At 44.3% G+C, this 284,285-nt stretch overlaps 5 protein-coding genes, 3 long non-coding RNA genes and 5 other non-coding genes across 34 annotated transcripts; 4 read left to right on the forward strand and 9 right to left on the reverse strand.

The window, feature by feature from the left end:
* Nucleotides 1-57,218: 57,218 nt before the first annotated feature.
* Nucleotides 57,219-59,615, reverse strand: LOC120869213. The gene is made up of 2 exons (XR_005722473.1): nt 57,852-59,615; nt 57,219-57,335 (listed from the first exon to the last, which is right to left on the reverse strand). It is a non-coding gene; the product is annotated as an uncharacterized LOC120869213 (long non-coding RNA).
* A 93-nt stretch (nt 59,616-59,708) lies between these two features.
* On the reverse strand, nt 59,709-74,152 carry ADIG (adipogenin). Of its 4 annotated transcripts, XR_005722471.1 has the most exons (4): nt 74,026-74,152; nt 68,647-68,956; nt 64,775-66,579; nt 64,274-64,365 (listed from the first exon to the last, which is right to left on the reverse strand). XR_005722471.1 is itself a non-coding variant. In XM_040248334.1 (3 exons), exons 1-2 carry the CDS (start codon nt 74,150-74,152, stop codon nt 68,838-68,840), a joined length of 246 nt encoding a protein of 81 aa, XP_040104268.1. In that variant the 3' UTR covers nt 63,103-66,579; nt 68,824-68,837. The 4 variants fall into 4 exon arrangements, 1 of the variants encoding a protein (XP_040104268.1); XR_005722472.1 differs by lacking the exon at nt 68,647-68,956 and adding an exon at nt 59,709-60,310 and having other exon boundaries at nt 61,062-66,579; nt 74,026-74,109; XR_005722470.1 differs by having other exon boundaries at nt 63,103-66,579.
* Nucleotides 74,153-78,652: 4,500 nt separating this feature from the next.
* RALGAPB (Ral GTPase activating protein non-catalytic subunit beta) lies at nt 78,653-172,505 on the reverse strand. 4 transcript variants are annotated; one of them, XM_040248336.1, is made up of 31 exons: nt 172,235-172,505; nt 156,835-157,050; nt 153,089-153,291; nt 143,960-144,123; nt 142,263-142,449; nt 139,006-139,137; nt 133,655-133,833; nt 132,222-132,370; nt 131,877-132,093; nt 128,000-128,201; nt 125,117-125,284; nt 124,491-124,605; nt 123,975-124,122; nt 122,103-122,167; nt 120,715-120,844; nt 118,783-118,916; nt 115,557-115,739; nt 114,155-114,306; nt 105,638-105,825; nt 103,509-103,615; nt 101,673-101,825; nt 99,074-99,283; nt 95,198-95,356; nt 92,133-92,298; nt 89,406-89,528; nt 87,806-87,942; nt 86,305-86,413; nt 85,497-85,575; nt 83,250-83,398; nt 82,587-82,753; nt 78,653-81,959 (listed from the first exon to the last, which is right to left on the reverse strand). In XM_040248336.1, exons 2-31 carry the CDS (start codon nt 157,018-157,020, stop codon nt 81,882-81,884), a joined length of 4,539 nt encoding a protein of 1,512 aa, XP_040104270.1. In that variant the 5' UTR covers nt 157,021-157,050; nt 172,235-172,505; the 3' UTR covers nt 78,653-81,881. The 4 variants fall into 4 exon arrangements, with proteins under 4 accessions (XP_040104270.1, XP_040104271.1, XP_040104273.1 ...); XM_040248337.1 differs by adding an exon at nt 129,425-129,460 and having other exon boundaries at nt 78,653-82,753; XM_040248339.1 differs by having other exon boundaries at nt 78,653-82,753; nt 118,783-118,904.
* Nucleotides 172,506-186,782: 14,277 nt separating this feature from the next.
* On the reverse strand, nt 186,783-193,560 carry LOC120869215. 14 transcript variants are annotated; one of them, XR_005722480.1, is made up of 7 exons: nt 192,577-192,715; nt 190,641-190,816; nt 189,935-190,201; nt 189,394-189,524; nt 188,733-188,805; nt 187,262-187,439; nt 186,783-187,175 (listed from the first exon to the last, which is right to left on the reverse strand). XR_005722480.1 is itself a non-coding variant. In XM_040248342.1 (4 exons), exons 1-4 carry the CDS (start codon nt 192,811-192,813, stop codon nt 187,428-187,430), a joined length of 498 nt encoding a protein of 165 aa, XP_040104276.1. In that variant the 5' UTR covers nt 192,814-193,560; the 3' UTR covers nt 186,783-187,427. The 14 variants fall into 14 exon arrangements, 3 of the variants coding, with proteins under 3 accessions (XP_040104276.1, XP_040104274.1, XP_040104275.1); XR_005722478.1 differs by having other exon boundaries at nt 190,641-190,821; nt 192,577-192,714; XR_005722483.1 differs by lacking the exon at nt 187,262-187,439 and having other exon boundaries at nt 190,641-190,821; nt 192,577-192,716.
* On the reverse strand, nt 188,081-188,214 carry LOC120869653. The gene has a single exon (XR_005722618.1). It is a non-coding gene; the product is annotated as a small nucleolar RNA SNORA71 (small nucleolar RNA).
* Nucleotides 191,172-191,306, reverse strand: LOC120869654. Its single transcript, XR_005722619.1, has one exon. It is a non-coding gene; the product is annotated as a small nucleolar RNA SNORA71 (small nucleolar RNA).
* Nucleotides 193,561-204,992: 11,432 nt separating the features above from the next.
* On the forward strand, nt 204,993-213,370 carry LOC120869217. Of its 3 annotated transcripts, none has more exons than XR_005722485.1 (6): nt 204,993-205,164; nt 206,981-207,042; nt 210,902-210,957; nt 211,821-211,929; nt 212,809-212,953; nt 213,060-213,370. It is a non-coding gene; the product is annotated as an uncharacterized LOC120869217 (long non-coding RNA). The 3 variants fall into 3 exon arrangements; XR_005722487.1 differs by having other exon boundaries at nt 212,809-212,908; XR_005722486.1 differs by lacking the exon at nt 210,902-210,957.
* LOC120869652 lies at nt 206,363-206,497 on the forward strand. The gene has a single exon (XR_005722616.1). It is a non-coding gene; the product is annotated as a small nucleolar RNA SNORA71 (small nucleolar RNA).
* LOC120869218 lies at nt 206,974-210,014 on the reverse strand. Its single transcript, XR_005722488.1, has 3 exons — nt 210,004-210,014; nt 209,401-209,404; nt 206,974-207,057 (listed from the first exon to the last, which is right to left on the reverse strand). It is a non-coding gene; the product is annotated as an uncharacterized LOC120869218 (long non-coding RNA).
* On the forward strand, nt 207,472-207,604 carry LOC120869651. The gene has a single exon (XR_005722615.1). It is a non-coding gene; the product is annotated as a small nucleolar RNA SNORA71 (small nucleolar RNA).
* On the forward strand, nt 211,342-211,473 carry LOC120869655. Its single transcript, XR_005722620.1, has one exon. It is a non-coding gene; the product is annotated as a small nucleolar RNA SNORA71 (small nucleolar RNA).
* Nucleotides 213,371-215,580: 2,210 nt separating the features above from the next.
* Nucleotides 215,581-231,438, reverse strand: LOC120869219 (lipopolysaccharide-binding protein-like). Its single transcript, XM_040248344.1, has 10 exons — nt 231,332-231,438; nt 230,163-230,254; nt 227,485-227,661; nt 224,574-224,633; nt 223,240-223,410; nt 220,608-220,675; nt 219,143-219,188; nt 218,178-218,241; nt 216,900-216,976; nt 215,581-216,009 (listed from the first exon to the last, which is right to left on the reverse strand). The coding sequence occupies exons 1-10, from the start codon at nt 231,435-231,437 to the stop codon at nt 215,977-215,979; spliced, it is 894 nt and encodes a 297-aa protein (XP_040104278.1). The 5' UTR covers nt 231,438; the 3' UTR covers nt 215,581-215,976.
* A 2,821-nt stretch (nt 231,439-234,259) lies between these two features.
* Nucleotides 234,260-242,235, reverse strand: LOC120869440 (lipopolysaccharide-binding protein-like). Its single transcript, XM_040248760.1, has 5 exons — nt 242,041-242,235; nt 241,249-241,363; nt 238,185-238,313; nt 237,205-237,360; nt 234,260-234,383 (listed from the first exon to the last, which is right to left on the reverse strand). Exons 1-5 carry the CDS (start codon nt 242,162-242,164, stop codon nt 234,260-234,262), a joined length of 648 nt encoding a protein of 215 aa, XP_040104694.1. The 5' UTR covers nt 242,165-242,235.
* Between the last annotated feature and the right edge of the window lie 42,050 nt (nt 242,236-284,285).

The raw sequence follows: 284,285 nt of genomic DNA on the forward strand, positions 1-284,285 counted from the left end.
AGGCTTCCTCTTGGCCAATGCCAGAACCTAGTTCTGTGACTAAGACAATGGGGAGTGCGGGGTGAGGGAGCAGGAACAGTCCCCTGTGGTCTGTACTGGGAGTTGGGGTGGGGGCTCCCCTCCCAGGGCCACATAAGGTCCCACCCTCTTGGGGGACCTAGGCTGCCCGAGAGGGAGCAAGGAGGGACTCCCAGGACCCCTGCCAAGTTCTATGAACTGTATTCTGAACCAGTCCCATCACCTGGATCCCGGGGCGGGGGTCCCTCCCCCATCATGAGATTTTTTTTTCTATTTTTGATGCTTTTGGTACCCAAAGGGTTAAACACCTGGCTAGCACAGATGGAGGACACTTTGATGGGGAATAAATGGGGTTAAATAGAACCGGGCTTATCTCCCAGAGCAGGCAGTACCACGGGGGTGGGGCATGGAGCCCTTGAATTAATGGCCTGGAAAGCCAACATCATGAGCATCATTTCGGGGCTGAATGATTACAGACAGACCCCCTCCTCTTTCTTTTTCAGAGCATAGACGGTCGTGAGCCTTTTCCTGCCAAAGGGGCAGCCACTGCCTCTATAAATCACCCTCTCCCCTTCCCCCCGTCAAGCTGGGGCATTGGCTTGAGAAAGTCATGCCAGTCTTGCCTCAAACCAGAATCCAATTTCCTGATGCTGTGTCCATGGGCACCAGGGCTGAGAGGGGGCCTCAAGGCTGAGGGCTCCAAGTGGGCAATCCATACCCAGAACAAAGACCCCAATTCTTCTCCCTTCAGTGAGACAAATTGGGGGTACTGTGGATGGTGAAGATACTATCTCTGCTGGCTCAGGGTAAAACATATTAAAATATATTAAACGATTTTTAAAATGCTAGCATTTTTCCTTGTGGAAATAGAAAGCATCTCATCTCTGGAGGCATGCAGGCAGAGGCTGGATGGCCTCTTAGAGAGCAAGTGGAGTCCAGCCTCAGGGTAAGAGAGGCTGGATTCCATGACCTCTGGGCTTCCAGGTTTGTGCCTTTGTGTGGATGGCTCTGAGAAGAGACCAGGGAGCAGGGGACACTGGGGACCCAGGCTGGCCTGGCCTTTGAAACCAGAATAAGCTGCCTGTAACTGAAGAAGGATCCCTGGATCGGACTTGGTGGGTTAGACCAAGAGTTCCTGCCATTATGAGAACACAGTTTTCTATTACATTGGTAAGCAGGAAGAATGGTGACCTCATTCCCCACTGGGTCCCCAGTGCACAGCAGACGCTCAATAAACGTATGGATTGGATTCCATCCACATCCCAAAACCATTCCCCCCACCCTGAACTTTTAGGATAATTGGTTAAGGAAACACATCCAGCTCTGAAGTCTGAGTTCTGTAGCTCTGCTAAATAGATTCCTCCTTTACACTTATATCACCTTCTACATAGTTGAAGGTCAGTCATATGTAGACGCATATGAGAATGATTTTTGTACAGAGAGGGTTTGGGATACACACCCATATTCAAGGACCCTTTGCAAGACCTCTCAGCAACCTTGGGCATACTTGAGTCACAGTTATAACTGGGAAAGACCGCTGAGGTGGAGGCTGTGACTCCAGTGAGCCTTGCTGCTAGGCCCCTGGATTCCAGGAGTGTAAAGGTGCTGTGGGTCTGACCTGGACCTTCAGACCTGTTGGTGCAGAGCTAACCTTTAGTGAGTGCTCTTTGCCTGCCAGGCATTGTTGAAAGCACTCTGGGGATTGTCACCTTAAATGCCCACAATCCTTAGGTTCAGCGACCGTCATCTACAGAGGCTGCAGGTAGGAACCGCAGGATTGGACATGGGGAGATGGTGCTGGTTGGGCACAGACAGGGAAAGGTGGAAGCTTGGAAGGATGGTGAGAGTGGGAGATGTTAGACTTGAGGAGCCAGGGGAATTGGGGGTGAGCCTTGCTTAGAAGGATCAATGCCAGTCAAAACCTTCCCTCACCCAGATAACCCATTTCCCTGAGTGATATGAACCGAACTGTGTCCTCTCATAATTCATTATGTTGAAACCTTAACCCCCAAAGTGACTATTTGGAGATAGATCCTCTATGGAAGTAAGTAAGGTTAGATGAGGTCATAAGGGTGGGGCCCTGATAAAATAGGATTGGTGACCTTATAAGAAGCGGTACCAGAACTTAGTTGCTCTTTCTGCCATAAGAGTACTGTGAGAAGGTGGCCATCTATAGACCAGGAAGAGAGTCTTCACCAGAAATCAACCTGCCAGATCTTTTTAAAAATATATATATTTATTTATTTGGCTGCATCGGGTCTTTGTTGCAGCACTCCAGCTTCTCTAGTTGCAACTTGTGGGCTCCAGAGTGCATGGGCTCAGTAGTTGAAGCACACAGGCTTAGTTGCCATGAGACATGTGGGATCTTAATTCCCCGACCAGGGATCAAACCCACGTCCTCTGCATTGGAAGGCAGATTCTTAACCACTGGACCACCAGGAAAGTCCCAACCCTGCCACATCTTAATCTGAGACTTCCAGCCTTCAGATGGTGAGAAAATAAATAGTTGTTGTGTAAGCCACCCAGTCTGTTGTATTTTGTTATGTTGCTCAAGCTAAGATGCTGAGTGACCTGCCAGCCCCTGGCTAGCACTAGTTCAGTGGCCTAAGGTTTTTCTAGGTCACAGCCTCCTTGAACACCTGATGAGGCTGAAGATCTTCTCTCTAGTGACACACACAAAATGTGGCATGGAGTTTCAAATCCTCTGTAGCCCACTCTTGATGGCTCTATGACCTCCAGCCTAAGGGCTCACTCTAGGAGTTTCTTTCTCTTCTGGTTCTGCTGAGAGCTGAAGTCAGGTGAGATACTAACATTAATAGTTAGCCAATGCTTATTCCATGCCAGGTTCTAGGATGAGTTGCTTTGTCTGTGTTCTCTCACTGTTGCCTTATAGCATCTCTATGAGCTTGGGTTGGTTTCATTACAGAGGAGGATGCTGGCATACAGAGAAGTTAAGTAACTTGCCCAAGATCTCACAGCTAGGGAGTGATCCAGAATTCAAATCCAGAACTAGAGCTGATCTTATAATGTCTACTCTCTAGGTGAGTCCACCAGGAAGGGCTCAGGCCTTGGACTCCAGGGAGGGACTGAAGTCCAGATCTGGCTCCCACTGGCCAAGCAGATCTCCCTGTCTGCTCTTGGGCCTGCTCCCTGCACTGACAGGTGTATATATGTCTACTCTGGCCACACTCATCTTCCTCCCAACCACCCAGGCAACTTCTCTGGGACAGGGAGTTGAGGGAGGCACAGTGCAGGCATAGAGTAGGTACTCAGGAGAACTTGCACATTTCACAAAAGCCTGGTGGCCTTCGAGGGCTAGGCCCTGTGTCCTGGGCTTTCCAGCCCCAACAGCACATGTTTCTTCCTCCACAGGATGGCTTAGCCTAGCACGACTGATAAGGGCTCCTGGGATATTGTTTCTTAACCTGGGATGTATGAACTCTCACCCAGAACTGATGGATTTTCTGTTGTGTTATTTTACATCTAAACAATCTACCAGCAGATTCTAGATCCCCAGGATGACCAAATAATGCTTTAAGTGTCATAGGCTTTATGACAAAAGGACAGAGGAGGACCAAATGCTGCAGCATACAGAACCATATTCCCTGTGCAAGTGGCGATTTAATTTCAGCAAGGCATCATCCATCACGTGAAATTAATCGTGTCATTTTGAAATTTCTGATTTTGTAGCTTTGTTCGTGTCACGTGGGTACACTGTGCTTGCTTTTCCAGTTGTATAACGCCAAAAGGATAAGGATTTATACCCAGCTTTATGTTTGTGCATATTTCAGTAAAATCATAATAAAGATAATTTGTCAACTGTTGGGCAGGGGCTGTGATTTTTTTTTCCCCTTTAAAAGCGGCTCGTGTATTAGCCAAGTGTGAGAAGCGTGCGTTTAATTCATTCTGACCAAGTAGAAAATAAGCTTCACACATTGATGCCCCCCCACAACCCTTGTCACCTGGACGGGTCCCCATCCTCGGCTCAGCTCCCCCACTGCTGCCTTCGAGGGGAAATATGACAGCGTAATGAACAGTGGTACGACGTGCTATAAAAAGGCAATTAAGGGAACTATTGGACTGGGACAAGCCAGCGTGACCTGGTTAATAGCTCTGAGCGGAGCTGGGCCGTGGGGAGGGGGAGGGAAGGGGGGAAGGGGCTTGCTGTTTTACTGTAAAGGGCTGAGCTGAGCTGCTGCCCACTGCCTGCCAGGTACCCAGGGAACCCACAACGAACAGGTCCAGAGACAGCCAGAGGGGGAGTTTGGTTCAGAGCTCAGCTCCAGAGTCCACTCTGCCACTCCTGGCTGAGTGACCCAGGCAGTTGACTCAGGGTCCCTTAGTTTCAGTTTACTCATCTGTTAAATGGGAATAAAAATGATTGTCCTAGAAGGATGTCCTGGCAGCGGGAGCAAGGAGTAGAACATACATTGTTTACCTGGTCAGCACTCAGAGCTGCATAAAAAGTCCAGAGGAAGATGTGCAAGAGACTTTTGCTTTGTGTTCAAGTAGGATCTTCAATACAACACCGTGTGTGTGTGTGTGTGTGTGTGTGTGTGCACGCGCATGCATGCGCATGCGTGTGTGTTCTGATTGGTTCACCCAGGCTCTCTACTCTCCACAGGATGTGAGTTCTTGATCGGATCTCCTGGAGTCACCCACACAATCTTCCATCACGAGGTCACCCCTCATCCCCTTTTGACCTCTCTCATCTTCTCAGCGCCAAAGTCCCTGTTCTCCCCACCTGCCCCTTTAGGATGGAGATGGAAACACTTTTCACCCCTCCCAGTACCCGTTTCACCCTACCTCACAGTGTTGGTAGAAGGATTAACAAGCCCACACATGAAAAGTAGGTGGTGAAGCAACTGGCGCATAGTATGTGCTCGATGAAAGCGAGCTATTCTCATAAATCAACTATATTTCAATAACAAAACTTTAAAAACTTATCCAAAAATAGTGAGTTATTCTTGTGGTCACAATGGGCAAAGCTCTAGGTTTATATATAACACCTTGTACAGTGCCTGACACAGAGCGAAAGTCACTCAGTCGTGTCCAACTGTTTGCGACCCCATGGCCTATACAGACCATGGAATTCTCCAGGCCAGAATACTGGAGTGGGTAGCCGTTCCTTTCTCCAGGGGATCTTCCCAACCCAGGAATCGAACCCAGGTCTCCTGAATTGCAGGCAGATTCTTTAACAACTGAGCTATCAGGGAAGCCCCGACACATAGTAGGTGCTGAATAAATGTTGGTCGACTGAATTAATTAATGAAACCCTATTTGGTCCCATTATATACAATCTACGATTGGACACTAATCCCTCTCGCAGCCTCAGTTACTCGTTAGTCAAAGACGGATGTGATCCTGCCCTCTAGTCAGAGAGACGCCTTGCAGATTGTCAAATCCTGCCCACTGCAGGAACTGGTTCTATTCACTTCCATACCCACCCCCGCTCCTCTATGCTTGGCACCTGGATTTCTGAGAGCCTGGGGGCTCAGCCCCCCAGCACATGCATTTATCCTAAAATAAGGGACCAGCACACACATCGGTCTGCCTGGTGCCCCTCCCCCTCCCCACAGCTTCAGATGGAAGTGGGGCTGAGAGCCAGCCAGCGACAAAGGAGCAATCAAGAGTCATTATGGCTTATTTAGGGTGGGCTTAGTGATTGGCTGAGAAGCCCCAGCTTGCTCCTCACTCAAGAGGAAGAAGGTCTGAGCAAGGCAGCTGGAAACCAGCCCCTCAGCCACTTCTTTCCAGCACCCAGCCCCAAGGTGGGCTGTGAGAGCCAGGAGGGTCCCTGAGGGAAACCTTGCCCTTCAGGTAGGCAGTGACTAACCCCCCCCGCCCCCGAGCCCATGCGCAAGCATCCCCTGCACTGAAGATTGCACCTGTGGGTATGATGCTGACCCGGCAGAGTTCTAAAGCCAAGTCTGGCCATCTATCCTCCAACCACATTTACGATGAAGTCCAAACTCCCTCCCTTGCACTCACAGCCAAGAAGACCCTGTGCATGCTGACCCCAGCCTGCCTTAGCAGCTTCCTGTCCAGCAGTAACACTGGACCTCTGACCAGGGAGTGGCCTCTTTCCCACCCCCACTCCCACTTTCCCTCTCATTTCTGTGGTTCAGAACCCACAGTGACAGGCAGGTAGTGCGTGCTAAGTCGCTTCAGTCATGTCTGACTGTGCAACCCTATGGACCGTAGCCTGCCAGCCTCCACTGTCCATGGGATTCTCCAGCAAGAATACTGGAGTGGGTTGCCATTTTCTCCTCCAGGGGATCTTCCTGACCCCGGGATTGAACTCATATCTCTTATGTCTCCTGAACTGACAGGCAAGTTCTTTACCATTAGCCCTATATGGGAAGCCCAGAAGGCAGGCAGGGCCACCTGCAAATCCAATCTTCACTTTGAAAGTGTGGCCAGGAGATTCACTTCACCTAACAGAACCTCAGCATCCTACCCTCATCGTCAATAACCAGGTCCTCCTCCCAGGGTGGCAGAGAGATTACATTAAAGGAGATAAAGCATCTAAAATGTCTCACATGTATTACACCCTTCATGAATATTAGCTTGTATTATTTACTGTGCTTTCTTAGGTCACTGCTTAGATGTCGCCTCCTCCAGGAAGCCCTCTTCTATTGATTTCCAAGTCTGGGGTTTGCCCCTCTGAAGTATTCTGACCACCCTCTGTGCTTTGCCCTGGCCTGTTGCAGGTACAGAGAGGTGTGGTCTGTGTCTCACTCATCCTTATATCCTGGAGCTCAGCACAGAGTGTGCCATGGAGGAGGCTCTCCAGGGGCCTCCAGACAAACCAGTGTCCTGACAGGCATTACCAAGTGAGTATGCCCAGCATCCCTGGCCCCCAAGCCCTGATACAGGAGGAGGTGAGGCTGTATCTCAGGCTGCCCAGTCTATACTTCAGCGGGACCTGTCTCTTCATCCCAGCCCCTGGACCATTGTCCAGACCGTACCCCCTGCTGGAATGCTTTCCACTCTCCTAGTCTTGCAAGCCTGTCTTGTCCAAGGGGTTTTCTAAGCCCACCCTGCTCAAAACAGTACATAGAAAATAGAATTTGCCCTTCTGTACCACACAGACAGATTGCCTGTTAGGGTGTGTATTTGAGCTGTGTCTTTACGCTCTTAAGTGATAGCAACTGATTTTCAGCTGTGTTTTGTTCTGAATAAAGAAAATTATTCATTAAAAATAATAGCGGCTACCACTTAACTGAGGCCTGCCTTTTCCCATCTAATGTGCAAAGAATTATCTCATAAAATGTAGCATCTCATTAAATGTAGTTTCTCATTTATCCTCAGCCTCAGCCACTAGTTAATATAAAGGGGCATTCCTGGGAGGAAGCTGGGGCCTCAGGTAATTCTGGAAGAACAGGAAGCAGCGTGGCCTCAGAGGAGCTGGGACCAGGGTCCCCTCTGTTCCTTACTTCGGTTTCCTTAACGTGTCACCTTTTTTTTTCCTTCCATGTCAAGGGAACACAACTGCCAACAGCTCCGAAGCCTCTCATGTCATAGCTGTCACCACCAGAGGTGGACCAGCTGTCTGGCAGCTCAAGTGTCTGCCTGGTTTGTAGGGTTGTTGCAAGGTTTAAATAAGATCATGTGCATTAAAGTCCCATGCCTTCTAGTAAATGCTCAGTAAATGGTGGCTGCGATTAATATTGTTATTATTACCAGCTTTGATCATGTTCAGCCTAAGAGAATGTGACACTCATAGGTGGGATGTGAGGCTGGATCCCATAGGCGATCCATCCTTGGAAAAGACCTTGTTCTGAAAAGGGCATTTGTTCACAGCAGAGATCACGCCCCAGACCCAGCCTGTCACTGCTGCCAGGGGGATGACGTCACGGCAGGGGCTTTAGGGCAGGGCTCAAAGGATAGAGCTCTCCACAAGCCTGCTGGACCAAGACAGAGGGTGTTCTCTTAAGGACTCACAGGCTGGGCTACTTTGTCTGTTAAATGAAGGTCACTAAGGGACTTCCCTGGTGCTCCAGTGGCTAAGGCTCCACGCTCCCATTGCAAAGGGTCTAGGTTTGATCCCTGGTTGGGGAACTAGATCCCATCAGTCCCAACTAAGAGACTGCATGTTGCAACGAAAAATCCCTCATGCCTCAACTAAGACCCGGTGCAGCCAGATAAATAAATAAATGCTAAAAGAAAAAAAGAAGGTCCCTGACAGACGAGGAGCCTCCTCCATGCAGAGATGTAAAAGTCAAATGAATGTGCTCACCAAGGTGCCTCCTGTAGAGGATGTCCGTCCATGTTAGAAATTCATGGGCCTGCTTGAGGCAGGAGGTCCTCTCTGCAGGGTCTCCGAGTCTAGATTCTGTAGACAGGGAGAGATCCTTGTGCCTGACCAGCACGCAAGGCCCTCAGAGTGGGGCCAGTCAGCCCCAGGCTTTGGCCTCCTCCCTCTGACTCCTGAATCAATGTTGCCCTCGGGTGCGAATGCTACAGGTCATGCCGCATCCCACCTGCCGCCCTCCCATCCCTGCCACCCCCCACATCCTACCCCTGCTCTGTTCCCCCAGCTGGGCCTTCCATGTTCGACGCTGTGTAAAAGCATTGAGGCGACCTCCACACTGGGCTATTAGTAACCCTGACATCGGGCGGAGGTGGGGGGGGGTGTCCCTGCCCCTGGGGATCAGAGAGGGTGCCTACCTGAGTCCACGGCTGGTTGGCACAAGTATCTCGTCAAGAAATTGGATCATTCGATGTTTCTTGGAGGGTAGGTATGGACAGGAAGGGTGGGGAAGGCAGGGACAGTGAGGTTTCCTTCTTTTTGTTCCTTGGCCTCTTGTATTCAGGCCCTTCTCCACTTCCCCTTTCTGCCCATCCTTTAAGCTGGCCTCTGACCGTCCCCCACCCCCACCCCGCCAAGAATTCTTTCCTGCCATCTGTCCCACTGCCATCATGGAGGATGCAGAGGCTACGACAAGAGAGATGTGGAATTTAGGGAAATGATTCTGGAAAGCTCAGGGCTCCAGGGAATTCACCTAATGCTTTCTGGGCCAAGATCAATAGGTTAGGGGATGTCTAAGTCCTTAATTAAACTAAGTCCCTGAGAATATGAGCTGTAACTAGGTATTAACTAAGCATTCTTTTCTCTCCAAACAAGAGGGCCACTCTCACTTGGCATTTTCTTGGAGCGGATATTTCCTGTTTTGTTTTCCTTTCTTGGTTTAGTTTTTGTTAACATGGTTGAGAAAATATATATAAAATGTATACAATGAAAAGTCTCCTCTAACACCTGTTTCCCATCCACCCACCTTCTGATTCTCCCCAATTACTGTTACTGGTTTCTTCCCATTTGCCTACACCACAAATGGAAATGTACAAACAAGTACAAATATATTTTCTTATTGTCCTTTTCCTTTTTTAGTCACACAAGAGGCAGTGCACTGTTATGCCTTTTGGGTTTATTATTATTTTTTTGCCTAATTTGTCTTTGGAGATCTTTCACATCAGAATAGAGAAGCTACTTGACATTCTGAAGGAGCTAAAAATAGCATTCTCTAATTATTTTTTCTTCTTTCTTTTCATTATATTCTATAGCTTCCCCCAAATAGATATCTATGTTCATCCATCCATTTATTCAGTGCTCACCAATCTCCTGCTCTATTCTGGGGCCCATGCAAGATGCTGGGGCAGCAGAAATGAATTAGCCCAGACTCCCTTCCTCAGGGCTCAGAGGCTGGGGGGAGCCAAGTCACCGCCAGCAAGCTGTGAGTGGGGGGAGAGGGCAGTCCCTGGCTCACTTTAGTTTGTGTTAGTTGATCAGTCGTGTCTGACTCTTTGCAACCCCATGGACTGTAGCTCACCAGGCTCCTCTGTCCGTGGGGTTCTCCCGGCAAGAATACTGGAGTGGGTAGCCGTTCCCTTCTCTAGGGATCTTCCCAACTCATGGATTGAACCTGTGTCTCCTGCATTGCAGGAAGACTCTTTACCATCTGAGCCACCAGGGAAGCCCTTACTTTAGTTAGTGACTTGTCCTTTGTAGGACAGTGATATGGACTGGGTCTTTCCCTTTCTTACCTTTACTGCACCGTGCCCACACATCCACCAATCTGCTTTTATGGAGGGCTGGGGGAGTCAATTTTCCCTATTCTGGGGCAACGGTTTTTCAACTAGTTTGGGAGGGAAGATTTCTAAGAATCTCTAGCAAGGGTGTATGTGTGTCTGAGTTTTATAAAAGCAAATTCATCATCAGAATTTACATTGCTCCTCTGGAAATTCCCATTATATTTTTAATACAAAGCACAGAATATAATAACCAACTGAGATGTTGGCTAGCGAGGGATATAGAAGGCAAGGTATTAAGATTAAAAATGTGCCTGAGATTGTGTGAATGAAAAGTTCCTTAGTGGAACATCCTTGTGTTTGCCATGTGCCTGGGATGCAAATAGTATGTATTATGATCCACTTTATGCCTCTGGTGCATTTCCTATTTTAAAGTTATGACAGAACAAGGATATAATAGCAGCTACCTCCTAAAGCCACATGGCTACCATTTATTAAACGCTTCACATGGAACACTGTCCTAGTAACCCTGTGAGGTATGACCATCCTCACCGCATTGATGAGCAAACTGAGGAACAGAGAGGTTTAGTAACTCCGCTGGGCCAAATGAGTAGTCAGGGACCTGAGTGGGTTTTTCCCCCATCCACTACATTATCCCACCTCCTGAGAGTCCATTTCACTTCTCTGGGCTGCAACTTTTCTCATCTGTAAAATAGGGATAAAAAATTACATCAAAACACTGATTTGATGATTTAAAGGGATCATATCTGTAAAGTATGTAGGACCCTCCCCAACACATTGCTATGGATATGACCTGAGATGAATGTCAATGACATTCCTATACTCAGGCTGCTAAGAAGGGCCTACTTCTTCTTCTTCTTTTTTTTTAAATATTTATGTGTTTATTTTTGGCTGCACTGGGTCTTCATTGCTGGGCACAGGCTTTCTCTAGTTGCCACAGGCGGGGGCTACTCTTCGTTGAGGTAGTGGGCTTCTCACTGCGGTGGCTTCTCTTGTTGCAGAGCACAGGCTTTAGGCATGTGGGCTCAGTAGTTACTGTTCTAAGGCTTAGTTTTCCTGTGTCATGTGGAATTTTCCTGGACCAGAGATCGAACCCATGTCCCCTGCCCTGGCAGGCGGATTCTTATCCACTGGACCACCAGGGAAGTTTAGGGAGGGCCCTCTTCTGAGTGGGGCCCTGGGAAGATTGTGTTGCAACTGAAAGTCAGGGGAAGGTGAGGGATGGGGTGCCAGGGGAAGCTCATTGATTTGATAAACTCCCCTCTGCATCTCAGCCCCTTCCCTGGCTCCCCTGGAGCGCATCCTCTGCTCAGCAGGGCCAGGGTCCCTCTGGGCAGAGAGTCTGTCTTGGTCCCATTTCCATTACACACTTGGCTGAGCAGAGGCGGAGAGGAGCCAGTGGCCGCCAGGCAGTAATTAATTGCCTATTTGCACTCCTGCTGTCACCCAGATGGAGGATGCAGGGCAGTTCCCGCCTGGGCCTGGGTGGGCTGACGGCTGGGAGACGAGTGTCCGTCCTCTTCTGGCCTCTGCTATCCCCTCTGAATCCATGCCCAGGCCATTTGGGAAGGAACCATGGCAGAGGAGAGGTGCCTTCTGTCCTCTGTGATACACATGTAAATGGAATCTAGAAAGATGGTAACCGATGTTCCTACGTACAGGGCAGTAAAGGAGTGTGCTACGTATGCTAAGGTGCTTCAGTCGTGTCCAACTCTTTGCAGCGCTATGGACTGTAGCCTGCTGGGCTCCTCTGTCCATGGGATTCTCCAGGCAAGAATATTGGAGTGGGTTGCCATGCCCTCCTCCAGGGGATCTTCCTCACCCAGGGATCAAACTCACATCTCTTATGTCTCCTGAATTGACAGGTGGGTTCTTTACCACTAGCACCACCTGGGAAGCCCTGCACCAAAGGAGACAGACATGAAGAACAGATTTTTGGACTCAATGGGAGAAGGAGAGGATGGATGATTTGAGAGAATAGCATTGAAACATATACATTACCATATGTAAAATAGATAGCCAGTGCCGTGCATGAAGCCGGGCATCCAAAGCCCATTCTGTGTGACAACCTGGGGGGATAGGGTGGGGAGGGAGAAGGGAGGGGGTTCAGGAGGGAGGGGAAATGTGTACTTGTGGCCAATTCATACTGATGTAGGGCAAAACCACAATATTGCAAAGTAATTGTCTTCCAATTTAAATAAATAAATTTTAAAAATATTTAAGCAGAAAAGAAAAGAAAAAAAGAAAAAAAAGTCCTGTGGTCCTGATCAGTGGTACTTACTGACTTATCATCACCACCTTGGGTGCCCTGTCTTGGATGCTTTCTTGAAGATAATAAGGGTCACTTTAGCCTCTGAGAAGTGGCTATTGTGAAGGGGAAAAAAATTCAGAACTCAAAGTTTTCAGACTCTGGGTTCTCATCCTGGCTTTCCCACCCACTGGCTGTGTGATTTTGGATATGGCACTTGCCATCTCTGAGCAGCCACTTTCCTCATCCAGGAAAAGAGGGAGGGGAGCAGGCAGTCATGCACCCTGTGGACCTGTGTTTTTTCTACCTCCAGAATCCATTCTCTTGGAGAATCATCCGCTCCCCTCCCCATTTCATAATAATCCTTCTCGGTTCCTATGGTATGGTGCCAACCGTGCAGATTCCGGAGACAGAAATTTGACCCAGGCCTAGCCATCAGCGTTCTCTGTGGGGCTTTTTAAAAATGTTTAGTTATTATTTATGTCTGTGTCTGTGTCGGGTCTTAGTTACAGCATGCGGGATCTTTGCTGTGGCATGCAGGCTCTTCTCTAGTTGTAGCACACGGGCTTTAGAGTGTGCAAGCTCAGTCGAGGCATGTGGGCTTAGTTGCCCCATGGCATGTGAGATCCTGGTTCCCAGACCAGGGATCAGACCCAGGTCCCCTGCATTGGAAGGTGAATCTGTAACCACTGGACTACCAGGGAAGCCCCTCTGTGGGGAATTTGTTTTCGAGCATGTTTGAGGAAAAAAATCCTGTTGGCATGCATGCTCATTCATGTCTGACTCTTTTACGACACCATGGACTGTAGCCCTCCAGGTTCCTCTGTCCGTGGGATTTCTCAGGCACGAATACTGGAGTGGGTTGCCATTTCCTTCTTCAGGATCTTCCTGACCCCGGAATCGAAGCCAGGTCTCCTGCATTGGCAGACGGGTTCTTTACCACCGTGCCACCTGGGAAGTCCAACTTTGAGGGTTGTAGGGGTACACAGTGTAAGTAATGCAGTTGGCAGCACTTCGCAAGCCTCAGAGCACAAGGTATGTTTGTAAATAAAATCATTATCATCTCATTGTCACCATAAACACCATTATAGTCAGTAATATTATCATTATCATTGCTATGCCTGGGCCCAAAGACCTTTGCTACCATGAAACAGGTTTATTAATCATCTGGCAGGGGCTTGCAAGCCCCAGACTCTGAGGCTAACTGGATCCTCAGTGAGAAAAATTAGCTGATCAATTAGTGATGACTGCCCTGACTGTAGAAGGGGACAGTCCTCTGTGCTGGTCATCCTTCATTCACCTCTCCTGTGTTGGAAATGAATATTCAAGGTTATGCGATACTTCTGGTGTTACAAGCAAATGCAAAATCTCAAACTAGAGACCAGAAAGGGGCCCAGAGGATACAGGGGTAAGTTCACTCGGTCAAAGCCAAAGCTTATGGGAGGCCTTTCAGCACCAAAAGTTGGAAGCTCAGCCTGGATATGAAAGAGAATTACAAGCACGATCCTGGGCAGAAGAACTGGCAGACAATGGAAGATATGTAGGCTTGGGATCTGCAGTTGAACCTTCTCTGGTCTAGGTGGTACTCGATTTACCTGGACACTGCTGATGGGTGGATGTCTCATCCTCCATTTGAGAGTTTGTGTTTTGGCCAAGGCAGATGCCTTAAGCATTCCGCCTCTAAGAACAGCTCTGATGAGGACACCCAAAGGAAAGGCTGCAGCTGAAGGCTCCCCTTCTGCAGCCCTGTGGCCAAGATTCCCATCGCCCTCTCAGCCTCACCACCTCCAGGGTTTCCATGACCCAAATCCTCAACACAAATTCTCAAACAGCATCTGGCTTGACTCAGGGGACTTGTCCCTGAGTGCCCCCAAAGCTGGGTCTTGAAGGATCCTGAATCTTTACAAAGCAAGCACAGACAGGTCTGAGCAAAAAGTCCACTCCTGGTCACTGCTCTGGCTGGAAAAGTGGTGGAAGTTTTCTAACTGACTTGCCTTGTGAGAATTATTTTTACAATTTGGTGATGCTCAGACTACACATCAGGTGTAAGCAAAGCACTTCTTGCTCACGACTTCACTGGACTCTCACAGCAACCCTGTGGAGCAAGTACTGGTATTAATACCTCCATTTTACCAAGGAGAAAGCCAAGACTCAGAGAACTGAAGTGCTTTGCCCAAGGTCACACAGCTAGTACGTTGCAAATCTGAGTTTCCATCCCAGCGCTGTCAAATCCCACATTTCTAGGAGTTCGGGGGCAGTGCCAACCTCACCTCACTCCCATGCATGCACCTCGGTTCTTATTCTCCAGCGTCTGAATGTCCAGCTGCCCCTCTCTGTAGCGGGCACATGCTGAGAGGGCACTTGGGGGCATCTGGGCTGCTTCTCATCCCCTGACCTGGGAAAGCTCCAGACAAGGTCTGGGAACAGGGAATGGCAAATGTGGAGGGGGCAAGGGAGCGGAGAAAACAAACTGGGAAGATGAGAGCTGCAAGGTGAGATGAGGTCACATCGCATTCTAAACGTCAGGCATCAGGAGGCCATTGATCACGACCTGGAACAAAGTCACAGAGGGGGGTTCACCTTAGGTCGTGTAGGTGCGGTGTAATGTTGGGGAGAGGTTGCCACCCAAAGAAAGAGTGTCGTGATCAGAAGAAGAGGAGGAGAGGGATGTTCTAGCTTAAGGGTGAAAAGTCCTAGGAAAAGGTGACGCCTGGATTGAGCCATGCGGGCCTCGATGGAGTTGTCCAGGTGAAGAGGGTTGGGGGAGGGCAATTAACAAGGTCCAGAGGTGGCAATAGGTGCATTTGATAAATTGCAAGTATTTCGCTGGCTGGAGCAGGGGTCAATCCTGGAAAGGGACCAGGGCTTTCTGTCCATGGGGGAGGGTCAAGCAGCTTAGGCTGGTGAAGAAGAGGAGGCCCTGGGATTTGGGAGCTGACCTGGCACCGAGCCAGATGCTGCCAATCAGAGGGCACGGATGAGCTGGAGCTGGGGGTCCTAGCGCCCACCTCAGGGTGAGGGTGGCAGCAGGGATCTGTGAAGAGGGGCAATGTGGCGACCTCACCACATGGGTTGGGCCAGGGCTGGGGGGCCAAGGAAGGCAGTCTCTAGGGAAAGAGGGGACCTGGAGGGGGCTGGGCTGATGGGCTTGTGGGCAAGGACTCAGATCCAATAAAGTCCTGGAGAGCAGATGCCAGAGGGAAGCAGAACAGACTGAGGACAGAGGAAGGAAGCACCTAACATGGCCCAAGAGAAGAAGGTTGGGAAGACTTCCTGGAGGAGAAATCCTAGTGTTTTGCAAGATTAAAAGGAGACAGCTCTGCCTCAGTTCACCAACTTGTACATGGGGGCATTCTCGGGGCAGGGCTGTGGCTCAGTGGGTAGGCATGAACGGTTCAGGCACTAGATACGATTTCTTTTCATCGAGGTCAGAATTAGCCCCTTGGCCGAGGGAAGGGATCTAACTACAGCCACTGGGAGGTGGAGAAGTGGGGATGGGTCACCAGCAGTCGTTTGGAGTGGCTTTGAGGAAGAAGGGAGACCAGTGAGGAGGCAGGTACAAGAATCCAGGTGAGAGGCAGTGAAGTCGAACCTCAGGTGGTGGCCTCAAGGAGGGGAAAGAGATGCTGTCCATGCTGGAGATGGATGGGTCAACAAAACCAGGCCAGGTCTGCTCGCAAGGACTTGTGACCCAGTGGGAGAGTCAGACATTTGGTCAAAAAACCAAGCAATAGCCAGAGGTGCGGAGTGCTATAAAGAGAGGTTCTGGAGCTGTAACATCCTTGTGAAAGAATGAGACTCACTCCAGGAAGCAGGAGGTGCAGACAGTCCTTCCGGAAGAAGAGCTAACAGCACGTCATGAATGTGGAGCGCAAGAAATCACGTTCCTCCTTCAGTTTCAGCCCATTGTATTACCTTTTCCAGAGACAAGCTCTTTCCCACACTCCCCATCTTGCTTTACTCAGGACATTGTTGTTGTTCAGTCACCCAGTTATGCCCAATTCTTTGCAGTCCCTTGGACTGCAGCATGCCAGGCCTTCCTGTCCCTCACCATCTCCCTGAGTTTGCCCAAGTTTGTGTTCATTGAATCTGTGATGCCATCCAGCCATCTCCTCCTCTGATGCCCTCTTCTCCTTCTGCCCTTGATCTTTCCCAGCATCAGGGACTTTTCCAGGGAGTTGTCTGTTTGCATCAGATGACCAAAATACTGGAGCTTCAGCTTCAGCATCAGTCCTTCCAGTGAATATTCAGAGTTGATCTCCCTTAAGAGTGTTTGATCTTCATGCTGTCCAAGGGACTTTTAGGAATCTTCTCCAGCACCACAGTTCAAAGGCATTGACTCTTAGGCATTCTCAGGACATCCTGATTAATATTAGGTTTCCACCTGCCCCAACACCCTGTGCTTCCAAGGCTGTGACTGTGACCCATTTGCCTCTGTACCTACCCCATCACCTCCCATCCTGGCACTGGCAGAGAGCTGATGCCACTAAGTGTTGTCACAGCCTCATTACAGATTGGGGTGGGTGGACGCATTTGCCATCACTCTTGTCTTAGTTCAGATTCCTCCCAAAGCAAGAACTTGGGTGTAAGTGGTTTATTTATGAGATGAACCTAGGGAGCTCAGTGAGGGAGTGGGAAGGGAGAAAGCCAAGGAAAAGGGTGTGTGGACAAGTGAGCTGCCGTGGTGGACCACTGGGGCTCCATCCCATTAGAGACACTCTGAAGAATTATACAGAACATGACTCAGCATTGAGCCACCAAAGGACAAAGTGGTTTATTTATCCCCACCTCTCCTGCCCCCCCCCACCCCCCAGCGTTTCCAAACTGCCCTGCGAGTGGGCTGGGCCAAGTCTCATGGCACCAGAGAGCCTTCAGGATGGGGACAAAAATCAACCAGGCACTTGAGATGGGGAGTTGCCAGTAGGTTCTGGAACTGTCTGTCGAGGCTGGGAATGAGCATGGAGGTGGCCAAGGGAATGTGAAGTGAGGGCAATAACAGTCTGGTGACATTGCTCACTCCAGGCTCCAAGTCATCACCAAACCTCTCTGTAACCATCTTCTGAGATAAAATACAGCTTCAGAATCCTCGCCATGTTGCCCTGGGCAGCCATCTGCTCATCAGGGCGTAGCATCTGCAATGCACATATTCACTGTTCTGGTGAAGATGTGTGGGCCCACAGATCAGACCCAGAACCTCACTTTCCAGAACTGGGGGAAAGGCTGGAATGGAGCTGTGTAGACTGAGAAGGGCTGGATGTGTGTCAACAAGTGTCACTGAAGTGACCCCAGAACAAAGCCCCAAATCTCTTCTCACGGGGGCTGACATTTGGGCAGCTGGGCCTCATCCTAGAGAGGCTTTTTTTTTTTCATACAGTCCATTCCTGTAGGAAATTTCCAAAGCAGATGGCTGGGCTGCCCCAGGGAGACAGGCTGGCTTTACCAGAGAGTGGCAGCATCTGATAGTGCGGGCCGCGCTTCCAAACAGTCTGAGCAGAGGAATTCCATCCAGATGGAGCTGGAAGGAGGCCTCCACAACTGGAGCTGCTGGAGCTTTCAGCAGATCCTGCCCAGGCTCCCTGCTGCCTCCCCAGGCCAGGGCTAAGAGGGCAGCCCTAGAAGTTGTCTCTGAGCAGAACTGCCAGGCCCAGGGGATCATACCCCATGTTCTCAGGAACATTTTGAATGTGGAGACTTCCGAGGGTTCATCAAATTGATCAGGAATCTCAAACACCAGATCAGAAACAGGCACTTATTCCTCCAGTGTAAGCGCAGACAGCTGTAGCACCTCCTCCCACCCCCAACGCTGGGAAGGGTCTCAAACAGCCAATGGGAGGGGCAGCCTGGGTCTCCTCTCCCCAGTTGTTCTTCCAATGGGTCACCTCCACCCAGCACCTCTTGACTCTTCACATTGAGGAGACTTGGGGTCCTTCCTCTTACCCATCATAGGCTGGGATCCCCAGATGCCAGTCCTGAGACAAGGATTTTAATAGTAGGTGATTCTGGGAAGCCCAGTAGGAGAGCAAGCAAGAGAGGAAAGGGAAGCCAGCCAAGAAATAAACAGGAGGGGGGTTATTGAGCAGGTATTGCTGAAGGCAGCTGGGGTTCAATCCCACTGGGGAGCCTGAGAGACAGAGCAGAACACACCTGTGCTGCCCGAGGAAGCACAGCATTTACTGCCCCCCCACCCCCCCACCCCCGCCAGGCAGCATCAGCTGAGGGCAGCTCAGTGCTGAGGATGGAATCTCAGGCCCTCAGGGCTGCCCCAGGCACTGGCTCAGGGGAAGAAACCTTAAGACACAAACTGAAATGGGGAGTGCTCGCAAGATGTGGGCAGGGTACTGTGATGCCTCCTACATCACCTTCTCCATCTTTCCTCCCCTTTCTCCTTTTTCCCTCTCTTCTTTTCTTCTTTCACCCTGAGATCCTTACTGTGCCTCATGTTCTTAACATTTTCCCTAGGGTTCTTGGAATTGAATGTTTCTTCAAGTGTGGTCCCCTGAGATTTTTGTTAAAAATATAGACACCAGGGCCCTACCCCAGTCCTACTAAATCAGTATCTTTGGTTTACCGGCCTAGGAACCTGAGTTTAAACAAATATCCCAAGTGGATCTGATGCACATGGACCTTGCTAGTCCTAACCTAGACCTAACCCCATTACAGCAAGGGGGCAGCAGGGAATTGCTGGTCAGTTCTGGAATCTTCAAGCCCTGCCTTTGCCCCTACCTGACCTCCTGCCTGCCTCCTTGGGTTTGGTTGTTGCTGTATTACCCATCCCTTCTCTTCAGGGTCCTTCTCTGTTGACCAGTTCTTGGATTGGCTGCCTCTTGCATTTGCCTCTGCCCACGATGTGTCCTTCATAGGATTCAGGGCTTGGCCCTTCACCGAGGAGTCAAGAGGTGGTACTCACTCCATCTACCGTCCAGTCACATCTGCAACATCTGGACAGGTGCATCTTAGGGTCCACAGGGAAAGAAATCGGATTTGGGTGTTCACACAGCAGTCACAACAAGGCATTCTGCTAAAACTCACTGAGCCCTGCCATGGAACTTAATTCCACCACATACAGCACACTCTTTAATTCTTGACTGTCACACAGTCCAACCGAAGCCCATGTCCCTTTGTGCATGACCAGATGGCATAATTTAGCCATGTACAAACTCGGTTTTAAAATGTATGTGCATTAAGCACACATCCACAGATGAGAAGTCTCACAGCGCAATACCAAATGACATAGCAACACAACGTCTTGTGATAACACATGGCACACAAGTTGTCACAGCATGAAAAAAAAAAAACCAATTTCAAGTCTTGTGGTGACATAGCCACACACCACATAATACAGTTGCCCAGCAAGTTGGTATCGAAAACACACACACATGCACACACCCACCCACACACAACTCAATCCACAGCAGCTAACATGGACTTTTACATACAGCCAAAAAGAAACCCGATGGAACACAGCCCCAGAGCAGCACATAGTCAAGGTCTCGGTTTTAACAACACACCTTGTTGAGATAACACGCTATATTACAGCCTGGGAACAGAGAGGCAGCAACACGCAACCCAGCTCAACTGACTCAGCCATAGTCAGAGCAGGACAGACCCGGGCGTGCAGAGGAGACTGATGGTGAGGGAAAAGGTTGCCTTTGTTTGAACAGATGTCTCCTAAAGGGGAAGAGGTGTTATTTAGCTGCTTTGATGAGCTAATGGATTCCAGTAGCTGTGAGCCTGGGGGGATTCATTACTGGGCCCGTGAGAAATCACACACCCTTCCACTCTCACTGATTTCTCACTTCCTTGCTAGAGCAGACAGCCTCTAGCCGCAAAGCCAAAGCCCTATTTGAACAAGAAGGGCAGAAGCCGAGCAAATATTTGTGTCTTCAGGCCTCACTTGGCACTTGCTGGGATAAGGTTTCCTTCTGGCATCAAGAGGAAACCTTTGCCAGGCAGATTCTGTCGGATTTAGCCTGGGTGGGGGGCAGGGGCTCCAGGCCCTGTCCTGGACCTCTCCTGTTGGGTTGGGATAGCCCCTCTCCCTCTCTCTCTGCACTCACCTCTTATCTGTTATCAGCCTTGAACACTTGTGCTCTAGACATACAGTGATTAACTCCAGAGAACAGGGGTCGAGAAACTGGGTGTGTAATGGGGGCAAGGGGTCCCTGGGTGACAGAAGAGAACTCCATGCCTGCTGGGAGGAGTGGGCCCTGGTGAGGTGTGGGGGTCAGAGACAAGCTTCAGCTCCTGCTGCTTTGCCCTGTAGGCTCCGTGAGGGCCCCTCCCTAGTTGGAGGGGTTGCTCATTGTTCTCTTATCTCTCTGAACCGGTGACAGCCTGTCCTCCAAGGCTACCGATCACATGGCATTGTTATCATCCTGTGCCTGTCACCAGCCAGGGCTGTGGGGCTGTTGATTTCTGATGAACAGCACCTGAGCGCCAAAGGGACTCTGTTCTTGGCCTTATCTCCGGCCTGTGTATCCTGCTTGGGCTCCACGTTCACCGTCCCAGTGGAGCCATCACCATACCGGTAGCACTCCCTAGGGTACCCAGATAAGGCGCTAGGTGTCTGTGCCCTGAGCTTGGAAGTCAATGACTGTGGGGAGTGGGCAATACCCAGACTGGCATCTCCAGGCCAGGTCAACATCTCCGGGTATCTTTCTGAGGGGAACTGTGACAGTTATGACCACACCCAAGGCACAGAATTTACTTTGGGGAATGTCCCCAGCTTCAGCACTCACTAGCTGTGTGGGATTCCACATCTTTTCACTTGCTTGCCGCCTCCTTCCCCAGCTGAACAAGGGAGAAAAACGAGTCAGCACCAAGGACAGCGCATTAGGACACTTTCCAAGGCGGGAAGGAGGAAAGGAGGGAAGGAGGGATGGAGAAAGGGAGTAAAGAAAAGAGGGAGAGAGGAGGTAGAGGATGGTGAGAGAGGGGGAAAGAATGGTGAGGGAAGGAGGATTCTTTTGCAGGTCAAATAATGCTGTGTTATTTAGGGGTCTGCCCTTTTCAACTTGCCCAGTAGTTGAAGAAAAGTTGGCCAAGGCAGAATGCTGCTGGTGCTGCTGCTAAGTCGCTTCAGTCGTGTCCGACTCTGTGCGACCCTATAGACGGCAGCCCACCGGGCTCCCCCATCCCTGGGATTCTCCAGGCAAGAACACTGGAGTGGGTTCCCATTTTCTTCTCCAATGCATGAAAGTGAAAAGTGAAAGAGAAGTTGCTGAGTTTTGTCCGACTCTTAGCAACCCCATGGACTGCAGCCCACCAGGCTCCTCTGTCCATTGGACCTTCCAGTCAAGAGCACTGGGGTGGGGTGCCATTGCCTTTCCTGAAGGTAGAATGAGTGAGGCTAAATTTTTATGATCTTAGACAGGAAGGATTTGGGGCAATTAGATATTCTGCATCTGGAGAATATCGGCCAAAGAAGGAACTTGAGGGAAGTGACAATAACAATACAGTTAGTTGACTGTGTCATGCTCTGCGCTAAATCTTCGTGTGCTGCAACTCATGTAATCCACCCACCAAACTAGTCATGTTGGTGCTATCATATCCCCCATATAACAAATGAGGAAACAGAATATGAGTGAAGCTCAGTTACCAGCCTGAAGTCACACTATAGCATATGGCAATGCCTGGGACTTGGGAAGAATGAAATCCCTGCTTATTTTCCCCTCCATTCCACTCCTTCCTGACAACATTTCATCTTCTTTGAGTGTCCTGTATATCTTTGAACTTGTCTCTCTTTAACTTATTGGCTTATGTGTCCTCATGTTTGCAGGAGACTCCTGGGTTCCATCTTTTAGCTTAAAAAGCTCCTTTAGATTTTCCTGGGATGGAATCAGTAGGGCATTGTTTGGTTCCCTATGTTCTGCAGCAGGGAGGTTGCTGACCAGGGAAGGACCTAGGGTCTGACTTATAGTCACTCTGTGGCTGATCCTCAAGGAGGGGTGATGTAAATAGACCTTTGATAGCATCAAATAGAAGGTTGTCTCATGAAAGTTCCATGTGCCTTTGCTGATTCAATGTGAAAGGAATAGCTGGAAAGCAGTATATACCCAAGGAGCGTTTGGCTTCACTGTCAACCCTCAGTGATCCTGAGCAAAACACCTCTTCTCCCCATAAATCGTAGAGGCCCCACAACTTCAAACAGGGCAGATACTTGGCACACATTACTGAATTGGTGTGAATTTCCTCCATCTCATTATGCTTCACTGTCTTGTAGCATAGCCCCATCTGAGCGTCTGAGGCCGCACTCCACACTGAGGATAAAAGTGGAGATGGAGATGTGAGGGAGAACACTTGCTAGAGGGAGCTTAACTCTGGGCAAGTTGGGGGAGAGCAGATGGTAAAAGGTTTGGATACTCTGGATAAATGAGAACTGTCACACACTCCAACTCTTTCAGGAACATAATTCCTAATGATCTGGTAGATCTGACTTAGGTAAGACCTTCAGTTCAGTTCAGTTCAGTCGCTCAGTCGTGTCCCACTCTTTGCGACCCCATGAATCGCAGCACGCCAGGCCTCCCTGTCCATCACCATCTCCCGGAGTTCACTCAGACTCACATCCATTGAGTCCGTGATGCCATCCAGCCATCTCATCCTCGGTCGTCCCCTTCTCCTCCTGCCCCCAATCCCTCCCAGCATCAGAGTCTTTTCCAGTGAGTCAACTCTTCGCATGAGGTGGCCAAAGTACTGGAGTTTCAGCTTTAGCATCATTCCTTCCAAAGATCTTAGATCTTATCTAACATCTAGGTTACTAAGCCAGAGGATATAGAGGGATATTTTGACGGGTAAATCAATTAATAGATAATGCATATCCAAGAATTCAAGCTGGAGAAAGGCAATGGCAACCCACTCCAGTACTCTTGCCTGGAGAATCCTGTGGGCTGAGGAGCCTGGCAGCGGCAGTCCATGAAATTGCAGAGTCGGACATGACTGAGCAACTAACACACAAGAATTCAAGCTTCACAGCAAAAACCCAGGTTCATCAGGCCTCCTGCATTGGTAGTGTGGAGTCTTAGCCCCTGGCCCACCAGGGAAGGCCCTCATTTTTCTCAGGAAAAAAATACTTAATAAGTAGAGTGTAATTAAAATAACCTTGAAGAATTTTGATATTCTTTGAGAAAAACTTGTCTTCTCCTAATAAAGCAAGCCCTGGAAGCTTAGATATATATCTTCACAACCCAACATTTTCAGGACTTACACCATTGAAAAGGAAGATTAAAATCAATTGGATATACAAAATTGTGAGTATATTGTCAAAGATCACCCTATATTATACAGTGTTTTTTAAGTGTGTGTGTTTACTTTTTAAAGTACAGTTGATATATAATATTATATGTTACAGGTATACAATATAGTGATTCACAATTTTTAAAGGTTATATTATGGATGTGAGAGTTGGACTGTGAAGAGGGCTAAGTGCCGAAGAATTGATGCTTTTGAACTGTGGTGTTGGAGAAGACTCTTGAGAGTCCCTTGGACTGCAAGGAGATCCAACCAGTCCATTCTGAAGGAGATCAGCCCTGGGATTTCTTTGGAAGGAATGATGCTAAAGCTGAAGCTCCAGTACTTTGGCCACCTCATGCGAAGAGTTGACTCACTGGAAAAGACTCTGATGCTGGGAGGGATTGGGGGCAGGAGGAGAAGGGGACGACAGAGGATGAGATGGCTGGATGGCATCACGGACTCGATGGACGTGAGTCTGAGTGAACTCCGGGAGATGGTGATGGACAGGGAGGCCTGGCGTGCTGCAATTCATGGGGTCACAAAGAGTTGGACACGACTGAGCGACTGAACTGAACTGAACCAAACTGATATTCTATATCTGGGCTTCCCAGGTGGCTCAGTGGTAAAGAATCTGCCTGCCAGCGCAAGAAATGCAGGAGACTCATGTTCGACCCCTAAGTCAGGAAAAACCCCTGAAGCAGGAAATGTTAACCCATTTCAGTATTCTGGCCTGGAAAACTCCATGGACAGAGGAGTCTGACGGACTATGGTCCATGGGTTGCAAAGAATTGGACTCGATTTAGCACAGATGCACTCTCTTTATAGCTAGGATTAAATATTGGCTATATTCCATAAATACATCCTTGTAGTTATATAGTATAATGTTTTATTCAAGCTAAATGGCAGCTTTCACACCAATGTGTCTTTAGAAACTAAAACTTAACTTTAATTTACTTGTACATTTTGAAAGTTAATGTATAATTTACATTCAATAAAATGCACAACTCATAAAAGAAAAAAACAGGTTCAGATTCTGGTTCAGTGACTCTCTAGTTATTTGACCCTGGGAAAATCACTTAGTATTTTCATCTGTCTGAGGACAGTTAAAATTGAGAGATCTGTTTAACTCCCAAGTTGCCAAGTCAAGTAGACCACTGAATATAAAGGACCGGACTGCAAAGCAAGGATGGAGCTGGAAAAATTAACGTGGGAGCCATTGTCTAAGTGAAGTTGCTCAGTCATGTCCTACTCTTTGCGGCCCCATGGACTGTAGCCTACCACGCTCCTCCGCCCATGGGATGATGTTAAAAGCTATGAGAATGAGTTCCCTGCAGGAAGTTGGGAGAGAGATGTGTTACTTTGAACAAGTTGCTCAGCATCTCTGTATCTGTTTCCTCATCCTCAAAATGGGGATGATAATAGTACCTCCCTCATTGGATTGTCCTGAGGGTAGGATTGAGATAACTCCTACTCAAGTACTTAGGATCTGATTGATATATGTTCAATACGGAGACTAATACTATTAATCTTCACCTAGCCCTTCAAGACAGGTGTAATCAACCCCATTTTACAGAGAAGGAGATTGAGGCTCAGAAGAGTCTATGGTTTCATGACAAGTATGCAACAAACCAATGTCTATATACAAATTCCCTGCCTCATAGCCTCTAGCCTCTGGAGGAACACCATATGAACTCATTAAAAAATTTCAAGGGATGAGTTTATGAGTCTTGCCAGAAAGGACAAGGCTGACCTTCCAAAAGGCAGTGGTAGCAGACTCTGGGCTTGGAAGAAGGTGTCATTAGGAAGAGACTACCATAATCTTCAGGGTGAATTCCTGTGACAAAACCCCAAATTACGTGCACACTCAGTTTCCCATCTCACATGTATGAATGCCTCCTTGGCAGTCACTCTTCTCAGCAATCCCAGCTCCTCCCAGTTCCAGAAGCCAATGAAGCAGTGTCTCTGCAAGGAGCGACTTAAAGCCTGTCCCATTTGCCTTCTCAGATGAGTCAGTGAGGCAAAAAATTCAGACAATAAAGAGAGTTAATGACAGGCCTCCCCAGCTGGCCGAGCTGGCCCCTGGGGGGAAGGAGTCAATGAGCTTCTGTCACAGCTCTGCTGGCTTCTCCATTTCTTCATCTTCTCACTCCCATACAGCCCCCTTGCCTGCCTTGCTTGCTGCCTTGGACATTGATTGCAGCAACTCAAGCAGTGAAATGAGACTTTGCAGGCTCTGGGGCATCTCTAGGTCAGTGGCAGGAGGCGAGGGGTGGTAGGGGAGGCAATTTGGTTTTCTTGGTAAGTGATTGCACAACTTCCCTAGCTCCTCAAAAAAGGAACTTCCTTGGAGCTCCATGGAGGTGAGATACAAGAAGGATCCCTGGAACTCACAGTTAATAATACAACTAATAATAACTAACATTAAGGTGGGGAGGTGTTATTATGGCAGACACTGTATCAAACTTATTATTAATACATACAGTATCTCATTCAGTTCTTAAAACAGCCTTCCAATGCTGGTACTATTAGTATTCCCATTTTGCAGATGAGAAGACTGAGCTCAGAGAAGTGACATTGTTTTCCTAAGGTCATACAAGTTGGTAGATTTGGCTTCCTTTCTTAAGTCTTTCTTGAATTTGTTACAATACTGTTTGCTTTACATTTTGGTTTTTTGGCTGGGGTGGGGGCATGTGGGATCTTAGCTCTCTGATCAGGGGTCAAACCTGCACCCCCTCATTGGAAGGTGAAGTCTTAAGCACTGGACTGCCAGGGAAGTCTCTCTTTTTAAAATATATTTTTTATTGACGTAGTTGAATTACAATGTTGTGTGTTAATTACTGCTGTGACTCACATGAGTCACTTTGCTATACAGCAATAATTAACACACAACATTGTAATTTGTATATATTAATACACAACATTGTATACACACACACACACACACACACACTTCCTTTTTCATATTCTTTTCCATTATGGTTTATCACAGGATACTGAATACAGTTTCCTGTGCTATACAGTAGGACCTTGTTGTTTATCCATTCTGTATATACCAGCTTGCGTTTGCTAATCTCAAACTCCCAATCCAACCCTCTCCTACCCCTTGCCCCCTTGGCAATCACCAGTTTATTCTCTATGTCCCTGATTCTATTAATATTTCTGTTCCATAGATAGGTTCATTTGTGCCATATTTTAGATTCCACATATAAGTGATATTATATGGTATTTGTCTTCCCTTTCTGACTTATTTCATTTATACTTGGTAGATTTGGGATTCAAACTCTGGCCATTATTACTCCAAAGCTGAAGCTGGACTGCTTCTCTCCTTACACTTTGTCCTGTAGAACAATAAGTAAGTTTCACTAATTTATTCAAAAATTAGCCAGTCTGGCAAGGTAATGGTCACTAAGCCAGGTGTCTATTATTCCCGTGTTGGCACTGTATCTTTTCCAGTAAAACCTGAGGTTGGACATTTTCTTGTTACTCACTGAATGACATGGTTGATATTCTTGACTTTGTGGTCAACTCAACTCTTCAAATCTTTCTCATATGAACTGGGATTGACTCAGTATTGTCTGACTTGAATTCACACAGAACACAAAGGTCTCAAGAAATTTTACTGACATAGGGAATTGGCAGTAAAGAAACCAAAACAGGCATATTGGATTTAGATTGGATTTTGCTTTTTCCTTTTTTTCCCATTTAAATCAAGGTATAGCTAACATACAGTAAAGTGTACTGATCTCAAGTGTACATCCCACTCAGTTACTTCTCACTCAAGTCAAAATAGAGAATGTTTCCTCAATAGGATTCCCCTATGGAATCCCAGTCAATTTTTCTACCCCAGAAGTGATCCCTATGGGTTTCACTTTTAAATTTTAAGTATCCACAATTATAAATTATCAACTTTTGCAAAATGAGATTTTAAAGTATCTTGGAAATTAAAATTGTTCAATTTTCTTTTTTCTCAATTGTTTCTAAGCTTTGAAAATCTGTTTTCTTCCTGAGATTTGACAACTTCTCATTTTCATGTGTTCCATTTTTTAAATACTTTATATATTTGTATTTGAGTATTTAACTTGTTTGAAATTTGTTTGATGAACCCCCTGATGTGAAGGTCAAAGCATACTTTTTCTAACCAATTACCATTTTGCTATTTATTGACCATTTCTCTCTAAACTGTTCTTTGAGAATTCTTTTATTATAACTTAATTGTTATACGTTAACACATTTCTCATCCCCAAACTGGAATGCTAATGACACCCACTTCATAAAATGAGTGTAAATATCAGATTATGTGGAATAAAATAAGGATAGGATCTGTCACAGTCACAGTTCTGGCACACAGTAGGTCTCAACAAGTGGAAATTCCATCCCTTCCCACCCACTCCCATAGACATGCTCCTCCCTCTTATTTACGGCACTGTAACTGTGGAAAGAGGAAAAACTTTCTTACAAGACTGTCCAACAGGCTAACCTGGAGGTCAGATGTGCACCTAGAAAGTAGAAGACCTCTGATTTGGATATTTATAGAGATTCTATTTATCTTCTGAGGGCTTGGCTGATGGATCAATTACTCCCAAATGCCAGTTTTGAAAATGATGCCAGTGCATGATAAAATTTTCTGTGGCTCTTAATGAAATGACAGAGATAAAGACAATGAAGTGAGTTTTCATAAATCTATTTTAGTCAACTGTATTTTATTCTAAGATTATGACCTCCTACTTTTTCAGGCTTAAATGTGCTGGGTTTTATCAAAAAAATGGAAAGAGTAGGTGACTGTTGATGTTTCTGAATGTCTTTTACCTGAAATGGTCCTTGATTGTTTTCAAACTTTACTGGCTCACAAAATCCTTAAATCTTTGAGGTTCCTTGCAACACCTACAAAACAGGATTCACTGATAATGAGTTGATCTTTTTTTCAGTTCTTCAGAGAACCATCCACTATATATAGTAGGTGATCAGTAACTTTTGCAGAATTACTGAATGAATAATATTGTAGTATAACATCTGGCTGTGTGTTTATCATTGACTGGAAAGAAACTGTTGCAAGAGGCCAAACTTGGCAGACTGAGAAATATGCACCAGGCATTTGACTCTGACAAGCTTTCCTCTCATCTAGCCATCAGAACCTTGGACAGCTCAGCTACAATAGCACGGATCTCTGAGGAAACCTATCTAAACACAGACAAAGGCATTTTTACATTATCTTTTCTCTACTTCATTATTTAAATAAAAATCTCTTGTCCATACACAAGGCTTTCTCTTTGCTCATTTAAAACTCGCTCTCGGATTGTTTGCCTCATGGTCTGCAATTCCCCAGCAAAACAGTCAGCTCCAACTCTGAGCTTCAGAAATGCCAATTTTAATTAAAAGTGCAATTTTCAAATCCACCTAAAGCTCAGATAGGATATGGCACACTTGCTGCCCTGTGATCTTTCTGGCTTCCTTGTTGATTAAAATGGGTGCTGTTCTAAGTGCTTTGTCAAATCTTCACAAAATGAGACGAAATTGACATTTACACCTTTATACCAGCAAGAAAGTGATATATTAGATTCACCTCTGTTGCCATAAAAGCTTACTTCTGGCTTAAGGACAGCAAGAGGCCAATAGGTCCCTAGTGATAAGTCTGTTTTGATGCTTCAGCTTTAAAGGCTTTCTCTCCAGCTGGGGGTGGGGTAGGGGAGAGTTACTATGTCATTTTCCCATTGACTTCTCCAACTCGTCTTCCTAGAGTTCCCTTTGTTGCTATGCAGGACTTTGAGCTTTTGGGGTAATGGCTCTCTAACTTTAGTGAATATAAGAAAAGCACAAAAGGTTCTCTTAGCAGTTTCATTGGCTCTACTTCTAGAGACTCTGATTCAACAGTTTTTGAGCATGACTCCAGAATCTGAATTCTAATGAAGCACCTGATTATTCTGATGAAGGAAGATCATACTCTGAGAAGATTTGTTCTAGCAATTCCCAGAAAATTTACTACAAAATCAAAGCTGTAGAGTGGGTGAGAAATGCTGTGTAGGGAATCCAGGAGTGTGGGACCCTGTCCAGATCTAATTATTTGCTTTCTAGTGTCCTTGAGCAACTCATTTCCCCTCTCTGTTACCACTCCTCTATCTTTATAGATGAAGGATGCTGACTACAGTTCCTGAGACACCTCCAGTCCTCCCTTCCATTAGTAGGCTGGGTTTCTCATGGACGTGACTAAAGTTGAGACCCAGGAACTAAGGCTATAGTTTTTGGGTTTTTTTTTTTTTACCCCTTTAAGCAAAATTGTGAAATACACCACACATCTAGAAAAACTTACGACATAAACACACAGTTATTTAATAATTCTAAAGTAGGCATCTATGTAACTACCACCCAAATTAAAGAAGGGAACACTGCCTGAAACTCCCCATGTGATCCTTTATAATTATGCCCTTACCCTTCACCTGGAATAAGTCACTATTCCATCTGCTATGGTCAATTATTTCCTTGCTTTTATATTTTAAATAGTTTTACCACTTTTGCATGCATCCCAAAACAGTATCTTAGTTTTGCCTACTGTGGATTTTATATAAAGTGAGAAAGTGAAAGTCGCTCAGTCATGTCTGACTCTTTGCAACCCCATGGACTGTATAGTCCATGGAATTCTCCAGGCCAGAATACTGGAGTGGATGGCCTTTCCCTTCTCCAGGGGATCTTCCCAACCCAGGGATCGAACCCAGGTCTCCCGCATTGTAGGCAGATTCTTTACCTGTGGAGCCACAAGGGGAACCCGAGAATATTGGAGTGGGTAGCCTATCCTTTCTCCAAGGGGTCTTCCTGATCCAGGAGTTGAACCAGGGTCTCCTGCATTGCAGGTAGGTTCTTTACCAACTGAGCTGGGCTCATATTTATTTTTTGCTGTCAATATAAGAAAGATTTATCCACGCTGCTATACATAGCTATAGTTCATTCATTTCGCTGCTTTATAATATTCTTCTCATGATTATACCACAGTTAATTATTCTATTTTTAATGAGTATTTGGGTTGTTTCCAGTTATTAGCTATTATAAACCATGCTGCTATGATCATTGTGTATGTGTCTTCTAATGTCATGTACACAAGTACCTCTGGAAAGAAAAGGATTTGCTGGGTCATAGGGCTTGCTGATCTCCAGCTTTGCTATATAAGGCCCAACTGTTTTATAAAATGTACCAGTCTGAACCTCTTATTATAAATGACTGAGAATTCATGGTTCTCCTCCTTCTCTCCAGAATTTTATGAATACTCTTTCTCTTTTCAGAGTCTTTGAACATGCTGATCCTTCTTCTTAGAGTGTTCTCTTTCCCTATTTTGTTATGTATCTTGCTAACTCTAGGCAGTCATTAAAGACTCTTCCTCCTGAGGAGTCTTCTCTGACTCCTAAAATCTTGGTTATGTGCCCTCCATATGCCTGTAGCTCCCTTCATTGTCCCCTCCATAGTCTACATCACATATATTGTAACTTCTTATTCATCTGCCTGTCTTATCCCCTCCCCTGCGCCCATATATCAGACTAAAGGATCTCTGAAGGCAAGGTGTGTACCTTGACTTAATATAGTGCCTAGCACACAGCTCAGTAGATGATTACTGAATGAGTAGAATACATTTCTCCCCTCAACTCATGGCTCCTCTCAACCATTGGGAAGCCAGGTGAGTATTAAGGCTTTTCAGAGAATTGTTGCCAAAACAACAAATAATAACTCTGGGGAAATTAATTGTTAGATCTGGCTCTTTCATTAGTAGCTCATCAAAGGGCTCTGAGCCCCTAGGGGGACTCTTAAAGATAAGTAACCGATCAGCATGGAAGAAAGGGCATCTTCCTGCCATCCCCCACCGCCACCACCACAAACACACAAAACAGATACACCTCCTGCAAATTGCTGGGCCTGGCCATTTAACACAGTTATTACCAACTTCCACTTAGTGAATTATGAGAAACAGCCTCAAGAGAGCTTTCAAAGATCTTCAAATGGATGTTTAAAAGCCTGCGGTTTCTCAGACAGGCTGAGCTAATGGCATTTATTACTTGGAGGTTAGGGTATTTACATAAAGCGGGATTTTTATTATAATGATCAGATGGTTCCTGAGAGGGAGGACAGAGAGGAGAGGGGGAGAGTGAAGATACAAACATTCTACTTGGATGGATGTCAAACTTAGGAAAGGGGTTGCATGGGGGTGATCCTGGGGCAGGAGAGGCCAGGTACAGAGAACAAGAGAGTCAGCACGCTGGACAGCTCAATGTGTCTGTCAATGGATCTACTGATCGGCATACTGTCTGACACTTCTTTCCTACTAGGGTCCTTCTTTTAATGATTTATGGTATGTTCCTCATTTATCCCAGCTATAGTGTTGGCTGAAGATAACCCAGGGTATTCACTAATTCCTGGCTTCATCAGTAGATCTAGGGATTCCTAAGCACTCATCTGCGCCACAGTGGTCAAGGTGAAGATGAATTAAACCAGTTGCTGCTGACTTCAAGGGCTTTGAATTGGTTATCTGTTTCTGGATAATAAACGACCCCGAAAAAACTTACAGGCATAAAATAATCATTATTTATTGTAATTCTCCTGATTGCGTGATTCTCCCACTGGCAATGCTTAGGTAATTTATGCAACTGTAACCAGCAAGTGGATCCTTTGGGGCTGGGGGACAAGACAATGTACAAATTTAATGAGAGTGATTCCAGGAGTGAGTCTGGAAAACATGTTTTCCAGGTGGGCAGCTCTGAGCAGAAGATTTTAGGAAAAAGAATCAGCATGTAAGCAAAGGTATGAACCAACTGGAGGCTGTTTGGGAGCCATGGAAATTGGAAAGTGGTTCTGACCAGGTTATCAAAGGGAGAATGATTTCAGATGACTCTGGGGAGGTGAGGGCACTGGATACTAAATAAGTATTTAGCCAGTATCTTATGGATTTTGAGGAGACCTGGCATAATATAATAAATATCTATTAGAAGAATAATTGCCAATAAATATCAAGTACACTACTGAGCATTGGACACACAGCATTATCTCACCTAATCCTTGCTATGATTGTCAGTTTACACATAAATAAGCTGAGGTTTACCCGGGGTTGCATAGTTAATAAGTGCTAGTGGTGTGATTCAGAACCCAGATGGTCTGACTTTAGAACCGGTTGATTTAGTTACTATAATTCTTCTTGGGGGTGGGGAGGGTGTGGATCTTGGAGGTGGAAGTGGGACTGGTAATGAGAAATGAGGCAAAATTAAATTTTCATTTCAGAAAAGGAGGGATGTTCCATAATTAAATAAATATGGAGAACACCAGATTAAACAAAGTTTATCAGGTTTCTTTACTGCTGGACTTCTTGGAGCCTAATGTGAAACACTAATATTCAACTGAAAGTAAGTTCCATAAGTGCAGGGGTCTTTGCCTCTCATCGACAGTTCTTCCAATTTCCAACAGCCAGAATGGTACCAGACATACAGTAGTAGTTCAATAAACATGCACTGAATTAATGAACTGATTTGAGAATCTCCAAGGGCTTCCATATTCCAAAATTATTTAACTACAGAATAGCCTTTCACTAAGGCTGTTTTTCCCTATTGAGCCTTCAAACGACAATAATGCTCTGTGGAATACAATTGAGAAGTTCAGCCTTAGAGTGCATAAAAATTAAATCTAACTTTTATTGTGCATCCACCGTGTCTCAGACACTCTTCTTCATTTACCCACTTGTCTATGCCTTTGCATGCATGCTAAGTTGCTTCAGTCATGTCCAGTCTACTCTTTGTGATCCTATGGACTATATGGACTATAGCCTGCCAGGTTCCTCTGTCCATGGGATTCTTCAGGAAAGAATACTGAAGTGAGTTGCTGTGCTCTCCTCCAGGGGTCTTCCTGAGCCAGGGATCGAACCTGAGTCTCTTACGTCTCCCGCACTGGCAGGCAAGTTCTTTACCACTAGCGCCACCTGGGAAACCTGTCCATGCCTTTAGAAAACATGAACTGGGAGCTTGCCACTCACTGGATCCCCTACAAAATACCAAGGGACAATGATAAGAAGACATGTCCCATGCCCTCAGCCAGGGAGCATTTTCTCATTTTATATAAGATTTGACTTTATGGATTTGCAACAATCTGGCACAGTTTTCTATCTCATTAGAGATGTGAAGCTCAGAGAGATGAAATAACTTTCTTAAGATCTTAGCACAGTCAGGTGAAAACTGCTGGCCCTTGCATGATGGACAGCCCTCTCCTACTCACAGGTGGAGCAGAGGGAAGGAGTGGACGGCTTGGAGAATCCCACTCCATCTCCACACTAGGATCCTGGACAACTGGGGGCCAGGGCTGCACTGTCCCTTCAAACAGGTAAACTGAAGTTGCCATTGTTTCTTCCTGCTGCAGGAATAAAGTGTTTCTCGGTGGTCGGACATGCAGCAGAATTCTGAGCTAGAGAAGCAGCAGACCCCAGACTGTAACGAGGATGTCCTGGGCCACCCAGTGGGTGGGTCCTGGCTGCAGGTGATTCCTTAGCCAACACACAAGTCTTCCCGCTGTGGGGACAGGTGACGTATGTGGGAGTTCCTTTTATTATCAAAGGGCCCCACCTCCCGTGGTCATACAGGCACATGCACGTAGGACTATGCATACGTGTCCAGAGACAGGCATGAACACGCACCTGGAGATTCAAGCTCACAGGCACACATACAGGCACACCCACAAAAGGGCACAAAAATGCAGGTGCACACAGAGCACACCCACACAGATGCACACGCAGGGGCCTGTGCACTCATCACAGTCACATACCTGACAGCCATACCTCACTCTGCAGCACTCCATGCTAAGTCCTTCCCTGGAAGGATATGAGAGGAGGTGACAGGATGAGATAAGGCCAGGTACCAAGGCATAGTGGGCCCATGGGAATCAGTGACATGCTATCCCTAGACATGGCAGGTCTGGCCCAGGCTGGCTGCTTGCAAGGTTCTCTCCTTTCAGCCACAGGTTGTCCACTAAGGCACTAATCAGCAGACCTGGACTCTTGGAAGTGCCAGCTCTTATAACAAAGTAATCACCTTGACAGATAGAAGAACTTAAAAGAAGTTCCCCAGGATCAGGGTACTTGTGTAACCCTATTTAACATCCCTGAAATAAGCTGTGTGTGCGCTAAGTCGCTTCCAATAAGCTGTGTGTGCGCTAAGTCATGTCCAACTCTTTGCGACCCATGGATTATGGCCCGCCAGTCCCCTCTGTCCATGGGGAATCTCCAGGCAAGAATACCGGAGTGGGTTGCCGTGCCCTCCTCCAGGAAGGAAATAAGTTCGCTCCATCATTCTGGGAGTCAGAATAGTCACAGCACTCATTTCCTAACATTAAATGTGATCAGTTTCAAATCTCCATCCAGCTGGTCAAGAAGAAAATTCAACTAGTCAAAACTGAGCTTCCCTGCTCACCTCCACCTCTGCCAGCTGAACTGAGGTCATAAGGGTTTATTCAGAGCAGGTCATCTGGGGAGAATCCTCTGGTTCTCCATTCCCACTGGCCATTATTAAAAAGCTCTTTGTCCAAACTCATATATAGTCATCCCTCTGTATTCACGGGGGACTGGTTTCAGGACCACTCCAGAATACCAAAATCTGTGGATGATCAACTGCCTTGTGTAAAATGGCATAGTACAGCCAACCTTCTGTATCTGAGAATTCTGTATCCATGTGTTCTGAATTTGTGGAGTCAAGCAACTGGTAGATATTGAGGGCTGACTGTAATCCTCGAAGCCATGTGATTCTGAGGTCTGAATGTCAGTCATATACACAGGGACCCCTGCTGGGTCTGAAAACTCTGATGCCTTTCCTACAGAGAGGCTCCCAGGTGGCCTTCCTTAGCATTCCAGAGTTCTAGAAGTGGGTGTGCAGATTGTCATACACACACACACACACACACACACTCCCCGGATGAGACTCTAGAGTGTCCTGGAGAACAATCAGTTAAAAAGAATCATTGAAATATAAATACATCTTCCTTTATCAGCCCGACTCTCCAACAAAATTGATCGACTCCCAGCACGCTTAATTCCAATGAAGCGCACGTTCTCAGTGCTATAAAAATGACTTTATCACGGTCAAGAAGAGAATGATTAAAAGAAATGAATATGTGGGTGATTGAATACAGGATGTCCAGTGACAGTGCAGTGGAGGACGAGGATTGCTATCTCGGTTCAGCCTCTGCTGGCTTTACGGTCCTCCCAGGGGCTGCCCTATCTCTGAGCAGAGGTGGGATGGCCACAGAATAAACGCTGCCCTGGCCACACCTGGCACTCATCACCCGGCACACAGAATGGTTGGCTGGGCTGGCCTGGCCACCTCCAGCCTCCTGTTGCAGTCAGCACAGAGAAAGCACGGACTGAGGACCCTGGAGTCAGACTGAGAGGGTCTGGATGCCAGCTCTCTCATGTAATATCTGTGCAGCCTTACATAAGCTGGCTAACCCCGCTACACCCCACTTTCTCCTTCCGGAAAATGGGAATAATGAAAACAGGAGGGTTTCACTGAGTTTGTTGTGAAGATTAAATGTTGTAACATACCTGAAGTAGAGTGATGGCCCCAGGGGAGGCCAGGGCTGACTGACTTGGTACTTGTGTTTTCACTCAAATCTGTGCTTGCCTTCCTGAGTTTGGGCTTCCCTTGTGGCTCAGGTGGTAAAGAATCGACCTGGATTTGTTCCCTGGGTTGGGAAGATCCCCTGGAGAAGAGAAAGGCAACCCACTCCAGTATTCTGGCCTGGAGAATCCCATGGACTGCATACTCCATGGGGTGGAAAAGAGTCAGACATGACTGAGCCTGCCAGGCTCCTCTGTCCATGGGATTTGCCAGGCAAGAGTACTGGAGGCGGCTGCCATTCCAGGGATGGAACCCAGGTCTCCTGCACTGCAGGCAGACACTTTACTGTCTGAGCCACCAGGGAACATATGATCCCTGGGAAGGGACGATGTCTTGGGAAGGGATCATCTTAGCTGGGAGGAGCCTGGCATGTGGGTGGAAGAATGCCTGTCTCCCTGCAGATCCCTGCTGCCCTCAGCTACAGTCCCAGGTTCTTTGCCCAGAATTCAAGGCCCTCCAAGACCAAACCTCATCCACTCCTGCTTCGGGCATTGCGGACTCACCTCCTCCAGGAGGCCTTCCCGGATCTCGCCGGGCGAGTTTAGGGTACCCGCTCTAATGGCTGTACTATGCCATTTTACACAAGAGTGAGCTGCCAGACTGCCTGAGAATACCTCCCGACCTTAAAATAGGAAGATCGGCACTGAATGAAGCGGAGAGGGAGCTGTGGGCCAGGAGTGGGGAGACTCGGGTCCTGGGGCTTGGGGTAGGACTGAGCAGAACTCACCCCCAAACCCCTTTCCCACCCTCTACCCGGGCAGGAAAGAAGCTGGGCCGGGGGGTCCAGGTCGGCGACCACATGTCATCCCCAGACCAGCACTCGCCCTGAGCTCCCGGGAGCAGGAGAACAAAGGGCCTGGCGCGGGCGGCCGCGGCCGAGCGGAGCGCCCCCCCGCACGGTGCTCTGCGCTTGCGCCCGGCGGGCACTAGCCACAGGCTGGGCCCCCAAGGTCGGGTCTGGGTGCGGCGCGCCCGGGAGGGGCGCCCGAGGGAGGATTTGGGGCAGGCGTGGGCGGGAGATCAGCGGGTGCTCCCTCGCTCGCTCCCCACACCCCCAATCCGCCCCCTCCCCCGCGCCTTCCGCGGACAGTTAGAAGCATTGCTTTAGTTTTGCTGACCCGCTTGGAGCCGAGTAGAAAATTATATGTTGCCGCGAAAATTATTAAAGCTGGTGCTCGTGGGGGCGCGTTAGGGTTCCCTCCCTCCCCGCCCTGGGAGAGTCGGGGGCTGAGAGGGAGAGGAGCTATGCCTGGGAACCCAGAGGCCCCAGAACCTGCCAAACTGGACCCAACTTCGAGTGTTTCCGGACATACAGGGTGGGCCATCCTTTCTGACTCCCCTGGTTTAACAAACCCTGAGTCTTTACCATGGCGACGAGACCCTGTGGGATCAGCCCCTGCTCCTGCCGCAACCCACACTGACCGCGGTGCCCTTTAATGCGCCCCATGCCTTCAGTGTCCTTTCTGTTTCCTGAATCATGCTGATGGCTTTCATGATCAGGGTCTCTGCACGTGTTCCTCCTGTGTGGAAAGCTGTGGACCTCACTCTACCATGACTGGTTCCTACCCTCTCAGCTGAATGTCACCGCCTCCAGAAGCCCTCCCTGAACATCCTTTTGGAAGCAGAATTCCCCACTAGCTTTTTAGTCCCTATGCCACCCTGTTGGTTTCCTTCTCTTTCAAGGCATGTGTCAAATTTTGTAATTAGACATTGATTGGTTTAAAGCTTCCTAAGAGCAGGGCAGTCTGTCCCTTACTACCCCTTTCTTAAGTACCCAGCTGAGTGCCTGGCTTCCCCTCCTCCTCTTTCTTCCTGAGAAGTGAAGGTTCAAGGGAGTCCCTGATGGAAGAGAAGGTGGCAGGGTGGACAGGTCAAGAAGCGCATCTCCTTGGCAGGTCCGGTCAGGGAAGATGGGTTCTCAGTGTGGGCTGGTTGTCTCTGACCTGGCTCCTGAGGCCCCCATGGCCATTCCAGCCTTAGGTTCCAGGTGCCTGGCACAGAAGGGTTCACCGTCCCCTACAGGAGCTACTAACCATGTGGCCAGTAGCCATTTGAGCCCCACTAGAGATGTGAAACAAGCATACAATGCAGACTGAACTTTGAGTGTAAAGGAAAGAATGTAAAATAGCTCATTAATAACTTTTTATGTTGATTCTTTGTTGAAATATTGACATGAATATTTTGTATCCATTAAGTTAAATAAAATATATTCTTAATTTAACTTTACCTGTCTCATTATTTTTTTAAAATATGGCTACTAAAAATGTAGAATGATATATGTGGGTTACAACTGTGATGGCCGTATATTTTCTTTGGGTGGTGCTGAGCTGAGTGTCTGATTGACTCCATAGGTCTTCCCCTCAGCTCCTGGCCAGCCACATTTAAGGGGAAGGGAATAAATGCTACCACTTGACAGTGAGTGTCCAGAAACTAGGGGGCCAAACTGAATAGACCATTTCTTCCAGCCAACACCTAAAGATGGGCCACTGTGTCCTGCCCCTGCGGGAGGGTGGGAGCAAACCCAGATGGGTTTCACGTGGATCACCTGCCTCTTCCCACTTCTTGTAAATTTTCACTGACTCCGTTGAGCACTGAGTTGGTTCACCTCCAACCTCCATTTCCTCATTCTCCCTCTAATACAACCAGCCACCTGGTTGTACAAATTTGAGTTGAGTTCAGTTCACACTGGACTCTTCCATATTGCAATAGTATGTTACTATTTTGCGTTACAGTAAAAATCATCCCTCCCACATTCAACTAGCATCTGGCTCTGTTTGCCTTTGACAGAGGACACCTAGGGAAAATTGGCAGGGGCTGGCATTGTGTGTGCACTAAATCACCAGTTGTGTCTAACTCTTTGTGACCCCCATGGACTATGCCTGCCAGGCTCCTCTGTCCATGGGATTCTCCAGGCAGGAATGCTGGAGTGGGTTGCCATGCCCTTCTGCAGGGGATCTTCCTGACCCAGAGATCAAACCCACATCTCTTGTGTCTCCTGCATTCCAGGCAGATTCTTTACCTCTGAGCCACCGGGGAAGCCCCAGCAATGGCTTGGCTGACCCCGGGTCTGGGTTCCTTGGCTTCAAGGGCCACTCACAAGAGTCCAGACTCCTCCAGGTCTCTCTCTGAATGCTCAGACTTCTTACCCTCCAGATAAAGGTAGTGTTCTCTAATTTAATCATCTACAAATCACTATCAAAATGTAGGCTTTATCTGTGTGCCAGCCACACTATTAATTATTTTCTTAATATTTTTCTTTAAATTGGTTCAACTCTTTTACTTTTTCAACTACTTACTAAATTTCAACTTTTACCCTTTTTACATTTATTTAAAAGGGAATTCATACTACTGCCATAAATGCAAAACCAGTATCTCTGGCCATAAAGGTAAGATATCTATAAAGATAAATACAATGAAAGAACCATAAGGCTACTAAAATCAAGCCAGTCAAGGCTGCTTGTTTTCTCCTTAAAAAAAAAAAGTTCCAGGGCTCTCCTGGTTGCTCAGTGGTTAAGAACTCACCTGCTACTGTAGGAGGCATGGGTTTGATCCCTGGTCTGGGAAGATTCCACATGTCCCAGAGCAGCGAAGCCCGTATGCCACAACTATTGATCCTGTGCTCTAGAGCCCGGGAAACACAACTGCTGAGTCCACACACTGCAACTACTGAAGCTGGCAAGCTCCAGAGCCTGTGCCCCACAACAAGAGAAGCCACCACAATGAGAAGCCTGTGCTCCACCACTAGAGAAAAGTCCACGCAGCTAAGAAGACCCAATACAGTCAAAAATAAATAAATAAATAAATATTTTTTTTTTAAAGGAGATCAGGAGTGCTAGGCTTGTGTTGAAGACATACCAGCATTAAGCTGCTACTTTCTTCTCTGCCAAAGCAGAGTTGCAATATGACTAAAGAGGGCATGTCCTTCTCACGGCAGGATTTATATATTTGAAGCCAGGACAAAGCACTAACCTGTGCAAGGGATTTAAAATCCAGGCCTGGAAGTAGTGTATCAGGTGAAGTCATTGAGAGCTGATTTTCTGAGCTAAATGATAATAGGACTAGTCATAATAATAGAGATTACTCACTGTGTAGTTATGCACCTCATACCCTGTTGGTCACTAAAAACATTAGTTTATTTAATCCTCACATCAACTCGGTTTATCTGTGCTTTTAACCACTGCAAGGTATCTTGCCTCTCACCTTGAAGAAAGGTCTGATATTTGCATCCAACGTGGACATGTTGGTAAGAGGGGCTGCGAGGGTTGAGAAGATACAGCTTGCTGTGGCTATCGCCACTTGGCATCCAGCACTGGTGGCTTGATGGCGTGCAAGAGCAGGCTCTCCCATTCACAATCGGTGTGACTGGGGAAAGTCACTTCACCTTTCTGAGCCTCAGTTTTCCCATCTGACAATGGGGCCAGCCTGGGGCTCTCCCCTCCTGGCCTGACTCAGATTCAAGTCGAAATGAAGGGCAGGAAAGCACTTTGTCTGTGATCTGTGTGATGGTGATTGGCTTAAGAGCATCTGGCTGATGATCACTGCAGAAACTCCTTTCCCCAGAACACAGTGCAGAAGCCATACAAGTGAGTAGTAAAAGATGCTTAATAAGTAATGAGGGCAAACACCGAGTACTTACTATATCGTATCACTGTTCTAGTTACTGCACACATAATGACCAACTGACACCTTACCACAGTCCTACAGGGAAGCGTTTGTTATTTTCATCCTCATTTTGCAGAGTGGGAAACTGAAGCACAGAGAGGTCAAGTAATTGGCCCAAAGTCACCCTGCACGAAGTGGCAGAACTGGATTTGAACCCAAGCAGCTGGGCTTGAGCATCAGTTCCTTCACCACGACTCTGGTGCATCTTTACATTTACAACAGACAAACCAGATGTTGTTGTTGTTCAGTCACTAAGTCATGTCCAACTCTTTGTGACCCCACCGACTGTAGCTCGCCAGGCTCCTCTGTCCATAGGATTTCTCAGGCAAGAATTTCCTTCTCCTGGGGATCCTCTGGACCCAGGGATTGAACCCGTGTATCCTGCATTGGCAGGCTGATTCTTTACCGCTGAGCCACCAGGGAAGCCTCAAATTACTCAGTGGTTAACAGAGTTGGGGCAAATCCCCTGTTTAATGAAGCCCTGATTGGCTTAAAGTAAAAATCTTCTAATTATGATGAGAAAGGAGAATGTCTTTAGGCAAGGTAGTGTTTACTGTCCGCTCTAGTGATTACAAGCCCTCCAGTTCTGGTTGGCAGGCAAAGATAAAGTCAAGGATTGAGATAGTGATGGAGGAAGAGCTCTGAGATCATTGCAGAGAGAACCTGAGTGCTAGCCTGGGGCCAAGCTGCTGCTGCTGCTAAGTCGCTTCAGTCGTGTCCGACTCTGTGCGACCCCATAGACGGCAGCCCACCAGGCTCCCCTGTCCCTGGGATTCTCCAGGCAAGAACACTGGAGTGGGTTGCCATTTCCTTCTCCAATGCATGAAAGTGAAAAGTGAAAGTGAAGTCACTTCAGTCGTGTCGACTCTTAGCGACCCCATGGACTGTTGCCCACCAGGCTCCTCCGTTGCAAATATTTTTTCTCCCTGAGTCTCCAAACAACAACAGCAACAACAGCAAGTGCTCACAGGTGCCAAAAACCGTGCCCGGCATTTTCCATGCCTCTCAATGGGCTTCTGAGATTTGAATCATCACCTTCACTTAGGGGATGGAGCAATAGAGGTTCAAGATTGTGACGAACCTTCTTGGGAGGGTGGGCAGGGGGTGTTCCTGGCCAGAGAGGAAGGCTGAGGGGGTCCCTGGGCAGAGAGGGGGAGGGGCGGGACCATCCTGGTCTCTTTCACGGCTATGAATAGTTAAGAGGCAATTACGATGCTAATTTGCAGAGCTAATGACTGTAGCTTGGAGAGAGGGGGAGCTGGGAGATGCTATCTGCCAGAGCTGCCAGTCAGCGCCCTGCAGGCACAGTTCCCTTGAAATCCGTGGACGGTGGCTGAGTCTAGGCAGAGACATTGGCTCCTTTCCCCCGAAACGTCGTGGTCCCTGGTCCCAGACAAGACTCATCTCTGCCAGGTCCTTCCTCAGTGTCCCTCAGGACGAAAGCAGTGTTGCTAGGACTTCCGGCCAGTGATCAGGAGGGGGCTGCAGACTCCAGGGACCAAGAAAGGTGTTCAGGAAGGACTTCCTCGGTGGTCCAGTGGTTAAGAATCCTCCCGCCAATGCAGGAGACACAGTTCGATCCCTGGTCCCAGAGGATCACACACGCCACGGAGCAACTAAGCATGTGCCTCGCAACGATCGAGCCAGTGCTCTAGACCCATGAGCCACAACTACTGAAGCTACTGCCTAGAGGTCCTGCTCCACAACAAGAGAAGACCCCGCGATGAGAAGCCCCTGTACCGCAACGAAAAGCAGCCCCTGCTCTCTGCAACTAGAGAAGGCCCGCCGCAACGAAGACAAAGCACAGTCAAAAATAATAAACCTTAAAAAAAGAGGCTCAGGAAATTTTTTCATCTCCCCCCTCCCTGGAACAAAAACAAAAATAACAATAGTACTCACAAAACAAGATAGGCAGGCAGTCTGTGACTCACTAGCCCTGTGGGTTTGGGCAATGTACTTTACTTCCTGTGCCTCAGTTTCCTCATCTGTAAAATGGGGATGAAAAAATGCCTATCTCATAAGGCGAGTATCAAGTTTAATTGACACAATGCCCGTAAAGCCCTTGGCATGATACTGAAAGTGGAATAGAGGTCACTGTGGGCAGGGTTGTGGGGATGTCACCCTGAGTAAGATGCACAGGGTCCCAGGCTTGTGGTGGAAAAAGAAACAATTAAACAAGTGATCAGAGAACAACATGAAAGGTGCTGCAATGGGCAAGGTTAAGGGGGCTGTAAGCTCATAGTGATGGAGGGGCATAATCAGGATGAAGGTGGGGAGTGGCAGGTAGGGAGGGCTTTATGGAACAGCAGGTATCTCAGAAAGGCCAAATGTGGGACAAAGATTTTCAGATAAAGACTGGGGTAAAGGGGTAGAGGATGGAAATTCCTTATCCATCACTGTGTCATCAGCAAATCCATCAGTGCCAGGCGGAGCCCTCTCCAGTCATCACACACATGAAATTGACTCAGAAGTCACATCTCACTAGGAAGTCAGGGCTCAGGGACTGAACTGTAGGAGGGGTTCATGTGTACACCGGTACACATCATGGGCACATCAGAATAAGGGAATTGCCCACAATTAATTGTGACTATGTCATTGTGACTGATGCTGGTATACGTGGCAAAAGAGTGGGAGAGAGGAAAAGGACAGATGTTGGCATGAATTGTTGCCAAACGCTAGTGGTAAGGAACCCACTGCCAATGCAGGAGACACAAGAGACGTGAGTTCGATTCCTGGGTCAGGAAGAGCCCCTGGAGGAGGGCATGGCAACCCACCCCAGGATTCTTGCCTGGAGAATCGCATGGACAGAGGAGCCTGGCAGGCTGCAGTCCACAGGGTCACAAAGAGTCAGACGCGACTAAAGGGACTGAGCGCGCACGCATTCGGCCAGAAGAGAGGGAGGAGATCTCCTTCTCCCTCGAGCTCCTGTCAAGGGGGCTCCAAGGAGGAAGCCTGTGAAGGCAGCAAGGGATGCGTCCCTCCATGTCACAGAAGGCCTTCCTCAGCTCCTCCCCCTCCTCTCGTTAATCCAGGGCTTCTCAGACGTGAGCACACACCAGAGCCACCTGAGGACTTGTTAAAACATAGCTTCTGGTCCTGGCCCTGAGGTTTCTGGTTTAGCAGATTTGGGGTCAGACCCCAAAATTTGCATTTCTAACAAGTCCCCGGGTTGTCAATGTTGCTGTTCAGCATACCACACTCTGAGAAACCTAGTTCCCCAGCCTCATCTCCTGCCATTTCATCCCATGCCCCCTACAAACCACAACTTTGCCCCTACCCCATGCCAGCTGCCCATCATCAGTGGGTTTTTTGGTTTTGTTTTGTTTTAACCTTTTGGCTGTACAGCATGTGGGATCTTAGTTCCCTGACCAGGGATTGAACCCACTCCCCCTTCATTGGAAGTGAGCCGTCTTAACCACTGGACTGCCAGGGAATTCTCCACCAGTGGTTCTGATGTGCGGTAAAGGCCAAGAAAGTCTGACCCAACAACACAGAATGAGACAACGGAATCCTGAACTCAATTGACTAGGAGACATGAAAAATCAAAACAAAACCTAACTAAAACGAACCCTCTGAAGCTAGTTTCCATGGAAGGACTCAGGTAAGAGTGTACATCTGTGGTCCTCTCTGCTCCAGCCCTCACGGGACCTATCTGAACACCTTGTTTTCTAACCTCTCTCCGCATTCAAGCAGGCCCAGGAGAGTTAGCCAAAGAGGGCAACAGACCGTGTGGCTCAAGAGGCACGTGTATGACATGTGGGTCTATATTCTCCTCGCCTCCCCGCTGCAGACATCACTAATCACTCACAGCTCGCTGGAACTGACTTAGCATCAGAATCTTTCCCAGTGGGGTCCAGACACCCACTTCCAAATAAGCAGACCTGGTACCCAAATTTAAAATTATGTGTACTGGTCAGGAACTGAGGATACCTTCCTCACTGCCTCTCTTGACTCCTCTAATTACAAATTACTTCTATTCATTACCTGCTTCTGTCTCAGTTCCTGGTTCCATTCTCCTGCATCCCTGCCACCTCTTGATACTCCCAGCCATACAGAAATTTTGACTTCAACTCTTTTGAGTGGCCTTTTACTTTGGAGCTTAGCACAAGGCTCAGCAACATCAGATACCTAAGCCATGTTGTTATCTGGGAGTCTCTGAGTGAAAAAAAGTCTCAGTTATTGTTGCCTAATAAGCTGCTCCAAAACTTACTAGCTTTTGGAGAACGCTATACTTCGAAAAGATACATGCACTCCAATGCTTACTGCAGCACTATTTACGATAGCCAAGACACCAAAGCAACCTGAAATCCACTGACAGAGGACTGGATAAAGAAGATGTGGTATATATATATATACCATGGACTATTACTCAGCTAAAAAAGTTATGAAATATTGATATTTGCAATACCATGGATGGACCTAGGGATTATCATACTAAGTGAAATAAGTCAGACAGAGAAAGACAAATATCATATCACTTTTATGCAGAATCTTAAAAGATGATATGAATGAACTTATTTACAAAACAGAAATAGGCTCAGACTTTAAAGATAATCTTATGATTATCAAAGGGGAGATGTGGGGGAATAAATTGGGAGTTTGGATTAATATATACACACTGCTGCTGCTGCTGCTGCTGCTAAGTCACTTCAGTCATGTCCGACTCTGTGCGACCCCATAGACGGCAGCCCAGCAGGCTCCCCTGTCCCTGGGATTCTCCAGGCAAGAACACTGAAGTGGGTTGCCATTTCCTTCTCCAAAGCATGAAAGTGAAAAGTGAAAGTGAAGTTGCTCAGTCTTGTCCAACTCTTAGCGACCACATGGACTGCAGCCTACCAGGCTCCTCCATCCATGGGATTTTCCAGGCAAGAGTGATGGAGTGGGTTGCCCTTGCCTTCTCCACTGACTCTTTGAGACACAGTGAATTGTAGCCCAATCTGTTCATGGGATTCTTCAGGCAAGATTGCCAGAGTAGTTGCCATGCCTTCCTCCAGGGGATCTTCTCAACCCAGGGATCAAACCCACATCTCCTGTGCTTCCTGCATCGCAGGTGGATTCTTTACAGCTGAGCCCCTAGGGAAGCCCAAATCATATTATACTTGAATATAAAATAAAAATTAAAATTTAAAAAGTACTAGCTTAAAGCAACAGTGGTTTTATTTGCTCATCATTCTGTGGTTCAAAGCTTTGGTAGGGTTCAGCTGGATGCTTCTTCAGCTTCCCATGCCATCGTATGGCTTTCTCACATGGCTGGCAAATGATACAGATTTCAGGAGGGTCTTTCCACGTAGCTGCTTGGGCTTCCTCACATGGTGGTGGTTGGATTCCAAGAAGGAGCATTTCAAGTGACAAAGGCAGAAAAGCTGTTGATCTCCTAGGATCCAGTTTCAGAACTACACAGTGTCACATACTGTGGTCAAATGGGCCATAGAGTCAGCGCTGACTTAAGAAGAAGGGAAATAGACTCTATTTCTCCAGGAGAGGAGTGGCAAAGACTTTGCACCATTTTTAAGCCACCAAATCTGGAGAGTTTAAGATTATGGGATCCAGTATGTACTCAATAAGCTCTTCAAAAATGGTGGCTCAATGGTAAAGAACATCCCTGTCAATGCAGCAGACTGGGATTCAGTCCCTGGATCAGGAAGATCTCCTGGAGAAGAGAATGGCTACCCTATCCAGTATGCTTGCCTGGGAAATCCCATGGACAGAGGAGCCTAGCGGGCTACAGTGCATGGGGTCGCAATGAGTCGGATATGACTTGGTAACTAAACAACAACAGGTGCTCAATAAATATTTCTTTTTTAAAAATTAATTTTTCCAATTTATGTTTGCACTGAGTCTTTTGTTGTGGGCTTTCTCTACTTGCAGAAGTGGAGGCTACTCTTCATTGTGACCCAAGGGCTTCTCGTTGTGGTGGCTTCTCTTGTTGCAGAACACAGGCTCTAGACGACAGGCTCAGTAGCTGTGGGACATGGGCTGAGCTGCCCCGAGACACGTGGGATCTTACTTTTCAGACCAGGGACCAAACCTGCATCCCCTGCATTGGCAGGCAGATTCTTAACCAGTGGACCACCAGGGAAGTCCACAATCAAGATGGGTTTTTTTTGAATTAATTTATTTTTTATTTGAAGGATAAAAATTTTTTTACAGAATTTTGTCGTTTTCTGTCAAACATCATATGAATCAGCCATAGGTGTACAAATGTGCCCTCCCACAATCAATATTTTTTAAGTGAATGAATAAATTGATGTTATTGCCAGGACTGGCTGGGGTTCTTGCAATTCATCCTGTAACCCAGATCCCAGGCCTGCCCCTCATTTCCTTGCACAAACCCAGACTTAGGTCCTGACCCAACTGCATGCTACTGTAGGGTGATTGGTGGATTCCTACACCCATCCTGGTATGTGGGAGGGACGAAGGAGGTGCAGGCCTTAAGAGTGGGGACCCCACCAAAGGGTGCGGGTAGAAGCTCCCTGGAAATTAGTCACACTTGGGGGCAGGGAGTCAGGGCTGCCCCGGCCCATTTCTATCTTGTTGATGCAGAATTGGAGAAAATACTGATTTTTTTTTTTTTTTTTTTTTGAGTACTGGAGACAGAGAGCAATCTGGGTTGCTATGCAACCAGTGCCTGTGCCCAGCTGATAACACCAGAGGAATTAACTGTCCTTGTCCTGCACAGGCTCTGGAGGAGGGGGCTGAAGCTGCCTCCCAGCACCCTGGCCTCAGCCCCCCACCAGCTCAGTTTCTGGCCCAGCTACGGATGGGGGAGTCTGGCCTCCCTCTTGCTTCACAAAGAGCAACCAGGGGAGTCCCTTGCCTTGTGCCAAGGAGGAGGGCATTGCAGAGTGTAAGGAGGGGGCTGCCTGGGGGTCTCTTGGACACAGGGCATCCTTGTCTTCTTTGATCTGCTAATGAGCTGTGAATTAAAGACAAACACAAACTCAGAGGGAGGCTGGAAAGAGGGCAAGGCTGGTGAGGGCCTGGCCCAGAGTGAGGACAAGATGGGCAGAATGGGGACGCCTCCTGGGGCACCAGAAGAACACAAACACTGCTGCAGCTGGGGCTCAGCCGGCTCTGCCCACAAACAAGCCCCCCAAGGCCCGGGAGAGGCAGGCCAGGCAGGGATGGGATGTCCCAGTGGGCAATGGAGAAGGGGGCAGGCAGGAAGGGCCTGGGCATCCTCAGAGGACCAAGGACTCTCATCCCCAGAGTCTAAGGAGCAGAGAGAAGCCTGTGTAGGGACTCAGGGAGGAATCCTCAGGGGGAGACCCAGGGAGACATATTTAATGTGTCTCCCCGCTGGATCGTCACTTTGAGGACAAAGACCATGTAACATAAGGATTTCTGAGTCAGACCTGCATTCAAATCCAACCACTTATATAGCTGTGGAACCTTGAGCCAACCACTTCACTTCCCTGAACATCAACCTTCTCAGCCACAAAAAAGGAGAATAATAGCTCAACGATGTGTCGTGAGAATAGAACGTGATCATGTATTTGGTTTAACCACAAGCTGCTTTTCTGTGAGTGAAAACCAGTTGAATATCAGCTCATCCTAAACCGTCCAGCACTGAGCAGCGTCCCACACCCAGAACATACTTTGTAAATAGAAGCAGCTATTGATCCCTGGTATTGTACTGGGTGGTACTCCAGTGTGTGTGTTCAGTGGATGAATGAACGAGTGAAGAAGAGCAGGCTAGGGACAGCAGAGGCTGAGTAGCCGGTGGCTGGTCCCCAGAGCCCAGAAGATGCTGAGAAGTGATAAGGGCATCCCTCCTGGGTCAGCAGGGAGCAATGTTCACAGCCCCTGCCTTTCTCCTCCTCCCTCCTCAGCCCCTCGCTCCCTCCCCCTGCCTCTGGATGCCCTCTGTTTGTTTCTCTCTCTTGTCCCATTTACTGAGCAAAAGTCTTGTTTTCAGGTTACCATGGTTACCATTTACTTGCACACTTACTCTGTGCTGGGCTCCAATCTAAGCACTTTGCGGACATTAACTCATCTACTCTGAACAACCACCTAACTTGAACCTTATTCTTAACCCTTTGAGATAGGGTTTGACATCTGTTATTTTATTGAGGCATTATGTGCATACAATAAAACACACCCCCGTCTCAGTTTACAGTTCAGCGAGTTTTGGCAAATGTATACATCCATACAGCCACTACCCTAGGCAAGAGGCAACATTTTTGGAACTTCCCTGGTGGTCCAGTGGTTAAGATTCTTTCTTCCAATGCCAGGGGCTCGGATTCAAACTCTAGGGGTTCAATCCCTGGTCAAGGAATTAAGATCCCACATGCTGTGCAGTAAGACCAAAAAAAAAAAAAAAAAAAAAGCCAAAGTCTCATCACCCCAGAAAGTTCCCTCCTGCCCTTTGCAGTCAAGCCCCACACGGAGTCTCCCACCCATCCCTCTACACCAGCTGCCACTGAAGTGCTTTTTGTCACTGTAAATGTGTTTTGACTTTTCTAGCATTTTGTATGGGAATCATACAGTGTGTACCTTTTTTGTGTGATTTCTCTTATTTATCATTAATTTCTCTCTTTTAATTACTGAGTCATTATTATGGATTGAATTATGTCCATACCCCACCCCCTGAAAATTCAGTGGTTAACGTCCCAACCCACAAGATGATGGTATTTGGAGACCAGACATAAAAGGGGCAATTAAGGCATCACCGACTCAATGGGCGTGAGTTTGAGCACATGCTCTGGGAGCTGGTGATGGACAGGGAAGCCCAGCGCGCTGCAGGCCACAAGGTCGCAAAGAGTCGGACACAACTAAGCGACTGAACTGAACTAACCTGAACTGAACTGAAGGTTAAAGTAGCCCATAAACGCCTGATGTCCTTATAAGGAGAGGAAGAGACCAGCGGGGATGCACAGGCAGGGAGGAAAGACCACGCGAGGATGCAGCAAGAAAGCAGCCGTCTGCGAGGTTAGGAGAGGGACCTCGGGAGAAACGAAACAGGCCTCAGCTTGATCTTGGACTTCCAGCTTCCAGAACTGTGGGAACTGATGCCCCAGCTGGAGCCCAGGGGTCCCTGCCAGGGTTAAGAAAGCAAGGAAGGGGGAGGAGGCCTGGGAGGTTCCTGGGAAGGACTACTCCCCATCTTTGCCCTCAGAGGCCAGGATACAGCAACCTTCACCAGGAGCCCAGCTAGAGGAATAGTCGGTGCCCCACAGGCTGAGGGAAGACTGGGGGCAGGAGATACGCAGGGGGAGACTGCCTTAGAAAGACCCTGCTGAGGACTCGGGACAGGCCCTGCCTCAGCGAATCTCAGTCTGCCTGACACTGCAATGGGCATGATGATTCTCTTCCTGATCCATGGAGCCGGAAGCGATTTTAAAGAGAACGAGAGGAACTTCCTTGGCAATCCAGTGGTTACGAGTCAGCAGGGGACAATTTCTGTGGTTCAGTCCTTAGTCTGGGAAGATCCCATATGCTGTGAGGCGACTAAGCCCGAGTGCTGCAACTACGAAAGCTCACAGACTCGAGAGCCTGTGCTCCACAACAAGAGAAGCCACCACAAAGAGAAGCCAGCACACCACAATAAAGACCCAGTGCCGTCAAAAATAAATACATAAATAAAATTAGTTTTAAAAATAAAAGAGGGGAGATGGGAGGGGGGTTCATGTTTGGGAACTCAGGTACACCCGTGGTGGATACATGTCAATGTGTGGCAAAACCAATACAGCATTGTAAAGGAAAATAAAGTAAAAATAAAAATTAAAAAATAAATAAAAATAAAAGAGAATGAGAGGACTGGAGTCCCATGTTGCCACATCAATGAAGTGGGGGATGGGGAGACTGGTCACCTCCATTGCACAGATGACAAAGCTGAGACTCAGGGAAGAGAAGGGACACCGGGGTCTGGGCCAGCCCACCACGAAGCGCCACTGCTGCGGGCTGAGACACTGCCTCCAGGTCTAGGCTCTGAGAATGGCTCTGGGCCTTTGTGCGTCCGACACTTGCCTCCCAAACATCTGTCCAGTTTCCTATTATCTCCCTGGAATGTAGTGGGGCTCCTGACACACAGATGGTACCCAGTCAACATTTGTGGAATTAATAAATAAATCCATGAACAGTAGCCATGCTTTTCAAAGAGGCATATGAGTAGCCTGGCAGAGTACCAGAGAGCACCCCTTCTTGGAATGTCCCTTTTGTTCAGAGTATGGGGGAAATAATCACGCAACAGTTATCATTCTGGGGGGTAATTTTTAGTTGTCATAAAGTAGAAACACCAGGATGATGGTTTCTTTAAGAAAAAATTAAACATAGGATAACCATATGAATCAACAATTCCACTTCCAGGTCTATATCTCAAACAATTAAAAACAGGGACTCAAACACCCATGCTCATTGCAACATTATTCACAATAGCCAAAAAGTGGAAACAACCAAAAGTCCATCAATGGGTGAACAAATATGCAGTCTATGCATATAAGGAAATATTATTCAGACTTTAAAAGAAAGAAGATTCTGATACATGCTATAACATGGATGAACCTTGAAGACATTGCACTAAGTGATACAAACCAGAGACAAAAGAACAAGCACTGTGTGAGTCCACTTAGAGGAAGCGCCTGGAGGAGTCAGATTCACAGAGGCTGAAGCTAGAATGATGGCTACTAGGGGCTGGAGGGAGAGGGGAGCAGGGAGTTTCTATTTAATGGACACAGAGTTTCTGTTTGGGAAGATGAAAATTTTCTGGGGGTGGATGGCAATGATGACTGTACAACAATGTGAATGTACTTAATGTCACTGAACTGTACCCCGAAAAATGGTTAAAATGGGTACATTTTATGTACGTATTGTGAGTAGTGGTAAAATACACACAACTCTGAAAACACTGAAATCATCAGCATGGGTGATCAGGGTCACCCTTCTATCTCAGTGGGTGAGCCTGGTGGTCAAGGTCATTGTCCACACTGAATGACCCCTCGGGAGCTCCGGGCCCCGAAGTCCAGGCTGCAAGTTGGATGGAGAAGTCAGGGAGGGAGGAGATGGGCTGATTTAAAGGAGCCTGATCAGTCAGCTGATTTTCCCAGTATTCCACCAAGTCTGCCAAACTGGTACTTCCTTTCCTTCACAGTATCTTTTGAGTGTGTGCCAAGAGCAGATTTAGGGACTTCCCAGGTGGGCTGGTGGTTAAGAACCTGCCTTCCAATGCAAGGGATGAGGGTTTAATCCCTGGTCGGGGAACTAAGATCCCACATGCCTCAGGGGAACTACTGAGCCCATGAGCTACAATTAAGATCCCATGTGCTGTAACTAGAACTCGATACATTCAAAAATAAATGAATATATATTTTTTTAAAGAGCAGATTTACCAGAACAGACATGGCAGGGATGAGGGGCACATAGGCAAACCACGCCTAGGATCTGGGGTCTGGAGCATCTAGGCCAAGAGGAAATACACAATGCCCACATCTGTAAGATGGACTGGACATGCTCCAGGGGGTTGGAAAGGACGAAACTTGAAAAGCTCTTTGCACAGGACTTGGCCCAGAGCAAGATCCTATGAGATACCAGTTGCTGTTATTACTTTGCTTCGGTTCATTTTTATTTTTTCCTTTTAACTCTCATAGAAGGTAAAGATGAACCAAGTCAGTTGGGCATGAGGTGTGGGGGGGGTTCTGTGAAAGGAGTAGGCAGTTTTATTTTGAATTTCTTTCCAACATAGGAGAAAAATCTCACTGAGAAAGCAAAGTGGGGTTTCGCTAACGGTGATTTCTCTGCACTTCCCCACCCCCATCTCAGTCAAGGGCCTGCTCTAACATTAACCGCCACCCTCTCTGCAATTTGTGCCCCCACCCCGGTGACTCATACTCCTCAGAACTGATTGTTCATCGGCCTCCTCAGTCCAAAGCTCTTGATGGATTTGGTAATTGGAGTAATTACGGTAATTTTACCTTAAAGACAGGCAGCTGCAGATTCGCTATTGGGGAGCCCCCTCCCTGGGCCCCCTGCCAGCCAGTGTTCAGGGACAATGAAAGTGGCTCCCCATCCCCTCCCCCAGAAGGCAAAGTGGCTGGGGTGGGAAGAGGGGTTCTCAATAGAAGGACCTCCTACCCTCTGAGCAGCCCCCAGAGGGGGCAGGGAGCAGCAGGATGGGTTTGCCAGGAATCTTTCATTTCTACCACCTTAGCCTTGGTTCCAGGGATGTGCAAGGCACAGCAGCAGATGCCAGCTTGTTTCTTGACAATCAGGACAAGAGACCCTCCCCTACCAAGTCTGTGGATGAAGTCCCTTATAGATCACGATGGCACATATCCTGCAAGATCCAGGTGTGAGGGGCAAGCACCGGTGTGAACCCTGGGAGGTATAGGAAGAGAGTTTGCAGGGTCAGAAGGTAAAGAATCCGCCTGCAGTGCAGGAGACCGGGGTTCGATCCCTAGGTCAAGAAGATTCCCTGGAGAAGGGAATGGCAACCCACTCTGGTATTCTTGCCTGGAGAATCCCATTGACAGAGGAGGCTGGTAGGCTACAGTCCATGGGGTGGCAAAGAGTCGGACACAACTGAGCAACTAACACTTTCACCTGCCCACAGCCAGGTACCAGGCCCTCCACTCAGAGCCTCCACCCTTCAGCCCCCTTCCTGCTGAGCCTGGGCTGCCCTGCCCGCAGAAGAACTTTCCCCTTCACATTAGTGCCCCTAAGATGCCAAGAGCCAAGTGTGGGGAGGGGAGGACATGGGAGGTGAGATCTCTTCTGATTTCAAGGTTAGAAGGCTTCCCAGAGAGGAAGGACTTCAGTGAAGGTCTGGAAGAATATATGGGACCCTTTGAAAGGGCCTGGGGCAGTAGCCGAAACCCAGAGCAGACCAACTGACGTCCCATGCCAGGGCATTGGGGCCAAATGTAGATTTGCTAAGAGCAAATCTGGGAATAGTCTCAGAATTCTCAGGCCACTGATCTGGTAGATTTAAACCTTTCCAGGCAGGACTTACCTGGTAGTCCAAGGCAGGGGATACAAGTTCAATCCCTGGTTAGGGAACTAATACTGCCTAGGGGGGCGACTAAGCCCACCCACTACAACAAAAGATCCTGTATACCACAACTAAGATCCAAGACAGTCAAAAATAAAAATAAATAAATAGTTTTTAAAAATAAATTAGTAAACCCTTCTGGTCTTCCCAAACCCCTTTGGATCCAGTCCCAGTCTCTGCCCAGCCTGCCCATTGTCCCCTTGACCTCTCTCAGCTCCAGCCACACCAGCCTTTCAGGATCTCCTCCACTCAGAGCCTGACACACACTGTTCCTCCTGCCCAGAGTGGTCTTCCACCTCTCACTGTTCATCTTTCAAGTTCTGCCTCCTGGAAAACTTCAGACCCTGTCCATTTCCCCTCGCTTTCATCTCACTTCCCACAATTGTAACTAGCAATACCCCAGTAATCAGCAAATAGCAATTTGTGGGATGCTCATTTTAACTTCTTTCCTCCTTCACTAGGCTGTAAGCTCTAAGATGAAGGTCTGTGCTGGTTCAGTGCTCCATCCCCAGTGTCTGGCTCTCAACAGAAATTTTTGTTGATTGCATGTTGGAGGTTTTCATCAGGCAGAAATGGGGTTAAAGGGCATTCTCAGAAGAGGGAACAGCACAAGCTAAGGCTCTGAGGCCAAAGAAGAGACAGAGTAAGTTCAGAAAATGTGGGGCCAACGTGGGGAGCAGAGAAGGAGCAAGGGGACAGGGTGGAGTGACTCTGCTGCAGCTGAGGACAAAGGGTAGGAGGAGCCTGCATGAAGGGGGTGAGGAGGGAGGATTGGGGAATCTCTGGGAGGGAGTCTCATCCATCTCTTGGCCCAGCTCCCCCCCCACCCCGCCCCCCACAATCTCTCTGCCCTGGCAAGCGATGCTCTAGCAACAATGATCCCTCTATCTACAGACTTCTTCTCCTGACTCTTCCGATGGCTGATCTCTTATCATTTTAATGTCAGTTCCAGCATGATCTCCTCAGAGAGGTGTTTGGTAGCAGACACTCCACGCACATCAGTCCCACCCACGCCCCTTGGCGCCCACCATGATGGCTTCCGATTGCCAGCACCCAGGACTCTCTCTGCCCAGGGTCTTCCTCTGACACAGGAAGGTGCCCAAGCTCGGAGTACGTGGGACAGGCCTGACGAGCTAGGGAGTTAATACCCCTGGGAGGAACACTCAACCCATCGTGGATAATACTTCATCCTCTTTGCTCCTTAGTTAGCCTGCATTAGAGGCACGTCTACACGTTTTCCCAGAAATCCCTGCAGCATTTAGCCCCAGCCTGAAGAAAAGTTACATGAATCAAAATAGCCTGGAGTTAAAACTCCCCTCCAGGTCCTCCCCACCACTTTATGCAAAACAAAGAACTCTCTCACCTGAAGGAAAAAAAAATGGACATTAAGGTTGATTACGCCCAGCTCCCAGCCGGTCCAGCCTCTAGGTGATCTCCAAAATTCCTTGCCCCAGCCATTTTAAGAGAAAACGACTCCGCACAACCTTGGAGAAGAACAGGCCCCCTTAAGACAGTAGCTTTCCACATATATGCCTATATATACTTATTTTCTCGGGTTAGTGCAGCAGCTCACTAATCTGACTGCTGCCCTTCTTGCCTCATTAAAGTGATCTGTTCCTGTAAAGTGCCGGTCTCTTCCTTTTCTGAACCTTGCCTTCTCTAATTCCCTTACCCTACACAGCCGGTCATGGCTCTAACCTGCTCAAAAACGCACCCTTCACTGGCTCTGGCCCTTCCCCATCTCAGATCTCTGCTCTCACCGGGTCCTCCTGGGACCACCTCCCAAATACTTGTTCTCCAGCTCTTGGCTCAGAATCTGTTTCCAGGGGCCCCAAAGCTAAGACTCTTTTCTGGGCACTCAAAACAAAAATCCACTCACGTTCCCACCCCGTCCCCACCCGATTCTCTCTCTCCCCCTTGCCACCCCCTCCCATCTCTCTTGTCTGCCTCATTTTCTCAGAAATTGATCACAATGTGAGATCATTTGTTCCTAAGTTAGTGTGTCTCTCTCAATAGTCTGTGAGTGCCCTGAGGGCTGAGACTCATCCTATTTATTACCCTGGCCCCAGCCTAGCCCAGGGCTGGGATCACAGTGGGTATTTAATGTCATCGCCAAGCGGCTGCAGACTCCCTCATTTCATCCTCCCCACTCTCGGTGGTGTAGCGATAGCACAAGAATCTCTCTCTTGGGCGAGTTACCTGCAGTCCCGTGGAGTTGGACTGGAGCCCTATCTACCAGCCAGGTTTCAGTGCTGCCACTCTGGGGAGGCACTCAGCTGGATGCCAGGTGAGACACCTCCTCCTCTGCTCAGGGGTCATTGACACCATTTGCCGGAGGAAGCGCTCCCACTGGAGGTCATCTGTTCTCCCACCTCAGAAGCTGGAGGCTGCAAGGGCTTGTTTTAGTTTCTTCCTACTGCCACAACAAAATACCACAGGCTGGGGGCTTAAACAATAGATGTTTATTTTCTCGCAGGCCTGGGGACTAGAAATCCAAGGTCAAGGTGCTAGAAAATTTGGTTTCTGTGAGAACTCTCTTGCTGGCTTGCAAATGATTGCTTCCTCATTATGTGCTCACCTGGTTTTTTCTCTGTGCCCACTGACAGAGAGAGAGCACTGGTGTCTCTTATGACACCAGTCTTATCAGATCAGGGCCCACCCTTATGACCTCGGTTAACCTTAATTACCTTCTTAAAACCTGATCTCCAAATACAGTCATCTTGAGGGTTGTGGCTTCATCATATGAATTGGGGGTGGGAGTGGGTGGGTGATGCATAACAGGGCTCCTTAAGAGAAACATGATTCCAGGCCCAGTGAGCCCCAGGCTGCAAACAGGCCTGAGAGGCTGGGTACCCACTGTGAGCTGTGCTAACCCAGCAGCCGGGCTGGTGTGAGGTCATCAATCACCATGACGCCAGAGAGTGGGGAAAGATGAGGCCTTGGATAGCGCCGAAGATGAATGAGGAAACTGACATGTGATTAAACTGGGCTCCTCGGCTGATGGCTGATGGGCAAAGTCAGTGCAGCCACGCTTGGGCTCCCAGCACCCACTGAGGCATGTGCTCCTCCTCCTGCCAAGGTTAAGGCAGGAGGATCCTCCCTCCAACCACACAGCTCCCTGGCATCCCAGCCTTGTTAATGAGGGAGTGAGGTGTACCATGGGACCAGCACAGGTGCCAAGAACCATGGGGGAGATAATATCATTCATTACCATCACAGGCCGCCTGGCTTTTGTTGATAATTAATAATAATGACAGCCCTGAATGAGCTCTGGCTACAGGTCCTTTAGGTGCATTTCCTCATTCTCACACGGCATACCAGGGAGATCAGAGTTAACTCAGGTGGCGAAGACAACAGTTTCTGGAGGACACCGACAGAGGAGCAGGGAGGGACTCGTGTATCTGTTCATTCAGCAAGTGGATTTTTATTGAGCACCTACTCTGCACCATTATATCCACAAAGGTGGACAAAGCCCCACATGGTCTCTGCTTTCATGAGGCTGCATCCCAGTCAGGGTCTCAGATGAGAAAAAGTTAAGTATGATACTTTCAGGTAGTGATAAAAGCTAAGAAGAAAGTTAATTAAGGTGGTGAGAAAGAGAAAGAGAGGAAGCATTGATCCCTGGGTGGGGAAGATTCCCTGGAGGAGGGCATGGCAACCCACTCCAGTATTCTTGCCTGGAGAATCCCATGGGCAGAGGAGCCTGGCGGGCTACAGCCCATGGGGTCGCAAAGAGTCAGACACAGCTGAAGCGACTTAGCACACACGCAACTTCAAATAAGATGGTCAGAGAAAGCTTCTGGAAGGAAGTGGCATGTGAGCTGAGACCTGCAGATGAAAGGAGCTGGCCGTGAGCGTAGCTGAAGGGAGAATGTTCTGGGAGGAGAAAACAGTACATGCAGACATCCCAAAGCAGGAATGAACCTGGTACGTCTGAGGAATGGAAAGGAAGCTCGTGAGGCTGGTAGAGTGGGTGAAGTGGCAGCAGACACAGCAGACGGGCCTCACGGGCCCGGGTAAGCGGTTGGGATACTATTAATACTTGAAGTGGTGTGGCATCTCTCTGGAAGGTTGTGAGTAAGAGGGCTTTTTGTAGAGTTGAGCTTTTGTTTTGCAAGGGTCACCATGGCTGCTGTACAGAGGACAGACAGGAGGGCAAGGAGAAAGAGTAGTGAAAAGGCATAGAAGGGACTTCCCCGGTGGTCCAGTGGTTAAGGCTCTGCACTTCCACTGCAGAGAGTAGGGGTTCGACCCCTAGTCAGGGAACTTAAGATCCCACACGTCATGCAGGGTGGTCAAATTTTTTTTTTTTAAAGCATTGAAGCCACTGAGACTTAGTATCATCATATCACCACCACCACCATTATCACCACCATCATCACCATCACCATTATCAAAAGGATCGAGATGACAGAGGCTTGGACCAAGATGATAGCAGGAGCAGAGAAGAGCATCTATGCCCCTGTATCTGAGGGCTAGCTCTGGTGACTGGGGCACACTTTGCCTGTGCCCATGCAAGCTGAGCCCTCACTCCCATGCACTCCCTACAGTGGGCTCCCACCCCATGATTGCTGTATGCCAACACCACTCGTGGACTTAGATCTGCATGGATTTTTGTTCGCGACTTTGCCTGTGCTCATATAGAATTGCTTAAGGAATCCCCAGCCACTGGCTCCAGAGAAGGTCAGCTTCAGCTAGCTTGGCCCAGAGACATCAGTTTCACTGGAGGTGCTAAGAGCTGTCACACTAAACAAAAATTTCTGCCCCCTCCATGCCTGAAGCCAGCTCCAGGCAAAACTCCAAACCCCAGGACGGAATCCTAAGATATGCACAAACTGAACCTTGACCTCACAGCAAGGTTCTACCTTGTTTCACAGCAGACAGAGGCCTGAGGGGGAGATTCATCCCAGGGCAGACTCTGGCCTTCTCCAGAGGGGCCCGGTGAGCCCTCAAGGTCAAACAGCTACCAGGGACCTAGGCTCAGACCCATCCCCATCAAGGCTCTTCCTAATATTCCCTCTGACTTCACAGAGGAGGATGTTGACAGACTTTGTGAACCTGTTGCTATAAGACAGAGGGAGGCAAGCAGCTAGTTCTTCTAGAGGCAGTAAGACCAACCACCAAGCATGGAGCCCACGCTTGGAAGGGGCGGCCTCAGTGAATTTTGGTCTCAGGTGGGAGATGAGATTAAAGGACCCTCCTGAGACAGCCAGAGCCCAGGAAGGAGCCCAGCACCCAGAGGCAGGGAAGAGGCAGCTGGATGGCCCTGGGGGAGGGCCAGCCACAGGTCTCCCACCATGAGGCCCCTTCTTGCTGGACATCAGAATGAAAGCTAGGGGAGTGCTGGGATGATGACAAGAGCTTGCGGTGAGGGGCAAATTCTGAGTAAAGATGGATTATGAATATTGAATAAGTATTATGTTAATTATAATTAGTATAAAAGGATCGTATACTCATCATATGATAATTATGGATATCCCAAGTTCAATTCCAAAATCTGTTCCCAATTTGTTGTGCAGCTCTGGGCAAGGCTCTTCCCCTCTCTGAGCCTCAGTTTTCCCATCTGTACAAGAGGAACTGGGCTAGATACTTGCTAAGAACTGACAGTCCAAGAGTCCTTCATGCCAGTTCTATCAGGAGGCTCCTGAGAGTTCAAGCTGTCTCTTATATCCTGGCGTGACAGTTGCAGATTATCCCCACGGATCCTCTCTCAGCTCTGTGGCCTACTGCCTCAGGACCTTTGCACTTGCAGTTTCGGTGTCTGGAAGCTTTACCTCATTCTCCAGACTATGCCATACTATGCTGCTGGTGCTAAGTCACTTCATTCGTGTCCGACTCTGTGTGACCCCATAGACGGCAGCCCACCAGGCTCCCCCGTCCCTGGGGTTACTATACTATACTTGTTGTACATTCCCATTGTTCCTTATATTTCTTATACAACCCAATACACTTTGTAACTTGATATTTACTCTGTGGCTACTTGCCTCATGTCGTGTCTCTTCCGCAGGGCTGTGAACTTGTAGGGCCAGGGCCCCTGTCCTTTTCACTGTGATTCTAGCATTCCACATGGTGCCTGGTCTAGAGTAGGCATTTATTAAATACCTGTCAAATGAATGAATGAATGAATGATGGCTATCATCATTATGATTTGGAGCCAAGAAGTTCTCTAAGAAGGTTGGAGAACCCAGTTCAGGTTCAGATCTCCCCAGAAAGGGAATGGCCCACAGCCTGCACAACTCCCCTCAATGGCCTTCAGCTCCAAGGTGCTGACCCCTCCCTGTACCTGCACCCCTTTCCCTACAGGGGAGAGGCTCCTGTAAGGGGTAAGGGGAAGCTGTCCGTGTCCTCTCTGCTTTCTTGACCCTGTGATCCAGGGCTGAAGCACTCTGTGAACCTGCCTGAGGACGTGGGCCACTCTGGTATGGGGGAACAGGGCCACTTCCAGGGAATCTTTGATTGGCCAGGCTGCCAGATCTTTGCCACTCGGGGAGTCTGCAGAGAGAGAAAGATTCCTACACATGAACACACACATGCATGCCTGGAGTTCAAATGGGTGTGTGTAAACACTCATGCACGTGCACTTTCACAAAGACTCACGCTCAAAACACAAGATGTGCACATCCACATCCACACCAGTTGTGTGCATGGATCATATCATGTCCACATACACAATGTTCCCCAAAGGGTGCACACACAAACACAGGCACAGAAAGATGTGTGCACATGCATTCACGCTCATACACAACAGGAGTGCATGCAGGGCGCCTGCAGACCCACGCAGACAGGTTCACAATGTTATGTGCACAAGGCCAACTTCTTGGTTCTGGACTCCTCCCTGGAACACTCAGGATTCTTAAAAGTACCTTCCTTTCTCCTGCCCGCTTCTCCCCACAATCCCACAACTCCACACTCCACTTTCCCAACCCTTGGCAAAGCATACAAGAGCTGCCTAAAAACGGGGCAGTCGCGATAGCTTCCAGAAGACCCCGGTGCACCGCACCGTTCCCGCCTTGCTCAGCCGGGTCACCTCCCTAGATTCTGAGACCCCGCCTCCTCGCTCGCTGCAATGGGCTCGGGGCTTCCCCTTGTGGCCACACTCGGCAACGCCGTTCCTGGCAGCCTGGTCCCGAGTCCTTGCAGATGCGGAGGATTCAAACGCAGGGCCACCAGGTGCCCTCCCGGTGCCCCTTGCCCCTTTCTTCTTTCACCTGGTGGGGGGTGGGGGTGATTAGGGGGCACTCACCCACTCGGGGCCGTCCGCCACCCTGTTCTTGTCTGCGTGCGTCTTTCACAGCCAGATCTTGAGTCGCCCGTCGCAGAGCTGGGGCTGTCGGCCACAGCTGTCCTTCAGTTTTCACATCTGGGCCATCAAGAAAGGCGGCCTGGCCAGAAAGTCTCAGCAAGGACGTCAGGCCGCCGGGGTGACAGGCAGAGCCTGCGGGGGCAGTGGGACCTCTTTTCCTGTCCCAGTCCCCCAAACACAGCTTGGCAATATGTATTTGTTGAACTTAGGGCTGAAGCACTAGTTTGATGAGAGGAGGTGGGCCATTTAGCCCCCTAAAGGGGGCCATGGGCAAAGAGCAGAGCCCACGCCCACTCTCGGGCTTCCTGGACAGCCCGGGACAGGTGGTCTGAACATCAAAAGATTATTGCAACTTAAAGAAAACCACGTAACTCGTTAGCTTTTTTCTATATATGGAAAATTCTTTTCAAGAGTCTGCTCTCACTGAAATCATTCCTTTGATACGCACCTCAGCTCTCCGGAGCCAGTATCCGGTGTTCTCACATCTTGCACTTCTTCAAGCCTCAGGATAGGGAGTGGCTGCCGTCTGATGGCTGCTAGATGGCAGGTGTTCTTTCCTTCCTGAGCTCCCTCAGGGATCACTGGCTTGTCATCTGTGGTGGCTGCAATCACTGGTGACTGTGACATCCTTGTTTACTGATACAGCAGGAAATATTCCATTTCTCCATGTACTGGTGCCTCAAGATGGGGCCTGGCCCCCAGCCCTTTGGGCAGCATCCTCACCAGCCAGGAGCCCTTGCCTCAGGCATAGGTGCCTCTCTGGACCACCTGCCTCTCTGCAGCAGCTGCACAGCTTGTTTGGAGTCAGTGGAGTCCAAATGCTGAAGGTTCCTCCCCAGCTCCGCCCCCCTCCTGCCACCGCCCGACCCGACTGCAAGCCTGAACTTGCAGCCTTTCAGACTCTGCTGCTGCAGGGAAACAGAACATCTGTTTCTGAACAGAACCTCTGTTCAGTCAGACCCAGTCCACTCAGTAGCAATGACCTAGGATGCAGGGGCTGAGATCCTGACTTAGGAAAGCAAGTTTGGAGGCTGAGGACGCAGGACTTTTGGCTGAAGAAGTGATTTCCCAGACTCAAGCGCAAGCCCCAAGATCAAATAAATGGACTTAGAGCTCAGACCCATTGCCTCAGGAAGTTATTTCCTAGCTAAGGCTCATTGCCCCAGCAAGTGATTTTTCAAGACTGAAGCAGAAGTCCACCCTAGGGCCCAAGTTTTCACCTCAGGGTCCCTTCTTACTGTCCTCAGGCCAGAGAGGCAAATGGATGGAAATGCTTAGTGGTGTGTGCGTTCTCTCACTTCACAGAACAGCCCCTTAGTGAAGCCTGGAGGATTCCCAGGGCCCTGGAGAAGGAAGGCCACTTAGGTGGAGGAGACTAAAAAGCCCCAGAACCGAGTCACACCCGTGTTCAGTTCAGTTCAGTTCAGTTCAGTTTAATCACTCAGTCATGTCTGACTCTTTGCGACCCCATGGACTGCAGCACACCAGGCCTCCCTGTCCATCACCAACTCCCGGAGTTTACTTAAACTCATGCCCACTGAGTCGTCAGTGATGCCATCCAACCATCTCATCCTCTGTCATCCCCTTCTCCTCCCACCTTCAATCTTTCCCAGCATCAGGGTCTTTTCCAATGAGTCAGCTCTTCACATCAGGTGGCCAGAGTATTGGAAGTTTCAAAGTATTTCAAAGTATTGGAGTTTCAGCTTTAGCATCAGTCCTTCCAATGAATATTCAGGACTGTGACCCCATTTTGACAGCTAAGCAGTGAGGGAGGAGCAGTCGTTTCTTTGAGTGTATTTTCTGAGGAGATCAAAAAGGGTGCAGAAAAGAAGTCAAATAAAACCCTAACAGTTCCAGTGGCATCGCTGTCCTAAAGTCATGTGATGTGGTGCGGCAACAAATCCCTCATTCCACCAGAGAACAAGAGTGCTCAGCACATCCATAGAATTTGTTCCGAGCATCACTAACAGGTGATTTTGTGTTTGTTTTGTTTTCAGTGTTTTATTGATGTGCAGCATATGCAGAAAAGTGCACAAATCCTCAGTGGACAGTATGAATAACAATCTCCGGTTGTCATTTTCCTTCCAACGTTTATCAAATTATTACTACTACATGCCCAGCACCAGACACGTGCAGGCATCATTTAAATATTCAAAGGTGAGTACTACTGTCCCCCGTTTACAGATGGGCAGACAGACCCAGGAGTAGATGGCCCACCTACACATATCCAGCTGGCAAGCTGCAGACCCAGGGTTCAAATCCAGGTTGCAAGCCCCAGACGCAGTGCTCTCAACTGCTATGCGCTATGGTTTATGGAAGCCACGGTGAAGGAAGTGATCTGAGCCCATTCTTTCCCCTCCGTAAACTCTGCTCTCCTTTCTGAATTCCTGGTCTCACCAGATGGTTGCTTCAAGTGCACTGAGGGCCATTCCTGAAAATGATTTCTTTCATTCCTCACATCCAATTCGTTGCTGTTGCTTAGTTGCTAAAGCGTGTCTGACCCGTTGCCATCCCATGGACAGGAGCCCACCAGGCTCCTCTGTCCATGGGATTTCCCAGGCAAGAATACTGGTGGGGGTTGCCATTTCCTTCTCTGGGGGATTTTCCCAACCTAGAGATCCAATCTGCATCTCCTGCTTTGGCAGGTGGGTTCTTTACTACTGAGCCACCAGGGAAGCCCTCACATCCGACTAACCACTAGATAATTTTGTTTCATTAAATTTTTTTTTTTATTTTTAACTGGAAGATATTTGGTTTAAAATGCTGTGCTGGTTTCTGCCATACAACAATATGAATCAGTCATAACTATATATATATATCCCTTCCTTCTTGAGCCTCCCACCCACCTCTCATCCTACCCCTCTATGTCATCACAGAGTGCCAGGCTGAGCTCCCTAAACCTCTAGATAATTCAATCCTTCATACATCTCTTGCATTCACCCACTTCCCCCAATTCCCACCATCCTGGTCCAAGCACCCCTCCTCTCTGGCCTGGACCACAGCCTCATCACAGTCTTCCTACATGGCTTCAAGGTACCCTTAAGACCAGACGGGTTCATTTCATGCAGGGTGCTCATTCTTTGAGTTGTCCAGTGACGTTCACCACCTTTCTTCCACATAGTAAGTCTGGTAGAGTTGATCTCTGGCTTGTGAATTTTTCAAGTATGGCTCTTGCGTTATAGACAACACAGATGAAAACATCTTGAAATAGAATCGATATAAGCTTCCTGAATCCGAGCTGAGGCTGGGCCAGGAGACAGAGAAAAGCACAGCTGTGGGCGATCCCTTCACCTGGTCAAGGTGGGTGAGAGCCAGAGAAATAGGAGACTTGCTGGGCCAAGAAACTGCATTCTAGGTGTGGAGACCAGACCCAGAGGCCGGTGGTTCTAAACCCTGACTGTGCACCGGAATCACACAGGAAATCCTTCCAAGTCCCGACGCCTGGGCAAAACTCCAGACCAATGGCACCAAAACCAATGGAAAAGGGATGTGGGCATCTGCATAGTTGGAAGCTGCCCACTTGATTCCATTGTGCAGCCAAGGCTGGGGCACTCTGCTGGAAGCATCATTATGCCACGAGGGCTCAGAGAACTGTACAGAAGCTTTCACGAATCGGGAGGGAACAGATGGACTGCACCGAAATTCTCACATACCACTTCTGGGAGGGAGCGGCCGGCTGCATTTTTCAGGTGACAGGGGAAATTACAGTGCTGCCCGGGACCCCAGAGAAGACAAACGCTCCCAACCAGATCAGGATCCTCCAAGCTCCATTTGAAGTGGCAGAGTGGCTCCCCCTAGCGGATGTTAGAGCACATTTAATATAGCTTGCCATCATTTGAACACGGGAATGTTAGCACGTTCAGCGTAGCTTGCCATTATTTGAACATGGGGAGGTCTCACATTTTAAAATCCTCTAGCTCTAATTCCTCTCTGAAAAAAACTAAGAGAGGATTATCCTGGGGTCCTGTCCCTGAGGGACAACAACTTGCAACAGCTGAGTGGTGGCTGCTCCTTCGATGGGCTTCTCTGCAGGGCTTTCAAGAGAGGCTCAGGAAGTTCCCCAGGGGGTTGAGCCTTGCTCTGATCCTTCCTTGGAACTCGGTCAAGCCTGCCTGCACAAGCACGTTCTCCAATATGAAATAAAAAGGTAACAAAAAATCAAGTTGCCCAATTAATGAACTAAAAAAAGTAATTCCGGCTCTAATAACTCAGACTTATTCTCTCTCCTTTGTTTAGAAGCCTTGTGGGGGTTGGTGGGATATGGGTTAGAGAGAAAAAGGGGACAAAGATGACCACCCAGGTGATCCCCTGGGTCTGTGTTATTCTCCAGCCCATCAACCCTGCGGCCTCCGTGTAGCCAGCAGGGATGCAGAGACAGGGGGGTTCTGGAAAGGTCAGAGCTCTGTGTCTCCTCCACGTTCTCTTCCAACACCCCATCCTGGAGAACTGGCCCCGCGGAGCAGGGCTGGCACTAGAGTCAGAGCTGAGGTTCCCTCCCAGTCCCACTGGTGTGACTCTGAGCAAGGTGCTTGATAACTCTGTGCCTCAGTTTCCCCATCTGTCAACCAGGGATAACCAGAGACCCTACCTCACTGCATGCTTCTGAGGGTTAAAAAACATCATGTGTATTAAAAAAATGCCTGGAAAAGCACCTGGTATGCAGTAAGCATTCACTAACCAGGAGCTCTTCTTTTTGTGATAGTTATTAAATGAATATTTGTTATTAAAATCAACCTGAAGACTAATCGAGGAGTGAGACTGAGGGAATTCCTGGGTGGTCCAGTGGCTAGGACTCGATGCTTTCACTGCCAAGGGCCCAGATTCAATTCCTGGTTGGAGGACTAATATCACAGGTCAGGTGGCATGGCTAAAAAAAAAAAAAAAAAAAGATGAGTGAATTTGTGCTTGAAATGAGAGAACAGAAGTTCAGAGCATGATCTGCCAGCCCTTTGGACAGATGGGAACAGATCCCCAAAGGTCAAGATGGCATGAGTCGGTGCCAGGACTACCCCCGGTGCCAGGGCTGCCCCCGGCCCCACAGCTTGTCAAATGAGTGGACTTGATCAGGCCCAGCAGGTTTGTCAGGGTCTCCTGAGCACAGGAACCCTGTTTGTTTCTTTAATACGGATCCACGCCCTCCGGCCCAGCCCTGCCCTCGCAGACCTCTGAGCTCAGCTGGCCAGCTTCTCCCCGGGGCCCGCTTATGCTGTCTTCACAGTATAAGAGGAGCTCCTGCTCCTCCCTGGGGGCCCGGGGAGGTCATCTGTAACAGAGGAGAGCTGGGTCTCTGGAGGCGTTCGTGTGTCCATCAGTGGAGGAGACAAACTGGGCTCACAGGGGAGCTCCTCACTCGCCCAAGTCCTCTCCCCTCCCTGGAGAGTCTCCCATCGCCGTCGGCCATGGCCACGGCCCCACTGACGCCAGGAAAACCAGGCTGGGAAGCAGTGAAACGCTGAACCTAGGGTGACAGGGAGATGAAAGAGTAAGTGAGGGGTGGGAAGGGAGAACGGGATGCGGGTGGGCGGGAGGTTCAAGAGGGAGGGGACATGCGTATACTTAGGGTTGATTTACGTTGTTGTAGGCAGAAACCAACACTGCATTATAAAACTATTATCCTCCAATTAAACATTAAAAGAAAAAAAAAAAAAAAAAGAATGGGACAGGATTCTAGGGTAGAGACCAAAAATCTCCTTCTCTTCCCCCATTAATGGTACAACAACATACACTACCGTGTGTGAAATAGGTTAGCTAGTGGGAAGCTGCTGTCTAACAGAGGGAGCTCAGCTTGGTGTTCTGTGATGACCCAGAGGGGTGGGATGGGATTCGAAGGCTCAAAGAGGGAGGGGATATGTGTACACACAGAACTGATTCACTCGGTGTACAGCGGACACTAACACAACAGTGTAAAGCAACTATACTCCAATAATAATAATTGTACACAGACAGGTCAGGCTACGTGATTTGTGGCACCCATTAAAAAAATGAACATGCAGGGCCCCTTGTTCAAAAATTAAGAATTTCAAAGGACTTCCCTGGTGGTCCAGTGGTTAGGATTTCATGATTGCACTGCCAAGGGCTTGGGTTCAATTCCCAGCTGGGGGACTAAGATCCCACAAGCCACATGGCGTGGCCAAAATAAATTGAGAATTTCAAGATGAGGACAGCAGAAGGTTAAACAAAGCACGAGGCTCTCCTGAACAGGCAACCTTGTGGGACTACACAGGTGACCACTGTGAAGCTGGCCCCGAACACAAAACTTTGAGTGCGTATCCAGGTGTGTGGTTTTCTGGGAAAGGGGCCCTCAACTGTCAAGGTCATGACCTGACAAGGTTAAGAACCAGTGTCTCTGAGGTTGAGTGAAGGTCCCTGCTTCTTGCCACCGCCTCTTTTCTCCATGTGGACAAGCAGTGAGATATACAGGCTGACCTGGGGGTGGCCGTGGTGGCCCTGGGGACAGAGAGAAGAGGACATGTGAGAGATGGCGTTTAGGATATTGCTGATGGACTGGACGTGGGTAGGAGGAAAAGAAAGGCATGAAGCCTGACTCTTGGGCTTGCAGCTCAGGCAGCTAGACCAACCAATGGCAGTACTCTTTGTGGACATGGGGACCAGCCGGGAAAAGACGGGCTGCTGTGTTTTGCTTTCCTTTGCTAGGAAGAATCTCATTCTAGCTATGACAAGGCTTCAGGTGGACAGATAACAGAGCTCAGAAGGGAGATTAGAGCAAGAGATATTTGGAGTCACTGGCACAGAAATGGCATTTAATCCCATTGGGATGTCCTAGGTGTCCTCGCTGTTCAGCGAGGGTAGAACTCTGATACTTGGGCAAATTATTTAACTTCACTGCCACTTGCATTCCCTCATTTAGGACTCTGTAAATGAGCTTGCGAGTGCTTAGCAAGGGTACTAGAACCTCTTAAAAACCCAGTGACTATCAGCCATTATTATTACTATTACTATATTTTTTAAAGTTTTTTTGATGTGGACCATTTTAAAATTTGTTACAATGTTACTTCTGTTTAATGTTTTGGATTTTTGGACAGGAGGCACGTGGGATCTTAGTTCCCTGACTAGGGATTGAACCCAAACCCGCTGCACTGGAAAGCAAAGTCTTAACCACTGGACCACCAGGGAAGTCCCGTTATTACTATTACTACTGTTGTGATGTCATTCGCCTTCCTTTTACAAATATCTACGGAGCCCCCATTGTGTCAGGCATTGCTGTGGGTGCTTAGGAAGAGAGATGTCAGTTATCGAGCATGTCAGGGATGGTAAGTGCCATGGCAAAGTAAGTGAGGGGGAGAGATGGTAATAGTAAGGAGGTTGGCTGGGGGGCCCTACTGAAAAAGTGACATTTGAGCAGGACCTCCGAGGTGAGGGATGTCTGGAGGAGAAGGTTCCAGGCAGAGGGAAGAGCCAGTGCAAAGACTCTAAGGAGAGTGATGGGAGGTGAGGTCACAGAGATAAAGGGCAAGGGGACCTTTGTAAAGAAGCCCTTTATGGCAGGGGTGACTGGTCCTCTCACCTGCAAAACCAGGTCTCCCACACAAGGCAGAAGGCTCTCTGATGGCAGAGACCTCAAGCTTTCCAGCACAGTGGAGGGAGCAGACTTCTAGGATGGCAGCTGCCCTAGGCTTTGGCTGAGGCTTCAGAAGCGCTGAGGCTTCTGGTTCCAGCTCTCCAACCCTCAGAGGGGCCTCACTGGGCGGAACAGGCTCAGCAGCAGGGCCGCTCCTCCTCTTGGCTGTGGAGCATCTCCTCCTGGCAAAACTCGTCAGGGTCTTTGCTCCAGGGCTCCCAATCAAGGCATACATCTGAGTCATTTTCTTCTGAATCTGTGGAGGGACAAGACAAGGCCACTTGGGTGGTCACTTCTTATCTCCTATTCCTGATGCTGAAGGAGCCCCCTGCCGGATACCAACATCCTTGCAGCCTTATCTGAGGCCAGGGGGCCAAGGCAGAATCATGACACGTGAAACAGCCCTCCCAGGAAGACTTCAGGGCCTTGAATGCGGCCAGAGACCAAGAAAGAAGGCTGGTCCACAAAATACCAACCTTCTAGAAGAGGGAGGACCCCAGGGCGTCCCTGGTGGGATAGTATAAGAATCCGCCTTCCAGTGCAGCAGACATGGGTTTGATCCGTGATCTAGGAAGATCCCGCATGCCGTGGGACAACTAAGGCCATGAGCCATCACTATTGAGCCCGAGTTCTAGAGCCTCAGAGCTGCAACTACTGAACCAGCATGCTGTAACTAGTGAAGCCTGCAAGTCCCAGAGGCTACTGTAATGAGAAGCCCCTGCACTGCCGTGAAGTGTAGCTCCCACTTGCCCCAGCTAGAGAATGCCTGAGCAGCAACGAAGACCCAATGCAGCCACAAATACATAAATAATTTTTTTTACGTGGAGGAAGGACCCTAGAGGTGAAGAAATGACCTACCTGCATTGAGCATGGCCGAGGAGGGGACATAGGAGACACAAGCCCGCCCCCTCACCTGTTCATCCATTGGTCCACCAGTTCATTCATTAACAAAAATCTGAGTATATGTGTCCAGTGGTTTTTCTTACAGCACTGTTCTTTGGTGAAGCACACAGACACTAAAATACCCTGGACACCATGTGTGTGTCCATGATGAGAGGTCTGGGTTGTGAAGTGTGGCACACTCACACCACAGAACCCCTCCGTCCTGTAGCATGTCGTGAGGCTGTTACACGTTAGATCTGTATCTTTCTGCCTGCAGGATGTCTGTGGTGTTATTATTGGGTTGGCCAAAAAGTTTGTTCGAGTTTTTCAATAACATCCTCCCCCAAGTGAACTTTTTGGCCAACCCAGTCAATGGCGTTGCAGAGAAGTATATGATAGAGTCCCTTTAATTTTAGAAAACTTATGAATTTTTGCCTAACTAAAAAAATTATGACATTTTGATTCCACTTGTTTGATTTAGTATGAATAGAATGCGAGATTTCTAATTTAAGAAATAGATGTGCAACAGGTTAAAAGGTTTACTGTATAGCACAGGAAGCTACAGTCAGTATCTTGTAATAACCTATAATAGAAAATAATCTGAAAAATAATATACATATACATATTCAAGTTATACATATACTCATATATTATTTGTATATATGTATAATTGAATCATCTTGCTGTGTACCTAAAACATTGTAAGTCAATTATACTTCAATACAATATTATATTAAGAAAAAAAAGAATCCTTTCTTTAAAAAAAATCCAAAGAACACACCTCCCATGTTTTAAAAAATGGGATTATTTCATATTATTATATTTTGTATTATTTGGATAATTACGTATTATTAAATGGGCACATGAGCTTGCCCATATGGCTTATCTCGGAAAAGCAAGCTGAGAAAAGAAGGCAAATGGGAGAGATTATTATTTTTCTTGGTATACTCAAGGTGTTTCACTGGTTACAGAGAAGTAAAGGAGGCTGAAAACAGCCCCTCAAATGCAGATCAAGAAAAGGCCGAGCCTTGATTTCCTCCTTTGTAAAATGGGCATCATAATAACTTCTGGTATGGTGAGGGTTAAGTGAGAAGACAGACATGTTAAACAGGCTTTCAGCAACGTTAGCAGTTACTGTGATTTAAAATCAGTGCGATGGACTTCCCTGGTGGCCTAGTGGCTGAGAGTCTGCCTGTCAATGCAGGGGACATGGGTTCAACCTCTGCTTTGGGAAGACCCCATATGCCACGTGACAACTGAGCCTGTGCACCACAAGAGAAGCCACAGCAATGAGAAGCCTTCCCACCGCAGCTAGAAAGTAATCCCCCCCCCCCCAAAAAAAAAGAAAGTAATCCCCACTCCCTGCAACTAGAAAAAGCCCGCATGCAGCAACAAAGACCTCGTACAGCCAAAAATAAATAAATAAATCTGTTAAAAAAAAGAACTGAGATCATTAAAAAAAATAAAATCGGTGTGATGAAGTGACTTTTCCTCCCAAGAGACAGTGACTGTGTTTTGAACACATCCTCTGTGCTTTTTTTTTTTTTTGAAAGATAATTGCTTTACAGAATTTTGTTGCTTTCTGTCAAAGTGCAACATGAATCAGCCATAGGTACACATATATCCCCTCCCTTTTGAACCTCCCTCCCATCTCCCTCCCCACCCCACCCCTCTAGGTTGATACAGAGCCCCTGTTTGAGTTTCCTGAGCCATACAGCAAATTCCCCGTTGGCTATCTATTCTACACATGGTAATGTAAGTTTCCATGTTCCTCTTTTCATTGTGCTAACTGTTTTGCATGCACTTTCTCATTTGATCCTCTTAACAACTTCATGAAGGCAATTACCAACTAGTGTTATTCATCTGCAAGGAAGGAAGCTTGGAAAGGCGACACAACCAGGCTCCCACCAGGTGGTGGTAGCTTGGGACGCAAAGGCAGGTTCCACAGTCTGGTGCAGTTCCATCTGGGGCCCTTGTTCGAAGGCAGAGTTCAGAGGCTACATCCTGCTTCCCCATGTCACTCCCCTTCCCTCCTCTTCAGGGCTCAGCTGCCGTGACCTTTTCTTTTTCTTGCCTCTGCTCTCATCTCACCAGGCAGCTCCCTCCTCCTATCTACTTGCTCCCAACTATACTTGGAAAAGCGTCTCCACTCTTATGGGATGCATGGGTGCTGAGCCTTCTGGGCTCTGAAACTGTCCCGCTGAGGCCCAAGCAGGGGTGGGGGGAGGGGAATCAGAACTCTTCTTGCCTGCTGTTCATACTGGATTCCAGACCAGACTGATTCCAATAAAGAAATCCAGGGCAGACTAGAAACCCCTGGACAGGGTGCCTGGAGTCCCAGCCCAGCAAGCCCTGGCAGACCCAGACCCTGGGTTTGAGCCGATTCTCAGCACAAGGACAGAACAGACCCAGTAATACTGAGAATTCCAAGAAGACAGGGGCCTTCGGGAGGGCTGCTCGCCTCGCTGCTTTAAAGACGGTTTCTCTTCATTGCAAAATTAACAAAAGGATGTCTTTCAAACTGCCATGTGAGATGTCGGTGGGTGAACGCCCGTCAGAGAAGGAGTCAAACAGGGCAGGCTGTGGATGGCTTAGAGCTGAGCCTCCAGGGAGAATGAGTTGCTGGAGAAGATTATTGCCTTGGACCTCAGGGACGATGTCCCACCTTCCAGAAAAGTCACCCAAAGCCATGCCTACACATCCTCTAACCTTGACACTGCCTGGATTACTTCTCTCAGTGGGGGAGGGGGGGAGGAGGGGGGCGGGGCGGGGCGAGGCTGAAACCTAAGCCCACCTCCCCTAGGCTCGAGGGAGTTGTGCTTCTATAGCCACTGCTCAGACAAGGGCTTCGCCTTCTACCTGACACCAGGACACCAGGCCTCAGCCTGCGGTCCACTCTGGGCATCGAGAGAACACACTTATAGACATTATCTGGAAGCCCTCGCCAGGAACGCCCAACTGCACAATTCCCCGCCCCCACATTGGAGATCATGGGACAAGTTGGCGGTGAACTGCTCAGCCGGTCTGAACGCCATCTGAGCAGAGCTGGCAGCACACCCAGCGCTCTCCCTGCGAAGCTGGTCAAAGGTGATGGGGCGGCGGAGCACGGGGTGGAGGGTCAAGTGGTCCCCAGGAAGAGGTCGCTGGGTGAGGGGAGTGGCTGGGGGGGCAGGCGGGACCCTCGGGGAGCAGAGTGTCATTCCTGACGTCCCTGCCCGCTGGCCCACCGCCCCCAGCCTCCCTCAGGCCAGCTTCGCCCTGCCTCCTGCCACTGTGGGTGGTTAGCTGAGTTCAGGACACATGTCAGCCGGCTTCTGAGTCCCACAGAAGCCCACATCCTCCCTGCGGCGCGATCTGAGCTGGAAACCGTGTGAGTGGTCTCTGTGCGCATGCGCGCGCCGTCAGGTCCAACTCTGCGACCCCGTGGACTGGATGTAGCCCCCCAGGCTCTTCTGTGCGTGGGATTTTGCCAGCAAGAATACTGGAGTCGGGTGCCATTTCCTACTCCAGTGAGTGGTCTCTGGGTACCTGCTAAATGCCTAAGGCCGCTATGCCCATCCAGCTGGTTGTTGATTGAAAAAGCACCAGGCTGAGGGCCGAGAGGGGCTGAAAGCCAGCCCAGGCTCTCTACTCCTGGAGCCTTATGCCCTGGCTGCATCCACAGGAGGGACAGCACTTACTACTTCATCAGCTCAGGGGACCACATCTTTCCAGTTTGTAACCAAAGACTTATGTGCTAGCAGTGGCCCTGAAGGGACGCCTTGTTTTATTTTTGTACTTGCTTATGTATTATATTCAGTTCCTCCTAAATTACTGATTGGTTGCAAAAACAGAAAGTGTTTACTATCATGCTAACACATACATTTTACACTTGATACCATATTTCATATTAAAAGTATAGTTCTGTTAGTCTATTTATTTATAAATATAAAAATAAAATATACTTTACACATACATTTTTATATTAATAGCTTTTATTACCAGTGGTACAAAACTACTGCTTGTTCAGAAATCATGAATTTTGTATATACAACAACCAAGTCCATTTCTGCTCCACGTTTATTTTACCATAAATATATTGTAGTGCAAAAGTAAATTGTTTTATCTTCTATCTAGAATACCTTAACCAAATTTGCAATCGCACTCACAGTAATTTCATGCAAACCAAAGGCCTTCTGTGCTAGCGGTGGCCCTGAAGGGACAGACATGCACACATACATGTTGTTTCCCAAACTCAAGATTTGCTCTGGGACTCCAGGTTCAGAAACTCTAAACTAGCAAGTCAGTCCTTTTCCCTTTCTCTTGCAGGTGACTGTCTGTTAACACAGAGCCAGCAGTTAAAACACCTGAAGGAAGCCCTTTTCTTGACAGTTGTTTCAGGAACCCCACCCTGTTCCACGCCCTGCCCAGCTCCAGGATTACGGCCTGGCCTGGGTGGCTCACCTTGGCTAAGTAAGAAGCGTAGCCAGATGATCAGCAAGAACAACAGCAAGGCCACGGGCAGACAGAGCCAGAACACCAGGAAAGAAAATGTCAGCTCGTTCACCAGCGGCACCAGAGGGTACTTCATGGTGCGTGTGTGGCTAGGCCGGCCCAGCCGGGGCTGCCCTGGGGACCTGGCGGGCCAGGCCACGCTCTGCTCTCAGCCCAATTGTGACTGAGCCAGTGACGTAACAAGGAAGCCACAATGTCCTTCAGGCCAAGAGAAAGCTGTTCTGGATGAGTGGGCGGAAGCTGGGTGCCGGGGTCCAGCCCCGGTGGATCCAGGGAATTCGAAGGGTGGACGGAGTCGGCGAGGAAAGACTTATTTATTTATTAATATAAGATTAGGAAGAAATAGTGTAGTAGGAAGATTAAGTGGAGAAAGAGGGCTGAATAGCTTGGATTACGTGGAAGACCAATAAAATTCCAGACAAGGAATTTGCACCATCTACGTTGGGCCACCGGCGCTCACTTGAATATCTAAGGGTGCCTCGCCTTAGGCTCCCTTTCGCGCGGGTCTTAACAGCCAGGGCAAGTAAGTAGACTTGGCGAGCCTCCACGCCCCAGATGGAAATTCAGCCTGAAATTAAAGAGGAGAGGGAGGGAAAAAGAGAGAGAGACACGGGGGAAACCAGTCCAGCGACTGGCTCTCCTTCTATTGTCCTTCAAGGCCTTTTATACTTTTGATTATACAGAGATCAATGGGTAATACAAAATTATGTAGTGTTAGCAGCCCAGACTCTTTCTGTATATCTTTTTTGTATACAAAAGGTCTCAGGTGATTTACATTATCTTTTGGCCAAGAGGCTTGTTAACACTTTTTGGCTTTCTTAATGAATGTTAATTTCGTTTCCCCTAAGTGTTTTTCTTTAATCTGCATCTCCTTAAAGCGCTAAAGTTACATCTCTATAGAACAAAGGCGCAGTGGGTTATAACAAAGAAGGTACTTAACTCAAAGATCTAATGTTGCTAATACCAGGTCTACTACTTATTTTTCTATATACCAACTATATCTAAAAATAAAGGATATGAAAATCTGGCAGCAAGTATTGGCTCAACAAATGAAACTTTTAATCAGTCCTATTCTAATGACTTTGACTCCTCGGAAGCCCTTACATTCCTAGGATGTTTTAAGCTTCCTGTGCCTCCTGCGGTCAGGAGGCCTCAAACAATCACATGCGCAGCTGTACGAGTGGTGCAGGCAGGCTAGAAAGCCATCAGAGGGGCTTTTGGATTGAAACACTCTTTCAAATGCAGAAGACTAAAGCCCTGAATTGACTTTTTCCAGAGAATGTCAGAAGAGTGGAAAAACAGGCAGATTCTTATTTTTTGGGGGGTGGATGCTCAGGAAATTCCAGGGGGAACTCCTGAAGTCTGATCATGGCCTTGCGTATGTCAGCTTCCTCCCTCATGACCTTGTCACGGGTGGGATTCCTCACGCTGGCTCCTGACAGCTGGGGTAATGGGACAGTTTGAGAACAAAAGCCCAAGCTCCTAGGCAGGCCAGCCTGGGTTTAAATCCCTGCACGATGCTGTGGTATCACAATCCTCTTGCTTGTTCAGAAATCATGAATTTTATATATACAACAACCAATTCCATTTCTGCACTTGGAATTTCCTTACTCCCCAATCCTCTTGCAGGATGGAAATAATCCTTAGCACGCCAAGATGCTAAAAGTTAGAAAAAATGGATACAAATTGCCCAGGTTCACTTATCTGAGGTCACAGACTCTTCCTGGAGCCAGCCAGTCCCTAAGTAAATGATTATTATTTAATCTGGAAACTTCTGTATCTCTCCTTATTAGGGTTTTTGGTGAAGAGCTTCTAAGACTTTAACCTTCCGGGAGTTGGTGATGGGACAGGGAGGCCTGGCATGCTGCGATTCATGGGGTCGCAGAGTCGGACACGACTGAGCGACTGAACTGAACTTTTCTCTCTCATTCTTTCATTTGTAAAGTAGTCAGGAAAGCTCGAGTCAGGCCCCTCGGCAGGAAGGAGGCCCTGGGCTCCCCAGGGCTGGAGAGCACCTGAGTTGGAGGGAGGCTCTGGCCAGGCTCGGAGCCTGATGGGTGCGGGAAGTCCTCTCAGAGTGGCTGCTGCTTGTGGAGGGGAGGAAGAAGTGTGGTCTCCTCCAAGAGGGTGCTTGGCCCACCTGCCTCAACCACTGCCAGCAGATGGGGGTGGGGAGAGGGGACCTAGGAAACAGGCCAATTGGCACAGTTCACCCTGCTCGGCAGTCAGAACCTCTGGGGGTGATGTTTGGACTCCACCCATCAATGGGCAACCAGTCTGATGCTGACTTGATTGTGAGACCATGGCATCAAGTGAAGCACAGGCTGGAAAGTCAGGCAGACCCAGTTCCAGGCTGGGGAAGCAGCTGCAGGAAGAGTGGTAGACTTAAGGGGAGACATGGAGTGGACGGACCTCCTTAGAAGACACTGGCCAAAGGAGAAGGGCAAGGGGGACACCACTGTAAAAATGGGGCAGGTGTTAGGGAAATTAAAATGGAGAAAGTCTGATTCAGGCTTCAGAAGCAGGAGAGCAGGCCTCTGACTTACCTGGACACTGCCTGGATTCCACGCCTGCTTGCAAGCACAGCAAGTCAGGCAGCATGTTAGATAAGAAAGGGAATGGGCCTTGGAATTCTTGAGCCCCTGGAGGTCTGGCCAGTCCCCCAGGGTCTAACAAAATCCCATGACTCATATGGTGAAATGAAAAGCATTGTTAAAAACTTCACGTAAAACCAGAGCTGCCATTTTTTGCCTGTAAACTGATGCTGATATCAGTTTGCAACCTGGGTTTATACGCGGGAGCCCCCGAAACTGCAAATTGAAGTCTTTCCCATGGGGTGGACACACCACCAGGGATCCTTTCCCAACTGGTACTCCAGATTGCTGTTAACAAGGGACTTCCCAGCGCTGTTCAAGTCTGGATGTAGGTCGGCCCCATTTGGTGATATATACACTGTTATTTTCTCTATTGTTTCTTTTCTTTTAATGACTATATTGAAATTAAGTCTCATAAGCTATAAAAAAATTGAAATTGTGTGTAATGAGTGGTTTAACAAATCTAAAACAAAAGTAAAAATTTCAGCAAAACAGGGACTTCCCTGGTGATCCAGTGAATAAGACTTTGTGTTTCCAATGCAGTACCTGGATTCCACCTCTGGTCAGGGTACTAGATCCCACATAACTCAAGTAGAGATCCCCCGTGTCACAACTAAGCCGGCACAGCCAAAGAGATAATTGAATACTTTCAGCAAAACAGTGGGTAACAGCTGGGGCTTGGAGGGCCAGTGTGTTTAGAGGGAGTCTTAGTCCAGCTGCGGAATGACCAGAGTCCCCAGCAGAAGTCAGGGCAGATAGTATTAGAATGAGTACCTTCAAAACATGGTCCCCTGGTGAGCTGTGCCATTGAGGACCCTGGGGCCAAGAGTAGAGGAAATGGGTCTGGGTTGGGGTGATTTCTTGGCCCTGGGTCCTGAAGGGGCTGGGGTCAGAAAGAACTGAGCAACGTAGCTGAGACAGACTTGAGCACTCATTTCTTTTCCAGACCCCACAACAGGGACCCCGAGCAGTCAGCCCAGGGCTAAGCTCCCCTGGCCATCAGGATACAGCGGCAGGTCCTGGGGGGGAACCGGCGTGGACACATGGCTGCAGGGGAGGCAGCTCCCAGCCCTGGCTTCCCGGCATACTTTGTGAGGAGTCACACATTAGTGTCACACGGTCAGGAGCAGGCTGGAGGGGCGGCTCTGGGCAGAGGCCCACACCATAGCTGTGTGCTCAAGTGGTACACAGCTGTGCTACCACCTGTGACCTAGGCATTAGGTGCTAATGGGCCCCATGGAACATGCTGCAGCCAGTTCTGCTCAAAGGGCCAGTGGGCAGAGGAGGCGCTCCCCTGTGTCTCTGCTTTCCTGACTGGCCAGTCCTGATGGAGTTCTGATCTTCTGCAGACAGGGAGCACAGCTGGCATTTCTGGTTCTCAAGACACAGAGAGCCAGCTAGCCCCTCAGCAACTGCTAGCCTCTGTCAGGTGGGCCTTCTGACAGCAGTGCTTTAGTTACATGACCTCATTTCAGCAGAAAATGCCAAGTACTTTTAATTTAAAAAAATTTTATGAAGTCTAGAAAAATGGTACGGACGAACCTATTTGCAGGGTAGGAATAGAGATGCAGATGTGAAGGACAGACTTGTGGATTCAGCAGAGGAAGAAGAGGGGAGTGAACTGAGAGAGTAGCACTGGCATGTATACGCTACCACGTGTAACAGCAATGGTGAGTGGAAGCTGCTGTCCAGCAGGGAGCTCAGCTCGGTGCTCTGTGATGACTCAGGGTGCGCTGGCGGGAGGTAGGGAGGGATGCTTGAGAGGGAGGGGATATATATGTATATATACAGCTGATCCGCATGGTTGTACAGCAGAAACACAACCCTGTAAAGCAATTATCCTCCAGTTAAAAAAATGAAAGTAAATAAAAATTTTCAAATTTTGAGAATTTCATGATAGTCTACAAAACCAGGGTAAAAACCTACTGATGTAAATTCTGAAGAACATCCATGCAAGAGTCAAACCAAAAGCACACGTGACATTGTTAGATAAGAATCTCCTTAAAATTTAATTGACTAAATGTATTACATTCAATATTCCATGGTTTCTTCTGGACAAAGGGTCTGCATAAATACAAACAAGCCTCTGGGCCTTCTTCCCTAACCGACGAAGAGGAAACACAGGAGGCGAGGGTACACGGGACACCTTCATATTTACATTTTGCCTTTACTTTACAGTTCAGTGCCAGAAATATTTACAGAAAATACAATAAGAAAAAGATCATGTCTTGGCAACATACCAAAATTCATACAAATTGTGTATATGATTTCAAGCAAATAATGATACTGTTTATTTTTTTAGCCACAACTGCCAAGCCCTTCAGAGGAGAAAGATGTTCTTGGTCACTGCAAGAGGCAAGGACTTGGGAAACTTGGTTTGCTTCAACAAATATTTATTGGGCGCCTACTGTATGCAAGGCACTGTGGAATCCCAAATTATACCTTTCCCTCACTGTTAAAAAAAGAAAAGCATCTGAAAAAACATGAGTTGATATTCTGAGAAAAACACTATACAGTACATGGCTTCTTTTGCTGCTGAGAACCTACGGTTTGATTCCACGTTAAATGTGTGGATTACCTCCAATCTCTCCATCTCGGGACAAGAGGCTGTCATGGAAATCCCTAAAACAGACCATCTAACACAACTTACCGCTTTATGTAAACATATAAACCAATTCTTTTTTGGAAAAATATAACCAGAACAGGTTTTAAAATGCTGAATGAAGAACAACCAGCAGGAGTGTCAAATTACCTCTGATACCTTTTTTTACTGTCCAGTGCGAAACATGTCTTTGAGCAAGGCTGACTTCCATTTCTTTGGGTAAAGTTCTACCTTCCAATGCAAGTTAAGTACTCCTTGAAGACTCTGCTTCTCTAAAAATCAGTCCGCAGAACTCGACAAATGTTTCCTCAGTGTATATAGGAAGTAACTACTCATGAAGGCTTCACATGTGCAACCTGTAGGGAACTGACGTAACTGGCCCAAAGACGTATTTTGTTTTATAAGTGAGTCCAAAGGGCTGCCTCGGGGGAGCTGAGGACTTGGAAATGGAGGACAGCATGCATGTGTGTTGTGTATATATTGCCAGGAAGGGAGGAGGGTCAACCCACCAGGTAATGATTCCGGTCAAAGGGCCAATGCGTAGGAGGGGGTCTTAGGAGGAAGCACGGGACAAAAAGAGAGCTGGCTGAACAGGAAAATGCAAAAGCACGCCTCACTGTCCTTGGTACTCTCACGCAGACGGGGTGAGAGAGCCCCTTACCCTCAAATGTGAGAAGGGACTACGAGGGGCTACCTGCCTCTGTCCCTTGGGTAATTAATACATTCCCTGTCACCAAATGCGACACCATGCCCTGGTTCACCTGTTACAGCAGCAACCGAACTGTTCAAGCCAAAGACCCCCCAAAAGGTTCTGAACCTATGTTAGCAAACATCAAGTGGATTATTAAAGGTTATTCTTGGGACTAAATATGCCCCTCTGGCATTAGTCTACTCAAAGTGATTTTTACAAAGGCAGTTGAGAGATCTCAGTGACCATGAAACTCACACCCACACTAGTGAAAGGTCTAAGGGTCCTCACCAGACTCCCTTTTTAGGTAGATGTAATTTTGAGCAGAAGGAGCCAGCACCTGACGAGGTGTGCATACCCTGTATTCTGTGCTGTATATACTGGGGTTTCATGCCTCTGGGAGCAGCACAGCCCTGAATCCATCCCGTCTTCCCTGGAAGACCAGAGTCTTCCAGATCATAACTGCACTAAACACAGTTGTTCACACAGTTGTTCACTGACTTATCAAAGCCATTAGAATTACAAGAGTTGTCAGAAATTAGAGCAAACTGAAGCATCATGAAGCCCACCACTAACACGTACAACCACAGTACGTTTTCCTGACCGGAGAACTATGCCAAAGGTCAAAGTGTCATCTCAAGGGTCACACTGTGGAGGCATACCTATATCAGCTATTTTTAGCTTCTGGAATGTTACAAGTTGCACATTAATTTATAGCCTTCTTTGCCCACACCTATTAGAAAGAAGGGCCCGTTTTCCCCCAAGAAATGTCAATCTGGAATTTCCATGAAAGTTGTTAAATCTCACTCTATAGCTTAGTAGCTGGGCTACTAATTCCAGAGTAGAACTTACTAATAAAACATCCCCCTCCACCATTGCTACCATCTGGGAACATCAAATTATTGCCTAGATTAAAAAGAAAATCAAATGTTATACCCTGAATGGAAACTGGAGTCATAGAAGGAGGAGGTTACCTTTACCTGAGCTTAAAACAAACATGAAGAAAAAAGGTGAGGCAAACTTGGAGAGCTGCTATGCCCACATTTCTTGCTCCTAGATATCAATATATACTTCTGAAATAGAAATATCTGCACTGGGAGTTAGGTCCTATACTATCCCCTGTCCTCTAAGTAAACTACCAAAACATCGAACCAAACAGCCCACTATAGTCCTGACCTACAGCATCTACTGACATCAGAGTTCAAGTAGGAAATCACCCCTTACACAATTGTGATCATTCCTCTTTGGACTTTTAAATGTCATTTATCTTCTGAGCACAAAATAACCTTAATAAAAAAGAAAATAACATAAATATTCTTATGTTACTCGTAATAAACATAAGAATAGGAGAAATGAGCAGTGTGCACTCCAGCACTGTAACAGGAATCCTTGTGAGGATGTTCTGGGTCTGGCCACCTCAAAACACGTATCCCTGGCAGAACAGTAGCAGCGAGGTAACAGAAGTATTTAAAAAACCTGGGCAGGGATTTGTCATGCCTTCAGCTGGCAAAGTCCAGAAAATATGACAACAGCTGTTTCTAAAAGCAGCCACCCCAGGAGGCGGTCACTAATGTTTGTCAATTATGATGAAATCCAGTAGCTCTCTAAGAGATATCTGAATTAGGAGCGTTGAGAGGCTATTTCCTGAACCCCAAATTAGAATCCTTCATAAACTACTGCAGTTTCCTGCTTGGTCCTGAAATAAGAGACAAGGGATGGAACCAAACAATGCTTAAACCTGTGCTATTAATTTATATTTCATAATATTTAACCAAGAAATTACCAAGGAATTACAAACGGTTAACCTGTCGTTTTGTCTCTGAGCTAGACAATAATGAAGAGGGGGGAGGCGTCACTTCTGACTTTTAACTCCACAAACTCCATCTGTATCCCTGTTAAAGGACCAGGTCGTGCCTCCATTTCAAATCTGTTCCTGGGCTGCCCAGAAACTGAGGCCTTCAGACAGACCTTTGCAGTGATGAGAATAACTTTTTGAAATCTGGAGAGAAACTATGAAATATTTTAATATCAGACTGAGCAAAGAACACTTCTGTTCCTTTCTGTCAGTACGATCGTTGGATGACAGATGGATGACAAATGGACCTACGAGTGAGCAGAAAGTTGAGATTTCCTTCCTTCTCCTCCATGCTAGCAACATGAGTCTTTAAATATCCTGGACGATTCTGAGACAGATTTTAATTTTGAACACAACCTCCTAAAAAGTGAGGTATAAAACTATCTTCAACTTCTAATTTGCAAATTTGAAACTACCAATGCACATGTTTAACTGAGATGCATAAAAGCCTTTCTCCTCAAAAGGCTTGTATTTAAGTAAAATTGTCACTTCTGAAAGAAAAGTTTATGGCTAAAATGTGTATCATCATTACCAGCAGGAATATGATTGTGTCTGGGAGCCCATTTCACTAGAAAGCCAAAAAGTCTTCTCTCAAATGGGTTTATAATGTGTCTCTTCTATTCTGGTGATTAAACAGTAAGCTCTTGGGGAGTGATTTATTTTTACAGTGATCGCCTATCAAATTGCTTTGCTTTGATATTATAGCCCCAAACCAGAGTTCAACAGTCCTAGACAAACAGCGGTCTAAGAACTGCAGTTTTTGAGTCCAACCTCCTGAAAAAGTGAAGTGTAGAACTCTGGCTCCAACTGTTTGTTCCGGTACTTGTTGACAATGTCAGTGATCTTCTGTTTCCGGCGGACGTGTGGTGGGCTGTAGGAGTCACTCTCCAGTCTCTTTCTTCTACAAATATTAATTACAGTCTGCCTCACCAGAAAACCTTGAAGATAGAAGGTTTCCATTCAAATCAATGTGAATAAACAGGTAGCTAGGTGAACTCTATTCAAGAGAACTATTTTTGGCAAACTCACACTATCTTATTCCATTTACAAAACTCCTCACAGAGACAGATAAAACTGTCAGAAGAAAGTGAGATAAAACCGTCAAAAGAAACACAATGATGAGGAAAAACAGAATCAAACTCTAGCCTGACAACCCATTTCCTGCCCTGGATTACAAACAAACTATATTCATTTTCCAATACTGGAAGTTGGTGAATTACAGTTCTGCTCGTACTTACTAGATTAAAGCACACTTCAAAACAGAACAAAACATGCTTCCTCTTATAAATAAGAGTCACAGGACTTTCTACATGTGGGACCTGTTAAGTAATATTACCATTTCCTTATTTCTACTCCTTTCTGGTTCATAAAAATGTTAAATAAAAAGAAAAGAAAGAAAGAAACTTCAATCCTTCAGCTACATATGAGGCTTACCGAGAGCTCGCCTACTGACAATCATCCCGTCCACGAGAGGGATGACCATGTTAAATTTTCCAGTGGCTCCTTGAATTTTTATCCGGAATAATCCAGTGTTTAAAGGGTGGATGAAGATGACAGGAACCTCTTTTTCAAGAGCAGTAGATCTTAAGAAAAGAAAAGAACACTCCTTTTACTCCAGATATTCAAGAGCTGTAGTCCCCCACGTGTGATACAAGAATACCAAGGGAACTACTGCCAGGCAGTGTTTAGATGAGCCAAGTGATCAGTCTGCTCAGAAATCTTCCTGGGAGGCCATGTGGAAGGCCCCCACCAAAATCTGGCCCTACATGCCCATCACTCGGGTTAGGCTTTTGAAGCTGACCAAAAGAAGGGCCTAAAATTGTGTTTAGAAAACCACTGGGGACACAGGGTGGAAGGAAAGGCCAGAAAAATACATCGTGGGGAATAACCAATCTAGCAGCCAGCTGCGGGACTTTCACTTAGTTCCTCCTCCTTGCAGGGAACAAAAACGGAGCTGGCCAGAGGGCAGGGAATTCTACCATGTTCAAGACTAGCACCTCAGAGCAAGTGGGAATGTAGCTTAGGCCCACTAAGGGAATCCCTGATGTCATGTTTTTAGGGGCTGGGGAAGGAGGTTGGGAGCACCTTAGTCTGGGGCAGTTGCAGGTGTCCTCCTCAGCAGAGGTGAAAAACGGCTGAATCTTGACACAGCCAAAGCCCTCAAAGCCCCTGAACAGGCAACAGGGGCCAAGGCAAGCAACCACACCCATAGGAGACTGAATGACATATGTGTTGGGGATATGCCAATGCATCTGGACATACCCATGTAACTCTTTGATGCTATTTGTCAGGGTTTTGGTTTGTTTTTGTTTTGTAACACAATGAGCCTTCTTTCTAAAGTGATTTTGGCCAAAGTAACAGACAGTCAATTTTTCAAGACATCTAATAAAAATCAATCCTATACTAATTCTGTCCCCAAGACAAACTCTAAACTTTGCTAAACTACTAGAAAAATACAAATTTTACAGTCCAAACATATAGTACTTTTGACCTAAAAAGTTTAAAACAACAACAACAAAAAAAACAGCACAAGACATTTAAAAGTTCTCTTCTAAACTAGTTCAAGTAAAGTTTACCTCATGAAATCTATTTTGGTCTCTTTAGCAAGTCAGTGTCAAAAAAGAAGGCTAAAAAGGAGTTAGAAAAACAGGACTGTTCTGTATTAAAAGAGACTGAAGGAATGAGTACCGGACACAAGGCTGAAATGGGGGCTGGTTTAAAAAAACCAGCTGCAAAGACTATTTTAGGGGAAATGGAGAAATTTGAATATGAATTGGCCACCAAGTGAAATTAAGGAATTATGACTTAACTTTATTACTCTGATAACGTTATCTTTATACATTTGAAAAGTGTTAATTTTCAGAAGTGCATACTGATATATTCAGAATGTTAGAAAATCTGCAGTTTGCATTAAGATACTTTGGCATAAAAAACAGAAATTTTAGGAATGATTTGCCCTATTCTGGAAATTTAACATGATAATGTTAAAATAAACCATCTTTCTAATGTTAGACTAAATTCATTTTATATGCAATATAAACCAGAACAGGGAAAATAGAAGGAATTTACTCAAAGCTAAAATATCAAGTTAAGCTTGATATAAATTATTTGTTTAAACAAAAGACAAGACAAGCAAAAAGCTTTGAGATGATAAAGCCTGCACAGACACATTTTTACTATTCTGTTTTCAATCTATTTTTGTGCATGAGCAGCTAAAATAAAAATCTTAATATTATAATAAAGTTAGTAACCTGTTTTACTTAGAAATATTTTCCCATTAAATAGCTCATGTGATGAGGATACTTTAACTGCTATCTATCCAGAATGTTTTGACCAGTTTAACTCCATTATTTCCATCTAATATTGCTACTCTATTATCACTCTTCATTAATAATACTTAATTGTTTCCACTTTTCCATCTTTCTTTTTGCCTCAGATAAATGTACAACAGCAATTAATTATGCCATTTAAAAATCCTTGCTAATTTGATCACCTTGTGCATTTATCTACAAACTTTTTTTATTCTTTCCCCATAATTATGTTTACTTCTTACTGTCTTCATCCCTTTTGTTTCATTAAAGTCATTATTTCTTAATTAAACTACAACCACCATATTATAAGAAATAGCTTTTCTATGCTTAAAGTCAATATTGGTAAACTTCAAGCCAAGGAAGGGAGTACCTCAGAGAAGTGCTACTATTTGCAGTAGTTTCCACACCAGTACTGATTTCTGTCATCAGGTCTGAGAGGGGAAAGTTTTCTGGAAGAAAATCATGGCATTACATTTAATATCTCCCTACAAGAAAACTCAATTTCCTAAACTCTTTACATAGCAGACAACAAATATACGGACTTTGCTCTCTTAAAACATGTAGTCCTAAATATTCCTCACACACACACAAAAAATCCCTCAAGGTATATTTTAGAAAAGTTCATCTAAAGCAGAGAGTTTTTAAAGAATGTAAGAAAGAGCTTTAGAAGTGTTAGAAAGCAACCATTACACTTTCCTATGAACTCTGAGCTGAATGAGATTCCAGGGTAAATACACATTTCTAACGTTTTTATGCAGCTTACATAAAAATCATGAGAAACATATTCATAGCAGAATCCCTAAGGACCAATTAATCTCTACAATGAAACAAGACTGTGGAAAGAGGGTGAGGAAGGTGAACTCCCTGCCCCTTTCCAGAGGTCCTGGGGTGACTGGGAGCCACATCAAGTGGGACCAAGTGGCCAGAAACCAGTATCTGCCATACCAAGAAGACCTGAAGGCTCTGCATCCATCACATCTTCACGACTATGAAATAAGTGCTGGGTCACTCATTTAACAGATTAGTCACCTAAGGAGTAATGAAACCCAGGCTTCCTGAACTCCAGTCCTAGCTCTTGGCCACCACATAGGGCCTATGCTGCCACTCCTCTTAGACATTCAGCAAGTCACTGTCATCCTACCAAAGTCTTGTTTATGGACAAAGTCCTTGCACAATACCTATATCATCATAGCGTTCCACCCAGACTACAGAAACTCTTGTCTCGGGTCCGAGGGGAGGCACAGGGCGACCCTGAGGCAGCTTCTTCATTCTGGAACTGGGACTGAGCTGTATGAGGCAGAGAAAAGCGGAAGAGGGGGGAAAAAAAACCTGGCTTAATAAAACTACAATCATACATTCATCAAGCTACCCAGTGACGTAAGGATCAGGTCATGGGAAGTCACTTCTGGAAAACAGGATAAAATACATTTGCAAAAAAGCCCTTCTTTGGTTTCTCTGTTTATCAAGTCTCAAACTAGAACAAGGCAATGAAAGTCTAAAATATTCAAATAAAAAAAGATAAGCAATACTGAACAATTATAATTGACATTAATAAAAACAAAATTTGCAAACTATGTCTTAAAGAGGACTTAAGAGGATCAAGTCTATCTTTGTGACCAGAAGGCAGTATGCTTTTTCCGTCAGAATAACATCATTGCTCTGCCTGGAGATCTTTTCAGTGTTGAATTCTTGTCAACTGCTTTTCCTCTATCTACTGAGATAATGATATGAATTTTTTTCCCTTAGTTTGTGAGTAGTCTGCAAAGTATGTGGTAAATAAAAACATGGTGCTTTACCTATCTTGCTCTTCTCCAAACTGTATTCTGTGAAATCTTTTTTAAATGTAGCAACTTATGATTTTCAAAATCAGTCTACTTCAGAGTTTTATACAAGCTAACTTTTTTTCCTAAATCAATTTTAAAGGTGAAACCCTTCCCATATTCTTTTAAGCAAATACTTATATTAAAAATAATTTTAAGTGTAGAGAGGTCCAAATTAAAATTCTTTACAATGGAAGAAGGGCTTCAGACAAGTTTGCACAACACTTCTTTGGTCTTTATTATTTATTCTGTATCAACTGTCTTACATTTGTAAACTGATCCTATACTCTTGCTAATTACTACTTGGTCATTTTCCAGTGAGGATTAGGAGGTAACACGAGGGGAGAACACAGACAATGATGTAACATCCACTGAAAAGGTAAGAAAACAGTGTAAAACCAAAATGCTCTCTTCCTTTAGTAGCTGCTGGGTCACTTGACTCAGGGCATTCATTCATACACTGGATTATTCTTCAAAATGCTATCATGTGTGTTGTCAGACCGAAGTTGAATTTTGCATGGTTAATGCTATAAAATACATACTGTTATTAGTAGATATTTCAGGGACCAAATAATAACCTATACTTGAGAAGGAATGGGTGAAAGAACCAAGCATGGAACCGAAATGACTAAATAGAGAAAAGCAACTAAGATGGAATTAGAGTGAATCATCTGTTGCAAGCTGAAAAGAAGAAAATCATGAAATTTTGATTAAAAAAAAATTAAGATCCTAATGAATTAGTACAGATATAATTATTCTTTGGGTTAAAGTTAAAAGCTTTTCAGGTGTGATTCTATAATTACCTAATTACCTCCATTTCATTACAAATTTCTGGAGATTAATCAACAAAGTGACTTACCCTCTGTGAGGAATTAAGATTGTCTGTGTGATTAGGGAAAAGCTCAAGTGTCAGGGATGGCTGTTTCAGAATTCCTGGCATAAGATCCATATTTGAATCACTATCTTGGTCTGAGATGTTACTTTCCAATGAATCAGCTACAGGGTAAAGAAAAATATATATAAATAAAATATCTACTACTTCATTAGAGCAAACGTGTTTATTAAACTAGCTATGTTAAGAGTACAACTTAAATTACTTAGGAAAGCATTGCTTATAGAGCCAGGGTTGGCAAACCTTTTCTGTAAAGGATCAAGTAATAAGTATTTCAGGCTTTGCTGGCTATATAGGTCTTTACTGTATATTCTTATTTTATTTACAACCCTTTAAAAATGCAAAAAACATTCTTAGTGTTTTGAATTTGGCCTGTGTACCATAATTTGCTGGCTCCAGCTCTACTGAATTGGTGCAAATAAGCTGGGCCAGAGACACCAAGGATGGACTCAGTCCACAGAGGATGGTTGGGCCCTGGCTTCTGGAATTAAGGCAGGAGATCACAGCCTTGACATGAAGGCAAACAGCTGCTCAGACATTGACCTAGACCATGGAAGGGCCCTCCTGCCAGGGACACTTACTGGCCCCAGAGAAGAGAAAGGGAGGAACCTCAAGTGCAAAATCAAGGGTCCAAGTACAAAGGTTAAGAGGTGGCCAAAGCAGGGTCCAGGAAAAACCATTAGCCTAGAAATGAGAAATGTGAAAGCATGATGTGCAGCATCCCATCCTACGGACAGTCTCATGAAGAAGGTGAAGTTTTCCATCTCCTGTCTGGTCAGACACAAAGTAATGTACTTAATTTGTAAGAAGCAAAGGTTCAAGGCAAAATAAGACTAAGAATTCAGACTGAGAAGAAATGATCACTTCCAATCCTTGAGAAGAACATGCTTGATGGCCACCTTCTCCAGGTTGGAATTTCTCCACCTCGGTGTTAGAAGACCAGGCAGTTACCACCATGAGAGCCTCCAATTGCAGGGTTCTCTGGGGTTCCATACAAAGGCTCTCACATGGACAGAGGGAAGCAGGTGGGGGTTCACTCATTAGAGAGAGAAATGAATAAACTAATCAGATTTGTTGTTGTTCAGTCGCTAAGTCATGTCCAGCTCTTTTGAGACCCCATTAGCCTGCCAGGTTCCTCTGTCCATGGGATTTTCTAGGCAAGGATTCTGGAGTGGGTAGCCATTTCCTTCTCCAGGGGATCTTCCCGGCCCAAGGATCAAAACTGCGTCTCCTGCATTGGGAGGTGAATTCTTTACCACTGAGCCACCTGGGAAGTCCAATTAATCACACTAAAGAAAGTTAAAAAAAAAAACGGGTCAAAGTAGATCTCCTTTGCTATTTAAAAATTATTAGAGGGTCAGTCTTCTAGTCTTTCACTACCTTCCTTTAGTTAAGAGGAACTAACACCCCATACCTCTGCATAATCTAAAAGCTATCATGTCTTTGAAGTTTGAGAATGTCTTAGATGACTTCAGAATCTCTCCCAGTGCAGTAATACTGCACAAATCAGTGAATACAAAAATTGTTCATACAAAAAAACCCAGCACCATAAAAAAAATTCTCTTACTTAAGGACTCCACAGGAGAAGGAACCACAAAAGCTATTTCCGTAAGGGCATCGGCATAATACAGCACCTTCTTCTGTCCATTGAAAATGCTAGCCCCAACATCTTCAGAGGAAATCACTTCATCTATGAATGAGAAACACTACATTACTGCTCTGAAAAGTGGGGAAAACCAGTATCACCCTGCTACATGAAATTTTAACTAGTTAATAAAAAGTGATAATAAATAGAAAGTACATTTCCAACATGAACTAATGTGTAAGAAGAATAAACTATAAATGTTCATTAAATGGCTTAACACTAACTTTAAACCATAAAATCTTAATTTCACAGTTGCTGAAACTGAATCAGATCACTTCTGATTAGCAGGACCTTAGTTCATGTGTATCAGGCAGTTTCAGGGAATAGTCTTTTTGGAAGAGGTAACAGTAATTAAAAGGGAGACCACCCAGTCCCTCTGAAGGGAGGTGGGACAGATGTCTGCGTGTGTGTACGCTTGCTCACAGGCATTTCTGTCCCTAGTCTCTCTACTGCTCTTCAGCTTTGCTTTTGTGTCATTTTCTCCCGTGATCAGTAATATAATATGAAAATGTACAGGAAACTTTAATCATAGTATCTGCTCTAAGTCAGCAAGATAGAATTAACCAAAATAACACTCTTGAGAGCTGGTATCAGTTCAGTTCAGTTCAGTCGCTCAGCTGTGTCCGACTCTTTGCGACCCCATGAATCGTAGCACGCCAGGCCTCCCTGTCCATCACCAACTCCTGGAGTTCACTCAAACCCACATCCATTGAGTCGGTGATGCCATCCAGCCATCTCATCCTCTGTCATCCCCTTTTCCTCCTGCCCCTAATCCCTCCCAGCATCAGAGTCTTTCCAGTGAGTCAACTCTTCGCATGAGAGCTGGTCTAGTTCTCCATTAAAATGAACACAATGCCCTACAAGTAATACATAAAAGACCAACAACCTGACAAAAAATTGGGAAGAGGAAATAAACAAGTAGTTCTCAGCTAAGAAATAAAAATATGAGATGCTGAAAACTCAATCATAATTAAAAATAGAAAACTCCTCATCTAACAGATCAGAAGACACCTAATCTGGTGAGGAGGTGGCAAACGAAGTTTAGACCAGAGTCTAGCAAACGTTTTCGGCAAAGGGTCAGACAGTAAATGAAGCTTTGCACGTCATATGGTCTCTGCCATGACTACTTAAGTCTGCCATTGTAGTGTGAAAAGCAGTCAGATAATACATGAACAAGTGTGGCTGAGTGCCAATAAACTTTACTTACAAAAATAGGCATGGGCTGTAGGTGCTGGCTCCTGGTTTAGATGTTGGGCGGGCATTGTGTCTACCATAGCAGACACTGTGGTTACTGCCCCAACACACTCATTCTACCTGCCTCCTCGTTCACATCTCTCTTTCAGGGTCATTCCACCTCTCTTGCCACAGCAATGGTTCATGGCGGTCTAATCACTGTGTATTTCCGGCTTTGGGAGAAGGGAGGTTCTGAGACCCAGCTAACCTCTCCTCTTTAGACTAGTGTGGTATGTGAATGGTTTCAGCCTGGAATGGCCTTTTTGCAGTGTGAAGAAAGCCAGGATGGGACAAAACCAACACATGGAAAACAGAGCTAAAAGAAAACTGCAGAGAAATAGAACAGGAGTGCTGATCACATGGCAACAAAACTGCACACTAATGTCTGGGGTTTCAGTTATATGAGGCAATAAATGACCTTCAAAATCTAGCCCAGTTTGGGTCAGGTTTTCTGTTACTTGCAACCTTAAGCATCCAAGTGACACATTTATACATTTATCAACTTGAAAAATGTGCAAATCTTTTATCAATTCTACTTGTGGGAATTTAGTTGATAAATACACTCAAGCTAACTATTAAAGGTTATGTGGCAATTGAAATTAGAGCACATTCTCATATACTTTGATTCAACCTTGGTTGAAAGCAGGAGAAAACTATGTCACAAGTCACAATGGTATTGAATGGGAAACTTAAGAGCATAATCTTACTGACAGAGGAACTCTGCTAATTCAAAGCATTAGACACAGGTTTTCCCCACTTCAGAGAGGTATTATTAATTTTTCAGTGATTTCAAGGGCCGTTGGAACAGAAAGCTCCAGCCAGGTAGGGCAAAGGCCTTAAGATTAAACTTATACTTGCTATCCTGATTACAGTTCCTCAGGAGGATTTGTATTGATGTGTATGAATCTCTCAGTCAGCTGTTTACTACAAAGGTTTTTATATAATGTCCTAACAGTGTAACCTTAAATGATAGCCACAAAGTCTAAAAAACATACCTGCTAGTAGAAAAACTGTATTTATTACACAAAGTATACTTGTTAGGAAACTACCGTTTGCTATAATCTAAATTTATTATAATATTGTTATAGAAAATGGAATCTGTTCACTCCCACTATAAAAAACTTACCAACTTTAATTTTATATTAGTTGTCACAATGTATGTATATAACATACATGTTTTTATATATATATATATACACACACACACATAATTATTTCTCATATTAACAGAAAATGTTTGGAAGATGATACAATTATTAAGTGATCTCCTGTGAGGATGAGAGGAAAGAGACTTCTCCATTCCATACATCTGCTTGTTTTTGTTTTTGTTTCTTTCATAAGACTACAAATTCATATTAAAGGAGAAAAGTCAAGAGTTACAAAATAAGAAAAAACAAATGACCATATGAGATTTACCTTGTTCAGGTCCTTCACCATCATCGCAACTGTTAATAGACCAACTGGTGGAAACATGCCCAGTCCAGCCAGGGTGTTTGCCCACATCTACTGACCAGCCAAGGGAGAGCAAAAATTCTAGGAAATGTGGCTGAACATTTCTGGAAGACTCCACATTCTTTAAAATCTGAAATACATACCAATCATCAACTATAGTGAAGGAAACAAAAGAGCATATCAAAGTATCTTCATAAAAATTCTCTTTGAAGCGTCTGATAAATCAAGTACAAGCTGAGAATAAACTGAGGACTATACATATGACTGCAGTTAAATATGTATGCTTCTGGGTTATATAGATCTGGGTTCAAATCCTGGCTGGGCTTTGGGCAAGTTTTTTAATCCCACTGTTTCAGTTTCTTCATCTATAAAGTGAGTAATAATGATGGCTGTGAAGATTAAGTGAGGAAAATCCTTTAACTCTCTCCCTAGCAAAATAATTACTGAGCCAGATATGCTTACCAAAAGTAAACAAAAAACACTAGGTCCCTGCCTTCACACAGGTATGTGATTATTTACTTACAAATCTTGACAAATCCTATAAGAAGTACAAACCTGTTAAAAATTCAATAATGACTAGCTATAATTAATAAGTGAGTGGGAAAACATTCTTCTCTGGGTTCAAAGAAGAGAATACAACCATCCCAGATAAAAATGAAGGCTTTCTCCTCTTCACCAGGTACCAAATTTAATTCCTGGGCCCCAGAAAGAAAAGTCCCTTGTTCTAAAACAGTGGTTCTCATCAGGTGGATTTTGCTCTCCAGCGGATATCTGGCAATGTCTGGAAACATTTTTGACATCACAACTGGTGGGACACTGCTGGGATCTAGTGAGCAGAGGCCAAAGATGCTGTTACATGTCCTATTTTTACAGAACAGCTCCCCCAACAAGGAATTACTTGGCTCAAAACAGTAACACTGCTGCTGTTCAAAGTCCAATGCTAGAAGAAGGAAAATGAGAAGTCCTCTATAAATTAAAAATGAATGGGGAGAGAGGTAGTATATCAAAATCACCTGGGGAATTTCTTAAACATGAGATTTTCTTAGCCTACTCCAGAACCTCTATATCAGATCAGCAGAGATAAGATCCTGGAATTACTACTTTCAAGAGGTCTCCCAAGTAACTTTTAATGTAGCCAGCCCACAGATCACTGATGTAGTTCATACAATGCTAACCTAATGAAATCAAAATATGTGGTTACATCAAACACTTCTCAATCTAGTGGGCATCGTTGCCAGGCCTCATCTCTTTAACACTTCTCTTCAGAAGTGTACCTGTTTAGTTCCCCATATCCCTTCATATTCTTATAAGTGCCAGGAAACTGATCTGACAGCCAGTTTTTTTCTTCTCCCAATTAATTATTTTATTCAGAGGTGAGACTTTTAAACAATTTGAAAATGTAGCCAAGATACAATAAGTAAGTTAAATTCAACTTGCAGGCCACTGACTGGCAGCTGGAAATTCATCTAAATCTTCCCTACAGGGCTAGGGAAGGCAGGACTCAGCCATTCTAAAGGAGGCTTCTGGGAATCTTACTGTTTTCTAGTCACCCTTGGTCCCTAAAAAGCTAAGGAAACTCAACTGGTGTAAGAATTACCTCAAGGGTTTTGTCTTCTTCTATAAGTAGGAGGAAAATGACCCCACTACTCTCATATGAACCATGAATAGACTTCCTTCAAGACAGATCCCCACCCTCTGCATTTAATCCACTTCTACTGAAGATCTTCCAAAAAACTTGAGTCTACCAGTCTCATCTCTGGCTACCAGTAGCCTCCCAAGCTACAAACAAATTGGAACCAATAACGAATTTTATGAAAATGAAATTCTCTCTCACCTCCAGGGCCTTTACACATGCTGTTTCTTGATTAGTGACAACCCACTTCTACCTTTTAACCTACAGTCAATGTATACCTCATACATTAGCTTAAAAGTCTTTTATTCCAGGAAGTGTTCAAACCAGGTTAGGTTTTCATGTTACAGCTCCTATAACATGTTCCTATCAGCACACTTTATTCATGGTTGTGTGTTTAATCATCTGTCTTTCCCTCTACACAGTAGTAGTTCCCGAAGTCCAGAAACCTCGTATATCTTGCTCACCACTATAACCCAAGCACCTGACAGCAGACACTTAGTATTTACTGAATCACTAACATGAAATGAGAAGAATTTTCTCCTTTTCTAGTAGTTTGCCAATAATCTGAAATATGCTTCTAGTATAAACATTTTGTAATTCTGGTATGTTTCTTCAAGTGTGTTTAATCTGATTAGCTAATGGTCTTGCAATGATTATAGTGAAACTCCAAGATAATACAGTCATAGTGCTCTACACATGTGAATACATTCTATATTTTACACATCTTCCTTTGGTCCTCTCTCAGTCACAGCTGGTAACTACTGTCCAATCCATGTTTCAACCGTTTATCTCTGATAGACACTCGATCTCCTGACATCTGCTCTCAGTTTTCTGTTCTCACCTGTCTTATAGCTGTCTTCATCCTTCTCCTAGTCTCTTTGTTACATGTATCCAACTGTGTTTTACTTATTGTTTTTATCCTTTACTTTATTTCAGATGTTCTCCTACTGTGCATGCCTTGACTAAAATTATTTCCTTGTGAAATTACCTGGAAAGTGAGTTCCTCAAGAGGAAAGGGTGTTATCACTTCTACACTTGGGCACATTAAGGGAGCCACAGGGAAGATGGTCAGTAAACAGTTGTTGCTGGGCAGTAAAGCCTAACTTTAGCTTTTCATGGTTAACTTTTGTTATTTTAGTTTCCTGTGTCTTAGGAATCTGAATTCCTTAAGGTAAGAAAGACATGCTCTAGCTCTTCTCTACATCGCATTCACTGAGAGTCAAGAGACTCGAGGGTCTAGGCATCATAGTTTTCATTAACTCAGTTTTTGAACTGATTCACAAGAAATCTTTAAAAATCAAGAATAACTCACCATCCACCATAGAGAAGTGCAAGTCATGTAAATTTTTTTCAATTTACAGCATAAAAAATGATCCCCCAAATCCAGAAATCTTACCTCCTGGTTTGTTTTCTGGCCTGGCTTCATATAGAAAATAAAAACTGTGTCAAAGGGACGACATGGCAAGAGATCCAGATAACCAATGTCATCAAAAAATCCAGGTATCGTGGAGTCAAGTGCAATAAGGTGAGGAGGTAGACGACTGTTTGCAGGTTCCTACCGCCAAAGGAAGAAAGGAGAAGGTATCATCTCTTTGCACTATTCTAATAATAAAACCAATATTTGCTCATGGTTTAATAAACATTAAAAAAAATTTAAAAAGTGACAGGAATAAGCAGAACCATAATCCCAAACTATAGAAACTATTTAACATTCTTGTGTACTTCCTTCCAGTTCTTTTGCCTTTTTTTGTTAAAGACGGTTGAGATCATACTGTGTATTTAATTTAAAATCCAATTTTCTCTGTAATACACCAAACTTTCTAGAAAAAATTTAGTATGTATTTTATTCTTACTCATTGCTAGTGGAAATGGAAAATGGTACAGCCATGCTGGAAGACAGTTTGGCAGTTTCTTGCAAGGCTAAACATAATCTTACCATACAGGACAGCAACAGTATAACTTGATATTTTCCCATATGAATTAAAAATGTCTACTCAAAAACACAACTTCATTCGTAAATGGAAGCAAAACTTGGAAGCAACCAAGGAATCTCTCTGTAAGTAAACTGATAAATCCACCCAATGGAATATTATTCAATGATAATAAGAAGTGAGCTATCAAGTCACAGAAAGACATGGAGGAACCTGAAATGCAAACTGCTAAGTGCAATAAGGTGAGGTGAAGTGAAAGAAGCCAATCTGAAGAGACTACATACTATATGATTCCAACTATATGACATTTTGTAAAAGGCAAAACTGTGGAGACAGCAAAAGATCAGTAGTTGTCAGGAGTCAGGGGAATTTCCAGAGAGAAGGGGAGGGATGACTAGGAAGACTACAGCGGACTTTAGGGAGTAAAACTCTTCTCTATAGTGCTATAATGGTGAGCATATGTGATTTCATATTTGCCAAAACCCACAGAACTGTACAACACAGAGTGAACATTAATCCATCTGATACTGGTTCGTCAATTGTTACAAATTATGTCACAACAATGCAAGATGTTAGGAGAAACTACGTGTGTGGAGGAAAAGAGGTTATATGGAAACTCTCTACACTTTCTACTCAGCTGTTCTGCAAACCTAACTGCTTTAAAAAATAGTCTATTAACTTTTATGCATTTCTTGTTTTGTTTTCCCCCTGATCCCTTATCTTCTTTGAGATCTTGATCTTGACCAGCAGGTTGTATCATCCTTGGTATTTTTCAGGAGAGCATCCCTCAGAGATGGCAAGGATTACTCTTTTCCTACTCCAAACAAGGGCTGAGGCAACACCCTGTCATTAAAGACACCGCTATTTCTGCTGTCAAACAGAAGAGTATTCACATTATGAAAAAAGACTACATCGTGTCAATTCAGGTCAGATTTTTCCACTAAATGAATTTTCTAAAAACATGCAAAAAACGTTCTGCTTTTCATTTTTCACCTTGAAATCATGGAGAAGGAACCACAGTCTGGCAGTGTGCTACAACACATCTTACAGGACAAGGGCTCCTCATTCTTTTTTTTTTTAAAACCTACCTCATCAGCTTGTTCTTTTGGATGTTCTTCTAATTCAGGAACATAACACGTACGTACTTTATATCTCTTAATAACTTCTTAAAAGTTTTTTCCTCGAGGTCTGTGTTTTTCCTAATAAATTTTCTTAGGATACCTTTCCTCAATATCACAGTTGTAACTGAGTTATTTTGCATTGTATTTCTAACTGGATATTAACAGCTACAGTCATTAATATTTGTACTTCATATGTGGTGATCTTAACTTTCATTTACTTTAAACACTCTACTGATTCTCCTTCTTGTTGTCATTCAGTAGCTCAGTCGTGTCTGACTTTCTGCAGCACACCAGGCTTCCCTGTCCTTCACTATCTTGCGGAGTTTGTTCAAACTCATGTCCACGGAGTCAATGATGCCATGGCTGTCTAATCAGAAATCATATTACACGGGAACTGTCTTTTCCTTTCCAATGTTTTTTTCCCTTCTTAGTTTCTTTTAGTATTTCATTGACCTTCCTGGTTTTGATAGTATACTATAGTTAGGTAAGATGTTACTCACTGGGGGAATCTCCCTACACATTTTTTTTTAAAAAACATTTCCTCATTCTCCATCTTGTTTCTTAAATGGGCTGCCATTTACACAGACCTACATTACTGGCCCTGGTGAAGTTTTGGCTGTTTATTCATTTTTTAAAAAATCAGACTAAATATTGTTTTGCTGAATATTGACTGTTGTATTGACTGATCTGCTAACAGAATCAAATTATTTTCTTAATAACTTTACTAATATTTACCAATAACTGACTCTCCTGCATTTCTAGGATAAACTTTACTTGGTTGTAGAAGTTAATTTGTTTAACGTGCTGCTGAATTCAGTTTTATCAGCATTTTCCTTAATACTTTTGTATATACTTTTGCATGTGTGTTCTGCCAGGTTTATTAGAGATATGCTTAGATTCATAAAATAAATCAGGCTACTTGCTAACTTTTTCCTATGTTCTGACCCAGGTGAGAAAGTACAGGAATTATTTTCTTGAAAGGTTAAACATTTCAACTACAGTAGATAACATGAAAGGAAATAGCAATCTCAGAGATTTGTCTTGTCTCCATTCAGTCCATAGCATGCAATCATTTCCTTCTAGAATGTTTTTATTTACTGCTTCTACTCTGTCCAATTTTCTCCACTAGGAATATCACTAATCATCTCTAAGGTTGTATCTTTGTTTCTTTCTTTCCACATTTACCACTGCTTTTCTCATTATTTTCCTCTTTCTGTTCTTTTCTTCTGCATTTTAAGAGTTTTTATTTTTTACTCTCCACCACTAATTCAATTTTCTACAACATAAAATATTTTTCATCTACATGCTGAAATCCAAACTCAAGACAGCAATGTTCCCCTCTACTTTTCTTAAAAGTTAAATGGCCTTTAGCCAAGTAGCTGCTAGAGAGTAAGGCAGGGGGCAACTTGTGCAATAAGTGACTTCTTGCCTGGCAATCTTCAGTTGGGTTTTTCAAAACAAACAGGCTTAGTACAAATTCTAAATTCACATACGTGGAAGCTATTTCACATTTTTGAGGCCCTGTTTCTACATATGTGAAATAGAGATACTACCACTTTCCTAGTAAAACTGTTTTAATGAAATTAAGAATAATGGCAACATTTACCTTACAGGCTGGTTGACTCTAGGTACTACATGAACCCCCTGACACAACCACAGTGAGATGATACCCTTATCACCCCTATTTCAGACATGAGGGATTAAGACTCAAAGTTGGGTAACTTTGCCAAGATCACATAGCTGGTAAGTAGTGATGCCAGGACATAAACCAAGACAGTTTGACACTAGAAACTGCACAACCTAACAAGTGTTTACATTTGTTCCTTTTCAAAAGTGGCATGAAAGAGCAGTCAACTGTATGTAGCCCATACATTCAGTCATAAACTTTACTGGGGAAAAGTTTTAACATTCTTTTTCTAACTGCTTATGGATGTCATTAATATATATAACATGAGTCCTACAGCACCTAGGAAAAGTCAGAGGTGGATATATTATCAAAGCAGCTCTCACAACAGAACTCTAAATACATTCACAGGAAAACTGTCTTGGAGCTCATATTGTAAGCTGCAGCATCACAGAATTTTGTTTCCTTGTATGAAAGGTAAGATTTTAAATAGTTTCTGTTTTTTTAATTCTCCATCTTCACAAAAATGCTTTAGCTATCATCAGTTGAATGTTAATTTATGAATATATTTACTCATAGAAGTTTATGGAAATTACCTTCAATGCTTCTAAAGACAAAAATCCGAAGTGGGAAAGGAAAAGACGTGCTGTTTGGAATTCCTGGGCAGGAGGTGGGGGCTTACAATCTGTAACTGGATCAGGAAAACTTCTCTTCTGCAATTCCTCCTCACTTTGTTGCTCAAGGTGTATTTCATAAGCAATCTGCTGGGCCATGCCATTCCTTAATTTTTCATGTCTCTCTTCTAACTGAAATAAACCGAATATTTCATTTTGGGGGACTTATCGTATCAGGATTAATCTTAATTTTTAAATGAAAATAAGGCCACAAGCAACAAAAGAGAAGATAATTTTCAGTGATCAACACTGAGCTTCAATTCAATACAACTAAGAGCAAATACACATAAATCAAGCAAAAATGTTTTAAAGTTAAAATAAAACCCCAAGAAGGTTCCTATAGCCTCAAAAATTGCTCCTTTATCTCCTTGCTATAAATGAAACCATTCTGTCTCTGCTTCCCTTTACACTGGCAAGAAAGAGGGCAGAGCTGCCATTCTCTGCCATGTCCCCTTCATCTTCCACATCATTTTCCCTCTTCTTCCAGACCCCTGTCCATCTTTGTCCTACAAGGATGTCCTCATTCTTTGAAGTCCACAACTGCATGGATTAGCTGCTATACTCTTGGGAGTTACCTCTGCTTTCCTTCTGATCTATCCTATTTAAAATTTCATTCTCTTTCGTGAATAGCCTGGCCTACAGTCGTACAACTTCCTCAGCCTTCACAACTCTGGCCTTCCATGACAAACTCTGTACCTCAGATGTACTTTCAAGAGCTCCGATTTTGAAATTCCTTTCTTACAGCTCACCTGTATACCCATTCTCCCTTTACCATCACTGTGGGGTAAACAACCCCTCCCTGTATTTCTCCAAGCCTTCTGGCTTCATCTATGTCCCAACCAAAACTAAACCTCCCAAATCTGACATCTTAATACCCTCTTCTAAGCATATAAAATGGCTATGTTATTCCTTATGCTTCCTTATTCACCTGGCCAATCTCCACATCACTCAAATTTTTTATTTATGCCTCTGGATACCAATAACTTTTGAAGAAAGTCAGCAGAATGAGTTAAGTAACTTCACTACAGATGATACTACTTAATCTAGCTGGGCTGCCTGGCAATTTTAAGAAGCATCTTTGCTTCCCTATGTCATTTCTGAGAACTAAGATTAAAATTTACATAAGCAGCTTCAATTTCCCTTCTTTCCACCTCTAAATGTCTCTGAACCTAAACCAAGCCCCTCTTCTCTCCTATCTTACCAGAAGGACCCCTTTTTAGATACAATCACAGATTTTCTTGACCTAATTGCCTCCAGGGCCTTATTCTATTACTTATCATTTCCCCAGCCTGCCTCACAGTGTAGGCTGCTGACCCTTCTTCACTGGCTCCTTCTACTTCTGATTCTTATTAAATTAAAAAAAAAAAAGAAAGAAAGAAAGAAAAATTAGCCTTGCCTTTCCTTCACTAGGCCATTTCCTCATTCTATTTTCTACTCTGTACCTTTTGCTTCCCTGGTGGCTCAGAGGTAAAGAATCTACCTGCCAATGCGAAAGACGCAGGTTTAATCCCTGGGTCAGGAAGATCCCCTAGAGGAAATGGCAACTTATTCCAGTATTCTTGCCTGGAGAATCCCATGCACAGAGGAGCCTGGCAGGCTACAGTCTACAGAGTTGCAAAGAGTCGGACATGACTATAGCAACTAAACAACAACCTTTCCCTTTACTGCTAACAGTTAACAGTGTAGCGTATATTCATTGCCTTTTCCTCATTTACCATTCATTCCCCAGATCTTACACTTTAATACTCCTTTGAATTTGCTCTCAAAGGTCACCAACATTTCATAACAAAATCCAGGGGTCTCTTAGTGTTCCTTCCCCCAATCTCTCCAGCATCTGATACTATAGGCAGCCTCCATACCTGCCCTTCTATTCGCTCATGCCCTGACATACCTGTCTTTCATTTCTTAGAACTCTTCTTCCTTGAGCTAAGCAACCAATTATTTAATCTACTTAAGTACCTAAATTAATCTAAAGCCAAGTAATTTAATACCCTCTTCTTCCTCTTCCTAATGTCCATATTTCTATAAATGGCACTGTTTTCTTTGCCACTCAAGCCTAAAATCTAAAGTTCTTCAGCTCTTTTCTATCCCTCATCAATCCAAGACTGTCTGGATCAAAATATCTCTATGAGACATGCCATATATTTAAACTTTACACTACCAATAAGGCAGTCCTTCCCATCCCCTGCCTGCGTTATCATAACGGTCTCTGAATTGGTCTCCCCTCTCCAAATATCCTCCACTAGGGTTGGATCATGCCGTCCCACTAATGAAACCACAGACCAGTCCAGTTCCTTTAGACTAGTTCCTTTGGACATCGGCAGCCCGATGTCAAGTTCCTTTCACTTAGCCACAATCTCTATTTGTCTTACTACATGACAACTTCCTAGATGACAAACATCTAGGTCATCTTAAGAACCACCTCTAGGAATACCAAACAAAGGCAGTATCTTGATCACAGAAGTTGTTTAAGGATGTTTATAGTCATTCTTTAACAACAGCTGGTAATAATTTATCTTACTTCTTCCGTGACAATTTCATGCAAATCTGGAATGCTCAGATCCGCTTTCACAAAAGGAATCTTATCCACCTCTTCAGGAAATGGTCGATGTTTCACAGTATATTTAAATCCAACATCATTTTTAGGAACTGGACGAGGTTCAGGCACAAAAAGCTGTTAAAAAAAACATTATATGTATTACATTTGGTGCCATCAGAAATGACATGTATTTCCCTGGTCTCTTAGATGTCTCTGTTTCCCTAGGGTTACAAAACACAGAATCTCAGTAAAAATCTGCAAATACTACTGCTAATGGTAAAGGCACCAGTGTACTCTTCTTTATTTTTATAAAAATGTTCACCAACTTATAGATTTTTGTGACTGATATATGTGTTATGGACCTCTGGTATACCAGGCCTGAATCTTCTACATTCAGTGATAAGCTAATAGATAAGGCATTTCCAAATTTAAGGCTCAAACTTCCTTCTTCCCCCAAGGGCTCTTAAATCATGCACGTTTACATCCACTGGGCATCTCCAGACAGTGAATTCAATAATCAGAAACTTAGCATCGCTTAACTGAAAAAGTCTGGCACTGAATCTAGGTCTTCATGGCTCCAAATCCCTGATTTAATAAACATATATGAGCTATGTAACTTCTGTTTCCACATTTGACAAACGGAAACAACACATCACAAGACTGCTGCAAGGATTAAATTTAAAAAAAAAATGGCACATATTAAACTGTCAAACAGGTTTTAGCGCCTTTTCTGACCTCCTTCCTCCTCAGTCTTTAATGGGACTGAGTGGCTTATAGTGTTGCTGACAGATTGGTGACAGGTATGACGCCACTAGGAGAAAACAGGCGTATGCTCCTCAGAGCAAACACATTACGCAACAGCAACATCTAGAATGTTGAATTATTTTAGGCATGCACTCTAATTTTGTGAGTTTCTCTCTCAAATGCTTGTAAAATTTTATTAAGCCATGTTTTAAAGAATTTTTAATAACATAAGTAAAAGCTTTCAATGTGATAAAAAATGAAAAGAGCAGTATATAAAAATGACTAAATTCTATTGAAGTGTTAGGTACAGAAAGGGAAAAAAGATGGGAAGAAAATCCACTAAAATATTAACAGAGGCTGTCTACTTCTGAAGAGTGACAATACAGGTGACTTAAAATACCGTCTTCATTATTTTCATTTTCCAACTTTCTCCCATGAGCAAATTTTATTCACATAATTACAACTGTTATAAAAAAATAAACTGTGCCACCCAAAAGAAAGACTTCATTAAATTATACAGCACATCAAAAAATTACAGAGCATATTACCAGTTATACAGTTAAATGAAACAATTAGAAATTAAGTACTATTGATAGAGACATCTAGGATCTGGCCAAAGTTTTTCATATGGCATGTATGTAAATTTTATTTAACATTCCATGAAAAAAGTTGGGGCCACTCTTCAGAACAGCAGTTCTTTCTTTTAACTTTTAATTTTACTTAGAAGTATAGCCGATTAACAATGTTGTGACAGTTTCAAGTAGACAGCAAAGGGACTCAGCCACACTCAGAAGAGCACTTCTTAATCTTAAGTGGATGTCAGAGTCACCCAGAAAGCTTTCTGAAATTACACCTGCTTTGAAGATGTCTTTAAAGAGTATTTCAGAGGACCTGGAATTCTAGCCTCCTAAGATGATTCTGATATGAACTCACTGAGAACCTGGCTAGGATCAAAAATACTTATTTTCTCTGTTATTTTTGTTGGAGTATTACTTAATCTTTAAATCACAACACACACAAACACATACACAGGCACTCACTCCTAGCCACTCCCCTGTAACTTCTGATGGATACCTTCTGATTTGCTTTTGCTCCTCTGGGTAAAAGGCAAAGTTGTTGTGCCCAAGCAAGTCTTCCAGACATTCCCCGGACGAGCACAGTGACAGAGGGGAAAAAATCATCTAGAATAAAATGTTGGTGGAAAAGTTTTTATTTCCGGCAACATATAAAATATACCTGCTGTCAATTTTAGAGCCTCTAATAAACACAGCCCTAGCACAGTGCTTCTCTAGCTTTTCTCCTTTGTGAACCACCTCTGCGGATTCTGCCATATCCATGTACCGCTGTGACTATTACCTTACTTTCTAAATTAACTTCTTTCTTCCCTTTTTCTGTTTTTTCAAAAGGAAATTATATCCTTAAAAGGAAAACCAGAAACTCTGGTGTGTTAATTATATATTTTTAAAACACCTATTTAAAAATACATAAAATAACATCATATCGCGTACCTCCAGCAGCACACGTACACATTTTATGGAAACATTATCCTGGCAAATACTCTTAACTGTCAGTGTTGCGGATGGTCTAAATGCAAAAGACAGGCTGGGTGCGTGTGATGTTGGAGTCACATTCACCCATGCCTTTGTGTACCACTGGCAGGCACTGTTTCATCCCAAGGTGGAATGGATGCAGAATGGACTTCCTAAGCACCTAGATCCTTTTTCCTATTCCCTTCTTTTTCCTCTGGTCTAGCAGTCAAACTTGTTCAAACTTCTCTCACTTTTGTCTTAAAATGTCCTTGTACATATAAATAATCCCAATTGTTTATATTTTTGGTAGACTTTCAATGCAATGAAATCACTTAGAATGAGAGGAGTGGAGTCTTAAAAAAATTGGGAAAGGGTTGACACCCCTCAGGCCAGGAAACAGGGGAGACTGGTATTTTATAGACTCTTACAGCAGATAGCTTGGGAGTGGGAAGCAGGAGGAGCCAGGAATAATTGATACAAGCCAAGGAAAAAAGTCAAGCAAGCCCAGGTCTAAGGTAGAGAAAGATGAGGTGCCTGCAGGAAAGACCTGGGACGAGTGCTTCTGGAATTGGGCAACAATTAAAAGCCCCATCTAGTTCTTATTAAAATCACTATATTTTACCACAACATAGAGGACACCTCTGGTGGTTATTTCCCTGAACTTCTGGGAAACATCTAGTTTTATTTCATGAACAAGTCAAATATCCTCTCTGAGCCCTACTTTCTTCATCTGTAGATTCCCTGGGTTCCTGTATGCCCAAAGATTCTGTAATCTTCACTTTCCTTCCCCTTCCCAGCAATAAGGATCTCTCTAAGAACATGCTTCCTTTACATATTGGTTGATTCCAATTACCATCAGAAAAAAAAAGTACTTTGAGCAGTCTGTACTGCAGGGGTAATACACCTTGAGATGGTTATAACTGGGGGAAAGATGGGAAGAAAATAGTGTATGTTGCGTCAATGGAAAATCAATGAAGGATTTTCAGGAGGGCACGGGCATGATCAGATCTACATTTGAGGATGGAGGCGCCGCTGGCAGCAAGTTGGATGGAGGGAAGGGTGATGAACTTTGGAACTGGAAGGAGGGACAATCAGATCAGGCAAAAAGCAACTGCAATAATCTAGAAATAATAGTCCTGCATTTGGTTGTATTGGGAGGAATGCAGAGAACAGAAGACACCAAAGTCACTAAGGGAAGAGAAACTTCGAAACCAAATACATAAGGGAGTAACAGGAAGGAGCAGGTGAAGATGACTCCTCCAATTTCCAGCCTGTTTGGGTGGCAACCATAACTGAAAAAGAACAATGTGGAGTGAAGGTGGGATAGGAGAGGTACAGGATCCAAAGGTCAAGAAGGAAAGAAGAGGAATAATGATTTTCATACGCAAGGAACAACAGAAAATATTCTACCAAAATAAACTTTTTATAAAGTTATGGAGCTCTTTTCTAATAGATATACATTAAGAGCCTCTGAAAGATTCTATTTCATATGTATATTCTACTTTTTGACCCTCTGCTTTTCAGTTGCTATTAGGTCATCAGCTAGAAGCCTTTTCTGACAAATGAAAAATTACTTAAAATTTTCCTTTCCTTCCCCGATCCCAGAGACAGCCTGCTAATATTGATAGACATGTTGATTTAGCAATGGAAAAAGCCCGAAGTGCTGAAACTTACTCTGTTCATTTCCAAGAGGTTGCTCCAGCATTGCCAGGATGACACTGTTATCCAAGACAAAGTACCGGAAACTATGTTTGTTTATGGTTGGCAGTCTGGAGTATTTGATCAAAGTGGTCTCATTCACCAGACTACAAGGAGAGGCAGGACCACTGGGTGAAGGAAACGCGCCAAGCAACTGCATAATACTAGAGAGAATGCAAAAGATAAGAGTTAATTCCCAAAGCAAGACTACATCTTTACCCCATGCATCAATCTGTCTCTAGATTTATCTGACCACAGCCATGCTTCCCCTTTGAGGGTCAGATTTACTCCCTGTGGTGGATGTTGTGGTGTGCTGTCCGGATTCCCTCTCCAAAACTGAAAAGATCCACTGCCCCAGATACAGAGAGACAGTGGCCCTAATTTTCAGCTGAGTCCCGGAGAGGCCAATGAGAACCACTTTATTCAAGACCACAGCTTCCTCCTGGGACAGCTCATGTCCAGTGAACTGTTGATGCTGGGGGATAAGGGGTATAAAGTCCCACAACATGAGAGACTCCTGAAGGGCCAGCCCAGCTCCAGAGCTCTTTGCTGCAAATGCATCACAGTTTGGGTCTTCCCTCTGCTCAGTGCGACTTCCCTCATTCCCCCGTAAGGGTTGATCCTGACAGCACTTTCCAATAAACCTCTTACAGGCAAATTTCTCTCTCAAAGCCTGCTCCCCAGGGCACCTGACCAATCATACTTCCAAATCATGAAGCGCCTAAAGATATATCTTAAAAATATGCACACTCCAGGTTTAAGGACTATGCTAGCTAAAGTATTCTAGACCCAGACAAGGATCTGAAGATCAGCCAAATCCCCTCAACTTTCCAGCTGAGGAAACTCAGGCTCAAAAGAGATAAGTGATCATTAAAAATCAAGCCATGCCTGCGGGGCAACCCAAGATGGGCGGGTCACGGTGGAGAGGCCTGACAGAATGTGGTCCACTGGAGAAGGGAATGGCAAGCCACTTCAGTATTCTTGCCTTGAGAACCCCATGAACAGTAGGAAAAGGCAAAATGATAGGATACCAAAAGAGGAACTCCCCAGGTCATTAGGTGCCCAATATGCTACTGGAGATCAGTGGAGAAATAACTCCAGAAAGAATGAAGGGATGGAGCCAAAGCAAAAACAATACCCAGTTGTGGATGTGACTGGTGATAGAAGCAAGATCTGATGCTGTAAAGAGCAATATTGCATAGGAACCTAGAATGTCAGGTCCATGAATCAAGGCAAATTGGAAGTGGTCAAACAGGAGATGGCAAGGGTGAACGTCGACATTCTAGGAATCAGCGAACTAAAATGGACTGGAATGGGTGAATTTAACTCAGATAAACATTACATTTACTACTGCGGGCAGGAATCCCTCAGAAGAAATGGAGTAGCTATCATGGTCAACAAAAGAATCCAAAATGCAGTACTTGGATGCAATCTCAAAAATGACAGAATGATCTCTGTTCGTCTCCAAGGCAAACCATTCAATATCACAGTTATCCAAGTCTATGTCCAAGCCAGTAACGCTGAAGAAATTGAAGTTGAATGGTTTTATGAAGACCTACAAGATCTTTTAGAACTAACACCCAAAAAAGATGTCCTTTTCATTACAGGGGACTGGAATGCAAAAGTAGGAAGTCAAGAAACACCTGGGTAACAGGCAAATTTGGCCTTGGAATGCGGAATGAAGCAGGGCAAAGACTAATAGAGTTTTGCCAAGAAAATGCACTGGTCATAGCAAACACCCTCTTCCAACAACACAAGAAAAGACTCTACACATGGACATCACCAGATGGTCAACACTGAAATCAGATTGATTATATCCTTTGCAGCCAAAGATGGAGAAGCTCTATACAGTCAACAAAAACAAGACCAGGAGCTGACTGTGGCTCAGATCATGAACTCCTTATTACCAAATTCAGACTGAAATTGAAGAAATTAGGGAAAACCGCTAGACCATTCAGGTATGACCTAAATCAAATCCCTTATGATTATACAGTGGAAGTGATTTAAGGGTCTAGATCTGATAGATAGAGTGCCTGATGAACTATGGAATGAGGTTCGTGACACTGTACAGGAGACAGGGATCAAGACCATCCCCATGGAAAAGAAATGCAAAAAACCAAAATGGCTGTCTGGGGAGGCCTTACAAATAGCTGTGAAAAGAGAGGCGAAAAGCAAAGGAGAAAAGGAAAGATATAAGCATCTGAATGCAGAGTTCCAAAGAATAGCCAGAAGAGATAAGAAAGCCTTCTTCAGTGATCAATGCAAAGAAATAGAGGAAAACAACAGAATGGGAAAGACTAGAGATCTCTTCAAGAAAATTAGAGATACCAAGGGAACATTTCATGCAAAGATGGGCTCGATAAAGGACAGAAATGGTCTGGACCTAACAGAAGCAGAAGATATTAAGAGGTGGCAAGAATACATGGAAGAACTGTACAAAAAAGATCTTCAGGACCCAGATAATCATGATGATGTGATCACTCATCTAGAGCCAGACATCTTGGAATGTGAAGCCAAGTGGGCCTTAGAAAGCATCACTATGAACAAAGCTAGTGGAGGTGATGGAACTTCAGTTGAGCTGTTTCAAATCCTGAAAGATGATGCTGTGAAAGCGCTGCACTCAATATGCCAGCAAATTTGGAAAACTCAGCAGTGGCCACAGGACTGGAAAAGGTCAGTTTTCATTCCAATTCCAAAGAAAGGCAATGCAAAGAATGCTCAAACTACAGCAGAATTGCACTCATCTCAGATGCTAGTAAAGTAATACTCAAAATTCTCCAAGCCAGGCTTCAGCAATACGTGAACCGTGAACTTCCTGATGTTCAAGCTGGTTTTAGAAAAGGCAGAGGAACCAGAGATCAAATTGCCAACATCCGCTGGATCATGGAAAAAGCAAGAGAGTTCCAGAAAAACATCTATTTCTGCTTTATTGACTATGCCAAAGCCTTTGACTGTGTGGATCACAATAAACTGTGGAAAATTCTGAAAGAGATGGGAATACCAGACCACCTGACCTGCCTCTTGAGAAATCTGTATGCAGGTCAGGAAGCAACAGTTAGAACTGGACATGGAACAACAGACTGGTTCCAAATAGGAAAAGGAGTACGTCAAGGCTGTATATTGTCACCCTGCTTATTTAACTTATATACAGAGTACATTATGAGAAACGCTGGACTGGAAGAAACACAAGCTGGAATCAAGATTGCCAGGAGAAATATCAATAATCTCAGATATACAGATGGCACCACCCTTATGGCAGAAAGTGAAGAGGAGCTAAAAAGCCTCTTGATGAAAGTGAAAGAGGAGAGTGAAAAAGTTGGCTTAAAGCTCAACATTCAGAATATGAAGATCATGGCATCCGGTCCCATCACTTCATGGGAAATAGATGCGGAAACAGGGTAACAGTGTCAGACTTTATTTTGGGGGGCTCCAAAATCACTGCAGATGGTGACTGCAGCCATGAAATTAAAAGACACTTACTCCTTGGAAGAAAAGTTATGACCAACCTAGATAGCATATTCAAAAGCAGAGACATTACTTTGCCAACTAAGGTCCATCTAGTCAAGGCTATGGTTTTTCCTGTGGTCATGTATGGATGTGAGAGTTGGACTGTGAAGAAGGCTGAGCACTGAAGAATTGATGCGTTTGAACTGTGGTGTTGGAGAAGACTCTTAAGGGTCCCTTGGACTGCAAGGAGATCCAATCAGTCCATTCTGAAGATCAACCCTGGGATTTCTTTGGAAGGAATGATGCTAAAGCTGAAGCTCCAGTACTTTGGCCACCTCATGCGAAGAGTTGACTCATTGGAAAAGACTCTGATGCTGGAAGAGATTGAGGGCAGGAGAAGGGGACGACCGAGGATGAGATGGCTGGATGGCATCACGGACTCGATGGACATGAGCCTGAGTGAACTCCGGGAGATGGTGATGGACAGGGAGGCCTGGCGTGCTGCGATTCATGGGGTTGCAAAGAGTCGGACACGACTGAGCGACTGAACTGAACTGAAAAGACCAGAAACCAAGACCTGCTACCTTCTCACTGCGTGGCCATGAACAGCTATCCTCATTTTACAGACCAGGAACTTGATGCACTAGTAGTTACATCTTACAGGACTGCTGCGATTATTAAATGAGACTATATAAGAAAAAATGCTTTTTAAATTAGAATTCAACTGATCAAGCCTAAACATTCCAAAATGTTTACATCCACAGAGATTCCTGCATGTCTTCAAGGAACAGTAATAACTTATACAATACCATTTACTATGTGCCAGAGTCTAGAGCTAAGCACTTGACACATAACATTTTATTTATTTATTGTAACAACCCTATGAAATAGGTACCATTATTATTCCCATTTCATAATTAAGAAACTGAAACACAGAAAGAATCTTGTTAAGAAAACATAAAGATTTTATCTCGTGGTCCTAATATCATCAGACCCTTCCAAAGCAACTCATTTGGAAAATTAGTATTCCCCACCACTAGTTACATCATTGCAATTCTCAGCTTGAGTAGCCTCTCCTCTTCTCTTTCATTCTAATGCTTGAACCCAAATCTCTCTGATAACAGAAGACAACACTGCTCAACAGATACTTTCCCTCCATTTCTTCTCCTCCTAGGACGAGGACTACTTAAGAATTTCAAGGACAAGGAGAATTTCATGATGAGTTCAGGCCTAAGGATTTCTAGAAAACCAGTAATGGGAAAAACATGGGTTTTCTAATATGGAACAGAGATGGTTGTCACAAGCATATGGACCATGTAAGCTTATGTTCCATGCAAGATTTTAAGACATTATCAAATAGGATGCTGGGAAGGGAATAGGTCACTAAGATCAAATCACACCAGCCTAACTACATTTTCTCTTCTCGATAATTACTAGACTGGAAAGGCAGAGAAGTATCTTTGAAATCAAGACATGCAGCTTACTTGGCAGTATATCATTAAAAACTTATAGATAAGATTTAAAAATCCCTGTGAACCAGAAGAGAAATCTCTTATCACGTGCTATGTCAGTCTTTTTCTGTTCAATATTCTTATCAGAGTTTCCAATTAGGACACACAGGGCAGGCTCATTAAATCTACAGTTGACCTAAAGTTGAGCTGCAGAGTTAATATTACCAGAGTAAGAGCTGGGATCCAAAAGAATCTTAAAATTAAAAATAATAAGGTAAATCTTACATAAAGAAATTTCAAGTTTAAATGTAAAATTCTATATATTACATCCAAACACCCCAAAATAAATGTTCAGGATGAGAAAGACAAAATGTAAATGTGTTCAAAAAAAAAAAAAGCCTCTAAGGTTTGCCTTGACTAGGTTTCTCAAAAACCCAATTTTAATGAAAATATAATATTCTACAGAGTTTAAAGGTGATCAGCCTTTAAAGAGGTGCACAGTCAAACCAATGCGACTGAAAGGAAACTGACTAGGATAAAGAGTACTTTAAATCCCCATCATATGAAAAATAGTCAAAAGTACTGGCAGAAATGAGGAGGAACATGAGCATTGTTGGAATTCCTTCAGTGGCCCAGAAGCTAAAACTCTGCCTTCCAATGCAGGGGTGTGGGTTTTATTCCTGGTCAAAGAACTAAGATCCCACCTACCAGGGGATGCAGCCAAAATGTAAAATAAAAAAGAAACAAAAGAACACAAGCACTGTCTTCAGATATCCCCACTCTGTGGAAAAAAAGGATTCCACAAATCAAAAGTCTGAATCAGAACAAATGGGTAGAAGTTAAAGCGGGAGAGATTTCAGCTAGATGTAAACATCAAGTTTTCAACAGTTAAAATGAAATGGGCACTTGGGGGGTTAAAGTATCCCCAAATTAGAGGCTAAATAACTTGGTAAATAACTCTTAAAAATCAGTAAGCACAGGGGCTATTGAAATGACTTCCAAGAGTCCTAATGTATATTCTACAGCAAAGGGAAAACCACTAACAAGCTGATCTACATTCTCTAACTATCTCCTGTGTGCTCACACCATGAGGGGAGTAAAAAGGGAAATGGGGCCTCTACCCAGGGTGGGGAGCTAAGACTAGCATGTATCAAATACAACCAGGTGTGATCATGACACCATAAAATTCATGGTGTGGCAGGGTCAGACTGAATGAACACAGAGGTGTGGAAAAGCAGAATAATCAAAGAAGGTTCCACAGAGGTAGCTAGATGTGACGTGAGCAGCTAACAGTGGAGGATGTGGCCAAGAGGAGAGGGAAGTCCTGAAATGCAGGGGAAGCAGACAGATAGGTATGAACACGTGCAGTTCACAGCCACGAGTGGCCAGCCAGCTGGGGCAGAAGGGTTGTGCTAGGAGATCACAGTTTGAGTGGGGACTCAAGGAGGGCCCTGAACACCAGACCAAAAATTTCACAGCATGTGGCAATAAACAGAAATCTTCTGTTTTCAATCACTCACACAGCAGAATAAGCATAGTACCTAAGATGATGAGTTCAGTAACAGAATGCAAAATGAAAAGAGTAAGAGATTGAAAACAGGGAAATCAGACAGAAAGTGAGAAGGGCCTGGACTAGGATGCTCAGGTCTGAGGGAATGGAGGAAATACTTTCAAAATTAAATTCTACTGGACTTGGTCACTGACTTCATATGGGGAATGACAGATAAAACAGAGATAAATCAGAAAGAGTCAAAATTTTGAGTTTGCATAGCTGGAAAACAGTCGTGATACTGACACAAAGCTCTAATTGTGTGGGAACAGAGAAAATTGGTTTTGGATGTTTCATGATGACTCTTTAGGGCCCTCTTTAAGACATGAGGCATTCTGTAGAGCTGCCAGCAGAGATGAGCCACCTAGACAACTACTGCCTAGGTTGAGGATGACAAGCATGACTCTGCTCATTCCGGGCTTATATCCAATCCTCGCTGCCAATCATACTCTCAACGGAATGTCCCATCCACAGGCTAGGATGGAGCAAACTTATTTTTATACAATGCAGAGTCCCAGTGAGAAATATCCTTCCCCCTTTCTCCGTATCTCTTTTATTTTCCAAGGTACCCATCAGATCTTAGTTTTTAGTAACATTTTTAAGTCCACCCCAGACCACGCATTAGCCCAGCATTAGCACAGTAAGCAGGACTGAACTAAAGCAAGCATGCTTCTAAAACTTTATTGAATAACCTAAGCCCATGAGGAACAGAAATAAACCCAACTTTATTGTGCATGCCCCAAGTTCTCTTGGAAAAGGCTCATTTGCATACAAATCTTCTACAGGCTGTCTTCTTGTATAGTCAGGGAGTTGTGTCTGACTCTGCTGTGATGCCAAGGACTGTAGCCCGCCAGGCTACTCTGTCCATTGCATTCCCCAAGGCAAGAATACTGCAGTAGCTTGCCATTTCCTTCTCCATGGGATCTTTCTGACCCAGGGATCAAATCCCTGCCTCCTGCATTGCAAGCAGATTCTTTACCAATAAGCCACCAGGGAAGCCCACAAGCTGTCTTACCACTTTTACTAAGAAGACCAAGATGAGCCAACTCAATATGACCTGACATTCCTCCTCCCTGATTTTTATGTTGTTCTGGATCCTCATCCACACTTACCCTTTCATAAGCCACTTCTTCCCAACTGTACCAATTCTACCCAATCTTCTCCATCTGTCTCTTTCAGTCAATAAACTGCCTTTCTTCCCTCTTTCTACTCTGCTAACTAACCGGCCAAACATAAACTTTCATCTCTCTCTGCTACTTTTTCAAGATACCAACCTGTCTCCGTCCCTTCATTACCAAAATGCTTGAAATAGGAATTTTCTCTTGCTGCCGTAACCACCCCTTGCAATCTGACTTACAGCTCAAACTATCCATTCTCTGAGAGTCAGGTCAATGTGATTTTCCTCAGGAATCTAACTTCCCTGAATCTGAAAGTATTCACTCCCTTTTTCCAACACATCTGCATTCCATATGTACCCCTTCTCTTGGAGCATTTTATTCTCCAGCTAATATTATAGATATTTGTGTTCATATCTTATTCCTCCCTATTGGACTAGAAGCTCTCTGGGTGTGGAAACTAAATCTGATTTATTTTTACAATTCTATTACTAGTTCGTAAGAGGATGTTTATAAGTTTTGGCTTGAATGAACCTATAATATGTAATATAAACGGTGTAGCACAGAATAAAAACCACTAAGCTGGAAAGCAGAAGAGCTAATGGTGTGATCAAAGTCTCTGGACTCAGCCATCAGAGTGAGGGTGTGGGTAAGGCTCTCCAAGATCCTTTCTAGCTCTAACATGATATGACTTGAATTACTGTCAGCCAGCATAGAAAAACAAGGACCCAAACTTTTAGCCTCAAGATCCTGGTTTCTTTGGTCCAAAAGAACAAGACAGTTTCTTTTCCATTTTATTTCTGGAGAAAAAGAATCCTAAATCAGGTTATGTCACTTAATGTTAAACAACTGGGGAGGAGATGAAACAACACAGTATCACATCCAATCCCGTCTAACTCCTAGACACAATCCTGTGACGTCACTTTCATACCATGTTAGGGTGGCTTCAGCAGCATCCTTTACTCTCATAGAGGCAGGATTTGGCTCCTTATCACCTTTGTACTTGACCTCTTGCTCACTGTTCTTGGACTTGCTTCCTGAAATACCCAGTTCCACAATTTCCAGCACTTCCTTAAGGCAATCCTAGAAAAAGGAAAAGCAGATTAGTTTTTATAATATATCTATCTTATGAGAAGATAAGGAAATACATCCAAGTGTCAGTATTGGTTGTGTTTTGGTGGTGAGACTCTAATGTCTCATTTTCTTTGGTAGGTACATATCAACTTCATAATAATTTAATAAAATAAACTTGCCCCCCCCAATTTTTCTTTAAAGATCTAAATTTGAGTATTAAGAGATCTAGATAATAAGTAATGATAAATTCACTTCAATTTTATCAGTCACCATTCTTGTAAAATTACCATGGACTATAAATTGTGAAAGATAACCGAAAGAGATATAACAGTAATTCAGCTAGACCTGGACACTTTCAAAACAATTTCTGGTATCCTAATGCTATACATCATCACGCAAATGACCAAGATTTAATCAATGGTATTATTTTTATAAACTATATAAAGCTCTGTATAATTTTCCAATAAGACTGATATCTCTTCTTTTATTTACACTATGCATTCTTTTATAATTGTCTTCCCCTAAGAAAAGTATTACAGTGGTAAGAGAAAGCAGCCTAGATAATCTGTGTTTACTTAAGATGAAAGAAACGTGTGAAATGAAATTTTTAGCTACAACCTTTACGAACAAGGTGTTCTCTAGGTTTGCAGCCTAGTTATCAAATTCCCTTTCTGGTCTGATGATAGGTGACCAAAGTACCTTCTGGCCATCTCACGGCTACCATCCTTTCAAGAAAAAACAATCCTGATTGTTTGCAGATAAATTATCCAAAGCTCCATCTTTCAAAGAATTTCTCTATGGGTTAATCTGCAATCAAATACAGTTGACCCCTGAGCAACATGGGAGTTAGAGGCATCGACCCCCAGTACAATAAAAAACCCACATATAAATTATTTTTTCTTTTTTCTGTTCCACATATAAAGTCAGCCCTCCATATATGCAGTTCCTCCCTATCCATAGCTCCACATGCATGGGTTCAACCAATCACAAATCATGTAATAGTATTTACAGTTTTTTTAAAAATTTGCATGTAAGTGGACCCACGCAGTTCAACCCTATGCTATTCAAGGATCAACTATATAAGCACGATGATAGTTTTCCAGTTATGCTCAATAGGATAAGTGTTCTGAAATATAACAAGTTATATTCAGCTTAAAGTATGCAATATTGGATTTAAATTTAGATATTCTCTTTTAAAAGATATTTTCCCAATATACATTTTTGTTCCTATTTTCTGTTTTAATACCTAGTAAACTAACCTTTTCATCAAGCATGTCGGGGTGCTCTGTCAGCCAGACACAGAGACACTGAAAAGCGGCCACTATCATGGAGTGCAGGTCCCGGGAGTGAAGAGGAGCTGGCCGACTACACTGGTACACAATGTAGCTGCACACAGAACTGATGGCTCGCTTCCGGTCTCCAGAGTCAACCATCACCTTCACCTGAGCATATTCGTTTGGTGAACACAGTTAGCCAGGAACCACGGTACCAATTTCAAAGCCTCTACACTGAGGCCCAGCCTTTCTGAGAATATAATATTTCAGGTGTACTATCATATATACTCTATAAAAAGAGAGGGCATTTTTCAAACCCTAAAACACTAAAATTTCATTTTAGCATCCCTCTTCATGCTCTAAAACCTAAACTGCTGGGGTACAACTACTCATCACTGCCATAGATCACAAGAAGAGCTGGCAATGGAACATGTACACATTTTTTTAAGCCCCCTAACCCACCCCATAATGATGCTCTATGGGCTACAAAGTTCTATGCAGCTGTCCAGAGGTATAATTAACATACAGTAAACTACACATATTTAACGTGTACAATTTGATAAATTTTGGACTAAGTATACACCTGTAAACTATTACCACAATCAAGATGGTAGACATATTCATTACCCCTCAATCTCATGCACCTTTATAACACTTCCCCAGAAAAAAAACAAAAACAAAAAACTTCCCCTTACTCCTTTTTGTCCCCTCCCTAGGTTACTGCCAATTTGTTTTTTGTCACTATAGGTTAACTTGCATTTTCTATAGTTTTATATAAATAAAATCACAGAGTACTGTATTATTTGGGGTGGGGGGAGAGTCTGGCTTCTTTTACTCAATTGTTTTGAGATTTATCCACAGTCTTGTGTATATCAATTTTTCATTCCTTTTTACTACTGAGTAGTATTCCATTATATGGATTATACCATAATTAATTTATCCAGTCACCTGTTAGACATTTGGATTTTTTCAAGCTCTTGAGTATTACAAATAAAGCTGCTATGTATAAGACTTTGTAAGAGTATATGCTCTCTTACTTCCTAGGAGTAGACTGATTAGATCATATGATAGGTGTATGTTTAGCTTTTTAAGGACCTGTGAAGTGTGAGTGAAAGTCTCTCAATTGTGTCCAACTCTTTGTGACCCCATGGACACATTTTTTAAGCCCCCATGGAATTCTCTAGGCCAGAATACTGGAGTGGGTAGCCTTTCCCTTCTCCAGGGGATTGTTTTCTAAAATGGTTACACCATTTAACAGTCCTTTCTCTCTCTTTTTTTGTACACGGAATATCTGATTGTTCTAGCACCACAGGATGAAAAGACTATCCTTTCTCCTTTGAATTATCATGGCACCTCTGTCAAAAATCAAATGTCCATACACACGCAGATCTATTTCTGGACTCCCCGCTCTATCTACTGATCTAGCTGTCTAACCTATTCCAATACCAGACTGTTTTGATTACCATAGCTTTATAGCAAGTCATGAAATCAGGTAGTGTTAACCCTTTATGATTTGTTAGGTCTAGACAGCACTCCATTTAGGGTTAATTATTCCTTACTACTGCAAGGGTACTGAAGGTCACAGTCAACAGTATCTTGCTCTCAAAGACCATGTGGTCCTGCACATCACACAAATGGTTGTTCTTACCTCCTACATCAGTAACTGCTCCTCACAAAAATATGGCCATTACATCTATGCTTGAGAATCTTTGAGGTAAAGGTAAGCTCTAAGTGGTAGTGAGAACACCTCAGGTTTTCTTGTTTATTTTGCCTTTCATGACTCAGGTAAGTCACAGCCTCTGCTCACCTGTCCCCTCATCTATAAAATGAGGGCTTAAAGTTTACCATCTCAGACAACATCACTTTATGTGTGTATATCACCTTTGTGTTTACAAAGTGTCCTACATATTTCATTTCACTTCATCCTCACATCACCAGGTGTTACACACAAAATAATCCTGCCTATTTTACAGATACAAAAATACTTATATGCTAGTGAAGATTCAGAGAAACTGGAACCCTCCTACATCACTGGTAGAAATGTAAAGTGATTCAGTTGCTGAGGACAACAGTTTGGCAGCTTCTAGAAAAGTTAAATATAGAATTACCATATGACCCAGCAATTCCCCTCCTAGTTATATAACTAGAATAACTGAAAATTGGCATTCAAATAAACACATGTACATGTATGCTCACAGCAGCACTACTACTCACAAAAGTCAAAAGGTAGAAACAGCTCAAATGTGCTACAGAGGAACAGATAGACAAACTGGTACATCAATATGATGGAATATCATTTAGCCACAAATGGAATGAGATTGAGACTTTTTCCTACAACATAAATGAACCTCAAGAGCATATTAAGTGAAGAAAGCCACATACAAATGGTCATAGGTTATATGATTTAATTTCTATGAAATATCAGAGTAAGTAAATCCACAGAGACAGAATGCAGACTGGTGGTTGTTAGAGATAAGGGGAAAGGGAGATCAGGAAACAATTGCTTCATGGGTACAGGGTTTCTTTCGGGGTGGTAAATGCTTTGGAACCAGCAAGAGGGGGTGGTTGCACAACACTGTGAGAGCACTAATAGGCACTGCACTGTTCACATCAAAAGGTTAATTTTATGTGAATTTCACTTTAATTAAAAAAAAGAGAGAGAGAGAAATGCAAATGGACACCCAACTCTAAGGTTCCACAAAATAGATAAACAGCTGGGAAAGAAATCTGAAAGTACAGCCAACTTTCATTTAACTCTGATAATGGAAGATGGAAGAGTCACAGGTAGGCCCAAATGGTGTATTTTAGGATAAGTTTTTCTTTCATTGCCAAATCTGTATTTATTCATTAACATTAGATGATTGCTGATCTTATAATGGCACAAGATGTCATGCTGAAAATTTAAGCATATTATGAATAAACACAAAATCAACCAGTATTCTATCATTATGTGCAAATAAAGAGCAAATACTGAAATGTTTCCTATCATCTAACAGCAAAAGTATCATTCACACCCTTTGACCCTATTAAACAAAAAAGTAAAGATCGTTTTGTAAAATCTCACTTGGAAGCTCATTTTTGCACATTTTGGATATCAACTGTGATGAGTATAATCAAGACTGCAACACCCACATGAAGGGGGTCTGGAGATACAGAAAAAAGAGCCATACTCCAAGGCTGCTGGGCTAAAATAAAGGGACTGTCATCTCACCTTTGCCAGTCCAGAGAGGAGCTCCAGAGCTGCCAGTGATATGCTCATGTCTTGCCGCCACTGAGAATTGAGTCTTTGGGTGACGAGATGAATGCTGCGAATCAGGAGCCCAGCAGCTGAATCTGTATTAAGAGCTAGGATATAACCCCAATGCCACATCCCACAGGGAGGGAAAACAACTAAGCATTAGTAACGAGAAGCACAGCATTCCACCAGGCACAGACCACAGCAGCCACAGTGAGCATGACGGGCACCCACACAGTGCTACGCTCCCCGCCCCACTGGCCTGAGCAGCTGAGCCTGACTGAACAATGGTGCGCAGGGTCCACACACTGGACCAGAGCAGCTTCTAGCTCCCAGCTCAGGTACTCTCACACAGACATCCACTGGGATTTGAAAGCTTCAATATCATTCTTATAACAGTATAAATCTCAACATTTCCAAATTAACTCACAGAGTTACATTAAAAAAAAAAAAAACAATGAAACAATCAAAAGGTTATCATTTATTTCCTTGGAATTTTATACAGGAAGGAATTCAAATTTCAGAATCTCTTCAGATGCTGGGAATTATCCTAAAACATCTGCTGAAATTATTTTCAGGGTTCATATCGTCAAAAGTCACATGCAATGCTTTTTCAAGCAAACTTTAACATTTAATTCTCTGAGACAACTTTAATACTCTTAAAAAATTAAATAATCAAGTTACTGTGTATTTATGTAGCCTCCAATTCTATATTTAAAAGTAATTACTACTCAGTTAATAATAAATTAGGACAAACTAAATTGAATTTATAAAGGAAGCTTTAGGGACATTATACCTGTCGATCCTATCAGAAAGAGGGCAGTGACAACAGAAAAAGGAATGATCATTAAAGAGAGACATTCATGCGACACTAACACAAATCTGGATTTCTTAGTAAAAACTATTTTATGACATTACAAGCAGAACTCACTAACACCAGTTCAAAATACTGAAACAAACAATAACCACTTCGAACATTTATATTAGAACACATATAATGCAAAAATTTCTTTAAAGAGTTTTAGAAGCAAGAAAAATAAACAAATTTTCACCTATATTTAAACACAAGCATAATGAATAAAATAACAATTTAAATAACTTCTTCATAAATGCAATATTTAAATGTGTTAAATAACCACATAATGATCTTGTGTATCTGACAAGCTGAAGGATACTTAAAGCAAATTTAAATCACTGAAACATGCCTGGACTCCCGGGCTTATAAACTCTCCAAATGATTAAAACATTAAACTCCATCTAAGAAGTTAGATTTCATTCCAATCTAGCTGGATTAATAATCTTAGATTCAATATACCATTAGTATTTATGCATAAAAACATAAAGGCACCCACAAACTCAACAAAATCCAGAAAGCAATTGGCCACGGTAAAGGACATTACTGAGTAGGATGCTCTACTTGCAAATGCTTCCTTACTCTTTGTGACTGAAGAATCTAACCAGACATAGCAGGGTATACAGGCTTCAAACACAAAGGCAGACTCTCCTTTGAGTTGCCATCTAATGCATAAACCATCCTCACTACATTGCAAAAACTGAAATACTGACTGATTCTGCCATTAGACTCTGAGGCCGTGCCTAAATCCTATTCGATTCTGAATTACTAGCACCTGGTACAGAAATCAGAAATGCTTCCTATAAATCACTTATAAAATCTAAGAAACTATCCAAAATCTAACTACTAAAAACTGTAGAGCTAAATTTAAAAGATCTGTTTTCTTTTTCATAATGTTTTAGACTAATAGCTTCTCTGTCATATTAAGTACACAAAAATTATGAACATGAAAATCTAGTTTAAAATTTCTCTGCTTGTTTTATATATCTGGGCATTGAAAGTTATTCTATAACTTTAGATTAAAAAACAAACAAACTAAACTAAACATGGCTTACCATAATCTCTCAGGAGAGCTTGAGCAGGTCTTTCACTGTCAGGAGTTGTGGGTTCTGTGCTTCCACCACTCGCTGAACTAATACCACTATTTGTGCGACTATGACTCTTGAAGTTATTTTCTCCACCACCCTAGTCAAAAAAAAAAAAAGAATCAAATATACAAATATGGACAGAAGTCAATCACTAAAAGCCATGCGGGGAAAATGGAATGTGCCAGCTAAATAGCACATAGCTAAACTGATACATAGATAAAAATTGACAAAGGATTAAAACTGTTGTGGTGTTTTTATATAAACAGGATTAAAACTGTTGTGGTATTTTTACATAAACACCATTTACTGGTTCTATCTAGGGTCTGATGGTTAGAGGCTGCCCATTTTGGAATCATCTTTGCTACTGTTTAAAAGGATCAGACTATTTCCACCTTCACTAGACTTCAATAGTTAATGGTTCTGGGTCTGCAAAGAAATACCCTAGTGCCTCCCAAGCGAAACTTCAGAATAGGAATATATCTTAAAAAACAAAACACAAATAAACGAATAACAGTAACTTCCCAATGTTACATAACATATACAAACAATAAATATATGATTAGTATATATAGCATATATTAGTATATACAGATAGACAGATAAAGATCAACTCTTATATGTACAGGAGCTAATGAAGGTATCTGCTAAAGACTTCCCTCATCTCCCCTACAAACAGAATTCATCTTATCCATGTAAGGTGACTGTTATTAGCCACCTACTGGGACATGAACATAATTTCCTTAATAATAATTTGATCACCCATCCTATATCCACTCATCTCACCCCAGTATACTCGGTTAATTTCCTGCCTACCAACTGCCTGCCTCTATTCCAGGTAGAGGGATCACACATCTTGAAGACAGAAGCAGGGAGCAATGGAGTCTCTGGAAAATATTTCTGATTTAGAAGCACTGGTGCTTTGGGAAAACCTTCAAACTTTGGTCTAGAGGGACAGAAAGAGCAGCTGAGATCAAAAAGGATAAACTAGATGCTGTTTACAGCCAACACTAGATCTACTACGGATACGTGGAATCACAGAGTAAGGGAATTTTTCTAGATTATTCAAGCCAATTCACCAACACAGCAAAAGACATAAAAGCTTTAGGTAAACACCGTCCAGGAGTAAAGACACTGTTTAGCTGGAATTTCTCTCCTGCAGAATCTCTCAGGGACCTAATGAGACACTTAAAGGTAAGAAACCTCAAAACAGATAATATTTTTAAAAGGACCCGCTGAATCAATGAGCTGAATCTACAAATGCCTTTAAGAACACAAGGACAGACATTTTGGAATATAATTCACATAAAAACAGAAGTTGATATTCTCTGACTAATTACATGTTGTATGCTTCTTACCATCTCCATTTGGCAACCAATGGCTTCTAAAAGTGCTGAATCTTGAACAATATTTAACATTGCCCCTGAAACAACAAAAAAATACATTTAAATACATGACAAGAATACGAAAATGGACAAAATATCTCAATTAACAGCAAAGACAAGAATATGATTTTAGCAGAATATTCCTGGAAATTCCATAAGATTACTGATAAATCCATCAGTTAGTCAAAAAAGAAACTCTTCAAAAATGACCTAATTCTTATCTGCCCCCCAAATTTTAAAATGACATTTTTCTAAAATAAATCTGAATGTCAAACTTTGTTTTGTATAAAAACATGACCAATTTTTAAATTGGTGTAAAAGACTAGATGTAAACATCTCAATTTCAAGGGTAACATAAACTAAGAAAAATATTATGGAACATTTTAAAAACCAGATTCTGATCTTTTCAGTATAAAATAACAAAGTGAAAATCCACAGCTGTATTTTTCTGACCAACTAACTGCTTTTTAAGAATGCTTTTAGGGCTTGCCCACAGCTGCATATTCTGAAGGCAAGTCACATGTATTTATCACCAAGGAACTCACAGCCCTAGAAACTAGTAAAGAAACAAGATGGTGAACCGTGCACTCTACTTCTTGTCCCAGTGGGGGAGTGCTCCCGCGCACTAGGGATAGGGAGAACTGACACAGTTTTGCCAAACTATGCAAGAGTGACAATTGACTCTTCCTTGGAACATACAAGGGGAGATTCTATAGAACAAGGATAAAGCAGAACTAAATACTTCATCAACTGTATAAATTATATGATTTCAAGTGATATGTGTTTTGAACAATCTAAAAAACTACAACTCGGAGGCTCTCTCATATTGAGATTTAGCCTCTGTTCATTAAACTCTTTTCCAAAATGAAAGGATTTACTCTTCTATTTATTCTCCCTTCTTGCTGCATAACACACTATAATTACAGGGCACCCACTCCGACCACTACGGTCACCACAAATTCTCCGGCCTTGCTGTTTCCCCTCCTGAAATGAGATCCTAACCTCACTGGTGCCTATTCAAATCCTGCCCTTTAAGATCCAATCTAATTTCCACTTTCCCCTGTGAAGTTTCCTTGCTCTTTCAGTCTATTCTCTCTCAACACTAAAGACATCCAACATGACATGCAATCAGCACTGCCTTCTGCTGTTATCCGAGTACTCTGTGAAGGTGTTTCAATCTCTGCAATGAGACTTGCTCAAGGATAAAAGCTGTGCAATTTGCTTCTTTCTCCTCAGAGTACCTGTACTTAAGACCATGCCCTTGGATTTGATTAAAAAACAAAAAAGTACAGTAAGAGACAGCTGCAGTAACCAACTTGAGAGGTGATAAGGGTTTAAAATATAGAAGTGGCGATAATGACGAAAAGTTATTCACAACAGTATGATTAGAAAACCTGTAGGAAACAATAAGGGAAAAGGGAGGAGGCAGAAACAGCTACTCCTCAATCTCCTCTTGGCAGGTTCTGTCATGACTTCCACAATTACAGCCAACTCCAAATAGCCTTGCATGTACTAATGGGCAGGAGGAAAAGGCAGAAGTAAAAGTAATGATGGCAGAGAGGAAAGGGGAGAAAAAGGGGAAGCAAGGAGAGAGGAAGAGAAAAATAAAGAACAAACAAAAAACTAAGCCAACATGACCTACCAAGACAAGTGATGCGTTCCTTCCCTCATCTCACCTCTTCAAACTTTTTTCATGTTTAAGAGCAAACAATTCTGTCTCTGATTAAGAATTAAGTAGGGTTATACTTCGCTTAGGTTCCTATCACTGACCCCCTGCCTCAAGATGCCTGAGATCAACAACAGTATCTGGGTTTCCACTTACAGAAAAAATGTGTGAACACAAACCTAGTATCATTTGAGTGTTGTTGGGGTCCGTTTCCGTTTGCAAGGCACCTATTAGTATATTCACAAGTCTCAGCTTCAGTGACAAAAAAGTTATTGGTTTATCATAAGAAGAGCTGTCATCATTACTAAACTTTCCTTCCAGGACTACCTGCAGAAGAAACAAATAACATTTAATATCACCTGCTGTGGCACACTACAGTCCTGTAGGAACTGCTACAGTGGACAAAGAGAGGAGCAGTCCAACGAGCAGGGCTTTCGGTCTGACTGATGGTAGCCACCGTGCTAAGTCTATCACTAACTTACACAACATAGGGGATCAGACACACTAGCCTCTCCCCACGTGAAATAGTAGAACGGCTGAGTGACAGAAGAAATACCTTCACAAATCAACTTTGCTGATTCACCTGAAATAATCTGAAATTTTTAAGAAAGTTCCTGTTCCATCTTAAAAATATATATTGACTTGAATTAGCACACAAAACATACAGAATACGAAAAACTTTAATAAAATCTTACCTCAGATTTGACTGTGCCAAAGTGATGTGGGAGGGGCAACAAAGAAAGCAGGATATTAATGGAAGATCGTCTCAGTTCTGTTGGGTTTACATAGCTTTTGAATTTTGAGAGTTCTCTGCAAAATAAAACGAAAAGCTATTAGTATTTCTGAACTGAAGTATGTTTTTAGCTATTGCCAAATACATATTATGCTAATTTTTCACAATACAAGTACTGGGTTTGGTTTTACAGAGAATGCAGAAACTACTTTCCACTGAGTTTATATTCTGTAATTTCTGTGTGTTTGAGAGAGAGAATCGCACTGTTAAACTGTTAGGGAATTAAACTAGAATCTGATGGATTGATTTTAAATATCAGGCCTATGCTACAAAAGACCCATTGGCTGGGGCTACTCTTATCCCTCTAGACCAGGCCAGAAAGGATTCAATACACCCATGGATAAATCAGAACTGAAGGAGTTCAGGGACAAGGTGGGTCTAGACGCTCTACTCTCATTTAATGTGGCCTGAGAGCCCTTGGATTATGAAGACCACTGGACAGGAGAAACTGGGAAACCGGGGAGGAAGCACCAAAATAGACCAGGCCAAAACTAACAACTGACATACGAGTACAGGATGAAAGCTTACCTGTCAGGCAAAATGGTTTCAAGAGCTGAAATAAAGTAAGGAACCACAACATCAATCCCTTTCAAGTCACAGCAGAACAAAGGAGGGGAGTTTAGAATAACGCTGGCCAAGACAGGATGGCATACATAATCATTTATCTGCAAACCTTGAATTAAAAGCATGTAAAATCTAGGAAAGCAAGAAAAAAATTTTAAACAAACTGCTGGTCAACCGTTTTCATTATCACTAATATTTTCTACAGTCATCTTAAATTTTATTTCCAATCTTCACTACTTCTATCCTTTAAAAGGCATTAATGAAAGTTAGAACAATTCAGAATCAAATACACTAAGAACCAAGTTATAATTTCTTAATCAAAAGAAAAAAAAGATTCATGTCTATTACACTTTCTTGCAGTGTTAATTAAGCCTTGCAACTCAAAGTTACAGGTGCCTGCAAATGAAGTAACTAAAAACAAAAGGCCGCAGTAATTATCAATACACTGGAGGAATGACCAAATTAAATTTCATGTCAGTAAAATTTTGCAGTATTCCAAAATTCCTGAAAAAAAAAGTGTGTTGTGTCTTTTCCCACTTCCCTACTATTTTGGGGGCACAATGAAAGAAACATCATTTGACCCTTTATACACAACATGAAGGTCACCCTGAGTAAGAATCCTTTTAGGAATGTACTTAAAGTGTACCTTACTTTCAACATCCTCCCCTAACCCCCAAAGAACTAAGCATTCAAACTTCAATCATTCAAGAGACACTATATAGGTATACTCTTCAACTATATAAGGCATTTTCTCCACAAAACTCCTCACCTCCTGTTTACCGCTCAACGCATTTCAATCTACCTTCTCTCTCTGGAACTCAACTAAAAACATGTTATAACAAATACCCAGTGGCTTCTCAACTGCTGAATCCAAAAGACATGTCTAACTCTTAATTTACGCTGCTTTTTGAAAGCATTCAACCTTTTGAGTACTCCCTTCTTCTCTTATTCTTCTCTCATGTCTATGGCTAGTTCCTTTAACAAATCTTATTCCACATGCCTCGTAATACTAGTGTTCCCCAGGCTGACAACCTTGGTTCTCTAAGCTGTTAGTCTGGTTAAATAATACACAAGCCAGCAAACATAGTCAAATTAGTCTCTAGCTCCATATCCATTAGCCAAAAGCACCCTGGAGACCTGAGGACAGCACATGTCTGACTCTAGAACTCCCTGTGCACTGTGTCTGGCACAAAGTAGGAACTTTATAAATATCTGTTGATAAATAACCCACAGGCACCTCAAATTCAACAGCTTCAACACTAAGCCCATCCTTGGCCCCCTCACACATCTGTTCTTTGGTTGGTCACACTACAACCCATCCGATCTTATGGGCCAGGTGGAAGACTCATGGTCACAGCCTTCTCCCTTACTGCTACTGACACTGTTTGCAGTACCACCCCAATCCATAGTCTCCCTCCTAAGAAATATGTCCCCACAAGGGATGCCTGTATGCAGTATGAACCACCTTCACAGCTGTAGCTGATTAGACCAGAGGCAGACAGCTGATTAATCAGATCCTCTTTCCCAGGAATCTGAAATTGGGATTCAGAATAATAATTGGCCTTTGTGTCACTAAGGCAAAGGCCATGGAAATTTGGAACTTAGAAGTACACTACAATGTAAGAAATTGCTATGCAGATAACAGAAGAATGAGGCAGTTCTAGAAGGCCATGACGACAGAGAAACAGAAAGGAAGAAAGGTGTTTTGGTCCCTGAATACTTTCTAGCCCCTGGTTTCTGCCCTTTGTGAGACCCTGCTGCATGTCCTGATATTAGAAGATATTAAATAGCATGAGTTTCTCAAACTGTTGCTTAAGTCACATTAAGAGCGGTTTCCATTAAAGTCAACAGCTTATTAACTCCTGATTAGTTCCCTGCATGTACCATTCTGTTTCTACCTATATTCTCTACTTTTTCTGAGTCAGTTTAATCTCCTCTCCTGAGAATCTAGTATGTACACAAACACCTGAATGTTCTTTCTAATATCACTTCAGCAGCTGTGTGAAAGATCAGTTGAGGAGGGCAAAAGAGAGTCAAGAAAAATAGGAGGCCATTACCAGTTAATCTAGGGAAAAAGTGACATGTGAAGTGTCATGGTGGGGACAGAATGGAGAGATTAAATAGAAGAAAGGAAAGAGTTGGCTGACCACCTAAAGATACAGAGGGAGAGAAGAGAAGCCTAAAATGACGGCAAGTTTCTGGCATAAGCAACTGAATGGATGGCAGAGACATTCAAAAAAACTGGCTGAAGGTATAGATTTGGATAGAATGACCCCATTCAACTTGCTAACCCAGTCTAAGTAACTAGCCATCTAGCAAGTCCAGCACGATCACCCAACTCTCTGCACTCTTTCTTGAAGCCCCGGAGCAAGGGCATGCTGCTGCTTCCTCTGAATGCCTATAGCACTTTACCTGTGTCTCTCTCCTGCCAACTTCCTATTGCTGCTGGATTGGTATTACTGTGTACATGGCTCTGCTTGAGAAAATTAGCTCCTTAGAGGCAGGATTGACAGCTAACATTTTTGGATCATCTATAGTGTCTAATACTGTGGCAAAAAAAAAATGTATCAAAAATTGAGTGTGGCCCTTCCAAATCTCTCTATAATTATTACATGTCAATAAGCTGGAATAAATACTTCTAAAATAAAAGAGATGTATTGGGCGTCCTCACGAAATCTAGTATGGTAGGTAAAAAGGAATTCAAGCAAAACTTTCAATTACTTACATGCATTTGCAGGTATTTAAAACCAACATTTACTTATCAATTCAGCCTACCAAGTCATACTACAATAGACTTTCACTATCACAACTATACAAATGGAAAAATAAACAAAAAAATTCTAAGACCTGGATAAATAAGCTGGCAGAATCTCTTCTCCAGTCTTCTTGCTACAAAAAATCCTACACAGTGTCCCACAAGCCTCAGCTCTTCCTGCTTCATAGTTATCGGGAAATTCACTTGCATCAAACATAGGATTGGAAACCATGGTGTCTGTGGACATTTGTGACCCTTTCCGTCGAAACTCCATGCTAGCTTGTGTTGTAATGGCTGGGGAGAAAAAAGGAGGGTTTTATTATATTTGTTGATATGCAAAAAGGCTCATGGGACCCTGGACACAAAGATCAAATGTTGGTGTCATTAAATAGCTACTTGAATAGAATCCAATAATGCTTTTGTTTGGCAACTAGGTCTTAATTTTTTTTTAAAGGGCTCTCTGAAATCTTCTTTGAAAAGGGGTAACAATTAGTTTATAGTGGTACTGTCAGTTAACAGATTCAACAAGAAGCATTTTTCAACTGAATTTTTGATTAGCAGAGTACATTTATATATATCTGTATTCACACACATACAGATATATAACACAGAATTTGGCTTTTCTATTACTTATTCTGTTTTTTCCTCTCCCGATAAAAGTGATGCTTAAACAATAAGAAAAACAGGTGCTGCAATTTACACATTACCCCAGACAGACATCATAACTGAATGGGTAATCCCATGCCAGGGTGTATACTTTAGGGAGAGGGCAAGGTAAGGACAGAATGGGTAGGGAGGAAGAGAGAGCATTCCCACCACCCACCCACTCCGAAACACACACCAAAGAATTGCTCAACCAAGCAAAATGAGAATGAATTTTAACAACCACAGACAGCAGCTAACTTTAGGTTGATAAATCAGAAAATTGGATTGGGTAAGAAAGATTATCATGGTCATTTGTTGTCACTGAAACAGAAGCCCTTCGAAAGTTGCTCGTGTTTTTAGGAAAAGATTTCATTGTGTAGTGAAAGTCACTCTGAAATCTTTTATCACTCTACATGAAATGTTTAAATTATTTTATAGTAATAGATTTAACAGAATGCAGAGTCAAGCATAAATCTTTATGCAACTTCCCATGAGCCATTTTTAGTCCTGAATAAGGTATCCAGCAATAATACATTTGAAAAACACTACATGCAGAATGCATACAAATCAAACACTAAATCTGTATAAAAATAAGCTTAAGCTTTAAATTAAAAAAAAAAAAGCCAAAACACAGTTAGTGCAAAATCCTGGAATTCATGACATGACCAGACTAGTGTACAAAATAATGGGACTGATTCAGGCAGATTAATTTGCTTTTGCCAACAATCTTCCCCATTCAAAACACAGAAAAGTATTTTTCTTCCCAAGTGCAAAAACTACAAGAGACAATGACAATCAAAAATTTTAATGGAATTATGAAAAAAAATAAAAACATGACTGCAATTAAGGAGAAGCTTCTGGTTCCTACTTACAAGATTTATAAGAAAGAAGAATTTGGATAAAAGATGCTGCAAGATAATAGAAATAAATGGAAACAAATCAAAGGACAGCAGTAATTATAAAATACTTTAAAGATGGTGAAATTTTACAATAAGTTAAGAAGCTTTTTAGCTTTTTAAAAGTTAGGTTAAAAGCTTTATGATACCACAAGCTAGTTCAAAAACAGGAAACTGCATTCAGATCCAAAATTATGATTTTTGTATCATGCAAAACAATGAACGAAGAAAATTACACAACTACAAGGAATTGAGGTTCTGAACTGCCCATAACGTGCATTAAAATTTTAGTTCATTAACCCTTCCCAGCTCAATGTTACATTTACAAAGCACCATATACTGTCATGTATATCTAAAGCTAACTAGTTCATAGAAGCAAACATTTTAAGTTAGAGGTGAACTACATGGCAGAATTCCTTGATGGCAGCCAGTACTTAGAAAACAGACTAATAGAGTTAGTATTCTCCAAGTTTCCACAACCCCCAAATCCTCAAGAGCAGCACCCAAAAGGACTTTAACCCATTCAACTGTCTGGACACCTCCTATCTCCTGAGTAATACGACAGATTTTCTCATCTCTGAACACAAGGTCAGAGAAGAAGAGCTACTATCCTTTCCCCACCAAGGAAAATGGTTACGAGTTGAAAATAAGAATTAGTTGCCCACATACAATGTGAATTTTAGTTTCTATCTTTTGGCACGAGAGGATGAGCCAAGCTGTTAAAAACTCCCTATAGAGTGGGAAGATTTTTAAGTTCCCTTTAAGCAAGCCCACCAAGGAAGCAGCAGGTTGAACCACTCTGGATTCAGGGATTTTAGTGTCAATAGCTTGATACTCAAAAGTTACACTGTAAAAGAATTATATCTTAGTGAAAATAAATATATGACTGACTCAATCTAGAAAATATAATACAATAAACATAAACATGGGTCATAATATATGGCACAAGAACATAAGAAAATAGAAGCCAGAAAGTTTTTCATTTAGTCATCAAATAAACACATCTACTTATCCATAAGTCAAACTTGTAAATAAAATATGAAATGGTAGAATAAAAGGTATCTGAATTTGAACAAAACAAACAAGGAATCCCTAAACTCAATCATGCAACCTCAAATTATATTCCTGAAAATGTCTTTATATCCACTACTCTTCTAAATTATTTAAGATTTATAAGAACATCCAGAATAATTACATGTGTATAATGCTAACAGCCATACACCCTTAGGTCTGAGATGATATATAAAAGAAAAGAATTTATTTCTGAGAGAAAGCAAGAGTCCTTTATGGCTATTTTATTAGTTTTATCCTTGAAATCAACAGTCTCCCCAGAGATGCATTGTGTGTGGTAGTCGCTCAGTTATGTCTGACTCTTTGTGACACCACGGACTGTAACCCACCAGGCTCTTTTCTCCATGGAATTCTCCAGGCAAGAATACCGGAGTGGGTTACCATTCCCTTCTCCAGGGGATCTTTCCAACTCAGAGATAGAACCTGGGTCTCCTGCATTGCAGGCATATTCTTTACTGTCTGAGCCACCAAGGAAGATGCATACTCTAATGCAATTAGGCATCCTTTTATCTCAAGTTATTTCCAACCCCAGGGGAAAAGTGCTTCTCTTACCAATCAACCAATATTAATTATATTATTACATAGAGCAGATTTAATGCATAAAGCACAGTGCCTGGTACAAAGTAACCACAACTCAATAAATGTTAGCCATTATTATTATTCAGCTCTATTCATTCAGTCATAAATATTCAGTATATTCTCTAGGACCCCACCCTCCCATCCTGTGACCTAATGCCACTACTTACAACTATAAGGGTAAGATGACATAGATCAGATTTAAATAAGAGTTTCATTTCTGAAATAAAATCTAAATGAAGATATCAAGGTTGAGTTATTAATTCTTTATTAGTCTTATTTACTTACAGAGCAAATATTTTTTAAAATGTCCCCTTGAAATAAACTTTTCTAGACTAAAACGTAAAAGGATAGTCTTCTGTGAAGCAGAAATTTGATTTATATATAGTAATGAGTGAATGGCTGTCAAAATCTAAGAAAACACTTCTTGTGAAATTTCCGGTCAATCATGTTTAATTCTTTATATCAATAGTATTATCCTGGCTGACATGAAGGGAACTTCCAGGTCACCTACTGAAAGGAATCTGATTGAACAAAAAGTGGCTAGCCTGAAATGTGTCTAAAAAAAACAGACAAAAGCCAAACCTCGTAGAATAAACATGAAAAGGACACGTAGGAAAACGTTCAAAATTACTTCAGCTGGAAGGGGTTAAGCACAAGACACTGCTTGGTCAGAGACAGAGAGCTTTTTAAGATACATATTAATCTTGCAGGTAGGAAAGATTAAAAAGAAAAAAAAGGAAAGAAAAAAATGATAACGTATTTCTTGAGCAATATTTACCAGTCATGCTGCTGTCTCTGTTTATCCCATTATGAAGTTTACAGTGAACAAATGCTGCATCAAATAACCATGATCCAAAGAGATTCAAGATGCTGTTAACCTTTGGTCTCCGGGGCGCAGGCAGTGGCCGGGGTTCTGAACTAGTCTGATTTGGACTTGACAGAGGAGAGGTGGAAGATGTCTGATGCTGAACTTTCGAGGCGTGAGCAGTACTAACCTGTTAGAAGAACAAAAGAATATAGCCACAGTGACAAGAAGTTTGCAAAAATAGCAGGACTTTTTAAAAGGATGGCTGATTAAACAGCCAATTGTATGCGGTATAATAATGGTGATGAAAACTCTTACTGTGCTTGTCTTCATGGTGGCCTTATTCACAGTAACAGCCCGGTGCCTCCGGTTATGTGGTGGGGTGGTATTGACAGCAGTGCTCTGAGGCATACTCAATCTGTTCACGGGTGTTGGAGGAGCACTGTCTGATCGGGGTCTAGAAATGCCTTTAAAGAAAGACAAAAGGAGTTATTCTTATTCAAAATATGTGGTCAGCAAATCTTCCTCAAGCAACACTGGTAAAAGCTTAGGACCGATTAGTATAGCAGAGACTACAAGCTGCCTCCCAAATGCCACCCATCCTTTCTTCCTGAGTTACAGAACACAAAACTTAGCTGGACGTGGCTACCCAGAATAAACAACTACATTCTGAAAGGCTTGCTTATGGCCAGATGTGGCCATGTTCTGACCATAGAGAAGCGGGTGATTACTGGGTGAGTCTTCTCCAAAAATCTCCTTTTAAGTGTCCTTTTAAGGACCAATCAAAGGTAGATGCTTCTTCCTTCCCAGTTACTAAGAGGACAGCTGGGACTCTTTCAACCATCATGGCCCATAAGAGTATGCACAAAGGATGAAGAGCCAGAAGATGGAAGTGCCCTGGGTTTCTGAGAATGGTGGAACTGCCATAGCAGCCCTGTACAGCTTAGCCTGGGGCTTAACATGTATGAAAATAAGCTACTCTGTTTAAACCCACTGGTATTTTTGACCAAGTGGCAGTCAAACTTAACTGAACTAATGTATTACCTCTGTAATACCTCTGTAATATATTAAGTACACATAACAAATATTTTTTAAATGACAGGTATTACATATCAAGGGCTTCCCAGGTGGCACTAGAATCTGCGTGCCAATGCAAGAGATGTTAACAGATGCGGGTTCAATCCCTGGGTCAGTAAGATCTCCTGGAGGAGGAAATGGCAACCCACTCCACTATTCTTGCCAGGAGAATTCCATGGATGGAAGAGCTTGGCAGGTTACACAAAGAGTCAGATACACCTGAGCATCTGAGTACATTAAATATCACTGCTCTTTAACAGGTTAAAAATATTCTGACTTTTCATGTGAAAAACAGTTTAAAACAACGTTTCACAAAAAGTATAATTTGCTTCCTAATGATTCATATAAGAATGATACCTAACACATTTTAATCTGTATTTTCTAGGATTATTAGTGAAATGACACTTCTCTCTTTTGCAAATCATTTATTCATAGCCTTTGTCCACTTATCTACCGGGTCTTATTCTTTTCTCTTTGCATCACCTGATCTATTCAGCATTTATATAATAAAAACAAAAACACTCAGGCTATTACATAAGTTGCAAATAATTTTTCCTAGTTTACTACCTGGCAATCAAATCTCTTCATCTTTTTGTTTGGGCTGTCCCCTAATAGTCTCTAAAACCAGACTCTAGAGTTATCTTGAAACATTCAGCAACATATACAAAATTCACCTAAGAATGCATCCACCAGACAGCTGATTCCACGCATGGCACGAAAAAATATTTGAGGCAGATGTTTAAGGCAGGGATACTGATTCAATTCTTGTGGCATTCCGCTCACATTTAAGAACTGTTCCTGAAATTTGGGAGTAGAGCTTATAATGGCTGGGTTACTCAAATCCACAGGATTACTATCAAAAGAGAGAGCAAGAATTAATTATACATTTAGAAATTTCTTTAGCAATAAAATGCATGCAATCTAATTTTAAGAACAGGGCTGTGTGTACCTATTTGATTCAGAGAGGAGATGAATCTGTGTTTAATAGGCTAGAGAAGCAAACATCAACTCTACAGAAGACCTGCAGTGTGCTTACATAAACTTCATTTGCCTATTCAGAGAATGAGAACCAAAATAAGACTAGAAATTTTTACTTTTTAAAAAGTATATATGGATATATTGTTATATGTTTGGAATTAAGCAACAGAATGGTAAAATTATAAACAAATGTACAAGAACCCCAAGGAGAAAATTTTACTTTAGTATTAATATTTCCAATTTTTAAAAAACTACGTGAAAATTGGGATTAGTGCTTACGTTCTTGTGCATGCACTCTAGTCATACATTTTGATATATTTAAAACAACATATTTGGGCTTGAGTATTTCCACTGAAAAACAGATTTATGTTTTCATTCAAAACAGTCTGCTTAAGTGTCCATTAAACAGCCTTTCCAACTCAAAGTAATAACGTTAGTTAACGCATAGCCAGCCACTTGGAAAGAACTTCCACTAGCTACAAGATCAAAAGAATTAGACTGAGAAATATAAATCAGTGGATTATAGAGGACCTGGGCCTTTGAAACCTTTTTTCATCCAGTTAGACTCTTAATTTCAAGTAAATGAAAGTGAGGACAGAAGAATTGTATGGAAAAGGGCTTCTAGTATACTGTATACTTTAGTATACTGTATCCACAAAACTGCAGTTCACTCTGTGGGGTGGAGGAGAAAAGAAGCCTCTAAGGACTTCCCTGGCAGTGCAGTGGTTAAGAATCTGCCTTCCAGGGCAGGGGATGCAGGTTTAATCCCTGGTTGGGGAACTAAGGTCCCATGTGCCTCAGGGCCAGAGAAAGAGAGCAGTGCATATGCATAAGATCATCAAAACAGCCAAGACAGACAGATGATAGAGCAGCTTATCCCAAGGCTGCCCAGATCCCTCCAATCACGAGTACTGAATGTTCACTGCTTCCCGAAGCCCAGTAAGACCTCTCTATCATCACACAATAACGCCTCTTTTCCACCAGCATTTGTTCAAATTCCTATTCTGTATATCCAAAAAAAAAAAAAAGTGACTAAAACATTCTTTCAGCTCAAGAAGGACAGAGTATGAAGAGATCAATTAATAGTGAAGGAGTAGGGGCTTCCCTGGTGGCTGAGTGGTAAAGAATCTGCCTGTGAATGCAAGAAACACAGGTTCGATCCCTGGTCTAGGAAGATCCTACATACCATGGAACAGCTAGGCCCACACATCATAACTATTGAGCCTGTGCTCTAAAGCCTAGGAGTCACTACTGAGCCCACTCACTGAAAACTACTGAAGCCCACACACCCTAGAGCCTGGGCTCCACAAGAGAAGTCATCCCAACGAGAGGCCCATGCAGTGCAACAAAGAATAGTAGCCTCCATCACTGCAACTAGAGAAAAACCCGTGCAGCAACAAAGACCCAGCACAACCAAAAGTAAAGACTGTAAATAGTGAAGGAAAAGGAAAAGACTACCTAAGAACCACCACTAAAACAAAAGAACTACCATTAAAAAAGATTCCACTACTAGAGTTTTACTGGTGGCATATTTCAAACTCTTAAGGAATATATAACTTTCATACAACAGAGTACAGAAAAAGATAGGAAGTTTCCTAAGTTTTTCAAAGTTGCCAAAATATAAATTAGTCAAAAAACAGAAAGAGAGACAATTTGGGAAAATATTAAAAGAACAACATTCCATAATTAAGCAGAATTTATCTTTAAAGGATGCAGGATTCAACATTGGGGAAAAAATTAATATACTATCAATAGATAAAAGAAGAAAAGATATTTAACTGCTTAAATGGATCCCAAAACATGACTTGAAAATAATTTAGCCCTATTTCCCATTTATATTCTTAAATTTAAAATTCTTTAATTGCTTATGAAATCAAGAACACAAAAAACAGTAACTATCTAATATTAACAACCAATATCCCACTCAAAATTTCATGCAGCAGAGGCATTCGAATGAAAATCAGAAAAGAGGGATGTCAAAACAGTGTCATTTTAACACAACAGTGTTGTAGAAATTCTGACCAGTATTAATAACCTCAGATATGCAGATGACACCACCCTTATGGTAGAAAGTGAAGAAGAACTAAAGAGCCTCTTGATGAAAGTGAAAGTGGAGAGTGAAAAAGTTGGCTTGAAGCTCAACATTCAGAAAATTAAGATCATGGCATCCGGTTCCATCACTTCATGGCAGATATATGGGGAAACAGTGGAAACAGTGTCAGACTTTATCTTTCTGGGCTCCAAAATCACTGCAGATGGTGATTGCAGTCATGAAATTAAAAGATGCTTACTCCTTAGAAGGAAAGTTATGAGCAACCTAGACAGCATATTAAAAAGCAGAGACATTACTTTGCCATCAGAGGTCCGTCTAGTCAAGGCTATGGTTTTTCCAGTGGTCATGTATGGATGTGAGAGTTGGACTATAAGGAAAGCTGAGTGCCGAAGAATTGATGCTTTTGAACTATGGTGCTGGAGAAGACTCTTGAGAGTCCCTTGGACTGCAAGGAGATCCAACCAGTTCATCCTAAAGTAGATCAGTCCTGGGTGTTCACTGGAAGGACTGATGTTGAAGCTGAAACTCCAATACTCTGGCCACCTGATGAGACGAGCTGACTCATTGGAAGAGACCCTGATGCTGGGAAAGATTGAGGGCAGCAAGAGAAGGGGACGACAGAGGATGAGATGGTTGGATGGCATCATCGACTCGATGGACATGGGTTTGGGGGGACTCTGGGAGTTGGTGATGGATGGGGGTTCTGGCGTGCTGTGGTTCATGGGGTCGCAGAGAGTAGGACACGACTAAGCAACTGAACTGAACTGAACTGAAAACAATATATAAAAATAATTGTAACAAAAGTGGCAACTTTTCAAGCACCTACCACATACCAGATGCAGTCTTTCACATTTTCTTCAATTCTTATAACAATATGGACACTATAATTATCCCCATTTTATAGACTAAAAAGAGACAGACTCAGAGAGACTAAATTTCTTGCTTAAGCTCACAAAGGAAAAAGTAGTAGAACACGAACTAATATACAGGTCTTACTGCAACCAAAACACTTTTAATGAATTACCACAGACTCAAGTATAAATTACTAGAAAGGAGACATTTTTTATTTGCAGATATGTGCAAATATATATGTCCATTATATCTAGAAATCTAAAAAGAATCAGTGAAATACAGCATTTAAAAACCCCAAATGTAATATACAAAAGTAAAATATGTAAAACATTTTCTTTACAGCAGCAACAGCCACTTGTAAGATTTAACAATAGGAAAAAAAGTTAGCCTTTCACAACATCAGCAATAAATACGTAGGAATAATGGCAAAAAAAAAATTATGCAGATGTACAAAACACTTCCACAAGATATTTAAGATTCTTAAAAAGAAAAATACCTACTCTTGAAAGGCAACCACAATATATTAAGATGTCAGCTGCTCCCAAATATAAATACAAGCTAATACAATTCTCATCTTTGGCAGAGATGAGAATTGCTTAGCTGTTTGGTAATTTCTCTTTTCCTTCTATGTTCTCTTCCAATTTAATGTGGCATATGTTAGTTCCAGCCAAAGGAATATGGGTAGCAGTGATTCACATCAATTTAGGAACTGGTCCATAAAAACTTTCTACATAATTTTCCTTGCTTTCTCTTTTCCAGCTTCTAGCCAGATAGAGAGGCTTCTGCCTACAAAGTTAATGCTCTAATAAAGCCACATGTTGAAGATGGCGGAGCCTTTGCCAGCCTGAGGCCCTGAACAACTACCTAAGCAAAGCTGCTCCTTACCCAAGGCTTTTATGAAACATATTGTACTAAGCCACTAAGATTTTCAGGTTCATCTGCTAAAGCAGGACATGTTCCTTACCCTAAAATATACTCCAAACCCCAACAGGTTTTGTGAGGTTCTTCTCTTCACGTGTACTTTATAACATGTCAAATGGATTATAAAATTCATCTAAAATGTTAAATAGGCAAGAGGGATTCTTAAAAGTATTCTAAGAAGTGGAAAAAGGGAAAAAGTCGTTAGTTCTACCAAATACCAATAACTATAGAAGGTTAAAGTAATTAAGTGTGACTCTCCTATAAGAATGAATGGAAAGATCAATGGAATAATATGCAACCCAAAGACAAAACCCATACATATAAAGCAACTTAATGGCACAAAGAAAACAGCCAGAAGCAGTGAGTGAGTATAGATGAGTATATACCTGACCAAAGTACACAGAAGACTTTAATCTTAAAGGAAACAGAAAATGGTCACAGAAAAAGGTAGATGTAAAAAAATAAACTAAAATCACTGAAAGATGAAAAACAAACTACAAACTGAAAAATAAAATGACAGAAAATAGTTAAGATCCCTAATTTATAAACAGGTCATACAGAGTAATTCAGAATCACTAATATATAAACAGAAAAATGAGGCTCATCAAACTAGAAAGAAAAGATGCAAGGAAAAAGTTTATGAATCAAAATAGTACACAACAGAATTAAAGTTCCACAGAGCAAGGATGGGGCTAGAAGACAGAAAGGTAGGAAGCAATGAAATTGAATTGAAAACAATATCATAAAGAAAGAGCGAGCATGAAGTATTATTACTTTTAACAATTTGTCCCTCTGTGAAATTTTATGCTGTTCCCTTAGTGGAATTTTAAACAGGCTACCAGAGGAGAGGCCTTGAGAATAAGACTGACCAGTCAGTGTTGGTCACAGAGAGGAACAAGGTAGTCTTCAGCCCCCATAGAATGTGACAAAGTCCTGGAAGAGAGACTGTCACCCAGGTGGCGGCAACAGGCAAGAGAACAAATACTGCACCTACCGCAGGGAACAAGCCCCTAGAGAGTGTGGCCCAAGAGCAGCTGAGGAGAGCCTGACCCTGCCAGGATGGAAGGGGCATGTGACGCAGATGAGTGTATTGTCCAATTTGGCTCCATCTGACCCCTGGGCTTGGCAGCTACACTGTGAACTCCAACAAGGAGTTATAGTATGGTTCCTGCCTAAGACATTTACTGGGTAAGGACACATGAAATACAACAACAAGGGTACCTTAACATATGTAAAAAGCGAAACCAAGTCTGTGCAACACACTCATTATCCATTTCAGGAGGGATCAGACTGGCATCTTCATCGGGAACTTTAAATGGAGGAAATGAAGGACCATATGTAAAGCGTAGCAATCTAGAAAATTAAAAAAAAAACAACAACCACACCACTAAGTTCATTTTTAACAGAACTGAAGATACATTCAAGCATTAAAATATAGTAAGAGAAATATGATAGGAAAAAATAAATGAAACTTGTATTATACCTCACTGAGGTGAATAAAATAAATGAAAACCCTTTTATAAAATAAACTGGAAGAGGACTTTCAGTTTTGTAAAAATTATTTTAAAGTATTTATTTATTTAAATAATATCATTTATAATTTATCTCATATATTTATGTTATATGATTTATATTATAAATTTGTTATTTACTTATATGATTTCATTATAATTATAAAATGATAAGTGATTTATAAATTAAATATTTCTTCTCATATTATAAATTTTAATAATCATTATATATAACATAGTATGTAATATACAACACTGTATATAAATAACACTTATACAGAATATAATTTTATAATGTATGCTGCTGCTGCTGCTAAGTCACTTCAGTCATGTCCGACTCTGTGCGACTGCATAGACGGCAGCCCGCCAGGCTCCTCTGTTCCTGGGATTCTCCAGGCAAGAACACTGGAGTGGGTTGCCATATCCTTCTCCAATGCATGAAACTGAAAAGTGAAAGTGAAGTTGCTCAGTCTTGTCCAACTCTTAGCGACACCATGAACTGCAGCCTATCAGGCTCCTCAGTCCATGGGATTTTCCAGGCAAGAGGACCAGAGAGGGTTGCCATTGCCTTCTCCATTTATAGTGTATACTATAACATAAATTACAAATTATATATAATTTTATAAAATTACAAATTATTTAAAATTTTAATTTATAACTGCAAATAACAAATCATATAATCATGCACAATTATCCTTATGTTGATTATATAGTCATATAATATAAACAATAAATTCTTTTTTCAAAGATTCATCATACTACAAATGTCTTCAATACAACTAATTTATCATAATTTATTCATAACTGCAATATAACTTTACATGAAGTTTAGAATTTATGGTATGTGTCCCATAAATTGAATCTGACAATTCAATTACTTAACTAAATACTAATATTCCAAATGTATTAAAATTGTTCAAAGCTCTTTGACTCAATTATTAATCTATTATACTGAGAATAGATTATGATCTATTATAGCTAATCTAAAAATATATCTTAATAAAATAACCAGAATACAAAGACTAAGTGTAAAGTACTTGCAAATCAACGATATTTTTTCTTTTTTACTTTTATATCCTCCTTTATTTACCTTTTTTTTTTGTTTTTTTTTTGTTTTTTTCTGCCCCACTGAGCAACTCATGGGATCTTAATTCCCTGACCTGGGACTGAACCCAGACCATTAACAGTGGGGGTGCTGAGTCCTAACCACTGGACTACCAGGGAATTCCCAACAATAGTTTTTAAAAGGAAAACACAGAGAACAATTTAAATATCAAACAGCAGAGAAACTATTAAATGAATTATAATTTCATTTATATAATGAAAAACTATAAGGCCATTTAAAATAGGATCTTGAGATCTATGTAAGAAGAAAAAAGGTACATGTAATTACTGGGACAAGAGTCAGACATAAAGTTAAAAAAGGCAGGTAACATTATATAGAATAATCTCGAATTGATTTTTTTAAAAAGATAGAAAAATATATATTCAAAGGTTGTTTATTTGTAAGTGATGGATACTTCCCCTTATGTCTTCCAAATTTTCCATAATAAGCATGTATTATACTTTTATAATCAAGATAAAAAGATGTATTATTTAAAATAGATTCATAATAGTGACATTCATAAAGACATACCAGAATAAACAAACAAAAATTCATCTTAAATGATGATAAAGATATATATATTAACTCATAAAAAGACCAATGTACCTTCTGATACGTAAAACCACCTATAAATTATCTGTTCCCACCTCCTCCACTAACCCTCCCATTGAGTCTAAATCAGATTAAGTCTCCAGTCTCCTGTCAGATTAACTACCAGCTGACAGGAAACATAAGGGAGAGGAACATATTAATTAACAAAACTAGGACATAATCAGAAAAATCCAGAATGTGAAACATTCAATAAGACAAAACAACCCAGTTCAACAAAAAACACCTGCAAGGAAATAAAAATGAGAGAGCAGGAACCTACAGTTTAAAATAGGCTTAAGAAATATTTCAACTAAATACAATGTCCATACCTTGTCTGCATTCTGATTCAATGGAATCAACTATTTTAAAAAGTTGAGACATTCAGGGACATCAGAACACTCAATAGCTAAACAATATTAGAAAACTGTTAACATTTTGTTCATGTGTGATAATGGTATTGTGATCATGTTTAAAAAAGAATGCTCAGCTTTAAATAGTTATATATTACAAGAAATGAAAAAAAAAGTCCGAAAAAAATGAAGCCTAACGGTTTACTCACAGAATAGTGATGATATTATATATAAATGGCTAAAAAAATAATAATCATTATTATAAAAAACTACCTACTTTGGTTACAGATGAGAATATTATAGTATGGTCCTATTTCTGTAAAATTATGTATAATAAAGATTTCTGGTGAACTTAACTCTTTCTGTTATAACTTTCTTTGGTTCATTTTTTAAAATAATGATCTTAAACATTTTGGACTTCCCTGGTGGCTCAGACCGTAAAGTGTCTGCCTACAATGCAGGAGACCTGGGTTCAATCCCTGGGTCAGGAAGATCCCCTGGAGAAGGAAATGGCAACCCACTCCAGTATTCTTGCCTGGAAAATCCCATGGACAGAGGAACCTGGCAGGCTACAGCACATGGGGTCGCAAAGAGTCAGACACGACTTAGCGACTTCACTTTCACTTTCCTTCTAAACATTTTAATAATTAGAATTAGAGTGGGATTTGGGGGGTGGGAATAGCAGGGCTCAGAATTCATCTGCCTCTCCAACATACTTTCTCAGTCTAAAAGGTTTTAGACAGGCACAAGGCCAATTGCTACATCTATTTTTAAAAACTGATTGATTCTATTAACTAAAGTATAATAATAAGAGACACAGAATAGAGACTTTTACCATGTACTCCAGAAAGACACAGAATTAGGGGAAGGCTGCCTACAGCCAGACAGATGAAAGAAGGCAAGTTGATGACAGTAACTTACCTTGAAGTGAGCGCACAGATGACCTTGCTCCACTGCTCCACCACTGCCGGGTGGTGCCTCCAGTTAGCCACCATCTCCTTGGCTGTTTTCCAGTAAGGAGGTGTTGGGAAGCACCGTGTACATGCTAGTAACCAAACCTCAAAGAGAACACCAATCAACTTCTCTGCTAGATTCTCAGCAATGCCACCTTACCAACAAAAAGAAAACATCTTTGGCATACTTATTTGTAAAGCAGAATCTTTAACTCACTGATTTGGGAGAACTGGTCAAAAAATTACAATAACTGCAATGTTAAGTTTTGACTTTCAAATAACCACTTAATAGTAAGAACAAAAAACTACTCTTAGGAGCTCTTATGAAGGAAATCATGAACACATCAACCCATTATCACATGGGAAGTTTTCAAGTGGCCCTGCTGGGTTCTTATGGAAGATCTTAACCTTCCAGTAGTAAGACAGGAGCACACACAGAAGAAGGGAAAGGATGAGTGCCTACAATGAGCGAGTGCTATTAGGTTCTGTGCCACATAGCTCATACACGTGACCTCACATTAATTCTGCAGGGTAGGTTTTTATATCAATAGTATCTATTACCAGTTATCAATTATATCCATTTTGAAGATGAGAAAACAGGTTCTGGAAATTTAAGTAACGTGCCCAAGTTCACACAGCCAATAAGAAAAGGAATCAGAACAAATACCTGAGACTTCCTACCTTCAAACTTTGCTATAAAATGCTTCATGTGTTTGAAAGCCACCTTTAAGGGAGAGGGAGACAAAGAAGGGAGCCAAAGGACTAGTTCTGGTAGGACAAAGCCTCAACCATGAAAACAGAGCTGCTCCTCGGTTCCAAGCCTGGGAACTAAGGAGAACAGCAGCGGTCTGTACTCTGCCTAGCCACAGAAGGCAAACTTTGGATTTCCATACAGAACGAAAAGTTCTAAGGATTTCAAATGAGCAAAAATGAAGTTTCAACAATAATAAGCTCCAGAAAGGGATGGATGGCTTGACTAATGGTGCTGAATCCCTGGCATGGGGATTGTTTAAGAGAGAGGCACGCTACCTATCTGGCTAGCTCATCACCAATCCCAGACAGGGTATTTCTATTACGGAGTCCCTTTCAACACTAAAATTCTTCCTGGACACTGCATTTATGTGAGAGCACAAGCACACTCACATGTGTTAGTAAAAAGAATAAACAGATGAATAAGCAACAAGGGAATTTCGAACTAGAATTGTCAACTTATTGTCTGTGTATACTCTATTGTCTGTGCTCTATTATACAAAGCAAGACATCTTAAAATACACTCTGAACTCATAAAACTGAAGGCTTTTTGATGGCTTGGTAATGAATGACATACTTGTCATACTTCCAAATAGAATACTTTAAGATTTTCTACGTTTCATTTGCTAAACAAAATTTCTGCAAGCCATCAAGTTTTCAGTCTACCTGGATAACTACTTTGCAATCAGGTACATTAGTTGTTTCTTATATAGGCGCTCTGTCCTGATAGACTGAACAAGCTACTGTTGCTGTCATTATCAAACATGTACATTATCAAACACTGAGTCTCTCCTCATACTGGTTTGTCAACTGTAGTGCCAAATTTTAAATCCCTACTGAGTCTACTACTCATTGAGTCTAAAAGTGAACTGTGTTTGGAGCGCAGCAATAAATCAGAAAACATAATTAACAAACCTTGAACAGTTGGTGGCGCTAGAAGTATGTCATTAATCTGCAGAAGAAACAACAATAAGACTTCCCAGGTTTCTCGGGCCATAATGGATGACTCACGGGCCAGTTTTTGAATGGCTTTCAGGACCTGTAAGCATAGTCGGATCTGACTGGAGCCCTGTTCCTGTCTAAAGAAGACAGACAGACATCACTGACAAGCTTAAGGACAGAATGCAACAGTTAAACACAGGCAACTCCCTGACAGCACCAGCAGACAGAACTAGGCACACCCTCTTCAATTCAAAGCTACTTCCTCCTCATGCAGTTTGGTACTCTGGGATCTAAACCTACCACTCCTAAAGAGCTTGAAAAGCTCCCGGGGAGAGGGAGGATACTAGAAAGTGGACTTCACCTCTGGGTTTTCTAAGTCTGAAATGTGCCTGGCACATACAACAGATACTCCATAGGTTTCTGCTGAATGAATGAGTAAATACCCACAGCTACTTCTGCTGCTCACACAGCAGAATGACCTTTGTATTCTTTAAAAAATTTTTAAACATATGTTCACAAGAATTCAGCATGAACTTCATAATGCTCACAATCCCTCTGAAGTTAATGTCTGCTAGAGAAGAGCTTAAAAAATGAAATATCCTAACAGGTCCCCAAAACTAATGGGATACAGAGATAACTTCCTCAGAAATGAGCACCTGCTATCTGTGGCTCTATTTAAAAAAAGGCCACTTAACCCAAAGGTACCCAAGATACTCCCAAAGAAGTTTTATAGCTCTCTTTACTTCACAACACCATTTTTCCCCAACAGTATTATTACATCAGTGTATCAGGGCTAGGGTTGAGGAGGAAGATAAAAGTACAAGCCCCAGCCCTTATTCCCACTGTCCAACATGGATCAACTTAAGATTTTCAAGAATCATAGTAAACCTACTGCACTGGCAAATAGTGAATTGGCTTCCACAGTTCCCATGTGAAGGCCAAGGCAAGTAACTATCATTATTGAAATAAATCTTGAGGCCATGTTTCTACATGACTCATGTCACAAAAAATTCATAAAACATGTCTCTATCAGAGGAGGGAATCTCAGAGCCTCCTTGAGAAATCCAGACAATGAAGTGAGTGCTCTTAGAACTTCCATCACAACCTCAGGATAAAGATTCTCAGATTCTGGGCCACAACCCATAAAATCAAACACTTACACTAGAGCTGCAAGAAAATGACAACCCTAAGTTCCTCCTAAAGAAGCCAGACCTAAAGTGAAATGATGAGACATTCACCTAGGAAAAGACAAGAGTCCCCAAGGACAGGGAGAGGTCCCATGTTCAGTCTGAGGTGAATCCGGACCATGGAAAGCCAAGAGGCTCGAGCTTGTATCTGTTGGTCTGCTACTAAGCAAGAGTAAGAAATACACAATAGCCCCAAACCTCATAGAGCCATGTAAGAGGAAACTCAGAATAAAAAATAAAAATACCACTAGTGGTCCTGGGGGCGACATTCTTACAAGCTAACAATAACACTAGAAACTTTCCAAATGGTAACCCAGGCTTACCTACCATTCCTAGTACTACCTGCCCAGTGCAGAAAAGGAAACATCTGCTCCTTAGGTACTGTGGCATCACTGAGCAGCCTAAATTCAAGAGCAGTGTCCAAGTTTATACAGCTAAGAGAAATAAGGCAATCTTTACTGAAAAACAAATAGAAAGGTCGAAACACCAAAGATGCTCTTTTCCCCCTAATATTTCCAAAAGTAACTTGCGAACTTCAGAAAAACTATTCTAGAACATGAGCTGGTGAACTATGTATGGTATGTGGGTCAAATCTGGCCTGTCATCTGTTTTTGTAAAAAAAAACTTTACTGGAACACAACCATGCTCATTGATTTATATATAGTCTATGGCCACTTCTCTATATCAGTAGAGTTGAATAGTTGAGACAGACACTATGGTATGGCCCACAAAGCCTAAAATATTTACTATACGCCTCTTTACAAAAAAAGTTTGCCGATGACTGCTTTAGAAAAATGCCACACTTTTTAAAGTACAGTATATTCGAGCAGTGAAGACCCTAATCAGTTTTAAATGATGGCTATGTGCTCATTCAGCTATCAGTTCAGTTCAGTTCAGTCACTCAGTCGTGTCCAACTCTTTGCAACCCCATGAATTGCAGCACGCCAGGCCTCCCTGTCCATCACCATCTCCCGGAGTTCACTCAGACTCACGTCCATCGAGTCCGTGATGCCATCCAGCCATCTCATCCTCTGATGTCCCCTTCTCCTCCTGCCCCCAATCCCTCCCAGCATCAGAGTCTTTTCCAATGAGTCAACTCTTCGCATGAGGTGGCCAAAGTACTGGAGTTTCAGCTTTAGCATCATTCCTTCCAAAGAAATCCCAGGGCTTATCTCCTTCAGAATGGACTGGTTGGATCTCCTTGCAGTCCAAGGGACTCTCAAGAGTCTTATCCAACACCACAGTTCAAAAGCATCAATTCTTCGGCGCTCAGCCTTCTTCACGGTCCAACTCTCACATCCATACATGACCACAGGAAAAACCATAGCCTTGACTAGACGGACCTCTGATGGCAAAGTAATGTCTCTGCTTTTGAATATGCTATCTAGGTTGCTCATAACTTTTCTTCCAAGGAATAAGCGTCTTTTAATTTCATGGCTGCAGTCACCATCTGCGATTTTGGAGCCCCCAAAAATAAAGTCTGACACTGTTTCCCCTGTTTCCCCGTCTATTTCCCATGAAGTGATGGGACCGGATGCCATGATCTTCGTTTTCTGAATGTTGAGCTTTAAGCCAACTTTTTCACTCTCCTCTTTCACTTTCATCAAGAGGCTTTTTAGTTCCTCTTCACTTTCTGCCATAAGGGTGGTGTCATCTGCATATCTGAGGTTATTGATATTTCTCCTGGCAATCTTGATTCCAGCTTGTGTTTATTCCAGTCCAGCGTTTCTCATGATGTACTCTGCATATAAGTTATGCACTCCCCCAAATCAAACTGATAGGGAAAAGAGAAAGGCTACACCATTCTGACCTAATCTTCAGCAAAGTGGTAGAGGCTGTTTCCTCTATTTTGAGCGTTAGTTTTCGTAAAAACAATTAAGTAAACTTGATTTTGTGACTATCTGACTCAAAAAACAAAAACAAAAAACTCCCAATAACAGGAGATAAGATCATAACTCCTCATTTTAGCACTGAAAATATTCACTCCCTAAGATACAATTAGCCAGGAGAACTCTAATACTCAGTTCAGTAAGCACCCTCTCAGAATTACACACACTTTTGGGAAAACAAGCTAATTACCAAATAGTAAAATGAACAATTTATACGGTAGTCATGCTTCTCAAAAGAGAAAAGCAAAAGCCTAATTAATATAAATGCAATTGATTTTTCTCATCAATAAAATTAACTTGAGCACTCAGAGTTGGAAGAGTACAAAGAGGAGACAATACTACCCGTGAAACTCTCCCATTTACTAAGAAAAAGCCTAGTAAATTAGTCTCCTAAATGGGATGATAAGAAAGCATTAAAAGTATTATCATTTTAGAAGAATCTGCTTAGCTACAAACAATGTCTTCCTACCACTTACTTTCCACCATTTCCTGTTATAACTTCTATTTGAAATCAATAAATATAAACAACCAGCATTTAATTCACCCAAATGTAACCTAGACAGTGTATTAAAAAGCAAAGACATTACTTTGCCAACAAAGGTCCAAACAGTCAAAGCTATGGTTTATCCAGTAGTCATGTACAGATGTGAGGGTTGGACCATAAAGAAAGCTGAACACTGAAGAATTGATGCATTTGAACCGTGGTGTTAGAGAAGACTTCCCTTGGACAGCAAGGAGATCAAACCAGTCAATTCTAAGGAAATCAATTCCAAACATTCATTGGAAGGACTGAGGCTGAAGCTCCAATACCTTGGCCACCTGAAGCGAAGAGCCGACTCATTGGAGAAGACCCTGATCCTGGAAAAGACCAAAGGTTGGAGGAGAAGGGTGCAGCAGAGGATGAGATAGTTGGATGACATCACCAACTCAATGGACATGAGTTTGAGCAAGTCCTGGGAGACAGTGAAGCCTGGCGTGCTGCAGTTCACAAGGTCACAATGAGTTGGACATGACTGAATGACTACACCACCAGAAGCAGAATTGGGTGGCTGGTGATGGGGTGATAAGATTAAGGGGTTAACAGACATACCTCAATGTACTGCACTTCGTTTTATTGCACTTCACCAATATTGTGGGTTTTTTACAAACTGAAGACTTGTAGCAACCTTACACTGACTGAGCAAGTCTATATGTGCAATTTCCCCCACTGCATTGCTCACTTTGTGTCTCTATGCCACATTTTGGTAATTCTCAAAATATTTTCATTATTATTATATCTTTACAGTGATTTGATGATCAGTGATCTTTGATGTTACTACTGTAATTGTTTTGCGGCACCACAAACCATGCCCATATAAGATGTCAAACTTCACTGATAAATGTGTTCTGACTGCTCCACCAACCAGCCATTTTCCTGCATTCTCTTTCTCCTCAGGCCTCCCTATTCCCTGAGACACAGGAATATTGAAATTAGGCCATTTAATAACCCTAAAATGCCTCTAAGTGTTCAAATGAAAGGAAGAATCATGTCTTTCACTTTAAATCAAAGACTAGAAATAACAAGTACCTACTGTAATAGCACAGGGAACCATATTCAATATCCTATAATAACCTATAATGGAAAAGAATCTGAAAAAGAATGTGTGTGTGTGCACGCACGTGCACAAAACTGAATCACTTTGTTGTATAACAGAATCTAACACGGCACTGTAAAATGGTAGAAATGACTAAGCTTAGTGAGGAAAGCAGGTCAAAAGCCAAGACAGGCTAGAAGCTAGGTCTCCCGCATCAGTAAGCCAAATTGTGAATGCAAAGCAAAAGCTTTTGAAGGAAATTAAAAGTGCTACTCCAGTGAACACACAAATGATAAGAAAAAGAAACAGCCTTCTTACTGATATGAAGAAAGTTTTAGTGTCTGGATAGATCAAACAAACCACAACATTCCCTTAAGCCAAAGCCTAACCCACAGCAAGGCCCTTACTCTCTTCAATTCTGTGAAGGCTGAGAATGGTGAAGAAGCTGCAGAAGAAAGTCTGAAGTGCAGAGGTTGGTTCATGAGGCTGAAGGAAAGAAGCTGTCGCCATTAAAAAAAAAAAAGTGTACATGGGGGTGGGGACAGCAGCAAGGTGAAGCAGCAAGTGCTAATGTAAAAGCTGTAGCAAGTTATCCAGAAGATCTAGCCAAGATAATTAAGGAAGATGAAAGTAGCCACACTAAACAATTGATTTTCAGTGGAGACAAAACCGCCTACAGGCTTCTACTGGAAGAAGATCCCATCTAAGGACTTTCATAGCTAGAGAGAACTCCTGGCTTCAAAAATGCAAAGGACAGGCTGACTCTTGATAGAGGCCTCAAGCAGCTAGTGGCTTCAAGTTGAAGCCAATGCTCATTTACCATTCTGACAATTCTAGGACCCCTAAGAATTATGCTAAATCTACTCTGCCTGCGCCATATAAATGAAACAATAAAGCCTAGATGACAGCAACTAGTTTACAACATGATTTGCTAAATATTTTAAGCCCACTGTTGAGACCTACTACTCAGAAAAAGAGATGCCTTTTAAAATATTACTGCTCATTTACAAAGCACTTGGTCATCCAAGAGCTGTGATGGATGTCACCTGCCATTTCAGCAAACAATTTCAGCAAATAAAGCCACAGTCACTAAAGCTGCTCCCTACAGTACACCCTAGGGGAATTCAGGACAGAGGAAAACAAAATACTGGGCCTACACAGTTAAGATGCATATCAAAGGAATAATTTCAATAAGCTCAACTCTTGCATCTTCCTATACAAAGAAAGGCACTAAAATCATTAACTTGAGATGTCTTTTTTTTGATTAGCAGTAATTTTTCATGTTCTGCTACAGCTTTTTCTTTTTTTCCCAGAAAAACTCCTACATATCCTTGCTCCTTCCTTACCTCTTTGGAACACTCCCTCTGAGCATCTGAGAGGCTATATCCAGGCTATAGTTTTCAGTAAATCCGATGAATAAAATGTAATTCTCAACTTTTAGGCCATGCATTTTTTTTCAGTCAACACTGAGATGTACAATGAGATTAATGTTGCCTGCTAACCTACCATTCATTCTGCTGCCCATGGATGAAGGAGTAATTTGAACTTTCAAGTCCTATTCTTTAAGAAATACATTTGGGTAAGACTATAGCTGCCATAGACAGTGATTTCTCTGATGGCCATTTTCAATTTCAAGTAGAAACTGGAAATCCGGTGGAAAAGATTCATCATTCTAAATGGCATTAAGAATATTTATGATTCATGGGGAAAGGTCAAAATATCAACATTAATAAAAGTCTGGAAGAAGCTGATTCCAATCCTCATGGATGACTCTGAGGGGCTTAAGATTTCAGTGGAGGAAGTGAATGCAGATGTGGCAGAAATAATAAGAGAACTAAAATTAGAAGTGGAACCTGAAGATGGGGCTGAATCGCCGCAATCTCATGATAAAACTTTCATAGATGAGGAGCTGCCTCTTATAGATGAGCAAAGAAAGTGGTTTCTTAAGATGGATCTACTTTTGGTGTAGATGTCATGCACATTATTAAAATGAAAACAAAGGATTTAGAATATTGCATAAATTTAGTTGATAAAGCAGTAGCAGGCTTTGACAGGATTAACTCTAATTTTCAAAGAACCTCTATTGTAGGCAAAATGTTATCAAATAGCACTGCATGTTACAGAGAAATCATTCATGAACTGATGAGTCAATCAATGTGGCAAATGTCACTGTTGTCTTATTTTAAGAAACTGCCACATCCACCTAACCTGATCAGCCAGCAGCCGTCAACATCAAGGTAAGACCCTCCACCGTCAAAAAGGTAACAGTTCACTAAAGGCTCAGATGATAGCACTTTTTAGTAATGCTAGCATTTTTTAATTAAAACCTGTACTTTGTTTTTTTAGACATAATGCTACTGCACACTTATAGACAACAATATAGTATAAACATAACTTTTATACTGGGAAACCGAAAAATGCTTTATTTCAATGTTTGCTTTACTGCAGCAGCCTGGAATCAAACCAGCAATATCTTGAGGTATGTTTGCAAACTTGATCCTATAGATCACAGCACGTAATGAAGATTCTCTTTTTTAATTCAGGTTTTCTAAAGTAATCTTCCTTCTAAATTTAAAAAGCTAAAATTTACAGAGATGATTTTTGGATGATTTACAGTCCCTCATCATCTGACAGACCAATAGTCCAAATCAAAACTTTTCCAGAAGGATAGAAGTCAGCCCTCTTGACCCTTCCAGACATTTTCAAAAAAGAAACACACACACAAACACACACAAATGAAAACAGATTTTTCTCAAAGGAAATCCCTACAAATGGGTAGGCAACTAATGTTTTCCTCTCCATTTTCTATTATTTTCAAAATCCTTTAAAATGACATGTAATTCTTTAAGAATGGGAAAAAATGTTTTAGGTGTAAGTAAGGCAACCCTGTGGATCACAATAAACTGTGGAAAATTCCGAAAGACATGGGAATACCAGACCACCTGAACTGCCTCTTGAGAAACCTATATGCAGGTCAGGAAGCAAGTTAGAATTAGACATGGAAAAACAAACTGGTTCCAAATAGGAAAAGGAGTACGTCAAGGCTATATATTGTCACCCTGCTTATTTAACTTATACGCAGAGTGCATCATGAGAAATGCTGGGCTGGAGGAAGCACAAGCTGGAATCAAGATTGCCGGAAGAAATGTCAACAACCTCAGATATGCAGATGACACCACCCTTATGGCAGAAAGTGAAGAGGAATTAAAAAGCCTCTTGATGAAAGCGAAAGAGGAGAATGAAAAAGTTGGCTTAAAGCTCAACATTCAGAAAATGAAGATCATGGCATCTGGTCCCATCACTTCATGGCAAACAGATGTGGAAACAGTGTCAGACTTTATAATTTTGGGGCTCCAAAATCACTGGAGATGGTGACTGCAGTCATGAAATTAAAAGACTCTTACTCCTTGGAAGGAAGGTTACGACCGACCTAGATAGTATATTAAAAAGCAGAGATAACACTTTGCCAACAAACGTCCATCTACTCAAGGCTATGGCTTTTCCAGTGGTCATGTATGGATGTGAGAGTTGGACTGTGAAGAAAGCTGAGTGCCAAAGAATTGATGCTTTTGAACTGTGGTGTTGGAGAAGACTCTTGAGAGTCCCTTGGACTGCAAGAAGGTCCAACCAGTCCATCCTAAAGATCGGTCCTGGGTGTTCATTGGAAGGACTGATGCTAAAGCTGAAACTCCAATACTCTGGCTACCTCATGCGAAGAGTTGACTCATTGGAAAAGACCCTGATGCTGGGAGGGATTGGGAGCAGGAGGAGAAGGGGACGACAGGGGATGAGATGGCTGGATGGCATCACCAACTCGATGGACATGAGTTTGGGTGAACTCCAGGAGTTGGTGATAGACAGGGAGGCCTGGTGTGCTGTAGTTCATGGTGTCTCAAAGAGTCAGACACGACTGAGTGACTGAACTGAACTGAAGGCAACCGTACATTACAATATTTAAGGTCTCTGTCACAGAAGGTAGGAGAAAAACTCAGTAATAAACTGTCAAAAGTATTCTTTTGGTCTACTACAAATTTGCCCATAATTTCAAATCTGCTTACTTCTATATCTTCATTCTCTCATAAGGTTCATTTTAAGGTACAGGACTTAGTTATTCCTTTAGCTTAAGTTTAGACAAGAATTATGTTAGGCAAAAACAGGTTTTTTTTACTGTAAGGGAAAGGGGTCACAGTATTTTCATACCTAATAGCTATCAGATCTTAGAAGCAAAGCCAAAAGCTGTTAAAATGAAAACACATTGTTAAAAGAGTCCTAGAAAACATTATATAAGCCCATCTCTCTCATTGATATTAACACATTTTTTAACTGAAAAAGACATGAAAATTACTGCTCAAAAGACTAACAATGAAATCAGTTCCTATAATATAAAAAAGTAACAATGATGAATATTTTATTATGATCCGGATAATGGCCAGATAGACTAGTATAGCTTACCTTGGTACAAAAAGATTTTGCAGGTGTTTTAGTATACTTTGAACATATAGATTAGGCTCTTTAATAACTGGCAATGGAATAGAATCTTTCGGTAACACTAAAGCCATAATCCAGTCGGTATATACATCAACACAATATTTTACAGTCTCTCCATCCAGTGGAAGGGTCAGTCCATAGCAAATTACTTCCATGGTCCATTTTACCTAAACAAAAGAAAATATAGATACAGAATTATTACACATCCCTCCCTGTTTATCAGTAGACTGATTTAAAATGTTTACTTATTACCAAAAACCTCTCAATTGAAGTATATTCGTCTCAACATAGATCAGTTTTAGAAAATGCACCTCCCATGTGTAAGACATACTCAGACAACACTCTCTAAGCAAAAGATTTAAGAAAATAAATTATGTGCTTATTTCTAATTATCAAGCCTACATTGGCTTTCACCCCTTAGACATTATTATTGTTTGCTCTGTAAAATAAAAAGTACAGGTCATCTTGGCTTTCCACAGAGATTAGATGCACAGAAATAGAAAATTTTAGATATTTTTCTCCACTTAATTTGCATGTGGGTATGTGTCATTTAGGAAATCATTTACATAAATTTAATCATATTCCATTTTCAGATTATGCAACTTAAACAACAGGAAGGAAGATGAACTGTCCAACTCTTACTGTGTGACTATTTTCATTTGGCAAAGAAAATAATATTTTAAATGGAAGGGCAAGATCAAACACAAGTCAGAAGAGACTGAAGCTGGGTAACATCTTAAAAAGGCACTTGCTGCTAAGTCACTTCAGTCGTGTCCGACTCTGTGAGACCCCATAGACGGCAGCCCACCAGGCTTCCCTGTCCCTGGGATTCTCCAGGCAAGAACACTGGAGTGGGTTGCCACTTCCTTCTCCAATGCGTGAAAGTGAAGTTGCTCAGTCGTGTCCGACTCTTCGCAACCCCATGAATTGCAGCCTATCAGGCTTCTCCTCCGCCCATGGGATTTTCCAGGCAAGAGTACTGGAGTGGGGTGCCACTGCCTTCTCCAAAAAAGGCACTTAGCTACACTAAATGACTTCCAGCCTCCTGACCTGTGAATCATAGGGGTTGAGAGAAATTGTCTAAGAGACTGTTGAACCACTGCCAGCAATTATGAATGAATAAGGTACAATGAGAAGGGGAAAATGGTCCAACTTGCAAAAGAAGATAAAACTATATTCCAGATAATGTAGACTGGAAAGTTTAAGTGAATTCCAGACAAAACTCTGGGACAAATTACTAAGCAGATGATCAGGGAGTACTTATAAAAGGGAAGAAGGGTCAGTGGGAACTAGCCTGCTCAAAAAGACAAGTCATGCCAGACAAGCTTCATTCCTCTATCAAGAGGATTACTATGAAGGCAGCTGATATAAACCTGGTACTGATTTAAAATCAGTTTCTGAGGCACTTTCATAAATATTATCTAACCATCAGAATAACCCATGTGAGAGGGTAAACTATCCTCATTTTAGACATAAGAAAACTGAAGTTTAGCAAATTAAGCTATTTGGCCCAAAGCATCTGCTTCAAAATGCCAGAGCTGAAAACTAGATCCCTGGCCTAGAAATCTAAAGCTATTCTCACCATGCCATTAACAGCTTTCTCTGGCAAAGGGGGATCTGGGCTTTAACAAGTTTGGTCCTTGTGGACAAGATGGAGACAACATATAGTCCAGAAGAAGGTAGAATGGCTGGATTTGTAACTGGTCAAAATAACGTGGGAGACTAGCAGTGGATTACTGTACCAAGATCATTTTGGAAGAAGATGCCCAATGGCATGCCAAAGGCTCTGCCCAGATTTTAACTTAGAGAAAAATGGATTACATGCTGACCATGTGTAGACGTCACAAAACTAAAAAAATAACTAACTTGTAAAACAGAAATTCAGGATTCACAAAGATTTCAGCAGTTTAAAACTAAAGCTGAATGTAACAAGATAAATACATGTACTGAAATATTTAAGCTCAGAACAAAACTACAAAGGTCACAGGTAGAAAATATGTAACAACAGTGTAACAGAAAACAACATGTCACAGCAATTAATAGTAAAAGCAACTATAACAACACAGTGAGGCTATGACAAATGAGGTGGGGAGGGGTGCAGAGCGGGATTAAGCTGAACAAGGCAAAGAATTTTAAAAGAGGCTGCCAAGTTCCTAATTATCAGAGGAAAGACCAAGGAAAAGATATACCTTTGGTGATATCTTCATACAATATCTTCAACAATAGTTCACTTACATAATTTGAGAGGACACTGGATTTAAGAACTATTATTCTCTCATATTCTTTCTAGGGCAGAAAGAGCTGCACTGAACACCACCACCTAATCACATGCCATCTCTTCCCAGGAGAAGGCAGCAAGGAATTACAGATACACCCAGAAGAGAGTGCACCAGGGCAAGTGCTAGTCCTTGGGAGGTCTCTGCCAGGGCACTCTGAGAAGAAAATGCTCTTCAGTATGAAGGGCTTCCCCTTCGGTAGTCCATGGCCTACAGAAGGTAAATAAACTGCCTCCTGAGCTATAATCTTCAGTCTCTCTAGAATGGTCCTATACCTGGATTAAGTCTAATCTCTCCTTCAGGAGAAATCAGAACATAAGTGAAAAGGGATGGGCAGGTTAAGTCCAACTTAAAGCAACTTAACTTTAATGCCCAGTCCCCTGAACCCAAGAACAGAGGACCAGCTCCAGGCCAAGCCACTCCAAAAACTCCTCATCTTTAGGGACAGCAAACATGACCCCCATTCCAACCACTTGGGCTCACAGCCATACAGATTAAACTGCTCTGCAGAACTCTCAAACTTATAAGTCAGGATGGAGACAGCAGGAGAGCCTCAGGCTCAATGCACACGGGCAGCCTGAAAACCACACAAAACAGGCCTTTGGTTAGAGGTCTTTTAGAGGTAAAAACAAAGACCTTCCAAACACAGCCTCTGAAGAAAAATCTGAAGACTGAGCCTAGAACTTGGGGAAAGGGCCTGACGTCCAGACATCCAAGTCTGCTCAGCACACAGCTCAGGTGGAGGAGAATTGGGTCTGAGAAGGCAATGGCAACCCACTCCAGTACTCTTGCCTGGAAAATCCCATGGATGGAGGAGCCTGGTGGGCTGCAGTCCATGGGGTCGCTAGGAGTCAGACACGACTGAGTGACTTCACTTTCACTTTTCACTTTCACACACTGGAGAAGGAAATGGCAACCCACTCCAGTGTTCTTGCCTGGAGAATCCCAGGGATGGGGGAGACTGGTGGGCTGCCGTCTATGGGGTCGCACAGAGTTGGACACGACGGAAGCAACTTAGCAGCAGCAGGAAGTCCCAACAGCACAATGGAACAATCTATTCCTTGAACTCCCACAAACTCTGAGCTCTAAGCCACAACCCATATAAGTTCAAACTGAGAAGTCACACTCCACTGAGCAGAAATCCATTTTAAAAGTGTGTGTTAGCTGCTCAGCTGTGTCAGACTCTTTGAGACCCTATGGACTGTAGCCTGCCAGGCTACTCTGTCCACAGGATTCTCCAGGCAAGAATACTAGAGTGGGTTGCCATTCCCTCCTGCAGGGGATCTTCCCGACCCAGGGATTGAACCTGGGTCTCCTGCATTGCAGGCACATTCTTCACTGTCTGAGCCACCAGGGAAGCCCATAAAATGTTAAATAGATTATGCAGTAACAAACATACTTTCACATAGTAGAATGAAATGAAGAAACACTTACTTCTTTGTCAGTTTTTAACAAACTCTCACTCCCAGCCACTGAAGGGGTACCTAAGGCCTGCCCGAGAGGATGAACCACCGCGTTTGCCACCTCTCGCCCAACGCTCTCTGGATAGCTGTGCAGCACACTGGTGTGGCCCTGGTCATTCTGAATCACCAAATGCAGCGACCTCCACTCAGAGTACATCGTGCCGCTAAAGGACTATCCAAATGGCACCTGAAAAGACAAAAGAGAATTCCACGTCAGATTATACTGCTGGAAGCTAATAAAAATAAGTAAAATACATATTTACCCTACATAGCACAATAAAGCAGCTGCCTTAAGATGACTGAGGGGAAAAAAAAAAAACCACCTAAATGTTTTGAGGATGTTCTCAATAGCCTCTTGGTGAGATCAGGTAGGAGAGGCAGACCTTGGGAAGCAGCTGTCTGAGCACCTCCCCAAAAGAGCCTTCAGAAGCCCAGAGGAGAGCTGGAGCAGATGGCCACAGTGCAAAGGGATAAAATAATCAGATCTGGGGCACTCACGGCATGAGGGAACCCTCCTCATTCCATGTTCCAGAATGGAAAAAGATGGAAGAAGGGTATGCTCCAAGTAGAAAAGGGAGACAAAGGAAAGGGTTTACTCCAAGCCCCAGATTTTTCAAGTCAACAGTTTCCAAGTACCTATTACATGCTAGAAACAGTCTCCTGCAATTTCCCACCACTGCCCTTAAATCAGACATAAAATTATTTGAGAACATTTCTTTCTCTACAGCAGTGGCATACCCTCTTCTGGTAATGGAACACCTGGAACTCAGTATTCTTCAGAAAATCTATTAAGACCTGCCACTTATTGAGCATATATTACCTACTGCTCATGAAAGCATCACAACTCTGTGAAAATTAAGTCACGTTATCCCTATTTCACAGATGAAAAAACTGAGGCATAGAGAGGTGTGCTGCTTCTCTGAGGCTTAAGAACTATAATATGATAGAGCTGGGTTTTGAGTCCCATCTGTTGCACTCCATGGACCATGCTCTTAACCGGAGTATGTACTGCCCCTCTCTAGCCTATAGATTCTCCATGACATAGACTGCTTTTCCCAATGCTGTATATTCTCTGTGAAATGATATCTAAGTCTACTATACAAATAAAAAATTCTAGCCACAGAAAACGTTATTTATATGATTACAATGTAAATATTATAATCACAAATGCCACATTCATGAAGCAAATCAAGGATGATTGGTCCTTTCCAAATCATTTCTGTAAACTTTCATTTTCTACTTGCTCTGAAATCTGTTGGCCCAACCAGCAGAGTTTAAGGGTACATTTAAACTTTAAAAAGTTCCATCCCTTAAGATAGTTTTTCTTCAAATGGGTAGCTTTGTTTAATTTTATCTTAGAAAACCTCATTCCAGCTCAACAAGTACCAGTGTTTTTCAAGAGGATATGGCCTGCCTCTGGACAAGAGTCCCTGAAAACACAAAGGCAGAAGGGATGAATCAGCATCAAACAAGGTACCTACAATGTGAAGGATGGGTGGATGTGAGACTCTATTAAAATTGCCTCAGTCTCCTTAGGATTTATAAGGAACCCCCGACAAGGGTATCCTGGTGTCCCCCCACCCCCCAGCTGCCCTAAAACAACTCTCTCAAAACTGGAAGGGAAAAAAGGGGAAACTCTGATAGGGTGCCATTCCCATCAGAGGACAACTTATACCCACACATTTTTTTCTCACCTTTTAAAATAAGCATATACACACATAAATACATATACATATAGTACACAGTATAATATACATACACACACTATAATCTCTTACCTAAATGCACAGGAACATTATACTACAGGGTTTTTTGTTTTAGTGTGATTTTTCACCCTTTTCGTTTGTTTGCCTTCATTCCCTATCCAAGTAATTCGCTTCCCAGAATAGATAATCCATTTAAACAGCCTAACACTTCCTCTTGTATTTTGCTCAATCATATTAAAATAATTTATATACATGCAAAGCTAGGAACTATATACTTTTTCCTGTATCTTTTTCCTATTCACCAGTACCTCACAAATATACTTCTTTCTAATGACAGATTCTTTTTCATGACTATGTACTATTCCACGATATGGCATAATTTATTCAACTAATCTCCTAATAATGTTTTTTTTAGGAGGAAAAAACTAATATATTTACTTCATTTCCCATTTTTTTGTAATAAATATAATACTCCTAATATGTTTACTTCATTTCCCATTTTTTTGTCACTAGGAAATAATAATGCAAGAAATAGGCTTGCTTATATATCTTTAATCAGTGGCCTTTAAATTTCTACAAGAGAAACTACTGGGTCAAAGAGTATATGTATTTTTAATGTTATCAGATCTTGTCAGCTCACTTCTCCAAAAGCTGTAATAACTCCCATTCACATTAGGAATGGATGAGAGCTTTTCCATCTTCTCACTCTCAATCTTTTGCCAAGAATCGGATTTACTTATGTATTTATTTGCCAGTTTGGAGGTATGAAATGAAATTTCACTATTCTAGCCAAATATATTTTTATTTTACACCTTCTTGTTTTCAGTCTGCCTTAGATGATCTCTCCCTCCTATCCTCCATATCAGTGCTTTCCAAAACGTGGGTCATAAAATAAATGTAATAGATAATACTTTTTAATTATATGGAATAGAATATACAACAAAGGCACCATACACAGTAAAGGTAAGCAAAGTTCTGTGAAATCTTGTTTCATTTTTTTATATATGCGTATGTTCTGGGTCACAATATAAAATACATAAAATATTTATTGTGGGTCTAGGTCCAAAAGTTTAAAAACATAACCCTAAAATGTATATGTAGTCTACTAGATTTCCAAGAAAGATAATTTGGTCCTCACATTTAAGTTTTTACCATCTGTAATTTACTTGTTAAGTGTTACAGGAAAGACCCAATTTTATTTCCTTTAAGATGTATAGTCAGTTGTGTCAACATCATCTATTAAAAACACATCCTTGGGACTTCCCTGGTGGTCCAGTGGTTAAGAATCTGCCTTGAAATGCAGGGATATGGGTTTGATCCCTGGTAGGGGACACGACTGAGTGACTTCACGTTCATTTTTCACTTTCATGCATTGATTGGAGAAGGAAATGGCAACCCACTCCAGTGTTCTTGCCTGGAGAATCCCAGGGACGGCAGAGCCTGGTGGGCTGCCGTCTATGGGGTTGCACAGAGTCAGACACGACTGAAGTGACTTAGCAGCAGCAGCAGGGGAACTAAGATCCCACATGGAGTGGAACAACTAAGCCCCTACACTACAACTACTGAGCTCGCATGCTCTGCAGTCTGAGCATACAACTAGAGAGCTCGCATGTTGCAGCTACTGAGCCCACACACCACAACTAGAGAGTCAGTGCATCGCAACAAAAGACCCTGAATGACGCCACTAAGACCTGATATAGTCAAATAGATACATTTTTTAAAAAAATCACACCCTTTCCTACTGACCTGAAATACCAATTTGTCATATATTAAATTCTCATTTATGTAGAAATTTACAAACCTGTTCTGTTCAACTATTTGTCTATCCCTATGCTCATGTTATAATGATTTAAATTCAGTGGCTTTATACAATGTTTTAGTATCTAGAAAGGAAGCTCCCTTTACCTTGACTATTTTTTTCCAAAACTTTCTTAGTTATTCTCAGGCATTTACTCTTTTATATAAAATTTAAGATGATTTTATCCAAATAAAGGAAACAACCTTGCTGAAATTCTAATTGAAACTGCTTATCCACCTTCCCAGTTTCATCTTCTACTGCCACTTTCCCATCCCATCCTCCAAGCAATGGCCCCAAGAACTACTGATGATTGCTCAAATTCAACAAGTTTTTTCACACCCTATTATTACAACTCATGCTGTTCCCCACATCAATGCACCTTATGAAGTCTCTACCCTTCAAGGCACAGCTCAAGTAACCTCTTTGGGAAAACTTTTTTTTTTAATCCTCCAATCACTCCTCTACCCCATCTCTGAGTACCTATTACAGGCTATCCATTTTAAGTGTCAGGTTAGGTTATTCATTAGCTTTGTAAAGATATCTTTTACCACAAGGTGTCAGCCTTTTTTGAGGGGAAACCTCACTTCCTGAATCTTTGAGAAGTCCTTGGCACACAGTGCATACTGAATGTTTTAGAATGCCAAGGTTTACCAAAGGGGAAAAGAAAGATGTTAGAAGCTGTTCCCTTTATGCCACTGAAGGAAGTCCAAACAAAAAACTGAAAATGTCCATTCGCTTTAAGGTATTTATTAGTTAAAAAAAAAAAAAGTAGTTGGAAGGTTTTCAAATATTTAAGGAATATTTAAGTAATATTTAGTGTCTATTCCAGGCAATACATTATTGAAGGGGGAAAAGTGTTTTAAGGAAAAAAAAGACAAGCTAGCTCTCAAACTCCACTGTACACATAAGAATAGCCCCTCTAGTTTAAAATGCAGATTCCAAAACTCTATCCCTAAAAAGCTTGATTCTGTAGGTCTGGGTTAGGGCCTGGGAATTTGTTTTTAAGAAACAGCTACCACCCTTCTCAATTCTGAAGTATATAGATAGGAGTATCTTTCTTGAAAATAAGACTCTGGAAGACCAGTCAAAACAGGACTAATAGCTCTTAAATTTTTCTTAAAATTTTGTTTAAGTTTCTAAATATAAGAGATTTTTAATTCTTCAAATCTATTAATGTTTAAATGATTACATGGAAGAAAATGAAATAAATACTTAAAAATGCTTATCACATTTCAAGAAACATGTAAGGTAGACGGGAATAGAAAATATACAATGAAAAGGTTGAATTAAAATATTTAAATGCATGTAATATCAATAGAAAAATACAGATGCTAACTTTCAATAAAATGCATAAAAGACAAAAACATTAAGACAAAGATAGACATTGTAATTACAACTGTTCCTTGGTATCCACTGGGTACTGGTTCGAGGACCCCTCCGACAATATTAAAATCACAAACAACCAGGTCTCTTACATAAAGTAATTACATATAATCTATGCACATCTTCCCATATGCTTTAACATATCTTCAGATTATTTATAATAAATACCTCATACAGTGAAAATACTATGTAAATAGTTGAAATACAAGAGAAATGCCATATAAAAAGCTGCCTGCACACGGTAAATTCAAGTTTTTCTTTCTGGAACTTTCTGAAAATTTTTTTCCTAAATATTTTGAATTCATGGTTGGCTGAAGCTGCAGATTCAGGACCACCAACAGAGGGCTAACTGCACAGGCAAGTTAAATAAAACTATGAAGAGAAAATAAACATTGGAAACAAATAAGAAAATCAACAAGTAAAGCAACTAAAGGTATCCTTTTGTACCTATTAAACTAGCAAAATGTGTGATAAAACCACTAGGAGGTAAGGCCAATGGGACACATTTCAAGAGTTTAAGGGAAAGAGTTTCAATTAAAAAAATGACTACCCACCCCCACCCACCCCACCCCACCCCGGCCCCCGAGGGCATCTGGGAAACATTAAGTGCACTTCTGGTTAACATTATGATCAGGGCATGCTACAGGTTATTTACAGACAGATCCAGGTTATTTATGGGCAGGTCTTCTTATAATACAGAAGATAGTCCTGCACAACGAATAATTATGCTACAATTATGCTACATTTTACCTGACTTTCTAATGTCTGCCAGAAAATCATTGTGTTTTCAATTGTCTAAGCCTAAAAATCTAACTTTTATTCATATATACAAAATATTTTGTGGTGTTTTAATATACATCAGATTTTCCAGTAACGCAATTAACCCTGCAAACTGAGGAAAAATTCAAGTTTTTCATGTTCAGAACCTTACTATACCAAGAACTGTTCACCATTTCAGAACAATCACATCACCAAAGGCCATAGCATTTGTGGTATCTGAATTTCTAATACCACACACTGCTTTCAGGAATACAATCACAAGAATTTTGTATGTACTTAGCCCTTATTTCAAAATGTCAAATATGAGGTGCCATATTACTGTCTTACTTCTCAATTTATAAGCAGACACAAGCATCTGACCACTTTATATGTCCTCTAGTATAGCTGGACCTGAGCATTCTTACCAAAATACCAATTTTATTGGAAGGATAGTAATTCATGGTTTTAATTTGTTACTGTTAGTTTCACAGTTTTTTTAATTTCTGTGTTGTTAGGTTACATATTATGCATTAATTTCAACATAGTGAAGCAGTCATTACCAAATATTAGATCTGGGAAGGATGAAAACCTCCAGTCTAGGAAACTAAATACAGTAAATTGTGAAGCAGGTAGGGTGGGCACTGTGGCTAACTAGAGAATTAAAGCTCTCTTTAACGGCATAGTCACTACTCAGCCTTAACCAACTATTACCCTTAAAAAATGCAGACCCAATTTTTCAAGAGACACAGAGAAAATTTGAGCTTTTCTGTAAAGTCTACTCTTTAAATGTTTTCAGCTGACTCAAGTTTAAAAAGTAAAACAAAACAGGATGCAAGCTAAAAAGAACCCGTGGGTCAATTTATGACTGATCAAAGATAAAAGCATATGCTAGTTTTTACAACCAAATTAGCATGATCCTTGTGGAAGGAAGGTAGACGTACATTAAGAATGAGCCATTGCCGCCCTGAAGTTACCCTAACCCATCTCTGCCCCAGGGTCTGGGGTTATAATCTATCTGTGGAGGTCCTATAACATCATTTTGTCTCATGTTTGCTGCCATTGCTGCTACCGCTACTGCTAAGTCACTTCAGTCGTGTCCGACTCTGTGTGACCCCCATAGATGGCAGCCCACTAGGCTCCTCTGTCCCTGGGATTCTCCAGGCAAGGGTTGCCATTTCCTTCTCCAATGCACGAAAGTGAAAAGTGAAAGTGAAGTCACTCAGTCATGCCCAACTCTTAGCGACCCCATGGACTGCAGCCTACCAGGCTCCTCTGTCCATGGGATTTTCCAGGCAAGAGTACGGGAGTGGGGTGCCATTGCCTTCTCCGTTGCTGCCATTAGGGGAGGAAAAAAGATGAGGGTTGAGTGTAACGTGGCAGATTTGGCAGGGTAAGTCCTGCTGGGCTCAGTTTTGTCAGTGGTCAGCCTACTCTCGAACACACAAAGAAGAATCTCCTCTTGCTGGACAGCTCAGGCTGTCCAAACACCAAACCCAGAGATCTCAGAGAACATCAACAGTTTTAGGAACCAGAAGTGCTCCACAGTCTAGGGCCTCCTGGACAGGGATGTTCATATCAGCATCAACCTCTCAGGAGTCAAAAATCCTGTTGGGCCTTGACTGCCTAGTTTACTCACCATGGAACCGTTTCTAGTTCTATCCTATCACTAAATGGACACATTTGTAAGGCACCTCAGGCTGATGCCAATTTTCTAAACATTCACCCAAGAATAGCACGAATGTTTTGCCAATACATAGTAGGAGACATAGTAACATCAGGTGCTTTGATGCAGTAATATTAATATCGCTTAATTTACCCTCATGAAACAATTCAACAGAGAAATGCACTAGACATTCACTGTTGTACTGCACCTAAGATGGGGAAGTGAGCATAATTTAACTGTCCATCAATAATGGAATACCTTCATAATTAGGGCATATTAACTATATACTATAATGTAACCCTTAAACATAGAGATGAGAAGCATGAAAACAAATAGGTGAGTGGTTAAAAGCCAGGACTCTGGAACTAAGCTTCTTATATTCAAACCCAGCTCCACCACCTGCAAGCTAAGAAATCTTACAAAAGTTACTCTACCTCTGCATCTGAGCACCTTCATCTGTAAAATGCGAATATAGTAGGATAACGGCCCACTTTAGAGTTGTGGTGATTAGAGAATCAAGACATGTAAGATGTTTGGAACGTGTATGGGGGGATGTATATATCATGATTACAACCAGAAAAACATTCATGACTGAAAATTAGACGGATCACAGAAAAAATATGAGTAGTTTTAGCTGCGTAGTAGAACTGCTGTACAGTTTGATGATGAATAAGTTCTTATCAATAGCATAAATGAGTGCTAAGTCACTTCAGTCATGTCTAACTCTTTGTGACCCTATGGACTGTAGTCCGCCAGGCTCCTCTGTCCATGGGATTTCCCAGGCAAGAAAACTGGAGTGGGTTGCCATGCCCTCCTCCAGGGGATCTTCCTCACCCAGGGATCAAACCCATGGTCTCTTGCATCTCCTGCACTGGCAGGTGGGTTCTTTACCACTAGTACCAAACCTGGGAAGCCCCTCATTAATAACTCTTCATGTCATAAAGGCAAAGAACTGATGAACTGATGCTTTCAAACAGTGGTGCTGGAGAAGAGTCTTGAAAGTCCCTTGGAGAGCAAGGCGATCAAACCAGTCAATCCTAAAGGAAGGAAATCAACTCTGAATACTTATTGGAAGGACTGATGCTGAAGCTGAAGCTCCAATCCTTTGGCCACCTGATGCAAAGAGCTGACTCACTGGAAAAGACCCTGATGCTAGGAAAGACTGAAGGCAGAAGAGGGCGACAGAGGATGAGATGGTTGAATGGCATCACTGATTCAATGGACATGAACTTGGGCAAACTCCATGAGATGGTGAGGGACAGGGAGGCCTGGTGTGCTGTAGTCCATGGGGTGGCAGAGTCAGATATGACTTGGTGACTGAACAACAACATGTCAAAGAATTGCTAAGTATATATGCGTAGATTTCACCATACACACAAATATTCAGACACTGGCATCAAGTTGATTTATTCAATAGACAGTTATTAACCATCTATTCCAGTCCATTCTAAAGGAGATCAGTCTTGGGTGTTCTTTGGAAGGACTGATGCTAAAGCTGAAACTCCAATACTTTGGCCACCTCATGCGAAGAGCTGACTCATTGGAAAAGACTCTGATGCTGGGAGGGATTAGGGGCAGGAGAGCAGGGGATGACAGGGGATGAGATGGCTGGATGGCATCACCGACTTGATGGACATGAGCTTACGTGAACTCCGGGAGTTAGTGATGGACAGGGAGGCCTGGCGTGCTGCAATTCATGGGGTCAAAAAGAGTCGGACATGACTGAGCGACTGAACTGAACTATCTATTACGTACAATGCAGCAGATCAGGAAGGAAACAGATTACTAGGACTTGGTTGCTATTTCAATAAGTTTATAGTCTAATTGAGGCTAAAAATATATATAAAGAACATAAGTTCAAAAATTCAAGTTCTGAACACCTTAAAAAAAAAAAAAGAAAAGCTATAGGCAAGATATTATCTAAGTTTAGAGGACAAAAGACTTTTGGATGAAAGAAAGGCTGAACTGAAAAACAAAAGGATACAATCAGGGAAGACTATAGTATATAGGACATATGAATTGGGTACTGAAGGAAGACTATAAATTTTAACAAGAGATAAGAAAATGGAGTGGATAAGAGAATACAAGGGTCAGCTAATATATAAAAGGAAGGACACTCATGGAAGGGCATGTCCATAAGTTCATTATTATAATTATAATGATAATTAATAATTACGAAAGCCTGTGAATACTAGGACTGGAGATCTGAAATTAACGTAGTAAAAACTGGGGGCAGAGATGAGAAAAAGGTTAACTTTATCACAGGAATAACACAACAGGAACTGAATTCCTATTAAGGAAATTTGATGGAAGTGTCCAACACAGGCTGAGGGGACAGCAGAAAAGCAGACTCCAGTGTGTCTGATACTGAGGAGGGGAAGGGCAGGAAGGATGGGAACATGGCTGGGAGGGTTGGGCACTGTGGTGAAATAGGAAAACATAACTGAAGTCAGATGGTTGAGAGCTTTGACTGCTGTGTTAAGGATCTTATGAGTCTCCTTCCCAGCTACCAGGGCTGTTGGCTATCAATTTGAGCTGCAAACAGCAAAGTCTCCACTTTCAACACTCCAGAAGTAAATGTGATATTGAATTGAAAGTCACTCAGTCGTGTCCGACTCTTTGCGACCCCATGGAGTATACAGTCCATAGAATTCTCCAGGCCAGAATACTTGAGTGGGTAGCTGTTCCCTTCTCAAGGGGATCTTTCAAACCCAGGGATTGAACCCAGGTCTCCCACATTGCAGGCAGATTCTTTACTAGGTGAAGAACAAGGGAAGCCCAAGAATACTGGAGTGGGTAGCCTATCCCTTCTCCAATGGCTCTTCCCAACCCAGGAACCGAACCAGGGTCTCCTGCATTGCAGGTGGATTTTTTACCAGATAGAAGGAAGGCAAAAATGACAGTGTTCCCCTAAAGATCACTTAATATCCTTCCCAACTCTACACATTTCCACTTTCTAGGTAATCTGTGGATGTTTCTAATGTCAGGTCATTGTGTGCTAAGTAACAGCTTATGGCTTCTAAGTACTACCACAGAGTAACATGAAGGTCTGGTCTAATTGACAAATTACCAAAATGATCAATATGGTGGTAGACACACTAAGACCACAGTCTGGCATTAATTACATCAATTGACTCAGCCAATATTTATTACATGCCTTCTATACACCAAGCACAGGGAATATCATAATGAATAAACATCATTCTTGTTCCTATGGAGCTTCAAATCTAATTACAGAAAACAATTTTTCTTAACTTTGTAAAATACATTCATACATCAGTTATTTCACTGAACAAACATTTATTAAACACCTGCTATGTGTCAGATATTGTCCTAACATGTAGGAAGGCAAATATGAATACGACACAACGGCTGCCCAAGAAAAAGTTTCATATGAAGAAGAGAAACCCATGATGAATAAATCCATGATACAGTAGCATTCAACGTGACAACTGAGTGATGATTTATGAAGGGAACATCCTACAACAAAAAAAACTACTACAGATCCTGCTGGATAACAATGCAGCTGGATACAACTGACCATTTTCAAAAAGTTTTCACGTTACTTCACTTTAGTTCCATAACAAGCCTAACAAGTTAAGGAAGACAGATGTCACTAGCCACTACGACTTGCTCATGGTCACATCAAGCAACAGGTGAGCTGGGATAAGAAATTCCACCTCTTGCCACGAAGTCCAATGCTCCTTCTTTTGTTCAGACTCCACACCTCACCATATGACCTTGGACAAGTCACTTGGCATTTCTTTGTCATAGTTTCCTCACCTGTAAAACAGGGAGAACACCTGCAGTACCTAGCTACAGTGACTCGGGAGAAGGATCAAACAAAGCAATGTCAGTCAACATACTCTGAGTAGTACAAATTCAAGATAGACACTATCAGGCATGCTTTGTTTCTCTAAGGAAAAATAGGGTATAGGGTGCCAAAACACTGGATAAATGAACTGAGTAAATAAACGCTGGATTTTAAGGCATATACATGTGTTCAAAGTCATGCAGAGAACTTTTGTAACTAACAAAGACAAAAAGAACATATTTCCTATTTCTGTTGTAGTCCTATTGACCCCCATGGCAAATATCAATCAACCTTGTCCAAAAAGGAATGTATTCACCTGTGCACCAGATTCTAACTGTTAGGGATCCTATAAAATGCCTGAATTACAAGAAAGAGACAAGTTCTGCCTGCATTCCTTCTAAAAAGTGAAAACAGGTAGTTTTTGCTAGCCCACCCCCCCACAAAAGAATACTCTGCCTGTCCCCACCACCACCACAGTGCTCATGCTCATCTTTTATGTCTCACACTTGCTCTAATACAGTAACCATAACTACATGTTACTTAAATTTGAATTAAATTACAAATTCAGTTCAGTTACACTAGTTACATTTCACATATCACATGTGGCTAATGGCTACCATACTGTCAGTGCAGATACAGAACAGTTCCAGAAATTTCTATTTGGCAAAGCTGCCTTAGATACTACACTTTTATTACAACCCTTATTAGACTATAGATTCCTGAAGAAAAGGAGCTGTGTCTTATTTATCGTAACATCCCCAATTTATACAGCAAAGAACATGTCATACGATGAAAAGCACTCACTATTCATCTAACTTAGTATCTCAAACATAGCACACTACTCTGTCCACTTCCCCTATCCCCAACACACACACACACACACACACACCACACACACACCACACACACACACACACACACACACGAAACAAGAAATCCTCTCATGAGAGGTTGAGGGTGGAAGGGGATGCTGTGTCCAGAGCAATGAGACCTGCATTCTAGCCTTGGATGTGCTATAGCCAACCATGCAGTCCTGAGCAAGTTACCTGCTTTCTTCATCTATAAAAACTTAAACTCCAGGTACCTTAATTCTAAAACTCTTAATCAGCTTGCACCGAAGAAAATAATGTATTCTATCTGAAACAAACCTGAAAGGTCTTTTACAGATGTCAGGCAACACACCTACTAATACCGATGGGTACCTCATATTTAAAAGAATCATTTTTAGTCCTCAGGCTCTCATGATTAGTCACTTTTGGTCTTTAACTGAGTCTGTGTAGTTTTTCACCTTTTCTTGGGGATCAACTAGAGACTTAAACCCTAGGCTTAAAGATTGAGTTTCTTCCATGTGCTGAGGCCAGAATGGGATACTCTGCCATATCTGATCAGAGAAACAAGGGCAAGTTTCTTGAGTATCTGAATTTAACATAAATTATTCCATCAGTTTCTACATTAGCCTTAGCCTAAAATTTGAGAAAACAATACAAAACTGAACCAAGAAAATCTTTCTATAATAATCTGTATAATGTAAAGAGTGCCATTACATGAAATGTGCTTTTATTCAGTCCATATACTTCACCATATTTAACTGCAATAAAAAAATCTTTATTGTCAAAAACCTCTTCTTAATTACCTTCACACACATACTCACTCACTTTTATAGACCTTACATGATTTTAAGACTAGCCAAGAATCAAATATAATCTGAATTACCAGCCTGCCTTCCTTTATAATTTGTAAATATGTTGGACAATAGCAGTTCAGGCATTCTGTAATAAATATATACTAACTTTATCAATTCTTCTGACATCAAGGTTTTAATCTTTGTTAAGTATTTCTTAAATTCTCCCTCCCAGTAATAGGATGAACTACCAACAGCACTTCCATCTATTAGTATTTACCAAGTGCCAACAAGATAGTAACATTTTAAAGTATTAAGTTGCTCAGTGGTGCCCAACTCTTTGTGAACCCATGGGATGTAGCCTGCCAGACTCCTCTATCCATGGGATTTCCCAGGCAAGAATATTAGAGTGGGTAGCCATTCCCTTCTCCAGGGGATCTTCTCGACCCAGGGATCGAACCCGGGTCTCCTGCATTGCAGGTGGCTCTTTACCCTCTGAGCCACCAAGGAAGCCCGATTACACTGAGTGGATGATAACTAAACACTACTTTGGACAGCATAGTGTTCAGCAGGGAACACAGACAAAGGTCTCAGAGCAATAAAAAGGTTTCCACTACAGAACTGATTGTATCTGCTTGTGATAAAACTAGATATTAAAAATCAACCAATGTTGACTGCACAGAGTCCTTTTGAGTGTGTCACTAAATGCTAAGTGTGCAACTTAGGGCAATTCGAGTGCTAAGAATGCAAAGTGTTTATTCAACTTGGGGAAATTAATTAACCTAACTAGAGTATTTTCAAGCAAAAAAGAGCAAAACCATGTAGACTAAGAACTACCAAACACCTTTTGCAAAAATGGAAATAGAGAAGGATCTGTTTGCCGCATGCAATATGTGGCATAAAAGGGACTCAAACATTCCATTCAGTAAAACCTTTGTTGAGTCTGTATGCCAAAGCACTGGGAGGAATACAGAGATGAGAAAAGATGGTTCAAGTCGCTCACAATCTTAGCAGAAGAGAAATATGGCACAGAAAGATCATTGGTAAGTTTCATTAGGATCATGCTAAGGAGCAGATAGGAAAGACCCAAGGTTGTTGGGAGTGAGGGGTTGGAAGGGAAGGGTCACAGAGAGGCATCCTGAAGGTTAAAAACTCTGGGAGTTATGCAGCCAAAGATAGGAAGAAAAGGCTCCGTGCACGTGTGTAAGAAAGAGCAGAAGTGTGTGTGTCTGGGTGGCGCAGGGAGAAACCAAAGAGGACAGTCTAGGCAAAGAACAAAATATGCAAACAAGACCCTGAGATCAGAGACACTATATCCATGAGAGAGTTGACTCACTGGAAAAGACTGAGGCTGGGAGGGATTGGGGGCAGGAGGAGAAAGGGACGACCAAGGATGAGATGGCTAGATGGCATCACTGACTCGATGGACGTGAGTCTGAGTGAACTCCGAGAGATGGTGACGGACAGGGAGGCCTGGCGTGCTGCGATTCATGGGGTCGCAAAGAGTCGGACACGACTGAGCGACTGAACTGAACTGAACTGTGTATCTAGGAAAATTGCAAGGCAACAGTTTCACATGAGATGCACGCACTTTACAAGATCCAGCTGACTCGGAAATCCTGCACAAAAAGTTACTTTCCACTCCCAGTAGGCTTTCACAAGGTGCAATGAGCCTAATGAAAAGATTATCTGCGGATGGAACCAGAGTTTAAAAAAAAAAAAAAGTCCCATAAGATTCTCCTACACACTTAAAACTGGAGAAACACTGAAACGTTTTCTTGAGATGCAAAATTATCTAGCAGTTCACAAACTTTGCTGCACACTGAATTCATGGGGGGGATCTTTGAGAAAAACTGTCTGGCGTCGTCCCCGCCCCCCTCCCCCCAGCTCCCCTCCCCGACACGCTGATTTAATTGGCCTGGCTCTGTTACCTGTGCAACAGAAATCTTTAAAAGATGTTCCAGGTCATTTTTACGTGCAGCGAAGTTGGAGAGCCACTGACCTAATAGTTAAGAACTTGGATCTGGAGTCAAATTTACAGCTCTGTGACCTTGGGCATAGACGTCACCTAACCATTAAGGGCCTCAGTTGCCTGATCAGGAAGATGGGGATAATCATCTTCCCTTACCGGGTTGTTGTGAAGTTGGATGGGGTGAACGTCATGGCCTGGCACAACGCCCGGCGTATAGTAAGCGCTAAACAAGGGTTAGTTGTTCATCTTCATTATTAACTCTTCCTCCTCTAGAGTCACCGTGCAATGGGCAGCACCGTTCCCACTGGGCGGCAGCCACTCGACCAACCTTGCTGCTGGACCAGATTCTTCGCCGGAGTTGTGTAGCTCCGCTCCAGACCCGCCCCCTCCCCCAGGCTGCCAGGAAAGAGCTTCTCCTGGCCAGGGCAGCTCTCAAGGACCACCCCGGGTTTGAGCAGACCCGACAGAGGCCACCGACTCCAGGGCCAAGCTCCCCCGGACCCCGTCCCCCTCCACCCCCCAAAATGAGATGCGCTTCCGAAGGCCGGGCCCTTAGAGCCTCCGGGGCCGAGAAACAAGGCTTAGCCATCCTTGGACCAGCCTGAGGGGAGAAGAGGGGAGGGTCTGGCCGAGACCTGGAGGCCCGCCCGGTTACCTGAGGCGACGGGCGGGGCCCGCATCGCTGGGGTGGGCGCCGCCGCCGGCCGCACTCGGCCTTCCGCCTCACGCCACCCGCGCCATAGGACCGGCGCTTTCGCTGCCCTGGCCGGCTGTCCTCAGGCGGTCGTTCTATCCACCCGTCAGCGACTCTCCCACGGCGCCCGGGGACGACGAAGGCCAGTCGGGCCGGCCGGCTGGGATCTGCTCAGGCAACTTCCGACTGCCAGGGGCGGCAGCGTCAAAAAGCTCCCCGAGCCGACTGGGCCACTGCGCGTGCGCAGCGCGCCTGATCAGAGACTTGTGCGGGTCCCAGACGGCGGCGTCAAATAATTCCCAAGACACGGAGCCGGAAGCTGCGCGTGCGCAGCTATCCCAGATCGCCGCGCGCGGGACATAGTCCCTCCTTCTTTTCCGGATCAAGAAGAGCAGGAGTGGAGTGACGGATACTCCTATCTCATCGCAATACAGGCGTGGAGGCGGTCCACCTGCGTCCGTACGAATCAGTCGGAACTCTGCCTGTTTTTGATGCGAACGAAGTAAGGTCTTCTCTGCAAGTTTCTAGCTCCTACTCAGGTTCCAGGAATTTCTCACGTCCCACCATTACAGCACCCTTCTTTTGAAATGTGGCCTTTACCCCCCGCCCCCTTATAGCATTATGAGCAATGCACAATTCCAGGCCACATGTGAGTTACCAAGATGAATCAGACATCAACTTCAGAGCCTGTCATTAAGGATCTGAGTCTGATAAAGGCAATAAGACGTTATTAATAGTAGTAATAATAGCAAGAGATACCAGTTTGAGCACCTACAATGCACCACACGTTTCGTAAACAGTACCACTTCCAATCGTTAGGTTTCAGCTTCAATGAAGAAAATGATAAATGCCATTAGACAGATACAGCTCAAGTGCCTTGGGGGTGTAGAAGAGGAAACCTGGGCTGAGAGAGACGAGGAGGGAGAACCTGGCCTTGAGATTGTCCTTGATATTCAGAGAGGAAGGGATCAGGGTAATAGCGCTGCAGTCACTATCTGCAAAGAGCAGAATGAAGCATAGAAGATGCTGACTCCTCCTCCTTACCCTCAGAAGAGACCATGGAGCAAAGAGTGACAAAGGAATTGGTATCCTCATGGAAAGAAAAGAGAAGAGTGTTTAAGATTTTGTACACGCACGAAAGTAGCTAGAAGAGAGCAAAATCTAGGTCACTTTGTAGATCATAGCTATACATTTCAATTAAACATCGTGTGGCAAATGTTATGAGAGGCTCTCAGTATTTATTCCAACCACTTAAACTTGCTTTTCTAAACTACAGAGGCTGGAAAGCAAAGCACACACTTCCCAACTTCCTTTGCAATTGGGAGTGGCAGTAAGACAAAGTTCTGGCCAATAAGATATAGGTAGAAGTCTCAAGGGAGAGCTTCCTTTTTGGAATAAAAAGGAACTCTTTGGAGAAGCTTGTGAGCTTCACCCTTCCCCTAATTCGTGCTTGGAACTGAGGCACAACACCTGGTGGTACAGCAGTCATTGGCACCAGGAGGAGGATTGTGCTAGGGAATGTGAAACAGAAGAACAAAAGAAGCCTGGTTTAGGGCATACTCAAACAGCTGTACAAACCCTGGACTGCCTTCCTGTTTTATGGGGGAATTGGTGGGGGCCAGAGGAGATTCTTCTTTAGATTACAATTTTTTTTAGTTATCTGTTACTTTCAACCAGACTCATTCCTAACATAAGAAATATGGAACTCCTGTAATATAGCAGACAGGTAAGGGGCTAATAATGGAGGTGACAAATTAGAAGAGCGATGGATGATAGAAACTGGGAAAATGGCAGACATAGAGGACTGGGAACCTGTCAGAGCTTTTAGGGAGATGATGAAAATAATCTGTCTCCTACCTGGTGACTTTAATTCATTCCTGCAAATTCTGCCTCTAAGTGAAAAGCTGGTAAATGAAAAAAAATTATATTTCCGTTAATTTTGATGGGAAAAAAATATGTTTAATTCCAATTCGAGACACCTAAATATTTTAAACAAAAAATATAGCAATGAAACAATGCAAACAAAAATAAGCAATAAATAAATAATCTTAAGACTATGACTTCTACATAAAATGTAAGGTATAAGGACTAATATGACTTCTACATAAAATGTAAGATATAAGGACTAATACACTGACCACGAAGATAAGATTTAATATTAGGTGGGGGCAGGGGAGGTGCAGGAAAGATGCATGTGAGTCTTTAAAGGTGATATTTCTGCACCTTTTTCATTATCAGTTTCTAAGAACAAACTTTGAGGGTTTCTCTTAAACCAACATAAAAATAAAATTATAGCACACGCAAAGCACCTTGAGGGAAAATGAAGACTAAGTATCAGAACACTTTGAAACGTGGGGAAAAGTATGCATACACAACAGACTGAAGAGACGTGAAATGCTATATAGAAAAAAACATTTGGATTCTCCAAAACAGATTGGTTCTTCATTGTAAATCCTAACTATAAAAGTAGAATAAAGTGGGGAATTATCGTCTGAAACTGAAATGGAACGGTTACATCAACTTTTCTGGCAGACTTTTTTCCTAAATTGATGACACCAATATACATAATCTATCCCCCAGTACTTCTTACAATGTAACCAACATCTTCCCACTGAGAGATGGGATCTATACTCCCTCCCCTTGAGTCTGGTTGGCAGTTGCGACTGTTCTGGCCAATAGGGCAGAAGTAATGCTTTGTGACTTCTGGGGCTAGGTCATAAAGAGGATACAGCTCCCACCTGGCTTACCCTCTTTTACAATGCTCACCTTCGGAACCCAGTCACCATATTGGGAGGAAGCTCAGACCACAGGAAGAGAGCATATGGAGATGTTTCAGCTGACAACTTGAGAATGTTTCAGCTGACAACGTCAATGGCCAGACGTGAATGAGGAAGGCTTCAGATGATTCCAGTCCCCAGGCTTCAAGCCAGCCCACCTAAAACCAAGCAGAACAAAGACAAGATAACCTCAGCGCAAACAGCAGATTCATGAGCAAAATAAATATTGTCATTGTCTTAAACCACTAAGTTTTAGGGTAAATTGTATGGAATCATAGTAACTGGGACAGTTTTCAAGAGCCATAATTGAGAAAAGTTGTTAACTGAACAGATGTATAAGAAGTATGTTGTCTGTAGCCAATTTTTTTCTTTTTTTTAGTTGAGCAGAACTTGCTTGGTGTAGATAATGGTTGAGAAGACCCACTTCTATTTCTCCTGACCCTAACACAATACTGGCACAGCGTTGGTGGTCAGTGAACATTTATTGGATGGATAGCTGAGTGGGTGGAAAATTCATTGGCTCAGCACTGAACCCACTTTCTTGCTGGACTGTTAAAGTCTTAATGAATAATATCCATTGGTAATGGTAGTAACCATTATTAGACCTGGGTAAGAAGTCCCCTGGTGGCTCAGCAGTAAAGAATCTGCCTGCAGTGCAACAGCCATAGGAGACACAGGTTCAATGCCTGGGTTGGGAAGAGGAGGGCATGGCAACCCACTCCAGTATTTTTGCCTAGAGAATCTCCATGGACAGAGGAGTCTGCAGGTCTATAGTCCATAGGGTCGCAAAGAGTTGGACACGACTGAAGCGACTTAGCACAGCAAGAGGTACCCTGCCCCAGATCCTGTGCTTCAAGCAGTACTTCGTTTTGGAATGTTATTTCTCAAAATTTTCTAAGTGCCTTTCTTTGGCCAACAATGCCATCTTGGTCAGGTGCCCCAGTTAGACCAGTCCCCATGAGGGACCCGTTAGCCAGAAGTTTCTAAGGCTCCCTCCAGTGGTTGGGACTGACCAGAGCCAGAGGTGTTATCCGAGCAGGACTAAGCCGTCCCAGACCACATCCATCCCCTGTGGGTCTCATTCTCCATTTCTTCTCTTTGAAGAACTCTTCGACCCTCTCTCTTACCCCACCACCATTCCCTCACGTATGTGTGGGTTGACCAGATGCCCTGAGATACTCCAGGACTCATGAGCCTTATAGCCAACTGTGGTTCCAAGTGGACAGCCTGGCAAGGATCACACTCTTGGTATCTGGTGCAGTAATTTTTTCATGAATTTGTGAAAGATTGGGCTGCCAAAATGGTTTTAACATGCTGATTTTGATGATTCTCACTCACATTGAAACCAGGCTGGGTTTCAGATTCTGAGCTACCAACAGTCCCCTGCAGATGCTTGAGCTGCAAGCATGGGCCCAGGCATTGGCTTGCACCGCTCTGTTCAGACCACACTGCCTCTCTGACCTACTGCAGCCAGAGCAGTGAAGAGAAGGGGAGTCGATGGCCTTGACTCTGTGTTCTGCAGTCTCTTCCCCATCTGGCCCCCGCATGGTCACCTCACTCCCTTTGGCAAAAGCAGCCATGCCTGTCTCCTCTGTGGACTTCTGAGATGTTGCTCTGCAGTGCCAGTGCACTCTTCCCACTGATGTCTCCGTGAAGCTTTGTATTTCCCAGTCTTGACTCGCCTCAAGCAGAACACAGCTAAACCCGTGAGAGCAGAGCTCGCAGAGGGTCTATTAGAAGTGGTGCGATGTTTATAAGGAGACGGCACATTCTGAAAAAAGGTAGCACTTACTGGCAACACCTGTGACATCGGAGCAAACTTCATTACTCAGAAATTTTTATTTTAAAAAGAGGTTAAACCTGTATTCTTGTGTCACTTTTTTCACTACTGGGAAGTTGTCTGTCTTAGATTTGGAAAGGACAGCTTCTTTTAAATGATAAATCGCTTGCTCCCAACAAAGCAATGTCTTTAGCAGATCTAAATCAAATATAACATAAACCCTGGTTTCCCTTAACACCTCTCACAGAAACCACAAGGCCAACTTACTTCACAAAGCTACGATAGGGAACACATCTCATCCCTTTTCTCTGTAAAATTGAAAAGAATCTGTTCTGTACCTCCACTTTTCGGACAGGGTAGGCTATCCAATCTCAGTGTTTTACCGTGGTTCTGATTTTGTCAGGGTTCTCCAGGCTAAAGTCCTGGTGGAGTGCCCAAGACCAGAACACTGGGGAGAAACCCTCTGAACTCCTGTCCACAGTGCAGGTAAGTCTCCTGTGTGCTGAGTCACGTGTTCCCTTTACTGGAGAGAAGTTCTCAATGAAGTCATTTGCAGTTACAAACTTCTTACATACTGATTTAGCTGCATTCCACAAGTTTTGATATATAGTATTTTCATTATGGTTCAAGTCTAAGCGTTGTCTAAAGTTTCGTGGGTTTTTTTTTATTGTTCTTTAATTTTACTTACTTATTTGTTTTGGCTGTGCTGGATTTTCGTGGCTGCATGGCCTTTTCTCTGGCTGGTGCTCGGGTTTCTCACTGTGGTGGTTTCTCTTGTTACAGAGCACAGGTTCTGGGATGCGTGGGCTCAGTAGTTGCGGTTCCTGGGCTCTAGAGCATAGGCTCAGTAGTTGGGTAGTGCATGGGCTCAGCCACTCCACGGCCTGTGGAATCTTCCCAGATGGAATCCATGTCTCCTGCATTGGCAGGCAGACTCCTTACTACTCAGCCACCAGGGAAGCCCTGAAGTTTTGCTTTTGTGTCTTTATGTTGTAGTCACATATTGTAATCTGTGTGATTCTGATGCATTGGTATTTGAGACTTGCTTTGCAGCAGATAACGTGGTCAATAGTTGTAAATATTCCAAATGTGCTTGAGAAAGAGATAAACTCTCATTGTTGAGCATATGTTTTCTAAAATAGCTATCAAAATTAAGCCTATATTCCAAAGACTAGAATATGGATAGGGAAAAATAGTGGGGATGTCTGGCAACAACCACTTTAACCAAGTAATCAAGGTGATAAAGCATGTTGATGTCATGTACTCTCTGATATGACATGATTAGAGAGGCATTTCACCTCTGTGATACTCTTTCCCAAAACCCATAACTCCAGTCTAATCATGAGAAAACATCAGAAAAATCCAAACTGAGAGACATTCTTACAAAATACTTTTACCAACACTCTCCAAAAAAACAGTCAAGGCCATGGAAAATAAGGAAAGACTGAGAAACTCTTTCAGATTAGAGGTTAAGGAAAATAAGGAAAAAATAATGACTGAATATAATGTGGTATTCTGGATTGGATCCTAGTACTTTGGCCACCTGATGCGAAGAGGCGACTCGGTGGAAAAGACCCTGATGCTGGGAAAGATTGAGGGCAGGAGGAGAAGGGGATGACAGAGGATGAGATGGTTGGACGGCATCACTGATTCAATGAACATGAGCTTGAGCAAGCTCTGGGAGATGATGAAGGACAGGGACGCTTGGTGTGCTGCAGTCCATGGGGTTGCGAAGAGTTGGACATGACCGAGCGACTGAGCAACGACAACAGAAAATGGACATGAGAGGGGAAACGGGATAACCAAGTGGAGCTTGGAGTTCAGTTAATGGTATTTAATAGCAATATGAAGTTCTTAGTTTTGACAAATGTGCTTATTAGGAACACCTCAGTAAAAGATACGTGGAAACTCTGTACTAGGTTTTAAACTTCTCTGCAAATCTAAAACTATTCAAAAACATTGGGTTGACCAAAAAGTTCATTCAGGTTTTCCCATAATGGGAAAATATGGAGAAATTATGGGAAATTTTTTCCCATAATTTTTTTATGAAAAAACCTGAATGAACTTTTTGGTCAACCCAATAAAATGTTCATTTTTAAAGTCAAGCCGATTAATCATATCATTCAAATTTTCTAGTAAAAATAAAGTAAGGAAAAAATTAAAGGGGGGAGCTCTGCCTCTCCTTCTCCAAACACTCCTAATTTACAACCTTCAACTCCAAAGTCCCCATTGCGATGCATGTGTGCATGCTCAGTCATGTCTGACTCTTTGCAACTCCATGGGCTGTATCCCACCAGGCTCTTCTGTCCAGGGAATTTTCCAGGCAAGAATACTGGAGTGGGTTGCCATTTCCTTCTCCAGGGTATCTTTCTGTCAAAGTCCCCAAGACAAGGAAACAAACACAAAACTTGGCCATCTTGGTATGGTACAGAAAACCCTTCAATAAATAATAACAAGGGTCAATAATTTAATGGGGCAGGGCAGCTGGTATACCAAGAGTTTTCTTACATCACTCTGTTTAATCTTCACCATGTCCTCCTAAGGGCTTCCCCTATGGTTCAGCAGTAAAGAATTGCCTACAATTCAGTATACCCAAGAGACATGGGTTTGATCCCTAGGTCATAAAGATCCCCTGGAGGAGGGCCTGGCAACCCACATCAGTATTCTTGCCAGGAAAATCCCATGGACAGAGGAGCCTCGTGGGCTACGGTGCATGGGGTTGCAGGGAGTTGGACACAGCTGAAGCGACTGAGCAAGCATGTGTTTCCTTTTAAAGGAGGTAACTGGGGCCCAGACAGGTTGAAACTTGGCACCCAAGTTTCTGGCTGAGTTGCACCAGGTCTGTGTGACTCTGAAGCCAGGGCTCTCCCATCCACTCTAGGCTTCTGCACTAAACCTCTGTGGTGCTCACCCTCCACACTGGCCATGTTAGAGCACCTCCCAGCATCCCTGACACTGCTTTTGCACATAGACCACTCCTCCTCTGCCCAGTTAATTCTTCTTCCTCCAAGAGAACTTCTCTGACCCCCAAGAGGTCAGGTATCTGTGTTTAGACTCACAGCACCTGTCATTTGCCCTCCATAGCATTTCTTACAGTTTGTTCTTTTTTTTGTTTCCCGAGTTAGTGATCTTTTTATTATTATTATTATTTATTTGGCTCTGCCAGGTCTTAGTTGTGGCATGCAGGATCTTTAGTTGTATCCGTGTGGGATCTAGTTCCCTGGACCAGGGATTGAACCTGGGCCCCTATATTGGGAGCTTGGAGTCTTAGCCACTGGACCACCAGGAAAGTCCATCTTAGTTTTTAATGGTTTCTTCATTTTGGGCTACTTGTTTATCATGATGGGCCTGTGAGCTGTCAGTTATCTATGTTCACTGGTGTGTGTTCCCAGTGCTTACTTAGCACAAGGGCTGGCAGTTAGTAGGTGCTCAATTAACAAGTGGTAACTGATGGAATGACACATTCCGGACACACTGAGATTAACTTTAGGAGGCGGGGCTTATGCTGGGCTAACACTACAGAACTTGGCATCCTGCCTCAGGAAAGTTTGGGAACAGGCCTCAGGGATTCAATCAGGCACACCTGATATATACCTGGCCCCACTCTGACTAGATAAGGAAGAGGGATACCAGAGGATGGTGAACCCAGGCTGGAGCAGCTTCTTTTAAGCCCCTACAGGATGCAGCAATCTTCCAGTAAAGGAGGCATGTTTGCAACACTCTTCTTTGATGGAATTAGCCTTGAGCTCCTCATCATCTAGATCTGTGCTGTAGTCACCAGCCACATGTGCTAAAAGCATAACCCAGTGGTGCTGTAAGTGTAACATGCACACCAGATTTCCAAGACTGAGTTTGGGAAAAAAATAGAAAACATCTCAATCATTTTTTAACCTTGATTATATTGTTGGAATGACAGTATTTTTTGATGTAGTGGATGAAATAAAATCTATCACTGAAATTATTTCATCTGCTTTTTATTTCTTTAATGCAGTACCTAGAAAATTTTTATTTTATTTCTTTTGGAAAATTGTCGATTACATGTGTGGGTTTCTCTTGGCAGTGATGTTCTAGACCGTACACTCCATGAGGCCCCTCCTCAGCTTTGTTCAGGGTTTCTGTGCGAATCTTAGAGCCAGGCCCGCACACAGTGACTGTTCCATAGATACCTAAAAATAGAATTTAGAGCTGTATATGATCCCTGGGAGGGCAGACACTTTTAAAATATATATATATAATTTTGTTTATTTATTTTGGGGAGTACTGAGTCTTTGTTGCTCTGTGGGCTACTCTCTAGTTGTGGTATGTGGGCTTCTCATTGCAATAGCGTCTCTTGTTGCAGAGCACAGGCTCCAGGGCACTCGTGGGCTTCAGCAGTTACAGCTCTTGGGCTCTAGAGGACAGGCTGAACAGTGGAGGCACTCAGCCTTAGTTGCTCCATGGCATTTGGAGCCTTCCTGGATTAGGGATGGAACCTGTGTCTCCTGCATTGGCAGACGGATTCTTTATCATGGAGCCACCAGGGAAGCCCCAGAGGCAGAAACTTTCTTATTGATCCTTGTATTCCGATTCTCAGCTTTTTTACAGGGACAAATGAACCTTCATTCTCCCAGCTCTCCATCCTCCTGGCTTGATTCTACTATGTATAACTCCCACCAGTGTCTTCACCAGGGCCTCTGGTCAGTTTAATTCAGTTCAGTCGCTCAGTTATGTCCGACTCTTTGCGACCCCATGGACTGAAGCATGCCAGACCACCCTGTCCATCACCAACTCCCAGAGTTTACTCAAACTCATGTCCATTGAGTCAGTGATGCTATCCAGCCATCTTATCCTCTGTCGTCCCCTTCTCCTCCCGCCTTCAATCTTTCCCAGCATCAGGGTCTTTTCAAATTGAGTCAGTTCTTTGTATCAGGTGGTCAAAGTATTGGAGTTTCAGCTTCAGCATCAGTCCTTCCAGTGAAGAATATTCAGGATTGATTTCCTTTAGGATGGACTGGTTAGATCTCCTTGCAGTCCAAGGGACTCTCAAGAGTCTTCTCCAACACCACAGTTCAAAAGCATCAATTCTGCATTGTTAAGCTTTCTTTATAGTCCAACTCTCACATCCGTACATGACTACTGGAAAAACCATAGCTTTGACTAGACAGACCTTTGTTGGCAAAGTAATGTCTCTGCTTCTTGCTGATAGGATCATGGCTCTTCTTTTTTTAAAAAATAACCTTTACTTTAGTTGTCTTTTTTAAAATTGTTTCTTTATTTGGTGGCACCGGGTCTTAGTTGCAGCACACAGGATTTAATTGCATCATGTGGGATCTTGCATGGTGGTGCAGGGACTCCAGTCATCCAGAACGTGGAGCCTCAGTGGTTGCAGCAGTCAGAGCTTAGTTGCTCTGAGGTATGTGGGATCTTAGTCCCTCAACCAGGGATAGAGCCTGCTTCTCCTGTATTGGAAGGTAGGTTCTTCACCACTGGATCACCAGGGAAGGCCCTCGTGGCTCTTCTTGACCCTAATCCTGGTTCTTGGGGCACTTCAGTCATACCCTGCAAAGGTTTCCTCAAGCTTGGAAGACCTAGGACGAGTCCTGCTTCGGACACAACCGTAATGAGATGCACACAGTATTTTGGCTGAAACATGCCCATCGTCTCTGTATGTGTCGGGTTCACACGTTCAGTCCTCAAGACCGGTGGTCTGAATGCGGAATATTTTAGGAAGACTGGATAATAGGCAATAATTTGAAACAGATGGAGGGAATAGTAAAATATCCTAATTTCCTGTTTTCCAGTACAAACAAGCATCTGACAACCTCGTATGCTTGTGCTATTTATGAAATCAGCCTGCAACATTTTTCACTACTTCATACACTAGGAGATGGAAACCAGCTGGGCTGCTCATTGGAAGGGAGACAGGTCCCTTTATTTCTCTGAGCTTCGGTTTCCTCATTTATAAAATGGAGGATAATTAAGTCTACCTCACTGGGTGGTTGTGAAGATTAAGTGAAGTAATTATATACACAGGCTCACTTAGTACAGCACATGGAATTTAATAAAAGTTCATTCCATGGTAGGGATGATTAACACCAGCCCCACTGGGATGCCTGCAGATCTGCACAGAAGTATTCATGGTGTCATATTAACAGATGAGTCTATTATAATGACATTTTATATTTGTTATTCATTTTTAACTATCAGCAAGCTAGACATACTCATCAAAAACAGCTGATGCGTCCAGAGCACTCGGTGTTTGGTAGGTACTGTGTTATGCCTTTAGCACGCATCGTCTTATTTCATCATTACTATTTGTGGTAGGTCCTTATAATGGTCAAACTACAGAGCCAGAAACTGAGATTCAAGGAGGCAAAATAATGTGCTCTAGGCCCCATGACAATTAAGGGACAACATCAGAGTTCAACAGGCTCTTGGGACTTCCCTGGCGATCCAATGGTTAAGACTATGCTTCCACTACAGGGATCATAGGTTTGATCCCTGGTCAGGGAACTAAGATCTCGAATGGTGCAGGGCACAGCCAAAAAAAAAAAAAAAAAAAATTCAACAGGCTCTTAATGATTTCCTTAGGTTTCTTCCTAATGTAGGTGGAATTAGGTATCCCAGTGACATGGCAGTTGTAGTCACAGAAACAGAGGGAGGGGCCTTGGTGAACTGTTCCTTGTACCCTTGGTCCAGGCTACCACTGGCTTCATCCTTCATTAAATATACATTGAGCTCCTCACCTGTGTCAGCCACTATGCTTGTAACACACTATAGACTGTTATCAGCAGAGACTCATTTAGCGGCACAGTGATGGTGAATGTAAGGACTCTTAGAAAGAAAAGGAAGATGGGAATTTTGGTCACATGACCAACCACACCTTGTTAAAATTCAGGGAAAGCTGAACCCCAGGCCTCGAATCAAGTCTGAATGCTGCTCCGACTCCAGAGCCAGGCCTTGTGGAGCATGAATGTGGCTTGGAAATTGGAATCTCATCCTGTCCCTGTAAGAATTCCAGAAATGGCTCTCATCTACAATAGGAGCTCAGCTCTCTGCACCTCTAGGCTCTATTTTATTCTTGGCTGCGCTGGGTCTTCATTGCTGCACGCAGACTTTCTCTACTTCACGGTTCAAGGGCTCTTCATGGCAGTGGTTTCTCTTGTTGCAGGGCATGGGCCCCAGGGCACATGGGCTCAATAGTTGGGGCACGTGGGCCTAGTTGCTCTACAGCATGTGGAATCTTCCCAGCTCAGGGATTGAACCCAAGTCCCATGCACTGCAAGGTGGGTTCTTAAAACACTAGACCACCAGGGAAGTCTTAGACTCTGCTGTTAAAGGGACTTAAATCCTCCATCTCTTCCTGTTTTTGTTCCTGCAAGCAATTACTCAGGCTCTTGACACACTCAGGCGGCACAGTGGTGAAGAATCCACCCATCAGTGCAGGAGACACAAGAGACGCAGGTTCGACCTCTGGGTTGGGAAGATCCCCTGGAGTAAGAAACGGCTGCCTACTCCAGTATTCTTGCCTAGAAAAATCCTATGGACAGAGGAGCCTGGTGGACTACAGTCCACAGGGTTGCAAAAGAGTGAGCACGCACGCATGACACACTCAGTTCAAAAGGAAAACATGCCTGGTTTGGTTAGCACTGCTCTTGGTCCTCAACCTAGGGCAGACCTAAGAGGCTGGGTTGGGGTGAGCATCATTTATAATTTGAAAGTGAACAAGTGAATGGTCAAAAACGTGTCCTTTTTTTTTTTTTTTTTTGCTACCCTGCATGGCACTTGGGATCTTAGTTCCCTGACCAGGTCATAGGCTAGGCCTGTTCTTGGGTGATGAGCACTGAGTCTACTGAGCTGAGGGTGGGGGGCTGGGCGAAGGGGCCACAGAGCTGACAGTGGAGAACCTGCCCTCAAGATGCACACAGCCTGGTCTGACTAGCTAACCCCAATTTGATTCGGCCGCCACCCCTCAGCACATGGCAGACGTTGCTACTTAAGCTTTAGTCCTGCAGTTTCCCGGGGGCCTGAATCCCGGAGGAAAGATGCCTCCCAGCCCCAGTCCATGCTGTGACAGCTGGTGCAGAGGTTGCCATGAACACCCAGAGGTGAGAGCCCCTCACTCTGCTCGAATCACACCTCCAGGGGAGGCCTTTCCCATCTCTGATTCAGGAGGCCACACCCCCTGCTTGCCCTCAGGCTTCCTGTCTTAGCTCTCTGCTCAATTTGTAAAGCGTCTGCCTGGAATGCGGGAGACCAGGGTTCAGTCCCTGGGTCGGGAAGATTCCCTGGAGAAGGAAATGGCACCCCACTCCAGTACGCTTGCCTGGAGAATCCCATGGAGGGTGGAGCCTGATAGGCTACAGTCCACGGGGTCACAAAGAGTCGGACACGACTGAGCGACTTCACGACGACGCGACAGTCCTTTTCCTAGCACACGAGACATTTCAACACTTTATGGTCTATCTCTGTTCTGTAAAATGGAAACACCATAAAGTCAGGGGTTTTTGCTCTTCTGCCTTCTTCCATTTACCAATTCCTAGAATTAGGCCTGCCCCAAATTGACCCTTTATGTGAATGAAAGCCATTTCCTTCTCCAGGGGATCTTCCTGACCCAGGGATCGAACCTGAGAAGCCCACTGTGCACAAAACTGACACTTGATATGAATGAAAGGAAGGGCAGGGAATCCAGGCTGGGTGGTGGTTTAGCCATTGATGGCTTCCTGCAGGAAGTGACATAAGCTGAGTCAGGCAAGCATCTGAAATGAAAGGGGGTTTCCAGGCATGTACACAGGCTGGGAAAGTGGCAGCGTGGTCAGGAACATTATGTGGTAGCATGGCTGGGCCTGTGGTGCTTCTGGAGTGTGATGTGTGAGATGAGGGTGGATACAGACCATGGGCCATGAGGAGGCCCCAGGTGTCTTCCCTGGACAGTGGGAGACCTCTCCTGGGGCTGAGGGTCAGGTGGGCAAGGAGGGCAGAAGGCAGGGGAGGGCAGACCTAGGAGGCTGGGTTGGGGTGAGCATCATTTATAATTTGAAAGTGAACAAGTTGAATGGTCAAAAACATGCCCTTTTTTTTTTTTTTTTTGGCTATGCTGCATGTCACATGGGATCCTAGCTCCCTGACCGGGGATCAAACCTGTGCCCCCTGCAGTGGAAACATGGTCTTAACTGCTGGACCGCCAGGGAAGTCACAATACACTTTGGATTTTTGACTAACCATGAACTCTTATATAAGCCCAACACCTGGCATTTGCCCACCACACCCCCAGAGTTCTCCCGAGGGCAGCTATTCCTACTATATCTCTCTTCTGCTGCTGCTACTGCTAAGTCGCTTCAGTTGTGTCCGACTCTGTGCGACCCCATAGACGGCAGCCCACCAGGCTCCCCCATCCCTGGGATTCTCCAGGCAAGAACACGAGCGGGTTGCCATTTCCTTCTCCAATGCATGAAAGTGAAAAGTGAAAGTGAAGTCGCTCAGTCATGTCCGACCCTCAGTGACCCCATGGACTGCAGCCTTCCAGCCTCCTCCGTCCATGGGATTTTCCAGGCAAGAGTACTGAAGTGAGGTGCCATTGCCTTGCCTTCTCTGCTCAAAACCTTCTCCCTAAATTCACCCCACGTACTTCCACCCCAGAGCCCAGGGCTCTCCTGCCCTCCTGGAGGACTTCAGTGCCTGACTCTACATCCAGCCCACCCTCATCCTCGCTTCCAAAGCCCTGGTGCAAACGTTCCTCCACCAACAATTCTAACAGCTCTCTTCTCTCCAAAACCTGAGCCCCCAGAACACTTGCGATGGTTTAAACCCATGGCAATTTGCAATTCTACATCCCATCCTCAGGTCAGGCCTCAGGAGTGTGTGAAGTAGAAAGTCTCAGTGAGTGAAAACTGGAAGACCTGCCTGTAACCCACGGTCTCTCCACCCAGCTGTGCACACGGAAGCAGGGATTAAAGGAAACAAAAGAAACAAGTGGCAGGGCAGTTTCAAGATTTATTGAAGTGGGTGAGAGGACAAGATGCCCAACAGAGACGCCTCCAACAGGAACTCCTGGTTCTAAAAGTTACACCAGGAGCAGAGAGGGGGACATGGAGGCCACTGGAGGACCTGGTCCAGATGGAAGGAAACCAGTCTTCTGTCCGCCATGCCCTGTGGCACCTGCTGGGAAGGGGCAGAGCCAGCTGAAGGTCTCCAGCTATGAATCCCAATGTCCCAGAGTCTCAGGCCTTAGCCAGGCCCCTGACCTGGTCACATGGGGCCAAGTCCTTCCATACTGTGCTGAGGCAACAGGAGAAGGAGGTCTGGCGGTGGTCATGCAGCAACACCCCTCTTCAGTCTGCTTGTCTGTGATCAGACCCAAAACAACCTAAAGGAGGAAGTCAGATGAGGCTGGCAGCTTGGAACGTCTGTCTCAGAAACAGAGGCCGACTTAGCCCCTTGGCAGTAACTCACCATGAGGAGGCTCCTCCAGGGGAGCTGGAACCCAGGTCACCATCCTGAGAGGCCAGTGCTCCCATCCCTGAGGTGTCCTCCAAGGCAGCACCCCCAGCATGATGGGGAAGTCACAGGACAGGAGGTCACGACAAGGGTTTGCTCTCCAATGTTACCTCGCCTTTCTTCAAGCCAACATCTGTGAGAATGCCCCCAAATAGTCAGGGATGCGCTATGGCTTTTTTCACACCAAACTCAGCTCAAAAAGGAAATCTCAAAGCTCCCAGAGAAGAATCAAAAGGAACACTGTCTTTAAAAATGCACCTTCTGAGGGCAACAGAGCAAATGTAGGAACTGGCAAAGAGATGGCTGGAGAGCCTGCTCTCAGGAGCTCCTCCCACTCGGTCCACCCCCCACTGTATGTCAGAGGGGGACTGGCACGGCCCAGCAGCCCTCCCCACACACTTTCATTACCTGCCTGCACACCTGACTCCCAGGTGCGCACACTCACCCCAGCCTCAGATCATCCTCACGTTCCTCCCCTCCCCCCGAAGTCCCTCCTGTGGTCTATCACGTCTCAGTCCTTCCAAGGCCGGTCCACCACCACCTCCAAACAGCTGCTCCCCTTGACAGTCTTACAGCAGTCCCCACACACCACCCAACATCACGCGTGTTCATTATGCGTAATGCAGCCTGGCTCCTTACACCCGCTAACGTCTCGAAGCCTGACATGGACACGGCCTGGCTCTGGTAACAGGAGGCCGTGCTGGGACGTCACTGCCCGTCACAAAGGAGACCCCAGCGCCTGAGGGGGAAGCTCAGGCTGGAGAGAAGCAGGAGTGTAGGAAAGCGCCAGCATTTGAAAGGGACAGGTGCGGACCCTCCAAACTCGGGAAATTGCTTTCCACAACTTCTCTCCCTGCATTGTCAACGACCAGAGCACGGACAGCCCATGGTCTCTTTTGAATGCAGGTGCATACGGGGCAGAAAGCACTCTGGGAAGAGAAGGCCAACACTGGGCGAAACATTGGGAAAATACTACAACTGGAGGTTACAGGACTCACATGGTCTCGGGTACCACAGTCACCTCCGACATAGCTGTGGTTTTTCAGATGACGGAAACAAGGTTCTGAATAGGATGCTGTCTGAGATGGCGGTCAAAGGAGACTCACGCCTGGGGCGGAATCTCTGGCGCCCAGGTTCACGTGCTTCTGCCCACACTCCAGGGAGGAGGGCAGATACCCTGTAACTCTCAGTGCCCTAATGGGACTTGAGAGGTGCCATCCCTGCAGCAGCCGCTGAAGACAGTGACGCTCCAGATGTGACCCAGGCTGCCCGGGGCTGGGCTGGTGAGTGGACCTGGGGACTCGTGGATGCGGCCTTCATCCCACCTCTCAGCTCCCCTACATCTTCACCCAAAGTCCCTGGGAACACACACACGACCACCGTGTGGGAGGACCCAACACTCTAGAGAACGGACCAGAGATCTTACCTCAAGGACAGTGCGGTCTAGAATACTCCTGACACGACAGCTTCCATGACGCCTCTGTACACAGTGGACTCGTCTGCAACAGACCAGAAGCCAAGGGTGAGCGCTCGACTTGCGCCTGCTCACAGGAGGGCAAAGGCACCAGGAGAGGGCTTAGCACTAGAGTTACCAGACAGTAAACATCCCCCAAGTGTCGGCTGTTATTTCCTGAAAAGACATGCTATTTCTTCACACAGAAAACAGCAGTTAACTCTGAAGGAGGAGACAGTGGATGCTCTGTGGCAGGGTGCCAATGCTGATTGATGTGTAATTGATCAGGGACAGGCAGAAAAGGATGCTGTCGCCAGATTTATGGGAACGTGCATGGCCGACTGACAGCAACTGGGCATCGAGGGGAACTGAAGCAGCACACAAAAGGAGCCTGTTTCCCAACAGCAGGAGCCAGAAAGAAACGCCCCAGCGACTGCAATGACACACCCCAACGGACCCTGGAGGCCCAAGCGGTGAGCAGAGAGACACAGAAGTGTAAAAGTCCCCCAGAACTAGGGAGCGAGGATGCGAGGCAGCCCTACTGTGTGTCCTCTGTCTGCACTACCAATAAGCAGGCCACGGGCAGCCCAGCATCACTTCCAAGTGCAGCAGTAGAAAAGGACAGAAGGCTTACTGAAAAAGGAGGCCAGTGGCAGAGGCTCGGAGCAGTCAGCCCACTTGAGCATGAGGACCCAGTATCTGCTTCTAGTCCTGCTAAAAAGCCATCCACGTGGCCCAGAAGGGACAGCCAAAGGGAGGACACCTCTGAAAGAAAAGTGACGGAGTTCCTAGGTTGTAACAGACAGCGATGACACGAGCCGGAGACAAACAGCCTCACTGCAGTTCTGCTTTCTGGAGGATGAAACCAGAGACAGGAGAAGGTCCCAGAGTCAGGAGGAGGCAGAGAAGTGACTGTCACACGAGTACAGGTGGACATGTCAGAATCCTTTCCCTGCTCCACACGCTCTGCTGCCAACGTGTAGGGTTCCCCAAGGGCTCTCAGGACCAAGCACACAGAGAGGAACCGGGTGGGTCCTCAGAGACCCCAGAGAGGGTGAAGCTGAGTGCGAGGACCAAGTCACCCTTGTCTCTCTTCTATCTATTCCCAGACCACGCGGGGACATCATGCACCTTGTGGGAGGTAAAGCCCCGGATCTCCAGGGAACAGGACTCACCTGGGCCAGCTGTCTCTTGACAGGACGGGCCACCTCTCAGGGACCCCTGTGCACTGTGCTGCTTCCTCTGCAACGGTCAAGAAGCCCTGGATGAGCAACCTGGATGCCACCTGGTAACCACATGTCCTGGAACCCAGGCAGAGTACCTGGGTTCTCGGAGAAGCTGGCTGCTTCACAAACGTGGGCTGTGTTCCCAACCCACGAGCCACACCTTTTATTCCCAGGACGGAAGTCACTACTCCACACAGGACAACAGCTCATCTGCGTCTGAGACAGAGACAGCTTTTCAGATCATCTTTTGTGCAAACTCCGATGACTCTGTACCGATTCTGGAAGCTGGATCCTGAATAGCAAGAGAAAGTCCAGGGCAGGTTTGTGAGTATGTGGCACCTGACAGCATGCCTGGCCTGGGCAGGGGCGGGGGGTTAGGGGGCTGGGGGGTGAGGAGGTAAAGGCACCTCCGGCCTCCCGCAGAGGTGAGGTCTGGAGTCTATTTAAGCCTTGTCCAATTGCGTTACTACTGTGATTCCTGTTATTTAAGCCTTGTCCAAGGGCATCACTGTTCTAGTTCCTGCCACCATAACCACAGGTCATGGGGAAACTCCCCCTTAGTAGACTGGGCTCTGTCTCACACCAAGGAACCTCCGATGGATAAATACTGGTCAACAGGAAGAAAAACTCCAAGAAAAGAAAACACAGGAAGTACCTCCACCTCTCGCCAGGCTGGCTGGCCCAAAGCAGTCTTTCTCTGATTCTCCATGACGTGATGGGCCACACCACCTCACTGGGATGAGTCTGTCCTGTCCTCTCCGGCTGGGCAATTGTTCCACAGCTGCTGAGCACCAGACACCCGCCAGGCACTGAGCAGATGACACTCAGATACTGACCTTGAGATCAGAGCAGAGAGAGGCAGAGAAGACAAGAAAACCCATGATTCCCATGAAGTATGATTAGTACCCTCACCTCCTGTCAAGCCACTCTCTAGACCACAAACTGGACTAAAGACCTGGAAAGGGGGAGGAGGGGAGGTAGACCTGGCTTTCTGGAGGGAAGCTCTTGGTGAAAATTACCCAGTGGCTCCACAACCAGCCCCAGCTTCTAAGAAACAGCCCATGCTTTATCTTCCTTTTTTTTTCGCTTCTCAGCAACTAGCACTGAGCCTCGCATAGGGAGCACTTAGTAAGCTGCACACCAGGTGCCAGGAGGCAGATCTAAAAAGGCGGTAGGAGGGAGGAGGTGTGTGACAGCTCCAGAGTTCAGAAGGGACAGGAGCGAACCCTCCAAACACGGGGAAAATGCTTTCAGCAGTTCCTCTCCATGCACTATCAACGACCAAGGCACAGGCAGCCCACGATCACTTTCGAATGCAGGGGCAGAGAAGGGCAGATGGGGAATCAGGCAGAGGAGCCCGGGTTAGCAGCCGGCTCTCCACCCAGGCAGGGGAAAGCCACCCAGGCAGGCCCAGGACCCCAGGCACTAGCCTCGCTTCCTGAAAAGGTTCCACAGCCGCCCCCCATCAAAAGAAGCCGGGGAAGACCAACTTCTGGTTAAAAAAAAAAAAAAGGCTCAATTACTCATCCACCCCACAAATACCAACTGAGGACCTACTCCATGCCAAGAACTGTGAGTTCAAATAAAAAGAACACAGACCAGCCTCTGCCCTTCCGGAATGATTGCCATTTTCCCACTTGAAGAAAAGGAAAGCTCAGGAGAATAAAGGAACTCACCCCAGGTTCCCCCGCTAAGACTAATGAGGGGCTGAGTCAGGATCCGAACTCTGGCCTTTCTGGCCCCTAAACCCACCCTCATCCTCCTGCACAAGGGCTTTGCAAGGCAGATCCCAGAACCCTCAAGCCTAGGAACCACCCCCCTGCAGTAGGGCAGGAAGGCCACAGCTCCAGCCCTGCCTCAGAGGACAGCTCAGTCCCTGGACACGGCGGGGGCGCGGCAGGCAGGGTGGGTCAGGGTCCTGCAGGAGGGGAGGGAGAGCCGCCCGAGGCAGGGTCTTCAGCTACGCAGGGCCTGGCCCGGGAAAGAAAGGGGAAGGCCTTCAGTGCGAAGCAGGGGCCCAGGAAGCCAGACTCTGCTCTTCTCTAGGGCCCTGGGGGCGCCCTCAGTTAAAGTGGAGGTTTGAACAGTTTTCCCTTAGAGGTTACCGAGATCACGAAGGTCACGAAGATATTTGTCCGGCAAGAGACAAGCGGCTTCAGGGGATGAAACGTTGGAGTCGGAGGTGATGGGATGTGATCGGGGGCCTCTGGCGCGGGTGCGGTTCACACCGGCTCCGCACGAACCTCCCTGCGATACCTCGGGCCTACGCATCCCCGGACTCGCTTCTCGCCGTCGGTGGGCCCAAGTCTCCCCACCGCGCGAGTGAGGCCCGGGACCCGACGCTCCAAAACGGCGCCGGCCGGTAGTGCGGGGACCCGAGGGCCCTTTGTCAAGAACACGAGTGCAGAGAGGTCCACATGCAGCGCAGGGAACCGGCTCAGAACCAAGAGTGGGCCTGGGCTTAGAGCTGACCTGCACTCCCGGACCCCACGGGCCTCAGTTTCCCCTCCTGTCGGGGGCAGGAGGGGGCGGAGAACCGGCCTTAGAGGCCTCCAGGGGTTCCGGGGCAGCGCGGTCCTGCAGTTACTCACCCGGGGCGCCAGGAATGTCGGCTGCAGGTCAAACTGGAAGGCGTGAGAAGATGCTGGACGGTTCACGGCGACTCGGAGACAGGGCCCGCCCTCCATCTGTTGGGCGCTGGCGGAACTGCAGTTGAGAGAGGGGCTGGGGCCTAGAGTGGCGAATCCCCGGATGGACCCCGCGCAAGCAGTCTCTTCGCGCCCCCTAGTGGATCGGAGTTGAAACTGACCCGCCAAGTATTCAAGCATTCTTTCATCTCCCTAACCATCCATCCGACTATGAAATGATTAGGACGTCTGTAGTTTTGAGCTGTCTGTTCCTTCTCTCGGATTTTCTGTTGCATTCACTCTTATTGAATTAAGTCTTGCTGGGAACGTCAATTATGGTGTCCTGCCTTCTGACAAAGTGTTGTGTGTGGGGCTGAAGCTAGGGAAACTATACTTTCTTCTTTAATTTTGTATCTCTAGTGTGAGAGAGTGTGGATCCTAAAGAACTTGGAGGCTAGTTGTGGGGCTATGAGCCGAATCATACTTCAACCAATTTCCAGATTAAGATGACTTCACGGTGGAGGTGTGCCTTATTGGGGTTCTGAAGGACTCAAACAGAAAAGGGAAATGGGAAGATCTTCAGAAAAGGGAGGAAGAGAAAGACTAAGAAGCTGATGTTGGGGTAAGGATGGGGGAGTGAATGCATGTGCTGGGATGTGAAGAAGTTAGAAACTGGACGGGGCATCTCATTGCATGATCTTTAAATACTGATGCAAGAGAAGAAACAAAAATTTTCATTGTTGCAATGGGAGAGGGGCTCACTAGATTCCGAAGTGTAAGAAAAATTCCATGTGTCTCAGTCAGCTCCTGGCTCCTGAGGGCTTAAAAAATGAGAAAAAGGACAATTGAAAGGATCTAAACAAAGTGAAAATCAATAAAACAACAAGAGTAGAAACTAAAATAGCAGAAAATGAGCATAATCATGTAGAGCAACAGAGCCAAACAATTTTAGCAATGAGGAAGTTGGTACAGTCAGAGCAGAAAGTAAAAAAAATGAGCAAACAATCTATTTGATTTTTTGCTCGTAAAATTTAAAACTTAATTCTCACTACTGCACTTGACTAGTCTTAAAAAAAAAATAAAACTTAGGTAAAATGAGCACTTTTCTGGAAAATATTTAACAGAATTGTCTTAAGGGAAAAAAATAGAAAACCCAAATAATTTCATAACACTGTAAGCAATTGAATCCGTAGTTAAGTCTTCCCACAAAGAAACATCATAACCAAGTGTCTTACTAAGTAAGTTCTACAAAGCTTTACGATATTATACAGCCTCCTGGATAAGAGAAAATAGTTCTTTCACATAATTCCCAAATTAGAAAAGGTCAATAAAAGAAAAAATAAATTATAGGTTAATTTATTTAGGAATATAAAAATCCTAAAAATATATTGGTAAATCTCAGGTAGAACCAGGCTTGGTCAGTGATAACAGGCAGACAAAGGACCCAGCTCAGATTCAACTACCTTTCGACTCCTCTTCCTTTTACTGTTGTTCCCACCCTCCACCCACTGTTTACCTGGGTATGGCCTGCCTGCCCAGTGAGCTCACCCAGGAAGGACCAGGGTCTTGGCCAAGCATGCCAAGCAAGGCAAGCCACAGAGAACCTGAGATGTATGCACGCTCAACACCTAGGCATCTCTGCACGGTCAGTACCTCCCAACCCACCGATGAGATGAGACACCTCCCAGGTGCGTGACTCTTCCCCCAGCTACAGAAAGGTGGAAGTGCCTGTCCTTTGGCCTAGGAAGTAACTGAGAATTGAGAGTTTCAAGATTGTGGAGGTAAGGACTGCATTTCTCAGAAGGTCCCTCTACTTCTTGCAAACCTTTCTCTTATTCTAGTGGACCTTCATGGGTTACACTGTCACAGGCTTAGTTATTAATATCTTCTGCTTGTCCTCATGAAGCTTGTGGGAAAATTCCCCCCAAGTGTTGCTCTTTAAAGATATTTCTAGGGACTACTCTGGTGGTCCAGTGGTTAAGACTCCGAGTTTCCTAATGCCCGACCAAGGTTCAATCCCTGGTTGGGGAGCTAAGATCCCACATGCTGTGCAGCATGGGAGGGGCAAAAAAAGATATTCCCAAGAGTCTTCATTAGAAGGACCCACCATTTAAGGATTAGAATGGAGAATTTTTGAATTCCCCCCTCCTTCAGGATGGTAGAAAATAGGGTGACTCTGCTGGGCCAGAGAAGGATGTGCTAAGAAAACATCAAGTGTTTTCTATGTTCAACCAAGCATCCCTAACATCTCTGCTTCTCAGCAAGAGACTATAATATGAATGGCACGTCCGTGAGTTGGGCAGTGCACGACCATATGTGGCAGTCCTGCTTCCCTTCAGTGGAAGGTGATGGATGTGCACTTCCCCCTGCTACCTCACGGGCAAGAAATGGAGTAAATATAAAGTCAGAAGTCCACCCAGAGAGAGGGGGAGATACAGGACAGTGTGTCCTGGTAGCATTTCAGTCCCTGGGATTTGTCACCTTGGAAGCTCAGTTCCACCTCTGCCCTTCCTCTTGTTCGATTATATAAGCTTCCCAATAATGTAATTCTTTGTTAGCATAAATTAAGCTTCTGTCTCCAACACTCCTGGCTAAAAGCCCCTAAATGGCCAATTATTAAGGTATTCCACCAGTGGCATGGAGCATGGGAGGTTGGCAGTTGCCTGATGCACTGTGTGTGCTTATCGCAGATGACTTTCTCATCTACAACACTGGCCTACCTAACTGGAGACTGCAGCAAACAGGGCAGCATGTTGAGGTCTCAAAATCAAGGTATTGTGACAACCTTTGCTTGGGGCATTCAGATAACAGTCCATGCTCAGTGGCTTGGCCTTTTTTGTCAGTCCGTGATGTGTCTACAGATGTTAAAAACAAAACAAAATTGCAGTGCATGTTCTGCAAGCTCCTGAAGGGATGGATGTTTCAGGTGAGTCTACTGCTGGCGGGGACCTATCCAGAACAGGAGTAGGCTGATGACTAGGTCTGCCTGGAACAAGGCACTTTCAGCAGTGGACACATTGGGCTTAAGGAGGCTCTACGGGGAGGAGAAGCCACCAGCCACTTGCTACTGGTCATCAAAACAGAACAGTAGCAGCGAAAAGGGGGCAAGGGCACTGCTCTGCCAGTGAACCTTCTATTCATTCATTCAATACACGGTGAGTAAGTGCTTCCACTCTGCGGGCACTGTGCTAGTGGGTGTGGCCAGCAGATGACAATCATAGCCTGACTGGCAGGAAATTAAAAAAGGAACAACGAAAACTACCACCTACAATTCCCCAAACAACTGTTAAGTTAATGATTTTTTCCCATAAAGGCATTGGAAAAGCCATGCCCCTTTTCAAATGCTGCTTTTTGTTTTTCTACTTGTATAATGACTGGGATTTCCCTGGTGGCTCCTGCAATGCAGGAGACCCAGGTTCAATCCCTGGGTCGGGAAGATCCCCTGGAGAAGGAAATGGCACCCCACTCTAGTTCTCTTGCCTGGAAAATCCCATGGACAGAGGAGTCTGGTAGGCTACAGTCCATGGGGTCACAAAGAGTCGGACACAACTGAGCGACATCACTTTCACTTCTTTCACTTAATGACCGGGAGGTATAGGGATGAATGAAAGAAACCCTTTGTGTCTGCCTTGTTCCAAGCTTATGGTCTAATAATCCACCAATATCAAATTAGCTCTGTCCCACAAATGCAAGCATGGTTTTCTATTGGGAAGTCTAGTATTTTATCTCAGTGACATCAAAAGTGTGGTAGATATCACAGAATCGGGAAGAAGACAAGATATGATAGATTGAGTTATGACCCCTCAAAAGGTGTTATGTTGAAGTCGTTTAACACCTGGTACCTGGGGATGTGACCTGCCGTGGAAACAGTCTTTACAGATGTAATTAAGAGGTAAGTTAAAATGAGGTCACGTTGTAAGAGGGAGGACCATTAATCCAATACGACCGGTGTCCTTACAAGTAAGGAGAAAGGTACTCCAGGAGAATGCTGTGTGACTCCCAAGGTTGATGGGCACCACCAGAAGCTAGGGAGAGGCAAGGAAGAATCTTGCCCAGAGTTTCAGAGGGAACATGGCCCTGCCGTCACGTTGATTTTGGACTTCTAACCTCCAGAATAGTGAGAGAACACATTTCTGTCTTAAGCCACCCAGTTTGTGGCACTCTCTTATGGCAGCCCTGGGGAATAAATTCAATACACATAAAATTTTTTTTTCTCTTCCACATCTTACCTGTATTAGCAAGCTACTTAATCTTTCTGAATCTCAGTTTCTTGACTCTAAAGTAGATTGAATAGGCAAATGGAGCAGCTGCTGTGTGAAAAAAAATTTTTTTTGGCTGCGCCATGCAGCTTGCACATTCTTAGTTCCTTGACCAGGGATTGAACTCAGACCACAGCAGTGAAAGCGCTGAATCCTAATCACTAGGCTACCAGGGAACTCTCTGGTGCAGCCGCTAGGGCAAATAGTATGGTGGTTGCTCAAAATATTAAAAATGGAATTGCTGTAGGATCCAACGATTTCACTTATGGATATATTCTCAAAACAATTGAAAGCAAGGTCTTTAAGGGATATTTGTCCACCCACGTGCATGGCCATATATGCTCTATAGCCAGAAAGAAGCCACTCAAATGTCCATTGATGGATGAATGGATAAATATGATGTGGTCTATCACATAATGGAATATTATTCAGCCCTCAAAAGAAAGGAAATTCTAACAAATGCTGCAACATACATGAACCTTAATAATATTATGCTAAGTGAACTAAACCAGTTATAAAAGGACAAGCACTGAATAATTCCAGGCTTCCCTAGTGGCTCAGTGGTAAAGAATCCATCTGCCAATGGTGGAGACACAAGAGATGTGGGTTTGATACCTGGTCCGGGAAGATCCTGCAGAAGGAAATGGCAACTCACTCCAGTCTTCTTGCCTCGGAAATCCCATGGACAGAGGAACCTGGCGGGCTACAGACCATGGGGTCCCAAAGAGTTGGCCATGACTTAGCAACTAAAGAACAACAACTGAATGATTCTACTTATGCAAGTTTCCTTGATTAGTCAAATTCAGAATCAGAAAGTAGGATGGTGGTTGCCAGGGGCTGGGGAAAGTGGAGTTACTATTGGATGGCTGTAAGTTTCAGTTTGAAAGATGAGAAGAGTTCTGGGGATTGACTGCACAACGATGTGAATGCGCTGGACACTACTGAGCTGAATACTTAAAAATGGCTATGGTGGTAAATTTTATGTTATGCTTATTTTACAATTCAAAAATTTAGGAGACTTCCCTGGTGGTCCAGAGGTTAAGAATCTGCTTTACAAGGCAGGGGACACAGGTTCGATTCCTGGTCGGGGAACTAAGATCCCACATGCCTTGGAGCAACTAAGCCATTAAGCCACAGCTGGAGTCAGTGCCCCGCAGAGAAAGATCCCACATGATGCAATGAGGATCCCGTGTGCCGCAACTGAGACTCGGCGCAGCCAGATAAATATATAAATATTTTTTAAAAATTAAAATAGGTAAAATAATGCATTGAAATATGTGAATACCATAAGTGCTTTTTTCAGTAGTTGATATCTTACATTAAATAGTAAACTAGTAATACATTTTAGCTATTACTGTGGTTATCATAATTTGATTAAAAATTAATATTCATTCATGCTGCTGCTGCTGCTAAGTCGCTTCAGTCATGTCCGACTCTGTGCGACCCAGTAGATGGCATAAAATTTTTAGAATTCTAAAAATAGAATATACATCATAAAACATTGTGCTTAGTCACTTCAGTCATATCTGACTCTTTCCGACCCAGTGGACTGTAACTCACCAGGATCCTCTGTCCGTGGGATTCTCCAGGCAAGAATACTGGAGTGGGTAGCCATACCCTCCTCCAGAGGATTTTCCTGAACCAGGGATTGAACTCGCATCTCTTTCATCTCCTGCATTGGTAGGCAGATTCTTTACCACAAAGCCACCAGGGAAACTGTCAGTCAATATCATACATAATGGTGAAATCATGGAAGAATTCTTCTATTTTTATCCTAGAAGCTCCAGAAAAATAGTCAGGGATGTCTGCTGCCCTTGGCCAGGATGACCCAAGGTCATAAAAGTAAAGAATTGGGGACTTCCTTTGTGGTCCAGAGGCTAAGATTCTGCGCTCCCAATGCAGGGGGCCCAGGTTCCATCCTTGGTGAGGAAACTAGATCCCCCACAAACACCACAACAAGAGTTCACATGGCACAGCAAAGACAGAAGGTCCTGTTTGCTGCAACTAAGACTCAGCACAGCCAAATAAACAAAGGCACAAATAAATAAATATTTTAAGAGTACAGAATTGATATCGTGAACTAGCATGGTGAGAGAGAATGAGCCAAAGTCAAATATTGTTATCCTGGAATGCTCAAGTATTCAGGCAAGATAGATAATGATTCTCAAGTCAGGAAAGTTTAAGTTAATTAGCCACAAACATCTCAGTTATTTAGTTAGCAAAGGAAGCCCAAAACTGTTGCTCAGGGAAACTCAAGTTAAATAGCTAAGACCACCCAGAGTCATTAGTCAAGAAGGTTGATTCAAGGATTGTCCACCGCCGAATGAAGGAAAGTCCGGTGTCACCAGGCAAAGTTATCAGTCTTTCTCTTGGGCTCTGGCTCCCCAGGGCCCAGCCTGCCAGTTTCTGAAGGGAGAAAGCCACCTCTTCTCCTGTTTGTCCCCGTGGCAGAGGCCTGAGCTATATAAACCCTCAGTGAGCTCACACTGACCCCCTCTCCAGCATCAGTGGCCTTCAGCCCAGGACAAAGATGAACCAGAAGCAAGACTAGTAACAGAGAGGTTTGGAAGTCAGAGAACCCAGCTAGGGGACCCAGGGAAGTGGGAACTGACCCTGGTGGAGAGGCCCTCTGTCTCATCTCTGTCCGAGCATCCAGTGAGGGTTTGGGGCTGCTGGAGACCCCCAAACAGGCCCAGACCTGGGCCACAGGACAGCAGAGGCCCTGGGCGGCTGGACTGGCCAAGGCTACCACTGGGCCTCAGTCCCAGCCTGCAGAAGCCCAAGCCTATTCCTCCTGAAAGACGTAGTAACAGAGCATCAATAAGATGAGGAGGAGGAAGAGGAACAGAAAAATAAAAACTGCCAGTATGTTGTTCATTCTTAGTGTGGGGATGGAGCTTGGAGCTCCTCCAGGGCTGACCAGGCCAGCTGCTGACTTCCGGCCTAGACCCTGGGCATCACTTCCTTGGGACAATCTGTTTAGTCAGCTGAGACCTCATCTCCCCACCCCACCCCCCTAGCCCCCCACCAGGTCCAGGCAGCAGGAATCTCTCAGCCACTGTGAGGTCACAAACTCCAAGATGGCAGAATGTTGGCCTCCCAGTCACAGCCCTATCCTTTATAAATGTGATTAGTATTTTGAAAGTGAGACTTTTCGTATGTCATCATATATAGCCTCTCTCTTTGAACTTTCTAAATGGAAATATCTTTTCCCTATCCTTAGAAAAATATCAGGCAGTCCTCATAACTTCTCTGATCCTTCTTCGGTAATAAGTCTTGTGTTACTAAAAATAGCGAACATGATTTCTATTCCATTAATTTAAATGTTCATCTCATATATTCATCATGCTTTCAGTGACTGTGATAGTTAAGACTTCTCTGCTCTCCACCGTCTGGGACCAAGCATAGGGTGGGCTGCTGTCTGCTAGGAGGGAATGGGAACCTTCTCCCTTTACTTGCCCAGATGTGTTTCTAGTCACCAGTTTCTGCTCAGTCCCCCTACCCCCCAACTCCCAGTACCTCCAGGATCAGGTGAAATGAAGAGTGAGATGGGGGAACATTTCTCCCCAGGCTGGACCTGAAATTAAGGCTGTGCATTTTCCTTCGGCCCCTATTTCAAGGGTTCTTCAGCGAGCCTCCTCCTGGTGCCCTTTGACTGAACCCCACGTGGTGTGAACAGGCCCTCTTCTAGCAGGCTCTGTTTAAAGTAGAACCTCCTGGGCAGCAGGTAGCCAGTCCTAGCCCAGATTCTACATCTGCTAAAGGAGACAGTGTACTGAGGAAGGGGTTGGGCATGGGTCACCTGGGGTTTCCAACACTAGGTGACGTTAATCAAGCTCCGAGGTGTTCCTGCTGGAGCTCCCGGTATGAGGATCACCAGAGAAAAAGGAACGTCCTCCTACTCTTCCTCTTGGGGGCAAAGGAGGAGGGACTGGTTTAACACAGAGAGCCCATAATTCCCTCTTTTTCATGCCTAACACTGTACTTTAAAATATATATATATAAAAAAAAATAAAAATAAAAAATATATATATATATATTTATGGCTATGCTGGGTCTTCATTGCTTTGCACAGGCTTTCTCTTGTTGCAGAGAGCGGGGGCTACTCTCTGGCTGCGGTGCGTGGGCCTCTCCTTGTGGTGGTTTCTCTTGTTGCAGAAGACAGCTCTAGGGCACGTGGTCAGTAGTTGCTGTGCGCAGGATCAGTATTTCTGGCACACGGGCTTAGTGGCTCGGCAGCACGTGGGATCTTCCTGGACCAGGGATCAAACTGGTCGCCCCTGCATTGCAAGGCAGATTCTTAACCACTGGACCACCAGGGAAGCTCCACTATACTGTTAATACCCTCGGATTAGAAGAGAGGATTGAGTCACAGGCAACCATTTTCCAGTTATTTCTTCCTAAATTCTACATCTAACTCAATACACTCTTTGGAAGGTAGCTGCCATTTCATCAGGTGGAACCTTCAAAAATTACAACCATGGTATGTTGTTGTTCAGCTATTCTTTCCTGTATTTTGGTGCCTCCTTGGTACCTCGGCTGAAATACCTATTTTAATATTTTGTTACACTAACAACAAGCATCAACCGCACCTTTTGGATGGCCAGCCTCCTCTAGAGACTGGGGATGCAGAAATGAACCCTCCCAGATTCACTCCCTGGCATCACGGGCACAAAGATGCAGATTATCTAGGCTGGAATCATGGCTCTGACCTTTCCCAGGCTTCTGAAAGCAGCTTTCCTTTACTCTGCAGCTTAGAACTACAAGGCTCCTCGTCTGAGTGGCACAGGAGACCCAGGCCCTCTCAGGAGGTCCCAGGCTCATGGGTGGGGCCTGCAGAAGGGACTTGCTGTTAGTCTCCCACTTGCTGTTTCTCTCCTCTGGCTCCAAAGGGCTGATCCAAATCAGACGGCCTGAGACCTGGGCTGTTGGACACAGCAGCCACCAGGCCCATTTGGCCACAGAGCACTGAAAATATCTCCAGTCCCAGTTGCAATGTGCTGTCAGCATAAAACATGCACTGATTCCAAAGACTATGTGCAAAGGAAAAGAAATAGTAAATATCTTATTAATAATTTAAAAATATTGGTTACACATTGAAATAATATTTTGATTATCTTGTATTAACTAAAATATAGTATTAAAATTAATTTCACCTTTTAAGTACTTTAAAGTTTTTTATTTATTTTTATTGAAATATAGTTGATTTACAATGTTGTGTTAGTTTTTGGTATACAGCAAAGTGACTCTCTCTATATATATATTCTTTTAAAATTTTTATGTATTTATTTACTCGGGCTCTCTCCAGTTTTGGAGAGCAGGGGCTAGCCTCTAGTTGTGGTGCACCGGCTTCTCATTGCGGCGACTTCTCTTCTTGTGAAGCGTGACTTTTAGAGCATGCGGGCTTCAAGAGTTGCAGCGCATGAGCTCAGTGGTTGTGGCACATGTGCCCCGCCGCATGTGGAATCTTCCTGGACCAGGAATCAAACCTGTGTCCTCTGCGTTGGCAAGCGGATTCTTAACCACCGGGCCACCAGTGAAGTGCCCTATATTCTTTTTTATACTCTTTTCCATGACGGTTTATCACAGGACATTGAATATAGTTCCCTGTGCTATACAGTAGGACCTTGTTTGTACATTCTACACATTTTTTTTTTTTACCTTGGTGCTGGTTTAATCACTAAGTCGTGTCTGACTCTTGCAACCCCATGGACTGTAGCCCGCCAGGCTCCTCTGTCCATGGGATTCTCCAGGCAAGGATACTGGAGTGGGTTGCCATTTCCTTCTCCAGGGGATCTTCCCAACCCAGGAATCGAACCCAGGTTTCCTGCATTGTAGTCAGATTCTTTACCAACTGAGCTATGAGAGAAGCCCCCCCGCCTTTTAATCTTACTTTTCTTTTTTTTAAATTAAGTTTTATTGGAGTATAGTTGCTTAACCTTTTTAATGTGGCTCCTGGGAAATTTAAAATTACACATTCAGGCAGCATTGTATTTCTACTGGATAGCCTTTAGACCCTTCAAATACGGAGCACTCTCTATGCCACATAAATAATCCCATCGTGTCCTAAATAATCCATGGTGTCCTCACAGTGACAGAAACTCTGGACTTTTTAAAAAATACGTAGAGCAGCTACCACGCTTGGCCATCTGCTCTGTGCTATGTCCTTGATGTGCACTGATTCATTCAATCCTCACAGCAACGTTATGAGCAGCGGAGCTCTGACTCTGCCCACTTTCCAGAAAGGAAAACTAAGGCTGGACAAAGTTAGGTCATAGCCACACAGAGAGTGAGGGCAAGAGCAGGAGGCAGGAGGGCGCCAGCGCTGTGTGCACACCCGGCTCGGTAGTCTAGTGTCCCACCAGCCACAGCACTCCCCATGCCCCGGCCCCTCGTCCTCAGGAGACCCCCGAGGGTCTCACAGTCTTAGAACTGCACCAGCTCCTCCCAGCTACAGAAGATGGAGTGCTTTCACCCGCAGACACCACTCCCAGCCATCTCCCTCTTTGTTGTATCAGTCAATGCAAACATGATTAAGTCCTTCTTGATCAAAAGCAGCTTCAAGGCTCAGTTCAGTTCAGTCGCTCAGTTGTGTCCGACTCTTTGCGACCCCATGGATCACAGCACGCCAGGCCTCCCTGTCCATCACCAACTCCCGGAGTTCACTCAGACTCACGTCCATCGAGTCCGTGATGCCATTCAGCCATTTCATCCTGGGTTGTCCCCTTCTCCTCCTGCCCCCAATCCCTCCCAGCATCAGAGTCTTTTCCAGTGAGTCAACTCTTCTCATGAGGTGGCCGAAGTACTGGAGCTTCAGCTTTAGCATCATTCCTTCCAAAGAAATCCCAGGGTTGATCTCCTTCAGAATGGACTGCTTGGATCTCCTTGCAGTCCAAGGGACTCTCAAGAGTCTTCTCCAACACCACAGTTCAAACGCATACATTCTTCGGCGCTCAGCCTTCTTCACAGTCCAACTCTCACATCCATACATGACCACAGGAAAAACCATAGCCTTGACTAGACGGACCTTAGTCGGCAAAGTAATGTCTCTGCTTTTGAATATGCTATCTAGGTTGATCATAACTTTTCTTCCAAGGAGTAAGCGTCTTTTAATTTCATGGCTGCAGTCACCATCTGCAGTGATTTTTGGAGCCCCAAAAAATAAAGTCTGACACTGTTTCTACTGTTTCCCCATCTATTTTCCATGAAATGATGGGACCAGATGCCATGATCTTCGTTTTCTGAATGGTGAGCTTTAAGCCAACTTTTTCACTCTCCTCTTTCACTTTCATCAAGAGGCTTTTTAGCTCCTCTTCTCTTTCTGCCATAAGGGTGGTGTCATCTGCATATCTGAGGTTATTGATATTTCTCCCGGCAATCTAGATTCCAGCTTGTGTTTCTTCCAGCCCAGCGTTTCTCATGATGTACTCTGCATAGAAGTTAAATAAGCAGGGTGACAATATACAGCCTTGACGTACTCCTTTTCCTATTTAGAATCAGTCTGTTGTTCCATGTCCAGTTCTAACTGTTGCTTCCTGACCTGCATACAGATTTCTCAAGAGGCAGGTTAGGTGGTCTGGTACACGCTAGGCTTATCTCCTTGTCATCCTCACATTCCAGTTGCAGGTCATCAGAACACTATTTTAGTCTGGCGAAGTCCTAATGAATCCACAGTCAGAATTCATTCATTTGTTCAACTGAGCCAGCCTCGAAACTAGGTACTCTGAATACAATGGTAAATCAGATTAAGACCCCTATTGTCCAAACTCAACACAATCAACACGAGCTCTTGCTAATAACAGTTCCTGTCTTAGGCTCCCTGGTAAAGAATCTGCCAAAGGGTTTCAAGAGTTGGACACGATTTAGCGATTAAACAACAGGTAGAAGAGTAACCATTCCTACAGATTAATGACAAATCAGTGACAACAAACAGAACACAAAGAAAAGCAGAGCAGATGAGGGAACCTTATTGCCAAAATTGCAGGCTGCTTCTGGAAATTACCCAGTCATGCAGACGCAGAACTTGGACTTCGCTCCACAAGAGGGCGCTACAAAACCGGTTGCGCGGGATCCACTCCGGGCAACGCCGCTCTAGGCCACAAGTCCCGTTTCAGCTGCATTTCCGCCGTCGCTGTGCGCGTGGAGGCGGTTCTTGCCCCTTTGTCCACGGTTCGTCGTGGATCCCACGCCATCTGCTTGTATCCGGGTTCCATCCGCGGACACCGGTATCTTCCCGCACTGTTGGCTTTGTCTCCGCCGCTCTCCCGCGCCGTCTGGTCCTGGGGCACGCCGGGTGAGTCCTCTGCGGGAAGCGCCGGGCACGTGGTCCGCTCCCTCCCCAGCCCAAGGGGAAACAGACCCGAGCGGGGAGCACAGGCCGCAGGTCGCCTCGGAGTCCTCCGCTCCCGGTTCCGAGCCCGTCCCCTGAGCATGTGGGTCTCTCGGGACTCGTCTTCTCGACAGAGGGGCCTCTGGTCGTCTGGCCTCCGGCCGGCGCCGCTTAGGAATATGGGGGTCCCCTGGCCTCACCCATCTGTGGGGAGACTTGGGCTGGCCGACGGTGAAAAGCGGGTCAGGGGATGCGTGTGCCCCAGGTCTTGCAGGGAGGTTCGTGCGGAGCCGGTGTGAACTGCACACGTGCTGCGCCAGAGCCCCAGATCACATCCCATCACCTCCGACTCCAGTGTTTCATCCCTTGCAGCCGCTCCTCGGTTGCCGGGCAGATAACCTTCGTGACTGTTTCCCCTCGGTAACCTCTAAGGGAAAAGTGTTCAAACCTCCACTTTGAGAGCGCCCCCAGGGCCCTAGAAGGGTTCGCACTGAAGGCCTTCCCCTCTCTTTCTGGGCCAGGCCCTGCGCAGCTGAAGACCCTGCCTCGGGCGGCTCCCCATCCCCTACTGCAGGACCCTGACCCACCCTGCCTGCCGCGCCCCCGCCGTGTCCAGGGACTCAGCTGTCCCCTGGGGCAGGGCTGGAGCTGTGGCCTTCCTGCCCTACTGCAGAGGGGGTGGTTCCTAGGCTTGAGGGTTCTGGGACCTGCCTTGCAAAGCCCTTGTGCAGGAGGATGGGGGTGGGTTTGGGGGCCAGAAAGGCCAGAGTTCGGATCCTGACTCAGCCCCTCATTAGCCAGGGAACCAGGGATGAGTTCCTTTATTCTCCTGAACGTTCCTTTCCTTCAAGGGGGAAAAAGGCAATCACTCCGGAAGGGCAGAGCCTGGTCTGTGTTCTTTTTATTTGAACTCAGTTCTTGGCATGGAGTAGGTCCTCAGTTGGTATTTGTGGAGTGGATGAGTAATTGAGGCTTTTTTTTTTTTTTAACCGGAAGTTGGTCTTCCCCTGGCTTCTCTTGATGAGGGGAGGTGGAACCTTTTCAGGAAGTGAGGCTAGTGCCTGGGGTCCTGGGCGTGGCTGGGCAGCTTTCCCCTGCCTGGGTGGAGAGCCGGCTTCTAACCTGGGCTCCTCTGCCTGATTCCCCATCTGCCCTTTTCTGCCCCTGCATTCGAAAGTGATCATGGGCTGCCTGTGCCTTGGTCATTGATAGTGCAGGGAGAGGAACTGCTGAAAGCATTTTCCCCGTGTTTGGAGGGTTCGCTCCTGTCCCTTCTGAACTCTGGAGCTGTCACACACCTCCCCCGCTCCTACCGCTTTTTTTTCCTGGCAGCTGCTGTCAGTTGACTCCCCTCTGCCTGGCTCAGTGCTGGTTTCCGTGAGGCTTTGGGAAAGAATGTGGGTGGGTTCTGCCACTGCAGTGGTCTTGTGACTCTGGTCTCTGGTCTCAGCAGCCCTAAGACCTTGTTTGCCACTGGATTTGTAGTGATTGCAGGCCGCCTGTGTCCTAGTTGTTGGTAATATGGGCCGAGGAAAAGTTGCAAGAATTTTCCTCATGATTCAGGTGACCCTTGCTTGTCCCGTCCAAACCGGACAGCCCTTTAGTTGCTGTGACAGTGGCCAAGCCCGACGTGCCCTGAGGGTGTCGGGAGTCAGGCTGTAGTGGGTTCATTGCCTCAGACCCGGCTTCCCCAGCATTCACAACCCGGGTTTTCCTGCTGCTGAGCCTGATGGTTTCCTGTCCGGTGGGCTGATCACCTGCTGGCCTCTTGCCCCCGCAGGAGTGTCACGTGGCTGCTTTGGGTGAGAGGTGTCCTCGGGGAGAGCCGAGACTGAGACCCAGGTAAGTGGCGTCCTGCTCATCCTCCCCGTTCTGTGCAGGCTGGGAGGCCAGAGGTGTGGGGGGTGAGGGTGCAGTTGGAGGCCCGGCCCCTTTCTGCTGCTGAGAGCCCTGGGTGGAGGCTGCAGTGATGTGGAGAGGATGGAGGGTCACACCCAGTGACCAGCCGAGGGCTCTTCTGTGAGCCTGAGCAAGAGCTCTGTATGGTGTTCAACCCTGGTGGTGTGTACACTCACTCCTTCGGAACCCAGGGGCTCTCCGCGTTTCTGCCGTCAGTCTTCCCTTCGGCTCTTGGCAGGGACTGGGTAGATCTGCCGTCTTAGACTGTGAGTCTGGTCAGTGCTCCTTCTGCTGGTCTGCTCCTCATCCAGGCCGCATCTCAGGGTGCTGGCAGTGGTGTCTCTGCTCAGCTCCCTCACTGCCCTTCTCTGCCCCTGCATTCGAAAGTGATCGTGGGCTGCCTGTGCCCTGGTCATTGATACTGCAGGGAGAGGAATTGCCGAAAGCCTTTCCCCGTGTTTGGAGGGTCCATCCTGTCCCTTGCAAACCCTGGCGCTTTCGTACATGTCTGTCTTTCCCCTGATTTGTGTTGCTTCCTGGCACCCAGTGCCGTGTGCTCACTGAGCTCCTCTCTTCCGGAGCAGGCCCCTGCCTCGGGTCTTTGGGCTGGTGGGGGAGGGCTCCCCTCCTGGAAGCTTTCTCTGCTTCCTCCCCGCACCCCTTCCCACATCCTCAGCCCCACCACCCAGCACTAACCCCGCCTGGGAAACTTGATTTGCTGGTCGTGCCTGTTACGCTGTGGTCTTGAGGGCAGTGCCTCTTCACATTGTGTCTGATGCCTGACTATAGCAGCTGGTCATAAAAGGGGGGGAAAATAAACCAAAGAGGTAGAGATGCCCTATCTGTTGCAAGGAGATCGGACTCCTCCCATTGCGGAGGGTCAGGGCACCATGCCCTCCGGCAAGCCAGCCTGCTGGGTCAGCCTCCTTTCCTTCTTTCCTGGGTGTGTTGTTTCTCTAGTGAAAGGTAGGCTTACTGTTACCTGCCTTTAATCCTGCCGGGGGTGATTTTCTAGTAATAGACTGGACAGAGCACAGTGTCATTGAGGATACGTATGTACTTAATCCCTTATACTAGATGGTGGCCCCACGGCCCTCTCCCTACAGCTGTTGGCCCTCCCGGTCCATCCTGGTCGCTGCCAGTCGGCCACAGGCTGCTCTGCAAACCCTGACCTGTTGTTTTTAACGAGGCGGATGTGCAGCAGGTTGATCACAGTTGCCCCCACCAGACAGATGACACGACTCCATGTAAGAGACATTGCCCCTTCTGGTCCTTGACCCCCGCAGGAGACCACCAGGACGCCCTGCTCGGGCAACTCAACGAGCCTCCATACCTACCTGGGGACAGAATAAGATGCTCTGTCACCAGGCACAGGGAATAGCTTCTGTGCAGGGATCTTCAGACTCCCCCGAGAAAGTGTTTGTTGCTATGCTTGCCCTATTATCCTGCCAGAATTCTCCGGCAGAGCACCCAGAAGCTTGCGACTGAATTGCATCTGGCTGTCTTAAGAAATAAAAAAGGGGAGATGCTAGGAGCCAACATGGGAGATCCCACCCATGACAAGGTCATGCGGGAGAGCCTGGCAGGCAAGGCAGGATCAGGACTCGAGGGACTCCCCGTCCTCACCCATGACAAGTCATGCGGAAGAGCCTGACAGGGCAAGGCAGATCAGGTCTCAAGGGATCCTCTGCCCGAGCATCTACCCCAAAACCAAAATCTGTCTGTTTACTGTCTGCTATACTACACTCTTCTGACATTAATAGGGGCTATCCCCGACCACCTTTCTCTGGAAAATTAACTTACAACTCCAGTTAATAGTCTCCTGCATATAAAAGGAATGTCTCAGCTCAAACCTGTCTGCTGGCAGTCTAGCTTGTGCAACAGGTTTATCCACACTCTTGCTACTACACACATGATTGTTTATAACTTCTCAACCATAAACAGCACAGAGAGTTTGGAGTATTTTGAAAGTCTTAGTTAGCATAGGGCTTTTCTAAAGATAAAAATTATGTTGGTGAAGGGTTTCATTGCTGAGTTAATGATTGCCAACAGGCCTCTATATCCTCAGGCACCTGGAAGTGTATTAATCAATGTAGAAAAAGAAATACAGTCATTTTGATGTTAGCAATATTAGACTTTTGAGTTAATGAATTTTCTCTTTGTTATAAATCACTGTACTCCTCTTTCTTTGTTATAAATCGTTGTATCCTTGCTATGTAAGAATGTAACTTTATCACTTTCTTAAGACTAAGCAGATTTCAGAAAAAAACATCTTAAGGGAAAACAAGTTTTCTGATTAACTAACCTTTATCAATAGAAACAAAGATGGAGCCATAAAATGTTAATCAGTCTCCAGACCAGAAGATATTGTAAACAAACGTAAGACCCTTGTAAGAACAAAGATATGCAAAGAACACTCTGTCTTTAGATAAGAGTCAGAGTGGCTGACCCTGCCTGACTCCGCTTCTTACATTTACCTCTATGTATAACTTAAAGTATAAAAGCTTCCCTGAAAAATAAAGAGACGGACCAGTTCCTCGAAAAACTGGTTTCCCCCGTGTCGTTCTTGCTTTCTCTTTCTCTTACTCTCCTTTTCAGGCTGCTTCCTTGGAGCGCAGGGGCTCGCCGTGTTCACTTATTTGCCTGGGCTTCTAAGACCTGAACGAGAAGGTGCTCTGCGTCTTCACTCCTTCGGGAGACCGGGAGGGCACCTGCGGCCTACGTGAATGGTGCAAGTTCCTTGTCTGGAACTTTATTGGCTTTCTGCGTAAACCAAGGAATATCAGCCTCTTTCTCTCCTTTATTTTCCTAACTGCTATATTCCTTCTTTATCTCTCTCTATATCTCTAAATAAATCTTTTTAGGTCTCTGATGCCGTCCCCTTGAGGATACCCTGGATCCAACTGGGGCTGGACCCCTGTACTCCTGGGCATGAAAGGAGTATTTCAATTCAAACCCCCTGTTAGCATTCTAGCTTACTTGGCAGGTTTATCCAGACTCTTGCAACATTGTTGAGCCAAAGCTTGCTGCCAAATTCCCACATCCCTTATCCATTGTGTTCCTGGGAGTGCATATAGTTAGGATGTAGAAAAAACAAGTAGTAGCCTTAACATTAGCAACATTAGACTTTGAGTTAATAAGTTCTTTATTTGCTGTAACCCACTGAATCTTTGCTCCATAAAAATGTAACTCTGTGCTTTAAGGGTGACACAGGCTAAGGAATTTAAGAAAAAACATTTCAAGGGAAAGTAAGTGTTTTAGCTGACCAACCTTTATTAAAAAGGGGTCATAAAATGTCAACAGGCCTCCAGGCCTGAAGATAATGTACAAAAAATAAGACCCTTATTTATTATATGGTATGCAGGAAGAAACCTGGTATTGATAAAAGTTAATACTGATGGAATGTTGAGCTGACTCTGCATTTTTCACTTTGCTCAATGTACAACTCAGGGTATAAAAGCTCCCTCTGAAAATAAAGTGATGGGCCTTGCTCACCAAAGCTTGGTCTCCCCATGTCATTCTTTCTTTCTCTTTCCTTTTCCTTTTCAGGCTGATTCCCTGGAGTGCAGGGGCCCTCTGAGTTCACTTTCCTGCCTGGGCTTCTAAGACCCACTTGAGAAGGTGCCCAAGGTGGGGCACCTTCAGCTATTCGAGAGGGTGCCTGCGGTCTATGTGAACAGAGCAAGTCCCATGCTGGGGCTTTATTGGCTTTCTGCATAAACCAAGGAATAACAACCTCTTTCTCTCCTCTATTTTCTTAACTGCATAATTCTTTCCTTATTTCTTTCTCTATCTCTCTCAGTTGCCGACGCCGTTCATGCTTCAGATAACCCTGGATCCAACCGGGGCTGGATCCCGGTAAGCCCTGAAGAAACTTGCTTGCCTGGCACCTTCCTTCCAGAGACTTTGGTTCCACCTTTGAACCTGTCTAGCCCGGTGACCTCCATCTCAGACTCTGCTTACCTGAAAAGGGAAGCTAGGATAGCAGTGATACTTTTAAAACAGTTTTCATGGCTGTGTCCTGACCAACATCCTGATTGTTTTCAGCCAGAAAGCTGTTTTTTATGCTGGGAGTGTGTTGACTCCCCCTGTCAGGGAGGTCTTGTGGGGTCTTGGCAGGGCGCTACAAAGCTGCCGGGACTCAATGTAGCTGGGCTGGCCTGCTCCCCCTGACTCGGGCATTTCCCAGGCCCCTGGCGCCAGTCTCCCATCCTTTCTGGCTCCCCTTCTGCCCTTTTCTGCTCCTGCATCGAAAGTGATTGTGGGCTGCCCGTGCCCTGGTCATCGATACTGCGGGGAGAGGAGTCTCTGAAAGACCTTTCCCCGTGTTTGAAGGGCCCAGCCGTCCCTTCCAAACCCTGGAGCTTTCACACACTAGTTTTTTCCTCCTGCCATTCCCTTCAGAGCTTAGACCTCGGCTCGTCCCTGGACTTGCAGGGGTTCACTTTGTCTTTGAAGTTCAGGAGCCTCTTGGCAGAAACACGCCAACACATTTATACTTGGTCTTCACACTGGAATAAGTTCATGTAGTGTGAAAGAGCATGGGGTGGGGAGGGAGGGCTGTAAACCGTGGCTTCTGCTCTGTGGACTTGAGTGGAGGACAACCTGTAATGTATTATTGAGATGGCCCGTGACTGACGTGCTTGTTGATGTGGCTGACAGAGTCCCCAGCCCTGCTGTCAGCAGAGGGCTGACGACCTGCTTTTTGTCCTGTGCTGCAGATGTGTTCGGTGGGAGGCAGAAACCCTCCACTAGTGCCCTTGCTTAATACACTCCGAAGATGCAACACGGCACCCCAGGAGGTGTGTCCGGCTCCAGGATAAATGTGAGGTGGGGTCCCATTCACCATTGCCCCCTGCCTTCCCCTACCTTTGGTCTGAGGGCTCATGTCTAGTTCTCTCGCATCTATATTTGAGTTTGATCCTATTTTGCTAGAAGTTTCTATTTGCATCTCATAATGTGAAGGTAGTGAGACTATTAGATGTAAGCCACAGGGTACTTGGTAGGCATCCAACAGCCTGAGTGTTCCCTTGGCTTTCAAACCTGCCCTCTGCCCCTGACATGCATCAGAGGCTTTCCTGTCCAGCCCCTGGTCCTGGGGCTCTTCAGCCAGCCTTTCCATTTTTCTTGGCTGGCCAAATTAAGTGGGTCTTTGCAGAATAGGGGCTTCCCTGGTGGCTCAGGTGCTAAAAGCATCTGCCTACAATGCGGGAGACCCAGGATCGACCCCTGGGTGGGGAAGATCCCTGGAGCAGGAAATGGCAACCCACTCCAGTACTCTTGCATGGAAAATCCCATGGACAGAGGAGCCTGATAGGCTACAGTCCATGGGGTCGCAAAGATTCAGACATGACTGAGCCACTTAACTAACTTTAACTTTTGCAGAATAGGATGATGGTGGGAGAGCTCCTGAGGGTGGTGGTCCATCCTTTGATGAAGATACAGTGGGAGTTTGGTGTCACAGCCCCTGATAGCACTAAAGTCTAGTCTGTCTGCCCAGATCTGGAAACTGCTTGAAAGAAAATCCTTTGTTCTAAAAATCAAACCTTTGAGGTGTTTTTCTTTGTTACTGCATCTATTCTGGTGATTTCTAGTTGAGCTTGCATAAATTGGAAGCTTGGGCCTGGTCGATTGGAATGCTCTCAGTGATGCTGCCTCATGAGAAGATGGTGCTGGAGACTAAATGCTTGTATGGTTCTTCCCTCCTAGGTCAGCCTTAAATCTGGAGGTGGCTAAGGAAGTCCCAAGGTCCTGAGTCAGTGACCTTGGGGTCACGTGGGATCTGGAATGGCTGGTATTTCTCCCTGAGGTAGGAAACGAACCAGCTGGGAAACAACCCCCTGTGGGTTGGCTGGTGAGTTACTGCCACTGGCTGGGAACCACCCCCCAGAGGGTTGGCTGGTTTAAGTCTGTGCAGGTGGGAACTCCCAACCATTGGTCTTGCCTGTCCTTTCTTGTAGATCCCTATTGTTTGCGGACACCAGTGGAGCAGAGAGTGGAGAGTGCTGTTCCCATGTGAAGAGCTGCCTGCCATCTGCTCACAGTGTCGCAGGGGCCGTGTTCACTCAGCATTAGAGATCCGGGGCAAAGCTCTGGGACTGGCAGCCTGGATCCCCTTCAGCCGCTCTGACTGCTGACAGCGGTGCCCTCAGAGGGCATAGACCAAGAAGGCTGGCCCCAGTCCCTCAGTGACCAGTGACCAAGAGTTTTTCTGTTGAGTTGGCAGCTGTTTATGATTTTTCTCTCCACCTGCCCATTCAATAAACTGTATACACCCACCTCATCTGTGTTTTAAATCCGCAACAAGCCACATGCCAGCGAGGCAGGGCAGCGTGAATGTGGGTTATGGGCCAGATTCTGTTTTCACCCTTTAAGTCCTTCCATCGTGCTCCTGAGGCTAGGCACGTGGGCTGTTGTTTGAGGTGTTGTGTTAGGACGGAGGTGAACAAGTGCTAGTGGTTGGCTCAGGTTAGACTCGTGAGAGTTGAGGGCTGTGACAGGAAGCAGAGTGCCAGAGTGAGACAGGTGCTGATGTCATTGGGAAAGCTGCAGGGGTAGGCTCAGCATGTACCTGCTTGTGTGGCCAGCTGGCCTAGTTTGCTTGGGATTGAGGGGTTTCCCAGGACATGGGACTTTGTTTACCAAAACCAGGAAAGTCCTGAGCAAGCTGGAACAAGTTGGTCAGCTTGTCTGGGGTGTAAAGTACATGGTACTGGGACTTCCCTTGTGGTCCAGTGGTTAAGAATCTGCCATCCAAAGCAGGGGACCAGTTGGGCCCCTGGCGGGGAACTAAGATCCCACATGCCTTGAGGCAATAAGCCCATATGCCAATCAAACTGGGGGTCTGTCACTACAAACCAAAGCATGACTGACTTTTTCTAAACTTGTGAAGTATGATGCTTCTTATTAGGGTATCCTGTGATGGGCCTGCCCCTGGCATGAAGCCCATCAGGTGCTGTACTTCATTAGGAAGACTTGCCCGCTTGTGATGCTGGCCTAGATAACCCAGGAGGCCAGAAGCAAGGGGACCCGCTGAACTCCAATCAGTGTGTGTCATCCTTCACTCTCAGCTTCCAGACAACGGTCGCTTCTCAGAGGTGTTTGTCAGTTAGTCTGCATGTCTGCTGACATTAAAAATAAAGCAGTAGCCCCTGTTCACTGCAGCCAGAGAAAGCCTGCATGTCGCAACAAAGACCTAGAGCAGCCAAAATTAATTAAAACAATAGACATGCCTCCTGCCAGCAGGAGAGGTTGTGTGTGTGAAGTGGGCCTTTTTGGTGGGATTTTCCCTGAAAATATGGGAAAGTAGGTTTGTCCAATGACCTTGGCCAAGAAAACCCATGAACGGGAATCCTTTGCTGCCAAAAGATGCAGAAGCAGAGAATGAGGTTTTTGTAATCAAAAACAGCCTATGATTAGAACAATAAACAGCAATCTGCAGGAAAAATGGTAACTTTCTTTGCTAACTAACCAAACATTTCAGGATAATACTTGGCTTTGGTTCATTACCACTTTCTGGGGAAGCCCTCTCGTGCTATTTTAAAATTGAGGAATCTGAGGTTTAGAGAGATTTAATAGATTTTTCCTATGAGAGCAAAGAGGTGATGGAACCACAGTCATAAAGCAGGTCACACTTGCCCCAAGTCTATGCTCTTTATTACTCTTGTAACTGAGTATGATATGTTAGTAAATTTCCTAATTGTATTATAGATTAGGGTTGCATTCATGGTGTAAATCCCTTTTATTCTTGGTGGATTATTTTAGACCAGGGGTTTGTACATTGTGGCCCATTGCTCAAATCTGGCCTGCTGCCTGTTTTTTATTTTTATTTTTTTAATAAAGCTTTACTGGAACACAGCCACACACACTCTAGCAGGCTGTTCTCTGTTACAACAGAAGTGTTGAGTAGTTACAACAGAGACAATATATTCAGCCAAGACTAAAAGATTTGCTCTCTGACCCTTTACAGAAAAAAATCTGCTGGTTCCTGTTTTTGGCTCTAAGCTTGATGTAGGTAGAGACTGTGTTTTTCTTATTCTGATCCTACCTCGTCTAGCACTCAGCCCAGGGACAGAAGTCAGTGCAGGCAAATCAAAATTGGAACCATTTATCAGATAGATCTGTAGTCCATGTAGGAGCTGGGTAGTCTGTGGTCTCAGTGAGTCTTCTACACCAAGAAAGTAGCAGAACAAGGCTTTAAGCCCATTTCTGTCTGACTTGCTCCTTTAACCATGACATCAGATAACATCTACAAAGTTGCACTGCTGCTGCTAAGTTGCTTCAGTCATGTCCGACTCTGCAACCCCATAGATGGCAGCCCACCAGGCTCCCCCATCCCTGGGATTCTCCAGGCAAGAACACTGGAGTGGGTTGCCATTTCCTTCTCCAATGCATGAAAGTGAAAAGCGAAAGTGAAGTCACTCAGTTGTGTCCAACCCTCAGCGACCCCATGGACTGCAGCCTTCCAGGCTCCTCTGTCCATGGGATTTTCCAGGCAAGAGTACTGGAGTGGGGTACTATTGCCTTCTCTGACAAAGTTGCACATGTATGTTTAATGTTGAGCAGCATGCTTTGGGCTACATGGTGATTGAACACTGCTCATGTTTTTCTCCATAACTGAAGTTTTCTCTAGGGGACCACGGGCAAGGAGTTGGAATTGGCTCCCCAGAGAAATGCTGAGGACAGTTGAAAGAACGTGTAGGGACACAGGAAGGGGTGGAGGAAGTCAGGTGTGTCTTCAGGCGTCAGCCATTTCCTGCATCCATCAGGACAGAGGACACTCACGGGAGAAGAGGCAGCTTCGACCCCTGCAAGGTCAAGGGCGGTCCACTTGTGTCATCCACTCCTCCAAGCCACAGTTACTCTTCCATTGTCAGGTTAATCAACATTGGCCCCTAAGAACAAGAAGTTCTGGAGAAAAGGCAAAAAAGACGAAAAAGATCATTTTCTGAGCTGCACGGCATTGGAGCTTCCCGAAAGGGAAGACTTTACAGGAAAAAACAAATTCTCACTTGAATGAAAAACCAAGTCAGTCTACAAACCAAGCCCCTGGAGGCCTTAAACACTGCCCCTCAGCTGCCTGCCCCTAGGAATTTATCTGCAATTTCCTGATCTGACTTCTGGAAGACATCCATGAATGTCCTTTTCCTGCTTCAATTTTTTACCCCCCTGGGAGAACCATGTACACACTGGTGCTGGTTGAGTTTACTCCCCTCACATAATTAATTTCTAAGGATGTAGCCCTTACCTTGGAGTCAGAAACATACTACACAGTGATGACACCGGTAAACTAGTACTTCTGGATTTATATCAGAAAGTGTCCTATGCTTGTCCCTGGCTCTGCCCCTGGTATATTTCTTCCACCAGAAAGCATAGTCAGGTTTTCTCCAGGACCACCCATCCGGGGTGGGAAGCCTGGTCAGGGGCCTAGTGGGGGCTCACAGCCATGGACATTCTGGGCTTTTCGGGTGGCCCCTTATCAGCTTAAGTAGTCCATCTAATCTGACCCCTTTACACCCTCATCCTGCCTTCAATGGCTAACAGGCCTTGTACACTGAAGATGCTCCATTATCATGTTTGAACTGAATTATTGGGAACTGAGCTATTTGACTGAAGCCAAGATTCCAGATGATCAAAACGTGCCATTTATACTCCAAAATTTAAAACAAAAATTCTTTTCCTATGAGGATTCAGTTCAGGATCTATGTGAGGGTCAGGGACTCCCCTGAGTATCCATCAGCCCTAAAGCAAATATCCCAGAAGGTCTAGAGATCCCAATTCAGACACCACTTCTCACTGACCTTGTGGATTTGGAACTCCAAGCTGTTGAGGTAGGTGTCCCTTGGCAGAGGGAGTGGGATGCCCTCCTCAAGCTTTGCTGAAAGATAAAGAGCAGAGAGCAATGGGCTGGTCAGAGGAGACGAGGGAGATGTGAAGATGCAGAACATTGCATCTGCAGCTGGCTAAGGAGAGAGTGGGCTGCTTTGACATGTGGCACGCTACTGGATGCAGGGCACATCTGTCCACTCTTCAGCCTCTTGAGCTTCTACTGGCCCCTTCAAGAGCCCCCTTTCATCCGCTATCTAAAGTGGCCTGGGCTGGGACATGCAGCGAGCAGTGTTTACATGCAAGGACTCAACCCCGAGGACCACCATCTCCTTCACTTTATCTTTTCCAGGCCAGTTTTGATGCTTGTATCTCTTGGTCATAAAAACTAGATGGTGAGGCCAGTTGGAGAAGGCTCTGGCATCAGAGGAGGCACGCTGGGTTCACAGGCAGCCACTAGCCCAAGAACTACTTCCATCACAGTCATCTAGCAAGTCAGAGACCTCGCCTCACCCTAGGACCCAAATGTGCTAACTCCAAGACTTCCCTGGTGGTCCAGTTGTTAAGAATCCACCCACCAACATAGGGGGCAAGGGTTCAGTCCCTGGTCCAGGAAGATCCCCCATGCCGTGAGGCAACTAATCCCATGCACCGTCACAACCAAGCCCATGCTCTGGAGCCCATGAGCCACAACTCCTGAGCTCACGCACTACAATTACTGAAGCCCGTGTGCCTACAGCCTGTGCTCTGCAGCAAGGGAAGCCACTGCAATGAGAAGCCTGAGCACCACAACTGGGGAGTAGCCCCTGATCGCCACAATTAGAGGAAGCCCGTTTGCGGCAATGAAGATCCAGCACAGCCAAAAATAAAAATTAAAATGTGCTAACTCCAGGTGCTCTCCACAGTGCTCCCTGGAATGCTCAGTCTCCCTTGGGCTAACTCCTTGCGCTTTGGGACTCAACCCAGCCCTCTAGACTGACCTCCAAGTCGTGTTCAGCGCCTCCTCCTAGCTGCCGCAGTCCTCTAGTTCCCACAGCTTTCTTCTGTGGTGTCATTTATCTAACCATTGTCATCTACATGTCTGCCTTCCCAACAACGTGTGAACACCACGAGGGCAAAGATCATGCATCGCTAATCCCCCAGCCACCACAGAAAAGCGGCTCACCTTGTTGAATGAATTCATGAACCACGAGTCCTACAGAAAGGGAAGAATTCAGCTTTTGCTTGGGGCAGGCTGTAGCAGCTATTCTTACCATTGAGAGAGGGGTATACAGTGTGGAGTGCATAGTAATTGAAGATGGATTCCATCAAATTCACCTGGAGCAGAGAAGGGGCCAGAGCAAAGAAATCAAGTAAGACAAGAATAAAAACAGAAATCCATGGGAAGAACATCTGACTCCCCACTCTGAAGACATCAGCCTGTTATCCCATTTACAAAATAGAGGTTGACAATGACCATCAACCATGACACATAAATGGTTCCTCGCTCACAATTCCCAAATCCCAAATCTCTGAACTTCATTCTCCACAGGTGTACACAGGCACGTTTTGTGACAAAATATGACTTGAACTGTCTTGGTGCTATTTAGTGGGTGTCTTTTTTTAAATTCTACTTTATTTGAATGTTTTAAAATTTTGTTGCAAAACTATGAGTGTGTTTGATTATCGAATGCTGCCCCAGATCCAGGGGGGCATGCTCCACAGTACCTCCCAAGAATTCCCAGTTCTGAAACTCATCAGTCTCAAGGGCTTTTGAGAAGAGATTGTGTACCTGGCCTTTGTTATTGTGACATATACTAAGAATGTAATATGTGTGACACATTTGGTCAAGGTGTCTTACTGAATTCATTGCCCCATTTCAAACTGCAGTCCCCATTAGAGATAGATGCTATTATCATTCCCATTTTATAGTCAAAGAAACAGGCTCAGAAAGGTTAAGTGATTTTCCCACGGTCACACAGGTAGCAAGGGGCAGAGCTGATGGACGAGCCCAGACCCATTATCCTCCAAAGCTCATGCCCTGAACATTCACGTCCTGTCACTCTTTTTGCCCTTCTTGGATGATTAACTTTCAGATGTGATATCCTGATTCCTGCAAGACTACAGTGCATCTTTTCTGGGATCTCATTGCTTCTCCTGGAGCCCTTCCATGAAGCTTCTTCCCATGAAGCCCTGGTTGGAGAGGACATTCAAGAAATGCTGAAGGAAAACCACTCACATTGAAGAAACCGATGTTGGAGTGCTTCAGTTCCAATTTCAGCTCACTGTGCAGAAAGAGAAGCACAGGTCACCCCACGCTATGGCTGGTACTTTCCCCCAGGTTCCCCCACCAGTGGGGCATGTGGTACTTGTGGGCAAGGGCATTTCTGGGGGCTGGATACCCAAGGGTTCCTCTGCAATGTGCTTGTGGATTTAAGCCTTTAAGCATGCACTGTGTGGGACTTCCCTGGTGATCCCATGGTTGAGAGTCCACCTTGCAATCCAGGATTGGATCCCTGGTCAGGGAACTAAGATCCCAGATGCCACAGGGCAAGTAAGTCCTTGCACCACAGCTACCGAGTGATGAAATGAAGATCCCACGTGCTCCAACTAAGACCTGATGCAGTCAGAGAAATAAATATGAAGCATACATTGTGACTTAAGAAGTGACATCATTAAAAATAATGTTCGCTGAGGCTCTTTGATAATTTGAAGAAATTATGATAATGTAAATATTAACCAGAAAAAGTGGAATACAAAAAAAAGTGGTAATATATGCCTCCAATGATATAAAAATGTATAAAAAACTGGAAGGAACCATGAAACTATTAATGGTGATGATCTCTGTGTGGCAAAATGATGGGGGAATTTCGTCTTTTTTTTTTTTTTAATACTTGGGTAATTTCCAATTTTTCCTTGCCATGAGCATGCGTTATATTATAGCATGGCAACAGACAATAAAAATAGAAAAGAGAGGCACCATAAATGATGCTGGCACGTTGACTTCTGTCACTATAAAAGCCAAATCACCCGCCATATTGATCTCCCTCCTCCCAGGCTTTCCTTTGGCTGCTGACTTGGTCCCCTTGTTCAGAAATTCTAATTACTCTGGATCAATCTCTCTGTTTTCCACTCACAGGGCAGGGGAGTTTTGATAACTCCTTGGTAAAACTGTGTGAGGTCCTCATGAATTCTCCTTGCTTTGCTGTCTCATACTCTAAGCCTTTGGCTGTCTTCTCTGACACTGCAGAGACCCCCAAGCCATATGCATAAACTCGAATTCCAGGACATCCAAAAGCCCCAAATGCTCGTTAACTTTTTATTTCTGTATTTATTTATTTTAATTTGGCCACTTGGCATATGGGATCTTAGTTTCCCGACCAGGGATCAAACCGGTGTCCCCTGCATTGGAAGCACAGTCTTAACCACTGGACTGCTAGGGAAGCCCAGCTTCTCTTTTTAAAAATCTCTTAAGGAGATGTTCATTTTAACAGGGTCAGGGCATTCTATGAGCCAACAGCATCTAACCCTGAGACCAGGAATTCATTCTCCTAGGGAAGCCACTGCACGTGTGCCTCAGCAGGGAGCAGAGCATAGAGTGGATGAAATGTGGGGAACAGGTGAAGGCTCTGAACAGAGGACACTGCTAGGACAAGTGCCAATCCACCCCCTTCTCTCCTCTTCCCCAACCCATGGCCTCTTACCTCCCTGTGGTCAATGAACCAGTGATCCTCGTGGAGTTCACATTGATGGTGATGGAGATGTTGGTACTCTAGAAGAGCAAAAGAGGATGATCCAGATTCTCGGCCCATGAAGACATGCTATTGGGTCCAAGAGCGAGACAAATCTCCAGAAATAGATACCACAGCCAGATGTGGGACATATGAGCAAAAAGCAGCTGCCTAAGGATTATGGACTGAGGAGGCAGGAGGGAGATAGCTCCACAGATGACTAAAAAGAGGTGAGCTGAGGTTTCAGACATCTCCATCTTTATGGAAGCATCAGGAAGGGGGAAATAAGCCCAGACTAAAGACACAGAGCATTTGAATGGGGAGATTGTCCATCTATAAGCAGGCCACCGAAAGTTCAGAGTCCCCAAGCCCTAGGGACATTTAAAGACACCAGTGATTGACATCTATGTTTAATGATTAAGGTTGACCTGTTACAGATGTGGGGTTGAACCAGGTGACCATATCTGGAGGCTATGATGGTTAGCTGGTCTACCTGAGTCCATTTCCTCTTTCCAGGAGGTGAGATCTTACCTGCAACACCTGAATCAGTGTTTGTGGCAACATTACTGAACACCTCCACTTTGAAACCCGATTGATATCCCAGAGGCTTGTGATAGGAAAAACGGAACACTGTTTGTGTCCCTACCAAAGGACAGAAGGCTGGCTGCTGCTTAGGCATAGACAAGGTCATTATCAGTTTGAACAGTGGCCAAGAACTATTGAAGATGAACAGGGAAGGGTCTGTGCCAGAGTCGGCTTCAAGTTTCGTAAGACAACCCACTGGACTACATTTCCTAGCTTCCTTTGCAGTTAGGTATGGCCATGTGACTGAGTTCTGGCCAACGCAATGTGTGTTACTTCCCGACCTTATCTTGGACTTCCCAGTCTCAGAACTTGAGAAATAAATTTCTATTGTTGAAGTCAGCTAGTCTATGATACTTTGTCATGGGAGCCTGAGCTAAGATAGCACTTGACATATATCATGTCTGGAAATTCCCTGGCAGTCCAGTGGTTAGGATTCTGCACTTCCACTGCAGGTTTGATCCCTGGTTGGGTAACTAATATCCTGCATGCTGAATGACTCGATCACGAAAAAGAAAAAAAAATCATTTTCTTTTGACCCCCATGTTTTCTGGTGAAAAACATGCTGCCATTGGAAAAGTTTTTCCCTTAGAGATAAGGTGTTTTTGTTTTTTTTTTTTCCTCTTGCTGCTTTCAAGACTTTTTCTTTACCTCTAATTTTCAGAAATTTAATTATTATGTGTCTTGGCATAGATTTCTTTGGGTTGATCTAGTTTGGAATGTGCTCAGCTTCTTGAATCTGCAGCTTTGTCTGTCTCTTGGTAAATGTGGGAAATTTTCAGCCATTATTTCTTTGAGTACTTTTCAGCCCCTGCCACTTTCTCCTCTCCTGAGATTCTGGTGGCCTGAATGTTAGATCTTTTGTTACAGTCACACAGGTTCCTGAGGCTCTTTTCATTTTTTTTCTTCTGTCTTTTTTTTCTCTGTAGTTCAGATTGGGTGATTTCTACTGTTCTATTCTCTAGTTCACTTATTCTTTTCTCTCTGGAGTTTAGCAATAAGTTAAATGTTAGTCACTCAGCCATGTCCGACTCTGGGACCCCATGGACTGTAGCCTGGCAGGCTTCTCTGTCCATGGAATTCTCCAGGCAAGGATACTGGCTGGGTAGCCATTCCCTTCTCCAGGAGATCTTCCTGACCCAGGAATTGAACCCAGGTCTCCCTCCGAGCAGGCAGATTCTTCATCATCTGCACCATCAGGAAGCTATGGTAAAACAATTATTGTCTAAAAGTTTTCTATTTTACTAGACTTTGTTTTTCTGGTTCTTTGGGTGGAGAAAGGAGGGTTTTGTTGTTTATTTGTTTTTTTGGGCCCCACAGCAGTATGTGGGTTCTCAGATCTCAGTTCCCTGATCAGGGATTGAAACTGCACTCCCTTCATTGGAAGCAAAGAAACTAGAGGGGATTCTGATAGGGATCGTGTTGAATCTGTGAATGAATTTGGACAGTATTGCTATTTTAAAAGTTCTTTAAATTTTATACTTTCTTTAAAAAGGTAATTTGATGATTTTTATTTATAACATTTTAAATAGGTTTATACAGGAGACACAAGAGATGAGTATTTGATCCCTGGGTTGAGAAGATCCTCTGGAGTAGGAAATGGCAACCTACTCCAGTACTCTTGCCTAGAAAATTCCATGGACAGGGGAACCTGGAGGGCTATAGTCCATGGGTTTGCAAAGAGTCTGACATGACTTAGCAACTAAACAACAACAACAATGCTTTAAATTAAATAAAATTTCAATTTAAGTAAATGTAACAGCAAGGAAGCTAAAAATTTCCACCTCAGCTGGAGTGAATGACTTTTAAGGTTTCTTGCACCTCTGATAGTGTTACGATTTGATTAGCTCTATCGGGAAGCTTGGCTGTTCAGACCAAGTGTGCAAGACCCACTCACAACACACCAGAAATAAATAGCCTTCAGCTCCTTCAGCTGTGTAGTCTCCCAGTCCTTTAACCAAGGGAGGAGCTTCTACCCATAGCAAACATGACTTTTTATTGCCCTGGACAGATTCAGACTTACCGCCCTGATTTGGAAGAGGGACTTGCGGCCAGCAGACTTGGGCAGGAGAACGAAGGCCTGGATGTCCATCACTGGCATGAACGTCACATTTCCAGGAGTGAATGTCAGGAATGGAGCTGATTCAGGTGATGTCTCAAGCTCTAGTTCCATATTAGGATACAACATGGCCAGCTGGAAAAATAGGGCAGATACTAGGAGAGGATACGAGACAGACAGAGGGACCTTGAGCTGTACTAGGGAAGGCCAGATGGGCAGAACCCCCAAGACTCAAATCTTCAAGGACCCTGAACTGGCAGTGGAAAATCATAGGATGATGGGAATTTTATATGTATATATATAAATATATTAAGTTAAAAAATATATAAAATATATCAAATGGTTAATGTAGCAATTTAGTTGATAAGAAATATAAATGGCTATAAATAAATGCATACATGTTAAAATTCAATAGTAATGGGGATATGCACACAAAGTGTAGTTTCACTTTATTCCATGAAAATGGCCAAAAATTTCATACATGTGACAATATCTAATTTAGAAGAAAAAACACTCAAAATAGTGAGAGAAAAATTTAGCTAATATTCTCCAAATATTTGTTAGTAGGGAATTATATTTTTAGAACTCTTTTTCAGTGGATGGCTTTATGGTTGCAAAGAGCACTTTGATAATGTATCGGGATGGGTAGAAATACCACAATGGGCAAGCTCCAATAACAGTGGATGGTCACTATACTGCCTCCTACACTGTGTTGATTAGTGTGCAAATCTGGGGCCAGAGCTGAATTGCCTGGCTCAAGAGAGGGCAGGCTGAGAACTCTTCTCCACTCTGCTCCTGCTACTTTTCAGCTCTGCTATACATAAACAGCAAACAAATACTGATTGTTGGTCTACACCCCAGTTATTAGCCTGCCCAATATGTCCCATTTGCACCCTAGAAGGATCCTGAATATTTGTCCTGGCTGAGTGTTATCCCCCATTTGATAACGACCAATCCAGCAGCAACTTAGTGGGGGCAGGTACTAGAGTTGTTCCCATTTGATAGATGAAGAAACTGAGGCCCAACAAGATTGAGTTCCCAAGACAGGAAACAGCAGATCCCAGATTGAAACACAGGCAGTCTGAATCTGGATCCTGTGTCTTCATGCCTCCAGAAGTCAGAGAATGATGGAAACTTTGAGGCAAAAAAAATCTTAATAACTTACTTAGTAGCTTACTTTTATCTACTATGTTAATAAGTAAGCTGTTTGTTCAGAGAAAGTTTATGCACAGCTTGTAGATGTCCACACACAATCTCAACATTTGGCCCATGTCAATGGGCTTGTCCTAAGGTCTTACCTGAGGAATAATGGCCCAGAATGAGCTGGTATGCAGCTGGATTGGGAAGTCCAAGGGAATCTGCAACACACCAAGCAAAAAGCCACTTGAGAAGCAGGATGCCAGAGCAGTTAGAGGCGTGGACTTGGAGGTCAGGCAATGAATGGGGCCTCAGATGCTGCTTCCGCCAGTTTTTGGCTGACTTATGGTTGATAAGCTTCGTTAGGTTCTGTATCTGGAAAAGGAGGGTGATCATAATAGCACTTGTACAGGGTGTGCAAGGACTGAACGAGATATTCTAAAGGTAAAGAGCTAAGTGCAGGGCCTGGAACATAGGAAGGGCTTAATAAATGTCTATGATCGTTATTCATCACTTCTCAGGATTCTCCCCTAAAGGGCCAACAAGAGCTGGTAACCACTACAGTCTGGATTTAACGTGCTTTCAGATATGGCTTTCCCCAACCCCAAACTCTTTTTTTCTGGCCAGAAGTCTCTCATGGTGCTATTCTCTACCCATGCCTTGGACTTGCTCATCTTTCAGCTCGGCAAGCCCTGCGTATAACTGTCGACAGCACACCTTTATCTATCTCTTCCCCCTTCAAGATCCTCACCCTTGGGACTTCCATGGTGGTCCAGAGGCTAAGACTCTATGCTCCCAATACAGGAGGCTCAAGTACGATTCCTGGTCAGGGAACTAGATTCCAAATGCCACAACTAAAAATCCCGCATGCTGCAACTGAAATCTGGGGCAGCTAAATAAGCAAATATTAAAAAGAAAGATCCCCACTGTTCCTTTGGGCTGCTGGGAGTTGGTGATGGACAGGGAGGCCTGGCGTGCTGCAGTTCATGGGGTCACAAAGAGTCGGACACGACTGAGCAACTGAACTGATACTGATTGTTGTTGTTCAGTCACTAAGTCGTCTGACTCTTTGGGACCCCATGGGCTATAGCACATCAGGCTTCCTTGTCCTTCACTATCCCGCAGTTTGCTCAAACTCGTGTCCATTAAGCTGGTGATGCCATCCAACCATCTCATCCTCTGTTGCCCTCTTCTTCTGCCCTCAATCTTTCCCAGCATCAAGGTCTTTTCCAATGAGTCAGCTCTTCGCATCAGGTGGCCAAACTATTGGAGCTTCAGCTTCAGCATCAGTCCTTCCTGTGAATATTCAGGGTTGATTTCCTTTAGGGTTGACTGATTTGGTCTCCTTGCTGTCCAAGGGACTCTCGAGAGTCGTCGCTAGCATCAGTTCTTTGGCGCTCAGCCTTCTTTACAGTCCAGCTCTATTTAGCACTTATCACAGTGCTCGACTGGGAGCTGTGAGGGTGCCCTGCTCAGACCTCCCTTCACAGGCATCAGCTGTGAGCAAAGCAGCTGGTTGATAGGCTCCCACACCCCCTGCCTCACACTCAGGCCTCACACCATTCACACTGGGACCACCCTCTCCCAGACAGCTCCCAGCCCCTGACTGGGCACAGCCCACGTGGTAGAGCTGGAGAATTTTGTCAGATTTCAGGATTCAAGGGGATCGCTTAAGAAAACGAGTCAAACTGGAAGTCACAATCAAGGCTTCATTTGCTTACTGCGAGAAACGAAGCAAGAGGGTAAACCAGAAACGGCGCTGGCCCTGCTGTGTCCCCCCTTTCCCTGTGGCAGGACATAGGATACCATCATGGACCCAATGGGAGGTGGTGGAGGAGACAGGGAAGCACTAGGGGGCCAAAAAAGAAAAAGTACTGACTATTGAGTCAAATTGGAGAAAGCTGTCTTCAAGGCCCCCAGGAAGGGATCTCAGCGGAAGTTAACCCCCTCCCCATCCACAAATAGGCCTCTGAATGGGACGTATCAAGGCTAGGAATGCAGATTGACAGGCGAGGCACGGGCTTGAGTCCTTAAGGGCACCTCACTCTGGAAACTAGCAAACACTGGCCATGAACCAAGTCTGGACTGGGTGAGGCCTGCCAGGTAAAGCTCAATGTAACTGCCTGCAGGTGGACCTAATAGATCACACATAGGATTTCACCTTGGAGCCAGACTCCTTTGATGCCCGCCTGATACACACTCCTCTAATAAGCAAGCTTGGTGCTGGGGCTCCCCTTTGGCTTAGCTGAGACTTAGAGACTCAGCAGCACTTCTGCCGCATCTGCCTGCCTTCCCTCTGCTTTGCAGTTTATCTCGGGTGGCTCAGATGGTAAAGCACCTGCCTACAATGTGGGAGACCCAGGTTTGATCCCTGGGTTGGGAAGATCCTCTGGAGAAGGCAATGGCAACCACTCCAGTACTCTTGCCTGGAAAATCCCATGGATGGAGGAGCGTGGTAGGCTACAGGCCATGGGGTCGCAAGGAGTCAGACAGAACTGAGCAACTTCACTTCAAGGGCTCGTCCCACCTGCTCCATCCTCCAATGCCCGTTATCTCTCCAGGTGTTTTCCTAATAAATCTCTTATAAGTCTGAAGTTGTCTTGGCATCTTCTGCTTGGAGTACCTGATACAACACACCAGAGCCTGTGTTATTTTTTGAAAATACTATCGAGACTTCACTGGCGGTCCAGTGGTTAAAACTCCAAGCTCGAAATGCAGGGGGTGGTGGTTTGATTCCTGGCTGGGGAACTAAGATCCCGCATGCTGAATGGTGCAGCCAAAAATAAAAATTGAAAAAAAAAAAAACCATACTGCTACTATAGCTAACATACATACACACATCAGACTTCAAGTTCTTACAGGCTGTCTCTCATACAATTCCCAGGGAATAGGCACGCTTGGGATTCACATGCACAAAGAGGGAAACCGAGGCACAGCCTGGATTCGAACCCCTATTTGGCAGGCTCCAAATACTACATTCTCCTCCCGGCTCCCCAGAGCACTCACAGTGGATTTACTGTCCCATCTGATTTTCTCTCCAGGGATCCTCAGCCTCCTCCCTCCCCTACTCACATGCTTATTTTGGATGGTGAATTTCATCTGTCCGGCCTGGTGGTAAACCCTGCTGGCCGTGTTGAAGGCATATTCAGAGACAGCAAAGTAGATCATGTGGTCATGTTTCTGGGGCAGTGTGATGGGTGGAGCATCGAAGGGGACGGAGGCATTCCAGTTTCTGCCGAAGAATTCACCCTGCAGACGGAAGGACACATCGGCCACCAGGGTCCCTACCAGAGAAGATGTCAGGCCCCGGTGGCGGCTGGGCTGGCGATTCCTCTCTAGGCTGTAGGGCTGGTGTCTGGGAAGATTCATCTGGCCCCACAGTATGAAGGCCCTAACAGCTACCTGAAATTCCCCTATCATAGACTGTTTTCTTTGGGTGGGAGCTGTGTCCTGTGTTCTTCCAGGCCCAGGATGCAGGGGAGGGAGCACTGCCCAGCGAAAAGTATGGACTCTGGAGCTTAACTGTTTGGTTTTGGATCCTGGCCTGCCACTTACTTGTTCTGGGATCTTGGGTAAGTCTCCAACTTCTCTGTGCCTCAACTCCCTCACCTGAAGAATGGAGATGATGTGGGACTTCCCTGGTGGTCCAGTGGTCAGGAATCCACCTTGCAATGCACGGGGTGTGGGTTTGATCCCTGGTTGGGGAACTAACACCCCACATGCCACGGGGGCAACTAAGCCCATTTGCCATAACTATGGAGCCTGCACTCTGGAGCCCTCATGCTCTGACCAGAGAGCCTGTGTGCCACAGGTATAGACCCCACACGCTGCAACAAAGATCCCATGTCCTGAAACGAAGACTGACACCACCAAAAAAATTAATTAAAAAATTTAAAAAGTGGGGATGATGCTAATGGTTTCTACTTCATAGATGCAGTATGAAATTTACATGCATTAACATTTGTACAAATACTTAAAATAGCACTTGGCTCATAGTGAGGAGCTTCCCGAGGTGGCGCTAGTGGTAAAGAATCCGCCTGCCGAGGCAGGAGACATAGGTTTTCTCCTTGGGTCGGAAGATCCTCTGGAGGAGGGCATGGGAACTCATTCCAGTATTCTTGCCTGGAAAAGCCCATGGACAGAGGAACCTGGCAGACTACAGTCCATAGCGTTGCAAAGAGTCAGACACGACTGAAGCGACTTAGCATGCACGCTCAGAGTAAAAAGCGTGTAAAGAAAGGGTTAAGTCACTCAGTCGTGTCCGACTCTTTGCCCCATGGACTGTAGCCTACCAGGCTCTCTAGGCAAGAAAACTGGAGTGGGTTGCCATTTCCTTCTCCAGGGGATCTTCCCAACCCAGGGATCGAACTCAGGTCTCCCGAATTGCAGACAGACACTTTACCGTCTGAGCCACCAGGGAATCCCTGTAAGTGTTAGGTGTTAGTTAAATAAATAAAACTGGAGAGGGTGACAGTCCAGGACCTGGCTCAACAGGGGCTGTGGGAAAGACCAGAATGAAGACAGGGTGTATTCTTTTCCTACTGCCGCTGTAACAGACGACCATAATCTTAGCGGTTTAAAACAGCAGAGATTGTAGTCTTTCCCGTTTCTGGAGGTCAGAAGTTAAAACTCAAGATGTTGGCAAGTCTGCCTTCTCGAGGCTTCTGGGGTGAATCTGCTTCCTTTTCTACCCTGTAGAGGCCACCTGCATTCCTTAGCTTCTGGCCCCTCCCTTGCATCACTCTGACCTTTAGTTCCAAGCTCTTGTTTCTGTTGTCACATAGCCTCCTGTCCTTTATCACCTACCCCCTTTTTATAAGGGGCTTCCCTGGTGGCTCAGATGGTACAGCATCTGCCTGCAATGCGGGAGACCCAGGTTCAATCCCTGGGTCAGGAAGATCCCCTGGAGAAGGAAATGGCAACCCATGGCAGTACTCTTGCATGAAAATTCCATGGATGGAGGAGCCTGGTAGGCTACAGTCCATGGGGTCGCAAAGAATCAGACACAACTGAGTGACTTCACTTTCTTTTCTTTCTTTTCCTTTTTATAAGGACCCTTATGATTACAACTGGCTTCCTTGTTAGCTCAGCTGGTAAAGAATCTGCCTGCGATGCAGGAGACTCCGGTTTGATTCCTGGGTTGGGAAGATCCCCTGGAGGAGGGCATGGCAACCCACTCCAGTAATCTTGCCTAGACATTCCCACAGTCAGAGGAGCCTGGAGGCGCAAAGAGTTGAACTCGACTGAGTGACTAAGCACAGCACTTGATGACAATAGCTAGCCCATTAATCCAGGATAATCTTGTCATTTCAAGATCCTTCATATACAGTAAAATGTTCAGATTCTGACGACTGGGACATGGACCTCTAAGGGAGCCATTCTTCAGTCTACTATAGGGAGTAAAGCAGGAGGTAATAATACTGGTGCCCATATACATACTACGTGCCAGGCACTTGGCTATGCACATTATACACATCTCACTTAATTCCCGTAGTCACTTTATGATATAAGGCTATTATTATTCAAATTCCATGGAGGCTCAGAAAAGTTAAGTAATTCTCCCAAGGTTCTTCAGCACATAAGTGCTAGGGATTTGAGCTCAGGTCTTCTGGATTCCAGACGGATTTACCGTGCTGGTTCAGAGACCTCATCTTAGGTTTTGTTGCAGTGTGTGCTGTGTATCACATCTTCCCACTGTGGGCACTGGTCAGGGACATGGACTGACAAGCAGATGGTCTGGAGGAACTTACCTTGAAGGGTGTATCCAGGCCTTGGGAGGTCACCTGGGGAGCTCCTACTAAACTGTAGTCAATGCTGGCAATCTGGTCAATCATCAAGGTGACTATGGAGCAGGAGAGAGACAGCATTATGAACAAGGGAGCCAAACACAGTTGTTCAAGTTGTGCACTGTGCAAATCTATGGAGCTCTTTTCCCATATGGCCTTTGGAGAGTGAAAATGGGGCTGGTGCTGATCAATGGTAACTTCAGTCACAAAAAGAGTGCTTCCTACACTCATTCATTCAATATTTATTGAGTACTTGCTATATACCAGGCACAATGAATGCAAGAGGCTAATGAAACAGGTTACTAGGAGAGTCAAAGTCTCTGTTTTTCTGGAGCTGGCAATCCAAAAGGGAAAACAAGACAAGTATTTGAGCAAATAGATACAAAATCACAACTCTGCTAGGTAGCATAAATTCACAGGATGATGCTAGCCATATAAAGGGGGTAATATGGGGGATATAGAGTCAGAGGAGGTTTTGCTTGGGCCGAGATCTGAAGGAGGAATAGGTGTCAGTTGGTTGGCAGGGCGGGCAGAAGGGGAGACTCGGGGAAGGATGTTCCTGGCAGAGGGAATGACACATGCAGAGATCTTGTAGAAGTATGGGGCATGGTGTATTAGTGGGATCACAGGGACCCATGTGGCAGCCAAGTTGCCCAGAGCATGACGAAGCTGGCAGTCAGGCCTGCCCATGCGATGCTGTATCACCCACTGCGGGGTTGATATTCTGAAAGTCAGGGGAGTCTTTGATGGCATTAAGAAGAGGGGAGGACCTGACCTGATGTATGATGGTACAAGGTACTGTGGACGCCGGATGGGCAAGGCTCAGGGGTGCACGGGAATCTCAGAGCACCCCTGTTTTGTTCAAGCAGCCAGTACAGAGTCAGCAAGTGATTTTCCCATGTGTTTGTAATCCTTTGCCCACCGGTGCACCCAGCAGGTTGCTGAGTCCGCACCCTCGATCACCTGTGCCCCCGTCTCCAGAGAGCAGACCCTCAGATGTCCACATGTAGGATGGAGAAATACTCGATGGGGAAAGTTCTCCCAGGGTTCTTGGGAGATGATGGTGATGGTTCCAGGGGCACTGGGTGCCGCGGCACCTGACAGCACCCGGAGGAGAGAGGGGGGCTCCAAACCTGGCAGGGTGCGGAGACAGGGCTCCAGGCGGGAGATTGCTGACTTCCTGACCATTTCGCAGATCTGCCGGAAGTGGGCGAGACGGCCACGTGAGTCCCTCCCCATCTCCCTCCCAGGCCATGTCCCTGCCCACTTCCCCACCGCCACTTCTGGAACCGTGGGTCATATGCCCACCCTGTAGGCAGGTGAGTGGAGAGGAGGGGGAATATGGTGAAAATGGAGACAAGACCTCCATCAACCACAGCACTTGGTCACTGCCCATTTGTGTTTGCCCAGCTTAAGTTCCTAGACTTTTCTGGAACCCTCATTAAAAGTAGATGGTGGTCAAGTCAGCATTGCCCTGAAGTCTGCTATTGTCATGGTCTTCAGTTCAATGCCCACTGGTTGCTAAGTGCCCAGAAGTGCAGTGTGCAGGGGTTGGGGGAACTTCCCTGGCGGTCCAGTGGTTAAGACTTCGCCTTCCAATGTAGGGGGTGTGGCTGGGGAGCTAGGATCCCACATGCCTCCTGGTCAAAAAGCCAAAGTATAAAACAAAAAGCAATATTGTAACAAATTCAATAAAGATTTTAAAAGTGGTCCACATCAAAAAATATTTTAGAAAAGAAAAAAGACAGAGAGAGATCAGAGGGACAAAACAGAAGAGCTTCAAGGTGCGGGAGGCAGCTCTTATATCAGAGGCTCCACCGCTCCTTTGCTCTCTCTTCCGACTGGGATTCCTTGCCATCTGAAATTAGCGGATCTGTGAAGGAGTTCCGTGCCTGGTCTGCAGGCAGTACTCAGCCACCAGAGGGCGCCCCAAAGCACAACCAGGAGAATTCCCTTCCTCAGCCAGCCACCGGCTTCCTCCTCCGTGTCAAGAATGGGAGATCCCAGAAGTTGGAAGCTTGTCATTTCCTAACGTTAGCCTTATCTATACCATTTCTATGAATTTTCCCTTCTTACCTGCTAAAGTAATTAATATTTCTTTTATACCAAGTGCCCTTTTAAAAACTATATAGTCACTTAGTCGTGTTTAACTCGTGACCCCATGGACTGTAGCCCGCCAGGCTCCTCTGTCCATGGAATTCTCCAGGCAAGAATACTAGAGTGGGTTGCCATTTCCTTTTCTGGGGGATCTTCCTGATCTAGGGATCAAACCCCGGTCTCTTGCACTGCAGGCAGATTCTTTACTGTCTGAACCACCAGGGAAGCCCCTAAAAGCTATAGATGTTTAATAAAAAATACAGAAAACTCTCACTGTTGTCAAAGGGAAACTGTTATCCCTTGGCATAAACAGGATATACCCGGGAAAAAGAGTCCAAGGAGTTGAAAAGCCACTCTGCAAGGTGGGCTAGATAAAGCTGCCCACAAGATAGTGCCCCCTCTTTGTTAAAGGAAAGTGTTCAGCACGTATTAGCCCTAAATGGAGACTTCCCCTTTGACATGAGAAGAAAGAGAAAAGGGACCACGTAGGGAATCCCTTGTTCATTTTCTCATTCTGCATAATTTGAATGATTATGGGGGAGCTGTCCCCGCCTCGGGAACCACTGTCTGATGCAAACTCCAAGTCAGCCTGCGTCGGGTGCGCCTGGCCTGGCTTCTCCTGAAGCAGAGGGTAAAGGCAGCGCTCCTGGGCAGCCAGCCCTTCCAGGCCTGCATCCATCCACCCCCAGCCCCCTTCTCTGCAGAGCCACCTGGGGCTTTGCACTCACAGCCCCGTGGAGGCCAGTCAGTGACCTCACCTTTGGAAACTGTCTGTTCTTGTGCTTAGCCTCTCTGACACCTGCCCCGCTTGCCACTGGACACATGGCACCCGGATTTTTCTGGCCCATGTTTCCTATGTTGGTAGGGCAGATATGGCCTCAACCTGCTGCACAGGGCTACAGGAGCATACATGTCTATGAAAATAAGCTTGCCCTCCCCTTTTTTTAAGCTTGCCCCCTTTACCTAGCTGCCCTTCTGTACTAGGCACTGGTCAGTGCCTGTAGCTATGATGCCGTATGGTCCTCACAATAGCCCTCCAAGGTAGATGCTATGATTCTTTCTATTATTTTTTTGGCTGCACCTCATGGCATGAAGAATTTCCCCAACTAGGGAAGGAACCTGCACCCTGCCCCCTTGCAGTGGAAGTGTGGAGTCTTAATCACCAGCCCACCAGGGAAGCCCTATTTCTATTTTATAGATAAGAATCCTAGGGTCCAGAGAGGTTAGGCCAGTTAACCAAGGCATCACAGCCAGCAAAGTGGCAGAGCTGGGATTTAAACCCAAAGTATCTGCTTACAGAGTTCATGCGCTCAACAGTGAGGGTTCAAGGAGGTGAAACCCAGATGGGAAATGACTCTGTAACAGTAATAACGTGAGCCCTCTGAACACACCCAGTGTACCTCTATCCAACCAAATCCTCACAGCTCCCTTCAAAATAGGGGTTATTGTCTCCATTTAACCAATGAGGAACCTGAGACTCCAGGGGGTCCCTCAATTTGCCCAAAGATACACAGAGGGAAATGGAAGAGGTACCTCTTTGCCTCTAGGACCAAGGCTTTTTGTAGAGGTGAGAGATACCAAGGGCTGACCTCACTGCTGTTTTCATTGTGGTGCATTTTACGGGGTCAGGAGAGGGAACATTATTTGAGAAATATTTTCCTCTATTTGAGATAAGAAAGATATCCTAGGTTTTCTCCCTGAAACTCTTAGATTTATTTTGGCATTTAAATCCTTAGAGCGCCTGGAGTTGATTTTTGTATATGGTGTGAGGGAAGGATTTAAAGTCACTTCTCCATATCCAACATTATTTATGACAAAGATATCACTCTATCAGTTCCAAATGCCAATTTAGCATGTGTGGTTATACGAATCTGGGAAAGCCTTGACATTTTCCTTTACATGATGAATGAAGAAGGTTTTGCTAAGCAAATTCCAGTGACGACATATTTAAGAGCCAAGACTGTCTACATACCAAACTTGTACATGCCGATGATCTGTATAAACCTGCTCATCCTTTCATTTACCTTTTGTTCCAAGATGGGTTTGACGTTGTTTTCAATTGTTTCATGGAAGAGGTTCAGGATCCAGCTGGAGAAAAGAGGAAATCAGGTCAGAACCCACTTTATGATTAGCTGAGACTCCTAAGAGAGGGCTAGTGGAGGTGCTAGCGGTAAAGAAACCGCCTGCCAAGGCAGGAGACACAGATGTGGGTTGAATCCTTGGGTCAGGAAGATCCCCTGGAGGGGGGCACTGGCAATCCACTCCAGTATTCTTGCCTGGCAAATTCCATGGACAGAGGAGTCTGGCCAGCTATAAGTCCATGGAACCCTAAGGGGCTGGACACAACTGAGTGACTAACACGTCCACTTTCACTTCCCAAGAGAAGGGTTACCCCTGGATCTGAGCTTTCCTGTGTGCTATTCCAAGAAGGGACCTGGCCAGATGAACTTAATCTGAGGGATGGTGACCCATAGTATGCTGCTAAATCAGAAATATAGGTGAGAGTAGGCTAGTTAGGGGTGTGGTATTAACTATATACAACATCTCCAATATTCTTTTCCTTCCTTAAAATCCACTCATTTCCTATTTCCAGAACTGGTGGTTCAGTGGGACTAACCCTACTCCTAACCCCTAGGTCTAGAGGTGGGCCCTAGACCCTGGCTCAGTCAGTAACAGTCCAAAATGATTGATCCAAGGAACGGTCTTGTGACCCCACATTGACCAACAAGAATTTGGTCAAAGTTCTTATTCGCCAATGCTCTACCTGGAGCCCTATGGAAAAGGCTGCTCCTGCCTGCTGAGATGGGCTCTAACCGACAAGGAAACCTGGCTTTCTGCGACCATCTCTGCCATTCTAAGAGTGGAGGACCCTGTCTGAGACTGACCTGTCAGACCTAGACCCAGGAGACAGAGAGATTCCTGGCAATATCAAACACCTGAAGCCAATCACAGCTTTGGCTTCCTCCATGGACTTTTGGGGCTTCCCTGGTGGTTCAGTGGTAAAGAACCTGCCTGCCGATGCAGGAGATGTGCGTTCAATCCCTGGGTCAGGAAGATCCCCTGGAGGAGGGAATGGCAACCCACTCCAGTATTCTTGCCTGGGAAATCCCATGGCCAGAGGAGTCGTCGGGCTACAGTCTATGGGGTTGCAAAATCCTCTGACACGACTTAGTGACTGAGCATACGCAGACTTTTTAGGTATATGTGAGCCAGTCAAGTCCATTCTCAATGCTTAAACACCTGAGTTGAATTTCTGTAACTTGCAACTTAAAGGAGGCTGGTGAATTTGTATGTCAAAAGTTTTAAACATTTCTTGGGGAGAAGGAACGGTGGACCGAGAAGAATAAGAATGGATATGAACAATCTGTTTAGAAAACATGAAATACGTGGCCCTTAAGGATGACAACATTATTCACAAGATAGACACTCACTAAAACTGAGACACTGTTACCTTTCAGGTTGGCAAAAAGCTTAATCTCTGATGATCTGCCTGTGATGGCGATCGTACTTTCTTACCTTGCTAATGGATGTGAAAACTAGCAAGTCCCTTGGAGGGAAGTGTGTTGGTAAATGTTAAAATTACAAAATGCACATACCAACTTAAGAATAAATCCTAGAGTTTATTTGACCAGGTATAAAATGGTATTATTCCCCAAGGTTATTCTTCTAGCATTATTTATAGTAACACAGGACAGGAAGAAACCCTCACTCCCAAACTAAAAATGTATTTATAGAGGACTAATTATATATGTTTTGAAAAGTTAAAGTGTTAGTTGCTCAGTTGTGTCTGACTCGTTGCGACCTCATGGGCTACAGCCTACTAGGCTCTTCTGTCCATGGAATTCTCCAGGCAAGAAGCTGCCCTGCCAACTCCATTCTGCTCTTCTCTGTGTCCTGGAGGGCTGATGTCTAGAGATTCATCTCCCAAACTCTCTTGCTCTCTGGCTGCTGGTTGTTTTGGCTAGTGGGAGGCACAGGCAGGAAGGAGAGAGGAGATGGGGTACTTATACCAGGCGCCTCCCTTTTGGACCACTATAGTCCTGTCCCCTGGCCCCTCCTCTGAGATTTCAGTTCCTTCAGGCTCTGGTAACCTCCTTGCCTTCCTTGCTGAACACTCCTTCATCCTGCCCACACTCCAGTTAATATTCCCTTCTTGTTTGCCACTGACTCTTGTCAGTTAAGCCTTTCGAGTTGCCCTGTGTGTCCTGCTGGGATCTGAGTGACGCATTGCCAACCCAAACCCAGTGAGAGGCTGTCGCCCCACAGACCACCACCGTTCATTCCACATTCACTGATCGGACCCTCCAGGGAAATCACTTTGAAATGCGGGCTTGCCTTGAAAGGCATTCTTGCCCAGGCATTGGCAAACTGTTTCTTAAAGGGCCAGATTGTCAATATTTTGGGCACTGCATGCCAAATGGTCTCTGCCAACTACTCAACACTGCTGTTGTCAGACTAAAGCAGTCCTGGACGAAAGGGCATGGCTGTGTTCCACTGAAACTTTGCTTACTGGTGGCTGACTTCCCTAGTGGTCTGGTGGCTCAGACTCCATGTTCCCAATGCAGGGGGCCCAGGTTCAATCCCTGGTCAGGGAACTAGATCCCACGAACCGCAACTAAGAAAGTGCTTGCCGCAACTAAGTGCAACAAAGTGCAACAAAGATCAGTGATCCCACATGCACAACTAAGACCTGGTGCAGCCCAATATATAAATGAATATTTAAAAACAGATAAATTTAAGCAATGGTTGGCAGGTGGGTTTGGCCCCTAGGCCTTACTTAGTTTATTGATCTCTGATCTTGATGAATCCTCAGTTTTGCTCTTATGTCCCATCAGAGGCGTCCCCTGGGTGAGCTGGATGCTGAGGCAGCTCTGACAATCTCCAGCAAGTGTGTTTGGAGGTCACTTACCTTATGTGTCCAGAAATTTTAACGCTGACATGGCCGATGGAGTTGCGGTAGTGGGTCACAGAGACAGTGGGTCGCCCAGACTGGTCCTTGCCCAAGCTCAGAGAAACCAAGATGGAAATGCCGCTCACACTCAGATCAAACGTACCATGTAAGGTGCTGGGTGGGAGAAATGAGAAGCAAAGGGTATAGAGTCAGTCACCTCCCAGAAGATGAGCCAAACTTATGCAGACCCAGGTTTGTCTCTCAGTCCCTGCCAACTAGTTGCAGGTCCTGAGTTTCAATTTTTAAACTTCCAAGGTGGGGTAGTAGTAAAGAATCTGCTTGTCAATGCAGGAGACATAAGAGATGCGGATTCCATCTCTAGGTCAGGAAGATCCTCTGGAGAAAGAAATGGCAACCCACTCCAGTATTCTTGCCTGGAGAATCCCCATGGACAGAGGAGCCTGGTGGGCTGCAGTCTGTAGGGTTGCAAAGAGTTGGACATGAGCGACTTAGCATGCACACACAGCTGGTGCCGAGTATTTGCTGTGTGCCAGGCACACTGCTAAATGCCTTATAACTGTTATTTTATATAAGCTACAACTGCACCTATGAGGTGGATTATTATTGACCCCATTTTACAGATAATGAAACTAAGGCTTAAGGATGGTCAGATTTGCATCATTTATTGACTGGAGAGGTTTCAACCCAGAAAGGGAATTCCACTGGGGGAGGACATTTTGTTTTATGTTATGCAGTCTCTAAGTCGTGTCTGACTCTTTTGTAACCACATGGAGCCTGGCAAGGCTCCTCTGTCCCTGGGGCAAGAATACTGGAGTGGGTTGCCGTTTGTTTCTCCAGGGGATTTTCCCAACCCAGGGATCAAACCTGCGTCTCCTATTTGGCAGGTGGATTCCTTACCACTGAGCCACCAGGGAAGCCCAGGAGAGGATATGCCCTTGCCCAAAGTCAAGAGACAGTCTAACGCCAATACTACTCACATGAAAGACTTTTTCACCTTCCAGTTCCCACCGACAGATACGTAGTTATTGAACAAGGAAGCTTTGATACCCTGACCTGGGTGTAGACTCAGCTGGGAGTTCCGGAGTAAGAAGTGATGGATCCTCATTCTAGGGAAGGAAGACAGAATATCAGACTCAGAAAAACCAAGGGCACATCAGTCCTCTAAATGAATCTTGAGAGTCCCCTTCAGCCTCTCACACTCTTTCAAGTTTACTGACTTAAACCAAAAACGACAAATAAATCATTTCATTCACATCCTTCATGGTCTGCTCAGGTTTTACCTCCTCCAGGAAGCCTTTCTTCCCCAAGCTTCCAAGACCAAAGACTTTCCTCTTGCCTCTGACACCTGCCCTTATGAGCTGCCCATGTCTATCCTACTTACTGGATTCTCACCACCTTGAGGACCCTGTGGATGGTCTGCCTGCCTTTCTGTAGAAAAACTTTAGTCAAAGAATATGTTTTAATCGGAGAAGTGAGAAAACGCAGAAACAAAGGAAACTAGTCAAACCAGACCAAACAATAAGTTTAGTCATTAAAGAAAGAACCTTTAGTTCCTCCTCAAGGGCTTCAGATAATATTCTGAGCCATACCCTTTGAGCAGTTTTGTATATAGTGAAACTCCCACTATGTGGAAGAGGTTAACCACATGATAACCAGAAGGTAGCTATGACGTAATTCCAAGAATCAGCCTCCAAGAAATGGGAACAAACCAACTCTGTAACTATAGACTAATTTTACTTAAAAGAGTCAAGATGATGCTGATCAGACCACTGGATGGCCAGTTCCAGGGTGACTGGCAGAGCTGACTGTGCCGCTTCTGCATGCAGCCCGGTCCCTCCACCTGTGCCCCCCTGAAACTCTTGCCCACTGATTGTCAGCGGGGAGTTGGCCTTTGGAACTGACTCCACCCTCTCCTTTGGTTGCTGGCCTCTGAAATAGCACAAACTTTCCTATCCACCAAACTTTCCCCTTTCAAATGGCAAGCATCAGGATCTCACTTTCGCAACACTGTGAGCTGGCTTTGCGTTCTGTATCCTTCAGCTTCCCTTTTGTATTCCCACCCTAACCCACTTGGAATACAAATAAGGGCTCACTATTTAGATCCTGGGACCTGTGGGGCACACATATGAGAAATATGCTGTAGATACACTTTTCTTTTCCTATAGAGTTTAAAATAAAACATTGTTCGCTTTCCCTTACAGCCTCAATCGACTGCAGGTGAGTAGCAGTGACCCCTTTAAAGAGGGCAGGTGCCTTCCAGGTAAACATTGCTCTGGTCATTTGTTTTTTTTTTGTTCACAGGTCCATTGCTTGTTCGTCCCTTCTTCTAAACATATGTTAACTGGGAATGATGTGTGAAAACCACATTTCCCAGAATTGCAAAGAACAACCGGCCAATGGGATGCTTTGGGAAGAGATGAGTGGATAGGAAAAGGGGAGAAGCCAGAATATTTTTCCTCCTCTCTGCCTCAGATTGTGTCTTGGTAGTGTTGGTTACATTTCCACATTGGGACAGCTCCTGCAGACAGTCCCTTCCTTCATGATCTTAGCTCCTTTCTAGAGATCCTTAGATCCTTTCTAGAGATCTTGTACTCGGTTGATTTTGTCTTTTGTCTTGTCTTTTTCTCTCTGGCTTTTAGAGAGGATGTTAGTAGCTTTTCATTGCTGCTAATTTTAGATTGCATCATCATTCTCAAAGTGGCTTTTCAACTCTCAATTTGTAGCAAATTCCTTATATGCAGTTCCCTCCACTGAAGTTCCTGGCATGGGTTCTACTTTCCCAGCTAGTGACTGGTGAATACATTCACCTTGCCTGGGACACTCATCTTCATTACTCACTGTGGTCATTTAAGTTGGTGGTTCTTGTCAGATCAACACTTATTTGTCCACTCAACAAAAATTCATTGAGATTCTCCTGCTCTGTCAGACCTGGCTCCAGGCACAGGGGCCATAGAGATTCAAAACCCAGTCCTTGACCTGGAGAGTTTACAGTTGGTGGTAGATCCGGATGTTAACAGACCACAGTAACTCACGGTGAACATCAAGTGCAAGGGGGTACTCTAGGGCTGTGGTAAGGAACATCGCCCTGTAAGTGACATGTCCTGGATATTTACTGTCTGTGCATAAATTTAAAATGGCTTCTTTTTGCCGACTATCTAAGGGAAATTGTCTTGAGAGACTTGAGAAGGATTCTAAGAAGCAGCCTTTTCTGTCAGTGATGGACAAACGATCCCCAAGAACCTATTCTGGACACTGAGGAAGCTGGGGAAGAATTCATATAATCAAAGAATGAATGAAAAAAGAGTAAGGGGTGGGGATTCTAGGGCTGAATATGAAAAAGCTGGAGGGAGTGTAAGGTCAATTACATCTCACAGGGAGGGAGAAGGGAAACCAGGGCTGTTAACCAGAGACCAGGAGGCTCCTTCTTCATTTCTTATTGGGGATATGTGTGGATGCTATCTTCAAGGGGTAGTATGCAAATAAAATATGGACAGGGTCCAGAAAGACTTAAAGTCCTTGATTGCAACCCCTAACAGGCTCTGAAGGGTGGATGGTACGTCTCAAACAGGTCCTTGATCTGGAGAGTAGCCAGGATTCCCTGTGTGTTTGTCCCTCAGTCGTGTTCGACTCTTTGTGATCCCAGGGACTGTAGCCTCTCCCCGTGGAATTCTCCAGGCAAGAATACTGGAGTGGGTTGCCATTCCCTTCTCCAGGGGATCTTTCTGACCCAGGGATCAAACCCAGGTCTATCGCATTGCAGGCAGATTCTTTACCATCTGAGCCACAAGGGAAGCACCCAGGTTTCCCTGGCAGAGGAATAATCCAGAGCTGATCTTTGCAGGGCTGGCATAGGAACTGATAAATGGTTTCTAATTCAGAAGATTCAAAAAACACATAGCACCTTCCAAAAGTCCCACAAGAGCTGGCCACGATCCCTTTACCTTTAGTCCAAGTGATGATCCAATGTTTATCCCCCTTCCCCATGACCCGCGGTCCCCATTTTTCCCCCTCTGCTGCCCCCATGGAGAACAGAGACCTCACCCAGTAAACACATAGTTCACACTTGCAAGCCAACCAATTCCGTAGCTTCCTGACAAATCAGGCAACTTGGTGGTGGACAGCTCATTCTTCAGGGTGGCTTCTCCATATTGACGGGCTGGGGGAACATAGAGTTAACACATTCAGTAGGAGGTAGCTAAATATAACAGTTGAATGGCTGGGCTTTGGAGTCATGTGGACTGGGATGAAATGCAGGATTTACCACATACTATTGTAATCCCAAGGAATTTCCTTATACTCCCTGAGCCTCAGTTCCCCCATCTATAAAAAGGTAACAACAACAACGATGATGATGATACTAACCTGAATCTGAGAATTAAATTAGATCATGAATGCAAAGTGCCAGGTCAGTGGCAATCATTGTTATTTATTCATCTGGATTAAGGTCGTGGAAGCAATATTGGGATACAGTGGGGCTTTTGAGGAATCCCTGACTGCAGTTTGGTCAAACCTTAGGGTTTTTGACTATTGCCTGGGTTGTGTGAGCAATGCAGATGTCTGGGTCCAACTTCATCCAGTCTTGGGTGGGTCTCTGGAATCTGTATTTTAATATGTGTCCCAGCAATTCTAATATGGGTGGTCCATGGACCACCCTGGGAAGAAATACTGATCTAGTCCTATCCTTGGCTTCTGTCATTCAAGATGAGGAATCTGAAGCCCCAAGGTTTCTAAGCCAGGCAGTGGCAGAACCCCAGCCTGTGATTCCTCAACCCGATGACCACACCAGTTTGGTGGGCAGAAACGAGCCCCAGAGGAATCACACCCCTCTCTTACCATATTCCAGGCCTTTTCTGGTGATCCTGGCCACGAACCCGGGATTAGGTGTTCCTTCTCCAAACCTGGTGAACTCTACCAGCAACAGTAGGGCCACCACCATATAGTATGGTCTGGCCATCATCCCGTCCTCAGCTCCTTCTGGGAAGGTATGGGTCAGAGTCTCTTTGTAGGAGTCTCCCTTAGTAAAGGTGATAGCAGAATCTTAGGTGCTTATAAAGCCAGGGGCCGGATGAGGAACTGAGCCAGCTAGGAGGAGCTGAGAAAGTTCAAGGCTTTGGGGCAGCCCAAGTTTCAGCAGCTTGAGATGCGGGGCAAAGGTTGCTTGTGAAACTTTTTGAGGTTTCTTTCTGGCCTGAGAGCAGAAGTAGTAGCACAAACTCCAGCTTCTTCCTCTTCCCATAGCTGCTGCCCAGGGCTGCCAGGGGAGCCAGCCTCCCCACACCTCTCTTTCTAGCTGAATAGCTTCCATTCACTCCCCATTATCTACAGACTGAAATCTAAACACCCAGCCTGGCAGCGAAGGCCCCCACAACTTGGCTGCAATCTGTCTTTCCAACTGGTCCTTCTACCAGCCCAGCTTGCTAAGACCACACTCTGGCTCTGCTGGAATCCACTGTTCTCCACTTGCATCGTGCAAGACCGTCTCAAGTCAGGTCATGAAAACAACGAATGGCTTCCACAAATCTAGACCCCAGACACTTTTGGATTTTTCGTGCCCACGTTGTAATCTAGATAAAAAATTTCCATCACTCCAAGAAGTTCTCTTGGCTCTTCTCAACCCTGTCCCTCCTTCTCTGATTTTGGAGAACCGCTGATCTGCTTCCTGCTGAATGGAGGAGAGAGTGCCAGATGGGAGGCATGAGCATTGGTGGGGAATCTCCTCTTAAAGGGCCATGTTATCCAGTCCTTGTATGAATATGGAATAGTTTTATTTTCCAGTAATTGATAATCCCTATGCTGTGTTAAGGGCTTCGAGTTGCAGGTTCAATCCCTGGGTCAGAAAGATCCCCTGGAGGAGGGTATGGCAACCCATTCCAGTATTCTTGCCTGTAGAATCCCATGGATAGAGAAGCCTGGCAGACTGTCATCCATAGGGTCAAAAAGAGTCAGACATGATGGAAGCAACTTAGCATGTATGAATGCATGCTTTGTTAAATTCTCTATTTTCCCTGGAGAGGCAGCTGGCTTCGTGACATCTCAGTCCCGATTCTATCACTTTTAAATCATGTTTGGTTTAATAAGACTTGGTCTGGGACTTCGCTGGTGGTCCAGTGGTTGAGACTTACCTTCCAGTGCAGGGAGTGTGGGTTCGATCCCTGGAGAGGGATCTAAGATCCCACACACCTCACAGCCAAAACTGTGAGGCATAAAACAGAAACAAAACATAAAACAGAAGCAATACTGTAACAAATTCATTAAGACTTTAAAAATGGTCCACATCAAAAAAATCTTAAAAAAGAAAGAGAGATGTGGTCCTGTCCTTGTAAAATCTCAGTCTCATCTTCTACTTAGTGTTTTCCCTCTACTTCTGTGCAGGTTTCCGTGGCTCTCATGGCTTGGAGCAAGCAAGTATGTATATGTGTGTGTGTGTACATGTTTGTACACAAGCGTGTGCTTGCATATGTGTGCATCTGTCTACGTGGAGGGGTGGTCTTCTCTTTCACATACCCCTCCCTCTTCCCTGCTCTGTTCCTGTAAGGAAGAGGGAGGGGAGGCTAACTGGAGGAGTTGGGGCTCCTCTTTGCTTCTCTCAGTGGTGATGAAGGTGACCCTTCCTGAGGGTCACCACCACTGACCAAGCTCATTATCTGTCAGCTCCAGTGGAGGAACAGAGGCTCCGTAAGCTCAATCCATGTGGAACTCAATTCCAAAGAGCTGTCTAGGCAAGAACCAGTCTGTGAGAGACTCATTCTCTACCTTCAGCCCCCAAATTCGTGCCCTCAACCCTATACTTGTGGCCAATGTTGCCAGAGTTTTGCATCCCTTTGGAAGATGGGATCATCTCAGAGAGGTGGTCCATGCCTCTTCTTCGTCTGCCCAGAGCATCTTTTCCTCTCTCACCAATGTTCTAGGTCACTAAATAGGGTCCCTCAGCAAGCCCTGGACTCAGCAGATAACCAATTAGGGAAGGAGATGTCAGTCTCTGCTAGTTTCACTCTGCTTGGACTTTAATGGACCAGACGAGAATTCTTTCTCCTCTTCCACAGGATGGAGTGGAGAGGGCATAGCTGAGAGTGGGCAGGTCATATTTGGCTTCTGGATGGAGGTCCAGCAGCCCTTGGAGGATGGAGAAGATCTGTGTGAAGGATGCACAACGAGGTTGGACTCCAGAGTGATTTAGGGGACAGAACTTGCTGCCTGTACTAATTTGCTAGGGCTGGCATAGCAGGGTACCAAAAGCTAATAGCTTAAACAGAGATTTATTTTCTCAGAGTCGTGGAGGTCAGACATATGAGATTGAGGTGTTGGTGGCATTACCTGCCAGGGCTGGGAGGGGTAATCAGGTACAGCCAGCCATTTCCCCCTCTTTCAGTGGTTTGCAGACAAGCTTTGGCATTTCTCAGCTTTGCAAACACATCACCCCAAATTCTACCTTCATCTTCACATGGCATTCTCCTTGTGTGTATGTCTGTTTCCAAATATCCATTTTTTTTAAAAAAATAAGGACACCAACATATTGCATAAGAGGTCCACTCTAATGACGCATCTTAACTAATTACCTCTGAAATGACCCTATTTCCAAATAAGGTCACATTCTGAGGTCCTGGGGGCTAGGACTTCAATATATGCATTTGCGGGGGATACTGTTCAATCCATAACAATGTCCCAACTGCTATAAGGTGTAAGGATGGCAAAGACATGGCAATGCTGAAAGTTGAGTCAGGGTCCTGTATGAATGTTTCTTTGTGAGCCTGTGTCCCATCCCCCACACAGGCACAGTCCTACAAACCTTTCAGGATCCTTGTGGGGATCAAATAAGACAACATTTGGGAATGTGCAGAGTGCCCAAACCTGTTGAGTCTGGGCAGTGAGGTCATCTGCCTTGAGGACCATCCTCTGAGATATCTTGTCTTGCTGGAAATGTAGAACCAGCAATAGAGGAAATCTTCTAATCATAGTTTTCACTTCTCCTTTGACTTGAAACTTGGGGCAGAGCCAGGAAATTGGAAGTTCACGTTTCTGAACTCAAGAGTTAAAGCTCCTCAAAAGCTGCGGGCTCAACACATGCCTTCGAGACATTTTTAAGGCGCTTTTTCCTACAGCCCTTCTGGGCACCTGGATTTGTTTCCTTTGCCATCTCATCCTGGAATTGATCTGCCCACTGATCTCCACACAAGTTCCTCTTCTCCCCAGGACTAGGAGCTCATTATAATCCATGAACACCCATGGGTGGCCTGGTCTTGGCATTTTTTCCTTCCCCCCAACAATGGGACAACTTGTCCTCTATTTGGGTTCATTCCTGGCCCACACAGACCTCAATCTGCAGCAAGGACATTGTGTCTGTCTTTGGTCCCTTATCTAGGCTCAATTGCATTCACCTGTGTCTTCTAGGATGAGGCTAAAGCTCTAGCTAACTTGATTAAAAACTATCTTCATAGGCAGTATCTGTACATGATAAAAAGTGGTACAAAAGGTTGAAAATAACCCTTCCTTCCCTGTTCCCAGTCGCCCATCTCCTTTCTCTAGGGGAGGGTCTCTCTTACCCTTCCAGAAGCCCTTCGTGACCACAGAAGCATATACGATAACACAAATTCTCTACACCTTGTTTTTTGCACTGAACGATAAAGCTTAGAAGATGGTTTCATATCAGCACATACTAATCCGGCTCTTCCATTTTAATAACTGTAGAATATTCTGTTATATCAAAATTCTAGAATCTGTTTAACCAGCCTCATTTTGATGGACATCTGAATTAGTTCCATTCTTGCTATGACAAATGGTGTTGTAAATAATATCATTGTGCAAATGAATTTGTGCACAAGTGTGAAATGTCTGTGGGAATTAATCTTAGAAGCAACAGTGTCCCTATTTTGCTTAGGTTTAATTGAGCTTCTTGAAACTGCAATGTCATATCTTGCACCGAATTTGAGAAAAATTTGGGCTTTTCTTCTTTTTTGACTGTGCCTTGTGGCTGCCAGGATCTTAATTCCCAGCCCAGGGACTGAATCAGTATCCCCTGAAGTGGAAGCATAGAGTCCTAACTGTTGAACTGCCAGGGGATTTGCAAAATTGGGGCATTTCTTTAAAAAGTGTTTTTTTTTTCTGGCTTATTTATTCTTTTTCTTTCCCTCTTTCTGGGACTACAGTTACATGTAAGTTGAGTCTTTTGATGTTGCATAAGTTCCTGAGATTCAGTTCACTATTTTTTTCAATCACCCCCCTCTTCCCCCCATTTTTCAGATTGGATGCTTCCTATTGAATTTGCTTACTCTTTTGTTTTTTCTACCATATTTAATTCACTGTTAGGTCCATTCAGTTTATTTTTTTTAATTTCAGATGTTGTTTTCAGATCTCGAATTTCCATTTGTTTTTTTTTTTTTGTTTTTTTAAGTTTCTATATTTCTGCTGAGGTGTCCTATTTGCTCATGCATCTTCAGCAGTTTTTCCTTATGTCTTGGAACATAGTTACAACAAAAACTTTAAAATCCTTGTCTGCTAATTCCAGTGGTTGGATCCTGTGGGTGCTGATTTCTTTGGATTGTCTTTGCTTTTGAGCGTAGGTTGTGTTTCTCTGTTTTTCACACGTTGAATGTTTTAGCATGTATCCTAGACATTATGAGAGGTGTGAAAGCAATTGATTCTGTTAGGTTCCTCTGAAGAGTATTAATTTTTTTTTTTTTTAAGAAGGCAGTCACTTTGATTGATCTAACTGAAAACTTGGCCTCCTCTTTGTTAGACAGCAAAGAAAATCTCAGTTCAGTTATTTTAGTCATAATCGGGCTATTTAGGGGCTTCCCTGATAGCTCAGTTGGTAAGGAATCCACCTGTAATGCAGTAGACCCCGGTTCAATTCCTGGGTCGGGAAGATCCTCTGGAGAAGGGATAGGTTACCCACTCCAGTATTCTTGGGCTTCCTTTGTGGCTCAACTGCTAAAGAATCCACCTGCAATATAGGAGACCTGGGTTTGATCCGTGGGTTGGGAAGATCCCCTGGAGAAGAGACTGGCTACCCACTCCAGGACTCTGGCCTGGAGAATTCCATGGACTGTATGTTCCATGGGGTCGCAGAATCAGACACAACTGAGTGACTTTCACTTTGAGCTGTTTAGAGTCTGTTGTTCATGCACAATTGAGGAGTTGGCTAGAGATTTAGACAGTTTATACACAGAATTTGAGGATCCTTTTGCTTTGAGAGTTTTCTTCCCTCACTTTCAACCACTATGGTTTCCCTAAACTCTGTCTTTGGGTTCTTCAAACAAGCTAGAGCATGGCCTTCCCTCATATTAAAAGCCATAAAAATGGGAACCATCAAGTGCTGACCCCTTATTTCAAGTTTTAACTTCCCTTATGTATCTCCCCACTGTGGTTTTCTCTCCAGGGCCTTTAGAGAGCTGTTTTTCAGATTGATCCAATGTTTAGAGTTGTTATGTAAGGGAGGGTGGTCTAGGGGACTTCCATGGTGGTCTAGTGGTTAAGAACCCAACTTCCAATCAGGAGGTACAGGTTTGATCTCTGGTCAGGGAACTAAGATCGCACATGCTATGGGGCAACCAAGCCCATGAGCTGCAACTACTACGCCTGCGTGCTTTGGAGCCAGAACACCACAATGAAGACCCAGCACAGCCAAACATAAGTAAATAAATAAAATTTTAAAAAATAACGAAAGAGAGGGTGGTCTGGTAGGAGATGCTTGACCAGTTTTAGTGACGAAGAATCTCCATTCCCTTCCTTGCACTTAATGTTTAAAACTTGTTCTTGATGATTTACTTATTTAGGCCGCATGGCATGCAGGATCTTAGTTCCCTGACCAGGAATTAAACCTGTGCCCCCTGCAGTGGAAGAGCAGGGAATTCCCATATTTTTAAAAATTATTTTTAATTGTCTGCCTTCCCATCCCTCTGTAAATGTTTTGCAGGGAGGTGGGGATGGAGGCCAATTTTGTTCATCGTTGTATCCGCAACTCATTGTACAGAGCATATGATAGGGGTTCAATATATGTTTGTTGAATGTATTAATGAAAGTAGACACAGTCCTTATCCTCATGGGACAGTCTGTTGGAGAAGATAGATAATAAACAAAATAAATACGAGGTTAGAAAAGGGAAGCACAGAGTTAAATAATGTAAATAAGGATGACCAATGTTACTGTGCCCAGGCATTATGCCAAGTGTTTGACAAGCATCATTTCATTTAATCCTCACCATTGCTTATAAGGTAGGTGCATTAGTTTTCTAGAGATGCTGCAAAAATTACGGCACACTGGATGTCACACAGCAGCAGAAATTTTTTCTCTTACAGTTCTGAAGGCCAGAAGTCCAAAATCAAGGCGTCAATAGGAACACGTTCCCTGAAGACTCTAGGGAAGGAATCCTTCCTTGCCTCTCGTAGCTTCTGGTAGTTTCTGGCAATCCTCAATGCTCTTTGGTTGCAGCTGCATCATGATAACTTTCTGTTTATAAGATATTTATTTTTGCTTATTTCATTCTCTATATATTCTGTCTATATATGGTTGTATATATAGAGATTATATATAGAGATAAAATATAGAAGGACTTCTCCTTGGATTTCATTTTATTCCTTCCAAACTTAAAACAAGATGGGACAGAGCCCACTGAAATGCTTTTTCACCCAGGCCTGACTTTCTCTATCTTGGTCACAAGACAGACGACCACGTGCTTAGCTAAAATCATCTCTGGATTTGTCAGTCCGAAATGAAAGCAAAGGTGGTCTTAAACCTGTGTCAGCTCCATCTGTCCCACAGAGAGGGGAGCAGGGGAGAGGAGATGCTTAGCAGTGAAGAGAGTCATATGATGTGCAGGGGACACCAGCTCTGCCACAACTCAGAGTGGGATCTGGGGAAACTATATCCCTTTATAAGTGTTTGCAGTCCTTTTATAAAACCTGGATGATCGTGGTGACCTCCCAGGGTTGTGAAAGATGAAGGAGGTGGAAGTTTTAAACCCCAAAGAAAGAAACATTGGAAATCACACATTTTTATGAACATGAAGAAGAGGGATTGCATGGGATTTAAGGGCTGCCAGACTGTGCTTTCTTGAGTTGGTTTTTCCCTGAGGATTGTCATGGTTGCCAGGAAGTTATTGCTTGTATGTGTCAGCAAGGTTTGTTGTAATTCCTCAAGAGGAGGGATGGAACTTTGTCCTCTCCCCGACCTGCAGAACAAGGCTGTGTGGAGGTTTCGAGGGCAAGTACTTCCTCTTCCTCCCAGGAGTTCTGGAAGTCACCCAGGGCAGATGTAGGAACCACTGGGCCTGAGGCAGCTGCAGGACGGGAGGGCTGGAGCAGTTCACGGATGTGATTGGGTACCTGCTTTTCCAGAGAACTTCTTAGGAATTTCTGTGTCCCCACGTGGGATAGTTCACTGGGGGTGATCTTGTTTTTTTTTTTAATTTATTAATTTATTTTTGGCTGCACTGGATCTTCATGGCTACACAAGGGCTTTCTCTAGTTGCAGTGAGTGGGAGCTACTCTTCATTGTGGTGTGCGGGCTTCTCACTGTGATGGCTTCTCTCTTTGGGGAGCACAGGCTCTTGGCATGTGAACTCAGTAGTCGTGGCACACAGGCTTAGTTGCTTCGTGGTGTGTGGGATCTTCCCGGACCAGGGATTGAATCTGTGTCCCCTGCATTGGCAGGTGGATTCTTAAACACCGGACCATCAGGGAAGCCACTGAGGCTGATTTTAAACAATTTTTTTTTAAAGCTTAGCAATGCGGGGCCAAAGGCACACAGGTTCCTGGAGTAATTTTGTTGCTGTTCAGTTGCTACCTGTGTCTGACTCTTTGTGACCCCATGGACTGCAGCATGCCAGGTCTCCCTGTCCTTCACCATCTCGTGGAGTTTGCTCAAACTCATGTCCCTTGAGTTAGTGATGCCACCCAACCACCTCATCCCTTCTCCTGCCTTCAATCTTTCCCAGCATAAGAGTCTTTTCCAGTGAGTCAACTCTTTGCATCAGGTGGCCAAAGTATTGGAGCGTCAGCTTCAGCATGCGTTCTTCCCATGAATATTCAGGATTGATTTCCTTCAGGATTGACTGGTTTGATCTCTTTGCTGTCTAAGGGACTCCCAAGAATCTTCTTCAGTACCACATTTCAAAAGTGTAAATTCGCATATTTCAGAAGGGTGTAGTGGGTTAAATAGTATGGCCCCCAAATTCCTACTGAAACCTCAAACTGTGACGTTATTTGGAAATAAGGTCTTTGCAGATATGATTAAGATAAAGATTGAGATGGGGTCATACTGGACTTGGATGGGCCCTAAATCCAATGACAGTGTTCTTATAAGAAGAGAGGATACACAGCGAGACACATAGGGAAGAAGGCCGTGAGAAGATGGAGGCAGGAATCTAAATGCTGCTGCCAGAAGCTAAGGAACACCAGGAGTATTTCTGGTGAGTGTTTCTCACCAGAAGCTGAGAAAGGCAAGGAAGGATCCTCCCTGTTGTAACCCTGTTGTCACCTTGATTTTGGACTCTGGCTTCCAGAACTGTGAGAGAATAAATTTCTGCTGTTGTAAGCCACCATATTTGTAGTAATTTGTTATAGCAGCTCTAGGAAGCTATTATAAAGGGCAACTGGATAATATTTGAGTTGAGAACACTTAACACATTAATTCCACTGCCAAAAAATTATTGTAAGGATATGCTTTCATATCTATGCCAACATACATGTATAAGGAGATGTTGGTTGGGAAATGAGGGTGGAAATTTGCATACTGTAATTCAACTATGCAAGACTTTGTTTTGGTAGTTAAATATAGTGAAACAGCAATTGGGGAATTTTAGTGAAATGTACATAGGAGATCTTTGTTCTGTTTTTTGTAACTGTTCTATAAATTTTAAATTATTTCACAATAAATCCCTACCAAATATGAAGTTGCATATTAATTGACATTGTACTTTGAAGGAAGAATGTTTCCTTCTTATTTACTTATATAGGTATCTGTTTATATTAGTGCAGACTCATGGATCTTTATTTTATTCCTTGGGTTATAATTCTTTAATATCATCATTTATTTTGATACTGAGTTATACCAGATTTGTCCAGTGGGAGTCCGTTTAAGCTGGATTGCATGTCCTTCTGATATGTCTCCATCTTTCTTAGAGCACTTCCTTACCTTCTAGGGGAAGAAGGTATTTCACACTCACCTTGTACTTTGTCTGCCTCAGCCTCGAGATCCATCATTTCTCTAAGGATCTTGGTTTATTTTTATGGAAGAATAGTATTTAGAAATCAAGATCTGGACCGTAATTGTGCTTATTACACTCAAACGATATTATATAACTCCTGATTTGGGGCTAACAGAAGCACACAGACAGCTATAAGTATTTTGGACACAAACTCAAATCTGAATCTGGCCAGCCTCTAAATTTTATTTTTTTAAGATTTTTTGATGATGTGAACCATTTTTAAAGTCTTTATTGAATTTGTTACAATATTGCTGCTCTTTCATGTTTTCTTCTTTTTTCTTTGGCCGTGAGGCTTGTGAGATCTTAGCTGATGGACCAGGGATGGAACCTGCATCCACTTCATTGGAAGATGAAGTCTTAACCACTGGACCACCAGGGAAGTCCCTGGGCTAAATATATAAATATGAGAGGCTTCTGTATTTGGATGCATTGAAAACCTGCCAGGGTGAAGTGGCTGGATAGTCTCCACTGGCCTCTATGGGTCTACCCTTCATCCTTCTCCACTCTGTTTGTGCCCTGGGACGTTGACCTCTGTGGATACAAAACCCATTGTTGAGGACTTTGCTTACAGGTTTCTTCTTTCTAAAGAAATGTGAGATGAGATAAAAGACCATTGGTCTTCCCAGGTGGCACCAGTGGTAATGAATCTGCCTGCCAATGCAGGAGATGCAAGAGATGTGGCTTTAGTCCCTGGGTGGGGACGATCCCCTGGAGCAGGGCATGGCAACCCACTGCAGCATTCTTGTCTGGAGAATCCCATGGACAGAGTCTAGAGGGCTACGGTCCATAGGGTCGCAAACAGCTGGCCACGACGGAAGCATGTTAGCATGCACACAATGAACCATTGGGCTGATGAGAGTTGAGGAAGACTTATTTTTGTTTTTTAGTTCATCGGACATTTGAACTCCAATGCTTGAACCCAATGTTCTCTTGACACATAGGGCCACTGGGAGGACAGAGGAGAAAATGGAATTGAGAAGGGTGATTATCAATAAAACAGAATCTCGAAGAAAGTAAGCATTCCAGTGAAGGGGGTTGCCTTGGAAAGGCAGAATAATCTATGTGGTTCTTGTAGGCTATTTGATTTGGAGCAGGTCTTTCTGTTAATGGGTTGACCATCCCCTTACCTGTACTATCAAGGCAGTGAAGTGAGTTAACCTTTTGTATAGCCACTTACATCCTTGAACACTTTCTTTCAAGTTTACCTGACCGGTCCCCAGAAATAATGGTACATACAATTACATCAGCCTTCCAAAGGAGGTGGCTTCCATTCAGTGGAAGACGCTGAATGCAAGTTTGTAGATATTGGAGACAATTGAACTTATTTACATGGTAAATGAGGGGGGAAATGGAAATTTCAGAACAGACTGAGTTGAAATGCAGAGGAGGGGAGGGACCAGAGAGGAACCAAAATGAAGAGGGAGATGAGTATGGTGAAAATGTAAAAGAAAACTCAGGCTTCAAGGTGACCACAAGGGACCTTTCAGAATGGCAATCCTGAATGTAGGTTAGAGAATCTTTTTCTGGGTGGTGCATTATGTAATTTCCTCTGAACATCCCTTAACTCTTTTGTAAGGTCTGAGATGTTTAGGAATCTTTGTTTTAGTGGATTCCCTTTGGTTAAAACTGGCAGAGGAGCAGCACTAAACATTAAAAAAATTTTTTATTGGAGAATAGTTGATTTACAATATTGTGTTAGTTTCAGGCAAACAACAAAGTGAATCAGGCGTACACATGTTGTAGCCACGTGTTCCAGGAAGCAAACTCACTCAGAAGGACAATGCAGATAGTGGAGTGCAGTTTATTACACCAGCAGGCCCAAAGCAGAGTCTCCTCTTAGCCAAGGACTACGACCAGTTTTTGTGACAACCTTATATATCTTAAGCATACGTACCCAAACCCACCTTCTCAAATTCCCTGAAATTAGTCTGAACAAAGGAAAAAGAAAGATACAATCAAAGTTAACCCGTGATTCATATGCCTTAAGCCTCGGTAGTTAACAGGGGACAATTATCAATAGGCTTGTGGTCACTCTCCAATAAGCATAATAGAATGTATGATTCTATTCGGTTACACAGATAATTAGGGTATTCTTTTAGGGATGGAGAGCCCTGGGGCTCTTCCTTCCGGGGGCCTGGTTTTCCAGTTGGTATGTCGTTTTCATAGATACTGGGCATATAGCTCAAAGTCCACAGTCTGGCCCAAGATGGAGTCCTGCTTTCAAGATAGAACTTGTTCTGTTTCCTCCTTGACATATACATACATTCTCTTTTTTAAGAGTCTTTTCCCATCTAGGTCATTACAGACCACTGAGTAGAGTTCCCTGTGCTACACAGCAGGTACTTATTAGTTGTCTATTATATGTGTATGTTAGTATGCTACGTGTCAAGCCCAGTCTCCCAACTTATCCCTCCTCTCATTGCCCCCTGGTAACCGTAAGACTGTTTTCTACATCTGTGACTCTATTTCTGTTTTATAGACAAGTTCACTTTTATCATTTTTTAGATTCCACATATAAGTGATACATGTTTGTCTTACTTTAAACATTTTAAAGCATTGTGGGAAAATATGTTTTATATAACATGAAAATTACCACGTTAACTGTTTTTAAGTGTACAGTTCTGTGGCAGTTCTGTGAGCATTCCCATCGTAGTGCAACCATCACTGCCATCCTTCTCCAGACTTTTTCATCTTCCCGAACTGAAATTCAATACCCATCAAACACCTCCTTACCATCCTCTGCTCCTCCCAGCCCCGGTAACCACTGTTCTACTCTCTGTCTTATGAGTGTGACTTACTCTAAGTACTTCATGTAAGTGGAATTATGCAACATTTATCCTTTTGTGAATGGTTTCTTTCACTTGTCATTACTGTATTCAAGGTTCATCTTTTTATAGCATATGTCAATGGTAATCCTTTTTTAAAAAAAATATTTTTGGATGTGGACCATTTTTAATGGTCTTTATTGAATTTGTCACAGTATTGCTGCTATTTCTGTTTTGGATTTTTGACTTCAAGGCATGTGGGATCTTAGTTCCCCAACCAGGGGTCCAACCCACATCCCTTGTATTGGAAGGCAAAGTCTTAACCACTGGACCACCAGGGAAGTCCCAATGGTATTCCTTTTTAGAGCTGATTAATATTCCATTGTTTCTATATACCATACTGTGTTTATGTGGCATTCATCTGTTGATGGACATTTGATGGATTCTACCTTTTGGCTATTTTGAATAATGCTGCTACAAGCATCAGTGTACAAATATCTATGTTCCCACTTTCAGTTCTTTTGGTTGTATACCCATAAGTGGAATGGCTGAATGACATGGCCCTTTTAATAAACCAAAAATTTATTTTCTTTTTGGTAGCACCAGGTCTTCATTGCTGAGCGAGGGCTTTCTCTAGTTGTACCAAGTGGGGTCTTCTCTTCCTTGCATTGCTTGGGCTTCTCATTGTGGTGGGGCTTCTCTTCTTGTGGAGAACAGGGTGGGCTCAGTAGTTGTGGCACACAGACTTTTTGCCCCAAGGCATTTGGAATCTTCCTAGACCAGGAAGCACACCCGTGTCCCATGCATTGGCAGGCAGATTCTTATCCACAAGACATGACAATTCTATGTTTAAAAATCATCTCTGTTTTTTAGGAACCAAGGAGCTGCACTTTATGTTTTGGGTTGAGGCATGGCATCCCTGGACCTAGAGGGAGCAGATTACACACTCAACGAAATGTAAGTGAGAATTATCCAAAATCTTAGGGAGGAGATTTTGCTTTCAAAGACATTGGCCTTTGGGCTCAGATGTATTCACGCTAATTTTTCCAGGTGCCCAAGATGAACTCTGGTCAGTAATGCACACCAGGTTCAAAGTGTTTTTATGTCTATAACCAATTCACTTAAATAGGCTTTAAAGCAACTTACAAAAGGAATAACATGACAGTAAGCTGAAAACAAAGAAATCAAGAATGATAGAAAATAAGGTTAGAAGAGTGGGTGAAATTGGAAGAAAAGTCTGTGTGTAGAAGGTTATTAGAGGTAGACGCTGAGTTTCCCTGCAGCCAAAGCAAAGCGACAAAACAAGACTTACATATGGCATAGGAAAAGTACCAATTGCTTATAAGAAGCAAAGCATCTATTTCCTGGCTGCAGACTTGAGGGACTTTTCCCCCTGGCATTCACACAGTGGGGAAAAGAGGTGGTGGTTGGCATAGGAGTGGTGTCTTTCAGTACATCACTACTGGACTGAAGATTTTCCCATATGCTTCTTTTTAAAAAAAATTATTTATTTTTAATTGAAGAATAATTGCTTTACAGTATTGTGTTGGTTTCTGCCCAACGTCAACATGAATCAGCCATACATAGCATATGCTTCTTTAAAAAATTTTTTTAATTGGTGGAAAATTGCTTTAAAATGTTGTGTTGGTTTCTGCCATACAACAATGCGAATCAGTCATAATATATATATACACCTTCCCTCCTGTGCCTCCCTCCCCCTTGCTCTCCATCCCACCCCTCAGGTCATCACAGAGTGCCAGGCTGGGCTCCCTATGTCACACAGCAGCTTCCCAGTAACTGTTTTCCACACGACGGTGTATATATGGCAGTACCACTTTCTTAACTCATCCCACCCTCTCCTTCTCTCGCTGTGTCCACAGCTCCATTCCCGCCAGCTTCTGCGGGCAGACTGTAGGTGTATGCTCAAGGAGACTTAGCAGGAAAGGAAAGTGCAGGAGGACCAATTAGTCTTTTTTATTCAGACAATTCATATAACTAGCTTGCCTGAAAGTAAGGGGGGATTCAAAATATAAGAAAATAATCTCTAACGATTTCCCATGTATAGGCTTAAGTTTCCCCCCAAGGCTGCTTGGGGAAAATTGTAGATGGCCTTTCCTTAAAGAAGGAGGAAACAGAACAGAAATGAAATGTATTGGAGTATCTGGACACCTGCGGCCTCCTGCTTCTCAGAGTACATCCAGAGAGTCTGACATTCAGAAGCCTGGGCAGTGATTTCTCATCCAGCTTTAAGAGGGCACTCTTTTTCAAACCCATGAACTTGGAAATGTTTCTACTGTCTCCATTTAACTTTTCTCCACAGTATATCTGAAGTTCAAGTAGAAGAAGGTAGGAAGAGAACTTAAGAAAAAGATGAAGCAGGTGTTGGTTGGGAAGGCTCCAGGCCAAGTACTGACATGGTTGGGGGAACATGGAGTTGGGCCTGTGATGCGTCCTGCTGTGTGGTCCATTGGGAAGGCAGAGAAGCGGGGCAAAGAACACACATGTGTGTTTCCTCATGTGAGTAGGTACCAAGATGGATGAGAAGAGTGGAGATGGCCTGGTGAAGGAGGCCTGTGGGAGGAAAGAGAAAAGTAGAAGGGGTGATATCTGCTTAATTTCAGGGGACTTTATCTCCTGAGCAATTACTCACACACAACTTTTTTTTTGCCACACCTTGTGGCATGTGGGATCTTAGTTCACTGACCAGAGATAGAGCTCGGGCCTCCTGCAGTGGAAGTTCAGAGTTTTAACCACTGGACCACCGTGGAAGTCCCCTCATATATACATCTTATTTATGGCTTCCAGAGAGCTTCTTTGTATTAATGATTGTGTCCAGTTCTGGCAACCATCTGATGAGGTCACAGCATCTTCATTTCACAGATGGATCCACTTAGTCTTAGAAAATATGTATCCACCTGTGATCACACAGCTAGTAAATAGCAGAGGCTTGAAATCAAATTCCCTGATTCCTGAACTGACCTTTTGGCCAACTCTATTCTTGCTATCCAAATCTGACCTGCAATCTTGGTGGTATCAAAGATGGGTTTAGACCTGGGGTAGCCAGTTCATAGGGTTGCAAAGAGTTGGACATGATTGAAGTGACTTAACATGCACGCACGCTTTCACATAACGGCAGTAGAATTGAATAGTTGTGAAGATATGGTCCATGGTACTGAAAATGTACATTATCTGCCATGGTACTGAAAATATACATTATCTGCCATGGTACTGAAAATATACATTATCTGCCCTTTCCAGAAAAAGGTTGTCAACCACCACTTTAGATGATTCCTGAATGCATATTTTAAGTTTTGACAGGTAGAGAATTATTTTAACCCAGTTTAGAAAAAATATAACCAGCATGCGAAAACTGTGGTTTCATGAATATAATTGTGTAGGAGGAAACTGATTTTAGAGAGCATACTAATGTAAACTTACTGAGGACTTGAACTTATTGAGGACTTCCCTTGTGCTACAGTGGACAGGAATCTGCCTGCCAATGCAGGAGATGTGGGTTCAATTCCTGGTCCGGGAAGATTCTGCAGAGCAACTAAGCCCATGTAGCTCAAACTGTTGAAGCCCATGCATCTAGAGCCAGTGCTCCACAACAAGAGAAACCAGCCCAATGAGAAGCCTGCACACTGCAGTGAAGAGTAGCCCCTCTCGCTGCAACTAGAGAAAGCCTCGCAGCGATGAAGACCTAGAGCCACCAAAAGTAAAAATAAAAAAAAAAATAATAAAGTAGACTTAATGAACTAGTACATAACGGTATAAATGATCTTTGGCTCAGGAAAAATTGTGAAGGTGGTGAAGGAGGGGCTGATATTTGAGGACCACTGGGCTGTGCAGATGCTGAGCAATAATGGACGGTGGATGCCGAGCACTACTAGAAAGCTTCGGGCCAACCCCTCTGCCTGGAATGGTGCCTGCTGCTCTTCTCAGATAACCGTGATAGTTAATAATGGGTTGTTATGCCTGGTGCTTTCCATCTCTCAAAGGATTTTCACATCAATTATCTCAAATGGATATCATTATTTCCACTGAACGAATTCATCCATTAATTCCTTAACAAGGATTTATTGAGCATCTATCATGTACCAGGTGGTATTTTAGGGGCTGGGGATATAACCAGGAACAAAATGGGCAGAGTTGTTACCCTATGGACCTTAAATTTTAGTAGGGGTGAGTATCAGGGTTTTGGCAGCAAGGAATCAAAATCCATGATGCCCTGTGGCTTGGGTAATAAGAACATTTATCGTCCGTTATAACAATGTCAGGGGCAGTGTTCAGTTGGGCTGCAGGCGCAGTGTGCTCTTGGTTCCGCTCTGCTTCCCTGTGATTTTCTTGAACTTGCTCATCTCCGTGTGTTAACCATCTTCTGGTTGGTTTCAAGTTTGCTTTGGTGTATCCAGACATGACAGCACTCCCAGGAGAAACAGAAACACCGTTTCTTTCTCATATCTCTTTCTTAGGAATGAAAAACTACTAGAAGCCCCCGCAAGAGACTTCCCCATGTGCCTCTTTGTCATCATATTATTTAAACTTAGATTGGACTGCATATTACAAACAATGGTTTAAAGAAACGTTAAAAACGAAAATGGAGACTGGACTTAAGAATTCCCTGAGTAGGCGAAACCATTTAAGCATGCAAGCAAAAAAATAAATCTAGCTTATTTCATGAACGCAAGTGAAACTTAAGTTAGATTATTTCTTGCAAATGCCTCTAACAGTCATCATAACAGAAACTTAAGTCATCTTCCCGAAAATGGTATGAGATAATTGCTTTCTAAAAGTTCAAATCAGGAGACTTCCCTGGTGGTCCAGTGGTTAAGAATCCATCTTCCAAAAAAAAAGTAAAAGTATCCATCTTCCAGGGCAGGGGATGCAGATTTGATCTCTGGTTGAGGAATATAAGATCCCACATGGCATGGGGCAACTAAGCCCGCGTGTTGCAACTACTGAGCTTGCACACGCTATAACCTGTGCTCCACAACAAAAGAGACCCACACACCACAACAAAGACCCAATGCAGTGAAAATACATTTTAAAAAGGTAAACAAATAAAAATGCGGAAAAAGAATGCAATGCAGTATTATTAATTACAGTTACCATGCTGTACATCATATCCCCATGACTTACCTACTTATAACTGGAAGCTGTACCTTCAACTCTCCTCACCCATTTTGCCCACTCCCTGCCCCCCCTCTGGCAATCACCAATCGGTTCTCTGTATCTATAAGCTTATTTTGTTTCTTCTTTCTTTAGATTCCACAAATAAGTAAGATCATACAGTATTTGTCTTTCTCTGTCTTACTTACTTCACTTATCATAGTGCCCTCAAGTTCCATCCGTGTTGTCACAGCTGGCAAGATGTCCTTTTTTATAGCTGAATGTCTATGCCACACTTTCTTTATCCATACATCCACTGACGGACACTCAGATTGTTTTCATACCTTGTAAATAATGTTGCAGCGAACATGGGGATGCATATATCTTTTCAAATGAGTGGTTTTGTTTTCTTTGAATAAATACTCAAAAATGAAATTGCTGAATCGTATGGTAGCCCTAGTTTTAATTGTTTTGAGGAACTTCCATGCGGTTTTCCATAGTGGCTGCACCAACTTACATTCCCACCAACAGGGTTCCCTTTTCTCCACATCAACTGAAACTTATTATTTCTTGTCTTTTTGATAAAAACTGTTGTAACAGGTGTGAGGTGATATCTCATAGTGGTTTTCATTGCATTTCCTTGATGATTAGTGATGTTGAACATCTTTTCATGCACCTGTTGGACATAGATCCTGCCTTGCAGATTGGCTACCTTCTCACCATGTCCTCACATGACAGAGAGAGAGAGGAGAGAGAGAGAGAGAGAGGCTTCCCTTGTGTCTTTTGTTGGTGTTATACTTATTTTATTTACTTATTTATTTTTAAAGATTTTTTTGGATGTGGACCGCTTTTAAAGTCTCTATTGAATTTGTTACAATATTGCTTCTGTATTATGTTTTGATTTTTTGGCCAAGAGACACGTGGACTCTTAGCTCTCCCACCAGGCCTTGAACCTGTACCCCTGCATTGAAAGGTGAAGTCCTAACCACTGGACTACCAGAAAAGTCCCTCACCTATATCATATTTTAGGGTTCACATATAAGTGATAACACACAGTATTTGACCTTCTCTGTCCGACTTATTTCACTTAGCATCATACCCTCCAGGTGCATCCATGATCTTGCAAATGACAATAGTTCATTTTTATGGCTTAATAGTACTCCACTGTATATATGCCAGTGTCTCTTGTAAGGACACTCATTTTACCAGATTAGAGCTCCACTCTTATGACCTCACTTAACCTTAATTAATTCCTTACTCCTATTACCATCGATTGGGGGTTAGGCTTTAACATCTGATTTTGGGAGGTACATAGCTCAGTCCCTAGCAGGAAGCTTTGGAATTTAGTTTCCATGAGCTGCCAGGGATCCTGAGTGGTTTAAGCAGACCCAGAGATGGCTGTGGAGCTGGCTGGAGAGCTTGCTAGAAAGGATCACAGTGCCAGAGTGAGGTACCAGATCTGCCCTATACCTAAAATCCAACATGCACCGTGGCAATTTGCGAATGTTTATTAAAAGAATTAGTAGGGACTTCCCTGGTCATCCAGTGGTTAAGAATCTGCCTTCCAGTGTGGGAGATGTGGGTTCGATCCCTAGTCAGAGAACTAAGATCCCACGTGCCTCTGGGCAAATAAACCTGTATGTTGCAACTACTGAGTCTACACTCTAGAATCTGAGAGCTGCAACTAAGACCTGAGGCAGGCAAAAATTAAATAAATAAATATATAAAAAAAGAATCAGTGGACTGTGTCTTCTTTTTGTGGGTGTCTCATGTGTGTCCCAAGTTCACCAGTCTTCAAGAGCTACTCTTTCCTTGAACTTATGAGTAACAGCTCCCAGACCTTCAGAAAATCCACTCAAGAGCCCAGTACATGCTGATGTATTTCCATAGATCATGCCACAGAAGTTGTATTTTTCTCTGAATGATTTCATTGCGCCAGGCCTCTTTGTGGTCGCCTACAGCCATTTCTCCACCTCTTCTCCCACTTGCTGTTCTTCCCCTAAGCTATTTGCTCCAAACATCTTTGCACAGCTAAGGCTGGCTCCAGGAGAGCACAGACTCCAAACTCTGGTCTGACCTTGTATCTGCCTCAGAAGCGTGTGATACTGTGGCCTCAGACACCATCAAAATGTCTTCTAGCTCATCCAGGTAGGCCTGCTCTCAAAGGTTCAGCTGAGAGAAATTGACAATTTTCTGGAGTTTAATCATCTTGCATCTTTTTTGGTGATCCCCCAGTAGTCACAATCCAGCTGAGTACTTAGATTCAATCCCAGGGGATTCAGAGAAGGTGTTGTTTTGTAGGAGAAAAAGGATGGGGGATGATGGGAGGTGGGTAGGTAGAGAAGAGAGAGGGGAAGAGAGAGAAGAAGAGACATATTACAACTTAACCTAACAATTCAACCTTGAATGTGCACCCAATTCACCTGGAATGCTTGTTGTTTTTTTTTTTTTAATATTTAATTTATTTATTTTTGGTTGTTCTGTATCTTTGTTGCTCTGTGCAGGCTTTCTCCAGTTGCGATGAGCAGAGGCTGTTCTTCATTGTGGTGCCTGAGTTTCTCATTGAGGTAGCTTCTCTTGTTGCAGAGCAAAGGCTCTAGAGCATGAGCTGAGTAGTTGTGGCCCATGGGCTTAGTTACCCCTTGACATGTGGAATCTTCCCAGCCCGTAGATGAAACCCATATCCCCTGCATTGGCAGGCAGACTCTTAACCACCAGACCATCAGGGAAGTCCCTAGATGGTTTGTTAAAGTACAGAGTGCTGGCCTCCACCACAGAGCTGATTCAGTAAGTTTAGGGTAGAGACCAAGACTTCTCATTTTTAACAAATCCCCGGGTGATGCTGATGCTGCTGGTCAGGGCACTACACTCTGAAGACCCCTGACTTCCTCAAAAACCAGCTGGGAGGCAGTGTACCCCCTTCAGATAGAGTGTTTGGCTTCTCACAATGGGTAGGTGGATCTGCTCCTTCCTAAATATCCTCGTGGCCAACAGCCAAGTCCATCTGTTTGTTCATACAGTGGCAAGATGTCCAACAAGTCCCTAAAGAAGCTAATGAGCAAGTTGGATCCAAATCTTTGTTGTCTGTCAGAGGAAAGGCATCCATGCTTGGTAAAGAGCCTTTGGTTGCTCTGCTGGATTCTGTGGCCAGAATTAAGCACCTTGTCATCTAGCTGGTAAAGGATTTAGTTGACAGTATTGGACCAGAAAGTCTAACCAAGTCATGCCCTCCCGAATAGCACCTACTTACATGTCATCATATTGGAGGTATAGTAGATGGTTTCTACTCTCAGAAACCCATTTGTTTCCATCTCAGTGGTGTGCAGGACAGGAGAGAGTATCCCACATCGTGCAAAAGCATGAAATATGATGGCTGCTGCTCCTGTTCACCGAATCTGTCAGCATTTTGTAGCCTCCTGCATGGTCTGACTCTGAACGAAGTGGGAGCAGGGGCCAATGACAAAACGCACCCAGGATCTACTTCAAGGCTAGGCCTGTGACACCACTCCAGGCTGGGCATATAGTGAATCCTCAAGTAATGTCAGCCTTGATTAGCATGAATTTGATTAAGGGAAGAGTGTTCCCATCACGATCCAGTATAGAACTCTGTTGCTTGATGCAATTCGCAAATGTCTTCTGGGAGGAAATTAGCATTCTTGATAAATGCTTAAGCAATTTTCTGATAAATTTTAACAAGATTAAAACCTCCTTGGGGAAATCATCTACCCAAACACTCAGCTGATTATCAGACATTCTTTGTCTTGTACTCAGTTTAATAATGCTTATCCAACCATCCTCTTTTCCTGGGGAATGTCCTTAACAAAAGAGAGCTGTGACAGGGCTTTGTGGCACGATCAAAATAAAACTTTGGCACATGCTCATAACTGATTATCTGAAGAAATTTAAAATAGTCCTTATGGAGATGGGACATCGGAATAGTAACTAACATTTTTTTAGTACTTGATGTTTGCCAGATGTTATAGGAAAGGTTGTATAATAGCTCATCTCTCTTTTTTAAAAAATTTATTTATTTTTGGGGTTTGCTGGGTCTTTGCTGATATGTTAGGGCTTTCTCTAGTTGCAGAGAAAAGGGACTATTCTCTAGTTGTGGTCCATGGGCTTCTCACTGCGGTGGTTTCTCTTGTTGCAGGGCATGGGTTCTAAGGCATGCAGGCTTCAGCAGGTGGAGTGCATGAGCTCTAGAGTGTGGGTTCAGTAGCTGTGATGCATGGGCTTCTTCGCCCCATGGCATGTGGAATCTTCCTGGACCAGGGATCAAACCTGTGTCCCCTGCATTGGCAGGCAGATTCTTAACCTCTGGACCACCAGGGAAGTCCTCTCTTTCTCTTTATAATGAGCTGGGTTATCATAGCTCTGTTTTATTTCTAAGCTGCTCAGAGAGGTGAAGTGACTTGCCCAAGAATACACAGCCAGTAAATGGCAGAGCCAGATTTAGAAGCCAGGCCTGTGTGAGTCCAGAGCTGGAGCCAACCATAGCTACACTCTTCTGCCTCCATCAGAGAATTATAGTGGGAGATGGAGAACGGGATAGTGTCTGAGAGACAAGTGACAAGAGGGCTACAGGACTGCAGAGTGGGGAGAGCGCCTGCCTAAGTCCAGGGCTTAGCAAGGAACTATGGGGGAGGAAGTGTCTCAGCCCGTTAGAATACGTAGGGAGGGACATTGAAGACAGCGAGGAGGGCATCCAGGCACAATGGGCTGGACAGAGGCAGAGTCAGGGCCAGGTATGTTTGAGAAAACAGTAGAGTTCAATCTGGCAACCACAGGAGTGGTCCCCAGCCCTTTCAATAATGTGAACCCTGTCCTCCATGTGCTGCTAGTTGGATTTTTATGACTCTGGATTGAGAGATCCCATTCCAGTTCAATCACCTACTAGCTGTGTGACCTTGGGCAGATCATTTCACCCCTCTGAGGTGAAGCTTTCCTCATGTGAAAATTGGAAGGTAATAATAGTGTTGGAGAAGACTCTTGAGAGTCCCTTGGACTGCAAGGAGATCCAACCAGTCCATTCTGAAGGAGATCAGCCCTGGGTGTTCTTTGGAAGGAATGATGCTAAAGCTGAAACTCCAGTACTCTGGCCACCTCATACGAAGAGTTGACTCATTGGAAAAGATTCTGATGCTGGGAGGGATTGGGGGCAGGAGGAGAAGGGGACGACAGAGGATGAGGTGGCTGGATGGCATCACTGACAAGAGTGAGTTTGAGTGAACTCCGGGAGTTGGTGATGGACAGGGAGGCCTGGCGTGCTGGGATTCATGGGGTCACAAAGAGTTGGACACGACTGAGCAACTGAACTGAACTGAACTGAATAGTCTTGCTCTTATAGGATTGCTGTGATAAACCATGACAATTAGCACAAGCCCAGTGTCTACTAAGAGCTCTGTAAAAAGGTGAGGTTTTAATGTGTGACTGAAGTTATGGTGGCATTATGTCACCATTTTCTCAGTAGGGATGTGAAAGAAATTTTCAAACTTATTTTAGTATAATTTCAGACTGTTAAAATGTTTCAAAAATAGTACAAAGAGTTCCTCAATACTCTTTATCTAAATTATATGTATAATCATTATATATAATAGATACATAATAATTATACTATAAATATTATATATTATACAAGTATTATACTATAATATTTAATATTATTTTATTAATAATATTTAACATGATACCATAATATAGTAATTATAATAATTATATGTAATTATTATATATATTTCCCTCCTGAACTATTTGCAAGTCAGATGCAGACCTGATGGCCTTTTAGCCCTAAATACTTGTGGTTATTCCCTAAAAGCAAGGACATTCTCTTATATACTTTTATTACAATGATCAAAACCATGAATCTGACATTGATACAATACTATCATCAGCAGACTTTGTCAGTTGTCCCATAATCTCCTATATAGCAAAAGAAAATCTCAGTTCATATATTACAGTCAGTTGTCCTTTCTCTTTAGTCTCCTTGGGTTGGTAACAGTTCTCTAGTCTTCTTGTCTTCCATGACCTTGACATCTTTGAAGAGTACAGCCGGTCATTCCATTTAGGTTTTTCTGATGTTTCCTCACAGTTGGATTCAGGTTAGGTGTTTCAGGCAGGAGTGCATCTCAGTGCATCACATCACTGTAAACACTTTTGCTCACGCCTTAAAATAGGATCCCTTCACGGGAAGAGGTAGGGAGCACTGGACCACTTGCGTGAGATTCCGCCCGAGGAACTCGATAAACATACCCAGTACCCCTTGAGAATGTGGCTGGGGAAGCTGTGTGGTTAACCAGTATTCTAGGTGACCAGTTGTCTACTTGTCTATGTTCCTTTCAGCCATAACAATCTAAGATATGGCCAATAGATGGCAGTGCAGTCTACCCTTTCAATGTTGCTTCTGGAAAGATCTAGTGAAGCTTCCTGTGAATTCAAGCTAACGTGCTTAAGCAGCCTGTCTTCTGCTATCCCTTCCTGTCCCTTCACAGTGACTTCCCTTGATGCCCCAGGACCTCAAAGCGGTCAGAACTCACTTGGAGTTTCCTAAGCTCCCCGAGGTAAAACCCCTCTTTCTGGAGAATTAGCCAGAAACTATAAAATAATACCCCAATAATACTCCAGCCAGCATTCACTGAGAACGTACTGGGTGACTAGCAGGACTCTTACTTTCTCTTTTAACACTCACAACTACCCGCAGGGAGGGGATTGTTAACCTCCTCACAGTCACACAGTAAGTCCCTGTCACCACCTCCTGCTACCATCTTGACTGGAACTTATACTTAAGTCAGAGGAGCAGATGGGGGGCAATAATGAATTCATCAAGGCACAGGCTCTGAGAGCTTGGAGAGCCTCCTGAGAAAAGAGGGGATGCTCTTTCCTGCTTTGGGGCCAGGGGAACTGAACAGGGAGCTGCAAGGGACAGACACAGTGTAAGTTCCCCTGTTAAGGGGGCTTCAAACGTCCAGGAAAGCAGTCACGACTTGGGCCATACCACATGGAGGGCCAATGGGATGGTGGTCTTTTAGACCCTGGGAGGCTGGAAGGACTGGGGAGATTTCAAACACTGGAGGTGAAACTGTACAACTTGGATTGGGACTTGAACTCAGCCAAAACCCAGACTGGGATTGAACCCATTGTCTTTTAATTAAAATCACATACCTGGTCTCAAGACCTACTGAAATTCAGGTTCTTTTTCTTCTTCTTCAATTGGCATTTAGTTGTTTTAGAGTGTGGTGTTAGTTTCTGCTGTACAGCGAAGCGAACCAGCAGTATGTATGAGCACACTGCCTCTCTGTCACCGCAGGCATGGAGTAGGGCTCCCTGTGCTCTACAGCAGGCTCGCATTAGTTATCTAGTCTGTGCATGGACGTGTGTATATGTCAGTCTCAATCTCCCACTTCATGTCACTCCTCCTTTCCCTCCTTGGCGTCCATATGTTTGTTCTCTGCTTCTGTGTCTCTATTTCTGCTTTGCAGATAGGTTCATTTGCATCATTTGTCTAGATTCCACATATATGCATTAATATACAATATTTGTTTTTCCCTTTCTCACTTATGCAGTTCAGACTGTTTATGTCTCAGCACATAATGAATTCAGCAAGAGACAAAGCAATAGGTAAGAAGTGGTTTTATTTGGAGAGATTCACATTCCTTAGAGTGTGGGCCATCTCAGAAGGTGAGAGGCCCCAAAATATGAAGCAGTTAATTTTTATGGGCTGGGTAATTTCATAGGCTAATGAGTGGGAAGATTATTTCAACTATTTTTCTGAAGGGGTGGAGATTTCCAGAAATTAGGCTGCCACCCACATTTTGGTCTTATATGATTATCCTCAGAACTGTCTGAGCGACTAACAGTTTCACATTTCACTTTTCTTTTAGAACTGTCAGGGCCCTGGTGTCATTTAGCATATGATAATGTATTATAGTGAGCATAAAATGAAGTTCAAGGACTACTAGAAGTCGAATCTTCCACCATCTTGGACCTAGATGGTTCTAACCAATTTATATTGTATCCAAAGACTATGTCATTCTTTTAAAGGTTGAGCCCAGCCCCCTTCCCTCTTGTTTCATGGGGACACTGTGGAACATTCAGTCTGTGTAATGCTCATAATAAAACAAACCATATGTGTTGAATTTGTTTCTGCTTACTTAATCCTTTTCTAAGAGATTGCATCGAGGGGATTTTCAAGGGAAGGGATCCATGGTATTGGGAAGATGGTGTGAAATGAGCCTAGAGACACGGACAGGTAGGAATTTTCACCTGGAGATGTGGGCAGGTGGGGGTTTTCCCCAATGGGTGTGGTCAAGGGAAGTGTCCTAGAAAACAGAGAAGTTTGACTGGAGATCCTGAAGTCATCCTTATCAGTACGTACTGCTGTTGAGGCAGACACTGCCTGTTTATGAAAGATCTCGACTCCCCTTTTGCCATCTTACTAGAACCCTGGATTAGTTGAAGAGGCCACTTGCTTAGCTAAGGAGCTACATTTCCTGGTACTGGCAGCTGGTTCTGGCCAATGAGATGTGAGCTGGGCCAGGGTATTAGTCTGAATTCAATCAGGGGAGAAAAACCACATGGTAATTTGAATAGGAAAAGTTTAAGATAAAGAATTATTGACTAGTACAGAGGATTGAAGTAATGGAAAAGGGTGGGTATGGGATGAATTGGGAGATAGAGAGGTTGGCTAGTAAGATGTAAAGAGAACTCTGAAGAATACAGTGAAGTAGCAGGTATAAGGAGCAGTCTCCACACTCAGGGCTGAGACAGAGCTTCCCCACCCCTATAGCCTGAGGTCCAGACTGTTGGATTGGGCACAACTGTGGTTCACTGAGCTGCAGAGAAGTCCCTGAGGTCTGCACTGGTAGAACTTGTCAGAAAACTACCCTGTCTCATACCAGAGAAAGCTTTCCTGATACCACTGACATATCTCAATGAAGGCACTCGAATACAAAATTGCCAAAGGTGAGGATGCTGGGGGAAGCTACTAGCCTTTTGTGCTGCTGGCTGCTGTATCCTGCAGGAACAGGTGCTAGAGCAGCTGCCTGCACTGTAGGAGGCTGATGGATGACCCACCCAAAACAGGAAAGGGTGGGCTCCCTGGAAAAACCCTCTAAAAAGGGTTAGATTGGCTAGTTTGACCCTTTTGCACTTTGATCTTCCCTTTCTTCCTGCAGCCTGGACCCAGAAGGAAGAGGACACGGCACAGAGTCGCAACCGACATGTCATGTGAGTGAGAAATAAACCACTGTGGGGCTCAGCTGCTAAGATCTTGGAGTTGTTTGTTCTGCAGCACAACCTGCTGAAAGCTGCCCAATACACACAAAGAATGTTTTATATAATAATTGCCGGTTACAGTAAATGGGAGTTTCCTCTGTTTTGTAAAATACTGTGAGAAGATGAGAATTATGGTTAAAGAAAGAACTAATAGGGGCTTCCTCGATGGCTCAGCAGGCAAAGAATCTGCCTGCAATGCAGGAGACACAAGAGACATAGGTTTGGCCTCTGGGTCAGGAAATGGCAACCCACTCCAGTATCCCATGGATAGAGGAGGCTGGTGGGCTATAGTCCAAAGGGTCATGGTGAGTTGGACATGACTGAGCAAAAACAAGACAAGGAGAAAGAGCTAATAAAATCTTCAGCAAACAGAGTCATAAAAATACTTCCTGGATTTTGGAAAAACTGGTGCTTCCGAATTTGTTACAGGAACAGGAGAAGAAAGAAAAAAAGAACAAAATGGGAAAGAAAAAGGTAAAAGAGTAAAGAATAAGCAAAGGAGATCTGAGAATAATGTGTTTATAGACAGCTCAACAGACTCCTTGCTATTGCTGGGGAAAATAAGAGGAATATTATTAAACCAGGGCAGTACGGTGGCAGCTCACTTGGAAGCCACACTGAACTGCCTGTGGGGGACACGATAGGGAGCATCTCTTTGTCCCCGAGGGACATGGTTGAAGCCACTGTATTCTGTCTCAATGGCGTCTTAACATGCCATGTCTGTCCTCATCAGCAGGCACACGGGCTTCCCGCTGAACTCAAGTTTCAAATTGACCTTTGAGGTATCCCCAGGGATCCGCGGAGTTAATAGCTTTTATTTTGAGTCAGACACTCCAGCACAAAGTCTTTCAATTTAGTGAAGATCCAGATAGATATTGGCTTTCGCAGAAAGTAGCAAGAGACAGAAGCAATTGGCTTTGATGTGTATGAGGAGGAGAAGGTGGCAGAGTGACGGCCCTGATGACCCCTTCCAACACCTCTCAGGTGAACAACAGCAGCAGTGGAGACAGAATGACAGAGCAAGTAACAGGAGAACGTGTCATCTGTAATGAACACGGCAGAGTTGAGCAAATGGTCAAAAGCACCTTCTAGATACACAGAACTATCTGTAACATGTTTAAGAAAGACATGGGGAGCCTCTGTCTATCTTTCGGATATCATGTAGGTGCAGGATTCCTAAAAGTAAGTGAGGTTTGGAAGGGTCTGGCCAACATCTTTACTTGGAAAGATGAGAACTCAGAGCAGCGGAGGACTCAAGAGTGTTAGTAAAGGTCATACCTTATGACTGTCCCCAAGACTTGGGGTGATGGAACCTGGGCTGGCAGGAGGACCCCATAACATTAACAGCCTTGTATTCTCTGAGCTGGCTCCCGTATCAAACCAACAAGCCAAGGGCAAGGTGAGAGAGAGGTGAGAAGGACTCTCTGCCATTAGCCTTATACAATGCCAGCTGAACAGAGATGAATCCTCTGAACCACACTGGTTGAAAGGGCTTTACCAAGAGCCACAGGGGGATACAGAGGATCTGAATCAAACAACGGATCAGGTTGATATTAGTGATAATATGGCATCATGTCAATAAATGAATACATAAACAGAGAATGTATCTTTCATTGAAACACCCATGAGAATATTCAGAAAAATCGACCATGGCTATAGAGAAAATGTCTTCCCTGGTGGCTCAGACAGTAAAGAATCCGCTGAAATGTGGGAGACCAGGGTTTGATCCCTGGGTTGGGAAGATCCCCTGGAGGAGGGCATGGCACCCACTCCAGTATTCTTGCCTGGAGAATCCTCATGGACAGAGGAGCCTGGTGGGCTGCAGTCCAGGGGATGCAAAGAGTCAAACACAACTGAGTGACTAAGCACAGCACAGCATAGAGAAAATATCAGCACCTTTCTCCCCAAAAAGAAACTGTAGAGACCTCTTTGACCATCAAGTTAAAAAAGCAGGAATTAAAAAGTAGATATGAGGCAAAAGCCCAAGAACATGGAAAAATTAAAACCACCTCCTCAAAATTTATTTATTTTAAAATTGAAATATAACTGATTTACAGTGTTGTGTTAATTATTGCTATATAGCAAAGTGATTTTATATATATACATATGTATATAAGATATTTTTAAAATGTTCTTTTCCATTGTGCCTTATCATAGGATATTTCATATAGTTTTCTGTACTATACAGTAGGACTTTGTTGTTTACACATTCTATATATAAAAGATCATATCTGCTAACCCCAACCTCCCACTCCATCCCTCCCCCAGCCTCCTACCCTTGGCAACCACCAGCCTGTTCTCTATGTCCATGATTCTATTTCTGTTTCATAGATAGGTTTATTTGTGTCATATTTTAGATTCCATATATTATGATATCTTATGCTATCTGTCTTTCTCTATCTGTCTTACTTCACTTAATATGATAATCTCTAGTTGCAACGCCCCCCCAACCAACCTCAAAATTTAAAACTTCATTTGAGAACAAAAGAAAGTCAAAATTGCAAGTTCAGACCAGTTTGGAAAGAAAAGATGCAAACACTCTGTGTCTAAAGCAATAAGATACAGCTAAAACCATCATGAAAGGGAAATTTCATCTTTCTGAAAAAGAAAGACAAATATAAATGAATAAGCATTCCAACCAGGAAGATACAAAATGAGCAGCAAAATGCATCTAAGGAAAGAAGGGCAGAATGCAGACAAGCAGAAATTAATCAATCGAAATATAAAACAAAGGTAGAATTGCTAAATGGAAGAGCTGATTCATTGCAGGAAAAAAAAAAAACCCACACAGTAAAACAGAGAAGCCACTAGCTAGCCTAATCAAACGGGAAAAGACCACATACAGAGAAGACATAATTAGGATGAGAAATGAAAGATAAGCATGATAAAGGAACATTTTAATTATGTATCTTTTAATTACATAAATAATGCACAGATACACAGGCATTAGAAATAAAAGTCAAAGAAGAAGAAAAAATAGAGTAAAAAGTTAAAGTCAGTTCAGGCTGCCAGAAGAAAATACTACAGGCTGGGTGGCTTAAACAACAGAAATTTACCTTCTTGTAGTTCTGGAGGGTGAAGTTCAAGTTCAAGGGGCCTGCAGGATGGGTTTCTTTTGAGGTCTTTCTTGTTGGGGTACCGACAGCTGCCCTCTTGCTGCCCCTTCACCCCTCTGTCCATGAGCCTCTGGTGTCCTTTTGTGTGTCCAAGGTTCCTCTTATAGGAACACGACTCACTTTGGATTAGGGTCCAGCCAATATTTTAACTTAATCACCCCAATTAAAAGGCCCCATCTCTAAAACACAGTCACATTCTAAAACACAGGGAGTGGGGGTGGGGTTTAGGGTTTTAATGTATGAATTTTGGTGGGGACAGAGTTTGGCCCATAACACTCTTTCTCCCCTTTCCTTCTTCAAATTCCACCTCTCTCCAGGGAATAACATGATTTTTTAAAAATTAATTAATTGGAAGCAACCTAGATGCCCATCAGCAGATGAATGGATAAGAAAGCTGTGGTACATATACACAGCCATTTAAAAAGATACATTTGAATCAGTTCTAATGAGGTGGATGAAACTGGAGCCGATTATACAGAGTGAAGTAAGTCAGAAAGAAAAACATCAATACAGTATACTATCAGAGAAGGCAATGGCAACCGACTCCAGTACTCTTGCCTGGAAAATCTCATGGGCGGAGGAGCCTGGTAGGCTGCAGTCCATGGGGTCACAAAGAGTCAGATACAACTGAGCGACTTCCCTTTCAATTTTCACTTTCATGCTTTGGAGAAGGAAATGGCAACCCACTCCAGTGTTCTTGCCTGGAGAATCCCAGAGACGGGGGAGCCTGGTGGGCTTCCTTCTATGCGGTCGCACAGAGTCGGACATGACTGAAGCGACTTAGCAGCAGCAGCAGCAGCAGCAACGCCTATATATGGAATTTAGAAAGATGGTAATGATAACCCTGTATGCGAGACAGCAAAAGAGACACAGATATACAGAACAGTCTTTTGAACTCTGTGGGAGAGGGAGAGGGTGGGATGACTTGGGAGAATGGCATTGAAACATGTATAATATCATATAAGAAACTAATCGCCAGTCCAGGTTTGATGCAGGATACAGGATGCTTGGGGCTGCTGCATTGGGATGACCCAGAGGGATGGTACAGGGAGGGAAGTGGGAAGGGGGTTCAGGATGGGGAACACGTTTACACCCGTGGCAGATGCATGTTGATGTATGGCGAAAGCAATACAATATTGTAAAGTAATTAGCCTCTAATTAAAATAAATAAATTTAAATTAAAAATATTAATTAATTAATCATTGACTGAGCTGGTTCTTTGTTGCTTTACACAGGCTTTCTCTAGTTGCAGCACACACATTTCTCATCGTGGTAGATTCTCTTGTTGTGGACCACGGGCTCTAGGGCTTGTGGGCTTCAGTAACTGTGGGCTCTAGAGCCCGGGCTCAGTAGCTGTGGCATGTGGAATCTTCCTGGGCCAGAGATGGAACCCATGTACCCTGCACTGGCAGTGCATTCTCAACCACTGGACCACCAGGGAAGTCCAGAAGTAGCGAGGATGAACCAGACCCTCAATGACATTGGTGGTGTCCAGGACAAGAGTCAAACCAAGGCCCACCTGCCATAGATCTGTATACTTTTTGTAAACCTAGCCACCAAACAGTTAAATAAAAGGGTCTATCCTCCTACTTGGACAAATATACTTTCGTTTTGACCTGGGAAACCGGATTTGGATTTAAAATTTCTGGGCTCTCCAGAATTCCTTCCCAGAACATGGTGGTAGGCCCTCCCTTCTCTTTCTGTGGCCGGCTCCGTCTACACCACCAGAGCTGCTTGCATACATACATGGAGACTCCAATTTGCACATCCCACACCCCTCAACAGTGCCGTTTGGTGACCGATTGGGCCTAGCAGTGGTCACAGCAAGGCTGCTTTCCATCCTCAGGAGTATTTACCTGGGGCTAGGCACCCCCCCCACCCCACTCCCCTAGACTCTGGAAGGAATTTCTGGGTCCCAGGAATAGGAAGGCTGGACTGGAAGGAAGTCTCAGGCCCTAGACGGGTGTGTTCTCTGTGGGTGGGGTGCACCTGGAGGGAATATGAGCAGCCCCTCTAAAAAGAAGCCCACAGGAAAAGTCCCTCTTGCTCACAACTAGATATTAGTGGGTATCTTTTCAGACAATTTTATATCTGTTTTATATATAAAAAGGAGATCCTAATTCCAAAACAAAGGCTTGTTTTTATTTTTATATTACCTTTAAAATATTTATTTATTTGGCTGTGCTTTATTTATTTGGGTCTTAATTGCAGTGTGCAGGATCTTCTCACTTTGTTGCAGCATGCAGACTCTTTAGTCGTGACATTCGAACTCTTAGCTGTGGCTTGTGGGATCTAGTTCCCTGACCAGGGATTGAACCCAGGCCCTCTGTATTGGGTCTGCTGAGTCTTAGCCACCAGACCTCCAGGGAAGTCCCTAAAGGTTTATTTTTAAAGATAGATTCTCTCTTTTTCTGAGGTTTGCCTTTTTTCCCTCCCATTCTGTCTTGTAGATCTTTCCAAGTCAGCACAGATAGATTTACTTTATCCTTTTCCATTGTTGCATGATATTATGCAGTATAAAGGTAAGGGGGAAAATTATGAAACCTATTTACTATGATGCAATGTTAATCCTCTTGAAAATCAAGATGATTAAAAGCAAAATAAATTTTAAAAAATTACAAAAATTACCAAAAAATTGGCTTAAGAAGACATTGAAAACCAAAAAAGACTAATAACTATAGAAGTAGCTGAGCCCTCGTGAAGGGATTGTTGTTCACTTGATAAATTCAGTCTGAATCTTTGCAACCCCCACAGACTGCAGCACGCCAGACTTGCCTGTCCTTCACTGTCTACCAGCATTTACTCAAACTCATATCCACTGAGTTGGTGATGCTATCTAACCATCTCATCCTCTGTCGTCCCCTTCTCCTCTTGCCTTCAATCTTTTCCAGCATCAGGGTCTTTTCCAATGAGTCAGCTCTTCACATCAGGTGTCCAAAGTATTGGAGCTTCAGCTTCAACATCAGTCCTTCCAATGAATATTCAGGCTTGATTTCCTTTAGTAACTTTATAAAAAGAGTCATGAGACATCTCCCTTTCTCCTTGCTGTGTTAAGACCCAGCCAGAAGATGGCCATCTGCAAGCCAGGAATTGGACCCTAACCCGGAACCAAATTGGCTGGCGCCTTGACCTTAGACTTCTCAGCCCCCAGAACTGTGGGACACAAGTTTCTGTTGTTAAAGCCACACCATGTGTGGTGTTTTGTTATATATAGCAGCCTGAGCAAAGAGAAGTATCAAAACCTGACAAAGCAGCAAAAGGAAATTCATGGCCTAATTTAATCTATGAATATTGAAGCAGAACTTCTTCATGAGAGATCAAGAGGTGGAATCCAGTAATGTGGTTATGGAATAAAAAAACCTACAGTCAAATGGGAAGCTGACACACAGAAATAAGTCACTTCAGTCTTATTTCTCTATATTACCAATGAACAATTGGAAATGGAAATTAAAAACACAATGCCATCTACAATAGCTCTATAAATGCAATACTTAGATACAAATCTAATAAAATATGTACAGGATCTGTATCATACAGATAAAAACAATGAAATGTCATGAAATCAAAGGCTTCAATAGATGGAGAGATAGACTGTGTTCACAGATTGGATGATTCAATATATCAGAGATGACATTTCTCCCCAAATTTACTTATAATTCCTATCAAAGTTCCAACAGGGATTTTTGTAAATACAGACAAGCCGATTTCAAAATGCATACCTAAAGGCAAAGGAGATAGAATAGTTAAAACATTTGAAAATGAAGAATAAATTTAGATGAATCACAGTACCTGATTTTACCACTTATCTATATAGCTGCAGTAATCAAAACAGTGGCATTGGGATAGACACAAATCAGGGGAACAAAATAGAGTCCAGAAATAGACCCACATAAGCTGATCAACAGATTTTTTTTTTTTTGGCATGTCTTGCGGGGCCAGGGATTGAACCCGGGCCCTTGGCAGTAAGAGCGCCAAGTCCTAACCGTTGGACCACCAGGGAATTCCTGATCAATGGATTCTTCTTAAAATTTTATTTATTTATTTATTATGTTTATTTATTTATTTGGCTACACTGGGTCCTCATTGCTGCTCGTGGGCTTTCCCTAGTTGTGGCAGGTGGGCTCTTCATTGTGGTGACTTCTTGGGCCAGAGCCTAGGCTCTAGGGTGAGTGGGCTCAGTAGCTGCCATGAGTGGGCTCAGTAGCTGCTGTGTGGAGTGGGCTCAGTAGTTGTGGTGCACAGGCTGAGTCATCCCTTGGCATATGGGATCTCCCCAGGCCAAGGATCGAACCCCATATTGGCAGTCAGATTCTTCACCACTGAGCCACCAGGGAAGCCCAATTTCTGTTTTCATATATTTGTAGATTGCTAACCATAGAAATAAATACAAATATGTGTATGAATGTTAGCCTGCTGCTGCTGCTGCTGCTAAGTCGCTTCAGTCATGTCCAACTCTGTGCGACCCCAGAGACGGCAGCCCACCAGGCTCCCCCGTCCCTGGGACTCTCCAGGCAAGAACACTGGAGTGGGTTGCCATTTCCTTCTCCAATGCATGAAAGTGAAGTTGCTCAGTCAAGCCCGACTTGTAGCCCATGTGTATTTCCTAGTTCTGTCTTCTCAGAAGGCACTGACAAGACAGTAGCATGAGCACATTTAGAGATGTAGTGCCCAGATCACGGTTTCTAAATACCATTTTCACGTATATATATAATACGTATATACATATACACACACACACACGTGTGTGTGTGTTTTTGTGTATGTTAGTCGCTCAGTCATTTCCAACTTTTTGCGACCCCATGGACTGTAGCCTGCCAGGCTCCTCTGTCCATGGAATTCTCCAGGCAAGAATACTGCAGTGGGTAGCCATTCCCTTCTCCAAGGGATCTTCCCAACCCAGGGATCAAACCTGAGTCTCCTGCATTGCAGGCAGATTGTTTACTGTCTGAGCCACCAGGGAAGCCCCCCCCCGCCCAACACACACACACACTAAGGTTTCTTGGAGAAATATTTAATTCTAGAGCTTGGGCAGGAAAAGTAAACCGTGAGCTTGGAACATATTATGATGTTAGCAAGTAGGGAAGTGCTCAGAAGATGATGGGGCTGTAGTGAAAGGACCCAGGAACCAACCTGAAGTCGTTCCTAATGGTTTAAAGCTGCGAGCAACAAAATGAAGACTGGATTATAACCTTGTTCAGTTTCCTCCCCCAGAGAAGGCAATGGCAACCCACTCCAGTACTCTTGCCGGGGAAATCCCATGGATGGAGGAGCCTGGTAGGCTGCAATCTGTGGGGTCGTGAAGAGTCGGACACAACTGAGCAGCTTCACTTTCACTGGAGAAGGAAATGGCAACCCTCTCCAGTGTTCTTGCCTGGAGAATCCCAGGGATGGGGGAGCCCGGTGGGCTGCCGTCTATGGGGTCGCACAGAGTCGGACACGACTGACATGACTTAGCAGCAGCAGCAGTTTTCTCCCCAAACCATTATCATGTCTTAACCTACTGTATAATTAACTTATTATTTTTTTTTATTATGTCGTTCTCCCCACTTGAATATAAGCTTTAGAGAGTGAGATTTGGGAGGGGGCTCTGGTTTGTTTATGGATATTGTGGATATTGGCACACAGACTAGGGAAACTGAATCTTCTAAGAAGCAAGGAGAGTTTTTCCAAAGAATTGAACACTAAGCATCAGCAGCTACTACCAGCAGACTGTCTTCCTCAGCACCTCTGAGACTCACAGGGGCCGGCAGGCCTGGTCCTGAGGGAGGTGAGCTGTCTGGGGTCTTCTGAGAAAGAACATGGCAAACTGGGAGGCTATCTCCCAAGGAACACTTTAGAAGATTTTCCTCTCAAAAGCACCCTTGGAACAGCTGTGCTTATTTTGCAAACTCAGTGAGAAGCTGACTTTTGCATGATATTAAAAACCCATTGGTGTCTTTATCTCAGTGAAAACCCTCCCACTCCTGTGAAGCTGACGTTGTTTAGCGCCAAGTCATGTCTAATATTTGTTACCCCGTGGACTGTAGCCGACCAGGCTCCTCTGTCCATGGGGATTTCCTAGGCAAGAGCACTGGAGTGGGTTGCGATTTTCTTCTCCAGGGTATCTTCTTGACCCAGGGATCGAACTCGTGTCTCCTGCATTGGTAGGTGGATCTTTACTGCTGAGCCACCAGGGAAGCCTGAAGTTGACATCAAATTCCTGTTTTATGGGTAAAGGGAAGGCAGCATGGAGAAGGTAAGTGTGTTAGTTTCCTAGGACTGCTGTGACCTAGAATAGTCAGATTCCTAGAGTCAGAAAGTACATTAGTAGATGCCAGGGGCTGGAGGTGGGGTGGGGTTGGGACGGGGAATGGGGAATTAGTGTTTAACGGGGACAGAGTTTCAGTTTAGGAAGGTGAAAAATTCAGGAGATGGATGATGGTGAGAGTTGCACAATGATGCGAAAATACTTAGTGTCACTGAACTGACAGTTAAATACGGTTAAAATAATATATTTTATATTATGTGACTTTTACCAGAATAAAAAAAAAAGACATTTTTAAAAAAGTACCACAAACTGGGTGGCTTAAAACTATAGAAATGTATTGTCTCACACTTCTGGAGGTCAGAAGTCTGAAATTAAGGTATCTGTCGGGCTGAGCTTCCTCTGAGACTTTGGGTAGAATTCTTCTTTGTCCCTTCTTAGCTTCTGGGAGCCCCAAACACTTTTTGGCTTGAAACTGCATGTCTGATCTCTGCCTTTGTCATCATCTTTTCTCTCTGGGTGTCTGTTTCTGTCCAAATTTATAAGGACCCCAGTCGTACTGGGGCTTCCTTTGGGGCTCAGGCAGTAAAAAATCTGCCTGCAATGCAGGAGATCTGGGTTCCATCCCTGGGTCAGGAAGATCCCCTGGAGGAGGAAATGGCTACCCACTCCAGTATTCTTGCCTGGAGAATTCCATAGACAGAGGAGCCTGGAGGGCTGCAGTCCATGGGGTGACAAAGAGTCGGACACAACTGAGCAGCTAACACTTTCACTTTTCACTTTCAGTTATATTGGATTAAGGACCACCTTAAATGATCTCATTTTAACTTGATTATCTCCACCAAGACCCTATTTCCAAATAAAATTACATTTTGAGTTGCTGGAGGTTAGGACTTCATCATATCTGTTTTGGAGGATACAATTCAATACATAATGATAAGTTTGAATCAAAGAATGTTAGAGCTTGTTGTTGTTGTTTAGTTTTTAAGTCATGTCCAACTCCTTGTGACCCCATGGACTGAAGCTCACCAGGTTTCTCTGTCCTTCACTATCTCCCGGAGTTGGCTCGAATTCATGTCTATTGAGTTGATGATGCCATCCAACCATCTCATGCTCTGTTGCCCACTTCTCCTCCTGCCCTCAACCTTTCCCAGCATCAGGGTCTTTTCCATTGAGTCAGCTTTTCACATCAGGTGGCCAAAGTATTGGAGCTTCAGCTTCAGCATCAGTTCTTCCAATGAATATTCAGAGTTGATTTCCTTTAGGATTGACAGGTTTCATCTCCTTGTTAGAGCTAAAAGAAACTTTTTCTGTTGAAGTGTCCACCCCACTGGATACTCCCTTTCTGCATGACTTAACCATGCCTAGACTCTCCTGAAATGGAAAGTTATCAGGAAATTCCCAAAATGTTAACTATACTAATCCCTGCAATCTTGATTACCCTCTAAAGTGTCAGTCTTTCAGGTCCTCTCTTTTTTCCTGCTGACCACCCTCTTGAGTTAACATTTCATGGTTCACCTGCCTCCTGAGTACCCTCTGGAGCATTAGCAGAGAGCTTAGAGCCATTGCAAAGAGTGAGAATCAGGTGAAACATCCTTTGGGGAGTTCTATGATCTGAAGAGGAGTGATATAAAAGGGAAATACAGGGCCACTGAGCATGTGTGGTATAGCAAAGGCAAAGACACAAAGATAATTAACAGCAGACTAAAATTGGAAAAGCTATGTGAAAAGGGCCTGGGGCGGCCCATAGCTGGGGAAAAGATTGGAAAATTAGGTTAAGTGACAAGAGACTTCAAATCAAATCACCAGATACATATTAAGTGCCCGACTCAGTATTTCAATGAGCCATGGGTGATACAAAGGCATATAATATCTGGTTCCTGCCCTCAAGGAAAGTATAATCTACTTGCAGAGGTTAGACATAAAACTCAGGAGAAATAAGACAACAAAATATTTAAATAGGAATTCACAGTGCCTCACAATTGATTGCTAAATGAGCTGTAAAGCCGATGACAAGCTTTTAAAACTCTGTACCAGGAGAGATTACTTGGTTGTTTGTTGTCTAATTAGGTGCATATTTTCTTGCTGGGGGAAAAAAAGGGTTAACTGAGCAGGGCAAATCAATGAACTTATTTTTTAATTTACTTTATTTATTATTATTTTTTAATATAAATTTATTTATTTTAATTGGAGGTTAATTACTTTACTATATTTTATTGGTTTTGCCATACATCAACATGAATCCGCCACAGGAATACACATATGTCTTTTTACAGAGATCAGTGCAATTCATAGAGCTTTCACTAGACTAAAAAAAAAAAAGAGAGAGATGTAAATGAAATCAGAAATGAAAGAGGTGACATTACAACTGATGACTCAGAAATAAAGAAAAGATGATAAGAGACTACTGTGAACAATTATATGCCAGCAAACTGGGTAAGCTAGAAGGAATGGAAACATTCCTAGAAACATATAACCAACCAAGACTGAATTATGAAGAAACGGAAAATCTGAGCAGACTTGCAACTAATAAGGAGATTGAATCAATCATCAAAAATGTCCCCCAAAAGAAAAGCCCAGGACCAGATGGATTCACTGAGAATTCTATCAAACACTTAAAGAAGAATTAGTGCCAATACCTCTCAAACTTTTCCAAAATATTAAAGAAGAGGGAACACTCCCAAACTCATTTTGTGAGGCCAGTGTTACCCAGATATCAAAGCCAAACGAAGACAGAAAACTACAGGCCAATATCTTTGATGACTATAGATGCAAAAATCCTCAACAAAATACTAGCAAATCAAATTCAACAGCTCATTAAAATGATCATACAACATGACCAAGTGGGATTTACCTGTGTGGGGCAAGGATGGTTCAACAGATGACAATGATACACCATATTGACAGAATAAAGGATAAAAATCACACGGTCATCTCAGTAGATGCAGGAAAAGCATGTGACAAGATTCAACTGCCTTTCATGATAAAACACTCGACAAACTAGGAAAACAAGGAAACTACTTCAACCTAATAAAGGCCATATATGAAAAGCTCACCACAGATATCTTACTCAGTGGTGAAACACTGAAAGCTTTTCCTCTAGGAATAAGGCAAGGATGACCACTTATTGCCACTTCTATTCAACATAGTACTGGAAGTTCATGACACAGCAATCAATCAGGGACCCAGGTTGCTGCAGGCTCTGACAGCTTCAGGACATTTATCTCAAGTTACCTTGGGTGTGAACATTTGGCTGGGGGCGGGGGTGGGGAGAGAGAGAGTCAGACTCATATGGGGGTGTTTATGGGCTACACCTGGAGTGGCATAGATTACTTCTGCTCACATTCCATTTGCCAAAGGTCAGTTACAAGGTCACACCTAACTGCAAGGGAGGCTGGGAAACAGTTATGTGCCCAGGAAGAAGGAGAAATGGATTCATGACTAGCTGTCAAGTCCGATTCTTCCCATCTGCTCTTTTTCAGCTGAGGGAACTTGGGCTCAGAGAGGTCCTAGGTCACCATGAGTAAAGAGAAATCAAGAGATGCAATCTATACATAGGTGATGAAGCAGGAAACAAAAGTGCAGACGTAGTATCTGAAATCATAAACTGACCAGTGCTGCTGCTGCTGCTGCTAAGTCACTTCAGTTCAGTTCAGTTCAGTTCAGTCGCTCAGTCGTGTCAGACTCTTTGCGACCCCATGAATCGCAGCACGCCAGGCCTCCCTGTCCATCACCAACTCCCGGAGTTCACTCAGACTCACGTCCATTGAGTCAGTGATGCCATCCAGCCATCTCATCCTCTGTCATCCCCTTCTTCTCCTGCCCCCAACCCCTCCCAGCATCAGAGTCTTTTTCAATGAGTTGGTTTAGTCGTGTCCAACTCTGTGCGACCCCATAAACGGCAGCCCACCAGGCTCCCCCGTCCCTGGGATTCTCCAGGCAAGAACACTGGAGTGGGTTGCCATCTCCTTCTCCAATGCATGAAAGTGAAAAAGGAAAGTGAAGTTGCTCAGTCGTGACCGACTCCTAGCAACCCCATGGACTACAGCCTACCAGGCTCCTCCGTCCATGGGATTTTCCAGGCAAGAGACTGGAGTGGGGTGCCATTGCCTTCTCTGAAACTGACCAACAGAGAAGCCAAAAATATGAAGCTACTGGGAATTCCCTGGGGGTCCATTGGTTAGGACTTGGTGCTTTTGCTGCTGTGGCCCCATTCAATAGCTGGTTGGGGAACGAAAATCTTGCAAGCTGTGCAGTGAGACACCTCCCTCCTCCCCACCCCCTCCCCTCCAGAAAATGACGTTACATCGCTTTCTTGAGAGAGGGACTGTAAATGGGATGGCTAAATGAAGTGTTGACATATAAATGTTCAGTTGAAGTTCCTTTGTGTTCACTGCTGCTTAATATTCTATTGTGTGAATATTTCACCATGTGTCCATCCGCTGCTGATGGACATTTGGGTTATTTTCAATTGGAGGCTATGATGACGAGCATACATGAACACACCAGTAAGTGTCTTTGGTGAACATATGAGGGCATTTCAGTTGGGTGTATGATCGCTGAGGCATAGCCACGTTCAACTGTAGCAGGTCATTCCAATGGTTGTACCAACTTACACTCCCATCAACAGCAGACGAGTGTTCCGGTTACTCCACGTTCTTGCCAACACTTGGATTTTGTCAGGAGTTCTTAGAGAGCCATCTTTTTCTTTATTTATGTGGCTGTCTCAGGTCTTAGTTGCGGCACCTGGAGGCTTCTCTAGCTGTGGTGTACAGGCTTAGGTGCCTCATGGCATGAGGGATCTAGTCCCCAGAAGAACAAAGCCCAGACCTCTCTGAGCCAAGCTGAATTCTTTACTACACAACCTTCCTCAAGCCAATGCTGTGATTCTGAGGGAGCCCCTTCTTCTGTATACTCAGGAGGAACGGGGAGGGTGAAAGAGGAGACTGAGAGCAAATACCCAGCTGCTAAATTGATGGAAAAATCTCTTTAAGTGACTGAATTCCATTTCTGGACATTTATTTCATGGATGAGCTGACTCCTGTACATGTGTGGATGCATGAATAAGAAATGATGTATGGATAAGGTTATTCCCTGAAACATTATTTATTGTCATGAGTTTAGCTGAGTTGTAGAGAGAGCTGGACTGCCACCTGGGCTGTCAGTGTAGTTGATTAAAGCAACAACAAGCCCAAATGCAAGTCACAGCAAAGCCTTTAGTCACTCAACCCGAAATATAAGCAAGAGGCTCAAACCAGAGAAAGCACCGATGCCCCTGTTGCGTTTCCTCCATTGGACAGCGTGCAGGTGGGTCAGGGGGATTGGTGTAGACATGGGTCATCTCATTGATGGGGATCCCCAGACAGAAGCCTCTGGCAGGTTCCTGGAGCCAGGGGGTGGGGATGGGGAGAGTGCTGGGAGTGGACAAGTACTGAGCATGAGTCATTATGGGTTTCCCTGGTGGCTCAGTGGTAAAGAATCCACCTGCCAATGCAGGAGATGAGGGTTCAGTCCCTGGGCTGGCAAGATCCCCTGGAGAAGGAAGTGGCAACCCACTCCAGTATTCTTGCCTGGGAAATCCCATGGACAGGGAAGCCTGTCGGGCTACAGTCCATGGCGTTGCAAAAGAGTCAGAGGAGACTTAGCAACTGAACAACAACAACAACGAGTCATTGTGGGGAAAAGGTCTTCAAGGTTCCCTGCTTCGCTCTCTGATATGGTCCTTGGCAGAGGCATCTAAAGACCTTGGCCCGAGGTTTCAGGTAAAGAGACTTAGGGATGAAGGCTTCTCGGTTAGGAATGCACATATGCAAGGAGCATGCCCAGCCAGGGTGTCTGCGTCTCTGACTGCAGCTCCCCTCGGGGACCACAGTGAATTTACTGGGCACCAAGATTGGTGTGGGGAGGGTAGTTTTCCTCCACGAGGCCCATCAGGTCAAGCCTTTGTCATTGCCTACAGTAAGGCCTCAGAAATCTCACAGAAGTTTTTGGGTAAGTGCTCAGTTCAGTTCAGTCACTCAGTCATGTCTGACTCTTTGCGACCCCATGGACTGCAGCATGCCAAGCTTCCCTGTCCATCACCAACTCCTGGAGCTTACTCAAACTCATGTCCATGCTGCCATCCAACCATCTCATCCTCTGTTGACTGGACATCAGTTAAAATGAGGTGCTGGGCTTCTCACTTATAAAATCCAAATATTGGAAACAACCTGAGGACCAGTTAATAGTGGGTTGGTTAAAAAAAATTGAGGCTCACCCTCACCAGGAAATCCAATGCACCTTTAACAAAGGAGAAGTTGTCTGTGTGTGTACACAAATATGGAACAGTGTGAGGCTGTGGGAGGGCTCTTGGGAAGTTAGTGAAGAGGGGG

The sequence above is a fragment of the Oryx dammah genome, unplaced genomic scaffold (assembly GCF_014754425.2).
Source record: "Oryx dammah isolate SB20612 unplaced genomic scaffold, SCBI_Odam_1.1 HiC_scaffold_10, whole genome shotgun sequence".
Lineage (NCBI taxonomy): Eukaryota > Metazoa > Chordata > Mammalia > Artiodactyla > Bovidae > Oryx > Oryx dammah.

Excerpts from the sequence above, each read along its gene's own strand:
- ADIG (XM_040248334.1), bottom strand. The coding sequence starts at position 74,152 with ATGAAGTACCCTCTGGTGCCGCTGGTGAACGAGCTGACATTTTCTTTC. Across the intron at positions 68,957-74,025 it reads ACGCTTCTTACTTAGCCAAG|ATTCAGAAGAAAATGACTCA; the intron begins GTGAGCCACCCA and ends GTCCCTCCACAG.
- RALGAPB (XM_040248336.1), bottom strand. The coding sequence starts at position 157,020 with ATGTACTCTGAGTGGAGGTCGCTGCATTTGGTGATTCAGAATGACCAG. Across the intron at positions 101,826-103,508 it reads GAGCAAAAGCAAATCAGAAG|CTTTTTGTGCCTGAACCTCG; the intron begins GTATCCATCAGA and ends TTTTTTTAACAG. Across the intron at positions 81,960-82,586 it reads ACACTTCACTTTTTCAGGAG|ATTTCAAAAAGTTATTCTCA; the intron begins GTTGGACTCAAA and ends GTTTCTCTCCAG.
- LOC120869215 (XM_040248340.1), bottom strand. The coding sequence starts at position 192,813 with ATGCTTGAATACTTGGCGGGTCAGTTTCAACTCCGATCCACTAGGGGG. Across the intron at positions 190,817-192,576 it reads CGACATTCCTGGCGCCCCGG|TATCTGAGTGTCATCTGCTC; the intron begins GTGAGTAACTGC and ends TCTCAAGGTCAG. Across the intron at positions 187,176-188,732 it reads TAGACCGCACTGTCCTTGAG|GTTGTTTTGGGTCTGATCAC; the intron begins GTAAGATCTCTG and ends TTCCTCCTTTAG.
- LOC120869219 (XM_040248344.1), bottom strand. The coding sequence starts at position 231,437 with ATGGGGAGGGACTCACGTGGCCGTCTCGCCCACTTCCGGCAGATCTGC. Across the intron at positions 224,634-227,484 it reads TCACCATCCAAAATAAGCAT|ATTCCCTTGGACTTCCCAAT; the intron begins GTGAGTAGGGGA and ends GGTGTGTTGCAG. Across the intron at positions 216,977-218,177 it reads TGTATACCCCTCTCTCAATG|CAAAGCTTGAGGAGGGCATC; the intron begins GTAAGAATAGCT and ends TTTATCTTTCAG.
- LOC120869440 (XM_040248760.1), bottom strand. The coding sequence starts at position 242,164 with ATGATGGCCAGACCATACTATATGGTGGTGGCCCTACTGTTGCTGGTA. Across the intron at positions 241,364-242,040 it reads CAGAAAAGGCCTGGAATATG|CCCGTCAATATGGAGAAGCC; the intron begins GTAAGAGAGGGG and ends ATGTTCCCCCAG. Across the intron at positions 237,361-238,184 it reads AAGGTGAAAAAGTCTTTCAT|CACCTTACATGGTACGTTTG; the intron begins GTGAGTAGTATT and ends TCTCCCACCCAG.